General features: G+C 38.3%; 1 protein-coding gene across 1 annotated transcript; it reads left to right on the top strand.

Annotated features, from left to right (window-relative positions):
- Positions 1 to 782: 782 nt before the first annotated feature.
- SATB2 (SATB homeobox 2) lies at positions 783 to 182,148 on the top strand. The gene is made up of 11 exons (XM_057745861.1): positions 783 to 806; positions 2,042 to 2,269; positions 23,443 to 23,619; positions 74,335 to 74,461; positions 75,604 to 75,727; positions 87,588 to 87,690; positions 108,114 to 108,586; positions 127,889 to 128,101; positions 132,289 to 132,444; positions 148,170 to 148,367; positions 180,936 to 182,148. The coding sequence occupies exons 2-11, from the start codon at positions 2,101 to 2,103 to the stop codon at positions 181,395 to 181,397; spliced, it is 2,202 nt and encodes a 733-aa protein (XP_057601844.1). The 5' UTR covers positions 783 to 806; positions 2,042 to 2,100; the 3' UTR covers positions 181,398 to 182,148.
- The last annotated feature ends 106,210 nt before the right edge of the window (positions 182,149 to 288,358 follow it).

Genomic DNA, 288,358 nt, shown 5'->3' on the forward strand with positions numbered 1-288,358 from the left:
CCCATCCCGAAATAACCCAGAGACTTCCCCTACCCCCACCCCAAATTATTATTTTGAAGGCGCTAGATCTGGGGACGGAAAGGGGGAGGGGGAGAAATCGGAAACCGAGGACAACCCAAAAGGACTCACTTTGCCTGATGACTCAACGCAACTAATAATCATCTCCCTCTCACTGTGTCTCTCTCTGCGGCTTGTCAGTGAGTCCGGCTCCGGCTGCTGGCGGCGGCGGCCGAGAGGGGAGAGGCTGGAGGTGACAGCTTGGGCGGCCGCCGCTTTTCCTCCCGCGTGCGGTCCCAGGTCCCTGCGCCTTGTCGATTCCCGGTGGCACTGGTCCTACGGCTGCGGCCGCGCCTCTTCGCGAGCTAGCAGCCCTGCGAAGCGGCAGCCCCGACCCGCCTCCGCCGCCTCCCAGTTCTCAGCCCTTTCTCTCCTGAACGGGTCTCCTTCCCGAAGGTGTGAAAAGGCTTTTTCAGCCTCCTTCCCTCTTCTCCCCTCCTCCGTCGCCTCCTCCCGCGCTCGCTCGGGTGCCCCTTTGGAGGAGCCCTTCTTTCGCTCTCCTCCTCCTCTCTCTACTCCCCCCACCCCCATCATCATCATCATAACAACCATCGCCGCACTAAGAAAACACCCCGACCCAGGACCTTAAACGTTTGGACCTGGGAAAGAGGAAAGGGAAAGGAGTAAAGAGAAAGGAAGACTAGGAGAACGCTGCAAGGCAAATCACCAGAAACTTTCCACCCTGGATTCTCTACTTTTGCTCCATGGACAGAGCCCCAGCCAGCCAAGTTACAGACAGACTGTGAGCAGTAAGTACTCAGCGCGAAGGCGCCCGCGCCAAGCTCGGGAGTTTGGGGAAGCCCCGGGTCCGGCTAAGTTCCCTCCCCGCCGCTCTCGCTCTCAGTCGGTGCAGCCGAGGGAGTGCGGGCGGAACCTTCGCCCTCAGCCCTCGCGCTCCGACTCTGCATCTCTCGCATCACTTTTCTCCCCTCCCCTCTGCCACCCCCACCTTGTCTCCTTGAGCCGTGGCGACGCGGCTTCTTCCCCGGCCAGAACGTCCGCGAGGACTCCCAGCGCACTTCGTTGTGCTGGGTTCCTGCTTCTCGGGGATGTCAGTGACAATGTGAGTGCCGTTTCATCAGGTGTTTCCTCCTCCTCCGCCCCCCAAAAATCCGGGGGTGCCGAGATCTGCGGGTTCCGTGAGGAGCGCGCTGCCAGCCGAGAGACCCAGAAGAAAACTTTTTGGAGAGATTTTAAAATTGGGGTTGATGAAGGCTGCTCCCGCACCTAATAATTTAAATGCTTTTGCTTTTGTATTTTGTGCTGAAGAGCTTTTTAAGAAATCACTGAGGGTCGGATGAAGATAAGAAGGTTCCAAAATAATAACGATTGTAGCCCCTGCCTTTGTGGTGAAAGTTATTCTGGAGGTTATTCTGATGAATAACGCCAAGTGCTTTGGGATGCTTATTAATGTGAAATTAGTGTTGATTTTGTGCAAAGTGTGTGTGTGTCCCAAGACGTGCTCGGTAAAGGTAAAAAGGGGGATTCAAGGGTCTTTTTGCCAGGCCTTTGCCTGCTGACCCGCGACTCGGTGCATTCTTCATGTGGTTAATTTGTTTCCATATGAACTTGTGTACACCCCCACCCCTTCCTTGAGTGAATGAGATGTCTTTTTATGAAGTTCACTTCTTCCGCAACCCTGACCCCCGACAGCAAGGCCGTCGCACCCGAGAGCGGTCCATGTCAACCCTGTCCCAATGAATGGGTTGCTTCTGCGCGCCCCTGGGCGAGGGGCCGGACATCGTGACCCAGAGCTAACTTCTAGGGAGCAGCGACTAGGCGGAGTCGCGGCACCCCAAGTTCTGGGTTTCCTTTGGGCCGCCCAGTGTAAGGTTGGGACCGGCTGCCCGGTTCGGGCCCCTCGGGCAGCGTGGGAGGAAGTTTGTGTGGCTTTGGTGCAGCGCTCTGCCACTGGCCTAAACGTCTATCACGTGTGTGAGCGGTTTTCCCTCTTTTTTTCCCCTCCCCCCCGCCCCCTCCCTAGGTCCCTGCGCGTTTTATTGCGACCTGCCGGTGGGAACTTTGTCTCCGAGTCGGAGCAGCATGGAGCGGCGGAGCGAGAGCCCGTGTCTGCGGGACAGCCCCGACCGGCGGAGCGGCAGCCCCGACGTCAAGGGTCCTCCCCCGGTGAAGGTGGCCCGTCTGGAGCAGAACGGCAGCCCCATGGGAGCCCGCGGGAGGCCCAACGGCGCCGTGGCCAAGGCCGTGGGAGGTAACAGCCCGGAGCAGGGAGGTGCGCGCAGCCCGCGGCCGGGCGATAAAGGCCCGGGTGTCAGGGTTCAGGTTGATTAGGCGCTGTCGCGGTGTAGGATTACAGGAAGTGAATTCCAGGTTGCCAAATAATGCCCCCGTCGCCTCTCATCTGCAACTGGTAGCTTCATCTCGAGTTAAAACAAGAAAGTGGTTTACCCGGAGGGTGGCATTTTTTGGGCACTTTGCCACTGTGTGCTGAGGTGTTGGCAGGTTTATGTCACAGCCAGCTAACTGTTTCTAGATTTTCCTAGAGAGCTTTTTAGTGATTTAACTCTTCTGCCTTGCCTCAGAGTATCTGTGGTAGGGATGAAGTTTAGGTGCGTTCGCTTTTATGGACTAATCTTCAATGCTCAGGTTAGTACAAGAGCGAGAGTGTTGGTGTTACTTTGTAGTTAGGACAGTGCTTCGAGACAAATGATTAACAACTGGGAATTTTTCCAGCCACATTTCAAGTGAGAAATAAAGAATCTCTATGAATCTGTCAGGCCCTTAGAGACTTTAATGCTACCGGTTTTTGATAAAGTTTAAAGTCTTATGCATTTGTAACTTTGTTATGAATTATAGCACAACAGGTAAAAATAGCATAGTGGTCTTATTGACTACATGCTGTGTTTCTTTCCAAGAATTTAATATTACTTAAAATCTTTTGTAATTTTTGCTACTTAAACAACCACTTTCTTTTAAAGTGGTTAGGAAAAGTAATTTTATAAAATAAAGATATGCAAGAAATTTAAACATTATTAAAATATTTTGAGGTTTATATGACATTTTCTTAGTTGTTTTTTAAATATAAATGCACAGTTTTACATGGCATGCAGTTTTTTGTGTTTGACATAAATCACTAGTTTAAATTTTTTTTTGCTTCTGAAGTTTTTTTGCTGCCTAATATTTTCAGTAATAGCCTATTTAGTATAGTTCTTATATTAACTTGCTTGAAATGAAACAAAACCCTGGCAAAAGTTAGTGATAGTTTCCCATGTTCTAAATAGCCATAGTATGTATTTCCAAGTAAAGATAATTCTAAATATCCACTCCCTTTTAAAAACATTTAATAAACAGACAGCAGACAGTTTATAAAAGAACAGATTTTTATTTTTACTTATTTTGCTATTACTATTTATTCATGAATAGTTTGCCTTAATTCAGGATGGTTTGCCTTAATTCCTTATATTAATCATCTCCCTTGAGAAGCACTCATTCACTCAGTTTTTAAAGCTTTAACAAAATTATTTGGCCATAGATTGTGGCTTATGTGTCTTTCATTTTAGGGACTTGAAGCTATGCTTTAATGAAACAAAAGAAAACTTGGTAGTTTTGTGACTCAGTTTTTAGAAATAGTGTTTATTAATGTGTTGTCTTGAGACTGAAGCAATGACTTCGGACTTTTTGCGTCATTTTTACTGTATGCATGTAAGAAAGAAAAATATGTGGTGAATATGGTGGGACCAAATGTGAGATGATATGATAAGTGCTAGTAATGTTGGATTGAAAAACTTTCGGAAATCCTTGGAGAGGATGTGTTCTCAAAGTGGCCTTACGCATAAAAAAAATTGTGGACTGAAATTTTGATTTCTTTCTCAGCTCACTAAATTGAAAGAAGTCTCTAAACGTTTTAGAATGTAATGGTTAACAGTTGTGCTTCCCTAAAACAAGTTTTTTCCCCCCTATATCTTACTGAACTATGAAAGAAAATGCCTGATTTTGTTGACCAGGGATACCTTCAGTGTAAAAGAGTGGTTAGTTTTCATATTTTCTGAGACTATAATTCACATTTGACCACTGACTATAAATTTGATATAGACAAATATTGAGTCTTCGTGAGGAATAATAAATTTGTTTGAACAAGCTGGTTTAGTCACTTTTTCTGAGCTTTAACTTAATTTAGTAATATCAAAGGTCTTAGCTGTTTCCCAAACTGAAAATAAAGATGACATTATTTTGTCTCAATAAGTACCATTTATGATACTTGATAGTAAAGTGGTTACAATAGTTTACATATGGTGGATTTTTAAAGATTTTTTTTTAAAGGAAGATTTTACTCTATAGAACATAATAGGTTGTTTGGAAAGACTTTAGAAAGCTTTAAAATATAACAACTTAGAACATAAAATTTCAATAGTACATAGTTTTCTTATTGAATGTTAATGATTATTTTGTGGTTTTAAGTTTATATAGTTTCCAAATGTACATTGAGATGTTAATAATTTTCTTTATGGCTTTTAAGCATGTATATAGATTGGAGAAAAGCAAAAACTTTTAAAAAATGCACATTCTAAATTTTAAAAATGTTTAAAATATATTTCTATTTAGTGGTTCTTTTATAATTGAAAGAATTTTTGTTTTTTGGAACATAGAGTAAATATAAAATAGATTATATTTCTATTACCCTACCTCCTTTTGTTTAAATTTTATTTATAAAGCAATATAACAAGCATAGGCAACTACAAAAATATTTATAGCTTTGCATCATTTATTATCATTTTCAGATACATTGCAGTCTTGTCAGTATTGTAAAGATGGCTATAATAATATATATTTAAAAAATAGAGCTCAAAATTTGGGAGGATATATTTGTCAATCTTTGGTGATTCCCTTTTAAATGCTCTCCTCCTAAAAATAGGGGAAATCATTAAGTTAATTGGTTACTCAATAAAATGGCAGTTTATGTTACTGCTTCTGATAAATAGGTGAATAAATGTTTCTGAATGCATTGGTTGCCATAATAAATTCTGTTGCTGTTATTCTACTTTTTTTAGGGAGAGAGAGTGTTTGCTATGTTTTTCAATGAGAACTAAATGTTTATTAAAAAAGAGAGAGAGACATTATTCTAGTGTCTGGATTTGACTATATGAGGTGGTAGAAACACTATCACAGTCTTCAGGGTTCTGTTTTAATAGGGGACTTAAAAGTGTGTTGTTTACAATGTGGTTAGCTTTAGAAGACTGTTAGAAAGTAGATCAATTTTGCTTTGTATTTAACACTTTCTAGGACATATTTGCTCTTATCTAAGCAGTGTGTTTTAAAGCATGCATGTAATAAAATATAAGTGCTCAGTTGTGTATGACAGTCAGCTTTTATAGAAGGTCCTCAGAAAAAAAAAGGCTAATATCTCTTTAAAAAACATATGAAGGCTGGGAGAGTTTAGAGCAAGCAAGAGCACCATGGTGTTGACAGCTTTATATCCCTGCTGGGTAACATTCACTTACTAGAATTGGCGTCCCCTCTCAGCTAGTAATTCACTCCATAAGGATTTTGAAAAAGGATGATTAATGGTGGGGAAATTTATATTTGTGAAATTGTTGATTAAAACTTACAGATCTATTTGAAGATTTAGAAAAAGAAAAGATTATTAAGGCTGATGAATATAAGAATCAGATGATCCTTTTACCATCATTAGCATAAGTACCTAAAATGTTCTGCTGTATGTAATGCTTCAGCCACGCAACCTACAGCATAAAATGAAAGTGATGCCAATCAAGTTTCCAGAGGAAGCAAAGCATTCTGCTTTTCTCCTGGATTGCTGAAAGGCGCTGGCCAGTAGTGCTTTAATAGCAATAAATTACTGTGCTTCATTCATTGTTAACACAGGCATTTTCATTTTTTAACGTTTGGCTTAAAGAAGAACTTTCAGACAGCTTTATTTAAACTGAATGAACAGCGCTTGAGTATACCAGATGGTGTATTTGCTGATAGGAGGCATTAAACATCAGAAATCTTTCTGATGTTTTTCATTTTCCTATGAATTTTGATGATTTTTTGTGTGTGTGTTAAATGTTCTAGAGTTCAAGGAAAAATGTTTAAACACTGGGAATATCTTGCTTTTTTTGAAAAAATTAGCTTTTTTGGGAAAAAATTAGTTTTTAAAATAACAGTTTAATTTTGTTGAATAATTGTCTATTGAAGTTATCTTATAACTCTTTGATCCGAAGTAGACCTATTCTTCTTGCTAGCAGGCAGCCCTTTGAAGAACGTAACTGTCTTGTTGCAAGGCGAAAAATCATTATGCAATACACACTGATGTACTCAAATAGGGAAGCAAATGTGATCATGATTGTTGGGCAGGGCCTCATTTAGAGCTGAACACTATCTACAACAACAGTTAGTTTAATTGTCTGCATGTGGAACATTTCCTTTTAGATCAAGAGTAAAAGAAATGCAGTTCAGGTGAGGTGTAGTCACCACATGAGCAGTTGCAGAGAGATATTTTACTTTTTGAAAGGAGTGCAGATATGAAAGATATGAAAACAGATACTGACCTATTGAAATGTATAAAATATTTAGACATTTGAAACATATTGTCAACATAGGCAAAATGGAGAAAACTCATTGAATTCATTTTAACCAAGGATGTACACTATTATGCTTGTGGGGAAGACCAGTGTTAGGACTTTAAAAGTGAAAAGATTGTATTTCCCTCTTCCACTCCACTCCACACCACTTTTTTTTTTTTTTTAAAGAGTTTAAGATCTTTTAAATAGAATGAACTTAGGCTTTGGGGTCATCCAACAATCTAGCCTGTCCTCTGTAGTTTTGCTGAGGTAGAAAAATAGCCCTCTCTAAAGTGTTTTCAGTCCTTGGCCTGTTATTAAAATAAAGATATACTTGGTTAAAAAAATATATGCAGTGGAACATACATATTAAACAGAACATAGGGTATCCGCCCCTCAAAGTCCTGAGCATAATTTGATGTTTCAAGTAATTTTGGAAGCCTTATATTCCATCAGTAGAAACCCACTGACCATTATATATTCAAGATCATCTGCAATGAAATGTGTGTGTATGTGTGTGTTAGAACTGCATAGATGTCCCTTAAGGCATCTGTTTTTTAACCACTGCAGACAATAAGTAATATCCTCTTTTTCTAGGGGATTGTGACTAAGAGTATCCGTGTGTGCATATTAGATATCCTGTGTTAATTCTTTTCTCCTTGTGTGAATGTGTGTATATATTTTGCCTATCTGTCTCTGCAGGGAGGGAATCAGACTAATCATAATTTATTAGATATCTATGAATATTAATTTTGAGTTGTTTTAAGAATATGGAAATCAGTTTTATTCCAGGCAAGACACGGTAATTATTTGGTATATCTGACAAGGCATATCTGATAAGCAGTCAAGTTTGGTGGTGCTACTTTGATAATCTAAAACTTTTTTTTTTTAAGCTTCAATGTAGAGACAGTTTATATGATACATAAAAAAGACAAATTGACAGGGTTAGATGAATTTCAAATTGTATTTTCTGTGGTCTTTTTAGAGTTTTTAGGTTTCTGTTGAGATAAAAGTTACTTAATTTCTCATCATTAAAAAAGTTTTTTATAACTAGTAATCTCACATTAGATGCAAAAAATATGTACATAGTTTATTTCAGGAAGCCAAACTTTATCTTACATAGCATGTAAATAAATAAAACATTATTTATACTCTTTTATCTAATAAGTAGGCTTTTTTTTTTTAACCTATATAACTAATGTGTGGTAACATAGTAGTTTTACTATCTTCCTTACATGAATGCTGAGATACAATGGCATTTTGGAACATATTTAAGGATGGAGCATTTGACAAAAGTTGTATGTGTAACAGTTTGTCAGTGAAAAGTGACAAGTGGGAAATGACAAATGAAATGTTGGCATCATCACTCTTTATTTTGATAAAAATGTCTCAATTTGCAGTGATATAATACTGTTTCATATTATTTCATGAGTTGTGTGAGATGCATAAGGGAATTTAGATTTTGTGAACGGAGAATTAGCAGCCCAAACTCTCTTTCCTGAAGCTTTGGCAGCAAGTTCCCCCTCTTCCCCAACTCCCCAAGAGTAAGAACAGCAGTGAAATGTTGGATCTAACCCATGCGTTTAAACTCACTATTTTTTGGAAAAGAAGAAAGAAAAAAAAAAAAGGAAGAAAGGAAGGGGGAGAGAGAGAGAAAAGAGAGAAAGAGGGAAAGAACTGAAAATGGTTTCAAGTAGGAGACCTTTATGCTTAGCTCAGAAAATGAAGAGGAGAGTTTGCCTTTTATTTTCTTTATAGCGATTTTAAAATGAGTGATTTCCTTCTGCTGACTTCTATTGTATTGGACCTTTCTCACTTCCAGTCACCACTGCTCTCCAGCCTTAATTTAAGGTGTCTATGTGGAGAGCTGTGAATTCCTTTTATTTTAAAGTGCAATAGAGGTTTGGAAATGTCTATGTGTTAAAAATGGATTTTTATATACAAAGGATTCATCATCCTACTACTTATGGGTAATGTGATAGATATTTCAAAGTCAAAGTAGACCTCCCTGAGTGGAATTGAGGTATGAGTTAAAACAAAAGCCAGTTGAAGACTTACAGATTTCCAAAAAAGTACAGATGTGGCCTCTATAGTGTGTTACTTTCTTTATTTTCTGAAGTCAGTGATCAACCAAACATTTATTTTCTTCTTTTACATGAAACAAGCCCCACAAGGACTTTATGCTATATAGTGTTTATGTAAAAATGCTCTATGGCGGAGTTTTCAAAATCATGGAACTCCATCTATATATATAATTTGTTTTGTTTGTTTTCAATTAAGAGAATTGTTTTGCTGTTCAATAGCAAGTGATTTAAAAATTGTGGTAAAATCAGTATAATTACGAGGCAGTGAAAAGCTGCATCAGAAATTGTCTTCTACAGCTTGTCTTTTACTTCTCGTTTGCAAAGTTTTTCTTATTCCAGATTTTTTGTTAACTAGGTAAAAATGACCTAAAATGGAGTAATGTGCCTTAGATATATAATTATGGCGATTAGGTTTATGGTGTGTATTTTTTCCATTTTTAATTGATGTGTATATCTTTAAAATGAAAAAAAATGAATTAGTGAATATTATAGTTATTAGTTAGGCAAATGCTTAAAATGAAGAAAAAAGCCTTAATAGAAATTTCAAGAATTTGAATCTTGCAATAAAGTTATGAGTAAATTATGGCAGTCTTATATTGTACTAAGAATATTCTTTATTTGTGTTTATGACACATTAGGATAGTAAAACTCTCTGGGGGATGTATATTTCAATTTTAATTGCTCCCAGTATTATTACTATTTGCTAGCGTGTGAGACAGATTAGGTTCTGCCCTTAGCTAGTTGCCTTATCATTGAAATGGTGTTCTATCTTAGCACAGTGGGCTGGTAAACTATAGTATAACATAACAAAAAAGATTAAAAAGTTAAGGGGAAACACTGCAAGCTATCATATGTGAAAAGGGGTGTATTTCACACCAGAGTAACTGTTTGGTGCCTACTGATGGTTGCAGAGTTATTGAAATGTGCACAGCAGCTCAGTGACTTTCTTTGTTCTGTTGAAGACTTGCACAGATATGAACAAAATTAATAGAGACTCTGGTTAGAGAAAATGTTTTCCAGAGCACTAAGATCTGACAGAGGTGATTTGCATTTTTTGTAGAAACAATTTTAATTTCATATTGTTAAGCACAGGTATCTATTTCTTTTAAAAATATTTTTTACTTTAAAAAAAATGCAAGAAAGCAAGTGTATTTGTTCTTTTATTACTGAATAGGATTGATTTTCAAATTTCCTGATTATTCCCCATATTAAAATTGCATGTTTTTATTGTGTTTGTTCCAATTATTTATATATACATATAAGAAAAGGAAAAAATGATAGCTTATTAGGAAAACGCATTCATATCAAAACTCTTCAAAAAGCAATGTTTTCAAAACATTATTATTATTATTTTTTTTTGGTTAACAGAACAAGAGCTTTCTTTAGTCATAACCCAAAGATGCTAACAGAGCAGCATGATAAATGTCTCTTTAAGTGTCGTAGTAAAAGAAAATGACTTGCCTTCTGAGGCAGTGGAGAGTTTATGTTGTTTTGGACCCATTTCCCAAGCAGTGATCGAAAACAGATTACAATAACAATTATACAGTCAGAAGATGCAATATCCATTTCTGCCTTAATTGAGTGAAAGAATAATAAAAACATCATTAAGAAAAATGAGGTGGACCTGTCACACAATGTACAAATTTTAGTCTTGGAGAAGATGCAGAATAACTGAAGTGCTATTCACTTACTTTGCCGTGTTTATTAGATAAAATCTGTTTTGGGAAGAGACCATTTGGTTCTTGCTCCTCCCTGGGAAGTTCAGAGAGGAGCTCCTGGGAGGTAGTTGCTTAGGAAACATGAAAAGTGCTCATTGATTTGTCTTCATATACAGTTTAAGACAGGAAATCGTTTCTTATATTCTTTTTTTTTTTTTTGGGGGGGGGTACACCAAGTTCAATCATCTGTTCGTTTCTTATATTCTACCTGAGGTGTAACCACCTTCTCTCTTTCTCTTTTTCACCTATGTAAATGGAAGTAAAAAGTAATGAATGTTCCTCTTGTTACAAAGTCCTGCAAAGTAAGGGTTAGGTGTGGTCCCTGGGCCTGCTATTCTTCCTTCTCTGGCTGAAGGGGAGGAGAAAGTTGAAGCTGAATAATGATCATCCTTATTTTTTCCTGGCATATGTGGGGTCGTTGGGGACCCCAAGTTTCCACGTGGACACATCCCCTGACGTTCACATAGGTGACACAGACTGTCACCTGAGATGCATAGGCTGTGGCCTCCATCTGTAATCATTGGAACCGTTGAATCGATAATCCTTCACACTGCTGAGCCTCCAGCCTTCATTCCCCAGAGTAGAGCTTTCAGCAGCTTGGAGCGAGCTGGCTGGAAGCCGCTGAAATCAGTGGCTAGTGTTCTTTTACTCTAGGCTGTATTTCTTACTCTATTCATAGAATTGCGTGTGCCTGGAAACTTGGGTGATGACAATGGAGTTAGCCCAGACAGTGGAGTTAACCCCTGCTCGTTGTGGGGATACTAAAACCGCAAATGGTGTTGGCCATCAGAGCAGCTGGAGCCCAAGATTGTACTCAATTGACAGAGGAGACTGTTTCTTTGGTCTCTAGCTAAGAGTTTTCTTGAGTTCAATATTTAAAAACCTTTCTGAGAGTAACAAAATGAAAGGAATAAGATAGACAGTAAACCCTTCCTGGTGGAGGTCTCATGATCCAGAACTGTCCCAAGCATAATCCCTTTCAGACTGGAATTTATGTAATACAGCTCAAAAGACTTTTTTTTTTAATTCAGTTTAGAGAGTCTAGTTAATAGTGCCTTCATTAAAATACTTTTGTCAGCAAGAGCTTTTTCAGTTTTAACATTTACATAACCTAACATCATTGACGAATGCCACAAGCTTTAAGGGTCTATTAGTGGTTCCGTTTTTTGGGGGGGCTTTATAGTTTAAACCTAAACATTAATTCTGGGTGGAATTTGTCATACTGTCTCTTTGCCTTGGAGGGAATTTTTGTTGTACAGTTAAAAAAAAAAAACCTATTTTTTTTTTTTACGCAGTCACCTTCTCCATGTCTCCCCTCCCCTAAGTAAATAGCAGTTAAATAGTCAAGGTTTTAAAAGGACTTATTTAAATCAAAAAAAGAAGTGATTATTTTAGGTGAATTTAACAATTTTCCATTAGTTCACATTGCAAACTGGTGCTTTTGATATTAACAGAAAAAGATCTGTGAAGCTGATAATGCAATGAAAATATTTTTCCTCTCTCTCCTACTAAATTCATGTGGCAAATTTTTTTAATAAAATTATATTTGAGGACCGTTGAAACTTACAAATCAGTTACCTGTCTTCTTCATTAGAAGCTGAGAGATGTAAAAAAAAAATCCTTTATGTCACCTGAAATTATAACATTGCTTAGAAGGAAAGAAGTTGGGATCTCAGTATTAAGTGATAAAGGGACTAAATTTCCCAGTATTAGTTATTTTGGAAAATATACGTAAACTAGGATTCTTAAAATGATCTTTTTAATATATAGTATTAATACTATGTTACAGTCGAGTTATAGGAATCTGGTTACAAGGTAATTGTGAAATTAAGAAACAGTTGAGGAAAGCCTGTGATGTTCAGTTGTCATGCTCTGCAAACGAGAAAGTGTTCAGAACGCTAGCGAGGAGGCATGCGTGTCCAGAAATCTCTCATGGGGGAGAGTGAGGCTAAGCCAGGGTTCTCCTGAAGCTTTGCCGGCTTTCAGTTTACTGGGCTCCATTCAGACAAGATTTTGTCCTGTGGATTCAGCAGATGTGGTATTAGATGACCAAACACCCTTCATTATTGAGGGAGTATAAGAGGAGCAAGTTGTTAACTGAAAGGGAAGTTATTACACATTTAAGACCCAAGTAAAGGCACTTTACAAGGGTAAACAAGGTGATTCTAATTTTGTTTTTCCTTCTCCAATGAATCTCCAGGTGATATTCCGCACAACTCACTCAATTTACAGGTCCATTCATATAGTAAGTTTGAGCCTTCAGCACATTTTTACAGCTGTCTTATAATCCCCCCTCCCCCCAAAAAAACCACAAAAAAACCTAGAGCTTACTGTTGAAAGCCTGCCAATGCTGTCATAAATGGTCGTTAGTTCCCAGGAGACTTGGAGGAGAAAAAGAACTGGAGGAGAATGCTGTTTAGTAACAGCTATTTTGCTGCATGTGTATTTTTTTGCCACCATGGCAAAACTGTCTGGGGGCCGACCTTCATATTCAGGATTGATACCGCATTCTCTCCCATGGAAATGTATAGAATTCCAATTAGCTCAGAGTCAGAGTATAAATGTACCTCTTTTCACACTGTTCCAAGTGGTTAGTGGAAAACAAGCTGCAAAGTAATTCCCTCAGCCCCCCAATAAAAAGATTTATAGCAAAATAATTCTCAGCCCCATAATGGGACTGTTGTAGGTTTGCGTTTGATATTTATAAGACTGAAATACAGTCCATGTACCCAAACTAAGCATTTATTGTAAACAAGTTAACTGCCGAGAGCTTATATTCTGTCAAACATAATTATATTGAAGATTGATGTATAGCTTGAAAGCAAGTTTGAGGGAGACAGCTCTTTTTAACCAAGGAACGCTTCTGAGATGCAGCTCTTTTCTTCCTTTGATGTGAGTCAGTGAAGTTGTATTTCTCACAACCAGCCTCTCATGTATATAATAAACACAGGCTTGCTCTCTGAAAACATATCTGTTTGTCGATCCTACTTCTGTTAGCAAAATAAAGAAATGAACCTATATTCATGGAAACTGTTAGGTATAGTTTCTTTTATCATCTTTATCTGGGTCTGGGCAGTGATGGTACTGAGGTAGCATAGTCGCTCTCAGTATGGCAGGCAGGTGAGGAGTTCACCTACAAGCCTTAACCTACACCTCTGAGTTAACCTCCAAAAGAACCCCTTTCTCCTTTAATGCAGATTTTGAAAAAGAGCCTTTAACTCATCTTTCTGTTATCTTGTATTGAGCTTGTGAGATGAGAACTGTTTTGAAATTGTGGCCTCTCAGGGGACAGGGAGAAACTACATTAATATGCTTCATTTTGTGTCTCAGAAATTATTCTAGAGTTAAAGAACTTGTGAATCCAGGGAATCTAGGGAGAATGAAATGTTTTTCAGGTTGAGATATTCCACATCTGGGATTACCCCCAATTTAAAACAGTGCAGTGCTCTTCCAAGGTGTTTGTGCTTTAAGGAAGGTAGAAACTTATATTGTATTTAGGATAAAGATTTATGACTTTTTTTTTTTTTTTTGCCTTTCAGGAGACAAATCACTTTGGGCTTTTGTGACACTTTTCAAAGATAGTTAAAAATGGAATAACATTCCTCCTTTGGTTGGGTGGTATCCTTTGGATAAGGTTAAGAATGAGAATAACAGTTTTAAAGGATTTACATGCAGTGGCTGAAATGGTCTCTGGTTTTTTTAATAACACTTACTAGTGCCTTTTGGAAATGATATAAATTATAAAGGGGATATCAGAATCATAACGTGAAAAAAACAATATACTAGTTTTCTCTGTTTTGTTTTTCTTATTTAAGTAATTGCTATAAATTACAGAGGTACACATAAGCTTAAAATACCTTGTGTGGGAAGTATTCCGTCAGTGGGGACCCACATTTCCCCAGTCTGTATGCTGGGTTTTATTAACTTCATCTCTGTCACAATAATAATATCCTATGTATTGCAATCCAGAGAGCTCAGTGTCCCCTTAGGGAACTGCAGAATACGCAGTATGATTTTGACTTTCCTGATCTCTCCTCCTGTTCTTTTCTTTTTCTCCTCCCAGTGTTAGCCATTTCAAGGACCTGGTTGCTATTATATCTCAGTGGAGGCATTTGTTGGCTATAAGAATGAGAGTGGCTTTTAGTGGTTGGGAAAGGATGGTAATGGCTGTTTAAGCTCGGCTTTGTGTTTAAGCTCGGCTTTGTGAAATCTGCATTCATTTAACAGTGATGATCTTTATACATCTATTAAATATCCATATATGTTTTGCTGTTTGAACCCTAAACATAGACAGTAGGATTTACTCTTGTAAGGGAGAAAGCCTTTTATTTTTCGCTATAAAAACTTTACCTTTTCAGGTTTTTATTTGATAAAAATCTCTCCACTCTAGTATGATTTCCTTTGGGGCTTTGCACCAGTGTTTGATCTCAATTTTTAATAATTTTGGTGAGTTAAACTCCCCAAAGAAAACATGCTTGTGCTCTGAAATATTCCCATGAAATATTCCCATTAGAAATCTGGGTAGTCTTGTCTTACTGAGAGCTGAGTGCTTGATTCCTTTATTAATTCCTTGCTAGAGAACCTCAGTACAGTTAAGCTTTCCTTAACACTACACTGGAGAAATTAATCAAGGTTTTTAAAATTTTTAATTATTAAATTTGATAAAATAACATTTACACAGAGCTCAAAACCTGAGATGACGAAGCAAATGTTAGTATACAGATAATTTTTATTGACTCCTTTTTTGACTCCTGGGGGTCTGAGTTGCAAATAGCTTTTCCAGAGAGAATAACAAGAATGAAGGGAGCAGCAAATACATCTCTAGTTCAATACTATTTAAAAAATTATCCTCCCAGAAATCTCCGGAATAAAATTTTACATAACAGAGGACAGAAATTCTGATGTTAATGAATTATGGTACAGTCATTTTAATATGCCATTGAGTCTCAAGACTTGCTAATATATGCATTTCTAACCCAATGAGAAAAGAACCTCAGGAATTTAGTTTTGAACTGGGGGACACTTACACGGTGGGCCATATGTTTGAACTCTTCTGTGATATACAAACTTGCATATTCTGCTTTTTTCCTTTTCTTAAAATTTTTTTTTGATTCCGGAGATCAGTAAACATTTTGTCTCTCTATAGTTACTACATTTAGAAGAGATGCCACAGTCCTTCAGTGCAGGATATGAGTAGAACTGCAGATAAGATGCCCAAGGCTCCAGGGTGTGTACAGTCACAGAGCACAGTGCTGCCAGCCAACAGTCCTATGCCAGTCGCTGGTCGACTGTGATGCCTTTGTGGTGATAAACCAACAATTTCTGTGGATAGTGGTCGTGCAGGGCCCGGTAGTCTCATGCGCTTCCTCTGGAGAACATGGAGTGAGCTCCTGAATCCACTTGTGTGGATCCTTTCCTAGAAAGCTTTCCTCGTCTGCAGATGCTGAATGCCACGCAGAAGGGCCAAAGTGATGTTGACAAGTTAGGTGGCTGGGGAGTCATGGACTTCCAGAACTGCTTATTAATGGTGGTTATTAATGTCTAGGTGGAATTAGCATTTTGTTAAAATGAACAAACATTTCTTTTGGGCCTGCTGCAGGTCAGCCTGGGGGTGGAAAGGGGAGTGGGAGGGTGAAGACTTATCTAAGTCCAGTCCACATTGGAGGAGGAAAAGACTGACCTCCTGTTCACTCTAACTGGACATTCCTGACATCTGGGAATTGAGTTCCTTGGGTCAGGCTTGCTGTGGTGTGTTCCCAGGTGTAGCTCAGTCATTTTTGTTTAGGTAAGTAGCCACACTGCTCTGTGCCTGTGAAATCCTGTTTGCAGACTGCCAGGCTGACTTGATCCTGCCACTGCATTTCTGTAACTGAAGAGTATTGAGAAACCTGGAGTTTATTCTTCAGCCTTCAGATCTGACTTCAGGTTGAATTGTGGCCTCTCAGTTTGGGGACAGGCCTGGAATCAGAGGTCTGGAAGACCAGAACCTATCTCCCTTCCCTACCACTTTAAACCCAATTTGAGCCTTTAAGGTGATAAGTGAGAGGACCAGAGTTTACTAGACCATCCCTACCCCTGGCCTATTTTTTGTTCTTATCTTCCAAAGTTAAGATCTGCCCAGGGGCTGCAAAGTAGTGCCTGGTTTTACTAGAGAGAATTCTAAAAATAAAATATTTCTTGATAGACTTATCCTCTCCCTGCCTCCCCATAGAGGAAGTGGCATCAAGGAGCTATATTGTTAAAACTTTACTTGGAGGTCTGATTCTGAGTTCTAAGCAACTGGGTCATGGATGAACAGGTGATTGAATTTCTGCATTATGTGGCTTGGTTTGCACTTAGAGTAATTATTAAGCACATTTTCCTTCCTCATAATTGTAGTATTGACTGGTCCTCCACCTGGGAACCACCCAGGACTTTGAGCTGTCCCACCTCTGTCTCACCTCCTGCTTCCTCTTCGGGAAGAGTTAAAAACAAAAGCAACAACAAAAACAAATGAATTAATCCTTCTGAGAATCTGTAGTTCACAAGCAAAAGACAGAAAGGAACTTTGGAAAGGGGAGCAGTTTAGAGGAGCCTAGAGGACCTGTGGGCCACCTATGGGTACCTCCTTTGCCCCCAAATGTTTTTGCTCTTCCCCCCAAGACTGGTGAAAACATGTTTTTCTTTATGACAGTACCTGAAATTTTTTCCATTAGAAGTTAACGTGGGATAAAATGTACTTCTTTTACAATGAAAATATATCTGAGAAGATTAAGGCACTACCATGCCATTCAAACAGCAAAGTGTAGCATCTTTTTATCTATTAATCTCTTCGGAATTTCAGCCCCTGGGGGAATGGGAGCCTGGAGTGGAATGTGGAGCCTGGGGCCACCAGAGCTCAGGAGGTTGATCCCTGGGAGTGAAAAGCAGGGGCAGAAAAGAGGAGAGTAGGGAAGATATACTAGATCCATTTTGAAATTTTGCCTGGGACCCCAAGAGGGAGGTGAGGGATACTCTATCCTTTCTTTATTTCTGGTTGCAATTCTTGGTGCTCAAACTTGCCTGTGTTGTTTTAGGGTGGGAGGAAGCATCTAGAGGCTAATATTGGTGAATTCTTTCTATTCTCATCTGTGACTCAGGGTGTATGTGTGAATATGAGTGTGTGCTTGTGCGTGTGTGAGAGAGAAACAGAGAGAGGGAGAGGATATGAGGTTATGCAGCAAGTAGATGGTGGTTTTGTTTTTCTAGTAAATTTGAATAAGAAAAGGTAGTCGCCACCCCTCACTCCCTTCGCTCCCAGTCCTCTGAAAGACCCTGTATTATTCATTCGGTTTCTGTGGTAGAATTTGTTTCAGTGTTTCTGGGGTTCTATGATTTATCGATTGCGGTGGTTGCTGAGTGTGGTGCTTTACTCCAGGTTCAGTTTTATTCAAAGAACAAATATATATGAAAAGCTCTGCCCTAAAGCCTTTGTAATCTTCCGTTAGCCCAGGGACCTTCTCAGGTAATAGAACCAAATCTACTGCCAGCCCCAGGGAAGGGAGTCGGTCCGGTGGCTGCCTTTCTTCTGGAAACAGATGGTTTCAGGAGCCCTTTGAAAGAGGGGAGGAGAAAGGATGGCCTCCTGTCATTTAGGGGGCAGGTCCAGGAATGAAGGTGGACCCTGGAGGCAAAGGGGCTGGGGAGGAAGCTGGACCCCGTGCTCACCACACTAGAGAAGGACCCATTATTTGATCCTTTCTTTGTGAGTGACTGAGGGCAGGATCTGTGTTTGGTTCCTCCTCTGTGCCCAGCCCAGTGCCTGACATGTCACAGGCCACTGAAAGGTGAAATCACTTAAAAGTGATGCAGATCACCCATGGGACACAGCAAGTGTGGCGAACGGTCCTTTACTGAAAGCCTACATCTTTAGATTTCTGTGGGCGTGGGTTTTGGAGCATTGTCATTGACCCCCAAGAAAGCTGCGTGCTTGGGATTTAAAGTTGGTTGATCAGAACTGCTCTACTCTTGCCTCTCTTGGTTTCTTTGGACATCTTACTTATTTTCCTATAGTTTCAGCTTCCTCATTTATCCGATGAGAGTAATAATAACCCTCCTACAGGGTAAACGTGAGGAGGAAACAAAGGTAAGTACGTGTGTCAGAGTACACGATGACTTAGGAGGTGCTGTGCACACGGGAGTGTTTTGTATCCAGCTTTCGCAGAAGGCGGGTAAATCCTGTCCTCTAGACCCCCGGCCTCTGGGCCTTCTTTCATCTTTCTCTGTTAGTTAGATCCCCTGCGTTAAAGAGCACGTGTTCCTTGGGTCACATTCAAGGCCAGTGTCTTGTCATTTCCTGAACACTGTAATTGTTCTCTAAAAGGAGAGGAAGGGGGAAAAAAGCCTTTCTTTTATTAAAGAAGTTGGATTAATATAGTTAGGAATAAAACAATAGCCTACAATTTGCTCAGTGATGCAGAGAAGATATCATGTTAGATATTGGAGTTTAAGCAAGAGTATATCTGTCCTCAAGTCTCCTAAGGTCTGGAACACAGAGCAAAGATAAGCGAGGGGCATCAAGACAATCGGACAATTGTCCTGCTTATCAGTTTGTGGTGTATTTATCCTGGGTCAGAAAAACCATTGTGTATGTTGGTATTTGACAGATTGCTTAGAGCAGCTTTGTCTGATCAAAATGTAATGAGCTGCATGTATAATTTTAAATTTTCTTGTAGCTTCTAAAAGAGTGGTAAAGAAACAGGTGAAATTAGTTTTAATAATATATTTTATTTAACTCAATGTATCTGAAATATTATTTCTACATGCAGTTAATAAATTTTTTTGTGTGTTAAATATAATTATTTTTTATTTTTTGGTATTAAATTGTTGAAATTGAGTGTCTATGTCACATGGCACATCTCAGCTCAGGACTGGTCAGCGTTCAGGTGCTCTGTCACCACGTGTGACGGGCAGTTTGGACAGGCAGTTTTAGAATATAAAGCATGGTGCTTTTAACACTTTCACCCTTTTGCTGTGGAGCATGTTGAACATTTTAAGCCTTTATGGTTTGCATGTTAAGTAATTAGGCCATTCAGTGATTAGTATAAATTTTATTCTGAAGAAATGCTTTTTAGGAAGTATCTATAAGCCTTGATTAGGGACCCTGAAAAAAATTATTGGTCTCTTTTTTCCTCTGTAAAGTGGTATTAATACTGATTTTGAAAAAAAACCAAATAGGTTTCATTATTTGAGGGCTGTCTGTCAGACAGTTTAACTACATTACATTGTTTAATCCTCACAACCACTGGAGGATGTAGATATTATTATTTACATTTTAGCTAGGAGGAATTTGAGCCTCAGATAGGTCAAATACATTACCCAAGGTCACTCCCACAGGTTACTAATGACAGTGCCAGGACTTCATCTAAGAGTTGCCTGCCTCCTGGCACAGAGCAGCCATCTCCCCACACGTCTCTGTTCTCAGGGCTCTGGTGGTGAAGATCAGGTTAACTCTCTATAATGATGCACGCTTCCTCAGAAATCATGTCATAATGAAAATGACAATTTGAGCATCATAACTAATGACAGTTGGGAAAATGCATTTTTCTAGTAGAGAGAGTCCCGTTGCTTATTTTACCTCTGTGACAGCAGAATTAACCATTTATCCCAGTTGTTAGAACAGCACTTAATTTTTAGCAAATGGCTAGGGCTGTGTGCCTGTCTTCTAGATTAAACCACTTGCTTACCTCCTGCAATTGTAAAAGGCTTAGTGAGGCTTATAATCAAAAGGTTCAAAGTTCTCCACTTGATCATCTGGAGATGGGTCTGTGCTACAATAAAAGAAAAATAATGCCATAAGCTCTAGGTATAGGGCTAGAACAAGAGGGTCTTTTTTTTCTTGGTCGTTTCTAAATTTTGTTATAGATGCAGTTTAGTTTTACATTGCTATTATTCTTTTATTGGAACTTATCTTTTAATTCTTCCCATTCTTGATTTATTTTTTGAAGTGCTTGCCACACCCCCACCCATCCTTTCATCCATTGTCATTTTTTAATTTTTCTTTCTTTCTTTTTTTTTCCCTCTTATGCCTGGAGTGAACGGGGAGACCAAATGGATAAATATATTTTTTGATGTATATTCCTACTCATCCTTTTATAGTTTTGTTTCCCAGGGATTTGCTGTTTTTAAAGGCATTTAAAACCTATGGCTTAATTTTCTTCCTTACATTTGACCTCAATTGTGCTGTTTTACTAGTTTTCATTTATTTTGTCATTGTCACTAGTAACTGCATCTGTCCTTCCTGCTTTCCTCTTCTTTTGTAAAAATTGCATTTCATTGTAAAGATTTCATCATTGTTTGATCCAATTCTACTAAAGAGGTACATTTTCCTAGTCGTTAAATATAACGTGTTTATGATAGTTTTTGGCATCACATATATATGTGCTTTCAGAACAGATTCTATTATCATACACTTCTGATTAATACTGTTTTGTTTTATAAATGACTTCAAAGTCCTTTTTTTCCCTTTTTTTTGAAAGAAGACGATGCCTATGAAGCACGGGTGCTTACTTTTTGACTGTGAGGCGTTATTGCTGTCATGTCAGATAACAATTGCTTCCTTTAGTCACTGAACTAAAATATTTAGGAAATATTTTGGTCATTGATGTTTTCAAAACATAAATCTCTACATGGTATAGATCCTTGTGCTTTAGTATTATATTTCATCTCTAACTCATGAACTGTTAATATTATTTTAAAAAAATTAATAGGGTCTTAAGTTTTTTCAGTTGACCGTAGACTTGAGGAAGATTTATGGTTCCTAAGTAATGGATACATGATAGCTTATGGGGCAACTGGATTCATTTAAAGGTCATATCTGTGATTCCCAGATGTGTGACACTTGGATGTTGACATTAGGAACTGCACATGGATCTTCAACATTGAAACTTGTGTACACACAGGTATTAGTGGTGAAGTAGCTTATGGCACCACTAACTACATGGCCCTGTGTGTGCATACACTTAAATCATTAAAAACAGAAATCAACCTGCTTCCTTGAACAAAGATCATACAGCAGTATGTAAGAGTTAAAAGGTCTAAATGGGGGCTATTCCTTGCTGGTAAGGACTCTCATGAATGGGTCCTATAAAATGCCATTATGCTTGCTTAGGAAGATTTTACAACACTTTTCAACAGCATTGAGGGCAGGAGCCAGGTAGGGCTTGTTTTCATTTGTATCACTGGATCCATGGGGGATACCTGGCACACAGTAGGTCTTCAGGGTATAAAAGTTGTAGAAATGAATGACCAGAGAAATAATTTGGAGGAAATCTAATTTATATTCTTCACTATGTCTTACATGCAATTGGGAATAAACTGTGCATAAATAAATCATCATTTGATATGCCAATGCTGGTCACAGTTAGAAAAAATGTTTTGTAAGGCACCATGTGGCTAGGCTAAATTCTCTTCTTTGTGTGAGACAATCAGTCTGCTCCACCCTTATTTCCTATGTTCTGTAAGTCTGTACACATGGATAGTGTGTGGGCGGTGGACAGTAATGCTGCTTTGTTGTTCTTAGGAATGAACACCAAGTTAATAGGTGTCCCAGGTATGGTATTGTGTGGCTTGCTAGTCTGTTGTGCAGGCTTAATAACAATTACCGTGATCTTTAATGATAACAGTTCTTAATGAGTATTATTATTGTTAATAATGATTATATTTAATAATTACATCCAGTACTTATCTTTAATAATAATAATTAGCACATGGGAACCAGTTGCACCATTGTATTATCTTTAGAAGAGAAATCTAAATCTGTGACCTGGTAGTTTGCAGAGTGTCTGCTCCCACCCTCTGCTTTCCAGATCAGAGTGAGTCAGGAGGTTTCTAGGGTCTGGGAAACAGGGAGGGGCTTCTAGAGAAATTCCTGTGCATTCTGTGTGTCAGAGGCCATACTCACATGTCACTTTACACAGAGGTCTTATTTTTATTGTGAAGTGCCATCACCATGAGCAGCCAATCTTCCACCTCCCCCATCTCTCCGCCTGCCCACTCATCCTTCATAACTTTTGATTTTTCTTTCACAAAGAGAAGACCCAGAGCAGATCCTTATTCCATAACATACTAATTTGTGTGAATCACGTAGGGCAGAGTCCATGTTTATTACTTGTATGTTGGGAAAACTTTGATCTTCTTTTGCCGTGGCTATGTTTAGATTTAAATGCCTGCATGACTTTTTTTTTAAAAATAAAAAAACAGTTTATAAAAAATCAGCGAATTAAACATTTTTTAGCTTTTCACACATTGATACAAAGCAGAGAAATATTTCAGTGACAACAGATTTCAACAGATTTTCAACTACACTAATGTGCTTTATTCTTTAGGGTAGTTTACTTTTCTTTGAAAACACAAGCAGAGATATTCCTTTCCAGTGGTAACTGATGTTAATATATAAAATAATAATTTTTTAAAAAGACAAAGTTTCAGATTTGTATGTGTATTTTGACATAAATTAAATGTCAGTTAAGATTTACATGAGCAGGGTATTTTCAGGTTAGTTGATGGCTTATTTACCAGGATTTAGAAAAATAAAAGCTACAAGAAGGGCTTCTTTTAAATTTTTATTGATTTTCTTGTACATATTCACATAATAGCTTAGACCCATTGTTAGGTACCTTACAACATTTCTAGACAAAAGCAGATCTGATCGGAGAATACCAGTCCTGATTAATAGTTAATGATAAGACCACAGACACAAGGATGTTGGGGTCTAGAAGGTCACCTTGATCTCACCTGTGTGCGGGCTATGAACTTGAAGTCTCTCAGTAAGAACACCTCTGATTGATGCACTCCACTTTTTAATGACTAGAACCTGAGGGCTTTGCCTCTGCTCGGGGCAATTCTGCTGCAGTCTGATAGTGATAATGGAGGGGAAAAAAAATCCACAGCTTTCCCATTAAGCCTATCTGACTAAGAGGCTTGTTTAATCCAAATCACTGTCATCACAGATGAGTGACTTTTATAACTGTCTCTTCCCTTCTCATCATGACTGAGATTTGCTTTGTAATGTTTGTGTTTTGCTCTTGAATTTTGTCCTTCCAGGTTTGATGATTCCTGTCTTTTGTGTGGTGGAGCAGTTGGACGGCTCTCTTGAATATGACAACAGGGAAGAGCATGCTGAGTTCGTCCTGGTTCGCAAAGACGTGCTTTTCAGCCAGCTGGTGGAAACCGCGCTCCTGGCCCTGGGCTACTCCCACAGCTCTGCGGCGCAGGCACAAGGTATTCTCGAGTCTCCCCTCTCCTCCCCGTGCCGTGGGTGTGTCATAATTTGAGGAAGTGTGTTCCCCGAAATAATTCTTCAAACAGGGATTGGAGGAGAATGGTCACACTTAGCATCTTTCCCAAACAGTGAACGGCAGAATGTTTCATGGAGAGTCTTGTTTTCTGGTTGCTTTGAAAAACGTTTGACCAGTATCTCTAGAGCACCAAAATCATTTCAAGCTACCACTTGCCTGTCAGAATGATCATCATAGGTTTTTGTGCATTGATAACTCTCTTACTTTCTCCCCAAATCGGTATTCTCAGAGTGCTGGGACATTTGACTCCTAATTTATCCAAATTTTAATATGTGATTTATAGGCTTTCAGTTTTCTAAATTTATTTATTGTTTTGGACCTGCAGCTTTTGCACTTTATGATCAGCTTTTAGTGAAATAGAAAAAAAATGTATGTCTCTTATATACCGTACTTTTGTATCTTTGAAAACCTCTCTGTAGTTCTGATGTGGTCCGTTCATTAAAAAAAATGCTGTCTTTGTGATCAATTCATTTTACCTATTTAATTAAATATAATTTAATATTAAAATTGCATCATTATTTCAGTGTGAATTGAACAGCACTGGGGAACCCATTGTGAGCTTGTGTTGCTCATTTATGCCAAATAATTGACAAAAACAAATAGCAAAAATATCCCCAAACCTTGAAGAATGGAAAAATAAAATTTTGACCCAATGGAATGATTATCTTTGTTTTTTAGCTGAAATGATTGAATTGTATAGATGATGGTAATGGTTATAACTAAAGGACAGAAACTTAAAGGACAGAAGTGACTTCCAGGTCTTGTTCCATATGTTTATTTCCTTTATTGCTGTCCTTACTTAATATTTGTGTGTGTGCCATGAATTTTTGCTACTTTTTCAAATGAATTCTTCTTCATATACTTCCTAAGAACTATTAGTCCAAGCCTCTATTTATTTAGAGAAGGAAACTATGAGAGATTAAGCAGTTTATAAGAAGTTACAAATATGGTGACCAAGGACATGAGATTTAAATTCCCCACCTCTTGACTCTGATTTTGTAAGCAGATTATTACTTAAAAAAAAAATGTTTTAATTAAATATTCAAATTATATCTTAGTTCTACCAAGAAAACAACCCATCTGAAACCAGAAGGTCAAGAATGTTTTCCCAGGGCCATGGATTATTGTGAGTTGAAGTGCGGTCTGAATCCCAGCGCTTGGCCTGTCCAGGTGCAGTAATACATCCAGCTGAATTGTGGAGTCCACTGCTTTCAAGGCAGCGTGATAAAGGATGATTCATTTCCTTATCCCTACGACTTGCCTTCTTGTGTGAGGGATTCAAGATTTGATCCCGAGCAAATTACATACTGGGCACCATTGCTTTTATTTCATGCTATGTGCCTAAGTGCAATAAAAGAATCCCCCCCATAAACTTTTCATGCCATTTTAGGGTTATTTTTCTCTGAATGTAAAGGTCATTGTATCCCACTGCTTGCATCCTGGTGTGCCAGCTTCCTGTTTGACAGGGCTATCCATCTCAGTTAGCACGGCTGCTCAGCGCGCCGTGAGCTCACATGTGGAGCACAGAGCACTAAGTGGCCAAGATTTGATTCTTGGCACATGCTCAGGGAAGGGGCTCTCAGGAAATTTGCACGAGGGAGCCACACTGTTCCATTCAGTGGTGTGGACTTAGAGTTCTACTCACCAAGGTGAGATCCACTAGCAAGAAATATGGTCTACAGTGGAGGATTAAATAGCAAAAAGTCAAAAGTGAATATTTGCTTCCCCAAAGTTTTTAAAAACCATGGTTAAAAATGACTAAATATCACACTTTTTAAAAGTTGAATCAACATCTTGTAGGTGCTCTAGATCACGACATACTTTATTTTGTAGGTAAGCAAAGGTTTTATTGCTAGGTCCTGTACTATAATTTCACAGAGGGAGGGAAAATCACAGTTTATTTTGTTTTAAATTAGATTGCTGATCTCTGTTTTGGGTAAATGGAGAAACTTAGAATTGTTTACTTTGAAATGAATGTATTAGATCTTTGTTGTCATTCAGATCATCACACGTGTGCAGTTTGCTGCATATTTATTATAGGCCAAACAGAATGCGTGATAAGACAGGTTGTTCATGTGCTGGAGAGACAGCAGAACGGGAAGAAGCTAGAAAAGGAGGCAGAACAAAATGTGATTGCATATTCGAGGCCTGAGGTTTTATGTGTCTACTTTTCTGTTTTGGTTTGGTTTTATTTGTTTGTTAGTTTAGGTAATTCCCCCCAAGATGAGGAAGTCATTGGGTGACCTGAGAGCAAATGCATTTGCAGCAGAGAAGCTGAGCATTTCTGAACCTCTTCTTCCTGTGTTGAAAAAGTTGGGCCAAACTAAACTGGTTTCTTGAGCCTAGTTTAGAAATTGAGACTCTTGAAATGTGATTTTTTTATTTTGACATGACCAGAAAAGAGCTTCAATAATTGAATTGGAATAGCATCCAGATTGCCTTTAAAAGAGAAAATACATTAGCAGGGTCATTATTTTGGAGTGATACTCACGTTCCAATGACGAAGCAGCATACCCACGCTCTTGTGAGCATAGGATAGTCAGTTTCTTCTTCTGATGTGGCATTCCCTCCAGGTGAGCTGAAGAGATTTTATTAAGAAAGACTATTTACTTAAAAAAAATGATACAAATTCCACTAAAATGGAATTCACGGATTTTCAATCCCGCTCCCCTACCCTGCCCCCCGCCCCCCCCCCCCATTTTACAGTAACCTTCTTTATTTTAAGCCAGATATTTGGACCCTAGAGAGGATAAGGGCACAAGATAATGTCATAAATCGTGGGCATTATGCTTTTAACTGACCCAAACCCTACCTTTCCCAGAACACATACCATTTACCCTCAATAATTCTCAAGGATATGAGATGCAGGATTCACTTGAGCTGCTGTTTTGCATATGCAAAAAGCCTAAAGATGGCGAGCTCTTTGCTTTTCCCAGAATAGGTAGCCTAAAGTCTAACGAACAAGCACATTTTATGTTACTCGTTGAACCAGGAGTAGATATACATGGGTCAGAAGTGGTCTTCCAGTCTCTTGTAAGAGGAGTGTTAACACAGGGAACTGCTGGGCAAGAACCCTCCCCCCCAAACTCATCACTCCACTTATTTGTCTTTTTTGTTTCCTGTTCATCCTTTCAGTTTTGCTCCATAATGCTTTTGGTAATAGCCATGGGCCTCTCCGCATTGTTGCTACTGATTAAGTAGCTATTTGTACTTGCCAAGGTGGATGGTGGACTCTGGGAGGTGGCAGGGATGGCAGCGTGATTCCTCACTTTGTACATTTGACTTAATTTGTAAATGGATATCTTATCTTTTTCCTGCTTCCTATTTAAAATTTATTTTAAAATTTATTTTTGACTTGAAAATTTTATTTAAGAACAAACATGCTGGACAATAAATAAGCAAAAATCCTTTCTGGCTGGTTATTTTTGGGTTCATGAGTATGTAAACAATTATGAGTTTCAAGAGGTAGTATATAAATCACCATTTTTTCTTATTTGTGTTAGAATAATTAAATGTATAGCCATTTAAAATGATGTTTTTAAAAAGTGACACAAAAATGCTTTTAATACAAAGTTATGTGACTCAAGCAGAGTACCAAATAGAGTTTCAATTATATAAAATTTCACTTATATGCATAGAAAAAAGACAGAGGAAATATATTAAAATATCAACTGGGTGGGTGGTGGGATTACGTGGGATTTTCTTTTTCTAATCAGGAAAGAAAAAGTATGAAATTCTACTCCCTCTATGAATTCTTCTCTGAATAAGTGGGAAGTTATTTCCACCATATTATCCAATTTTGATAAACAGTTCACTTTGTCCCTAATTTATCCATAAGTGTGAAAACTTGTACATGTTACGAATGCATTCGTTGTTTTTTCAGGTTTAAGATTAAAAAAAGAATCAATAAGTCATTAATGAGCCCCTGTGATATATAAAACAAGGGATTTCTTAGGGGTTTTTTAAAAATTATAGTTGATGTATAAGGATTTCTTAGAGTTTTAATAGTTCTAGGTAACATAAATTCAGCAATTAGTATTTGTGAGACACTATTCTTAGAGATTTACATGTACTGACTCATTTAATTCTCATAACAGCTCTTTGAAGTAAGTTATATGTTTCCCATCTCATAGATGAGGACACTGAGGCACATAAAGAGAGAAGTAACTTTCCCTGGTGCACAGGGCTGGTGGGTGGAAGAGTTGAGATATGAAGCCTAGTTAACCACTTCCTGAGTCAGAGTCCTCGACCACAGGGCTGTCCAGTGACAGATCTGATCACTGGGAATGTAGAGTTGGGGTAGGAGTCCATTCTTATTTAAAGCTTGTTCTTTTGCTTTTTGACCTAAGGCCTAAAAGGCAGGACTTTTTGGATTGGGTGCCTTCTAAATACATAATGATTACATTTATTTGATAATGATTACATATATTCAATAATGATAAATTATACATATTTCATTTCTTTGATAAAATAGAGATATTTCTTCAAGGTAACTGAGACAAATTTCATTAAAAATAAAAGCCTCACAGAATTGTTTATTGAAGCCAACTCCTAAAACTAAAAGGAGGGACTACAGTAGGTTGAGTAATTCAAATATATGTTTCTTGCTTATAAAGCCAAAATGATTCTTGATATGCAAATAAAGAATATTCCTTAGCAATTCTCATCTTCAAATTAATAAATTCAGTAGTATGAAATGCCTACTGTGTGTCAGTCACTGTTCTGGGGATAAAGAACTGGAAAAAAAATCTTGCTTTCATGGAGCTTACACAAGAAAAGTTTATAGTATGTGGATAACTAGTTGATTTTCACCCTCTGAGCTCAGAAATATTGAATATCGAGGCTCAGAGAATAGAAATGCATGTAAAATTTGTTTATAGGTTTGGTGATAATTTTTAACTAAATGTTCATTTTATTCCTGAAAAAAATGCTTAAGAATTTCTCTTCCTCTTGCTAGCTTTTGGAAATAGATGACAAGATGGGAAATACGGGTTAAAATTTCTAGGAAATCTTACTTTGCTTCATTAAAGAAAGCTGTTTGTTTGCCTCTTCTGTTTATTTTTGTCTTCATTTTAAAAATAGGCCTAATGTTGGCTTTGATTTTTGTTGGTGAAACCCTTCTGCTCTCACAGGCCCATTTCTTCAGAACACAAGGGTGGCACTTTGTGGTAGGCATTTAGTCCATGTTAGAAGAAGGAACAAATGAACTTACCCTGGAGAAACATGCATTCCTAAAAAGTGCCAGTTTACTGTCTTTAATTATTACATTTGGACTCATGAACTGGAAACTATTTTGTTGACTTAGAGTGATGCATAGCACAATGTGAAGTCTGTAGGAATGCAGTAAATGTTTTTTGATTGAATGAAAACGGTTTTTAAGGTTCATTTTTTAAAAAATAAATTTATTTATTTATTTTATTGGCTGTGTTGGGTCTTTTTTGCTGTGCGTGGGCTTTCTTTTTAGTTGAGGTGAGTGGGGCTACTCTTCGTTGTGGTGCACAGGCTTCTCATTGCCGCATCTTCTCTTGTTTCAGAGCACGGGCTCTAGGTGCGTGGGCTTTACTAGCTGCAGCACATGGACTCAATAGTTGTGGCTCATGGGCTCTAAAGCGCAGGCTTGATAGTTGTGGCACACAGGCTTAGTTGCTCCGTGGCATGTGGGATCTTCCTGGAGCAGGGATCAAACCTGCGTCCCCTGCATTGGCAGGCGGGTTCTCAACCACTGTGCCACCTAGGAAGCCCTAAGGTTCATTTTTGCTAAACTTTATCCACGAAGAATTTTGTGTGTGTGTGTATCACTGTGAGGTTGGTGCCCATTCATTAATTAGCTACTTTTATCAGAAGTGAAGTATAATTTGACTCGTTATTGATCGGCTGTCACCGTTTCCAGACTATTCCATGTCATCTTTCCATATTCAGTGATGTTTTGACTATGCTTGGGGTGGCAGAGCACTCAAGTAATAACTGTTAGACTCAAAGAGGTAGTTGTTCATAAGGTACTTAGGGGATTGCTGGGATCCAGATTCTTCTGCTCAAAATTTAGAGATACGTTGTCAGTGTTTATCTGGACCTCATCTGTTTGAAGGCATTGTATGTAGGGTGAATAATTTCAGTCTACAAACTAGAAACAATGATAAGAATAAATAAAATAAGATTTGAAACCAAAGCAGTGAGAATATTTATATAAAAAGGAATGGCATGGCTTAATTTATGTATTACTTATTTTTTATTTTATATATTATTCGTTTATTAATTATCATATACTTTCCAGTGGACTAGCTCTATAACATACCACATATTAGGTAGAACTTTACATAGAAGCTACTGTTAAGGTAAATTTCCTCATTAGAAATGAATATACTTTCATTTTAAGTTATTCAGTGCTTGAAATGCTCTGTTCTTAAGTTAATTCTATACAATGTTTTATAATGGAACTATATAACATATACAAAGTTGAGAGACTAGTGTATTAAATACTCGCGGAATCATCAGCTAGGATCAAAAATTAGCAATTTATGGTCGATTTTGTTTCATCTATGCCTCTACCTATTTCTCACCTCTCTCCCACTGGATTATTTAAAATAATCCTAGACCTCGTATTTTGTCCATAAATATTTTACTGTGTCTCTTAAAGACTATTTTAAAAGCATAACCATAATACCAGCATGAGGCCTAAAAAAAAAAGATAATGATTCCTTAATATTATAAAATAACCAGTTAAGGTTCAAATTTTCTGAATTATATATATATCTGTGTGTATTTTTAGTGTTTGTTTATTCAAATCAGGAGCCATACAAATCTATATATTGTACTTGGTTGATGTGTCTCTTAAGTCTTTGAATCTATGGGTTTCCCATTCTCTTAAATTTTAAAAAATTCTAAAACTTACATTTGCTGCTTTAATTCAGAATTATTTTTATTTTGCTAAACTTAATGAAGACCCTAATCCTATAAATGCCTGCAAATACTATGATTTCAAATAAAAAATTAATAAGCTTAATCATAATCTTGGAAAGGAATTCAGAAAAATCACTTTTTTGTGTAAGAGGATGGTTAAAAGACTTATATTGTCTAGAGTTGAAAGGTTTTTCATGTTCTGAAAGTTTGACCTTCTCCCTACTGAAAATACTTTAAATGATCTCTTGCCTTGTCTCTCTTAGTTTCTTTCTTTGGTTCTCTCTCTCTTTTTTTCCATTTTTTCTTCTTTAATTAAACTCTCATGTTTGGGAGACTCTCAGAAGGTTTTTCTTTATAAGGGCAATGTTGAAAAAAGGTGCATATTTAGAAATTTTAGGCCTTGGAGCAAACTTTTAACAAACAAGCTGTTTTTTTTCAAAGTTCTGTGGCTCTCAAAAAAGAGCTAAAAACGTTACCCAAAATTGCTGTTAACCATGTTTCAACCCTCATTAGAGCTGGACAGGCCAAAATGTAGAACACTGGCTGGGCTGACACAGATCTCTAACAAGCCCCCATACTCTTCCCTCCTCTAGTATATATAATTAAATGTTCATGTATGTGTGTGTGCATATATATTTGTTCACCTGCACATAGCAAAACCTGAAACACTACTTTTTTTTTTTGAGGTACACCAAAGTGAATCAGCTGTATTTATACATATATCCCCATATCCCCTCCCTCCCGCGACTCCCTCCCACCCTCCCTGTCCTGGCCCTCTAAGGCTTCACCCATCATCGAGTTGATCTCCCTTTGTTATACAGCAACTTCCCTCTAGCTATCTGTTTTACAGTTGGTAGTGTATATATGTCTATGCTACTCTCTCACTTCGTCCCAGATTCCCCTTTGGCCCCCACTCCCCCAACCCCGTGTCCTCCAGTCCATTCTCTGCATCTGCATCCTTATTCTTGCCTGTCACTGGGTTCATCAGTACTGTTTTTTTTTTTTTTTTTTTTTAGCTTCCGTATATATGAGTTAGCATACAGTATTTGTTTTTCTCTTTCTGGCTTACTTCACTCTGTATGGCAGACTCTAGGTCTATCCACCTCATGACATATAGCTCCATTTCATTCCTTTTTATGGCTGAGTAATATTCCATTGTATGTATATGCCACATCTTCTTCATCCATTCATCTGTTGACGGGCATTTAGGTTGCTTCCATGTCCTGGCTATTGTAAATAGGGCTGCAGTGAACATTATGGTACATGTTTCTTTTTGAATTATGGTTTTCTCAGGGTATATGCCCAGTAGTGGGATTACTGGATCATATCGTAGTTCTATTTTTAGTTTTTTAAGGGACCTCCAAACTGTTTTTCCTAGTGGCTGTACCAACTTACATTCCCACCAACAGTGCAGGAGAGTTCCCTTTTCTCCACACCCTCTCCAACATTTATTGTTTCTAGATTTTTTGATGATGGCCATTCTGATTGGTGTGAGGTGATACCTCATTGTGGTTTTGACTTGCGTTTCTCTAATGATTAGTGATGTTGAGCATCTTTTCATGTGTTTGTTGGCCATCTGTACGTCTTCTTTGGAGAAATGTCTATTTAGGTCTTCTGCCCATTTGTGGATTGGGTTATTTGCTTTTTTGGTATTAAGCTGCATGAGCTGGTTATATATTTTGGAGATTAATCCTTTGTCCATTGCTTCATTGGCAAGTATTTTCTCCCATTCTGAGGGTTGTCATTTTGTCTTGTTTATGATTTCTTTCACTGTGCAAAAGCTTTTAAGTTTCATGAGGTCCGATTTGTTTATTCTTGATTTTATTTCCATGATTCTAGGAGGTGGGTCAAAAAGGATCTTGCTTTGATGGATGTCATAGAGTGTTCTGCCTATGTTTTCCTCTAGGAGTTTTATAGTGTCTGGCCTTCCATTTAGGTCTTTAATCCATTTTGAGTTTATTTTTGTGTGTGGTGTTAGGAAGTGTTCTAATTTCATTCTTTTCCATGTTGCTGTCCAATGTTCCCAGCACTGCTTATTGAAGAGGGTGTCTTTTTTTCCATTGTATATTCTTGCCTCCTTTGTCAAAGATAAGGTGCTCATATGTGCTTGGGTTTATCTCTGAGTTCTCTGTTCTGTTTCGTTGATCTTCCTTTCTATTTTTGTGCCAGTACCATACTGTCTTGATTACTGTGGCCTTGTAGTGTAGTTTGAAGTCAAGAAGCCTAATTCCACCAATTCCATCTTTCCTTCTCAAGATTGCTTTGGCTATTCGGGATCTTTTGCGTTTCCATACAAATTGTAAGATTTCTTGTTCTAGTTCTGTGAAAAATGGTGTGAAACACTACTTTTTAACTAAATGCCAGGGGAAAAATAATGCTCATCTTACTTCTTTGTCTAATATATTCTTAAAAATGAATATCTAATACATGTGTTTATAGTTCTGTATTTCTTACATTTGTTTATATTGTCATAAGTATGTTATCTAAAGTATATAAATATGTAATTATGGCTCATTTAGTCAGCTGATGGAATTATGGTCTATATATAAATTTGTAGAGGATGAAGACCCTATCCAATTTGATTTGCGGAATGCCTAGCTGTTGAGTAGGAAGTACTTGATAAAAAGTGTTAAGGGCAGTGAATTAAGAAAAAAAAATCTGATATCACTTCACATCTGACCTTGCAGTTTCTGCCAGAATATCCAGTTAAAAAAAAATAATTGTCAGTGGAAATAATTCATTTAAAAAAACTTGCTCATTATTTTCTCTGTTATGAAGGAAGGTTTTAGTAGTGTTTACAGTTATCTGTTTTGTTTGGGGCAATTAGCCATGGTGTCCATTAGCTTTGGTGTATTTTTTAAACTGCTTAAAATCCTTCTTTTTTGGAATTTGGGCATTAATGCCTGTGACCTGGAGGGGACTGATGATCTTAGTTCTGCATTTTGGCATTCATGTAAAATGATCCAGGTTAAACAGAGTGACCCACAGTGATATACAACTTTTATTTAATAATTAAAGTATGTCCCATTAAAAATATATAGCTTTTGAGGAGTTATGAGTAGGAAACCTACAATCTAAAATTGGTGATACTCTGATACAATTTATATTGTGATTAATTTTTTATTCTATTCCCTTCAAAAGTATAACTGTCTTTTACTAATGTATAGATTTAAAATGCAAGGTCGAGTCATTTGCTGAAGACCCACTCTTTTTGTGCTTTAAGAAGATGCAGTAGCGATTCCATTAAAGGAACTCATTTAGTGAAAAGTACATTCATAAATGATAAAATCTACCTTTTGGGTAGATTGTATATATAATATATATAATAATAATATAATTTAAAGCTCTCCATTGATACAGCTCTCAGTCTTGGTGCTATACCAATCATATTCCAACTCTTAATAAAGTCCGTTTTGACATTCATGATAGACAGTAAAAACTTCTTGGCCATAGGCCATTTTGTAATATTCAAACTCTTTTCAAAACTCCCTGCTTTCTTTTTTTCCCCCCTTTTTTATATGGCTATATGGATAAGAGTTCTGTTATCTAAATCTTATAATTTCAGTTAATTCTTTTGTGAAATTTCAGAATTGTAGGTCCTTTTACTTCTTATTTTAGTGTACATTTTACATTTATGCTTTTAATATCTAAATTTTCTCAGATACAGTATAATTGTATTTAAAAATTTTTATGGAATATCGACTCCACAATAATTCATTCATTGCATAGTGTGAGTTGGTGGGCGGTTTATTTGTAACTTATGTAGGTACCTTGGCACATGAAGCGGAACCCTGCGATGTCAGGGATCCCTTCTGTCTGCGATGTGACAGAGCTCAGTGGTGGCTTTGGGAGGCAGGGGTGAAGAGCGAGCATGAAGCTGGCCGTTTGGTCACTCATGGGCTCCTTGGTTTGGTTTCCGAGGTGCCAGATAGATTTCACATGGTTGTGATGAGCATTTAAAATCCAGTGCTTTGGAAAGCAATGTTTTTTGTTGTTGTTTTGGTTTTTTTGACAGTAGGTTTGAGAACTGTAAAGCATCTCATATCAAGATTCTACTTGCTCAAAAGCAGTAACTGGCAAAATTATTTGTGTGTCAATGAGGGAAAACACAAAGGTTTTTCCCTGTCTGCCCCTTTTTGGTTTGAAGAAATATCACCCAGGACAGAACAGCAAATCTGTGCTACTGTTTTACAAGCTCTTTACTCAGGTTGGAAAAGATCGCTGCAGGCTATATGCAAATAGACAGTGCCCGAGGTTTCTCTCAGCTTCCAGCTCCAGCTCACCAGAGAAACACATCCAACATATTCTTTCTGTCAGTTTTGTGAATCAGAGAATGAGATGCTGGAAAGCTCATTGCACAGTCAAGCCTCTGTCCTCAATAGTTTGGCTCTACAAGGCCCAGTAATGTCCCAGGTGAAAACTGGGCCCAACCTCCTGGGAGCCAAGTTAAGAGGGCGATCTGTTCTTAATCAAAGCTTTGACCAGTTTTACCAGCTTAACGTGGTGATTTTTGAGAATATATACTCCAGAGCCAGAGTAATAAATAAAAATTTAAGTGTTGTATTTTATTATGATGAATACAGTGATTCCTTAAGGGAAGGGGGAGACTTCTTTGAAAGGGGGTCTGCTTTAGATACTCTGCAAGGGAAGAGAGATATCAGAATTATCTGGAATGGAAAAACTTTATTAAGATTGTTAGTCTTTTAGAGCATCATTGGAAGAAGTGCAGTTAAAAGAGTTTTACTGTTCCCTTTTTATGAAGAAGGGCACAACGCAGAATTTTTTAAAGATTATACCTTAATTTTCTGGTTCTCTTACACACTGTGATACCATTCATTCACTTAACAAATATTTCTTGTGTGCCTATTATGTGCCAGGCATTGTTCTAGGTGTTGGGGGCAAGGCAAAGAACCAAACACAGAATGCCTCTGACCTCAAGATACATTCCAGTAGGGGAGATAGAAAATAAATTATAAACATATAATAAAATGTTAGATAGGAGCTGGCAATAAGTTATGCTTGTGTTGACTGTATTAGCTCCATCTTGTCTAAAAGGAGGTTTTGGCAAATATAGGCTTCTGGAAGGTAGCTTTTTAGCCAGAACAAAATTGAAGGTTTTGAATGGGGTTTGAGGATTAAAAATAAAATGATGTAGGTACTTAAAAGGGTAAGCCTCAGTTTTCTGAAAAATTTACCTATTTGGACTATCTCATGTTTGGAATAGGATAAATATAATACGTCAGAATTAGCTTAGATTAAGCCATAGTTTAGTTTTTGTGAGGGAAACTGAAGCTTCTACCTGATAGACATGCTATGAATATATTTAATAAAGGTAGTATTATTAACTAATTAGTAATATTAAGCACTACTATTTATTTAGTACTTCTTATATACCAGGTACTGTTCTAGGTGCTTCACATGTATTCACTCATTCAGTCCTCATAATAACCCCCATGAAGTACATGATATAATTGTCCTCATTTTACCAGTGAGGAAACTGAGACTCAGAGAGGTAAATAGCTTGGCTGACATCAAAAACTGGCTCCAGAGAATGTGTACTTCACCAATATCCCATTCTGTGGCATTATATTTCTAGTCTGCCAATCTAGTCCTAAATTCAAACTAATAGTAACTGTATTTTACAGGCATTAACCAAAGATTGACATTTTGGAATTGGTAACTGAACATATATATATGTTTAAATTGAGTGGGGAGCATGTTTTGAGTTTAAATAACAAAATTGAGCTTGCTATCTTGGGATGGCATTTTATGAGAATTTACTTTGTGTGACCCTCATTTTTGTATACTTAAGCTCCTTATAAATTTATAAATTAAAAAACAAGTTTGTTTTAATAACAAAGTAGTGCTTATTAATTATAGAAAACCAAAAACAGAAAAAGGAAAGAGAAGACAACCCCCCCACCCTGTGGACCAACCACCTAGAAACAAGTGTAGGTAACATTTTAAGGCACTCCTCTTTAGTTATAGTGCTAGGCATGTTTTTACATAGTTGAGGTCATATATACAATATTTTCATCTGTGGTTTTTCACTTAATATTGTGTATAATTTGCATATTCTTTATTATTATTTCTAATATTACGTACTAGTCAAGTTTTTGGTTTTCAAAGCAAATGTGAAAGACTCATTTTCCTTTGATGATCTAGAAGGATTTAGGAGTGGTCAGTATATCAGGAGGTGTTAAGTACAGACGCTGTGCCTAGGCCGTGCGGGACAATCAGAGTGACCATCTCCACTGTAGAAACATAGTTATCCTTTGAAAATAAGTTTTTTCTAAGTTAGTTTATTGTAAGGACTTCCCTGGCGGTCCAGTGGTTGAGACTCTGCATTTCCAGTGCAGGAGGCACGAGTTCAATCCCTGGTTGGGGAACTAAGATCCCACATGCTGCACGGCCAGAAGAAAAAAAAGCTAAGTTAGTTCATTGCAGGTGAAAGGCTGATTATTTAAACAATAATTTTATCATTGACGGGCTTTCTTTCTTACCTCTGCCTTGTGGTAAAGAGTTAAGTTTTTTAATGTGGGAGAAGAGTTAAAAGACATTGTGTCATTTAGGAAACCTTAGTTAATTGATTGCATATTTTGTTTTTATAATAGCCTTGTTCTTACCACATTTTGGTCTTTCTCCTCTTTAAAAAACACATACACAGCATTGTGTGGGTTAGTTACTGAGTGCTTACTAGTTTCACAATGACAGTCCTGTGTTAACGATGTCCCTTTGCCCAGGAATTAATAACTGATGACAGTTTGTCTGTTTTTTAGCCTCTGGTTTTTGCTCTGTGCAGTAGGATGGAGACTTTCTGAAAGAGTCATTGGGGGAAACTCCTAGGAAAGGTTTTTCCTGTGTTTGAATTGATTCAGCACAGCTCACTATTGGAGGTAGGGAATTTGTCAAACAAATCATGAAAGCTCCCAGGCTTGCAGGAGCAATGGGTTGTAATCCCTTTTTGGTAGTTTGTTTCTAGAGGACCTCAGATCCTGCTGGGCATGGGAAAGAGATGAACTTCTCTCCATCTTCCTTCTGTATTTTATAGTCCTAAGACTGACCCAACTTCTTTTTATAGTCTCCTCTATAGCTTAACAGGTGTGAGATTGTCCTAGTTAGAAGTCAGGTGTACTTGGCCGTCTACCCTGCCCCCTTTCCTAATGGTGTCATTGGTACCGTCCCGATCATCTCCCTTTTGTGTGGTTTTCTGGAATCATTCGGCTCACACTGAGGTCTGTCTTCAGAGGTAGGGATCACTCTCTTCCTATGTGATTATGTTGGTGGCTCTTGGATAGAGAGAAGTATTTGCTTTCAATAAAATATTTAGATTGGTTTTCATAATAGGCATAGCAAGGATTGGTCAGGATTTATGTAGCCAAAATTATCTATTAAAATGTACTCAGCAACTCATATGAACAAAGAGTGTTAATTATGAAACCAGGATTTTATCATGAGATAGCTTACATAATACATTGTTATAATTTACTACTGTTTTCCTTTTTTACTTCTAACCCCTAGTGGATATTAAAATGCACCTGTTTGCAGTTTAAGTGAACACAAGATCAATAACTGCTTTCTGTCTTACTTATTAAAGGGAAATTTCCTGTTGTGACTAACAAGATTATGAGTTTGTCTAAGTCTCTCAGCACATACTAATTCAGCCAGGTAAATGAAAAAGAATAGGCCCAACTCCGTTGTAAATCAGAGGGATTAAAACGCTCGTGGGTGTGGTGTGTTCTCCCAGGAGACTGAGGTGTCATGTAGTATGTGATAAGGGATTTTGGCTGCATTGTCTTGAAGTTTACAAAAATAACCAATTTATCACCCCAAAAAGGACACACCAATAGGTGTGTATATTTTTTCTCTTGCTAGTATTGGAATACTTCAGTGTTAGTCAGTAAGACATAGTTTTGTTCTATTTTCCTGTATGTTTAGTCCTTAAAAAAAAAAAGAGTGGTGTGCATATTGTTGCTGATTGTAGTGCTAGTGAACACAGAGCTTACTGTTTGCCAGGCGTGTGGCAGCTCCCTTCATGCTCACAAACCATGTGTGGCATCAGTACGATTATCTGCGTTTTACGGCTGAGAAAACTAAGGCACAGAGAGGTTAAGTGAATTACCCCAGGGCGTCTAGCAAGTAAGTAATGGACCCAGGATTCAAATGTTCAAACCCAGGCATTCTACTTCTCGCGACCGCAGCTTAGTCACTGTACTCTGTGTCTCTCTGGCATGATTAGACATTGTTGTGATAGTGGGTATGAATAAAAGCCTCTACAAGGCCTAATGTAACTAGACTAACTCATTAAAATGCTGCTTATTTCCTCCTCTTTTTCCTTTATTTATCTTTTCTTCTTGTAGTAGTTTGGGAGACAAGAACTTCAAAGACATTATGAGTGCATTCTACTTAATCTGAAATATTTTGATGCTTCTGGAAAAGTGAGATGATTTAATTTCATATATAATTGCATGAGGAATTATAAATTATGTTTTCTAAAATACCTATGACACTAAACCACAAAATGAACAGATAAAACTGATTTGTTCTCTGACAAATCAAGATATATGGCACTGTTTTCATTGCAAGTGCCATTCGTGGGGATGGAGCAGCTGAGTGTGCTACAATATGACACAAACATTCCCAGGCGGCCCTGCTTTCACACGGGCATCCCGAGGTGATTTACAACCTGTACTAAAAATTTTTTTTAAACAGTGTCAAGCAGAGCCCAGGTTGAACTTCTAAAGTCATGGAATACAGATATATCTTTCTAACTGACCTTCTTTAGCATTAACTTACTCTTCAGAAATAAATTGTTTTATCCTGTGGAGAGAATGGACCATTTTCAGGGCACTGGGGGAGTGGCATTTAGAAAATTCTGTCTTAAGTGCATTTAATAGTTTCCTGGAAGGTATGTGTTGACTTCTTCTGGAGGGTAATTTATTCATAGTAAGACTGAGTTAATGATTCTTTTTTCTTCCCACTGGACTGAAAACCGAGTGTGTTGTAGGTCTCTGTGTGGTGAAAGGCTAAAAACTCAAAATTTGGATGTTGTGAGTTTAAGCATTTCTCAAAGGACCTGTGTGCCCAAGCTGCCACAGTCATTTGTTTGTCCTGAATTTTTAAAAGGCTTTGAAATGTGTGGAACCAAAATAGTTCTGTTTGTAGTACTAAGGAATCTGGGGAAATAAGAGTGTTGTCTTCTGTGTGGGAGAGATTAATATGGGTTGATTGCTGGTAGCACCTAATCATTGCGTTGATTTTGTTGGGCGGTGATGGATTTTTCACTGAGTCTGCCCAAATCACTCACCTGGTCCCTTTTGTGATTCAGGACAGCTGATTTGTGATGGGTGGGTAGGAATAGGAGGGGAGATCAGATCTTTGGGTCAGAGAGAAAAACAGAACTCCAAAAGGCAGATCTTGATTGATTTTGTATCGGATTCCAGCCCAGAGGAGTGAATTCAGACACACAGGAGATGTTATTCTGCATCACTGATACTTGTATTAGATGCTTTATTTAATGTTCTCTTTTTAGGTACATTTTCTATTATGTGTGACAAAAAGTTGGTTGAAAATGGTTATCCAATTTAAATGTTAGAGTTTATTAAACAAACCAAATCAAACAACAGATAGTGTTGTACAACACTGTGAGAATGTAGAAGGAAACCAGGCTAGGTTTTGAAAGTGAAAGTCGCTGATAACATTTCACAGTTGTACATTAGTTTAAAAAAAAATTTTTTTTTAAATTTCCAACTTGAACTTAAGTGGTTAAAAACATATGGATTTCCCAGTTTCTTTTCCTTAAGGCATTGCTAGGAATCGCTCATGGTGAACAGTTGATCAGGTGTTTCCTGTCAGACAAGCTGAGAGCTATCTAATGTTATGGGACAGGGCCTCGGGTCCCCTGCTCTGTGTCTTCTACGGTCCTGTTTTTGTTCAGGACAAGATAGTAGAGTGTGGTGCTAGGTGTTGTGAATTTGGCAGTGTGACTGTTGGACTTTTAATATTGCTGTTACCACTTCCCAGCTCTGACTCTCTGCCCCTCATCCTCACCTATAAAGTAAGGGTAGCAGGGACTTCCTTGGCAGTCTAGTGGGTAAGACTCCACGCTTCCACTGCAGGGGGCGCCGGTTGGATCCCTGGTCCAGGAACTAAGATTCCACATGCCACATGGCCAAAAAAAAAAAAGGTAGGGCTAACAATAATCACCTCCTTCCTAGGGTTGTTAGGAAGATTAAATGAAACACTCCAGATAAGGAGCTTTACACACAGGGTAAGGGCTGGGTACGTGTTAGTGCTCGTATAATTACTATTATAACTTTGTAAAGCAGAAGCTAGACATAATATGTTAATTTCTTTTGTTTTCTGTAGTCTCCATTCATATAGCCCCTCATCCTGAGATACTGGATGTGAATTACTAATATTATTTCCTTAATCATTTAGATTTTCTTACTGTATGGGAAGAATAGATCCTCTGATATTCCTTGTGTTTTGATCAGCAAAATCCTATTCCATGGCTCTGCATCAACTTGGAAAAAAATTGATTTCTGTAGACAAAGTATTCTGTACTACACTGACTGCTTTTTTCAAAGAATTTAGTCTGTATTTTATATATGCTGACAGCATAATAAAATTTCCCCCCAAGTCATCTGGTTGAAATAGCCTTTATTAATTACAAATTTAAAAAATGAAATAGCCTTTATTAATAACAAATTTTAAAAAAATTTAAATTTCATTAATGGCTTTGTAATAAAATGAGCTGGTTTTTTGGTCAGTTGACAAACACTTTGCATCTGTTCCATCTTCTTCTTTAGCGTTCTAAATACCAAGTTACCTAAGTACAAATGCAGCTTGACTACAGTGAAACCATCTAGTTTAACACAGTGTTTCCACAGTTGGATTAAAAGCCAGGGTATTTCCCCTCTCATTCCTCTTCCAAAATAGTCGTTCATATCTTTTCTGTTCTTCTGATGTGGTTCCACTTGTGGAACTGCCTCAAAGTAAATCTGGGGCTGTGTGGAGCGGAAGGAATGTAAATGTTTTGCCTGGGGACACATTGTCAACAGGTATTTGTGTCCTAGAAAATTTGAATGTCATGTTACCTTTGAATCACGGCTCCTTCTTTTCATTCTCCTTCCTGGAGCATCTCACAGGAGATAGCTTCACTTTGGTGCACTTTTACCTGGACTAAATAATCACAGCTTAAAGAAAAAAAAGTAAATAGTGATATTTATGTGACCAAAGAGCCCAACTAGATGAAGATATTAGATCAAGTTATGCTATGTTCAGTTTCGTTGCAGTGTGATGCAGTTAGCTTTTAAATAGGGCAATGAGAAATGAACTGGCAATGAACTCCAAAGTAGCAGTTTTAATTTTTTGTGACTTATTAACTTCTTTCCCCTCATTTCTGTAGTCTTCTTCATTCTATTTCTTTCCCTTTCCTTGGTATTTAAAATAGTCCTGCCTCAATACTACTTTTCTGATAACAGAAGTCAATGTTTCTTTTTTTTTCCCTTAATATTGTTCTTTTGGGTATGCCAGATCCAGTGTCAATGTGAATAACATTCAAAGTTTAAATCAGAAAAAAATAAAAATTCCTGTCTCCCCTCCCTGCCCCTTTTTGACCAATATTCTATTATTAAAAAAAAATGAAGCATGAATTACCTGTGGGGAAACATAGCATTTGAAGACCTTTTTCCTGCCAGCTAGTAGATGTGTGGTCCCACGGTGTTTTGGTGTGTGTTTATTTTAATATTAGAATTACCAACTGAAAGCTAATAATACTCTAAGAAAAGTATAATTATGAAGGTAAATCTGTATCAAAAATTGCATGGTGTACCTCAAAGTCAAATATAATTATTAGGGGATAGTCTCCTATTTGATAATTATCCATTCATAGATTTGTACATAAAGTAGTGTTTATAAAATTGTGTATTTTTAAAATTCATTCAATTTCCCACAAAGTATAATCCACTAGATTTTAGGCAAAATAACCCACTTTGGTATAATAGAACCACACCTATATCGAAATAACTAAAACACTAAAATAGAAATATCATGTTCCTTCTGCCAAATATTATGATGTGACTCCTGCCAAGTCCTAGTGCCCACTCCCTTCTGAATCCAGTGGTCCTATTTTTAACTTTTTTTGAGAACTCACCCCTGCCGAGGCCTGTGCATATGACAGCTACCTCTTTAGCCTGTGGCCATTTGCAGTGTCAGTGGGAGCAGTGGTGATGCTACAAGTTGGCAGACAGGCTTGGTGGGGCTGGTGGCAGCCCTGCAGAGAAGGACAGCTCATGGAGAATGGTGTTGGGCCTGAAGGCTGCCCTCAGAGGCCTTGGATAGTAGGATGGAGCATCACTTCAGGAAGGAGATAGGCTAGATCAGGAGGGGCACAGTGCAGGTGCCACGGGACTAGCTTCTAATCATAAAGGTCTCCATGGCCACCACAGACCTGTGCGGGAGGCATTAGAGAGGTAGTGGGTCACTGGACACATAGCAAGCACAATCTTGTTTAGGGGGTAAGGGACGAATTCGTTTATTCGAATTTCTCATGAGTGAAGGAGTCACCTTCCCATCAAATCAACTTATGTACAGATTTTAATGCAATTTTGATATTGATGCATGTTATTAATGTTCATTCAGTTATTTTTTAGCCAGCATGCATCATTAGTATTAAATGCTTGTTAAAGCAATATCATTTTTAATTATAGAACACATAGTAGCTAATAAGTAAGAACAATACTGTATAGCACCATCAGTGGTTCATATGGCTAATGATTAGCAGAGATGTGCAGTAATATTGATGACTTTGTTTCTGTTCCAATTAATAGTATATGTAACAGTTACTTTGTTTTAGCTTACTCTGAACACTTATTTATTTGAGACCTTGGCCACTGGGCAGATGACAGACTTAACTATTATGTTTTTGTTTGTTTGTTTCTTTTTTGTTTTGGCCATGGCTTGGGGCTTGTGGGGTCTTAGTTCCCTGACCAGGGATTGAACCCAGGCCCAAGGCAATGAAAGTGCCGAGTCTTAACCACTGGACTGCCAGGGAATTCCCAACCTGAACTATTCTGTTACTGAAGATACCATTTTCTTTTGGGACTTGTAGTCACGGAGCTAGTACGAGTTACAGTAACCCTGTATTGTGAAGAAGGACAGCATATTTCTCACTTCAAGTCCTATATTTTAATATGTAAATTTTATGGCTCTCATTCTTATTTGAATTATTTTGTTTTTTAGATTGTATCCAAATTGCACAGCCTCTCATCCTGTAGATTTTTCCTCCTTTTATGATTCCTAGCTTTTGCCATCTGAACTGAATGCCTCCTCAGTATTGCCGTGGTGTAGCCTTCACTTAATCAGAACATGTTGCTCTTCTGCCCTTGGCCACTGTGTCCTACTCTTTACCCCTATTTAGCTGCCAGGGATCATTTCTGGAGGGACAGGTGTGTGCTGACGGATACCATTGAGACCCTACTCCTGCTGGAATCATTCCCTTTTATTTCTGATCCACTGGGAGAGGAGTGACCAGCTAGAGCCTTTTCTTAAGCAGAAGCCACATGGTGTTTCGAATGGAAAGGCTTTTGCAGGCTGGGGTTTGTGACAGGCAGGAGAGGCTGGCGCAGGAGTGTTGAGTGAGCGCTTTGACACACCGAGTAACAGCCCATTATCACTTGTGCTGGTGTCAAAACAATACCGCAGTTTGAACTGCAGCTCAGCTTTACTCCTGCTGTCACACATGCTCCCTCCTAAGTCATTAGAGGGTTGGCGTGGACTTTTTCTGGGAGTAGTCAGAGATGCATTAGGAGAGGGGGAAGTGTTTATTAATTCAATTTAAGAAGTGTTATTAATCATCTGCTCTGTGTCCGGCACTGAGCCGGGGTTGGGGGTGGGGCTTCCATGCCAGAATGACAAGGTCCTGCCCTCAAGGTGCCTCTTGCCTAGGAGAGCACATGAGTGCAGTGGCTGTCATAGAGTAACCTTGGAGGGGGCAAACACGATTACTTTGAGAGTTCGAAAGAGGGATCAATCTCACCGGGTTGGAGGGATCCATTTAGACTGATGAGGGAGGTGATGTGTGAGAGGGCCCTTGACAATCTGTAGGATTTGGATGGGCAGAGATGAGGAGAGAGAGGCAGTTGGCTGGGATTTCTGTTTAGCTGGTAGGAAGGATGTGTTTAGGGGAGCTATCAGGACTTGACTCTATTGTAAAGAGCTTTGGATGCCAGGTTGAAGAGTTAATGTTGATTTAGTGGTCTCCTGCTTGAGATCTCCACTGAAGGGTTTTTGAGTTTGGGCAGTGATATGTTAGGAATATGTCAGTGCATAGTAAGATGTTAGTTTAGGTATTAATCAGTTAAGGTTGCAAGTGACTACATGTAACAGAAACTCTACAGTGGTGGTTTAACCAAATAGGGGCTTTGTCTTATGTAGTAACCAATCCAGGATAATACAGTATTTCCCAATGTTGCCAGGGACACAGGCTCTGGCTCTCTTCCTGGCTTCTCTTCTTATCGTTGCAAAATGGCTGCTGTACCTCCAGACATCCAGTGCAGTTTCCAGGCAGGAAGAGGGTAGGGAAAGAAGGGCAAAAGGCCAAATGTCTCTCCTCATGAAGGTCTTCTTTATTATTCTGGAAAGGTTTTCATCCCCTAGGACTTTGTCATTTATCTCAGTTTTAGGTCTAGAGAGCCTGGGAAATCAAATATTTTTTTGACACATTGCTTCTCAGAAAAAAATTGAGATTCTTTTGGAAGAAGGAAAGGGAGAGTAGATATTGGGTAGATAAGTAGCAGTGTTGGCCGCAGCTTGTGACTCTATCGTGGGAAATCAGGGAAGACAGAGAGCAGAGGGGCAGAAAGCTAATCGTGCCAACAAGGATTTTTGATTAGATTCAGAGAGAAAAACTTCAGAGTTTGGTTTCAATTTTAGGTTTGCTTAATGAAAGACTATGGAACAATGAGTTAGGGAAACCAGGCTTTAAATCTGGCACTATTATTAAAAATGCATGTTTTTCAAGAAGTCACTTCTCTGGACCTAAGTTTTCTTATCAATAAAATTGAGGACTTCAAAACGTGTGAGCCAAAATCTGTGATGCTAAGAAATGATTGCATATGTGCTTTTGAATACTATTTTCAGATTAAACACTGAGTAAGTTATAAAAATAAACATATGGATTATGAAAAGATATAAATTTTATTTAGAAATGTTTTCTCCTAATTTGAGGAACCAAAAAGCTACCAAAAGTATTTGACATATTAATTTTAAATATATTATTTAAAACAACGCTGTAATATCCCTTGGCACTGGTGTTTTCTGTTATCAACTGTACTTGCATTTAGTTACTCTAAGGGAAGTAGGAGATAACAGATTCACCCCTGCTCTAACAGGATTATTTATAATGTGACAGTTTATTACACGGTCTTTTCCTGATAAATAGCTCAATTACATATTCTCTGTATTTTACAGTTCCACCTGGGGCAGCTCGTACCATACAAAGCAAAGATGCGGTTTCTCTTTTTCATCGGTGACTTGTTCCGGTTAGGGGAGGTGTTGCCTCTTTCGCTCCGCCCCTGACTTCCTCACCGACGCACCACGACAAGGCCTGGTTCAGATGTGTCTGCCTTGTTTTAAGTAAGGAGGGAGATACAAAGAAATAGAAAACCTGGCCCCTGCCCTTGAGGGACTTATGACTTAGTTGGGAAGAGAAGACAAAGACACATAGAGCAAGTGGAGAACAACACAGACACCGAACTGACGAAGTTCTGGAGCAGGCGTTGTCTCTCTGAGCGCTGGGGGGTGCATTTAGTGGGGCGTGCAGCTACATGAGGGGCCCTTTCCTGGCTCACTCGCTTGCTCTCTCACCTTCTTTGGGACTTTTCTTCATCACTTGTCCTGAGAGTTCCTATAGCTGCGATTTCTCCCTTCCTGTCAGCTCTTTCTGTTTGGTCTACAGAAATCCTCAGTCAAGACTGCTCCAAACTGAAACAGAGATTCTCAGGATTTATTCCCTGATTCAGGCCACCACCACATCCTGTTTTTTCCTTGTTAAATGTATTCAGAGTTTGCATCACTCCATTCTTAGAATCCAGCTCCCATCCGTCTCAAATCGCTTTTTAAAATGTTTGGCTGTGTCTGGTCTTAGTTGCGACACCTGGGATCTTCACTGTGGCGTGATGGCGTCTCTCCCTAGTTGTGGCACGGGGGCTCAGTAGTTGCGTCACGCAGGCCCAGTTGTCCTGCAGCATGTGGAATTTTAGTTCCCTGACCAGGGATCAAACGTGCGTCCCCTGCATTGGAAGGCAGATTCTTAACTACTGGAGCACCAGGGAAGTCCCTCAAGTCGCTTTTTCACAGTGCTTTTCTAGTCACCAAATTTAGGGGCGCCACAATCTGGCTTGTCTTCCTTTTCATTCCCTTCCAGTCATGGAAGGGCTTGTGTTATCTGCCCTCATTCAGAGCTGAATTTCTCATTGTTCCTCAGATGCGCCATATTCTTTCCTGAATCTTTGTCTTTATGGATTTCTGAAACGTTTGCCATCCCTCCAGGTTACCTGGAACACTTAAGACCCAATTACAATTGTAGTTACCGCCCTAGGAGGATCATCCACTGTCCATTCACCAGATGGCATTAATTAGCTGCTTTCTTCTCTGTGCTCCTATAGCACTTATCTTTGTAACAGCAGTTAGCACAATATATTATAGTTTATTTATTTACCTATCTTTTCTCCCCCCGTCTATGAGTTATTCTAGTTTAGTGACCATGTACTGTCCATACCCAGTGCTTGCCAAACAGTCTATACTATTGGGTTGTTAACGTCCTAATGGAAAAATCCAAACAAACTTTTTGGCCAACCCAATGCATTAGAACCACTCTTGTTGCTAAAATACTGGCTTTAGAGTCACACTGCTGGAGTTCATATGGTGACTATCACTTGGTCGCTTTGTGACATTTAAAAAGCCTGTAAACCTCCATGAACCTCAGTTTATTTGTCTGTAAATAAAAATAGTACTTACCCTCATACTGTTGTGAGGGTAAGATGACATCCAAGTAATGTTCTTAGCATAGTGCCTAGAACGTGGTAGGTATTCATGTTAGAAGAAAATTTGTTAAAATATATATATATATATAAATAAGTAGAACAATACTCATTTGGTGGTAATACTGTCTACCTCCTCTTTTGCTTTTTGTTTGAGTGTAAATATAAGCAAGGAAAGTTAAATATACTTTGTGAGCTTCTGGATGACAGACTCTACTCAATAGGGATGAGATCTTTATCATAAGAAGAAAGAAACTACACAAGATCAGTCAGTGCCATTTATTAACAATTACTATTTGGGCTTCTTTAATTAGAAAAAAGCCTCCAGGCATTTAAGATCACTAGTAGAGCTTTAGAAGTAAGAGGCACAAGGGACTTTTATGACTTTTTAAAAAACTTCTTATTTTTGTATTTACAAAGGTGAATGTAAATGTTTTACCAGGCCCTAAGTATATGTTTTGATCTACTTTCACACTTATTAACTGCTTAGTTATAGTAGGAAAATCCATCATAGGTTTTAACACTTGCTTTTATGATAGCCTTATGATGTCATTCTTGTATAGTACATTGCATTAAAAAATAAAGTGACCACCCTGAGCAGTCGGTTAAAATAATGGAGCATTCATTCTTCTTGAACTGCAGCCTAAAATATTCCATAGTTAAAGTTATAGCAACATGTGCTGGGAGGTCAGTTTTTCAGAGTTGTAATCTCACTTGAAGACTGGAAATTGGTAAACATGACAATCCCCTGCATTCTTTGACCAATTCTTTGGGAAGATGATACTGGAAAATACTGAGTTCTACTAAATGAGATATTAATAGGTCCTGTTCTGATTGTCAAGTTATTTGCATTGAGGAACGAGTGGGTGGTCAGTAATAGCAGCTTAACTCAAATACCAATTGAGATGAGAGTATTCCGCCCTAAGAACAATGGCTCGTTTTACAATGTGGCCACAAAATTCAACATGGTTGATCCTAGCTGACTCAAATATCATTAAACTAATCTCAGAGACTAGGATTAGGTTTGGCTGACCAAGTGTCCTTTCAGGTCAGAGTTCAAGGAATCCTGATTAAGTTTCAGGGAGCAGGGAAGACAACCTGCTCTTGATATATTTTCAACAAAGATTTTGTTCTATGGTGCTTTTACGATCCCTCAAATACCCTTAACTGCTAAACTAACACAGAGAAAGGCAGTTTATAGTCTGTAAAATAGTCTGTTTACACAGGTTATTAATGACGCTGGCCTATAGAGTGTGTACAAACCAAAAAGAAGAGTCAGTGACGGTGGCGGGGGGCGGGGGGGGGGTGGTGGCGGGGGCAGTGATGGAGAGAGAGGGAGCCCTGTTGACAAACTTCCTCTCCCTTGTTCTTTGCACTCCCGTGATTAAATCCAGACTTAGCAGCAGTATCATTACATTGGGAAGATGAGCTACAGACTCTTTTGAAGTTGAATTTCTTAACATTACCCCCTGCAATAGAAAGGTCATTCGCACTGTGACCAGTCTTTAAAAACAAACCAATGCTAGACATCATGCATATTCTAAGCAAAGATTCCTCCTTTATAAAAACTTGACATTTGTTGCAGGTGGTGTTATGACACCATGGTATAGAAGAATCTAGTCTTGATTTTTTTAAGTACGGTATTGAAAATGTAAAGTAGGCATAGTTGTAGGGTACAGATTAAGTTAGCGATGATAAATGTGTTAATTCACCACCTTGTCCATGGAAAAAGCTATTCCTCAGGGAAGTGGTATTAACTGTGCAATACCTTATAGCTGAATATTGCTCTGTGAAATGTTGGAGGTTTACACATGATCTGAATTCAGCTTTCTACCTATGATTTTATTCAGTGCCTTTTGTACATCAATAAATTTACTGTAAATTCCCTCTCCCTCCAGTGCAGTGTAGCTCATTATGAAAAAACACAGCTGAGTAGTGTATAGGGCTGCCTATGAAAAGAGAAAAACTGAAGTGGACTATTAGGATTGTAGGTGAGTCCTAAAACATAATTAGAGATCATCTTTTCCTGCCTCCCACCATATTCAGGCATCTCTTCCAGTACTTCTCTGGTGGAGTGTTACTAGCCTGTGCTTCTAGGGATGGGGAACTCACTTCTTTTTGAGGCTACAGATGTCTGTCACATTGCTCTAGTTTTATCATTTCCTGAGGATTGTCAAAGAAAAAAGGAAATAGTCTTCAGACAGAGTGTACCAATACTACTTCCTTTGTAGGACAGCTCAGATGTTTGGAAACTAACGATCATGCCCTCTCTAAGACTTCTTTTCTGTAGGCTAAACAACCACAGATGTCTGCGTATATATTTGGTCCCTTTTTTTATCCTTTCATACTGTGTATCACCCTTGTCTTTGGTTGCTCTCTAGTTGTCCATGGCCCTTTGAAACTAATTCATCTCATTACCTCACATGTGATCTTGACTTTCTAGAAATGCATTAATTATTTTTGGCAGATGTTCACAGTAGTGGCTCATGTTGCATCACCTTAATGTAATCAAGGTTTGTTTGTTGTTGTTGTTATTGTTTTTTCCTCAAGTATTTAGAGAAGATCAAAATTTATATATAAGCAATTATATTCCCATAAAAAATTTATATATATATATCTTATGTATATGTATTGTATATATATCAATGTATATGACACAAATATGTTAATTCTTGGTAAATTTCATTTTGCTTTATGTATTCAAGTGTTAATGGCCCATTGAGATAATTTTTAATCTAAATTATGTTATCAACTATATTGGCTTTGTGGACTCTACACATTTTATAAGCAACTTCATCCAGATCATTAGCAAAATGCTGAATGGGCAGGACCAGACACAGAATGATGCTGGGTCATAACTCTGAAGACTACCTTGGAGGCTTACTGTTTACCTGGAGACTAGTTATTATTGAGCAAGGCACAAACTACCTAACTATATGTCTGTCTGGTCCATTAAGGTATCGTGAAAGCTGTTCTCAAATATTTCTGCCATTCTTATACCCCTGATCAAAGGACATGATTTTAATTTGGCTTTATATTTTGTGGACTGAACTTTTTTTTACTTCTTAAATTTTGAACTTGGAGTTAACAATTTGACTTGTTCTGGAATTCTTCTATTTCTTCATGATTTTATGTATGTGTGTGTATATTTATTTTTACTATTGGATATCACATCTACAAATTCCTCCAGTACCCTGGGATGTGAGTTTTCTGGGCCAGGAGATTTACACTCATTTACAGCAGCCTGACGTTCGTTTATGGCTTTCTTTTCTGTATTAGCTTTCAGGGCCTTCTCAGCCATTGTTCTAGCATTTCCAGTTTGAAGCTCCTTTTGCTTTAGCAGATAAAGCAGGGATAGATGGGTAATTGGGTAGTTTTGTCTCCAGTCTTTTCATCTTTTTACATGGTATCGTCTCCCTTAGGCAGTTGTCCTGTCTTTTCCTAGATCATCATTTGGTCCCTGATTTTATGTAACACCTTTGTGAATGTTAGCAGGTTTCACTTGTCTCAGGTCTTTCTGGGCTGTGACCTCTTCATTAAGATTCTTTTAGAGATTCCTGCTTATTTCTCCACTCTACTTTCTACACTTTTTATGTAGTCTTCAAATTTTAAGCTCGTAAGAGAACTTCCTAAGCAGCTATACAGAAGGCTTTTTAGTGTAGTGTTCAGATCCTGACCTCATTTTTTACTAGGGCAGATGACCTTAGGAGAGTTCCTGAAATTCTTTACACTTTATCTCTAGAATGGGTTCGGAACCCTCCTTACTTTAGGACAGTTGTAAAGGTTGAGATTATGTTAATGACCAATGAGTGGCATCATATTCAATGAATATTATTCTTATTACTATTATTTTTCACGATGATGCCCACTCATATTCTTTCCCATTTTTGTGACTGTACAGGCATTTTTTACAGCCTCACATCTCTTTTAAACCATCACCCTCAAAACAGCGTTATCTGCAGAATCACACCCACATTTTCTTTCAGCTTTTTGACGTCTGCTTTCCTAAGCTATAGAATATATACCTCTTCTAACAATGCCATTGTTTAACTTATTGTAAGTTTCAGGAGAAGCGAGCTTTTATACCTCTGAGACTCCTATGGCTCCATATCTCTCAAGTTTATTCTTTTGATTTAAGCCCAGTATAGTTTAGCTTCTTCAAGGTGTTCCGTATGCTTTCCATAGTGAGTACCATAAGCCAGGTGACTTCTGGGGGCGGCCTATGGCTCGTAAGATACTAAGCTCTCAGGAGGCTCTATGGAAACCTCTGTTCTTCAAGGGGGTAGATTGTCAGCTGAAGATGTTGGTGTTTCCCTGGGTTTTCTCACAACGGACTGCACATGGTGAAAACTAAACATATTATTAGCATATAGGGCTGGGGATTTAATAGGCTTAGGGAAAAATAAGAATTGTGGAAACATAATTATGAAAATACAGGGTTTCACCATGTTTACATTTTAACTTCTTACCTTGTGAGGTGTGTCAGTTGTAAAGACTGCCTGCTTTTTCTCTGTAGTATGCAGAGAATAAATAATAGTACTTACCACGGACCATGCGATATTCATATAATTAAGCATTCCTAAAATGTTGGAATTCCTAAGTAAGAATGAATTTGAGTGTTTGGCCCTAAGAGCTTTTTTCTTCTTTTTTCCTTTTTAAGAATATATATTTATATATAGAAATAAGCATGTGGAGTTTGATTTCTTTACCATGAATAATTGTACTAAAATATTTCTAGGACATGTTCTAAGTTTGCAGTTATATGTGTGAAGGTTCAGAGAATACTTTTGAGGAAACTCCTTTCGTTTTCCCTGAAAAAAATGATAGTGGTGGAGTACTTAAAAAAAAATGTGGCTCCCCACTCTCACCCATCACTTGCATTTTCCCTCTGGCCTTTCTGCACTTCCTCTGGGGAGACACACTCTGTTCTAGTATCTCCCTGAGAGGCCTGCTTGACTGTGAGCTACTTCTATAAGTACAGATTCCTGGGCTCATCCTGACCTAGTGCATCCAGTCCTGTGGTAGCAGACCCAGAATCTTCATTTTTCGTAAATTCTTTTTTTTGATGGGGGGACTCATGTCCCCAGGTTTTGAGAACCACCTCTCCAGTCCAATTGTCGTTGGCTTTTATTATGTCAGATGAAACCAACATTATGCAGTGTTCCTTCCAAAGTGCTTTGTTGTTGAAGAACAGGCTGCTGGTGGGCCAGAACAGATTGTCACCATGTAAATGGGGTGTCAAGGGACATAATTTTATGGGCTCACACCTATCTCTCAGCCAAAGACATTTCAGGTTAGTCGTGTGCCTGCACTGGTAAAGGAATATAGTCTCATTTGAACTGGGACAACCCTAGTTCTGGGTACATTCTGTGGTATTATATTTGCCAACTCATATTCAGCCCATGCATTTATAATTACTCAACTGTTTCCATGCATTGAGTCATTGCAGAAAAGCCGCATCTTTGTAGAACCTCATTAAGATTTCAGCTGCTAACAGATTTTATTTTACAGTTCCAGCTTTCATGATATTAAGATATGGAGATTTAGGCTTCTGGGAGGGGTTATTTACAAGTTTAAAGCTCTTAGCTATGGGAGCATCACAGTTATTTTAAGAGCATAACCAAAAAGGGAAAAAAATGGGTAGTCCAGTGTTCTAATCGATGTAATATAATACTTTGAAGGCAAAAATAAAAAAAGCCAAATTACTTTTCTAAAAATTACATGTTTGGGATTTGCATGATTTTATTTAAAATGTCTTTTACTTTAGAACAATGTTTTTATAAATGTTATTTAAAATTTTGGGGGGCCTCACATAGCATTAAAGCACTTTCACAGTGTTTGTATTTTTTTAAATGAGTATACTTTCTTTATGCTAAGTGTACATGGTAAATGAATAATCTCTGGCTTAAATGACATATTTTTCTTTTGTGGTTTCACCCAGAATTATACTGAACCATTTTATATCCTGTATTGCTCTTTACCATAGTATTTAAAAACTTTCTTCTAAATAATGTGCACTATTTTGATTGAGGTAAATAACCATTAACAGAGTTATGGGTTATGTCAGTTAGAGCTGCCACTTATATTTTGTCTTCTGTCTGTTAACATAACAATCATTCTTTAGGCAGCCCACAAAGGGAAGTAAGCTAAATCAGAGCAAGCAGGTCCATGTCAGGAGTCGGGAGCACTAAGCTTTGAGATAGTTGTTTTTGTGTGAAAGTTCTTACCTCCTTCCTCGTCATGGCGTTACCATTGCTTTCACTGAGTCGGCATTGGCTGCTTGTGCTGTTTGGTAATCCTCTTTAGTATTTCCAAAGCGGAAGTCTTACTCATCCAGCACTCAGGGGCCCTTCTTTCCCTTGCTGGGCATCTGCATAGGGATCGTTTATTGGCTGATTTGTCCCTGGTGTCCTTGCCTTACCTGTTCTTTCTGCAGCCACGTGGTAAGAAGCCCCTTGTTGACAGAGACTGTTTTCTGACTTCTGTGTCCCCCTGTGGTCTGGTGTTCTGCCATCCCAGAAGGCACCGCGTAGATGTTGGTTGAATAGATGATGAAGAATAGGAGAAGAGTTAATTTCTGCTAACTGACCAGATTGGTTTAATTTGTTGGTGTTCCGATCCAGCCACTTTGAATATAAAGGCTTTCTTGCCTAACATCCTTTTAGGCAACATCGGAAGTGTTTGTGTTTCTATCTGAAGGTTTCTAAATTGGAGGATTTCTCATCTGAAAATAGTCAAGAATTTATAAAAGAACAGAGATTTCTGAATGCAAATAGCTTCCTTTCGTGTGTAGGTTGTTTTGCTTAATAATTTGCAAGGAAAGCACAGGGTTTTAACAATAGTAAATTCATCCATTGTAGGAAGTTGGAAAAAAACAAAACAGTGTGAAGGATAAAGTAAAATTGTCCTTTGATATCACCTGTGGTCCAAGATATTTCTTATCTTAAAAGTTTTGCTGATAAAGTTAAAGACTTCTACATCCCTGTTAGTTTCTTTTTCTTTCCCTCCTCATAGGCACAGGACTATATCTATATAACATTTTTTTCCCACTTAATATAGAAAACATTTTTCATGGCATTGATTTTTAATGATTTCCTAATGGTTGATGGTGTGGATTATACCATGATTTACTTAACCATCCCGTTTGTTTAGGCATTTAGGTTGTTAATATCTTTGTATTTGATGTCCTTCTATGTTTATGACTAATTGGGGGAATGGACAATACTTTTTAAAATTCTCAATTGTATTCCCAGGTGACAAATTCATGATTAATTTTCACTGATATTTAAGATGTTAAATTGTCAAACTTCAGACTTTAAATTTAACTTAAAACAATGAATTTTCTTGTTATTATAGTTAACCTGGAGTTAGAAAATACTTTAAGTAGAATTGGGCTAGTGAAGGGCTTTATTGTCCTAATTTAAGGGTCAAACTGAAGAATTTATAAAGCATGCCTGAAATTACAAGACAGCTATATATGAGTATTCTAAGATATAGCAGTCATTTAAAATGCACAGCATTCATAATCTTTAAATGTTTTATTATGAAATACACCATGCTTACACAAGAATATAAACTATGTATATGCTTAACATTAAAGAGTAAATAATCAGACAAGTACCCTTGTATTCACCACTCTGCTTAGGAAATAGAATATTCCCAATACCTTTTGAAACTTCTTCATGTTCACTATATAATTGGTGTTTGTTTTTGTCTGTGTTTGTGTTTTTTTCAATGCCAAGGAGCTCAGTGATACTGGATCGAGAAGATTTGTAAACATTTAATTTTTTCCATTTCCATTGCTTCCACCTCGTCTAATCTAGCGTCCCTTCTCACCTAACTTGTTGCAGCAGCCTCCAAACTGGCTTCTCTGCCTTTAATTCCTGATCCATTTTAGCTCAAGACCCCAACACTGCTGCCACCACCCCCCTTGCCCGTCAACCCGCCGGAGTGATGGCTTAAATACAAAAACTGAATAATGTCACTCATCTGCCTAAAATCCTTCCCTGGTTTTCTGTTTGATTTAGACTAAAATTCAAATACTTGCTGTGACCTGTAAAGCTCTTTCTAACCTGGCCTGGCCTCCATCCTTAACCACTTACTTCCCCCATTTCTGCTCTCAGCCACATGCGTCTTCTTTAAGTAAGCCTAGGCCACATCTTTCCTGCTTCATGATCATACGCATTCTTTCCTCCACTTTTGCTCACTACCCTGTTTTCACCACACTTTAGTGAAAACTTTCCTTTTCGTTCCTTGAGCCATTTTCCCTATTTGATTACTCTTTCTCATAGCATCTTATTATTTTGCGCTTAGCACTTGTTAAATTTTTCATTTTGCCTTTGCTTATTGGTTAGACCTAGTGTAGACTCTTAAGTTTCAAGAGTGTAGGCACCATGCCTATCTTGGTCATTACCCTGTACTTCTAATACCTGGGTAAGCACTCCAGAAATGTTAAAACAATTGAATGAAAAAATTTAATGCTGCATTTGGAAGAGAGTATTAATATTACAAAGCTTTTTATGTTCAAAAGCGATACATGTTATTTTAGGTCCAACAAAATACAACTGATTCAGTTCATTGAATCAGGCCTACATCCCTGTACCTCCTTTTGCTTGCATAAATACATTATTTTTAATTCTGACTGACCTGTTTATTAAATGTGACCAATTAGATTTAAACACTCCATTAGAGATTTATTTTCTCTCAAGTGCTTTTCATAAGTGTTTAAGATAGGAAGATTTAGGCAACAATATAGTAGAAAAGATCTTGATATAATGGAAAGAATGTGGGCTTTGGAGTCATAAAAACTTGAGGTTAAATAGTAGTTATGCTATTTGTTAGCTGTGTAATCTTGGGAAACTGCTTAACCTTTTTGTCCCCTGGTGTTCTCATCTGCAAAATGTGATAACATCTACCTTATTGGTTTGTTGAGAAGATCAAAGGACGTAATATATGTTAAATCCTAGCACTGTGCTTCCCACAAAATAGGCACTTAATTCGTGATATTATTAATCATGATTGTTATTAGAAGATATGTGTTTATAGCAAGTTGCTTAAACTTTTCCTGCTACTACTTCTTGATCTGTAAAATGGGGATAATTCTTACTTTATGGGGCTAGCTTGAGGATTACGTGATATAATGTATGAGTGTGTTGATGTAGGACATCTAGAGCAATTCTCCCTGGCTCATAGTTGACCCTCAATCAATGAGTAAGGGTGATTGATAAAAAAGGACTTGGGATCAAGTTACTTAGTGGGAATTTGGAGTCTTTAAATTCCATTGATTCATTCAGTACATATTTGTTGGATGCCTGTTTTATGCTAGGTGCTTGGCTCAGTCAGTGCTACAGTTACAAGGATGACTAAGACGAAACTCCATTGAGTAGCCTACAGTTTAATGGGGAAAGGGGACTTTACATGAACTGTTTAGTAATTTACCTCATGAATAAATATCAGCGTAGTGAGATTCATTATCCGGGTCGGGCCAGGCGGGGGTGGGGGAGGTGGGATAGGAGGTATTGTTGGAGTTGGATCTCAAAGGCGAAGCAGTAGTTTTCCAAAGGGTAAGGGTGCCACGATATGGGGAAAAAATATCAGCTATGGAGTCAGGCAAACCTGGCTTCCAGTCTCTGCTATTTAACATCTTTGTGATGTTAGGAGAGTTATTTAGCTTAATCTAAAATGGAGCCTCTCATATCTATGTCATAGGATTTTTATGAAAATTAATGCAGTGAGAAAGTGTCCAGCTCATAATAACTTATATACACAGCTTCTTTGCAATCACCTGGCATTTTATGCTTTATACACAGGAAATTACAAAATGACCTTCACTCCCGAGAGTCCACAGTTATATGCCTTTACCTGGTCAAACATGAATTTTTTTCACTTGGTTAAATCTTTTTTTATATCTTTGTTTTTAAAAGTTCAAAGATTGGCTATTCATCACCACTTCAAACTCAATCTGTTAGACCATTTACTTGGCTTTTTAGGGGTTTCTCTCTCACTCACTGTCAGAGAAAATATAGTCCTCCTTCCTCTAGGATTCTAAACAAGAAATCAGTCATTTTAAACTCTTTGTCATGAGTGTTTAGTCTTTATATAATGTCAACAACAGTGGTGGCTTACATTTGGTTCACAGTTTAGAATTTACGGAGAACCTGAATTCATATTACCTCATTTAATGCTCACAACAACCTTTGAGATGGAGGCTATTCTGATCCTGTTTACAGGGGAGGAGATGGAGAGGCACAGAGAGGTAAGTGACTTGGCCTTCTGATTCTAATCCAGTACTTTTCACTTGCTATCACCCCTGCCTTTCTGTTTTGCCTGTCTTTAGATCCCATCATTCCTTCCAAGGTTGCCAGCATTCATCCTCCTTTTTCCTTTAGACTGCAGCAGTCTTATTTGGTTCTGTATGCCCCAGGTTATGCAGCAATCTCCTATGACCTAGATTCTGTAGCTCTAGGAAAGCTCGTGCCCGCCTTTTTTTGATATTGATAGTTTGGTATTTCTCCATCATTTCTTGATGCTCTTCATTGGTTTCTCATTGCCCTGTGAAGCAACTTCAGGATCCTCTTACCTTCTCCCTCAAAACCACCAGCATCCTTCATTTCTTTACCTTAATTTCACCATCTTGTCAAGGTATAGAGTATACTTAAGGTGTGGCTTCTCTGAGGTGGAGCCAATTTTCTTGTAACTTCTTTGGGCGCCTCAGCACCCTGCTAAGCACCTTCTACACGTCTTTCCAAAATAACAGAAACCAAATTCTTTCATGATGGCTCTCTTGGGACTCCCATGTCTACATTAACTCCATTTAAAAAAATTATCTGATACACTTACCTTTGTAAGTTTATTCTTCTTTTCTAGATTTTGTGTGGCTTACATTACTCACTATTCATTATTGCTGAGTTATTTTCCAGAGTCCCCCAGGCTTGAACTGAATGACTTAGATTATAAATTCTTAGGATATAAAGAGCACTGTCACTTTAAATTATTCTATGAGCAGCAGAAGCCAGTGTTGGGATGATAATGGTGATACTTAATATAATATTTTTCTCTGTTAGACAGGTCACAGGTTTATAAATGATTATTAGTCTTGGAATCTCTTTTAACTGCAGCTTGTTTCCCACATTCAGGCTATATTTCCTTTTAACGTGTCTTTACAAAATATAAAAACACTAAATTCAAATTCAGACTGATTTAAAATTATATTATGGAGGATGTAAAGATCTATTACAAGATGTGACTTTTTAAAAAAATTTTTTTCTTTCTTTTTTTTTTTAGTATTTGTGATCCCTGCCCACTCCTTTTCCTAGCACCTTTTATTTTGTTATCTTTGTTTTCGTAAATAGCCATTCAGGAAGATGGTTTGTACAAAAAGAATGAAAATAAAGGCATGAAGGGAAATGTATGCACTACCACCTTCTTGTCTCTCCCTCTGAGATTTTATGTATGCTCAGCTTCAAAAACCAGTTTAAAAATAAAAAAGATGAGGGCGGTTGCAATCTGCTCCATTTTATGCAGATTAGGTATGGCCCTCAGGCACCTGCCAAATTGCTAATATGGCCTTCCAGTTGGGTCTGATTCGTGTGAACCCAGATCTTCTTTTCCATTGCAACAGAAATGTATTTGCTGGGAATAAGCTAACAGCAGAGGTGATATTTTCACTAATAACCATGAGTCAGGTTATACATGGACAGTTTCTCAGTGTAGATGAAGCAGTCTAGCCTGGGCATTTATGATTTCCTTCATTCTCACTTGGCCTCTTCTCCCTGAGGACTTCTGGATTTCCAGAGACCAGTGGGACCGTGACTTTCCTTTGTGCTCTGATGACTTTGAAAGGTCATTTTCCTCTGCATTACAAATGCAAAGTGTTACTGTCTTTTTTTTTTTTTTTTTTTGGTAAAGCACATCTGTAAGCCTTACATTTGTAAAAGCAAATACCTTAAATTGTCCAGAATGAATGTTTGTTTAAGGATACCCACTCTGGGCAATTGAGTTTTTGGATTATTGCAACAGTTATTTTCAGTGCCTCAGGGTGAAGCAAAAGATGTTATCTAAAAAGATAATAGAGACAACAAATATGGAAATCTCAAGCATCTCTTATGACTCTATTAGAGCAGGTTTTAAGAAAATATTTTGATACTAATGATTGCATTTTGTGGGAAAAAGAATAAAGGTTTGTATGACCAAGCAGGGACTAGACGTTCAGGAAGAAAAATATTGGAGCCCTATCTCCAGATTTGGGTGCATAAAGAGTTATAGAAAATAGAGTCAGCTTTGTCAGTTGTCTAAATCAAGCCCATATTGAAAATTGCTGGATATTTAACGTGAGCAACATCTCCTATGGAGTTATTTTGTAACTCAGATTATTTTTTGTCAATGGAGGACCAAGCAAGAAGCATATTAAACAGTTGACATAGTCTACATCATCACGAATAGACCAGAGAGAGATGTAGCTGTGCCCCAAACACTGTAATAAGCTCTTTACATGGGTTTGCATCACATGGAATGGTTTATGGATGAATAAAAAAATTGTTTTTAGAGCTCTTATTCTGATTTATTATAAGCATTAGTACATGTACCACCCCCAACCCAGTATTTTGCTTAATTTAGTAATTACTATCAAGTAATTCAGTAGCAGGGGCAAGAATTGCAAAGCTCTGGTTTCTAATTTTTTTATTTTACTTGGTAAAATGCAAATTGAATGCTAAAATTAATAGTCATATAGATGAGATTGGGGAAGAAATTTGCAATCATTTTTGAACTCAGTTCTTAGAACATGATCATGTTTCGGTATTACTGTGCCAGCTTTTTTTGAGCCTCTACTAAGTGCCAGTCATCAGGTGAGGGCACTCAGATGAAAGAGATAGTCTCTGATTTTGATTAAAACTAGTTCTGAGATATTTCCAAGTGTGTAAAAACCACAAATTGATAAATAAATGTCAATGGGCATTTTAACTTAAGTAAATTTAATGAACTGTGAGTGATATGGAAAGGTGTTTATCAGAACTTAAAATTTAACAACTTACTCTTTGTTTCTGGTGTGAATTAATTTTAATGTGATATGGGATAACTTGGTTAACCACTTTCTTCTAGTATAGCAGTATAGCAATACCATGATAAACATAAAATAAACACCCAGTTTATTGATGGGTCATTATAAAGTGATTATGATAATACACTGTTGAACAACTAAAATGAGCATTAAAGGAAAATTTGGGCCTATGAAGGTACATGCTGCTCATCAGTATATAAAAGGTTAGACATGAAGAAACTCAGTCTTCTTGTAGTGAGTATTTTCTGTGTTCCTCCCACATATTGTAGAATATATTTGTTAAAACAACAAAATAAAATAACAAAAAGTGAAATAAACTGATCCTTTTTTTTCCCCCTACATTTGACTTAGTGACCTATGTTTTTAAGATTTGTGATTTTCCTTCCTTTTAGAGGTGAGAAGCTGACGGTGGCTTGATATTAGAATCAAAACAAGATACCACTGAAGTTGTTTCGAGAAAAATTGAATTAAAAATCCACTCAATACCATATCCCCTCTAGGCTTCTTTCCAGCCTTTTTTCTAATGGAACACAACAGAAATTTACAGTATTAGCTCTCATATAATCCCTATCTTCTTGTCTTCCTTATCAGTTTTTATTTTTTAATGTCCAGAATAAAAATAAGTCTGTTTCCATTTTGAGGGTTTTGTGTATCAAAGAATCCTAGGGAATTTCTTAGTATTTATAATTAGATACTTTTGAAATTTCAGCACCTCTCTTAATTTTCAGAATCACACAACCTGAATGAATTAGATTTATTTACTTCTGAGGGTTATGCTAGGGGTTGTAGTTCATATACAAATACATCTTTAAGAAGAGGAAGTTACTTATTTGTGGAGGCAAATAAACAGTATATTTCTTCAGTTTTGTGCTATGGAAATGCAAAATTGATTTGAACGTATCTTACTTTTCTAATAATTGTGTTATTGTCTTTCATTCACATAAAGAAACCCTGGGAAAGCTACTCTTGGCTAATGATTTTAATGTAAAGAAGTTATAGAACACAACTATATTTATTCAGGTCATAGTCCATTAGTAGTCTGTAGGCAGCAGCTTTTGTTATTTTAGTAAGAGGTGTAGTTGGCAGAATGATATTCAGTTAAAAAAAACTCCTGATTGAGCCACGTTCCCTTTTTTGGTTGATATGAAAGCCATTGTTGTTTTGCTCACCAACTGGCAGACCTTCAATTATCCTGAATTTAGAAGTTGTTTACTATACTTTGAAAGTTTAAAAATGAGTCCTCCGTGAGAAACAAAAAGCTGGGGGTGCTTGCCTTTTTTTTTTTTAATAGAAAAGTAGAATTTTAATGAAAGAAAAATCAACCCACCAATTCAACATTGAGTTTATTTTCACAGTTTTGAAGGCTTAATGTGTTTTTTAAATGACAGTAATCAAAGCCACAATTATTGGGCCCACAAGTATTTGGGCAGTGTTTTGATTTAGAGTGTCAGAGCTGCAAGGGGAGATCATCATCAAGTCTTTGTGGGTGGGGTGGGTTCCTTGAGAAGATTTGGTTCAAGGGTTTCAACCCCTGAGGCCTTTCTCTGTGGCTTCAACAGCTGTCTAGAATATCTGGTATTCCTGGATGTGCAGGGTGCTAGGAGTGTGGGGGCTCAATTTTCTACTTGTTGGGGGTTAACAGGATGCTGGGAATGGAGTCTGGGTAGAAAACATCAGTTGAACCTGCCAGGTGAGCTAGTGCTGCCCATGGGCCATGACAGAATGGCAGGCCCCTTCCCTCCTCCTTCCTGCATTCCCCTCCCTCCTTCCTCCCTTCCACTCGCCCTCCCTTTCTCTCCCTCCTTTCTTCCCTTCCCGTCTCTCCTTCCTCCCTTCCCCTCTCTCCTTGTCCCTTCCCACCTCTTCTTCCTCCCTCCCTCCTTTCCTCCCTCCCTCCTTTCCTCCCTCCCATTCTTCTTCCCTCCTACCCCATCCATTTTCCTCCCTTCCTCCCTCCCTCTCATATCTTTGTGCCTCTACCATCTGCCAGGAATTATAACGTTGTGGCGCTTACAGTCTAGTGAGGAATAGAGACAATAAGTATTTACAAGTGCAGAGGATCTCTGGGATGCTTTGCAGCAGAGGGTGCGGGGGAGGGGAGATGCAGTTCCTGACATCTCTTCTCAGATTGCGGCCACCCCTAAAGATGGTAAGACAGAGGCTCAAAGAAATTAAGTGACTTGCCCCAGTCACTGAGAGAACGATGTGCAAGCCCAGGCTCTTTTCGCTACATGTGGCGACTTGCCATGTTGGCCAGTGACATTTTAGAAGACTCACATTTTTGCCTAAGTAAAAACAGTCTGAAAAATGTGCTTACCTCTTTTATGTTAACTTGCAATTCATGAATGCCAGCATATGTTTATACAGCACTTTATAATTTTCAGTGCCATTTAGCTCATGTTATTTTATTATAATTACCATTTTGTGAGTCAGGCAGGGGAATTTTTGTTTGTGCTGGTTTTATTCTGGTTTTGCTTTTAAGTCCCCGTTTTGTAGAAGAGAAAATAGGTGCCCAGAGAGGTTAAGTGAGTTGCCCATAGGTGCAGAGCTACAGCCAACAAGAGGCAGATTCAAGATCAGACCTGGATATCCCGATTCCCAGTCTGCTGCTCTTTTCAGACAAAGTGGCTCGTTTCGTGACTGTCACACACACACCGTATTTTAGGCATCCTCATGCGTATGGGGCTGTAGCCAGGGTTGTATGAAACAGTTAAACTGACATGGCCCTTGCCTTACTGGCCGCATATAATCTAAGTAAGGTAAAGAGTTTTTGGAGTTTATGCCTGTACAGGAAACCGTCCTCTTCTGCTATTATCTATTCCGCCCATGCCAAATCCTGCAAACTTAAGGAGAACTGTAACTTCATTACAATGCATTCCTAACCCTATTTTCCTTCTCACTTGCCAGAACTTTCTCCTTTCTCTTTGCTTATCCTCCTCGACAGTAGTGAGGATATTTGCTGGTGAGTTGGAAAAAGGAATCTGGGTATCTCTTGGTCTCCTGCCCTTCTTTTGAGGAGAATTAGTGGATTGATCTTCTCTGTGCTCCAGGTTCTTATTTTCACTAGACACCTGGGCAGTGCGTCCCAAACCTGGCTCATCCTCAGCGTCTCCAGAGATTACCCTGGAGATCCTGTTCCAGAAGCCCGGGTGAGGCCCACAACTGCTCTAGGGATGAACTTGATCTTGAATGCTCTAGTCGTTCACTTAAAATGACCACGCTCAACAGCACAATCTTTATTAAACTGCAGATTCTTGGGAATGGGGAGAAAAAGAAATCCATTTCTGACCTTTCCTTGCCCTCCAAATCATCTGTAACTGTTCAGCCCAGCTACCATAGGATAACTAGAGATCCTGTCAGGAGTAATTGCTAAGTCTCTACTATAGTTTAGTTGCCCATTGATTCATATGTCTTTCTGACATGGCTGAATATTTTAGGGAGCTCAAATAGACTATTGTCATTATTCATCACCATGTATGTTGTGACTATAGATCTACCTTTTATTCACTTCAAGAAGCATTTACCTAATAGAGCACATCTTGTATGTATTGGGTTTTTGGCTTCTTTATTACAGCCATTAAAATTGTACTGCCATAATTAAAAGCTTGGTTGGGTGCTTTTATTTTTTTTAATTTTATTTATTCTTTTAAGCTTTTTATTGGAATATAATTGCTTTACACTGTTGTGCCAGTTTTTGCTGTACAACAGAGAGAATCAGCTGTATTTATACATATATCCCCATATCCCCTCCCTGTCATGACTGCCTCCCACCCTCCCTATCCCAGCCCTGTAAGTCATCATCCATCGACTTGATCTCCCTGTTTATGCAGCAGCTTCCCATTAGCTATCTGTTTATTTGGTTTTTTTTGTTTTTGTTTTTTAAATTTATTTATTTATTTTATTGGCTGTGTTGGGTCTCCTTTTGCTGTGCACGGGCTTTCTTTTAGTTGCGGTGAGTGGGGGCTACTCTTCGTTGTGGTGCGCAGACTCCTCATTGCCGTGGCTTCTCTTGTGGAGCATGGGCTCTAGGCACGTGGGCTTCAGTAGTTGCAGCACATAGGCTCAATAGTTGTGACTCACGGGCTCTAAAGCGCAGGCTTAATAGTTGTGGCGCACGGGCTTAGTTTCTCCTCGGCATGTGGGATCTTCCTGGAGCAGGGCTCGAACCCGTGTCCCCTGCATTGGCAGGTGGATTCTTAACCACTGTGCCACCTAGGAAGCCCAGCTATCTGTTTTACATTTGGTGGTGTATATATGTCAATGCTACTCTCTCACTTCATCCCAGCTTCTCCTTCATCCCCCACTCCGTGTCCTTAAGTCCATTCTCTACATCTGCATCTTTATTCTTGCCCTGTCACTGGGTTCATCAGTACCGTTTTTTAAGATTCCATATATATGAGTTAGCATACGGTATTTGTTTTTCTCTTTCTGGCTTGCTTTGCTCTGTACGGCAGACTCTAGGTCCATCTACCTCACTACAAATACCTCAATTTCATTCCTTTTTATGGCCGAGTAATATTCCATTGTATATATGTGCCACATCTTCTTTATCCATTCATGTGTTGATGGGCATTTAGGTTGCTTCCATGTCCTGGCTATTGTAAATAGGGCTGCAGTGAACATTATGGTACATGTATCTTTTTGGATTATGGTTTTCTCAGGGTATATGCCCAGTAGTGGGATTGCTGGGTCACATGATAGTTCTATTTTTAGTTTTTTAAGGACCCTCCATACTGTTTTCCATAGTGGCTGTACCAATTTACATTCCCACCAACAGTGCAGGAGGGTTCTCTTTTCTCTGCACCCTCTCCAGCATTTATTTTATCTAGATTTTTTGATGATGGCCTTTCTGACCAGTGTGAGGTGATACCTCATTGTGGCTTTGACTTGCATTTCTCTAATGATTAGTGATGTGGCACTTTTAACTATGACATTTCCAAAAAATGGAAATCAAGGAACCATCAGAACTGCTTTGAATGTAAAATATCTGAAACCTGAAAACCATGTACATTTTTTAGATTTAATAGTATGGTATATGTGAAGATGTACTGAAAGTAAAAATTTTTTAAATGTTCTTAAAGGAAACCCTCAAGAATTTAAAACAAAACAAAAACTCTCCAAACTAATAGCAGTTGCCATTTTGTAATTGTTATAGCTATATTTGCTTCCATGTTTTGTAGTTTCTTAACAAATTACTGTGAAATCAGGTTAGTTGGAACATAAATAAATGTACAACATAAATGAGTAAGCTTTTGCCTTCATATTATATGGCAACATTTTCTTTGATAACCAACATGCCCTCATAATATTGCCCTTAAGATCAGATATTATGTAACCTTAAATTATAGGAAACAGAATATGCCTGAAGGACAATTCTGGAATATAATTGGGAGCATGCTGTTGATAGAATTTTCAAGGGTGTTGAGCCTAGTGACAAGGTGCCTGGAAAGCTAGGCCCTCAGGAAAACTAGTTGCAACATTTGAGCTTCCATCTGAGAAGAATACATGTAATTAGTTAAGATGGAAATATGTGCATAACTGTATTTTTAGATTTTCAGTGGATACTTCTTACCCCAGAGGATGCGGAAACACTGGCTAAACATAAGTTACAAATAGCATCTGCTAGAATACAGCAAAGCATGTTTAAAAGAGTATATGTTTTCCCCTGTGTCTTTGATTATTGAAGATACTTTAGGGGGACAAATGCTAGAGGAAAATCTCCTTATGCAAATATACTTCTGAGTAGAAAGGAGGAGAAGAGAAGTTTGTGTTACCTGCCAAAAGTGATCATTTAATTCTAAACTCTTTCAGATAATGATTAAACTGAGAACAATAATAAGAAAATATATACCAGATGAAATAGTTCTTAACCAGTGGCAGAAGCTTAGGACTGATCCCAGATAATTTCTCATAACGCTTTTCTTTCTCATTTGTCCTAGTCCCCCATGTAATAGTTTTAAATGGCACTCTTATGAAATAAATAACTAAACACCAACTATATTTTTTTCATATTCTGACCAATATTTTGGCTGTTTTTCAGAAGGATCGGAATTTTGAAAATTAAATAAAGATTTCTAAAATACCAACTTCAGAAAGTTTTATTTAATTTGTGGAATAATTTTGTTCTTTTTTTTTTTCAAAAGGGTCTTTATTAATTTAGTCTAGTTACTTAGTGCTTATATTAAATAATCTAATAAAAGTCAGGGTTGTAACATAACATTTCCCAAATGTGAAGCAGCATCTATTACATGAGACAAAATCTTTATGCTGCAAAATGTAAAAACCATGTATAGAATTACAAGGCACCAAATGGTACTGTATATATATTTTTAAGTAGAACATTTTTGTAGCGTAAGGGGGTAGTCAGCTCAAGAAAAGATTGGCAGACAGCTGTGTATCACCATAGTTTATTCAGAAAGTGCTCTAAAATTCATATTTCAGTTTTTCAGTGCTGATAACATTCCTTATGATCATTTCTCCTGATACAGATATGATTTAAGATTAAAGTTAATGTGCTGAAGAGTAAAAACCTGTCTTGTTTGTATTTGTCAGTAATACCTGAATTGTTGCAGTTAGAGCTTTCTCTGTTTGTTTATTTGTATTTCTAAATAAATTCATTTAACCAGTACAGCCTCAGTATTTGTTCTGAATTGTCGAATCATCTATTTTTGTCTGGTGTTTTCTTTTGTACTGTTACAAATACAGAATTAAGTATATTGTAGATCCCAGGCAAGTATGTTTTGAGGTGTCCTTAATTTGTATAAGTTATAATGGTACTTGAATAATGTAAAATGCTGGAAGATTGCTATTTCATTTACCATTTACTTTTGCCTCAATGCAAGACATTTGAAATATAGACAGTCTTTAAAATCAAAGCTGAAGGTGTAGGAGAGTTTCAATAAGTTGTGCTGGGGTACTGCTACGCTATGAATTAAAAAGGAAAATATGTACATTTCAAAAACCATTTTTGTTTTGCCTTTTTTCTCTTTCCTTATTGAAAAGTCATTCCCACCACAGGTTTCTCAATAATAACTACAATTTATGCCTTTATGCTGCTACAATTTGATGATATACCACAGTCAGTCCACAGGTTAGAAACACAGGCTGAGTTATTATATACTGCTGGGTAGTGATTTCCTGTGAACTGATTTATGGATAAATAATTCTATGTTCTTATTATATAGGACAGACAGTTTTTAATTTCTTTAACAAAGCATAGCTGAACAACAGAAAATTATATACTATAGCATAGGGACACGACCACTCTGAGGAGGATAAACAGATGCAATCGATGTCATGAGTTCTCCTATTTTTAAAAGGGGCCTCATCAGCAGTTGGTGTATCATGGAAATAATAGCGCTAACCAGAAGCCCCAAGGCTTAGTTACGCTGAGACTGGGGTTTTTTTTATTGATACTCTTTTGCTGAGATTTTTTTCAGGGAGTTATGAAATATATAAACCCTAGCCTTTAGATATTAAATCTAATGTCTCATTTTTTTCCCAGGCTCCGTTTTCATTTTGCTTTGAAAATTAATGTTAAAATGCACCTGAAATAAAAGAAAATTATTCATTGTGCTGTTCTATAGGAATGCTGCTGATATCTTGCTGGGTTCCTATACCTGTCTCACAGATTGCTTTGTGGGCTTTATTCTACAATATACCCAGGACACACCTATTTTATCAGCATGTCTCTATGCCACCACAAACTGTGAGAATTATTCTCTTGTACTTTATAGGTGATCTGTTGCAGGCCTTCATGAAATAAATATTTCTTATATTTGAAGTACAGGGGATAAAACTATCATTTTGGTTTATTTTAAGAATGGTTTCACTTAGCTATGTCTTTAGCAATAATAAGCTTCTCTACTCAATTGTGAGCTCCATAATTACAGGGATAGTGTGTATTGGGCTATCTTTGTATCTTAGTGACTTATGCTGGAGACACAAAAGAAGAATGTGTTAAATAAATGAATGATTAGTGCTTAATACAAACCCTTTTGATGTTCTATTGTTTATATTATCAGCACATTTTATTTATCACTCAGAAGTGATCGACTTTCTAAGAACTTGAATCAAATATTGATGAACTATAATGTATATTATCACCACTCTTGTTTTCACATAGTTAGAGGTAAATAATACTAATGATATGAATTATGCATCTACTGAGAAGAGTATTTGGTTTCTCTGAAATAGGTTATAAACTGATAAAAATAACAAATACATATGAACACGAGCAGCTATTGATATTTCTTTTTGTGCTGCGTCCACTCTTTGGCAGAATACTGCATTGAGAAAGTAAAAAACTGGTTTCCATTATTGCATCTTTTTAATTTTAGACAAAAATTGCCTCCATTCCCAACCTAATTTTGTGTCACTAATGGGAAATTTACCTACAATTACATTTTGTTATTTGGTCTAAAGGCATTACATGAAGAGTGGATGGGTCCTCTGTATCTTAGTGAACTGATTTGTCTAGATACAAACAATTTTATTTATATTATGCTCAATTCAATCATGTTAACATTTGTATGAATTTCAACCCCAAAATAAAGGCCCATAATTTGCGACTCAGAGACCTTGAAACTGCATCTGTAATAATCCTCAGCACCAGGCATTTTGTAAATGTTTGCAGATGATAAATTCTCTGGAAATAGGAAAGATGATGTGGGAAACAATGTTTATGTCTGAAATGGCACTGTTGAAAGAGACGATTTTCTCCAGAGAAGCTGGCTTTTCAGGCCCTCTCCCCTGTTTGCTCATTGGTCTTATATGTTCCTTTGTTTAGCATGAAACGTGTGACTGTGTGGTCGAGCACTGGCACATGGGCAGAGCTGAGTAGAAAGGGTATTGGTCCAGTAGTTGGAAGACTTGTCAGATGAAGCCCCGGGGCCTAGTCCTGGCTGTCACCCACAGATGTCCTTGAAGACACACTCTTCTCTGATCTTCGCCTCACTTTCAGTTGTAATACTGACCCCCTGCTCTCCTTGTGGGGATAAACTAATGGTTTGGAAAAAATATTTTGTAAACTGTAAAGTAACATAAAGGGATATTGTGATAAAGTAAGTTCCTTCTAAGATAAACAAACCAACTAAGCATTTATTGTGCAGCTGTATAGAGGAAGGAATCACTTCAAGCTGGGTTAATCAGAGTTGGAATTATTCTTGGTGCAGAATTTGAAAAATATGTACGATTTCTAGAAGTGAATGCCTGGCATCAGTACTCCAGACAGAGCGAGAGTGTGATACACATTCAGAGAAGAATTGGGAATTGCCATTTATTGAGCGTGTACTGTGTGCCTGGCTGGGTGTGCGTGTGTGTGTGTGTGTGTGTGTGTAGAATACTATCTAATCATCATTAGTTTTCCTCATTTTGTGGATTGGGGCTATAAAACCTACTCATGGAGTGTAAGCATTAGAAATAATTCTGTATACTTACAGTTAGGCTGTTTTTATTGAGATTTCTCCAACACTGTGAGTCAAATATCCCCAGTGGGCACATAACCTCTCTTCCTTCTTTGTCCTCCTTCACTGTACCGAAGCATTTCTTGGGGTCTGTATCCCTCCTTAGCGGGAGCCAGGAAGAAGCTGTTATGGTTATAAGTAGATAGACCTATCTGGATTATTTCAGCTCTTTTTTCTCCCCTCAGAATGTTTCCCTCTTTTAATCCACCTGAATCCCAGTGTATGTTCATCATCCTGAAGCTTTGCTCTGTTAGTGTTACATCTTTACCCAAGAACTTTCAAAGCTCTATTTCCCCCTGAAGTGTGGCGAGCAGTGACAGTGTGCCAGTCCCATTGCTGCACCCTGATCCTCAGTTTAAGCCTCGTGGCAACCCTAAAGAGCAGGCATTGTTTTTATCCCCATCTTACGGGTAATGAAAGTCGAGCCTTGGAGAGACTAACTAAACAGCTTGCCCAGAGTCTTGCAGCTGACAAGCAGAAGAGGCTGGGCATGGACTCACCTCTGACTCCAGGCCTTGCTCCTGACCCCTGACCCACATGGTGTGTTACTGAGTTGGAACCAAGCTTGCAGACTTGGAACCAAGCTCTCTTCCGATCTTCTCTCCTGATGTGCCTCACACTTGAACCAGTGTGACTTACAGGCTACTAAGAAGAGCCAGCGCATGGTATTGGAAGTGAATCTGGGCTCTGTGATTTCCTAGCCATGTTACTCAAGGTAACCCAACCCTGCTGAACCCCCCTTCCTCATGAAAGGAGTTGAAAATGTATGTAGGGATGAGGTTCTGATAGAGAAATTAGAGGTACACTTCCAGTACCTTTGATGGTACCAAAAAATGAGACGCTGAGGGGAAAAGAGTTGTTGTACTGTTTTTGTTAGCTTTAAAGTAGGAGAGGGCTGAACCTACTTGTAGGCAAAAGGAAAGGAGACACTACAGAGCCAGGATGTAAGAAATGAATGGAGCAGGGGAGTAGGGATAGAAGGAGGGCTGTGATTAGTGTCTTCCTTTGTGATTTAAAATAATAAGGGCCTTTTATAGGCACTTGACCGAATTAAAGATTGAAAGATGTTAAAGTCATCCTTGAGTAAATATTTTTGAAATAAATTGACTGTATCTTCCTTTTAGGGGGCATTAAAAATGTCTAAATTACTGTAAATGATTAATTATTGGGATTAATGATATTCAGTTTCTGTACTAAGGGCTCTACATGCAATCTGCACAATATTCCTGTGAGGGCGGTACTTTTATTTGTCCATTTTACAGATGAGAGGATTGAGGTATGGAAAAATTAAGTAACTTGCTACGGTTACATGGTTAGTAGGTGGAGGTGCCAGGATATGAACAGAGGCCATCTGACTTGGAAGCCGAAATTCTTTGTCACTATGTGTACTGCTTCCCATTTTGATTTCCTCAATTAACACTTGATACCAGCCCAAGTAATATTTTTGTCTATTTTATATCAGGGAAGGAGAATTGTATCTCAGGAAGGTATTTCCAAAGAGGGTTAATACTTTAGACAGAGATCTTGTTTGGAGGAAAGGCTTATTAAAAAGAGTTATCCCAAGTCCCTACCAGGCTGGGAGAGAGCAGCCTCTGGACATTGCTGTCCTCACAGATCTTGCAGCTGCAGATCCTGGTAGGTAGCTGAGCGAAGAGCATGACTTCTAGGTGCAGGTTAGTCAATATGGTGCGAAAAAGAGAAAGCACAGGCCACTTCCCAATGCCTGAAAATAGCATGTGCCAACAGCTCTCTTCCAAGATGCAGAAAGCAACCTGTAGCAGCTGCTCTCTGTGGAGGCGTTAAGTGTTGTGTCTAATTCCAGCCCAAACAAGGCTCCTTCCGGCTCATCAAGGTAGGGAGAGACTTTATCTAAACAGAAATTACTATTTTCAATAGAGTGATTTGTCTATCATTTCCTGGAGAGATTCTTCCCTCTCCACCTTTTTTTAAAATTGAGGTATGATTTACATACAGTAAAATATACACATGTTAAGTGTTCTGTTACATGGGTTTTGACAATTTTTATACCCGTGCAACCACCAGCCCAAACTAGAAAATCCTCTTTATGTCCCTTTCCAGTCATGCCCCTGCTGTCTAGAGGTAACCACATTCTGACCTCTCTTCCTATAGATGAGTCTTGCCTGTTCTTGTATTTTATATAAATGAAAGCATTCAGAGCTACTCTGTTGCGTCTGGCTGCAGTGTGGTAAAAACTTACAGTGAGACACTCCTCAACAGTAAAAAGGGATGAACAAGTGACATGCAATAGCATGGGTGAATTGCCTCTAGAGTTGTGCGTTACAGTTTATAGGATTCATTTGCTTCATGCTACCTTCATATTCTTAGTAACCAGAATGACCCACAGAACTGGCTTCTTCTACTTGCCTGTGATGGTGTGCAATTGCTGACTTCATTTTTTCTCCCTCTAATCTCTTATAATAAAATATTGTCTTTAGAAGACGGTCAGTCTATACTCAGTTTATGGGCTATCACGATAATGATTTTTAAAGGGAATTTAAAATTGTGGAGTGATTTTTTTAAAAAGGAAATATGTTAGACATGTTACATGGTATCTTTTCAGTATTTTCAAATGTCAGAAGGAGTAAAGGAAGCAAGGAAGCAGACCCAGCCTCTCCTGGATGGCTGTCCAGTGGGCCCTGGATGTTCATTTCATGACTGCTACATGCTGTGTGCTGTGCACTTTTCATTGTCATGAGAGAGAATGTTAGGAAAACTATCCCCACAAGAAAACAGCTTTTCTTGGCAAGTGAAATATGACTTAAGGAGCCAGAACTGGAGACATACGGTACTATGAATGAGAGCTGTGTTACTTTATTGGATCTGAGTCCAGGCACTATTTATACTGCAGCATATTCAGCACCAGATTGTTAAATCTTAATACTGAAACAGTGCATCATTTTAATATTTTTGTTCTGTTTATTCCCTGTTTTCAAGCATTATGTCAAGCATTGCGCATTCATTGATTTCATCTTGGACAGAACGTGCCCTGACCAGAAAGTTCATTTCCTATTATTGGAATTTCGCCCCATAGCTATAAAGCAGCATTTTGTGAAGCTTTTAAAAGTTCACTTGGGTATACAGGTGTTCTCTCTCTTTGATGATAAAATACATTTTTGAAAGAACAGTGTCGTTGGACTCACCTGTATTATCAAAAATAAAAATAGAAATGCTGTTTTTCTTCTGTCAGTAAAACATAGCTATTTTGGATGTGTGACAATTTTTGACATCCTGGGAACCGTTGGATTTTTCATAGCCTACAAATAAAATGTTTGTTACTCTGTGTTGTTTGTGAAATGGGCTTCTCTTTATTTTCCTTCCTCAATGTTACGTGTGCCCTGTGCACCAGATAGGATGGGTCCATCTTGTGAATAACTTAGCATTTTCACCACATGTTGCTGAAGCTGTCCCATGAATCTACTCAAATTTGACCAGGATTTTTATTCTCTGTCCATTGTCACGAGTGTTTACCATACGTAGCAGGAAATCCACAGGGAAAGGGTAACACTATTGCTGTAAAAAGAGCTGAGGAGTTAAAAAAGGAAAAAAAAGGAACTTGAAGGCATCTCTGCTATTTCTGATCTGTGGTCAATCATTGCGCTATGGAAAACAAGCCCTCTGCCTGGTGAAACGTGAATCTGGAAGTGAACTCTCACTGCTTCTTCAGCTCCAAATGCTATTCGCACTGGGATTCGCACCACAACCAGGATGTGACTGTGTGTGTGCTGAGCCCACACAGAGGAATTTTCTTGTACAATTCAAAACCGAATCTTATATTTACTTAAGGCTTGCTGTTTTTTTTTTTTTTGTCTATGAAATCAGCGATTCGGTATATTTAGCATCAGTCTTAAGTTAGACTGTGAAACAAGACTTTGGGGGAAGGAAGTATCCTTATGGTTTCCTAAGTAATTTAAGAAACAGGAAAACATAAAAAAACTGATTGTCCGTGATTAAACCTCATCCTTTCATCCTCATCTTCCTGATTAGTTAACTCAGTTGTCAGCCAGAAAGAAATAGGCTATGGCACTGAGTTGTAAAATATCTCTGAGTGGGCCTTGAATGTTGACTACTGGGTGACCTTCCTAACATTGAACAAACAATGGGAGGGTTTAATAAATAGCAGATATGTGTTTATTATGTTTTTCTTCCCTGTGCAGGAATAATCAAGCTGGGGAGGTGGAACCCTCTCCCCCTCAGTTATGTGACAGATGCACCCGATGCAACAGTGGCCGACATGCTGCAAGATGTCTATCACGTTGTGACGTTGAAAATCCAATTACAAAGGTGGGTGTCTCTGAACATCTGCCCTTCCTTACTCTCAGAGCTGCTCCGTCGATTATAGAATCACTGCAGAGATCAGCTCATCCTGTCTTTGTTAGTTTCTAGACATTGGGTGAAATGGGGAAAAAAAAATAGAAGAGGGGGGAGATGGGGCCCATCACCAGGCATCTTTATAGTCCACATTCCAACTGTTTTATGTTTTGTTTTCAGAAGCAGTGAAGTGGTAACCTAGGGGAAGCTTGATAAATCATTAAAAATCTGCAGCCCTTAAAGGGGAACTTTCCACAGCCCCTGATTTAATGAGTCCTTTGGTTAAATGCTTAGCACAAAATATTTGAAGAATAAACACCTCTGCTGTTTCAGGCTTGTGTTTGAGGGGTGAGTTTGGTGCCCATGTAGCCTGCTTACCAAGAAGGCACTGGCACTTGACGTCTTCTGCTTTCCTCTCTGGTAGCCTGCAGAAGTTCTGGGAATGATTTCTTTTTTTTTTTTTTCAGATATAGCATCCGGAACAAATTATGCCTCTAAAGATTCTAGAGGTTCTCTGCAGAGTCTCATATTGTAAAGTGCCTGCAAGTCATGTGATTTAAGGAATATGGCCCTTTACTGTAAAGGTTCTGAATTTATCCGTTTTGGAGAATTTACACTTTAATAGGGACCCAGCATTCCTGTCCTTGTCTCAGAATGCTTTAATGTCTTTTCTTTAGTTATTTTTTGGCTAGCAAAGTAACATCTCTGGATTGTTCTCTTGAGGGTGAAGGGTAGGCCTTCAGGTCTGATGAAGCATTTGTTTACATTTAACCTTAGGAATATCCAGTAATTAAATTTAAACTGTGGAGGTTTATAATCACACTGCCGTGCCATTTCTATCAGCACATTGGAGAAATCATATTTAAAAAAATTGGCATTGCTTCGCATTTGAAGTGACTGGTTTTCTCAGCTTAGTGTGATAACCAACTGAAAGAAACCATGATGTTCTCTGTCAAGGTCTTAGAGAAGCAGTTTTGCTCCCTTTCCCTCATTTCGGGCCTACACTCAACTGCGTTCTTTGGTGGTTCTCCTAATGCTTCACAGGACCCGGGGGTGACTGCTGTACTCTGCGCTATAAGGGTTTGCGTGCCGCTCATTCTCACTCTGTTTTCCAGTTGTTCGAAGTTGGAAGACTTGCCTGCGGAACAGTGGAACCACGCCACGGTCCGCAATGCCTTAAAGGAACTGCTCAAAGAGATGAACCAGAGCACATTAGCCAAAGAATGCCCTCTCTCCCAGGTCAGTGTCTCAGGAGAAACGAAGAAGCCACGGGTGGGCTGTTTAGCAGGAGGGGTACTCCTGCTCAGACAGCTGTCTTTTATTTATATTCACACTACATCCTAGGTGGAAAAAAATATGGAGGTTGTGGTGCTTTTTGTTGTAGAGGAGAACTTATCACTTATTGAGAGCTCTGATGTAGTGAGAGTCGCATTGAAACACTTTACACTCACAGTCTTTAACTTCTCGCACGTTGTCAGAGGAGGAAGGTATCAGTGTCTCCATTTTATGGATCAAGAAAACAAGGCTCAGAGAAGCACTTTGCCTACCTAAGCTTACTCAGCTGGTCACGTGATAGGTTGCCACCCCAATTGAGACCTCCCTTGCCAAAGCTCAGGCTCCAAGTCATTGTGTTACTTGGTCAATGAAATGGGTCAGCCATGCCAAACCCATCTTAATATGTTTTTATTTGTTCATTGACCCTTTTCTGGGTCTAGCAGAGAAAGACGATCTTTACCTCATACATATTTGTAGAGATTTGGTAGTGAGTTGTGCACGTGAAAATGCATCATGAGAAAAAGTGATACTCTATTTTTACTGAACTGATTATAAACTAAAACAAGCCACAAAAATAAGAGATTGAAAGATCAAAGGGAGGAACAGCAGAAGAAAGGGCTTCCATTTCAATATGTGTTCATGGGTGAGGGCCCCACTTTTTCTAATGAGAGAATATTTGGGGGGCTATGGGGAGTGGCTTAGAACTGCTGTGAAATGAACTCAGGTTGACATTATTTAAAGCCATGAATGGAAATCCATTTTCTGGTGTGAGTTGTTACACTTGATTTAAGACAATAGACTGACTACATGTCTGTCAAGTTCAAGGGAAGATGACAAGAGCCATAGAAACTTGATGTGTCCTGAGCTATGTTCTAGGATAATAGCCTTCGGGGGCAGCAGGAAGCCTAGTGGTTAAGAGCTTGCATTGTGGAATCAGTCAGATCTGGATTCATGTCCTGGCTTACAAGCCTTTGTGACCTCATCTTTATAAGCGTGTTTCTTTGTAAGTAATAGTTCTAAGTCGTATAATGAGGAGTAATGAGATAAATCAGATAAATTCTTGGCCTAGTACCTGGCATACAGTGATACTCCATAGACAGTACCAGCTATTATTACTGAGACACAATATTGTTGGTATAAACTGAATATTGTTTATATGTGTCTTGGAGAGTATTCTGGAATTTAGATCCTATGAGACAAAGCCTGTTATTAACATTTTTGCTTCCAAAAAATCAGGACAGCATGCACCTGAGTGGTAGGTAGCTAGACAGAAGGGGATACTAGTATTTCTTGACCACCAGTTATGTCCCTGCTTTTGTGCTTACAGCTTTCACAGAGGCCATTTCTATACCTACCTGTAGGTATGTACACAGGTGCTAAAGCTTGTTGCTAAAATTTTGATTTATTCCAATGTGATTGCTTATGAAGTTCTAAAAATGAATATTTTGAATTATTCAGATCAGGCACAGGGACTGGACAAAGAACAATTTAGGGAAAAAATTTTGACTGTCCTAAATTTTAAATTAGTTACAATTAATTTTCTCTTGGATTTACTTGAAAGTCAAATTGGGCTCTGCCTGGAAGTGCACAAGCTCCTAACTTAATATCAACAATTCAGAATTTTATCCAGGGCTTTTGAGGCCTATGGGAATTTGGTCATAATTGATCTATCGTGATTATTAGGTTTGGTTGTAATTATAAAATGTGGCTCTCGACAGCCTGAATGGAAAGAATGCACATTAGGAGCTGAGTACCCTGAGCTCTAATCTCAGCCCTTTTTTTTGTTTGTTTTTTTGGCTGTGTCGCATGGCTTGTGGGATTGAACCCAGGCTCTGGCACTGAAAGTTCTGGGTCCTAACCACTGGACAGCCAGGGAATTCCCGAGTCGCAGTTCTTTTATGCTGGATGTGTGATCCTGCACAAGTGCATCTACTCTCAGAACCTTGTTAACCTCGTCTGTAAACTGGGCATGATTGTATCCATGTATGTTATGTAATTTGCAGGATTGTCTTGAGGTTCACATGAGAACATCTTTACCCCTGCTGTGAAAATGCTCTTTGCCTGCCCCCCCACCCCCGTTTCTGTTCTTATTGCTTGCCCACCTAGTTGTCCAACCTAAAAAGTTTCTTCTCTATCAGTCTTATGTTAGATACTATGGATTCTACAGCTTCCTTATCTAAAATCTTCCTCCTTTGTGACATTGCCTCGTTTAGACTTTCATCACTTCTCATGTGAAATATTTTAAGTCATCCTGCGTCATAATCTTTCTCCTGCCACCTGCTTCTCCAACACTAACATTGTGCCATTTCCTCGTCTGCAAGCCTCCAGCGACTCCCCCTGCTCAGCCTGTAGGAAAAACAGACTGCATAGCATAGCCTATGTTTACCATCAAGATGACACTAGCCTGATTTCCCATCAGTCAACTTCCTTCCTCTACCTACATCCACTCTGTGCTCCAAAAGCATGCAGTTAATTGTTTTCAGACATTTAACAGTGCTCAAACTTCACCAAAATATTCGCAAGGGTGAGAGCAACCTAACTAGTACCCTTAGCATTTCAAGTCTAACGGAGCAACTTCTTGTGTTATTTTTAAAATGCATGCAAAGTAATACGTACTCTACCCCATATACCTGTGCTTTTGATATTTTTTAAAATGCTGTAAAAATCGCTTTACCTGTTAAATTATTAACCTCCCTTCTCCACATGAGACTGGTCCTTAAGGGAGATGTGCTGTGTTAATCTCTGGCTTTGGTGGCCCCTGCACACAGTGCTGGTGACCTTGGAGTCCTTCAGTGTGATACTACCTTGCTTTTGCTATGTGATTTCTCTTGGCTAGCATGCACTACTCCCTTCTGCTTGGTGAAATCTTTCAAATTCTGGCTGGAAAGTCACTGCTGGTAAAGAACCCTGACTTTCTGGTTAAAGAAGTTGCTTCTTCTGCTTTAAGTAGCCTTTTGGACACACCCCTGTCACAGTACTTATCACGGCGTGTTGTCAGTGTTATCTGCCAGTTCTCATCACTTAATGGACTGCCAACAACAGCAGAAGCCATCTCTTATCTCTTATCTCTGTGTTCTCAGCATTCAGCACAATGTATATCTTGCATGCAGTTATTAGTTTAATGCAGGAGTTCTAAACTTTGGACCAGTTGAGCTTTTGGCTGGATATTCTTTGTTGTGGGGGAATGTCCTGCGGTCCCATGTATTGCAGGATGTTTAGCAGCAACCCTGACCTCTACCCACTAGATGCCAGTAGCATCCCCCCACCGCCACACCCCCACACCCTGACAACCAAAATGTCTCCAGACAGTGCCAAGTGTCCTTTGATGGGAGGAAAATCACTCTTAGTTGAGAGCCACTGCTCTAATGGATTTAATGAATTCAATATTAAAATGTTTTAGAAAGTTTTATAAAATGTAAAGCTTTATTATTTACGGTGTTCTTGTCAGCTCTAAAATGTTTTGAACGAGAAACAGTGAATACACTACTTTGGTGGTTGATGCCCAGTGCATTTTCAGTCAAACAGGGGCTCAGTTCTATTGCTTAGGAATGGAGGAGATTTGATTTAGGCTTCTGGTGTGCTGTGTGATTATGGAAAATCTCACTGGAGTAGTACTTCTCAGCCAGCATGGGCATGTAGTGTGGGCGCCTGCATTAATCCTATGGCTGTTACCCTGAAACATTCCAGATTATTCACTTAAATTGCATAGCTGGATTGCATTTCAGTGTAGAGATAAGCTCACTCATTTTGTTGGTGGTTGTCATAGAATAGGTTCATACATTTTTGTTCAACCTGTGTAGTGTGAAAAAAAATGAATTTTTGTTCTGAAAAGGTGAAACAGTAATTTAAAAGTGTATTTTACCAGCTTTAGCGGAGTCCCAGTTAAGAGTCCAGTACTTTACGATGGGCAAGGGATGCAGTGGTGAAGATGAGAGACAGAGGTGACGCTTTCAGTTTAGGAAGAAGAGAGTGGAGCACCCATTACTACTTACCTTAAAGGAGAATGGTAGATTACTGGGCTATTTAAAATGTTCTTAGTTCATGAGTAAAAGATGCCTGTTTTTGAAATGATTCTCCCTTATTTTCCCCAAGCCAGACCATATTAGGTATTTCCTCACTTAAGTTTGGCAATTGCATAAAAGAATGATTCAGTGGCTAGTATATTTTCTTGAATATCCCATAGTAGAGATCCAAATTAGTATGCTAGATCTACTCTAAAGAGAAAATGTGAAAGTTTATATTTTACTACCTGCTCTGATCTGAATGTTTGTGAACTCCCAAAATTCATATGTTGAATTCCTAAGTGGTCTATATTTCAAAAGAGCAGCCTTGCAGGCAGAAGGTAAGACTGGAAAAGTCCATAAAAGGGCAACAATTGTAGGCTGAGGCGTATATATTTAAAGGACGTCGTGATTTAGCTGTTCTCTGTCTGGCCAGATGCTCGGAAAGTATAGGTTGTGTTTTTGTGTCTGTGTGTTTATTTTTGATTTCACCTTTCAAAATGTGTTTAAGTGCTGACAGCCTGTTCCTTTTCCTCTGATGTCCCCGAGTCACCACTTCCAGCCTCTTCCATCAGCCACATAGTCTGTCCCAAGCATCCTGATCTACCGTACCGTAGGCCCAGGTCTCCCTTATTAAATGGTCTCTAACTGTTCCAATTTGAACACATGATGAACGCATCTTTCTGTGGCTTACTATTTTTTTCACTCAAGGAAGAGTTAAAAGACAAAACTCCAGGTCCTCAGGATTTGAACCCATTAAACTAAGAGGAGCTAACAGTACCCCGCCTTGACCACCCCATAGGTTATTATGGTGATCAAATGGAATGACAGCTTGTAAATGCACGCACCTTCCAATGTCCCCCGCCTCCCTTCCTAACATTATCTCTGCGACTCTAGTCACGCTTAACATTTTTTTAAGGGGGGGGGGCTAAAAATACATGATATTATCATTTTAACAGTGTTTAAGTTTACAATTCAGTGGCATTAATTACTTTTACATGGTGTACAACCTCCATCTATTTCCAAAACTTTTCATCCCCTCAGACAAAAGGTCTGTAACCATTAAGCAATAATTACTCATTCTTCCCTCCCCCAGCAGCCCCTGGTAACCCCTATTCTATTTTCCCTTTCTATGAATTTGCTTGTTCTAGATGTCTTATAAAAGTAGAATCGTAGAGTATTTGTCCTTTTGTGCTGGCTTATTTCGCTTAGCATACAGATATGTTTTTGAAGCAGCTCTGTCCCGTACTCCTAGTTGAGGTTTTATTGCCAGATGTTTGAGGAACAAGATGACTGATGGAAGTTATTGAACTGTGAAAATGTTACTAGCTTTCCAGTATGGTAGTGATGTAGTGCTTATGTAGTCTTTTAAAGACATAGATTGTAGGATAATGATTTCTGTCACCCTAAGCAAGTCTTACCCACTTGGGGATCATTAAAGGACCAACTTAAATGTACAGTATGCCAAAATAATGAGGCAGTGAAATCAAGCAGCCAGTTGGGTCAATAGAAAAGAACAAATTGATCATGTGCTGATCAACTGCCTGGGCCAGTATTGTCTTAACCAGTTGTCAACTATTTGTTTCATTTAATCTTAAATTCACGTATGTAGTGGGGATGCATCCTGTCCCGTGTTGAGGTGCCAGCTGTCCGTTTCAGTTATTTTCATGCAAGATTGTTTCAAATCACGGCCCAACCTCAGGAACTCTTGTTGAAGGGGGCTCACAAGTGACAACTTCAAAATAATTCCTGATAGGTGATTGAGAGGACCGTCTGAAATGATTGCACGGAGAGGAGAGAGCTGGCATTTGCTGACTCAACATCTTGTGTGCTAGGCCTTCTATACAGATCATCTCTGAATCCTTACAGCCTCTGAGACAGGCATCAGTATTCCCCTTTTACAGATGAGGGTGCCCCTGTCAGACAAGCAAACCATTCGGCAGTCTCCTCAGGGAGGAGCTCTCGAATTGAGTCTTGTCAGACTCCACAGCCCAGAGGAGGTGTTTCTTTCAACTAGAATGGCAGAAGCTTTCCATTCTGATAGCATAACTCAGAAATGTGGATGGAAAGGCATAGTAGAAAGCTACCAAGTAACATTAAACACATTTTTCACGATAAAGTAATTCCTCTAAATTATTTTTTCCCTTTTCTATAACCTTAATTGGACTTTCATTATGATCTCATGTTTAATATGTTATTTAACATATTACCAAGCAGAATGACGAGGCTGAAAACAAGCAAAGAGTGCCTATATCATTCATTGCCTGCGTCATGCTCTGTCCTCCGTGTTAAGGTGTAAAGGGCGGCCACGAGGTGCCAGCTTCTCCCCCGACTTCTTGCTCGGACAGGGCATTCTCACCTACAGAACATGTAACCATCCACTTTGGTTTTAAAATGTTCTTTTTTACAGTGAGTGCATTCTATATCTGCAGTTTAGCTACTCTTCGTATAATTTTGCTATTCAAACAAATCTCACTAAGCCAAAGGGAAAACAGCGAAAGATACACAATTATTTATCTTTTCTTTTCTGGCAGGGAGGAAAAGGGGATGCTCGGATCTCTGTCTTTCCAAGTGTATGGTACAAATCATGTTAACCTGTGTTTATTGTTTTGCTTTTCCTGTTAAGTTTCCAATCGCCTTTAGGTTCCTTAACTTTCTCTGATTCCAAACTTTTTAATTAACCCATATAAGGGGCTCAAACTTTTTGTTTTATTTTTTGTCACCTTGTTTCTTGCTTTGTCTAAAGAATTGGTTGCAGTATCCACTTTGAGCTTGTGCTAGCTGATGGAGATGTTGGTGACTGTTTCCCAGGAGCCACATAGTGTGGCTGAGTGGTAGTGTCTCTTTGTGGTGCTTCCTGCTGCTATTTGACTTTGGACAAGGCGCTTCCTCATTTTGAGTTTCTGGGCCCTCGGTTTGAAAAATGGAACCATATTTATAGTAGCAGGTGACGTCTCTTCTGTGGGCTAGTCAAAAACAAACAAGTGAGTTTAAAATTTATCTCAGGAACTAAAAGAAAATTTATTTTACTTAGCTGTAATTTCCACTTAGCTGTAATAAGTATTAATAACAACACTGTAATATTTTCTTGCAGTTGGCTTAGAGAAAATCCAAATTAGCTAATAAACTTTGCAGTAACTAATTCTGATATATTTTGATTCCTCAAATGCCTTATTTTGTTAAAAAAATAACTTTCAAATATAGGCAGCAGGTGCGTCAGAGTGATTGCAAATGAGGAAACAGATTTTTACCCCCCATCTACATTCTTCATATTTAAAATTTCATGATTGATTACAAAGAAGCCTGAAACTTTCAAAACATTTTCTGTAGTTAGGAAGACATGTTAAACCTTCCTGTTTATTTTAATGCATAATATTTTTCATAAAATAGCATTGTCTACAGTCACTGTCTGTGTGCTATTTGTGACTGTGACTAAGTACCTGAGGGGGCTGCCTAGACTGTCCATCACACACGTCCGCCTCCTGTCTTTCTCACAACCCACCACCATGAGAAGTGGAACATGCTTACTATATGCAAAGTCACTTCAATATTATTAGTCATTTAATATTAGTCTATTTAATTATAAATATTAATATTTAGTAATACATAGTCCCTTTAAGTGTTAAAAATAACAGCACACATATCTTTTGGGTTATTTGTATCAATATTGCTTTATATTAACATTATATTACTCAGAAGTTGGTTGTATTGTAGATTGAAAAAGTGGACTCAGATCTTGTTCATTTATCAAAAAGGTGTGGGTATTCTAAAAGTCCAGTTGTATTGTTGCTCTTGAATGATTGAAAAACATAAAAGAATGTAGACTACAAAATTATATACATATTTTTAAAAGCAGCAAATGGAAATTAGATATTTTTTGGCAGGGTGGTAGGTGGGAGAGATTTTAATCATTGCTCATCCCATTTTGCAGCAACTGTATCTCATCAGGTCTAAGATGCTATTGATTGTAAGATGCATCCCAATTTCCGTGATATTAAAGTACAGTCATCCCTTTGTATCCCAGGAGATGGGTTCCAGGATCCCCACACAGATACCAGAATCCTCGAATTCTCAAGTCCCTTGTATAAAACGACGTAGTATTTGCATATAACTTATGCACATCCTCCCATATACTTTAAGTCATCTCTAAATTAAATGCTATATTAATAGTTGCTGGAGTATGCGCAGAAAATTCAAGTTATGCTTTTTGGAACTTCTGGAATTTTTTTTTCCTAAATATTTTTGAATCCACAGTTGTTTGAATCTCTGGGTGCGGAGGCCATGGATATACAGGAGTGACTCTTTTTAACATGTGGCTGTAGAGTGGGTGAAATGTGGTGGATACAGATTCCCTGTGCTCTAGGACCTCTGGAGAACGCTATTGCTTATAGAGTAGAAGTCCACATGTGCTGGGTCTGTGTTATCCCCTTTCAGTTTTGTTTATAATGAATTGAATGTTGATGTTTTAAATGTAAATTGACACTAACATTAAGATGACCTTGCAGTATGTGTCCAGAGTATTCCATTGAGGCCTAGTGATTCAGATTCAGGCTGTGAGAATACAGCAGTCTAACTTAGGGTTAGGGAATGTTCATAACTGAAACCAGAATAGTAACACATAACATGACCTTTCATCTGAAATATCCCCGAGATGTACCTGTTCTGTTTTTAAACCTCTCTTGGGTTGAATTATAAAAATTTTTATCAGAGCTACTTTAAGGGTCAACTAAGTGTAAAGACCTGTAGGGAATTAATATGAATAAAAGGTGCCACAAATTTGAAGAGACCGTTCTGGTGACTAAAGTTTCTCATTTTATAGGAAACTGTCTTTATTTGCTACCCAGTTCCTTTGCTCAGTTCATAACTTAAACCTACTTATTTTTTGTTCTGTGGTCAGTAGAGTTAGGAACTCACTTGTAATAATATGGGGAAGAGAACAAACTTGACTGAGTCTCTGAGTAGCCAACTTTTTTTTCCTATTACCTTTTAATTATTATTTTATTATATAAGTTTCAGATATACTGCATTTGCTGTTTGACATCTGTGTACACTACAAAGTGATCACCACCACAAGTTTAGTTACCATCCAGTTGAGCCCCTTCACCAATTTCATCTACCCTGAAACCCTCTTCCACTCTGGTAACCACTAATCTGATCTCTGTATCTATGAGTTTATTTTTATTTTATTTTGTTTTGTTCTTTAGATGCCAGTGAGTGAAATCATACACCATTTGTGTTTCTCTGATTTATTTCACTTAGCATAATACCTTCAAGGTCCATCCATGTTGTTGCAAATGGCAAGATTTCATTCTTTTTTATGGCTGAGTAGTATTCCACTGTGTATCTATACCACATCTGCCAACTCCTCCTTTTTAAATGAGTGTAAACCCGACTCTAGTATAAGACCACCTGGTGATGAAACCAATAGTCATTTTCTTGCTGCAGAGATTGACGCTGGCCACTAACACAAGAGTGTTAATGAAGATGCATCTGGAGCAAAGACAAAGTAGGGAGGCCAGGGAGTGGGGGAAAGATGGATTATCTGGGACCAGAGTGATATGGGTTTGTGTCCTGGTCTTATGGGCCAGGAAGAGTTGAGGGGTAGCTCCAGGCAACACTTAAAACACTTCCCATTTTGTTTTGTTTTCTTCTAATGTTTAATTTTTAAAAAATATTTATTTTATTTATTTATTTATTTTGGCTGTACTGGGTCTTTGTTGTGGCATAGGAGATCTTCGTTGTGGCATGTTTAGTTGCAGCATGTGGACTCTTAGTTGCAGCATGCATGTGGGATCTAGTTCCCTGACCAGTGATTGAACTGGGGTCCCCTGCCTTGGGAATGTGGAGTCTTACCCACTGGACCACCAGGGAGGTCCCAACACTATCCATTTTAATCTGCTTTCTAGATCACTTTGAGGTAGAAGATGTAGCTCTGACTTCTGCCATGGCTGTATATCCTGTGCCTTTCCAGAGGGTAACATTCAAACAAAGAACAGAGAAAGATGACAAGTACATTTGCAATTATTCACATACACGAGAGTGGCTGGTGCGTCTGTTATTAGGCTGCTTTCATGTTAAATTTTTCATTATCATGACATTTCAATTTAGCATTTTTAAATTTCATCTTTGTCCCTTTTCATCTGTTATATTTCAGTGACTCAGATATCCCACATCAGAATTGTGTTAGACACACAGGAGAGAGAAAAAGAAATAGACATAGTCACTGTCCTCAAGGGCCTCACAGACTGGGGCAGAGAAAAGCTCAGTCCAGAGAGGGAAGGAACTAGCCCAGCTAGCCGAGAGACTGTTTCACTCCTTTGTTAGTAACATACAAAGCAGAACCCTGCCTCGAGAAGACTAGGATTCCATTGATCCTTTGAGGCAGCAGGCAAGGCTCTGAAAGTTCTGTGATACGCTCAGGTGATACTGGCTCATTGTGTTTTCAGGGCTGTGTTCAGATCTTCAAATTAGAGTTCTCTTCACTGTCTCCCCTTAGTGAGCAGAATTGTCACTTAGAGATCAGCAACTGCGGGGAGGATAGCCATCTGCTGTATGGAAAGAACCAAAGAGGTTTCTGTGAATTGAATTAAGACCCCCCTTCTCCCATCAGTACTGCATGCTGATTAAAAAAGAGGGAGTCTGTGGGTTCACAGAGGAAACTGTCTTAAATGGGAGTCTATGCAGGACTGTCTGCTGGCACTTGAACCTCCTGGTAAATAACTTGCCAATACCTTGATTTATTGTTATCCTTTTTATGTTGACTACTTTGTTGAAATGCCATCAGAAGTTCCAAGATTTCCCTCAACTGCTCCATATCTGGGGAAACCTTTTTTAAGAAAGATGAGATTTCAAGGCAGGATATAAAGCCTTATATAGGTCATTGGGATCTCTTGACTTGTTTATGACCATTTGTTTTTAGACAGAACTTGCAGAAATAAAAATCTATGTAGAAACCATACACATGTACTATCACAGTCTTTCAGGTATAAGTTAGCATCTGCCACGCATATTGGTCCAAGCGTGCCATATTGACTGAAAACATATCTCTGTATGAAATTTAATTCAAGGTGTGCAGTTATAGTTTTTAATTTTTCAGTGGTAAGTCAAATTATGCTCCCTTTCTCTTTCCTTTTAACTGCAATTTCAAACAAATCAGCTAAGGGGTTGAGCTGAGGAGAGAGAGGAGTATGAAGAGCAAGAAGGAATCAGGTACTTAAGCACTCAGAAAGTTTTAGTTTTGATGCATTTTTTGTTGAAACACAGTACAAGTGTTATGTTTAGTTTCCCCTGCTCTAAAATAGCACTGTTAATTTTTTCATTGGTGATTTTCACACAAGTGCTAATCACACGTTTCTATAAATTATATTAATTTAACTTATTTCCCTAAATGTTGTTCTGCAGTGTGTAGCACGGATGTTCTCAGATTCTTGGCTGTGTAAGCTTGTTGCAGTTGGAAGCAGAACAGCAACATCTGAAAGGCATTATTTGGATTACAGATGCAGGAGCATCTGATCTCACCTTTTGCTTGGGTTCCTAAATCACAACTGTTCTTGCCCTTTGCATTCAATCTGTGTGTCCTGCCCCCTCCATCTTTGACACTGTCCTAGGGTTGGTTTTTTGGAGAATGCAACATCATCATACAATTTAAAGGGATAATAAATTTTGTTAGTCATGTTTAATAGTTTAGTTTGCAGGAGGGTAACTGTTTCAGATTTAAAAGACAGTGGAGATTGGTGTGGGCTATAATGTGCCCTTTCTTGTCCCTAAAAAGGAATACTCATATTTATGGAAAAAATAACTGTTTTTTTTTTCTTTCTTTACAGAGTATGATTTCATCCATTGTAAATAGCACATATTATGCCAACGTGTCAGCAACCAAGTGCCAGGAGTTTGGGAGATGGTATAAGAAGTACAAGAAGATTAAAGGTAAACTGACTTTTTATTTTTGAAGCCGATTTTCAGTTTCTTAGGTCAAAGAGTTGATTCTTGGGAATTTATGCTAATTTAGATATAATTTTTAATAAAAATTTAAATGCTTTTTTTATAAAGGTAGGGTTCTTTTTTTTTAAATTGAAGTATAACTGATTTATAATATTGTATTAGTTTCAAAGTATACAGCAAAGTGATTCAGTTATACATATATACATATATGTATTTTTTTTTTCAGATTCTTTTCTATTTTAGGTTATTATAAGATATCGACTATAGTTCCCTGTGCTATACAGGAAAACCTTGTTATTTATCTATGTTATATATAGTGGTGTCTCTCTGTTAATTCAATACTCCTAATTTATCTGCCCCTTCTCCTTTGGTAACCATAAGTTTGTTTTCTATGTCTGTGATTCTGTTTCTGTTTTGTAATAAGTTCATTTGTATTATTTTTTTTGGGATTCCACATGTAAGTTATATCATATAATATGTCTTTCTCTGTCTGACTTCACTCAGTATGATGATCTCTAGGTTCATCCATGTTGCTGCAAATGGCAAAATTTCATTCTTTTTTTGTGGCTGAGTAATGTTCTGTTGTATGTATATACCACATCTTTATCCATTCATCCGTTGATGGACACTTAGGTTGCTTCCATGTCTTGGCTGTTGTAAATAGTGCTGCTATGATTCTTAATATTTTCATCAAGAGATCCAGATTGGCTCCCTTAAAACTAAGATGGTATTAGAACTAAAGTAAAATTCTTAGCATAATGTATGAAGTCTACATTTTCACAAGAGATGCTTGTGAAGGCTGAGATCTTTAAAAATAATTTGAAGTGGTATATTTCAGATAGGCATGTCTGTTTAAAAGGCTCAATCAATAAATCATTTTCATTAATTTATTAATGAAAATTTAAAAGCAGTCATTCTAGGTTAAATCAGCACTTATAGTTTAAATACCAATTAGCAAATTGAAATGACTGTGTGGTATCAGGAAATCTTTGTTCAGAAATGGAGTTTTGAGGTTGTGTTTATTTGGGGACAATTCCAGAGCAGTGGTTAAAGCAAAGGGACCCTGCAGTCAGGAGGATTTGTATTCAGGTCTTTGTCGTCTGTTTACTGGCTATTTGAGTTTGAACAAATTATTTAACTTCACCAAGACTCAGTCTCCATTTGAAAACTGGAAATAATAAAAGTAAGTCACTGGCTAGCTGTGAGGACTAATTATGTTAATATCGGCATAAAGTGATCTCTTAATAAACAATAGCTATAATACTGTAACAATAATTAGTAGTAGTAGTAGTAGTTCTACTAGCAATAATATATTATATATGGAATTATATATGATCCTGAATATCCACTTCTCATATAATAAATGGCCTGCTATTTAGGCCATCCAGCCCTTTAAATATATCCAGCCCTAATATATTTTGCCTTTGCAAATTTGTCAGTGTTGGAAAAATTCTGTTGTTCTCACCCCCACTCAAATGCTATTCAATTCAAATGCTAGCAGTCCCTGAGGGGACTGGGGAAATTTTTGGTAACAAAACAGGTGGATTTTGAGGGTCCTTCTGGTCCATATTTTGCATGATTATGACATCATCCATCATACTTTATTATAGGCATTCAGAGCCTTGCTGATGGTTGCCCCTGTTGAGAGGGTTAAATGACAATTTATGGTGGGCAGGTAAAAGTAAAGGATTAATTAATTTGTTATTACTTCCCACAGGTTTCCTCTAGGGAGACAGTGTGAAAGTAATGCCTCTTGGCTGTGGCGTATTTGGGAGTTTGTTTACAAGGTTACCTTTTGAGGAAACAAGCTTTATTTGCATTGGTGGCACATTTCTGATTACAAAGGAATGAGAGCATTTTATGCTAAATATACAATTTGTAAGGAAAGTCAAGATGCTGAACTACCCAGGAGAAATTAAATTCACTAAAAATTGAATTAAGATCCATTCCTTTTCAATATATTCTGAAATTCTTAGGACCCTCTAGTTTCTGGTTTGGGTGCTTGCTTTAGAATGTTATTAATATTAACCCTTGTACAGGATAAGATGGATAACTCCTCATTATAAGACATGATTGTGTGGTTCGGAAGTGTTTCTCTTCTGTAAGTGTTGTCTCCAAGTTTTTCCTTTAAAAGCAGATTGTTAAAGTGCTTGAACAATATCCTCTTTGGCTAAAAATCAAAAGAATCTCGCAGCTTCAAGGTCATTTGTTAGGTCCCATTTGCTTGCTGTTGTAAGAGAAGGAAGAGAGCGGTTCTTTTTTAATAGTCTGGAGTACAATTCCAGATTCAGAGAGACTGGGAACTCTTCACTCTAGTGTTTTCAGAATCGCCACTACAGAATCTGTGTGTGTGGTGTGTGTGTGTTCACACACACATTAACACTTATGTCTTCTACTTTTCTCCTTTTTTTCTTAGAGATTCAATTCTTCAAGCTCTGTTTTTTTCTTCAAGATAGTAAATGCACAGTTAAATCTTTAAGTGCCATAAAAGCAGACTGAGACCTTGATTTCAATGAGGAGGTCAAGGATCCACACCTGAAGAGGCGGCCAGACACTGTGTACACATGATATTCAAAGAGATGGAACTAGTCATTGCTGTTGAAAAGTGTGTGTGTGCATGTGTGTGTGTCAGTAGGAGGAGAAAAGGGAAGGTTAAGGTATGTGTGAAGTAAACACAAGCTGCCGTAAAACAGTTCAAGTGGTGTTGATTCATCAACCAGGGGAGTGGGAGGAAAAACAAAGAATTCATGACAGGTATAATGGTGTACAGAAAATAAACACCCCAGAGAAGTGCATTTTATTAACTTGCGACCTTCAGAGGAAAGGAAGTGTTGGACCTATACAGGAACATTTCAAATGATAGAAGCCTTATGCTATGAATAGATGTTGCTGTGGGAGTTCCTATCTAGTAAAATCCATTTCTCGTGAGAAAGCAATGATTTTGTTTGTAAAATTTCTATTTGTGTCCACCCATTTTCAAAATGAAAAAAAAAAAAAAGAAGAAGAAGTAATGAATTTCAAAATTGGAAATAAAGTAGCAAAACCAGAATTCTACCTTAGGGCTCATCGTGGGAACCCAGAAGTCAGAGTTCTCTGTCTTTTCTTGTCTCCCCACCCCCACCTTGTATCCATTCCATAGTTACCAGTTTCCATGTATCATTGCTGATATCCAGTGTAGAAGAAAATCTCAAGCTAACTTCCTGATGTCTACATGCAGGCTACATTGTTAAATATGTTTCCTATTATCTGCTAATGTCTGTTTTAATAAAACAGTGGGAACTAAATGGTTGCTTCTTAATCAAAACCATGATTTCCTAAACATAAGCTATGTGATTCTGTTACAAATTGCCACATATAGATCTCCTAGGTCAAATTTTTTTTCTCTTCTCATAGAAATAAATAAACAGTAAAATAATTATATACTCTGAAAGATCAAAGTAAATATGACTAAAACCTGGCAAAAATAAAAGTCTACTGAAAGGATTTAGAAAAAAAAGATCAGATTGCAAATTCTATAGTTAATGCTTAAATAAATATGAGAAAAATGAATAATCAATAATTTGATATCATTAAAAACAGATGTAAAGACTATATACAAATGGAATTGTCTAAATTTTGAAGTAAACATTTTAATGTGCATTTTTTGAATTTGTTGTTATTATAGCTAAACTATTTACACTTTTTCTTTAAAATGTCCTAAGTTGGTTTGGCTTAGCATGTTAACATTATTTTCCCCAGTGATCACAGCAAAGTACATTCTGTTTACCTTTTTCTTTTAATTTCAAAGGCAATCATAGTTGACACAGACATGTTTGAGTTAACATTAGTGTTAATTCAGGATAGATGGGGAGACAGTTTGTGTACTTTGTTTTTCAAATTCAGAACCATGAACCTGCTTCCCAGGAGTTTTTAATATTTTAGACAATGAAGTGGGTGAATGCGGTAGTTGGTTGGTTTAGATGGCATTTTTTTTATTGCTGTTCATCTCGTACTATAATTACTTCTGGCCTAGATTTTACAGTGTAGAGCTCATAAGCTCCCAAGTTTAAGGAAAAAAAATGTACCTTTTGTGGAAAAACAAGACAAAAAACCAATATTAATGGTTGTTTGCTATATGGGAGTCTTAGTGTTGGACACAAGGGGGATAATCCACAGGGACCTAGAAACATTCATGCTCTTAGTTATTTTCAAGAGTTTTGGGGGTTTTGTGGGATTTACCTATTAATTTTTCTTTCATAAGTTCTACACAGTTTATTACAACAATTTTTTTAACCTAACTTTTGTATTAAGTCTGTTTTCTTGCCGGATCAGTTTTATGAAACTAAGTGGCAATTGTGTGCAGTACTAATAGAAATTATACTATTATGGCAGTCTAATTCTGCAAGGGATCTTATAAGAATAAGGAAGTTCTTTAACAAAGAAGCACTCATATTTTAAATGTTTCCTAATGAAAAATTAATAAATTAGGAGAAAGTAATTTTATATTAAAGTGTTTTTCAGCTGGCACCAAAAGCAAAATGAACTGTCATCTTTGGTCAGGTCAGTCTCAAGGATTTAATATGTCACAAGAATTAAGGGGTCATTGAAAGTTCACAGAAATCTAGTGGATATCACAAAATTATTTGTGTCATAAAATAATAACACTAGAATGAATGGACCTAACCAACCCTATACTTTGGCCAGGAAGCAAAATTATCCCCATCACTTTCCTTTTCTCAGTCATTGCTCAAGAACCCCCTGATTGCTAGTTGTCTTAATTTTATTTGTTTATTTGAGCTTATTTTGCAAAATATTAAAAAGCTGGGAGAAATGAGGATTTTAAAAACCAGTGTTACTTCCTCAAGCCTGGTTTATTCTAGTAATCAGTATTTTATCTGACCCCGTCTGATCTAGTCTTGCAAGATCAAACGTCCAGGCCAGCAAGCAGACAGTAAACAAAGCCCGTGAAGGGTTTCAGTAAACACAAAGATTAGATGTTGAATGAAAATTAAACTCCTTGAACTAGTCCTCTGTACTAAAGTGGTTAAGTGGGTTGTGATTAAAAGAAATAAGTAATTATGATCATTATAGCTGAAATGATATAATGTTACCACATTTAAAGCACCTCTTGTACCCAAAAATGATTGTGTCATTTACAAACTGGTGCCTCGAAGTTGAATAGAGAAATCAGTGTCCCTTGACCTGGTTCCGTAAGGCAGCCCTTGCTTAGCCATGGTGGTCAGGACAATGCCTTTAATCAACTGCCAGTACTTCTGCCTCTGCTGTTGTTTAGCTCTGATGAGGTAAAAGTAACTTAACTTTTCTCTACCTAATTCTTCTGAGTCATGAAAGAAATTTGCTTTCAGTTTTAGATCTAAATTAAGGTGTTTGGCAAGGAAGTTTGTCTGCCCTCTGCCTGTATTATACCTTGTGTAAAGTAATGACGTCACATCCTTGAATTTTATATAAATATTAGGTTCATTGATATAGAAACATTACTTCCACAGACATGCACTTTCCATCTTACTGGTTTTCCAACATTTGAAAGAACCTTGTGCATTTACACTGGTAATCACTCATCTGCATTTGTTGATCACCTTACCCTTTCTGACCTTCCTATCAGGAGCTTATTGGTAGTGTCACCAAGTGGAAGAATGGTACACGGGGAATGCCTTGGACCTTAAGCTCATGTGTGGACTTCTTTCTTACTTGGATCTTAAGAACCTTATTCTAGCTGTACTAGTAGCTGCTTCTTTAGCCTGAATGTGTTTATTCATAAATGTTTAAAGAAGTAAAAACAATCATTTGTCAACAGTGTGGTTTATAGATGGAAAGAAACAAACTTGCTATCTTCTCTTATACCACTTATAAGCCATTTAAAATACATGTTAAAAAAGAATGGAAAGGAGAAAGGATCTGCTTTTGTAACCCCTTCCTTTCTTTAGTCATCCATCTATCCACCCATCATATATACTTACTATTTGAAAGAATTATAAGATACAGTTCCTGGTTTCAAAAAGCCCAATATTCTCTATGAAATAATTAACAATATAACATCCTTTACTATCATTCAAAAAGAAATTTGAGCATCTACTGTATATACCTGGCAGGGTTTTAAGGGGGGATCATTACATAGTCCTTTCTTGCAAGAAAGTTACAGTCACAATTAGATGATTAATTTTAATAAAATGTGTAGTGAGTGTCTCTACTACAGCCCATATTCAGTGCTAGAAGCAGTGAGAGACATTTAGAAACACATAAAATGTGGTTCCTACCTCTAGCTGTGTTGCCCTCAACCTAGCAGGGAGGTAGCCCTATAAGCATATCTGGCAAATATATAGCAGTTGTGTAAACTAGTACAGTGGTAATCAGAGAGTGGTCCATAAATTATACCTGCTGGATGTCAGGTTTGGTTGGGGGTGAGGGATAATTCGAGAAGAAGTAGCACATGAGTTATACCTTAAGGACAAATAGAGTTTTGCCGAGAGGACAAGGAGAAGGAAGAATGTTTCAGGCAACTGCAAGTTCGTAAGTATAGATGCAGAGGTGCAGAAGAGCATGATGTATTTAGGAAATAGTGGGTGGTTGTCCAGTATGTCTAGAATAGCAGTGCATTTATCATGATACTGTAATATAACAGGCCCAGAATGGCTGTTTTTTGGTTGGTGAAAAGAAGATAGAGCATGGCTTTGTGTGGGACTGATGGTGGCACCAAACATTGGTGAAAGAGCAGAAATGTCTGGGACCTGGCTGTAGGGAGCGTTTGTGTTATAGTGATGAAAAAGAAAGTTGGGAAGGTAGTGAACACATCTTAGGGAACTCTGAAAGCCCAGTTGAGATATTCCGAGAATTGCTGAAGGCTTTTCAGCAGTGAAGTGAAATAATGAAAATGGTGGTTTAAAAGGAAAAAAAAAAATCCTCTAGAAGCCACCTAAAACTATGTGTGGATATGAGTGTGTGTATGGCGGTGGGGGGGGAGGCAAATGGGAGGGAGAAGGGGCGGTGTGTACACCCTGGAGGATGCAGGCAAAATAGAATTTATTGCAGTAATATGTGGAAGTGAAGATGGTGAGGGAGGTGGGACTTTGGCTTTGGTGGCAGGAATGAGAAAGAGAGACGGTTTTGAGCTTAAGGGACTCTTGATGGTTTTGACAGAAATGGGATGACATAAACTGAGAGGAAGTTGCTGATGCTTCAGTGAGAGTTGGTGAACTAGGTAGAAATGTCCCCTGGGCTGCTCAAGGTGTGCAGCCAGCTGACCAATAGACAGGACTAGAGAATAGGTTCTGGAGCCAGTTTTTTGGACATAATAGTTAAAATAATACCAAAAGAGGATTCTCTGAAGGAGAGAGTGAGGACAGGAAGGGTTGGAAGCTTTGAAAGGTAAAAGGGCCATGGGTTAAGAAGACATGATTAGGAAGAAAGTGAGGTTTCATGGAAGCCAAGGGAAGACGGGTTACCAGGGGAGAAACGTTATCAAGGGTGACAGCAGGAGGAGAAGGAGAAGAGGTGATTAGAGGCTCTTAGCTTTGGCAAAAAGGATCATAATGACATTGAAGGAAACTATTTCCCTGTCCTATGAGAACAAAGGGAAACTGTATGTATCTGAGATGGAAGGTGGCAAGGAAATGAGGACAGCTGATACTGACTGATTGAGGGGAGGATATAAGAGCAGCTAACTGCAGCTTTGGGGTAACACATTCTTCCACCCCCACCCCTATACTCAGGAGAAAGAGGATGGAGTCACAGGAGGCCAAGGGCTCCGAAGAGAAAGAGGGGTGATGAGCAAGAGCCCACAGCCTAGGAAGGGATGGGATCTGAGACACAGATGATGCTTTGCCTTTGAGAGAAAGAGAAATAACTTTTCTTCAGAACCTGGAGGAAAGGAAGGAAGGTGGATAAGGAGACAGGATTTTGGAGATGGAGTGAGTGTGGTAAAGAATGAGGCAGCTCATGTCATAAGGTAGGGGTAGGGGGTGGGGCTTCGTGATTCTCTAGCAGTTAAGGAGAGAATGGTTGGGTTGGGGGCTTGGTGGCGAGCCCTGAAACAAGTTCTGGACCAACTATGTTTGTGAAACAATGAGAGAGGCGCAGGGAGTTGAATTCAGATGACATAATTAAGGGTTGTGGTTCAGGTCTCTTTAGTTCTTAGTTTTTCCTTATAGTGAGCTTTAGATTTCTCGTAGTTTCAGATTTCCATTTGTCTTGCTGGGAAAGAAAATTTAAAAACTCAAAACCAAAGATAGGTCTGGTGGTGCCTGATGAAGACTCTACAGAGTTGTGAAATGAGAGCTTTTGTGTGTAGACCAGGAAGTATCCAGCTTATTTAAAATCTGGTATGATTGTGGTGACATCCTCTTATTTTGGGGAAACCAGTAGGTTAAAATCAAAGAATTCTCTTGGTCTCTTGATCGATTAAATAAAAATTATTATTTGTGTTTTGTCAGATGATTTACAGAGTTAAAAGCTGGAAAGCACTTATGTTTGCAAGGTGTTATTAGAACTCTTAAATACAAGTGCTATCTATGTAAGTTGCCAGGACTACCATGATAATTGTCTGTGGTAGACAGTTGTTTCCCTTGCTGTTTGTCTGACTGAAGATATGATTCTTACCCTGTGCAAGAATTTGAGATTATCTGACCTTGGACTTCTGAACTCTCAAGACATAAATCTAGAATCATCTGGAGTACAAGTCAGGCTATGGGCTCTAACACTTGGCCTTTTAAGCTGTCACCTTCTAAGCTGCATGTTCGTATTAATTTCGATTCTTGAATAATCTCCCTACTAGACCAGAACTTTCTTGAAAGAACATCTGGGGGGACTCATCCATTTTGTGGCATCCTCCAAGCCCTGTGAACACAGGACTTTGTATAGTGCAGATACTTAGTAAATATTACTAGAAATGAGTTTAATGTAGGTGAATTTATTTGAACGTACGCACTTAGAACAGTTTTATTTTTTGCACATATTATATTGTGACTATTCTTATTTACTATCGGATATCTCAGTTGAGAGGAAAAAGAAAACCTTTGCTTATTTAATTCATATTACAAATGTCCTTAGCAAATTAGTTATTGGTTAAAATCATTTCCTTTTTCTATTAATTAGTTATTGAACTAAAGATTTAGCAGTTGTTAGTTACTTCCACTGAAAGAGACAGTAACACCTTTATTAAGTAAAAATTAGGGACCATTCATGTAGCCTAAGAAAAACATCCCTTTGAGGTGTTTCCAGCTAGTTTATTGAATTTATTAAGTCCTATGAAATCAGAGAGAATGACCAGTGGAAAATAATGAATTATGGGTTGATTGTTTTTTTGATTCACTTTTCCTTAATAGGTTGGATTTAAGAATTAATCCACACAAAATGCTCCTGAATGATAATGTTAAGTTTCTGAACGTTTCATTTTTTTCTATCGTGTGAACTCACCTCTGAAATTATAGCTTTAGATTAAAACGAAGAGTAAAAATCAAGATATAATTAGACATAAGTAGCTTTAACCTGTGCAGAAAGCTATAGGAATATTTGACATGATCAGTGTTATCAGACGATGATAAAGCATTGTTTGAAACCAAAAGGGACAATAGCATTCAGATGCAGGTGGACAATGCTCACTTTTTCTGTGGAACATAATGGGTCCTATGAACTTTTATTGTCAAAAAACAACGGCGCTCATATTCAAGTTGCTTTATGGTAGATATATATGTTTTTGTGGATCTTAATATGATGGAAAAAGGAAGCTGAGAATAAGGGGAAAGTATGCCTAAGAAAACCAGTCATGTATGGTATTATCACAATGCTGGCTGGTACACTTCACTCTATGGGGCTGGAAGCATTTTCCTTCCAAGCCTTGTTTTATGAGGAGTTAACAAGTTGGCTCTGAATATCTTGCTCTAGGCAGAGACTTTGCAAGCAAGTTCTCAACCCAGAGACAGATTCTCTTTAACAAATTTAGAGAAAAAAAATCTTTAGGTTTCACAGTCCTAAAAGACGTAGCTTATTTTTTTTTTCTTTTGCCCTTCAGCCCTTTCAGACTCCTAATATTTTCTTTAATTATATTTAGTGAACTCTTCTGGTTATAGTTTTGTTTTTAATTTCCAGTGGTGTGGGATTTATATCTGGTATATATGGAATATTGGCTTTAGCTCTTGAAATCTTGTCTATGTTTGTGTTAACGGAAGAGCAATTTTTATATAATAAGTTGACTTTGGACCTACAGTTATTGACTAGGAGAGAATAAATCAGAAGTATTTTCAGTGACTGGGTATGTTCAGTGTTAGCAGACAGGATGCTGTTCTGCTTTGTCAGGAAAATTAGTGTTATGTGTACATTTAAAAAGAATTTAACTCAGTGAAAGACTTCGGGTAGATAGCAGGGCTTTTTAATGTTAATGTGTAGCCTAGTTCAGAGAGAGGAGTCTAAATAAATATTAAGTTGAATCATATGTAATTGCCGTTTTCATAGGTCAAAATTGTTGTGTCACCAATTTCATATAGTAGTTCAATCATATATGAATTTATTGTGATTGCCTGAGATTCTCAGGTTATTACTATGCTATATGAGTGTGCATATCCCGTTTTATTTTTTCTTGGTTACTTGTTTCAAACAGACACTTCATATTTACAGAGTTTATGAAGAGTACTTGCAAAAGCTCTCAGCTGCGTGATTCATGTCTTTCCTCAGTCAGGTGGGAATCCATGCTGATGACACTCATTTGGGGACAAAGCTTTTTGGCTGCAAGAAAAATAAAAGAATGGAAGGATTCATGAAAATAAATATAGTGAGTGCGAATTTGTATTACAGATGACTAGAATGAATTGCTAAGAAACAACAAAATAGGGATTAAAAGGAGCTATGTTTTATCATCAAGTAGAAATGCATTTTATATCATAGACCGTTATTACAGGCCTGTCTACGTGTACCAAGCAATTAAATTGTCTGAAGAAAATCTATAAATGGAGTTCTTTCAAGCTAGTATTATGCAGTACTGTATCTGTCATCATTCTGATACATAGTAGGTGATTAATAAATATCTAGCATATGAATTAAAACAATAAACAAGCAAATGTGAATAATCCTATTCCAGTGATTAGCTCGTACAGTTGGGAAGAATCAGTAATGTCCTCACTGTTTAGAACGGACTGGTTTTTGTTGTCTGTCACATCAGGAAGGTTTGCAGGGCGTAGAGTGGAGGCACAAGGTTGAGCTCTCACCATAACGCACCCACTCATCATGTCACCTGTGCATGCCGCGTGCGCACGTGCACACACACATGACATATAAACAGAAAGCAGGACTTGTCTGTCGGAAAGTTGATTAGTCCTGACTCAAACTCTAAAATTAATAACAGCCACGTGCCCCAAATTGGGCAGATTTAACATAAGCAGTGGAACAGAGGCTTTAAAGTTTCTAAAAACATAGGTTTGAATTCTGCTACTTGCTTTAATAGGTTTATGACATTGTTTTTTTTTTTTTTTCTGAGCGTCAACTTCTTCAATAAAGTGGGCATAATAGTATCTATGTCATACAATTATTATGTGAGAATTGAATGACAGTGATGTGTAAAGGGTTTAGCTCAGTGCCTTAGCTACTATATAAATGGTAGAAGGCTTGATGTTACCTGTAATGCACTTATAATAAAAACATTTTTCTCTAAAGGAAATACAGCAGAAGTACTTGTGAAACATTTAGGCCCCAAGAACTTCGAGTTATGCAGAAAAACAGGAAAAGATACCAGTTTTCACTGGTCCTGTGATTTGTTTATTATGCTTATGAGGCTAGAGCTGGTAGTCCTAATCATTTTAATTTTCCTAAGTATTTGTCTACATTTGGACTGGTATTTGACTTTGAACAAGTTATCTGACTTTTCTGGTATTAGAGAGGATCATTATCCTTAAAAATTGGAGTCCAAGGTTTGGGGGTTAGGGTTGGGGGAACAAGGAACTTGAAGTGGAGGTTTGGAAGTCCAAGGCAATGATATGCTTAAGAACGTCTTTCCCTTATGCTCAAGGTTTGAGTGCCCATTCAAAATTATCGATTTGATTGGCAACTTTTCTACCAAGAGTTCCAAATGGCCAGCCTGTGTCTTACCTTGTAAAACCACTTCCAGAGTATTTTATGAGGCTGAAGGAGTCACAGAGAAATGCACTTTCCTTTTTTATTTGGCTTATATTCTTCTATATAGGGTTTTCAGGATTTGTTCTGGGGAATACTAGAGTGTTATCTTATTAAGGAATCCATTAGCACTCATTCTTGCTAATCTGTTTACATTTGCATAAGCATCTTAGTGGTTTAAGGAAAAATCCATAGGCTAGAAATTCCAGAAATTTCTCAGTGCAAAACCTTTTACCCAATTCATTGCTTTCCACTCTTTATAATTATGGACAAAACCCCAGGGCTTATTTCTCAAAGGCAATTGTGTTAATGTTTGCATTGAAACACTAGGTTCATAGTTCTGGAAAAAATTATCAGTCTTTTAAGCAGTATTGATAGATAAACTTGCACGAACAATACTACAACTGCTGCTGTTGCTACTGTATAAACTACTATGATTCTTGTTGCATTGGGGAATTTCACAAAGAGAGATATCTTGGGAAAGTGTTAAACTTTTTCCAGAGAGTCAAAAAACAGAAGCAAGTATTCTGAGAAAGGGAATTGTTTTGAAAATCCTAGCAGCAATACCCTTTAAGATGCTATTAGGTAAGTAACCTGGAATGTTGCTTTAAAACTAGTTTATGGGTAATCTTTCTCATTTTACAGGTAATCCCAAGATCACCCAATTAGTTAGAACTCAGGCTTCAAAAATCCCAGTTTGCTCTTCTTTCCACCTGTCCTATGCTATCTTGCTTTGATTGGCAGAAATCTCTACATATCAGATACTTCACCTTTTGCTCATAAATCCTCTTCAGAAAGTATACTTTGGGACATAAAGTCACCGGAGTATATTTGGAGTATTGAAATTTTAGTGGGTTTACTTTACATAGCATCTATAGCAAATATAGATATAATAAAAATAATGAAATCTGACAGAAACACTAAGCTGAAGAAGAAAAACTACTCTGTGTGTGTGTGTATTTCTTTTAGTTAGGACCCTTTTTCTAAAAAATATATTTTACAGTGATGATCCAGCTGTTACTTTTTAAAAATTAATTAATTAATTAATTTATTGGCTGGATTGGGTCTTCACTGCTGCACACAGGCTTTTCTCTAGTTATGACGAGTGGGGCTACTCTTCGTTGTGGTGTGCAGGCGGCTCATTGCAGTGGCTTCTCGTTACAGAGCATGGGCTCTAGGTGCGTGGGCTTCAATAGTTGCGGCACATGGGCTCAGTAGTTGTGGCTTGCGGGCTTAGTTGCTCCATGGCGTATGGGATCTTCCTGGACCAGGGCTCGAACCCATGTCCCCTGCATTGGTAGGCGTGGATTCTTAACCAGTGCGCCACCAGGGAAGTCCCAGTTAGGACCTTTTTGATACTTACTCATTCCCTGGAAAATAAAAGCAAGCCATTAAACGTTTGCTTTTTAAAAATACTGCAAGAAAAACAACAAGGATTTACTGTATAGCACAGGGAACTCTATTCAATATCTTGTTATAAACTATAATGGAAAAGAATCAAAATAATATATATACATATATGTGTATAACTGAATCACTTTGCTGTACACCTGAAACCAATACAATATTGTAAATTAACTATTCTTCAATTAAAAAAAATCTGAAGGACACTTTCCTTCTTTCTTTTGATTATTGTAAATGTAACATGTATATGTTTAAAGCATGTTTTGTTCCTTGTTTTCTTTCCATTTTTTATTTATAATAATTTTTGAAACAGAGCCATATTTGTGTAGCATTCCTATAAATTTAATTTCAAGAGTTGTGAGATTGTCATTTTATTTCCTATCTATTCTGCTGTCTCCTAATTTGAAGGTCAGGATGTGAACTATTAAGCCTCATTTGGGGAAGCAGAATCCAACATATTCTTGCATATGCCATGAAGCATGTGATTCTAAATTGACAACGAATTCTTTAGGGATTTGTTTCAAAAAGTAATATGATGTAATATGGCATAGTTACTTAAACCAAAGGAAAGGCTGCAATTCTTTAGATGACCTTTGGAAAACAGCAGACATTGGTCAGAATGTCCTAATCAGGAAATTTTGAAATGTCAAGCCTAATCTGTTAATCATAATTATATAGATATTTTCTGAAATTTACAGTAGCACTTTGTTAACAAAGATACTTCGCATAGATACTGATCTTCTAAAATTTCTCTTACAATTCTTAGATAATAATATTTTCCCTATGGCGAAACTGAGATCCAGAGAATCTCCAACTTGCTCAAGGAGGCCCTGCAGCTAGTAAGAGTTAGAATGTAGATTTGAATGCAGTTTTCTAATGTCAGGTGCAGTCAATGCTTCTTTGATATAATATGATTATCAACAAAAACTAAAGGTATATCATAGAGAAGAAAATTTTAAATGTTTAGATACATTTATAATATAGTGAACTTTCAGTAGGATTGAATCCTTAATATCATTAGGATTTAGAGGAAAAAAATGGAAGATGACAGTTATAAATGTCTGGTATAATCTCAAGAGACAACAACATAAAAGCAAAGACAGTATAGAACAGTGGTTCTCAAACTTTAGCATGCATAAAAATCACCTGGCAGCTGTATTTTGTATAATTTCAAAAGACAATAAGTAAAAGCAAAAATGATATAGACATTGATTCTCAAACTTTAGTGTACATAAGAATTGATGGAAATTTGGTATACATAAGAACTCTAAGAGAGCTTCAATTTGTTTTTTTTTTAACTTATTTATTTTATTTTTTATTTATTGGCTGCATTGGGTCTTTGTTGCTGCACGCAGTCTTTCGGTAGTTGTGGTGGGTGGGGGCTACTCTTCATTGCAGTCATGGGCTTCTTATTGGGGTGGTTTCTCTCGTTGCGGAACATGGGCTCTAGGTGCTCGAGCTTCAGTAGTTGCCGCTTGTGGGCTCAGTAGTTGTGGCTCGCAGGCTCTAGAGCACGAGCTCGTAGTTGTGGTGCACGGGCTTAGTTGCTCCGCGGCATGTGGAATCCTCCTGGACCAGGGCTCGAGGCTGTGTCCCCTGCATTGGCAGGCTGACTCTTAACCACTGCGCCACCAGGGAAGCCCTTGAATTTGTGTTTCTAACAGTCTTCCAGGTGATATGGATGTTGATGGTTCCAGGGAGCATATTTCGAGTATTTCTGGCCTATCGCAGACCTGAGATGTACCGTGTACATCCATCTATCTATGTCAGTGTACACACACACATACCACACACACAGAGACAAGGTGAGTATGACAGTAATGGTAAACACTGCGTAGTGCCAGGTACTGTCCTAAGTGTTGACACATATTAACTCATTTAATCACACAGTAATCCTTCATGGTAGGCATGATTTTTAACCACATTAAAAACACAAGGAAAGTTAAGTAGCCTACCCAAGGTTACACATCTGCCAAATGGTAGAGCTGAGATTTAAGCCCTGGCAATCTGGCTTAGAAATCTCTGCTTTTAATTATTATAGCACACGTCTTCTCCAACAGCTGAAAAGATATTTACCCAAAATTGCAATAAAGAAATTATAATAAAAAATTAAGTGCCAGATAGGAATGTAAGACAAGATTTATATATAGACATATAATTTTTTGAGTGTTGAAAATGTTCTTGCAACTACCTAAACTATATACGTATATATCAGGGATTTGTGATTATTAAAATAAGTAGTTGACTTCCTGGATGTACTGTAAAATTGCATGAAATAAAAAGAGATTTTAGAACCAAATATCTTTTCTTTATAATGCAGATAAATCCCTGGGGAGGAATGTCACTTTCTTGTCTACAGCCAGCAGTGTTGGGCATTGAATAGTTAATGTGCATAGGGTGCTCTCAGTAAGAACATCAACTCTGTGAGCTTGGGAAGCCTTCAGGAGCCCATGGGATTCTAATACAGGGCTGCAAAGGCCTCTCCTACTTTGGAGTTATATAGAATCCTAGAAGCTCAGAGGGTAGTTACATACTGGTTTCCCAGCCTCAGCAGTTTTCAGTCAATCCCAGAAAGCTCAAAGTAATTGGCAAGATCCCCGTGGAACTATGAGTTTCTCAGAAACCTGAGCAGACTCCAGATCTGAATTATCCACCTGCAAGGCCCCAGGACTGGGACCCTTCTCAAGAGGTTAAAATAGCTACAGAGAGCTGCTCAGCTACCAAAGAAGCATTTCAGCCCCACTTGCCTCAGTAGCCTCAAGCCACACTCTGTTTGGGGACTTGTACTTGAAGCTGGGGTCATCATTCCTTCCCAGGCACTTCCCACTCCACAGATTACCTTTAGGACTTTGGCAGCAGTAGAATCAAACTCACTGTGAATTAAATTGCAGCTCTGATGTAAAGTCCTGGAAGCAGCTGTATTTTTAACATCTCTTTAATAAGTAAGCATTTTGGCTTTATTGAGAATATTTTCTGTTGTGAATGTGAACATTGCTTTTATCATGAGAGTCAGTGCTGCCTTTTATCCTTCATGTTTTTTAGCATTTCTGATCCATAGCTGAGTATTGCAGAGATAAGATGGGCCCTCAGAGCCAGGGAGTAACCTTTGGTCTTGGTTTAGTTTAAGATGGACTTAACATGATGTTTTCTATCAGAATGAAAAAGCAAAACACAAAATCAGGCACTGCTGTTACGTTCAGATAATTTAAAAAGAAAGAAAGAAAAAGGGAGGAAGAGGGAGAGGAGGGAGGAAGGAATGGAAGTAAGGGAGAGAGGGAGGAAGGAAGGAAGGCCAGAAATAAAAAAGAAATACTGAATGCCCAGGCTCAGATTGAGTCTGGTACATTGTAATGCTCCTCTGACTTTTTTTTAAGCATTTATATTTCACCTGCTATGACATGAGGTTAAAATATTATTCTGATATTATCTGTATAAGAGTGGCAGCAGAAAAAAATGAAAAAGTTTTTCAGATTTAGCAAACCATTCCTGAAACCATGAACTGCTTTGGTCAGAAGAGATGCAGCCTGTTGGTGGGCATTTGATTTTTAGGCGTTCTTAAAGTTGGGATGATGACTTTTTCTTCTTTATTCTTGGAAGTAAAGAACTTGGCTTTTATTGATAGAGCTGTCAGGGACTGGAGAACATTGACAAAGATTCGTTGCTTGACCAAACATTAGACAGACTTCCGAACCTTCTCCTAGGCCCCTCTGTGCACTTCCTTGTAAAATCCAGTTTTACAAGAACCCTGCTAAGTCAGTGTAACCAGCACCCCTCAGCCTTGATATCTGATCACCCTCGATATCTCATTCTCATCTGGTTCCTGATCTTTCACCATCCCCCAGGTGATGTCTGATCACCCTGGCCTGTCTTCAGCAAAGAATCCTGTTAGGTTGGTTTAGCCAGAATCCCACTTACTCCTGATGTTTCCTTTCAGTAATTTTCCATCCCCTGACCTCCACCCTGCTCTTGGTTATAAATTCCCACTTGCCCATGTTGTATTTGGAGTTGCGCCCCGTCTCTCCCCTCCACTGTAACATCCCACTGAGTAGTCCCTATACCTATTGCGATGATCCTGGATGAGGTTCGTCTTAACATCTTTACAAGTGTTGTTGGATATTCCTTTCTTTAACAACATAGGGGGTGTCTTTCGTCTTGTAGGCAAAATTTTGACATTAGTAGCCCATGGATGGGCATGATCTAGTTTTCAGAAATGTTTTGTTTGGCTTTTATTGTATTTTGAAAGTGGAATTATTTGCCAATACCTAAATTTAGAAGCTATCATGTAAAAAATCTAGATTTTTCATTTTTTTGGGAAAAAAAATCTAAAGAAATGACAATATGAGAAAGACAACTGGCTAAATCAAGTTAGCAGCTGCTTTCTTTGGACTGGGCAGGCTTTCTCTCTCCTCCTAGTATCTCTGTGGCTGGCTTCTCTGGCTGTTGTATTCTACCTGGATGTGTAGGCATTTACATTTGCAATGCCTTCATTATGGCTTATGAATGAGTTAGTACTTCATAGTGTTACCACATATCTCTAAGGATGCTTCCATAGTCACTGTTCTTAACTATATGAAATTATAAGGATCTTGGAACTCATAAGAAAAGGGAGAATTATTTTGTATAATCTTAAAGGAGTATTATGGACTGACATTATTCTGATTTTTATTATACCAATTTCACAGAGGTTTCACGGAGCTCTTTTTTTTTTAATTAATGATGTGACTTAGATATAGCTTAAGAAAGTAACTCAAATGTAACTAAGTCATTGAAAGATGAAAATACTGATATTTTAGAAAATTAGCTTTTTATCAAAGAATGTATGCATTAAGAGGGTGTTTCTACGCTTTTTAAGTAGAAAAAGAAATGGATAAAAGTGTCTGTTTCTTAAGTACCTGAAAATATAATTTGCTACTTGAATTTGACTTTATTTTGGCTGAATTAAAAAGCAAACAAACAAACAAAAGTGAATCAAATGTCTACCTGAGGGCAAATATTTCTGCCTGTAAAGTACAGCTTTACTCTGGAAGCAGTCCGTGGTTCTTTTCTTCTTTCAATAAGAAACTTAACAATAGTAACTTCTGTTTTATGAAAACTGTGTTAGATTACCTTGTTTGAAGGCTCTTAACCATTTGCTTGGTTTGGTTTTCAGATCGTATACCTTAAAGTTTAATTAATACAATGACTGAAAAATGTTTGCCTTTAGAGGATAAGATTAAAATAATTTGTTCACCTTGAACCTTGTGAAGGGAAGGTGAATACAAACTATATGAGTTACATTGAAAGGATTAAGTTAGAAATTGAACTCTTAAAGAAGTTTGAGGTAAACTTTTGACTTATTTAGGGGTTCACAGCAAAGTTAAGCAATCACTCAGTTTTTTGAAAAAGCAGGAAAAAACACTGTATATGTCTGAATATAAGGTGCTCCCGAGATATGGATATTTCTATTTTCCCAATGAAGAGTTTTAAATATATAATACACATAGATAAAAATGATCAGATATCTATTTACATATTGTTAATGTATTAATTTACTTCCACATATGTATTTGAAAATCACATATTACATAAAATCTTTAGAAATATTACTTTCCTCATCCTTACAGTTCATTGATTGATTTTATTCAATTTCTTTACCTGTGATTTGTCATCACTAAATCCCCTGTTTTGAGTCATCCCACCCAGCTTTCCAGCACACATAATTTCTGCCTAAATTTTTTGAGAACTCTGTACTTTTTTGATCAAATATGATTCTGCCAATTTACAAGCACTATTTATGTACTGGGGGGGCAGTTATTTTAAAAATTGGTCTTATAGGTGAATAATTCTCTGCTCTCCAGCATGGAATCACTCCAAGTAGTGTTCTTTAAAGTTATATTAATAGGCTTTTGCGTTATCATATCAAACACTTTCAAGTAGGAAAAAATTACTAAATCTGTGTGGAATTTTTGCTTTAAAAACCAGATTTTGTTAGTTTACATCTATGAGCATTTAAAGCTAGTAAGGATAGAGGTTGTTTCAGTCTCATGTGTTTTCCCCAAACCTTTGCTTTACATAATAATGTAATACAGAGATTTAGGTAAGGATTTGACTCCGATGTGACTCTTTCCTGAGAAATATTCTTGAGGGAAAAAAAGAGTCTGCCTCGTTTGAGAACATATATGATACTTTTTTTCTCCCTTTCAACGTTATTTGTTAAATCTTTACTAAAGTGCAATTAAACATATAAGACAGATAACCTGGAGAAAGGGAGAATTTTATTTAATGGCAAATTAAGGCGATGTTATTAATTTTGTGAGACTTTTTTCTTATCCTAGTGCATATCATGATTAAAATATCCATTTCTTAAAGAAATATTCCTATAAAAAACATAGCAAGTAAGGAGATGAAGGGATATCCTATGTGACAGACATTTTATATAAATTTTTCCATAGTTGTATAATAGTATTTATGTGAGATTTTTATTAGGAGGTAGCAGTTAATTTGGCAGGGGATGTTGTCCTTGTCATTTCCTGATAACCATGCACTACACCATTAACCACAAACTACAGAAGATGAAAACAGCTGGTGCTTTTATCACAGAGGGAGATGATAGAGTTTGGAATATGAGAGGATTTAGAATTTGTAATGGTTAGTGGTTTCTGTCTTGGCTGTTTAATAAAATGTCTACTTTTAGGAATTAAAGAAGACTGAAGTGGCAAATATTTTTACTTTCATATCATAACCTATGAAAAAATCTATTATCATAACATTTTCCAGGAAAGGATAACTCACTTTTACTCTGGGGCTTCCAGCTTTGTATGAAAAAAGTCTATGTCATTAATACACCAAAAATATAATTTAATATCACATGTATCAGCAACAAATTATACCAGTGATGGTAACGATGAATTATCATTTTTATCTCTTAACAGTGGAAAGAGTGGAACGAGAAAACCTTTCAGACTATTGTGTTCTGGGTCAGCGTCCAATGCATTTACCAAATATGAACCAGCTGGCATCCCTGGGGAAAACCAACGAACAGTCTCCTCATAGCCAAATTCACCACAGTACTCCAATCCGAAACCAAGTGCCCGCATTACAGCCCATCATGAGTCCTGGTCTTCTTTCTCCCCAGCTCAGTCCACAACTTGTCAGGCAGCAAATCGCCATGGCCCATCTGATAAACCAACAGATTGCTGTTAGCCGGCTCCTGGCTCACCAGCACCCTCAAGCCATCAACCAGCAGTTCCTGAATCATCCACCCATTCCCAGGGCAGTTAAGCCGGAGCCAGCCAACTCTTCTGTGGAAGTATCTCCAGATATCTACCAGCAAGTCAGAGATGAGCTGAAGAGGGCCAGTGTGTCCCAAGCTGTCTTTGCAAGAGTGGCATTCAATCGCACACAGGTACCATTAGCACTGAACATCATAATTGGTGATTAAAAATACTACTAAGGACAGATTGTGACAAATATTAGTTCTTTCTTATCTCTTAAAATTTTTTTTATGGCTTAGAGCATGTAGAATTCGCTAGTTCATGAAATACTATCACCATTGATCCATGCTTGGCCATAATTAATTAATCAATTTCAGTAATGTAATGACTGTCTGTGAACCCACCACCCAACTCCGGACCTGAAATGTTACCAATGACTTGGGTCTCTTTATGTGTTCCTCCTCTCCCCACTTTTTTCCATTTGCTTTTCCCCAGACGTAACCCTGATCTTGAATTTTGTGGTTGTCATTCCATGCTTTTTTTTGTTTGCTTGTTTTTTTAAAAACTAGTTCTAAAACTATTCATACCCAATCTATTATTTACTTTGTCTTTGAACTTTATAAAAAGAATACCATTATATGTCATTTCTATAATTTTTTAATAAATCCTTCAAAACGTACACGTTAGATTTAAGGTATTGAAAAAGTGGTAATGGATAGTTTACTTATTTTTTTTTTTATTATTTTTTTGGGGGTACACCAAGTTCAATCATCTGTTTTTATACACATATCCCCGTATTCCCTCCCTTCCTTGACTCCCCCCCCCGAGTCCCCCCCATCCTCCCTGCCCCAGTCCTCTAAGGCATCTTCCATCCTCAAGTTGGACTCCCTTTGTTATACAACACCTTCCCACTGACTATCAATTTTACAGTTGGTAGTATATATATGTCTGTGCTACTCTCTCACTTCGTCTCAGCTTCCCCTTCACCCCCTGCAGTTTACTTATATTTTAAATGTTTTGAGGGAGTTATATGCTAATGTAATATTAAATGATAAGATGGTAAACAGTTTATTTATCTGTGTCTTATTGAGGGCATCTTATAATTAAGAAGTTCTTTCCCACCAACGCTAAACGTGATTGTGCGTTAGAATCACCTGGAAAGCTGTTAAACCATAGCTTGCTGGGCCTCTTCACAGAGCTTCTGATTGATTTCCCAGGTCCAGGGTGGAACCCCAAAATTTGCATGTCTAACAAGGTCCCAGGTGATCCTGATGCTGCTGGTCTGGGGTTGCACTTTGAGAACCACTAATCTAGCTCTTATACTGTTGCCCCTCTGGTACCTGTAAGGGATTAGTTCTAGGAACCCCCTGCAAATACCAAAATCCACAGATGCTCAGGTCCCTCATATAAAACGGTGCAGTATATTTGGTCCTCTGTATCTGTGGGTTTCGCATCCGCAGATATAGAGGACCGACTATATGAGTAACAAAAAAGTAAAAGTGTATTATCTTAAGGAGCTAACAACCTGATAGTGAAAAAAAATGTACCCAGATAACTAAAGTAAAATTTGAAATAAGGTGAAATTTAATGTAGGATAATGTGAGCAGTGATTGCAGTGGGTGTTTAGGAGGAGTCATGAACTGTAAGGCATACTTATAATAGAGTGAGTATGGTAAGTCTTAGAGGAGAGTGGGTTTAAGTTAGCCACCCTACTAAATTCAAGGTAGGAAGCCAAGCTCTGTGCAGATGCAAAGATGCAAAAAGTCATGGGTGAGCACATATGTGAACAACTGACTTGAGTATGAAGTTGGTGGGCAGTTAGACCTTGAAGGATAAATAAAATTTAACAGGAAAACATGGAGAAGAGTATTTTAGGTTAAAAACTTCATGAGAAAGGTGTTGAGTCAGAAAAAGGCGGGATTAGTTGGTAGTTGATAGCAAAACTGGATAATAAAACTAAAGGTGGAGGGAAGAGATCCCAAAAGGTCTTAGGGCTGTGCTGAGAACTTTGAACTCTATTTAATAAGCACTGGAAACATTGAAGGTTTTATGTAGGAATATGATAAGATCCAATGATCAGAATTGGATTTTAGGAAGAATTTCTTCCCCTTAATGATAGCAAGAAGGTTAAGAGTATCATTTAGGAGGCTGCCTTAAGTGTCAACCTGAAATGTGTAGAAGTTTGAACAAGACTGATGGCAATGGAGTAAACAATACAGTCATAAAACATTGTGAGAGTAAAGCTGACAGAAAGTGCAAGTGCCTGGAGTAAAGATAACCCTGAGGGTTGAGCCCGGTGACTAAGAATAAAGCATAATTATTCAGAGAATCAAGGAGGGCATTGAAAGAGATGGTTGAAGTAAGGTTAAAGTGATTATTTTGGATTGGGCTTTTTTTGTTTTTTTTAAAGATTTATTTTATTATTTATATACGTGTTTAATTTTTGGCTGCGTTGGGTCTTCGTTGCAGCACATGGACTTTCCCTAGTTGTGGTGAGCAGGGGCCACTCTTCGTTGTGGTGTGCAGGTTTCTCACTGAGGTGGGTTCTCTTGTTTTGGAGTACCGGCTCTAGGTGCATGGGCTTCAGTAGCTGCGGCACGTGGGCTCAGTAGTTGTGGCTCTTGGGCCCTAGAGTGCAGGCTCAGTAGCTGTGGCACTCAGGCTCAGTAGTTGTGGCTCGTGGGCTCTAGAGCACAGGCTCAGTAGTTGTGGTGCATGGGCTTAGTTGCTCCTCAGCATGTGGGATCTTCCGGGTTCAGGGATCGAACCTGTGTCCCCTGCATTAGCAGCGGATTCTTAACCACTGCGCCACCAGGGAAGCCCTGGATTGGGCTATTTTCACTTTGAAGTGCTAGCAGACTTCTTAAGTGAAGATGTGCAGCAGTCATTGAAAATAAGAGTTTAGTGCTAAGAAGAATTGTCAGGGTTAGAGAAAGAGATTAGAAATTTATTCACAGAGCCTGGGATTTATAGAGACAGGGGAAGGAGGGGAGAAGCCGTCAGCACTGCTAACACCAGGACAAGAGAAAGAGAAATGCCAGGAGAGGTGGGGGCAGGTGGAGGTGGAAGAAAAGGGAGATGCTGGTGAAAGTACAGAGGACCTGGGTAGAGTTTTCAGAAGGAGACTTGTCTGTGTCTGGAAAGCTAAGAAGTCTGGGAAGGGGACGCTTGAAACCATGCCATGAGATTTGGCGATTGGTTGGGAGAGATCTTTGACAAACTTTAGAGTATAATTTCATTAGAGTGGTGAAGGCAGGAGCCAGAATTTAGAACTTAAGGAGTAATTAGCTTGAGGTTACGGAAGCAGTGGCTGCAAATTACTCTTTCCAAAATTTGGTGTTGAAAGGGAGATTAGAAATGGGTTGACAGTTTGAAAGTGATAGGGAGTCAGTTTGAGATAGAAGAATTTGTGAGGTAGTTTGGGACCTCAGCTGAAGTCAAGACAGCATGCAGTAGTGATGGAACCAACCACTGTGATTTGGTAACAGTCTTCAGCCATGCTGGAACTGCAGGAGTAGGAGCAGAGAAGAAATGCAGCGGGATTGTTTGAGGTTTAGTGCTGACAGATTAGGTATGACAGGAGACCAAGAGGGGTGAAGTTGCTTGCTCCTTTGACTCTTAGCTAACTTATACATTCTATTATTGACAGAGTCTGTTTACATCATTTGAAAATGAGTTCAGAGGTTCACAGAGGGCTGTACGTGTTCCAAACATCACTCTACCACTATTCTCTTGTGACTCAAAGTTCTTGGGCAGCATTTGTGTGTCCACAGTTATCTGAACTGGGGTTATGAAGAGCTCTGATCCTTTTGAGCAAGTCTGTTGCATACTTTTATAAAATATTAAGTGGAAGGATGCGTCTTTTAGTCTGTATTTTGCAGTTCTGTGTGTGTGTGTGTGTGTGTTCTTTCATCTGTCATTCACGTGCGTGAATAGATATTTCAAGGCTAGCCAACATTTTATTGCTGGTTATTTATACAGCTCCTTTGGATAAGGATAAAATTGAGAGCATGTTTGTATTGCTTTGGATTTTAGAATCTAATGCAGTATACATTTTATCCAAAAAGCATGAGGCAGGAGAGAAGACTCATAATGAGGCGAGACAAAAGGTGGGCTGTGCTGGTGTAAGGAAATGCTCTGCTGAGGCCCTAGACTCCTGGAGGTCTGTCTTCTCCTGCACAATCCTTTTTGTCTATTTTTTGGGGATTAATGATTTTTCTTTGGCATTGCCATCTTTCAAGTGCCAAGTTATAAAAGGTCTAATTGAAGCACGGAACACATTTTATTATTTTCCTCTTGCCATTAAATTTGTAAGATGGCTACACCCAGAAAGAAACATTCACTTTCAATCAACATGAGCTTGAGTTCATGGGCCAGCCTTGAGGATATCAAATGGAAACTGCATGGGAATGTATGAGTATTTCCTTTTAAATTTCTGCTTTTAATTTGGGAAAGCTTTTCATCCCTCTGGGATCATAACCTGTTGTGTATAAAGCCCAACCTAATCAAGGTAGAGGGTATTGACAGAATGACATAGTTTGAACTTAAGCTGGAGGTCAACAGGCAGATTGTTTCTGCTGTATATACTGTAGTCACTAACAGCAAGGTTGGACAGCTGGGTTTCACCAGCAGCATTGTTAAATGGAAAATATAGTGTACTATGCCCCATGAAACCAGCCATGGATTTTCCAAATGGTAGGCTTTTTTGAGTGAATTCAGTGATAAAATAATTTGTCAGCTATAATAAACAAATAAAAATTACCTTTATAGATAATAACAATAGTCTTTGGATAGAAAAGAATCTCAACATTTTTCTTTTCTCAAAGCAAACAGAATTAGAACCATTTATTGTAGATGGACACCTAAGGCCAATATTAGCCTTGTACTCAGTTGTTTAACTGATATGTAGCACATCCTCAGTTTATTGAATATTTTTCAGAAATAGTTCATGATATCTATTATTCATTTATTATCAAATTCAGTAAAAAGCAATTTGATTTGTCACCCTATCGTTTGTGCTCCTGGATTTGTTCTTGATGATTGGACCACAAACAGATCTAGCAATTAGTTCCTATGTGTGTGTGTGCATATGCATGTGTGTGTAGAACAGAAATCACATGTACAGCATCCCTAAGTGAATCTAGAATTGTAAAAAAAAAATTGTCTAGTTTTTCATGTTTAAGACTTCCAGATGAAAAACTCAAATTTATAATAAATAGCATTTGAAAATAACAGTTCTTCAAAGAAAAACTATTAATTACTTTGTGTGTCTGATCCATTGCCACTATATCATTTGGTGGTATAAAGTAACATAATTAAGGGAATGGAGCTATATTTCCAAGAACTTGCTTTTTAATATATTTTAATTTTAATCAGTATGTCTTTTAAAAACATAAAATGCATTTGTTTGATAAAATGACCCCTTGCCCATAGTTCATGACAAGGTCATGACTTCTGCTAGTGTCAGAGATGTTACAACCTTTTGCCAATCTGATTTTATTATTTATTATTATTTCTTACATTTCTCTATTGGTTTGTTAATACTGTCTAAACTAAGAACATAAACTAAGTCATATGTTCTGGGCAGGGAAACAGCACATTTGAGATCATGTAATGGCAGGATACTGAATCTTCAGCATGGGCATGAGACCAATGTATTTCTGGATGCAGGGAGTAGCAGAGCATCACATCCTATTGGTGCCATCAGCATGATAGAAGCCTATTTTTGTCATTATGACCTTATATAAAATATACTCTGAGCACCATCACTTTCTTCTTTGCTAGTCTTTTGAAAGAAAAGGTTAGCTCTGCTTTTCATATCTCTGAAGACTTTTTGTAACAAATGGGACCCTATGAGAATAGTAAGATAAAAGTGATGTTTTCTGACCCAGTCATTAATATTCAGGCAGTCCTATGACACATTTATAAGCCTATGGTCTGTTACCTATGGTCACAAAGTGATGTGATACACGAGAGGAGGCTGAGGCAGTTAGCAAGCCTGCTCTGTTTTCCATGCTTCACGCCTCCCCCAGCACCGCCTCCCACCCTCCTGCCCCATGATTTATTTCTAAAAGCTGGTGTCTGCTGGTTAGTTCTTCAACCAAAGGACTCTGCTTAGGCTACTGGATTTTGCTTTGCCACACTGACAGAAAGCTGGAAATGCTTAACCAATGTCTGACAGGTGCGGGAGGATGAAAGCCCAGCCTCTTGCCTCCACGTAGTAGGAACAGCAGTGAAGTGTGACTTCCACTCCAGAGCTCTCTGCAGGATCAGTCTGAGGCTGGGACTTTGCTTAATCTCTTCCCTTCTTTATCCTGCTTCTCCCAGTCCCTCACCAGTTTCCCTCAGAAGTGCTTCCTGAATAAATCACTTGCACAGGAATCTTTATCTCAGGATATGCTTTTTATCCCAGATTATAGATCAAGGTCATTGATAGTCTAATTGTATTTGGTTATGCCAGGGGATAGTAGTTTGAGTAAAACATATCTTCAATTTTATACCTACTGCATTCACAAATCTAAGGCAAGATGTTATTATGGGAAAGGTGTAGAGGTTTTTAGTGCACTACTTTGTTTTGAAAATATTATCAGTATTGTTCATAAATCATAAGCAAGGTGTTGTTAGGGAAATAGTATAGAATTGTAGAGAACTTTTTACTGTATTACTTTCTCTTGAAAATATTATCACTATCGTTATTTTAAACTGAGTCCCCTGAATTCAGTGGGCTGATATTGATACTAGCCAGATTTACTTTTGGATATTGAATGTGGACGCAGGGGTTAGTTAGAGGGCTGGGGGAGAGAGAGAGAGAGAAAGAATGAGACAGGAACAGGCACTGGATATGAAGCCCTGTGAGATCATTCAGACTCGACTTAAAGCCATCCTTACTGAGTCTCAAAGGTAAATTATGTGATTTATGTGAGTTTCAGAGTAGCTGTGCTTCTCGGCCCTGCTCTAACTCCAGTGCTCTGTCAATGATGCAAATGGGTCTGTTAGACTGATAATTTTGAGAAGTAATAGGACCAGTGCTCTGTCAGGTTTTATTTTTTTGCATATGTATTTTCCCTTGCTTCTATCCCAAATTTATTTTAGTGTTGGCACACTTTCACTTATCAGTCCTATGGACATGAAATAAGTTGCTTGGCTATTTACTGTGTTTATGTCTTTGCTTGTTGACAGTTTGATTATAAACCCTCACCTAAAGCATTCTTTTGTCCCTTGTCACTTTATAGACTTAAAAAAAATCCATATGAGGTTTATGATGATATGAAAATATTTGTGACTTTTTTTTTTTAATTTTTTTTGGGGGGATACACCAGGTTCAATCATCTGTTTTTATACACATATGACTATTTTACAAGACTTAATATTACCCAGAAATGGTTGTGGGCTGTCCAGTGACCTATAATAAGAATGGTTTCATGAAATATGTACAGTGAATCTTCCTTAATAAACTGTTCTCTAATTTATTTAAAAATCCAATGACCTACATATTCATATGTTCAGAAATCCCCCATTTACTAACACTGTTTCTCCTTTGAGACCGTCCATCTGAGCAAATCTGTTAAATGAAGTAGAGGAAGCTTTGCTCCAAACTAGGCTAAATGCGTTGGAATGAACGCCCTGCCACATGTGAGGGGAGCATTAGAATGCCAGCAAAGGGAAATGAGGGGATTCTCTGCCCCGCTCTGCACCACTGTCGCCTTACCTTGAGGGTGGGGGTTCAGGAAATATCCGTATGCAAGGAATTACCAAGAAGTTTGTATTGTTTGAAAACGAGACTTTTGCCACATTTATTATTTACATAGTAGTTATTTTTCTTTTTCCTTTAGCATATGCCATAATTCAGAAAGTTCAGGTTCATTCTGTGTCTCAGGTAGCTCCCCTGAGCCAATTCTTAGAAACATGTTTTCAGTAGAAGCCCATATGTGTTTTGCAAAATGTGTTATTCTTCTGTGACAGAGAGGCCTCTAGTTTGGTATCTTGCTTCTTCTTTAGTTTGATGAAAAAGTCAAAGTTACACAATTTGCAACCTTTTGTCAAAGGCCTTTTTTGAGAAAGCTGTTCATCTTGGTTTTACCTAGTAGAGAAGAGGATTTTTAAAATCCTTTGGAAACTCACTTGGTTAACCTGTCCTTATTTGCCTACTTTTTATTTTTTATGAGACTTTGCAGAAAATCTGTTTACATATTAAAGCTACATCATGTGAAGAAACTTAAGGCCAGGGTCATAAATACAATTTATGAAGTCACTCAGCAACCAGAGAATGTTTTCAACAGATTGGAAAATTAAACTGAATTATGTATCAGAAAAAATTGGCAGTAAGGTCAACAGCTAGAAATGTAAATGTCTTTGTGTGAAATGACATGGACTTTGCTTTGATGCTTTATTGGCATTGTGTTTATAGTATATGCCCACCCATATTATTAAGGCTGAAAATGTCTAAGGATTTACTAAACATATTTTGAAGTAGTAGTAGGAAGAGATGTGTAGCAACAAAATGAAAATTTTAACAACCAAAATATTTGGAAGGCTAAGCCTTAGTGTGTTACCAGTTAGCTTTTTCAGGGGGGTGGGACTTCCCTTTTAACCTTGTGTTTGATTTATTATACATATTGTTAGCCAAAGATAGGCATGATTTAATTGCACATACAGTTTATATTTGTAGAAAACGTGACCTTCAAGATATTTAGAGTTCTTTCTCAGCTGACCTCTGGTCTCAGTCATTATTTCTAAGTATCCAGTAGAGATATAGGCACTCAGCAATACAGGAATAGAATACAATGTAAATCCAGGGGTCTTGACTCCATGGTCCAGTGAGCTGGTTATAAAATGACAGGAAAACCTGTGAGAAAAAGGAAGTCCAGCCACTGAAAGATGGGCTGTAAATATGAAATGCTGCAGATCAGGCATGAACATGTTATTGGGTTTTGAAGCAAATAATATACCCTCTTTTGATTTCAACATTAAATTAATAAAGTAAGAAAAGATGGCCCTGCAAGCTTCATAAAATAGGTAACTCTTTCATTTCAGGATCACTGGCTCGAATTCATAGATTTAAAGATTATAATAATATTAATATCTCTCAGGATAGCAGTGTCTCAAAGTTATTTGATAACTTGAGGATGGCCCTCTAGATACTGGTCTCAATTTAGTCCCTCCTTACATATAAAGACTATATCGTTAGTTAACACTTTTTAGGCAATTTCAGCCAAAAAGCATAGGGGAGATGTGGCTCTGTTTGTGCTCTGAGTAAAGAGAAGGTTGATTCAGTAGCTGTCAAATGTATACCATCCTATTCCCATTCCTAAATCTAATTGAAATAGAACATTATATGTAAAAGAAAATATGAAAACTCTTTTTTCCCCCTCCACGAAACTTGTACCAAAGAATCAGAGGAAACAAATATGATAACACACTGTTCTGTTTCTCTTATCCCTGATCAGTGCACAAAGTCCTTAAAAATTACTGAACTATTATAGAAAATTCAGATTTTTCTATTTTTACTAAACAAGACTGCCTTTTGATGATGGTTTTATAAGTTTTTGTCACTGTTCTTTAACAAGGAGTGATTGACTCATTTCACACAGATGAGGGTCTTTGTCCTAAATAAGGTATTCCATTTCTTGTGAGTGTGTCTCAGTAGAAACCTACACTTTTAGTGGGAAAGCCTAGTTTTAGTATTTAACTAGTTTCTCCAAATCCTTGGTGATGTTTATAATTAAAGCAGAATTTTTATAGAAGAAATACAAGGAAACACTAGCTCCCATTATGTATATGCTTTTCACCTTTGCTTATTCAAAGTAATTTTTAAAAAATACATAGAGGGTTCCTTTTATGGCCATTGATTAAAATGATGACCATTTGGCCTGGGGTTAAGTGCATATTTATTCAAATAAATAACAATTATTTGAATTAAGTTTCAAGGTCAAAAATTCTGTGAGAAAAAGATAACTGAATCAATTTGAAGTCAGTTGGAAATTACAAGGTTGTTTAAAATCTATCTGCAAGTTTTGTGCCTAAAGTTGTTCCTGTAGACAACAGTATTTACTTTTAAGTATCTCTGATTGCAACACCCAGTAAGAAATAATTTCTACATCATGAGCTAGTACACACACACACACACACATTTGTGCACATATGTATACATGTCTGTTTTGAGTTCTATCTCATTTCCAATTATATCTGTCTGTATATTTCTTCATGAAAGAAAAAAACCATGAAACAACACATGTATGAAGCACTGTGGTAATTTCTGATCTATTTAATTGCATTTTGTTATGTAAAAAACTAGTTATGATATGCTAAATTGATTTTACCCACTAATAATTATGACCCATGTTTCAGCAATGATGCCGATTAAGGCTGATTTTAAAAGTTACTTAGGGAAGGAGAATGGTTTTACTTTCTTGAAGTATAAATGATAGTTTAGTGCTATCCTGAATGTCCATATGGTCATTTCACTTTATATAACTTATTAAATTTTTCTTTACATTCTCCTCTATCCCAAATAATTTTAATTATTTTCCTTCCTAAAAAATTTTTTTAATGTTTTCTCTGTTCTGTATGGGAAGACATCTAGCAAAATATAAGGGAGGGCCTTGAATATTTGAAGTTGCAAATTTAAAATAAGAATGTACTTTGATGTTATTTCTGTATCTATTCATCCATTCATTTAATAAATATTTTTTAAGTATTCAGAGACTGTGCTAGGGTTATAATGAGGGCTAACATTTATTGAACATTTAACACGCATGGAGTACAGTTAGACGCTCTCTAGGGAATCCTGTGAGGGAAGTGCAATTATCATCTCAATTTTACAGGCGAGGAAACTGTGCCACAGGGAGATTAATTAATCCTTGTCCACTTGAAGCCCAATTTTGAACCCAGTAATTCTGACTTCAGAACTCATCCACATTACCCTTTTATTCTGAATCATTTCTGTTATCATAGAGCAGATGATGAAAGACAAAATCCTTCCTTCAAGGAGGTACAAAGAGTAAACAGACTTTTAAACCGGTAATCCCATTGTGGTATCATAAGTACTATAATGTATGAGACTGCATGTGCTGTGTAAGAACAGAAGCTTTTGACCCTAGAGGTGATTGAAGCTAAGGCAGCAAATGTTCAGCAAGAAAAAATAATGTTTCATAATCGTTTCAGGACAGAGTCAACTCAGATGTTAATAGACTGCTTTTCTTCTTATATCTGAATGCATTTGATACACTTGAGATATACATATGCAATAAATGTATGTTTTTGTTTTGTTTTGTTTTCGAAAGTACTATTTTTGCCAATGTTTTGACAAAGTAGCCAAAGCTAGTAAATTTTTTGGGAAGTTTGCCAACAGTTGTTTCACAGAATACTCATGGAAACTAGGAATAACCAGGGCCCAGCACTTTGTGAATGTAATAGTCATGGTGCCAGGTACTTGAGGTGTTAGTAGAAACCATGTATGTGCCCAGAGCTGAGAACACCACTGGTAGATGTTTCCAAAAGGAACCTGTTCAGTTCTGTATTTGCTTTTGCTTTTTGGTGCTAATGTGTTCAGAAAATTTTGACTTAGATTGTGCACAGTCCCTCCATTCCAATATCTAACACTTCCTAGAGATGAGGAGGGAAGGGATAATGAGATGGGACTGTTTATTGCATCTGTCATTGCATGGATTAGGCAGGTAAAAAGTGATAAAGTTGCCGGGAATCTGGTTTTGGCTAAGTACATGCTCAAGTGCTCGCTTGAGCACTGTACATGCTCAAGTGTGGCTTGGACAAAGGGATTGCAGTTAAGAAAGTGCAGACTGCTTTGATTTCAAGAATGTTCTGTTGCACCTGCTAACTTTGTGTTGCATGCTTACTGCATTCTGATGTGTCAGGTGACACAAGCGAAGTTTTTTACACATGCTAGAAAGAAAGCTGTGGGAAGTGTTTCATTTGATAAATTGTAGATTTGGGATACATGGAATATTTGTTCTAAAATGGAGTTTGCATGGCCCCAAATTTCAATATTTATTATCTTATTGTTTTCAGTAGGTTGAGTGAGAAGATCTTGAGTTCATGTGAGTTAGGCTTTTAACATGTGGTCCTTTAGGGCCTACTGCTGACTTTAGCAAAGATGGCCCACTTCCAGAAAAATGAAAAATATGCATTTGGTGCTTTCTTAGAGTCCTATATTCCTGTATATCCCCAACTAACCACTAAGCACAAAATGTACCGATTCTGCTCCCAAGGAATTTGCTATATGATGGGAGAAAGAGGTTTTATAGTTACACAATGTAAAAGATGGTGTCATAAGTGCCAGAGAGAACTAGTGCCATCTCCCTTCAAAGGAGGGAGAAAGTATTGTCAACTGCAGTGTATATACAAATACAGACATATGCGTAGTCTTTTAGTGCATTACAGAATATATCTCTATAGCAGCAACATTTGTCTGCAAGTATTACTTTTGTATGTGCATTTATATTTGCAGAGTACATTAATTCCCTTTAGATGCTCAAGTCTATCCACCCCCTTCCTACAAAAGTGCTACATGCATAGGCTGTCTTTTCTAATAAAGAAATATTATAATAAAAGAGAGGTTTTTATTAAGCTAATGCAATAACGACATTTTCTTTGAGGATTTAACACATCATTTTTAATAATAAAAATCAAATTGTCATTGTTGTGCCCTGTATACCTTTTATTCAAATCAGACTAAGGACTCCGTCTTCATGGCTAAGCAGTGCTCTACGGGGTGATGGGGGAGGTGAGTATTTTTTAGCATAACACAAATGACTTTCAGCAGTCAGCTTCATAGTGGGGTTGTAGATTATGAATATGGGACTCAGGGAAACCTGTTTATTTTCATGAGCAGAGGGGAAAATGCCTCTCAGGAGCATCTAGAAGGAAATGAGATTGGCGATTAGTAGAGAACCGATTCTATTAGGTCAGCTTTCAGGTGATAGGATGTCAATACTCTGTTCAGCCAAGGAGCTGAGTTCACAGCTTCAACTAACTGTGGATTAACCACTGAAATTGAAGAGTTCACTTTGTATGATTAGGCTAAGAATTTGGTATCACCTGGTTTTCATAAGAGGATACCAGTTTTTGGCTCTTACATTAGCTGGACCCAGACATTTCAGAATTGTATAAAAGTCAAGGCTAACCAATAAGCATGTAAAAGGGGTGGTGAAATGTGAAGAGTACCTTTGGAGGAGACTCTGCAATAGACAGGTCATGCTCAATGGCAAGATGTGGGGTTTGCCCGTATGGGTGTCAAGGTGCCTCCCACCTCTAACCCTCTGTAATTTTAATCTGTAAAATGGGGTTATATGTGCCTTTTAACCTTGTTGATTGGTTATGACATCGTTTGTTTAAAGCAAATGATGAACTAAAATATATTTTCAGACTTACTTCTACAAAGTAAATGTTTCAGCTCATACACCCTTAAAGAGATGTGACTTGATTTCTGAAGAGGACCTTCTTTTTAAAAGCTTATATATTTTGTTCATACATCCAACGATTAATAACTAAAATACATTATAAGGGGATAGGGCTACTTGTCTCTAAAATAACTGGTCCAAATGATTCTGTAGAAATGGCAAGCATATGTTTTTCTCTTTGGCATAGTAATCAGTAGTACATATAAGCTTTCTTTGGGATTTATATGACATTCTAATATCTACCTTTGTTTAGGTTGGAACCTAGCACTTTCAAACTATGATATGCTATGTATATGATATGGTATCTATGTTATATGATATGTGAGTATTTTGGGGGTTGAGTAACTTCAAAGTTTATGTTATAATAAATATGTGAACATCAGTATAACTTACAGAAATGAAAACAGTCTCTGGCTAGTTTAGGCTTTTTGCAAAGAGAAGCACTGGGGTTTGGCTGGACCAGTTTTTTCAGTACACACCTGGTGTATATCACTTTAAAAAATAAATTATGCCTCATTAAATTACAATTAAGTGGAATCATGATCATTTGTTTTTCTGGAAGGAAGATGTTTTGCATATTGAAAGCCTAATTTGTTGCAGGTGACAAAAAGGCTGAACAGATTACCTAATATCACTTCATTTTGGGGGTAATGTTTGCTGGTTAGTTTGTATATACTTCAGTAGTTAAGAATTATATTAATGTGGACTGTATTATTTTCACTTCAAAAAGTCTTCTACCACTTTATCAGTAAACACTTTTTTTTAAGCTTTTAAGGAAACACGAGCTTCTCTTGGTATTCTCAATTAGTCATGCTCTTTTTCTTCAAGTGTTCTGATACTGTCCAGTCCCTCAGTCACCCTCCCCTTTGCCTGGTCCTACCACTCTCTATAGCTATGTACTATGTACATTTCAAATCCCAGCCAAGTTAAGTACCACCTCTTCCAAAACATTTTCCCTGAGTCCTTCAGTTGGCAATGCTTTCACCCTCATTAGAACTGAGATGGCAGTAGTTCTATCTGAAATTTATGACACTTATCTTTTACATTGTGCCTCTGCAAACCATTGTACAGTAAACTCCTTGGCAGCAGAATCTATGTCTTATTAATCTTCCCGTTCCTTTATGAGCTTTGTACCAAGTTGTAAATAAGAAATGAACTAATAGACGGATCTGTCGTTCTTTGGCAATAGGCATATTGAATTTGGGGGTTCTCTGGAAAATCAATAGGAGATATAACCTAATCGTAGAGAATTACAAATGTCTGAGAGGTATGAAGAGGACGTATCTGTTAAAATCTAGTCAGTAATGACCTTCAGTGTCCTCTCCTGGAGTAACCTGGGAGATCTGATGGGCTCAGGCTCAGATTTCCTAAAACCTGGCCCAGGCTTGGGTTCTCTTCCTGCTGTCTTAAAGGATTAAGGGCCCATCTCACCTGTCCTAGACAAGGCCTCAAGGGCTAGTGTAGAAACTTGGAAGTAAATTTTATAGAGCTAGTCATGGTAATGTTTCCAAAACATTTCTGAGTACCAGCGTGTATTTTGCACACTAATAATTTGGAGCAAGCTATATAAATTGTTGAAGGAATGTGAAAATCATAATAATGTAATCAAGAAAGCTCTTCAACAGAAATTACAGATTCAGAAACTCTGTCATTTAATTTGTCACAAATAAATATTATTAAAATACTAGAAATAAAAAAGCTATCAATTTTTTATGTAAAAAATTAGCCCCAGTTCTTTTTTTTGGGTGGGAGTGGGCAGCAGTGGGGGCCACATCATGAGGCTTGAGGAATCTTAGTTCCCTGGCCAGGGATTGAACCCGTGTTCTCAGCAGTGAAAGCACTGAGTCCTGACCACTGGACTGCTAGGGACTTCCCAGCCCCAGTTCTTTGGTTTGTCCGTGGGGATAGCCTGTATTAGCAATGAGGCTACATGGCATTATATTATCTCTTGTTTTGTGCTTTGAATTATTTTGCTTTTGTTGAATTTTCTGCCAACCTCATGTATTCGTTGCTGGTGCTGGAAATAATATAGAGTGTACAAAATCCTCCATTAAAAGACTAGAGAGAAGACCAGTTCGAGGCTCCTTTTACCCAACTCCCTTCTTTTTTCAGTGACCTGTAACCCAGGAGCTCTGGTAGAAGGTACCTTTCTACCCTATGCAGAGGTTTGTTCTACTCCTTTTCAGTCAGCATGGTTCTGGGTCTTACATAACCTCAGCTAACACCGCGGAGAGAATTGTTTATAATCTCTCCCTTGAGAAGGCTCTGTTGCCTACGGTGAGGAAAATACCTAATGACCACTTTACTCAGTACTTGCAATATGTTTTAATAAGATTACTGATATGAAATTTTAATAAGCAATATCCCGGTTAATTTATTAATTTCCCTTAATTTTCACATTCTCAATATTTATGACCTTTCTATTCATAAAAGTACATCTTTTTTTTTTCCCGTGCCCAGGTGCCATGCCGTGTTCTCTGTCTCTCAGGCTGCATAATGGGAATGTCCAAGTGATGCCTCCTGCCTGGCTGGTTGATAATTAAAATGCCAGACAACATAGTGGCAAGGGCTTTAGAAATATTTATGTAAGATAAATTATTAATTTATGTTCTGTTCAAGAGAGTTTCAATACGATAAACATTTACTTATCTTGATAATTAGGTGGGGTGATTTGTGGTATATTTAAGTTATGCCGTACATTTTCTTCTGATCTTTTTCCCTTATGATGATTTTAAACTAACTAAATAAAACGTGCTTTACATTTATGTGCCTGCAGAATTTTGACTATGTTTTTTAAAATCCCTGTTTATATAGTTAAAAGCACATACCCAAAATGAAGAAGACTCAACAAAACAACTAAAACTCTTCTTGTGCCCACCAGTTAGCCACTTGTTATTGAAAATGTCTGAGGTAAAAAGAATCTGCTTTGGGACCAGGGCTACACAGATGAGACTTTAAGTAAATAATTTAGAACAGTGTTCTCATTCTGTGGGGCAATACATGGAGGCTGCACTGGCCACCTTGTTGGTTTGAGACTTTATCTTCAATTAGGCGAATGAAACAGAGGCAACAGTATATTCCACCAACCCCTTAAAATACAAATATTGTGTCTCATTCACTTCAGGAATGATGCTGATGAGCAGTCATTTACAAGGATGCTTTGTCTTGATTTTTCTTAGAGATGGATTCATTTCCCTGTAAGGTTGTCTAACATGTAAAAAATGCAGGGGAAGGAACTCCACAATTTCAATGTGGAAAAAAAAAAGTAAACCAAGCCGGAACAAAAAAATAAATAAAAGAACTCTTTCCTTTGGAGTGATTTTCTTTTTTATTGATTAGGAATAAACAGCTTTGCAATTTTGAACCTGGTCCATTAGAGCAAAACTTTTTGTTGTTTCAGTATTTTGTATGCAAGGTCTTTGCCATAATGTCCTCTGAGAGAAGGAGTTTACAAACTTTGCCTCTGAGAGATCTTAATCATAATAACCAGGATAAAGAATATATCCATGTAGATCCTAAAACTTTTGCAAATTTTGTAGTCTGACATTTAGTAAAATGTTACAGTTAACTTATGAGAGAGAAAGAGAGAAGGGGAGCAGGTATCAACTTGTCCTTCATGTGCAGAGTTCATCATTAAAGAAAGCTCAGAAAATATCAATCTTAGTCTCTTATTAGTACTGGAAATTGCTATTAAATGTATTTTATACTTTGTTTTTATTTAATTTTAATTTTTTAATTTTATTGAATTATAGTTGATTTACAATGTTGAGTTAGTTTCTGGTATACAGCAAAATGATTCAGTTATTTATACATATATATATTCTTTTCCATTATGGCTTACTACAAAATATTGAATTTAGTTCCCTGTGCTATATAGTAGGACCTTGTTTATTTTATATATAGTGGTTTATATCTGCTAATCCCAAACTCCTAACTTATTCCTCTCTCGCCCTTTTCCCTCTGGTTTGTTTTCTATGTTTGTGAGTCTGTTTCTGTTTTGTAAATAAGTTCATTTGTATCATGTTTTAGATTCTACATATAAGTAATATCATGTGATATTTGTCTTTCTCTGTTGGATTTACTTCACTTAGTATGATAATCTCTGTGTCCATCTATGTTGCTGCAAATGGCATTATTTCATTCTTTTTTATGACAGAGCAGTATTCCATTGTATATATAGGAAATTGGTATTGATTCCAAGTTCACATCCCTCTTGCTTGTGCATATATTAATTTGGAGATTTTTGTCTTAGAAACAAATTCATTATTAATATTTAAGTTTGCTTAGTCCAAGTGGAAAGAAGGATAACTTAAGGCAGAACTGACTTTTAATTTCAGAAAGAGAATTAATACCTAGATTGTATAACATTTTCTGAAAGACGAGTGTTTCACTTGTTGCTTCCTTCTGCAAGCATGACAAGAAATCAGGATTTTCTTAGAATCATTTCACCAGTAGGGTAACTTTATATGCATGCCCTACCTTGGCCTTTCCTTGGGCACGAATGGACACAGACACACACTTGTTCACATTGTTTTCTAGCTTCATTGTATGGCATATTACAGTCTTGTTTGTAAAGACTTCTCTGACCAAAGTAATGACAACCAAATTGGCAGAGCTCTCAGATGGCCTACCTCTTGTAGGTTCCTTGTAGTAAAATTGTCTTACATGATGTTTTTAGTGGTGATTCCTCGTGGAGTGCTGATAACTGTGTGATGCACATTCCTGTAAGTGACATTTGCTTCACTATATTATAATGCATTACTTTAAAAAAAATTGCCTACCTTACCCTGAGGATTTTTGGCCAACTAAAGATAGCATATTTCTTTTGTATCCAATGCCTTTCTGGCCTGTTGGCCAAAAATGGCCTATTTAGCCACATATATTACAAATCTGATAGTGTTTCTTTGCATTAATATTTCCTCTAAGTGGAAATGTCTTTGGCTTCTACTTTTTATGATTTGGGGTTATCTCTATCTGTTGTAAGACGCAGAGGTTAACATCTTTGCTTTTTCTGGGGGATAACGTAGGCCCTGATCTCGTACTGCCCTGAGAAGGGATGTTAGCTGCGAATGTGAAGTGATGCTTCTGTGATACTCTAACAGGGTGCAGAGTGGAAATAGATCTATCTGCTTTTGCCCCAGGTACTGCAGTGTTCCAACTCAGGTCTCTAGCCTTTTTTTGTTTTTTGAGTCCGTACTACTTTTCTTTAGATTTGTCAACATTTTTCTTTTCTTTGTGAATTCTCTGTCAACAGAGTACATGAAAACACTATTTATGTAAAGCATTCTATTTGGATGGGTCACACAGTCAGAAAGTGTCTGAGCCTATCATGGCATCCTGAGGTGTGCTGTGGCCTCTCACCAGATGTGACGACACTTAATATTGCTTTAATGGGGGGACTGGAGCGTCCCCATGAGGGCATCTCATAAAAAGGTTTGGTGCCCTCCGGTACATATCAAGGAAACCTGTTATGTATGTGGACCGAGAAGCTGATAGATGGTTAGCACAAGTCATAGCCATTTGCTTTGTGTCTTTTTTTTCCCCCATAAGAAACATCTATATTGAAAACAGTGGCCGGTCACACAGAAATTCAGCCAAACTTTTTTTTTTAAGTCGATGTAAATCTCCCATGCTGTTTAAATGTCGGAACTAAATTTACCAAACTTGGCAGATTTGTAAAGCTGAGCAGGACTGCCAAGTGTTCCCAGTTTCAAGCAGAGAGAGTTCTAACAGTTCCTGAAATACTTGTAGGAGGCACCTGGTGGTAATTGCAGTTTCACAATTCTTCCCGAGTGCCTACCTTGCTAGCTGGCATCTCTGTACACCAAGGATTATTACAGTGATGATAAAGTGTCAGAATAGAATGATCCAAAATAAGGCATAGTTCCCAGAAGACAAGCACATTCCCACCAAATCTTCCTGCTGGAGAACCCTCAGGAATTAGACCAAGGTTCTTGACATCCCAGCCAGCTGGTTACACCAAAGCAAAGGGGGAGAAGGGCGCTAGACGGAAACCACACACACATACCTGCAGATGTAACTTGGCCTACTTTATTTTTTTTTCCATTTAATCAGGGATTGTTGTCTGAGATTCTGCGTAAGGAAGAAGACCCCCGGACAGCATCTCAGTCTCTTTTAGTAAACCTGAGGGCCATGCAGAATTTTCTCAATCTGCCGGAAGTGGAGCGGGACCGCATATACCAGGATGAGAGAGAGCGGAGCATGAACCCCAATGTGAGCATGGTCTCGTCGGCCTCCAGCAGTCCCAGCTCCTCCCGGACCCCTCAGGTGAGATATCCGCTCCACTGACTTTTCACTCTTTGCCTTGGAGATATCTTGCCTTCACTGATACTGTGTTTCCCCTCAAAAACTAAGACATATAATTCCAGGACCTCTTAATCCACTGAACATGTGGCTCAGAGGATATGAACCGCTGGCCATGTGCTAGTGGTTATCCTTTACTATATCATCCACACCATTTCTGTCTCTGTAAGAAAGTCCCATTCTCCCACGTGTGGCAGGAGGGCAGGAGTGGGTGGAAGGGTAAGTACTAGATGTCTGCATACAGCTGTTTGATTGTCAAAGAAGGGACTAGGGGATTAGCATTGAAGCTGAGTTTGCGTAGCACTGCTTTTCCTTCAATTGTGTGTTTATTTGAATGGGGGTTGCGTAGTTGGGGGCATGGGACAGCTAGAGTAGTCTAAGTTCTGCTTGATGCAATCTGAAAGAGACAGAATCGGGGAGGAATCTGTGTGTGATGGAAGCAAGCATGTGCGGCGGCTAGAGCTGAAGCACTGGGAGCTCACTCAGTGATCCCCTAGAAAATGGTAGTGGAAGTTTAGGCCTTAAGTATTTTCCTTCCTACAGTGATGTCCAACAGGACCCTGACTCAGCTTTCCATCCCTCCTTTCTTCGCACTTTAAAAGCATTCTGTTCTCAGGTCCTCCTGCAGATGCCTACATCTAGTAATGTTGTGTGCTTTAAAGATTTTAACCAAAGGATCACGGTCTCAAGTCAGCCAAGAGTCATTTCCAATTCAGACCTGAGCCCACTCATTTTTAGCCTGTTCCCTACTTCTCCTAAACCTTTACTAATCAATGGATTTATGGTAAAGCCACCTCATTTACTATTGCTAGCATGGTTGCAAGTTCCTTTTTGAGTGATAGTTTTCCAAACAAATATTTAACAGGTACACATTTGTACAAATCAGAAAAAAATGGGTACTTTGAAAATAAAGGGCCTTTTTTGCTTAGATACTATAGTTTTGGGTTTAGGAGTTTGTTTTCTGGTAAGTTCTAGGGAACTGATTAAGCAGAATTTTATTCTAATAGAAATATTTGAACTTTTTCAAGTGTATCTATGTTTTCACACATCTTAACTTTACATTTTGTACTCTGCAATAGATTTTTAAATTGAAGATAATTTTCTATTGTGCACTGCCAAATTGTGGTACTTAAACTTTAGTCTTTAGTAAATTATGAATTTTAGATACTGTTAAACCAAAAATAAGTCTCTTGACTGTGTACTTTGGACCAGTGTAACCAAGCTTTTTTATTTTCATTTCTATTTTTTTTAAATTTTGGGGCATACATATTGAGCTATTGAGTTGGACGAGTTATTAATTTGCACTAATGTTTACTTCCATTAAATTCACCAACATTTTTACCACTTTTGAAGCCCATTAAACCATTACAGGAGAATCTAGCCATGCTTCATGGCCATTTAATTGGGCAACTCTTCTCAAAAAGTCACTCCTCCTTGTTAGAAAATCACACAGGTCAGTGTGTTTTGTTTTCCGCTCCTTCGTAATATTTTTCTGACAAGATGATATCTTAGGCATCTTTTCAAAGACCTGGTAGCTTTCAGAGCCAGACCAACTTACAAGGCCACACAGTTAAGGTCAGTATTTTGCTTTTTTGAACAGCAAAAGAACCTGTCTAGAAAATTCCTAGATAAAGGTGCCCTTTAGGGATAACAGCGAAATCGATCGTTTAATTTCACAGTTTTGAGATTTCTGAAAATAAATATAAAATGTTTTTCTCAAAACGTTTTTGAGAATATAGTCGTGGCACTGACATTTTTACATTGTCTGGAATATTCTTCTTTTTCTGTTGGTTAAACATTGAAAAAGTTATTAAAGACTCAGAACATTTCATGATTACCTACTTATTCAAAATTCTTTACAGAACTATCTCAGTATCAAAAATCCATTGTACTGTAAGGGTTTCATTGTGCAGACAAATGTCAGAGGGGTACCCACTGATTCCACCTTTGAGTTGGAGCCAGCAAGGCAGGGGACACATACACAGAGCCTTGCATAGATGCATGGAGATTATTTTCCAGACCCTGTCAGCACTTTGTTACCAGTTTAAAACAAATTTAAGAAATTTCAAGTTCAGATTCAACCTCAAGAGCCTCTTCTCGTAATCCCTCAGTTGGCCAGTATTCCTCAATGTATTTAACAATAACAAAACAACAATACAAGGATAAGAATGATCATTTATTGAGCGCTTGTATCAGGTATTGTAACATTTTGCATGAATTGCATCCCTCACCATTTTGCATTGTTTTTCCCATTTTACAGATGAGGAAACTGAGGTTTAGATGGGTTAAACACCTGGTGTAAGGTCACATGGCTGAGTGGTAGAGCTAGGATTTGAACTCTGGTACTCTGGTTATTCTGATTCCAAGGCCTGGGCCCCTAACCGTATAATTTAATGCTTTGACTTTACTGCCTAGTGTTCTAGAGAAGATTTGACCAGTCAGGTAAGATGAGTCAGTCAGTAAAGCTAATAAGAAATCTGCATTGAGAAAGGCAGAAATGGTATGCTAAAATATGCACTTAACAGGAAAAGCACTTTGGGTTAACTAGAAGTTTTAAGAAGAAAAGAGAGTTTTCTTAAAAAAGACGAGAGAGGATTGGACTGCTTTGGGAAGGCCTCAAACTGGAGGGCAAGAAGAAACATGTAAAAACAGCACCAGTATGAACTGGAGATTTTGGAGGCACAGTAGCACAGTGATTCCTGAGCCTGTGCTTTGGAGCCTGAGAGACTTGAGTTCAGATCATGGTTATTTCACTTGCTGCTGCATGTCCTGACAGCTAGTTAAGTATCCTCTTTTATTTTCAGTTGTCTTCATCTGTAAAGTGAAAATAGTAATGTCTAACTCATCGTTTTCTCAAAAGGATAAAATGTGATGATAAATTAAAACACTTTCTGGAGGGCCTGGCACATAAGAAGTACTATATCAATTATTCTTATTATTACTTTGAGGTTATTGGAAAAAGTATGAGACGGAGGGAAAGGAGGATGACAAAAGTCACTGAGCACTTGTAGGATTCAAAGCCTTCTTGGAAACTTAGGACATAACTCTGGCTTGGAGACACTATAGAGAACGATCCCACGGTGTCCACACTGCATGCCATGTCTTTCTCCAAACCTGCATACTGTCAATCCAGCGGGGCGGGGGGACAGACAGCTCAGGACATCCACAGGTAGAACATAGTGGTTTGGGATTCTAGGGTGAGTGAGGAAAGAAAGAAAAAAAAATCCTCTTTAGACCAGATCAGCTGGCCATGCTCAGGAATCCAAGGGTTGCGGCAGACTTTTCCTTTTGTCCTGTGGCCCTGGGTTCTGAAAAGGCTGCCCAGCCTTCTCTCATTACACACCAGAGCAAATGCTCTGTAGTCTTTTGGATCAAGTAGATTCAAACGTTTTAGGGTTATCCTAACCCCAAGAAGTATACATACCTTTATATTGTCCTTCATTTGTCTCTGAAACTGATGGCAAATCATTTAATTAAAACGAGCACGGCAGAATACATAAAACCATAATATGAGTTTAAGAAAATGAAAACAGCACTTCAAAGGCATTCTGAAGCCTAGTTTTATGAAATGAAATTTTGTTTCATTTCCACTGATTTCCTAGGTGAAATTAGGTGACTGTCTGGGTAGCATAATGATGCTAATGGTGGGAAGCCATACATTCTCGAATGACATACATAAAGCTTTAATAAAGAATGAGAGCGACTCAGGGGAGTGCATTAAATTGAGTAATAATTTATTATTTAGAGACCTCTACCCATTTACTCATTTCTTCTGGAAGAATTGGCTCTTCCTCCAAGGTGTACTGTTTTCAGAAAGAAAAAGGTAACCGTGTGTGTGTGTGTTCTGCATGCTTGTGTTGCAGTTAGGTGATCGCCTGAGTTTGGCGCCCAGAGTAGCCATCCTACCTGTGAACTGTCTCGGCTACTGTGCGGGGAAAGTACAGGGTTGACAGGACTCTGCATGTCCTATAGGAATGCACTGCAATTATTTCCAATCACAATTAACCTGATTAGAATAATGGACAGGAAGTGTCCCTCTGTAGCTAATGCAGTTTGGCATCAGCTGACTAAAATCCTTTGATAATTTCTGCACAGATGGCTGGGCTGAATGCAGCACTTTTTAAATTATTATTTTCATGGTCTCTTGGTAGGCCAAAACCTCGACACCGACAACAGACCTCCCCATTAAGGTGGACGGCGCCAACGTCAACATCACAGCTGCCATTTATGACGAGATCCAACAGGAGATGAAAAGGGCCAAGGTGTCTCAAGCCCTGTTTGCCAAAGTGGCTGCAAATAAAAGTCAGGTGAGTGGTTTTTAAAAGAGCAAAAGCGAAGGCTGGAATTAGACCGTTCTCCTCCTCCCACCAATAAAAATACATCTGTTCCTATAATAATAATAACAATAATAATCCCTAGGGACTCTGTCACATTCTGCCTTTTGCTCTACGGTTTGCTTTTATTCCCATCAGAGTTCAAAATAGAGACTAAGTCAAAACCAGATTTTTTTTCTTTTAAAGAATTTCTTTTCAAAAAGAATCAGGCATGAATGATTTCTCTCCTCATTCTGAATACTGCTGTGTATCCTTTTTTCTTTCTTTTTGGTATTTGAGCAAAACTTAGTGTGTTCAAAATAGCATCTTCCTGAGACCAGGTTTTAGCCAGGTCTCATCACCTCTCTTATTCCCACAGGGGGAGTGAATGACTATGTTATAATAACTGCTTTTCCCCAGCCCCAGAGACACCTTGCGATGTCAGGTGTTTCTTTTATGTATAGAATACAGTTGTTTTTCCAGGAGAAAACACATATCAGGGATTGCACAGTGAGTGTTAAAATCTTTAACAGAAAAACATAGAAGCTTATCCAGTACAATTTTTTCAGAGTGCTGGGATGGTGGGGAATGGAATACTCCAGGGAAAACGGTAGACAGATGCTTAGGTTTTTTATTTCTGAAAGCAGCAACAGTTGATGGGATCTACTATCTGTTTCAATTCCTTTAAAGGGACAACTGCCGCCCTATCCCAGAATGGGTTAGGTTGAGGTGCCTACTTATTTATCCCTGGGTTTAGCAATTACCCAAATGCGGGGTGGAGGAAACATAAGTTAGTTAAAGCTTAATTTTGAGAGTCCTTTGATTCTGAGCTTGATTTCCTCTGTGGCCTTGCATGACAAATGTTTTCATCCCTACATATGTAAATGGTAAAATGGTCCATCATCTCCCTAACAAATCTTCTGTCCTGTGCTATAAAGAAAGGAAGTTACTGAATGTTGTATTAAGCAAGGTGGTTTTTAATGAAAATTAAGTTTTAAAATGATAGTTAAATACTATATTTATCCTAATTATATGGTTTTGGGAATAGCTTTTTTTAACCTGTAGTTTTATAGTAACCTAAGTTATTTTTCAAATGTTAATAAAGGGAGAGCAGTAGAATATCCAGCAATTTCAAAGAGGATTGAAATATTTTGTTTCCTTTTCAATTTTGATGTAATAATTTTTGCAGATTATTCTTTCTCTCATCAATGAAATCATTGAAATACAGGTTGCTAAGATATAATGTCCAACCATAGTATGAAATACATGAAAAGAAAATACCATAGAGCCTTCTTAAACTGTTAAATGCATAAAATCCCATGTACCACATGGCAAAATATAATGAGAGTTGGAGCTGTTAAACGAATAAAGCTGTTAAATGCATAATGCCACTTGGCAAAACTACTGTGCATTTAATGGTTTTCCACTGTGTAATAAAGGACATATGTGGTAAATGTGCAGTAAGTATAAAGCTACACAATTGATTTTGCAAACCTGCCCCTTAGTCACAATTTGATGTAAATATCAAAGTTTCACTCAATCCTTCTTTTATAAGCAGCTTTCAAGAAAAACTGAAGGCCACAGTCTGAGAACTTGATTCAAAATGCTTGTAATCTTCCTGTTGACTTGGCAGTATTGCTTCTGGAAATAGTGATGCCTCCAGCCTCCCCAAGTAATTCAGGTGGCTGCTTGAAAACTGTTTGCCTGTTGGCACAAACTTAGCTGTCCAAATTTTTATTGCCTCCTGAAGAACGCAGTAGCCCTGTTTTTGTAGAATTTGGAGGAAAACATAGCTCTAGGAATTAATATGCTAAAGAATAAGATTGAGCCTAAATGGGGATAAGATGTTTTGTTTTTCTTTTTTCCTTTGGGACAATGATTTCATTTTCATTTATGAATAGGGAACTTTATTTGTAAATACCTGACTAGGTTTGCAAATCAGGTGTTAAGTTTTTTTAAAATGGCACTGCCAAACAAAATGAACTTAACTGATAGCTTCAAAGGCAATTTAACATAAGATATTCACTCTGCTTTGTAAGTACTACTAAAAGCATACCTAGTGAAATCAATCTCATGATGTGGTACCTTGCACATGTATTTGGTGCGTACCCATAAGGGGGGTGTGTGTATGTATGTATGGAGTGACTGAGAAGGTAGATGAATAGCAAGGGCACTCCATTCTCTTGGGCATGAAGTTAGGAGAACCTTTAACACGAACTCTTGTGAACTGGAGTGGGTTTGCAGCCTGAAAGGCCCAGTTCAAACCCTCCCCTTCCATTTGAAATGTCCTTTAAAATAGAAAGGAATCCTCCATTAAATCTCATTCACTCCTTGGTGTGAATTGCTGTCACCATATTAAGAATAATACCTAACACTGCTGTGTGTTAGGTAAACTTTCAATAAAGGGTAGGAAAAAGGGAGGAAATTTTTACAGATTAAAGGTGGTGGGCCAGGATGGTCCTTGAGGACTGTAAGTGTTTAAGGAACAGACACAGTTGGAGGAGGGGTTCAGAAAAGGAGCTCAAAGAGTGGCAAATATTTGCAGTTTTGTCTGTTGACCTGTTGGTGAAAATAATATTCCTGGAAAGTGTGTGTTTCCTAGTGTGTGGGCTACATCAGGGCACAATTGTAGGGTCGACGACCACCAGTTCCTTTAATTGGGCTCCAGCTCCTTTGTCATAGCCAGGCCAGTCCATCATCTGATGCCATTGAGTGTCTTCTATCTGACCTTCGCCCCTTTCTTCCTGGGATAGGAGTCAAAGAAAGAAAAGCAGAGGAAAAAAATACGAGGGAAACGTGTGCTTATGCACATTCACCTTTTACTTGTGCTTCATTTTCAGTTTGGGATCAGTTTTAGGTGGGGGTGTGTGTGTGTGTGTTCTGAAGACTCTCTTCCTTTTCTTTCTGCAGAATATTCAGATTATCAGTCTTCATGGGGTAGGATGTACTGTGGTTCATGGTTGTTCTCTGTGAACTAGGAGTGTGGGTCCTCAGTAGGAGCCATAGTGTAGAGGCATATGACATTTTCCACACACCTTCAGTAAGGCTCTTACATACAAAGGGCCACCAGGGAATGAGCACCACAGCACGCAGCCTAAGCAGCTACAGGAACTCCTTGTCCCTTGTAGCTTCTTGTAATCCCCCTATCCCTCTTATTCAAATTCTGTAGGGTTACTTTCCCCCTTCCTCCCCAACTGCAGCTTATCACATGTGATCTGGGAAATGGAAGTCCAGCAGGGAGCAAACACAGTGACCGTGGGCACCCCCACTGCAGTCCTCCGGGGCTGGCCATGTGCTTTGTGATGGCATCTTCAGCCACTTTCTTTCCTTTGACATCAGTTGCCCCTTTCCCCAAACATTAACTCACTGTTTCTCTCCTATCCTACCCTCTTCTCTTTTTTATATTGCTTACAGTATTCAGCTCATGGAATGCTGAGGATGATCTGAGGTTGGTTTTCTTTTGAAAGGAGAGTGAAACTTTGTTATTTGTATACCCAAAGACCCAACTCTACATATGTGACTGTCTTTTCCTACTAGATTTGGGTGAAAATAGCGTAGGTACAGGAATGGGAAGGAGCTTATTTTAATCCCTGTTCCACCTTGCCCCCATTAAAAAAATAAAAACAAACAAAAATGTTAGATGGGCAATGGGTTTGCTTTCTTTTTTCTTTTCTTTCTTTCTTCCTTTCATTCTTTTTATTTTGGCAGGGTTGGGGGATGGGTCTTGCTTTCTATATTAGTAAGGTAGAGAGAAGCTGAGATAACGCAAAAAAAGGAGAAATAAACAAGCTGTTTGTAAAAGCTCAGTTGGTGGTAATGAAAGGGCCAATCCTGGAGTCTGCTGGGATAAAAGAAAGGGAGTGTTCTGGGAATAAATGGACCCAGAGGGGTCTCTGATGAGATGACATCGGTAGGATGCCCTCATCTCCACCAACATTTAAAGACCCCTGCCAGGACTTCCTAGGTGGCGCAGTGGTAAAGAATCCGCCTGCCAATGCAGGGGACACGGGTTCGAGCCCTGCCCTGGGAAGATTCCACATGCCACGGAGCAACTAGGCCCGTGCGCCACAACTCTTGAGCCTGTGCTCTAGAGCCCGTGAGCCACAACTACTGAGCCCATGTGCTGCAACTATTGAAGCTCACACGCCTAGGGCCCGTGCTCCACAAGAGAAGCCACTACAATGAGAAGCCTGCACACCACAATGAAGAGTGGCCCCTGCTTGCAGCAACTAGAGAAAGCCCGTGTGCAGCAACAAAGACCCAATGCAGCCAATAAATAAATTAAGTAAATAAATTAATTTAAAAAAACCAAAACAATAAAGACCCCTGCCAATCCTGGAGTTCTCATCCCTGCCACACACACCTTCCCAGGCCCCCAAGCTGCAGGAGCTACCACTAGGATCAGGAGTGGGGAAGTCTTCACTCCTACTGCAGAATAGGGAGGGAGGCACAATTGTGATCCCATTGCAGCTGGGGAAAAGGAGTTTCTGGCCTTCGATATACAATTCTGAAATCATTTCCTCCATAGAAGTTGTGTTGTTCATGGCGATTGGGTTTTAGTATGCTCTGTGCTGTATGTGCGTTAGGATTAAATAGATTTTGTGTACTGACTGGCCTTTATTCCTTGTCACTGTTTCACCAAAAAAAAAAAAAAAAAAACCATGTTCTCACCTGCTGACTTAACAAATTATAATCCTAAATAGAAGGCTACTTTAAGCTTTAGATGTAGATCACAAATTCAGATTTTATGGACATTCTTCTTTATTATAAAATATCTCCTTATAGATGATCTAATTTGCTTAACAGGCTAAATGATTTAAAATATACAGTTCTCCATGGCAGATCCTTTTAAAAGTGAAAATAAAGACAGACAACTTTACATAAAGAAAGATCGTTGGTATATTATTTGGTTTGTTTCCTCCCTTTCAGTGCTCTTTGCTATTGGAGTTTATGTCACAGTTAGTGTGTGTGCTGACATATTTTCTTCATTCAATCATGGGTTACCATATTAATCTTTGCTTTTGTGTCTCTTCTTAAAAATGTCCCAGGCATAAGTTAGTTGTACTTATTTCCTTTTTAAGGAAATAACTTCTATTTTATGATTACTTAAGTAATAACCTCCTCGTTTTATTTTTAATTCTCAAAGGCATTTCTTTTCTTCTTTAAGGTTATTTATTTTGAGTAGGTAGCATATGTTCATTGTACCAGCTTCAAAAGGAATGAAAGATTATACAGTGAATAGTTTTCCTCCATCTCTTACTGCCTTAGCTATCCTCATAGGCAGCCTCTGCTAACATTTCTCCTCTATCTTTGGAAATACGAATTCATATACTTTCTTTGTCCCTATGAACAAATGACTAACATACTTTACATATGTTCTGCACCTTGATTTTTTTCCTCATAAATCTTAAAAGATCTTCCCAAATCAGCACACATAGCCCCCTTATTCTTTTAAGCTGCTGTATAGCATTCGATGGAATGGATGTGCCACAATTTATTTGACCCTCTTCCTTTGGTGGATATGTAAATTGCTTCCAATCCTTTCATGTTAAAAGTAATGGTGTTTACATTCCAGCTGATGAGGTTGCTGCCCCTATACCCTCAGGTAAGGCATTTTAAATAACTCAGCTGACTACAGTTTTGGCCAATATAAGACACTTATAATAAACAAAAATAAAACAAAACGAAACCCTGAACAACCGGAACCTCCCGCGTCTCCCTCTCTGACAGGGTGGGCCCCGCAAGTGGCGCTGGTCACGCTGGTGCTGAGCCAGCGGTCCGGCTCCCCTGCGCGTGCAGCGGCGGCATCCGGGGAGGGAACCACACCGCCGCCGCCCTGCTGCGCTCCTCCCTGGGGCCCACCTCCGGTCTGCGGCCTGCGAGCCCCCGTGCTGCAAAGCCACGTGCCCTTGCGGGGCTTCAGGAAGTGACCTCCCAGCCCTGAACATCACCTGTATGCCCCCTCCTCATTTTAAAAAATGAAGAAGATGAAGAAAAGTGTGAAGGCAAACACATGAATCACCCATAATTCCACCATCCAGAGATTATGGATTAATCTATTAGCCTTTTAGAGTCTTCTGATGTGCAAGTGTGGGTTTGCACAGGTGTGTAAGACCAGTTAAAACTACAAGTTTTCCTCTTAACTTATACTGTAGTAAGATAAGTTAAAACTATAAAGCCATCTTTTCATGAGGGAGAGTAAATTTATGAATTATAAAGTATCTTAGTCTCATTATTTAGTTTCTTAGTCTTTAGAAAATATTGCACAAGGATCAGCTTTGCCACTTTGCACAGAAAGTGGTTTGACAGTTACCTTATTTATTAGGTTCCCTTTATGCAGATGGCTTTGTTGGGGCTACGATTGCTCGGGCCGTTGAAGTAAATGTTTGACTACCCCAAGCTCTGGTATAGAGAGTGGCAGGAAAAACTGGCCATGTGATGCCCCGTGTAGAATGAGTTGGTGGTCTCAGTCTCACTCCCAGTGCTTTAGCTTTTGTCATCTTGTCTTCAGTGTGTAAGGCAGACCAAAATGAGGCATGTGGCCTTGCCTGAGTAGCTGTCCCTTCCTGCTGGGCAGGTTTCTTTGGAGCACATTTTGACAATCTATCAAAAAGCAGTTTCTACTCTTGTCAACTGGGGCATATATACCACGGTGCCAGGGCTGTCCACCAAATTCAAATGAAAAAAATAAATATATATTTACATTGCAATTACCTTTTGAAAAAAAATTATTATACCTAGTAGTGAAGAAATTCGGCTTCTCAGTATTCTCAAATGCCAAACTAAGTGGGCAGTCAGTACAATGATGCCTAAGCATCAGGTTGAACCTTTCACTTTCTTCCTTTTTCTCTCAGCATAATTCAAAGGATTAGATTCTTTTGAGAAATGATCAACAGAAGTTCCCTCAAGATTTCAGTTTTTCCATCAACCCTATAGTGAGGAATTGGGTTCTTTTTACCACTCCCACAATTAATTATGTAAATGTTTCATGCCCTAAAACTAGCCTTTGTGGGAGCCCTTAGATATCAATGAAGGTTAATTACAGAGTGCATATGCAGTTCATAAAATGTCAGATACTTTTATCCATTGCTAAAGTTTCTGTACTGGTTTTAAGCACATCTTTATGTGCTGCAGAAACCTGCGAGTTACATTATCTTGCCTGTTCATGACATGCACCTTTAGAAACTTGCATGTGACTTTGAAGCAAATCAACTTGATGTATTAAAAGCCATGTTTCTGAACTCTGCCAGCCCTCTCTCAAAGATGACATTGAGTTAAACCATGGTTCTTACAGTTAGAGAACGTTGGTGCCTGTGAATGATTCCTACTGTCTTGTAGAAACCATTTCATCATCTTCCTTTCACAGGGCCAAGACTACGGTTAGGCACGCCAGGTCTTAGGGTGCAAAATTCAAGGAGGCACACACTTTGAGAGTCACATTCCTTCTATTTTGCACAGTAGTTGCTTGCTTGCCCCACTCTAGTCCCAGCCCTGATCTTTCAAACAAGTCTTATTCCTGGTTTTCTGCTGTGTCCGCTCCTCCACCCCCAACCCCCTGCACTTATAAGTTCTTGAGGCAGTGTGCATGATATATATAGTCTTACATCATAGATAGGCTGGAATTTGGACCCACAGTCAGGGACAGGAAATATTTTGGTTGTTTTCTCCTTGATGTTTTAGTCTAGTACATTTTGCTATTAATATCTTCCTAATATTTAAGTGGAAAAGACTCATTCATTCTTTTTGACAGGTATGGGTGCTTTTTCCAGGTGCATGTGCATGTTCCCATGTGTGTGTATGTGAATGTGTGCACATACTTAAAGTCATACCAAATCTCTGTACTATTATACAGCTATGTATATCCCATATTTCTATGGTAAGGAAGACAACAAGATTTTACAAAATCCCCTCTTGACTTGAGCCCTTTATAACAGAGGTTAAGGAGTTGTTCAGAAATAAGATTTTCATTACTTTCAATTACAGATTCAGTCTTTACAAACACATCCGTAGAAATGTGAGACACATGCCCAGAGACAGCTGAAAATTAGTCCCCGTGAAAATACAGTTTAGAACTTAGTGTACAATTTTGAGAAATAAAAAAAAAGCAGATCATTTTTACTTATTACATTCAAGGTGTAAAATAATTAACCTTGAACTGTAACCGAATGTTCAGCATAAATCTTTTTCCAGCTTTAGATGACCTCCTCGTCAGGGATTCATTGAAGCCCTTGACAGGTCTCCCTTGCAGTTTAGCCTTTTATCCATTTCAGTTTTCTTGATTAGGTTATCTTGAATCATTAGGGGGTTTATTTATTTTAATAGACACTTATTGGATTCATGAAAAGAGAATTCGGTGACTAAGAAACAAGAGCTGAATATTATCTGGCTCATTTCACACTTGAGAAGAGTCTCAACCAGCTGAAGAGAAATTCTTTCACAGTTACAAAAGTTTGTTTGGGGACTTTATGTGCTTCCATTTAGAAAGCGAACTGTCTGTGGTTAATAATATGAATTTTCTTTTGAGACGCTCAGAAAACATTTCCTTTTGGTTACATATGCTGACATTTTCTGTATTGAAGATGTGGGTGAGTAAATGGCCTTTTACATTTCTGTTGCAAGAAGCCTTGAGTCATTCTCCTGAAGAACTGTTCATTTGCCGACTTATTCATTCATTGGAGTTCCTAGATGGGCGAAGGGGGTGGGGGCTTCTTTCTCTTTGTAGATTGAGTTCACTCGTCAGCTCTGTGCTAGGTACATCAGGGGAGCAGTAACGACTGTGACAGGGCTTGCCTTCAAGGGGAGTACAACCTTACTTAATGGGAACAAGCTTATTTACTGTATCTCTTTTTGGAAATCACAGCAGGCTGTGAACTTGCATTTGTTTCTTAGCAAGTCCTGGTTTGTATTTGTTCTGAAATATTATAAAAACTAGGATATTTCTCACAAACACAGAAGTTAATTTTTTTAAAGGAAAAAAATATAGGAACAGGGAGACATTGGAGTTATTTCCTTTGTCCTGGGGTAGGAAAACGAGTAACTTAGTATACAGTGAAATTTCAGTACCACGGACAGGAACCCCACTCTTTCCATCTCCTTCCCCTCCCCCATCACTTAAACCTAAGGCTTGGAGCTAGGATTCAAACCCATATATGATGGGCTCCAAATTCAAACACTGGGCTGTAGTACTGTTCTGACCTTCCTGTTCATTTGAATATTCTCAGCATTTGGTATGTAGTTTGGAGAGTACGTCACTCATTTATTCTCTACTTGAAATTTTTAAACCTTTCAATATTTTTATGTGTAATAGATCTTGTCCTTCTTCATTCATTTTCAATGTGAGAGAGCTTTAAAAATTCTCATTTCAACAACAACAGCATACACACACATACATGAAAATGGTTGAAGTGATGAGAATAGATTTTATACAATGATTGATACAGTTTGATGCTTATGATATATGTCATTGTTTTAAGAATGAAAACTTCTGGAAGATGAAGCTTATGAAGTATGTAACTTACCACTAGCAGGTCATTGAGGGCCCTGATTAATATCCAGCAACATGATTTCACTATGAAAAAATAGGCTAGGGTAAGTGGTGTTCTTGACTTTATCATAGTCTTTTCTCCAAGGACTTCTTGTTAAAAAAAGAAGGAAGGAAGGAAGAGAGAGAGGGGGTTAGGGAGGGAGGGAAGAAAGAAGGAAGGGAAAGGAAAGAAGAAAGAAAAGAATTCTTTGTCATAGCAGTTAAAAAGCCTTCAGTGACTCCCATGGCCCATAGGATTAAGACGAAATTTCTTTACATAGCATTCTGTATAATCTGACCACCACCTCCATTTCTAGACTGTGCTTTAGCCACATGAAGTTGCTTCTGATTCCTCGAATGTGATAATTTTATAAGCCCCTTCATTTACTGATAATATTATCTCTGCTTGGAATGTGATTCCAGTCACTTTCTCTGCCCACCTGGTGAAATTCATCTTTATCTTTCAAGGCCCACCTTATGAGTCCTGTTCTCTGTGATCACATTTTCCCTGAACTTGGTGGTCAGAATTACTTACTTCCCTATTGGTGATCTCAATTAACCTTTTAAGTAAAAAGCATAGCACACAGTAGATGTGTACTCAAAACAAGCTTATAAGCTAAATAAATGTTCTGAGAGACCTGTTACTGTTTGCATTTATATAATGGGGTAGATTGGATCACCCTATTTTCTTTATCATATTCATGCATTAGAGATGGATTAAAAAAACGCTCAGAATGTTGACAGGGTTGCTTTTGAAAATTAGTGCTCCACTCCAACACTAACTCTTTTAATATGAGGCCATAAAACATTCATCTGGGCTAATTTCTGTACACTCTAATAATTTCAATTCAATCTATGGAGCATTTTTTGAGCATCTATTATGCGCAAGAAACTATACCCTGCTCTGAAAATGCTAAAATGAGTAAGAAATCAACCCTTTCCCTCCACCCTTGTTAAGAAGCTGTTCTGATAGGGGTGCAGGTGTGCCCAGCGGTAACAGTAATCATCATCAAATTGTGAAAAGGTGTAAGCAATATGCTTTTGAATCATGTAGGAGTGAGTAATCAGTTCTTACAAGAGATCAGGTAAGACCGTGTCAGATGAGCCTTGAAGTACAACTTCTCATAGAGGGGGTAGAGGGTTGAGTGAGTTTTTCCAGAAAAGGGAGTAACATCAGCGAAAGCATGAAGATGCAAGTATACCAGGCCTGTTCAGGGACTGTGAGTAATTCACAGTGGCCGCAGCACAGGGTCCAGGGGAAATTGATGGGAGATGAGACTGTGAAGGAAAAACAGGAGTAGATTGTGCTTCTTATTGTTACCTCTCCTAATGCTCTTGAATTGTGAACTAGAGGTGTCTCATTTAAGTAAATCCTTAATAAAACTATCAATTTACTAAAAGATAAACCAAGGGGGTAGTATTCATCTTTCAAAAAGAGAAAATGATACGTTTCTTTAAGTAGTAAGGATTCCTAATACATTTACAACATTATTTGCTTTGTAAATTTAGATTGACATACAACTTTTTAGAAGCATGTGGATTGTAAACAAACTATATCTTGACTGGTGTGAGTGTCACCTCACCTGCATAGTTGGGAAAAGGTGGTCAGAGTTGTTTTTTCTACTGAGGGAAATATATTTGTTTAAAAGGCTGATGAGGTGACTAAAATGAGATGTTAATAGGTATTATTTGCTTATGCCCTGAATGCTTGGGAACTCTTTAACCATTGATCACAAGGATGTAGCCTTTGAACTTATATTCTTTCCCTGGGTTCAGATTTTGAAGGTAAAAGTGTTTTAATCATAAATTCCTTGGCATCATTATACTTAAGTTCCATGTACATTTTCCTATGTAAGTTCCAGGTATTATCTGTATTTTTTTTTTTGACTTTTTGTTTTGAATACATTTTAGACAGAGATTTTGCAAAATAATGTTTTCCATATATTTCTCATTTAGCTTCCCCTAGTGTAACACCTATATCACCACAGTGCAATAATCGAAACCAGGAAATTAGCATTGTTTTAATACTGTTAACTAAACTAAGAACTTTATTTTAATTTCACTAATATTTTTATTAATATTATACTAAATATTAATAGTATTTCCACTAATGTCCATTTTTTTTGTGCCAGGATTCCAGCCAGGAACCACATTGCATTTAGTTATTTATCCTTAGTTTTCTGCAGTCTGTGACCATTCCCCACTCTTTCCTTTCTTTTTTTTTTTTCCTTTTTTAATGACCTTGCCACTTTTTAAAGAGTACTGGTTGGTTATTTCATTGAAATTCTCTCAACTAGGGTTTATCATGATTGGACTGAGGTTATGCATTTGGGGCAAGACTGCCTCAGATACTATGTTGTATCCTTTGCAGTGAATCATATCACAGAGTTCATGGTTGCAGATAAGTCATCACTGGTGATGTTGACCTTGATGACTTTGACCAAGGTGGTTTTATTCTTTGTACTTTGACCCTGATGGCTAATCATTATCTGTTGTTTCTGACAAATAACAAGGTAATAGATCATGGAGTGTGGAGCTGGAAGAGAACTTAGAGGCTGTCTTTTGTAAACCCCCCTTTTATAGTTAAGCTTCCAGAAGATCCAAGAGAGTGACCACTTATCCAAAGGTCACCCAATAATTTAATGTCTGAACAGAAACTTAGCAGTTTGGTCTCCAAATTGAATATTCTGTGCTTCCTAGCTGTGCTCAGGCACATGTAACTCAGCCTCAGTTTCCCCACGCTAAAAAAGATAAGCTGACTGTATGAATATTCAGCCAACCTTTGGTCAAAGCTTACAACCAGACTAAAAGAGAAATCACAGCTAGGTATATACTCCACAGTTCCTGGTGACCGCTCACAAGGCTGGCCAAGGCTGGAAATCAGATGAACTTCTGTATCAGCATCTCCAAAATGAAAATAATTCTCCTGGAATGCTCCACATAACACATAGGGAACAACAACAAAAAACCTACTTGAGATTTTTAACAGAAAAAGGAGATTTGTTTATTAATAATTCATGAGTTCCCATTGAACATGCACGACAGAAACAGTGCTATTCAATAGAGAATACTGTCATCTGTCACTGTTTTATTTGACATTTACACTTTTTTTTTTTTTTTGCCTGATACTGCAAAACTTTCTTGGATGGCATGCAAAAATTATATAAATGAAAAAATTCCCAATGTGGGGGCTCTTTATCTCTTCTGTGGTGGGTTCACTCACAGTTACATACGTGTGTGTTCAGGCAATAGCGTGGCACTTTCTGGCACATTCATTAGCTACCAAGCAAGCTAATAAGAGACCCTATTGAGAAAACAGAGATAAGCATCCCACATGGGCTGGTGGAAGGATCATGTGAATAAAAAGATGGAGGGCGAGATGGGAAGTGAGGTGGAAGAATAGATTTCCGGAAGATGAGCAAGTGAGTCAGAGCGAGGAGAAAGCGAATCATGGCTGCCGTGAAGAAAACTGACAAAAATACATTGCTGTTTCAGATGCAGGATAAATATTTATAGATGGCATCCGAGGAGCTCCACTCGTAGGGAATACTGGCATTTTGTAGAAGAGCACGTTAGAGTTAGGAGTACCTTGCAGTTTTGTGTGACTGTGAGGCTCCTGACAATGTTTCTGCTCTGTAGGTTAGTTATTATTTATAAAAATCACAGAACCAGCTGATACATTCATAAGCTAATTATTGAAGCAGCTGGGTACACATGGTGCAATATGTCCAAGGCTGTGAAGTATCACAGATTTCTTGGGGCCTGCTGTGGTGGGGGTGCGCTGTTGAAGGCTCCATCCCTTAATCTGATCAGCCAAGCAAACACTTTGCGGGGAAACTAGATGAATAACCCTCTAAATACCATGAATGTGCTTCATCTTCAAAACTGGGTTCCCTGAAACATGCTATTAGCTCAGCTCCATCAGGGATTTGAGGAAGTTCTCTGGTGCCCTAAGAGCAGGGTCTTGTTGGCTACCTCCCTGTGCCAGAAATTAATTTGGTTTGCTTATGTCTGCACACATGATCACACTTGTGTCTAATCTGCTCCCTAATAGCTTCAAGGTCAGGACCTTGCATGTCAGTGGGCAAATTGAGCACTACACTTCTTAAAGACTGATGGCAGACAGCACACAGTCCATAAACGAGGCCTGTAGTTTGTTCTAAGTGATTGTAATGAGTGCAGATTATAACAGCGCATATAAATCAAATGCAGCAATGAATGTTGTGCGAGACATTCCGAGTATCATAAGTGGAGATACCACTCAGCTGTCACCTGTCTCCTTTCAAGCTGTGGCTTCCCACAATGCAATTCACTCCTCATGCGGATCAGCAGGTGCTGTCCTCCTTAAGGTCTGGGTATCTTAGAACTTCATCTTTTAACAGATGTAGGTTTTTGTTTTTATTTTCTGTTAAACGATTGGTCTCCATGCTGTAGCCTCCCCTGGGAGATGTTAAACATACCTGTTTGAAACATTTGAAAGAGTTCAGTCCTACATTCAGATCTGTGAAAAGACAGAGAAATAGGAGCTTATTTTTTCCACAGATGGTTTATTTTCCATTTCATGAATTCTTTGCTTTGTACAGAGAAACCCTTGAGGAAACACTTTGGGACTAGGAGATTTTTTTAAATATAATTTATTTTCTGATAGGGATAAAAAATTTCATCATCTTCAATTTTCATATATGTTGCACCTTGAGAATCAACTATTACTTGTCTCTCAATTGAGTTGGAAAAAAATATCTATGAAAATACTTGGAAAAACATTTCCAAGCAAATGATTAGATATCTTGTTTTCATTCTTCCTAACCCTCTAACTCTCCCCAGCTCCCAGTTTATTGCAAGAAAAGATCAGGTCTGCGCAAATGTGGCCTCTCACTTGTAAAAACAAGGCAGTGTTGTGTTACAGATTAGTTTATAAATCCCCAGTGGCTTCACAGTTCAGTGCCTACAGCTGCTGCAGATGGGCCTGGGTTTTTGTCTCTTCGCGGTGCTGCAGCCGGCAGTTGAAGGAGAAAATGGAATGATCAGGTTATTAACATGGAGGCCGCGAGGAAGAGGCTGCACAATGAGAACAGCTGGTGTTGCTGTCTTGGCTGATGCAGCGGAGATAATCAAATCTTGCCTTTTTTTGGGTAAAGGCAGAAGACAGTGGAGAGTTAGACAAACAACAGCTTATGATATTATAAGGGGTTTTTATAATGCGTGTCAGGAACTTTCATTGGCTTACAAGTTGTGATATAGAATTTGTTGAGGTTTGGGGTTTATTTTTTACAAAGTCATTTGTGTTTACTTATGCACCTTTTTAGAAAAATTGTTACTCTTGCAGGAGGTGTGATGTGGGACAGTTCTTGTTTTTAAAATTAGCGACGTAGCTTGGAAATGATGGGTTAGAAAGCTATTGGGTAAAATATTTTGACATGAGTCAGTGAGCGATGTTGACAGCATCCTCTGTATTATTTTCATATAATCCATCATTATTTGCATTACATTTTCTTTCTCGTGCAGTTGCGAGCAAGAGAACATCCGGATGCCAGAGTTGGGAGGCAGACATTTGCAGGTGTGACCCATCCAACTGCCTACCTTCCTGCAGGTGTGGCTGAGGTGGGAAGGTGATGGTTAAGAGGGCCTCGAGCCCAGGGCATTCAGAGATTGAGCAGATACACACTTTTTTTCATTCTAGCTAAGGCTGTTATGGTGGCGTTATTGATAATTATGAGACTATTTCCTTCCTAGAGAACTCAATGCTACTTGTACTTAGGTATCTTTTCTTCTTTAGAATTTGCCATTTTGTAATAATATTTGTTCATCTTCACTTTTTTCTTGGAATGGAGTACTATCCAAATGGGTAATTTTTAAAAATTGTAGCTGACCAACATGAATTACTTTTTCTGAGAACTGGTTGAATCTTCCTTGAGTATCTTTTACAAAGGAACTGTAAATTAATTGAGAATATATTCAGCAGGAAGGGTGACAAGATAATTAACAAGGCTGAAGATTCTCAGGTATTGGTGTAACTATATGCATGGTCATTGGTTGGTCTGCAGAGTTGTCAGGCTGTATCAGTATTTCCCCAGTTTGGTGGGAGTAATTTTGACGTAAAAATATGATAAATGGGTATGGTACCTGACTGCATTCAAACCCCCCTCTGCTGCTCTGCACTCTGCAGGTTAATTCAAGTGACCGTCTCTGTTTCTAGGGCTGGCTGTGTGAACTGCTCCGCTGGAAGGAGAACCCCAGCCCAGAAAACCGCACCCTCTGGGAGAACCTCTGTACCATCCGCCGCTTTCTGAACCTTCCCCAGCACGAGAGGGATGTGATTTATGAGGAGGAGTCAAGGCATCATCACAGTGAGCGCATGCAGCACGTGGTCCAGCTTCCCCCCGAGCCAGTGCAGGTGGGTGTCCCCTTCTCCCCAGAACCTGAGCAGAGCTGTTGGTGCCAGTAGCTGTGGAGGGTCAAAGAGGGACACCGCATCAGCCTCCCCTCGGAAGGGGTCTCGTGCCATGTCCCCCAAATCAGAGGGCCCCATTTTCGGTGGGCGCAGTGTGTGTGTGCATCTGCACACATGCTCTCTCTCTCTCACACACACACAAATGACTGAGACGTCGAATCCAAGGGCAGCTGCTTTCCTGAGAGCATTTTACGTGTGGGATTGTGAAGCCAGAGCACTCGTGGAGAATTAAATCTCCCAATTAGAAACCATAGTTCATTGTTTCCATCAGTTCATTTTCTAAAGAAAAAACTCTGAAGTAGCCAATGAATTGATCCAGAATTCCTCAAGGAATGTTTCATTAGGCTGAGGAAAAGAAATATCCACATGAGCTAGGGAACTCAGTTAAACCGTTGAGAGAAATGGTGATAGATTCTTAGTATTTTTAGATGAATTCCTGCTGTCTTTGATTTTCTCTCTTTTAGAAATCTACCTTCATTTGGGTTGCATGTTTTGTTTGCTTAAATGTTTGCTCTCATTGAGAGAAATAACATTTCTTTCTGAAAGTCATTGATTTTAACTACTGACTCTTGCTGTAGTCTAAAGTCAGTTACTTTCAGGAAGAAATATCAACGAGGGTTTCTACGGTTACACCCCTTCACATTGTGCCACAGATTGTTTTGATGGACTGTGAGATTTGTCCTCCTGCCCAATACCACCAATCCCAACTGCCACCAAAGAGGGTCCTTTAAGGCCTGTCTGAATTTCCTTGTGTGTAGCAAGAAGAGGACCACTGAGGCAGGCCTGCATGCATGAGTGCACGTGTGTGAAGAATGGAAGATGTGGATGAAGGAAGAGTGGGACGTGGTATCTTGATTGGATAGCATAGGAGAGGTGATGAAGGACACAGTGAAATGCTCTACCTGAGGTTTCCTGTCTCCTTTCCCCTTGCTCCACCCTCATGTGCAGGGGGAGAAGCCGGAAGCCAGTGGGGCCATTATATCACTTTTCATCCAGATATTGACATCTCAGTCAGTGCTCTCATTGGTCACTTTCCAAAGGCACAGAGTGAATCGCCCAGATCATTAGACTCATGAGTGCATAGAGCTATGAGCACCCGCAGGAGTCTCTTATAGTATCCACAGTGAACTCAGAGAGGGGAAGTGACAGGGGCTGCTTGGTTAATGAGTGGCAGTGCCCGCTGTTCTGGCTCTGGACTAGTGCTTGGGTGACTCATTCCCCAGAGATGAGCCCCAAGACTACTCTTCAGGACCAGCCTCTCCCTTCCCTCTCTTGTCCTTTCTTGGCTGGGGCCTCATCCAAACACTGGGGTACCCCCCTGTAGATAAGGAGACCAACATGCTAAGTCACATATAGCAGGGGTTTTTAGATTTTGAGATTCAGTAGAAATTAAAATTAAAGAGGGTGCCATTGTAGGTTCACCAGCCTTTTATTATGGAAAATAAGTTTATTCAAAAAATTCAAGGGATGCTCATATTTATTATCCATATATTTCATACATTTAAATACCCTTTAATAACAAATTAATGAAAAGGATAGCCTCTGGCAAAATATCTTACAAATGTATATGTCCAGTCATATGAAAAACTCACCATCACCCTGTTTTTCTCATTTTGGTGTGAATTGATCCAAACTTCTGTATTGAACCAACACAGGGCCAACGACTAGCTTCAGGAGACCACCGACTTTGTGTGGACTTTTCATTCAGGGTCCACCTTAGTCAATGCAGGCAAGGTTTGGAACAGAACAGGAGTGAAAAATTGATTTATCAGAGACATTTATAGAGTTTCTTTTTTATCACAGGATGATGACAAAGTTGAAAATTTAGAGAAGTTTGAGATAAGAATACTAATACCTATTCTCCATTAAAATACGGACCTCCCTTCATTTGGTTGATGGCTCCTGTATATTCCCGTCTCCACCCTTTGTCCAGAAATTCTCGTCTCTTTGTGTTTAGGTAGCTAAAAGGATATTCAGCATCATATTTTGTCTTTTAACTGACTAGTCTGAGTAAAGTAAATCTTAGAAGCAGACAGTCAATTGATTTATGAGTTTTATTACCTTTTATGTTAGTATGTCAGAATTAGAGTGTGCTAACAGTAATCACTAAGAAAGAGTCAGTCTGTAATTTTCCTTTTCAGTTTTGAGCATTTTGTGGCTATTACCATTAACTTCTGATATCACTAAGAGAATTCATATTCCCATCACTCAGCTCTTAGCTAAAGAGTTGACAAGCAAGGTAATTTTCTCTACACTGACTTTGTCTTAGCCATTGACCATGATCCCATAACAACTGTAAAAATCGTTAGTACATCACTGTTTTTTTTTTTTTTACATTGTGCCCATCTCCCAGTGACACTGCTTTGAATGCTGCATTTCTTTTTCACGATATGAAAAATGAAGAGAACTTGAACTACCCAGCAGAACTTTTGAGACTGGAGAATAGAGTTAGCACAGCCTCTGTGACCTGGGAAGGACTGTATTCAAAAAGGTCCCAGACTACTAAAAAAATATATGTAATTGTCCAAAAGTTAAGCCATTGGACTCAGGGTTGGGATTCACTTGTGCCCCTGTATCAATTAAAATTTTAGGAAGATATAATTGCTTACATGTTTTAGGAATTAAAAAATTCATATGTTGGTAATATTAGTTTGGTGATGTTACATTTTGTCTAATTAGGCAGAAAATGCGCCATTATTAAATTGTTAAGTATGGGTGAAATCAGTGATTATTAAGAGTCTGATTATATAGCATATTAAAATGCACACAGAAGTCCAACCCACTTGTGGTCATGGAAGAGTGCCATTTACATTTTTTTAAGTAGTTAGGGTACACTATTCCCCAATTTTTCTTAAATTATAAAGACATGAAGCAGTGACCATTGTACATAATTACCCACCAGATTAGTCTGTTGAATTAGGACTTCACAGATGTACTGGATAAAAGAAGGAGCTTGGAATCACCCCCTCCCCAGTCAGTGCTTTCTGTGATGTGAAGTCCCTTAGAGTCAGAGCCTCTTTCCTCATAGAAGGGAGGAAATTTTCCTTGCCCTTTGTTTACAAATAGTTTGCTAGTTGGTAGTCTTATATTGTATGAGGATGTGTTTCTTTTTTTAAGCCCATGAAAGTTTTCAAAAATTCAAGTCCACATTTAGAAATTAGAAGGTTTCATTTAAAATCTGGATTTCATATAACAATCCAGAAATTCAGGAGATCTGACCCACTGGGCCACGTGGCTGGAGCTGACATTCTCTGTTTGGGGCACACACTTGCCGTCATGCTGCAAGATCCCCACTGCCCACATGCTGTTTCCATGCGTGCATGTCCCATCCACTTCGTTCACTTAGGCTGCTCCTGTCCCAGCACTCTGTCCCGGGGAGGTCAGCTCGCCCCATGAGTCCTACATCTGAAGCTGCCACACTAAAGCCACACATGCCTTTGCCCTGTAGTTCTGGTTTCTTCCATAGTAGCCATTGTGTGCCATTTATTTTTATATTTTTAATACCTAAAAGAATCCTCAAAATGCATATTTGTTGGAATTGCCCTTCAGGGATGAAGCTAGGTTATAGTTGGGCTTGGGGCCACTGAGGGGTATAGTCAGCCCGGAGACTTGGGGGTCCTGAAGAATGAGATGTTTTTTCCTTAGGAATTCAGATCTCTCCAGGTGATGTAGATTCGATGTCATATGGAATTACATGGTTTCTCCAGTTTTCTTTCAGGTATTCTAAGTCTCTTTCGAAACCCCCATTTAAGTTCCTGCTCTCTAGAAGGGGACTTTCTAGGCTCTGAACATACTTTGTAAACCAGATTCACCTACACTAAGGACCTTCAGTGGGGGCAGTGTTGCCCCAGGGAGTAAAAATTGATTCCTAGGGAGCATAAAAATCTTGTTTACAATTGTTTACTGCCCTCCAAAGGAACATAGTACATAAAGAGATATTCTGTATATCTGATATTAAAATTTAATGACGTGGGGGGAAATGATTAGGGGAAAATGCCTAAAAAGGTCCTTTGGGGAATAAAAATGTTGCACAATGCTAATATACGTAATATTTCTAGTTCATGTATGGATAGTGCAAAGAAGACCAACATAGGTGAGATGAAATGGTATGACAAACTAAAACATTCCATAAAAAAGATGAAATAAATTCCACTTTTCACACCAAAAGGTTGAAGACAAAATTATTTCTTGTGGTTGTAGTGATTTTCCCCCTAGTGGTTATTATGACCTGAGGCCCTATAGTGAATGGATATCCTCAACTTAGAATCAAAAACTAGTTAGGTCAGGGTATTCAATATTACCAACTCCATTCTACAATTGGAAAAACTGGAGCAGAGACGAAGAGCCTTGCCTGAAGCCAGAATCGCCAGCTGAATGAAAACACAGGCGTTTTTGGCATCCAGTCTTTCCTCTGACCACACTTCTCCCTTAATGCAGTAGAGAAGAGAGGACATTGCTCATGCTGTGACTAGGTCACTGAGTGGGGCTGATTGGGGAGCATTTGCCAAATCGTTCATGTCTGTGTAGTTTGTGCTTTATTGCTTTATTATATTTCCACCACAGTGTTTCCATGGGTTATTTTGTAAGTTCAGGAATTCTGAGCTTGCTGCTCTGTGGTTTCCTGACAAGTACTTGTTTTAAAATTCCATGCCGTATGCTGAGTAAGAATGTGAGACCTGGTGGATGACAGCTGACACCAACCTTATACCTCGGCTCGTCTGGATTGCTGCCACTCAGGGGACTCTCAGCATTTTCTAAGCTACCGAATCCCTGTGCTGATGTCAACCAGTGGTTCTCAACCGGGGTGGTTTTGCCCCCATGGGATATTTGGCAGTGTCTGGAGACATTTTTGGTTATTATAACTTGGGGATTCTACTGATATCTGCTGGGTGTAGGCCAGGGATGCTGTCAAATGTCCCGTAATGTACACGACAGCCCCTCTACCAAAGACTTATCTGATCTAAAAATGTCAATAGTGCTGGGGCTGAGAAACTGTGTAGAAACCCCACCAAGATGGACGGGGGAGTCTTCTTCACGTGTGAGACACTAAAGCTTAGAGAAGTTTAGTAACCTGTTCAAAGTGGGACCCTAAATCCACATTTGTCTACCTTCAGAGTCTGACTTTTTGCCTGTGCTAGAAAGAACTCCTAAACATGCAGTAGCCAGCCTTCGCTGAATACTTGCTGTTAGCTGTCTGATATTAGGCAAAGCCGTTTATGTACATCAGTTAATTTTTAATCATTCTACTGAATAGATCTAGTTTTGTTAGCTTCTTTTTTACAGGATATTCAATGCAGTGAAACCTGTAGCTCATCAGTGTGGTGTCAAAGAATCATTATGACTGAAATTTTCACTTTTCATTAAGCTTCTTTGGCACTTTTGAAATAGCTTTGGAATGTGACTCTCATTGCTAATGTTTAAGCATATTTGAAATCTATGATTAAGCCCTGAGAATTTGATCATGGCTTTCTGCTTCAGCTGTAGGTATATTATGATTTGTGAATTTGCTTTCAAAAGGACACTAAGAAAATAAATAGGTAATTAATTAATCAATTAAGGAGGTTTACAAATTCTTTAACCGGGATACTAGAATTTCTCCCATCTTGGATTCATTCTAAGCTCTTGTTCAAAGCCTACTGTCTGAATGTGGCTCTAGAGATTTGAAACTCTACCCTAGTCGTGAGGAAATGTGCAGATAGACACTTGCCGTTTTACATGAAGTATTATAGCAATTGGGTATATGTAGGTCCTCGCTTGGGAAAACTTTGGGAGTCCCCCTGACCATCAGTCAGGAGCCATACTAGCCGTTTTCATATTAACATTATGCTATCCTGCATGCATTTATTCAACTTGGCGAGCGCTCCTCATTTCTTTGTTACCAGTAAGCCTTTCAGCATATCCAAATTTTTAAATTTGTCCCAGGAATATAGAAAGATTTGGAGGTCATTAACAACTAACTCTTTTTATTCTAGAACATGGACATTTCCATCTCAGGTTCAGCTTCTTCCAAAGTGTAGTGAACAGGTTTCTCTTGGTGGTGATGTAAAAAAGTTGAATAACCTTAGAGTTGGTAGCCAATAGATTGGACATTAACTATGGCTTTGTTTTCTAGAGATTTAAGCAATTTGCATGTCTACTTTTTAAATTTAAAGTCTCTTAAAGTATTTTTTTTTCTTTTGTAAGACAGAAATTCCAGCTTAATTATTGAAAATACATTAAAAGAAATTGAGGATGAAAGAACTTCATGAAAATCCAGGTGTAGAACTGTGAATATTGGTAGGTTTCTCTGAACCTAGGACTTGGAATTCAGCAGCTGCGGTTCGTGGATTCACCCCCTCCTTTGCAATCCTGAGTGTAACATACCCCCCCCCCATATCAGTGTCTTCTTGCTATCAGTCTTTCTTTCCACTGTCATCTGATTTACCATTTACTCTATATTTTGTCTACCATATGACTTCCGCTTACTACACATAGTTTCTCTGGATTACAATTCTGCCTTCTCAAAACCTTAGCCTGCCCACAACCTCTGCTCTACCTCATGACTTTTTTGTATGCCTTTAGCAAATCCAGCTTCTCTTACCCACTCCCTATTTACTACTTTAAATTCTTATAAGTGAGAAATTGACTGGTCTCCCTTATCCCCAGGAAGGCAAACTTTCTTGACACTGAATTTCCAACCAGTAATGTGAATGCTTAGTTTGGAAGTCACTGCATTTTAGAGAAAGCTTTTTGGGCAAAGAGCTAGCTGGCTGCAGGCCACCTACAGGTAACCTGTGAATGGTCTGTCATTGGGCTGGAAAGTTAAGGTTGTCCCGGAGCCCTGCGTTTCTCAGGGTAGATGGCAGCAGGTATGATTAACAAGTCTAATATAAAATTCTCATATCAAGGGAGATTTATATGCTTCTTTAAATGTAAAGTGCTGTGGACATGTAAGCAGTAGGAAACTGATGCCTAAGAGTGATTTTAAGTTTGTGTGTATCCAAAATATTATGCCTTTATATTTCATTGCAGTTTTTCTAACATTTATCATGTACAGCCATGCTTTCAGGCACTGTGCTATAGATCCTGATAGGAATTAAAATTTTGTAGTAATCTGTCCTGGGTCTGCCTATTTACTGCTTTAAAGCAGGTTCAACATTTTATTAGGATTATCATTTTAATAATTGGAGTTAGCTTTCTACTTCCCATTCTTCATGGGGTTGTTCTGGTGTTTTTGCCAAGCAGAGCTCACCCTATGAGTGACTAAACCTTCACAACACATCACCTTCCAAGTTAAATACCCAGGGTTAGCTGTTAGTTAGAAGTGAAATGTCCAGCAGCTGGGCTCCACTTCTCCCAGTCTTCTCCTGTCCTGTGGCAACACAGAGAACCTTGGTTTCCTGAGTAGCTTTCTCTTCCATAATTGCTGTGTTCTTTAAATACTTGTCTAATTGCATCTTTGAGAGGCAGCACAATCTCTTTAGCTCATGCTGTGAGTTACTGATATACTCCTTGTTTTTCAGATCCTAAAACTGAGTAGAAGGCACTTTGCCCAGTGCCCCTCTATAGGTGAAGGGAAGAAGCAGGGATTAGCTGTGTTACTTACATTGGGACAAATACTCCTCACTCATACGAGTTTCTGCACTGCTAGTGCTCAGACACCACTAACATCATTAATACATTTCTTTATGTCTGTTCTTAAAGGTTTGGGGACAGCAAGGTACTGCTCATGTCATATTCTTTTCCTTCTGGTAAAATTAAGTAAAATCAGGAATATTATAAAACCTTTAGCACCTTGGCCTTTTCTTGATGTTCTGATAGGAAAATGAGAGTAAACTTTTGAACATAAAACTTAGTTGTCTTTTAAATGCTATTGTACATAATGCTTTTGAACATAAAACTTAGTTGTCTTTTAAAAAATATGCTTTTGAACATAAAACTTAGTTGTCTTTTAAAAAATATATATTGCCATGGAATAGTTAGGGGATGTTATTGCTATTTATTGCTCTATTGGCCAAGTCAGTGTGGCTATTTTCTCCCTCCCTCCCTACTTCCCTCCTTCTTCCTTCCACTCTCCTTTTTTTCTTTCAAAAATCTGAAACTTTTTTTTAAGCTGAACGGACAATGACTAACAAATTTTGTGACGGGGCAAACTGATTAAACATGAGTAACGTGGAGCAAATTGAGAAGGAGAGGCAAAATGGACCAAGTCAGTGCCTGCATGTGCATCCTGCCTTCTCCCTCACCCACAAAACAACAAACTTAAATTAAGGCACTGTGGCATTGATTTGTCATTGTCCTAATGAAGGGCCTTGCCATATTTCATCTGTGAGAAGGAAAATATCTTCCTTTACATTTTTATAGATATCTTAGCAAAGTCTGGCTTTTGGCAAGGATGATTAAAATTGACTGGTAAAACTGTTTTCAGACCCAAGCTACAGACACAGTTGAGAGGGTGCCATTTTTATTCTCACATTTTTACTTATTTATTCAACAAATATTGGTTGGGCTACTTCACTGTGCCAGGTATCATTCTAGGCACCACATGAATAACAGTACATGAGACAGAATTTCACACGTATTGAGGAGCTTTCCCCTTTACTCACAGAGATTGCATTTTTAAACAGACTTCATTTTTCCTCTGGTTGCCTTGCCTTAATCTAGAATTCAGACTATGATTTAGTGGAATTCATAGGTTGTATTCCTTTCTCTGATCCTGACCTTGGGTGCCATCTCTATGCCTCACTTTCTTTAGCTGTTTCTGGAATGTACTGGCTAATATTTTTAAAACGCATTGAGCCTCTCAGAGATGACATTACCTTAAAAAAATTACTTAAAAAAAAGTGTTTGAAGCTAACAGATCTTCTGAGTCTGTTCTCTAGAGTCCAAAGAACTTCATCTGTGTGGAGAAGCCCTTCTCTGCAGATGTGCATTTCTGTTGCTTCTGCAAAGTCAATGAATACTTTTCACATCAACAATTACCTATGAATGAGAAGCATTCCAGTAGACATTTTAAGGAGGTAGAAGCAGGCTCCCATAGTCCTAGAACAACACATTTTCTGCCACAACAAGCTCATTATTGAGGGACTAGTTCACACACCTGACCCTCCAAAGGCCGCAGCTTTATCAACACCAATGAGCCAGATGGTTGGTTCAAAAGAATGAATTAGCCCATGTTCCAGTGCCAAGTAATAAGGTTGCCACTTGGAGAAATTACCCTGGGTGGAGAGAAAGAACATGATCAGAACAAAAAAAAGAAGTGTCTGTCTGTGTGGTCAGGGTGAAATTAGGAGTGGACATGCTTATTATCCATCTGTTTTTCATCAAAACCGTCTTTAAAAGTGCCACGTGGATCACTAATCTACATATGCAGTTCTTTCTAGAACTATGTTAGTCACTTCTGTAACACATTAGAATCCACAAAGTTGTGAAGATGCAGTGATGATGTTTTAGTCTCTTTGGTCCAGTATTAAATAAGCATTTACCATCACCAGCTCTGTATAGGCTTCCTATGGACTTAAACAAGGGGAATGAAATTTTCTCTGGTCTTGAGTTTCTTGGAGGCTACCAGGGAAATAATACAGACTTTTGTAGAACAGGCTGTGTAGTCATAGGCTGAACAGAGATACAGAATTTGCCAAGGTCTTAAGACAGTCTTTAATGGGTCCCACGTACTGAAAATAATAATGGGTGGTTTTCATGTAAGTGACTCAATTCCTGGCATCACCACCTGGAATTCTACCTCTTTCCCTCCTAGATAAGCAAGTAAACAGGAGAGGAGGTGTGTATGAATAGTGTCACTGTAGAAGGAATAGAATCAGTTCTAATTTACCAAAAACAAAACAAAGATAAAAAAATAAAACATTTGCAAATTTTGCTATTGATGGTAACAAAGTATTTAAAGTGCAATTCACAGCAGATGTGTAAGCCATGGCTCCATGATTGCGTGGCACAGGGTTAAGAACCTGTTGATAGATATAACCATTTGATTTTAGTTTCAAAAAATTGTGATGTCTTGCTCACATAATGGGAGAAACAAACATAAATGCTTCTTTCGAAGTCAGGACCTTCTGATTATAATTTTTAAAAGCACATTTAAGGTTGATGACTGGAATTTGCTTAAATCTGGGTGTAGTTGAAAAGTTCTCAAATACGAAAAATTTTTCTGTGTATGTTTGTTAACCCCTAAGCCTTTCAATTCACTGTTTCAGGAACTGGAGCATCTTGTAAAGAAGGAAACTACTTTCTTTCCTTTTTTAAAAAATATTTATTTATTTATTGGTCTTCATTGTTGCACAGGGCTCTCTCTAGTTGCGGTGAGCGCTGCTCTTCATTGTGGTGCGGTGACTTCTCTTGTTGTGGAGCACGGGCTCTAGGTGCATGGGCTTCCATAGTTGTGGCAGGTGGGCTCAATGGTTGTGGCTCGAGAGCTCTAGAGCACAGGTTCAGTAGTTGTGGTGCACGAGCTTAGTTGCTCCGTGGCATGTTGGATCTTCCTGGCCCAGGGCTCAAACCTGCATCCCCCTGCACTGGCAGGCAGATTCTTAACCACTGCACCACCAGGGAAGCCCCAGAAAGAAACTACTTTCTCTTTCTATTTTCAGTGAACCTTTGACAAAATGGGAAAGAAGATGTTAGGGTAAAGAAAAGGGCCTGTAAGTGACATTGACTCTAGTCACAGGGCTGGGCGTGTGACCTTGGATGAGGAGTTTTATCCCTTAGAATTTCCTTTTACTGTTTTGTAAATTGTAATAATGTGGATTAGGTGATCTCAGAGACTCTTTTGATCTGAAACACTCATTCTGTGGGTTGGTTCATCTATTTCTGATTCCCATTTGAGTATTTTAATGCGAATGTAAAAAACAAAAAATAAAAGAAAAACACATTGTCCCTGGGAGGTTGAAATGCATTTTGGAAAAACAAATTAGCAACAAAATAACAAATTATGAACACCTTATATGGGCTCAGAGAGATCCAGTTGATTTTCTTATGATTGATAGTTATGACAATTATAAGAGAAAGGCAGCCACTGAGTTTTAAACTGTCATAGCCAAACCTACCTACTGTGGCTTCTCAGCTGTTTCTGTTTAGTGTGGAAATCTAATGTAGCTGAAAACTACTGCTGATTTTTATTAAGTTGAAGTCTGGAACTTCCCCTTGTAATGATAGACAAGCATACTTTCAATTAAAGGAAAACTGCCAAAGTCCTGAAATTCATTTATTTTATTATTACTTGGTTTAACCCTAGAAATGGGAGATCAAGCAAACTAGATAGATTTGACAGTTCTGAGGTCACAAGTTCAATTTCCTCACAAGTTGTTTCTAGATCTAATTCACTGCAAATCTTATAACCCTTCGCCTTTTGATGTGAAATCTTTTAGGAAATTGTATATCACATCAAGGTCATCCTAATCACTTTGGGGCTGGGAAAATGACAGGTAAGTTGGGCCAGGTGAAGAAATTCCAGTGACCAAGTCTGGAAAGCATAGGAGGGCCAGGTATCACTTCCTATAGCAGATCAGGGTGTGCTGGAGTAAGCTTACACCAGTTAGCAGTAACTGATGGTTAAGTTTTCGGGAATTTTGGAAGCTGGTTTTTACACTGTTAGTAGAATGGAACTGGGCATGGTTGAGTTATTCACACTACAAGAACTGGCAAGTGATTCAATTGGGGCTTTTTTCTCTAGAAAGCCAGTTATTAAACATTTACCAGCACAACACTGAATAGACTCCAATTAGCTTTTTTTTTTTTTTAAAGCTCTGTGGATATCCACATATTTATTTTTCATAAGTAAGACATGCCAAAAACCATTGAATGAAAGAAAGGTTAGGTGTTTCCAGAACTGAATGGCTGATTGGTATTACAGCTTACTTGATCACCCAGGTATCAAAAATAGTTATATATTTAAAGAGTAGTTGTTTCTACTCTTTCCCCTTCATGCTTTCCTTTAGTTTACATTTATTACTTCGTGTTTATGGCATTTGTCTTTGTATTTCTGTATGTGGTATACAAGGCTAACCTGAGTATCTGGTTAGATTCATTTTGCAGAATCAGAACATGTAGCATAATGAGTCCATAGTCTGGGATTCCCTAGTGCCAAACACCCAACAGATTTGGATAGAAAACAGGGGAAGTTATTTTAACAGAGTTACTTTCCTAGATATGATACAGTGAACCCTGACAGTGCACTTCAAAATGAGGAGTCAATTATTTTTTAAAAGTGCTCTAAACTTAGGGAGCTAAATTCTATGATGTGAATGCTTAAACATATGTGGATATGGAAAGGTCTTCCTATTTCTATTATGATCTAAATGAACAGAATGTGCCAAAGTGAGCATATACTGTTTAAGTGCAATATATACATGCAAATGATTTCTTAAATATAGTTTTTCTCATTTCAGTTTTTTGACAATTCATGTCAACAGTGTACTCAAAAGTGTGGTACTAGAAGAGCAAAAAGGGAATTGTGGTCGACAAATGTCAAATAGTTCCATGAAGGTATGATTTAGGAGTATACTTTTGAGAGAAATCCTTATTTGAGTTTGTGCTTCATGTGAAATGAAAGCCTCCCGAAGAGATAGAGCTAAAATTGTCCAACAGTGTGTGTAGTAAGTTAATACAGTCATTTCCTTAGTAATGAAAGGAGAGAAGCAAATTGACGGATTCGTTTGCTTGTAAAACATAATCTGGATCAAATGCATCAGTATGTTGTATCAGTTGACGATTCTTTGATATATCTTTATTTTAGAACTACTGATGTAGCAGGGGAGAAGTTTCCTTGTCACTTTATTTGCAAGAAATCAACCAGTTTATTTTGAGCTCGTAGAATACATATGCTAGAGATGGCATGCTGTACTTTGCTGATCTCTCCATAGTTGCAGATGTGAAGCAAAACTGTCCAGTACACTCTCTGAACGTGCGATGTCCTCTGTGTTCTGTGTTGCCATTACTCCCACATAGAACGTGTATGTGATCAGTTCCTATTTTATGTCACATTCATCTGCATTTGCAGCATTTCAAAGACTAGTCTGAAACATGTTGGCACAGATGGGGAAAACAGAGTTGCTTATAAGTTCCAGAACTACAAAGACACAGATCAAGCATATGATATTAATAAATAGCTTGGATGGGGGAGGGGAAGGATTGAAAATTAGGTTATTTAGAAAGTTGAAAGCCTCCATTTGTGATCATTACTCTGTTCTTGAAAGGAAATAGGTGGTGGATTTTGTGTTTTGTTTTTTGCTCCAATCTTCACGTTTCCCTCCTCCCCTTTCCTCATGTTTTGAATTAAAATCTAAAGACAGACCGAAAGAGTATATATAACTGCAAAAAGGATGTGGTAAATCATGGCAGAAGTTTATGATCTCACAGACGTGGTGGTGTCAAGGGCTGGAAGACCAAAGGCGAATCCTTAGCTTCCAGTGGATTTACTTGAAATCCCTCACTCTTGTAGCCTATCATGGGTAATAGCATATCATGGATAATTACATTTTTACAAACGGTAGAGAAAATCATTTTGACACACATATAGTATTTTCCAGCCAGACCAGCTTTTCAATCTTTTACAGCTTTCATGCATTAAGGCTCATATTTTCTTTGTTTATTTTTAAAATATTATCATTAATAATAGGTTTGTTCTGTGGTCAACCTCTGAGTAGAAGATACTGAGGTAGACCCTTTTTTCCCTATTTGCCCCAAGTCAAACATTTGATACCTTTTCCTTTATAGAAGTTTGTGCTACTCATGTTTTTCATTTAAAAAGTTATGGCAACCAAATTTTCATGGAGAATTTTAGGAGCTTTGGTCATTTTTCAGCTTATTGCTATGTGAGATAGAATGAATTATGTTTAGTGGCCAATCATGGGCGGGGGCGGGGGTGGGGGGACAGAAGAAGACGTCGTAGAAGAAATACTGTCGTTGATTTCTTTGCGCTATTATGCGATGATGTGAATTCCGAGTGGGTGAAGCTAGAGAAGGTTATCCCCATTAGCCACTCAGAGGTAAGGGTAATTCCAGGGCCCAGAAAAGACTGGGGGACAGTATTCACTTTTCTTAACCCTTTCTGATCAAATGTGGTGTTTCATTTTGAAAATGAAATTAATTCCCCTGAGGCCTTTGAAACTTTAATAATACACAATAAATAAAATCATATCTAATAACTCAACGGTTTCACTTGGCACCATCATCGTTTTCTAGATGTACTGCAACTGCAGAAACATAAATACTTGCAGGCTTCGAAAGCCCAGTTTCTATTTGCTAAATAAACTTGGCTGCTTTAAATTCCTCTGTGTACAGTCATTAATACAGTCCACTTTGACAGCATTTAATTAAAGTGCTTTTCTCTATTAAATTCATTAAAAGTTCTCCCCCCACCCCACAATGGGTATAACCGCTTTCCAGATGCTGAGTGGCTGGGACCTGTGAGGCTCACTTTAAATAACTTCTCATTTCTCTTTGTAAAGTGTTTATTACATTCAATTTAGAAACTGTTAAATATGACTTAGAAAGAAAGTCAGATTCCAGGACGTGCTTCCCATCCCTTCAGCATGTCTTAAAAAAAATTAGTTTAACTCATCTGAAAAAGCATTTATTATGTGCATATTTTTCTTATACTGTGTCAACATTCCTAGGCACTTAAGCTGGGAGGTAATAAAGATATGATTTCCATATCAGGGTTGGCAAATTTGCATTCGTTCTCATCAGGTCTTGGCTTGAATACCTTTTCCTGCAGGTTCAGAGAGAGTGAGCTGAACAGTCCAGTATTAATAGATTATTGACAGTTTAATATCTTGGCACCTACTTAGCCCATGAAGTATAATAACCAGGAAGCTGTCTGATATGAAAGCAGTCAATAATATTTTCAATCAAAACCTTTCAGTTAATTGCTGGTTGACCTTAGAGATTTTCTTTAGGCAATGTCGTCTTCAGTTTAGACCAAAAGGATCATACTGATTTGTAGAGTTTATTCAGATGATTATTTAATATCCATTGCTCCAGTATATGTGGTAAAATTTGCCTTTTGTGTGTCTACCAAATGAATTGTCTTTTTGGCAGTGCTTTTCACAAATATTCCCTTTACCAGCTCTACTTTGAAAATATCTCATTAAATCTGTTCTCTTCTCAGAAATAGAAAGTTGGGAATCTTGAGGGAACACATGATCAAGTGTTTTAATATGATAATAGAGTTTTGATAGAATTCTTTGCTCAGTCTGGAATTATAATTCCAACAGAGAATCTGACAAAGCTAAAAAGTATGCTCTCAGTAAGGGTAATTATGTAATACCTTAAAAGCACTGCACCTTAAAACAAAAATGTTCTTTAATGCCAAAATGCTTTTTTGGTCTCCGTAAGTATACATAAGATGGCTTATATTTAGTTTCTAGATTTTTTTTATGAATTTTTTTCTCAGGGATTTATTTAGTTTTAGTTGGATGTTTCTAAAAACAAATTTTAATAATATCTAAATAAGCTACAAAGGTGGTCAAGAAGCAACAAAGGCCATTTCTGGCCCTAACTTTAAACCATTGGCCTTACTCGCTTTGGATTGTGTGGTGTTGGAACTACAGTGGTTGACTCAAAGTGGGGGCAAAAATAAATACTTTAAATTAATTTTGTTACTTTTCTTTCTTTGTTGGCTCTTCACACACAACTTAACTTCATCCTTTCTACTCTAAGGATAATCATTTTGGCATTTAATATTTGTTTTGGAAAAGACCTGCAGTACTTTCCATAGCATTGTGCAGACAGGCAGCATGTCTTCGCATTTCACACGGTCGAGGGCCGTTACTATCTCAGGCTTTTATTCTGATACACGTGATCCATTTTAAAGCAAATACATCTAGTTTTTGTAATTTTTCAAAGGTTCCCTTTCTTTGGGTTGTATAGATTCCCTCATTGTTATTTGTTGTTTTGCCTCCAGCAGCTTTTCTTGTCCTAGAAACTGTCTGCTACAGGCCTTTTGAATTCTGTTGATAGTATAAATATTTCTGGAGATTGGGGAGGGGGAGAGTGAAGCAAGCTGATGAATATGTCAGTTTTTATCCCTGACAGCAGTGACACCTCAACGTATGTCTCTGAATGTCAGTAATTTTCAATCAGATAATTTGGAGGAGGGGAGCAAGTTAGAGAACTGCCTGAGTCACTGTGTATGGTATTGTTGGCCTATGCAAAGTGTGTGTGTTTGTGAATCTAATAAGTTATTATGAATTAGTGTAATTTAGCCTTTTCAGTACTAAGGGTATTTTTAAATGTGTCTATGTGAACTGGTGACTTTCCCCCCCTTACAGCTATTAGACTTGTTCTAATTTTTAAGAAGACTTTCGGTCTATATAATATGGCTATTACCAATACAGAAGTGTTCTGGAAGTTTTAGGATACATTTTAAGTTTCAACTATTTACTCAAAACACAGCTCCTGACCCTGTGCCAAGTGCTGAGTGTGTGGAGGTAAATGTAATACAGTATCTATCCCTAAGGAGCTCACAGATTTGTGGAGAGACAGGTGTGTGGACAGAAGACTATAATACAGCACGGAAGTGCAAAGAAAGAAAAGCACAAAAGATGGGCACATATGCCCAAAACCTAGTGGGCCGGAGGACCCAGAAGACTTGCAGGAAATAGTGCTGCTCAGGGTCCCTTACAGAATCCTTCACTAGAGAAGCTTTCCAGGTAGAGGGGACAGAGGAGGCAAAGGCACTGAGATGAGGGGGGCAAAACAGCATGAGGGTGGGGACTACAGCTTTTAGAATCTTTGGAGCACAGCCTGAAAAGCAGGGTTGAGGAGCAAGGACGGGGCAGGGTCACATGCTGCGGTCAGGTCATCGAGCTTTCTTGGATATGCGAGAGGCCTTGACCCATCTTAAGACCACTGAAGGCCTTTGGCAAGATGCTCTGTTGGCTGTGGCAGGGAGGCCTGTTGGGAAGTAAACTCATTCAAGCAAGAGATTATAAAGGTCCAAATAACAGCAGTGAGAGTAGAATGGGGAGACGAAAATTAACCCAGGAACTATTTATAAGCAGCACGTGGGATTGGCTAGATGTGGAGGCTCAGATGAGGGGAGGGAGTCAGCGAGAACTCTCAGGTCCTAGCTGGAGCAATTTGGGGGTCTTGGAACACCAATCCAAAGCGTTGATTAATCCCCTGATAATGTCAGTTGTATGTTTGTTTTGTACTGAGTTTTCAGCTATTAAATTAAATCCACCCCTAAGCAGATTCACATTTGGAAGTATAATGACTTGACAGCTCTAGTTTCTGAGGACGACCTACACAGGGTAAGCAAATATGCTTAGAAAAGCCAAGGCAACATGGCACAGAGACAAAATTGGACTTGCTTTGTGAATCTGAGTAGATAAGGATGCTGCATGACTGGCCTCATGGGAATTTAATGGTTCATCTGTAGCTTGGAGACTGGAATCTTTCTTGTGGGAAAAGGAATTGCCAATCCAGTTACTTTGCCCTGGGGAATTAGGAACTGGGATTTCTCTTTCCAGCAACCATCCTTGGTACCCTGGGAGAAAAAGATTTATTTTCTTGAGTAAACCACAGTCTGAATAAGAGTGCCTGGCCTTGTCTGCTTTTCATCTCGCACCTGGTTTACTTACCACCAATTTGAGAAGCAAAAGTTTCTCCATACCTGGTTAGCATTGGTAATATCATTAATGTGGACAATGTGAAACCAGTACCTTCATAATGAATTAAATGTGGTTTCAAATTTAGAAGAATACTCTAAAATTAACCTTTCGGAAGTTTTACCTCACATGATTGAATTTTTCCATGTTTTTTCTCAAAAGAAAATAATAGCAAGGAAGCCAGTCTCTGATGAAATTAAGTGAAAACTAAAGGCTGTGTTTGATACTCTCTCACTTGACACCTTTTCATTGCTAAAGCCACAAGGAATCTTTGCTGACACTCCCTAGAGACCAGTGGCCTTTATCTCAGTCTGAGGAGAAAACCCTTCTTAGATCATTTGACTTTGTTTACCCAGTTTGGATGTTAGGGTATGATAAACCGTAATATGTCTGTGGTGGGGTAATTCTAGATACGTTGTCTTTTACCAGAGTGGTTGATTATAATGCAGTGCTTAAGATTTGCTTTCTATAAAAGGAATATTTGTACTTTTATGTGTTTGATTCACACAGTGCAGTTTTCTCAAGTCCTGTTATTAAGTGGTTACATCCAGAAAGCAAAAAAATATGCTGAGGTAGTATTTTATTGGTGAACATCTAATATTTTCACTAACCATAACTGTCAGATTGTTCTGACTTCTGAGTGCCCCAACTGTAAAAATTATACAGAAAATGTGGCCTCTCGAGGGATTCTGAACAGCCCCATGTGAGACCTCAAACACGTGGATTACCTTCTTTCTTCTTCCCATTCCCCCGCCACCAAGTAAAGAATCTAATCCGAACACCCTTTCTCTTTAAATAATTTAAACACTCGTCTTTAAGAAGCTAAAATGCGGATAACTGCAAGTGCCATTATAATTATGGGAATTTTCATCTTACACGGAATCTTGGCTGAGTTTTTTTCAGGCAAAATCTCTCTTTTTTGTGCTGGCGAATTTTGACAAAATTGGGTATATATATATATATTTTTTAAATGGTATCCAAAAATAGAAAAAGTAAAAACTCCTTTATTACCCACTCAAAATTAACATTTGGGAGAGGAGCTTCTCCATCATGTATTATAATTTTTCTTCACTTGTTTGTCTTCACTTTTAACCATAAACTTGAAACATTGAATAGTTTCCTCTGTCATTTTTAGTGTTATTTTTATATTTTAATTGCAAGATGTTTATTCACACTAAAATGAATTTTTGTTCAAAACTTTGAAACAGAATAATTTTTGTATTTTTCTCAATTTTCCAGCTGAACAGCAGTAAGGGCATATTTGTTACATGTTAGACTCAGAGGTTTGTGATTTGCATGTGAGATCAAAGTTCAATTTTGTGTGTGTATTTTCTCGTCTGAAGAATAAATACAACAGAACCATCACCATTGTGAGATTAGTTAGTTATTGTTTTTAAGAAACAAGTCCAAAAGGTGATGAACCACTTCGAATACATACTAGTTATAGGATTTGAAAACTAAATTTAACATGTGACCCCCCCTCCCCCCGAACTGTACGTAGATCAGGAAGAATGATGCTTTAGTTCAGTGAAGCTTACATAATTTATTGAGAACCTGTGACTTAAAGTGTACATATTCTTTCCCCCGTATTATCTTTGTTTCTCAGTCATTCTTTACCAAATAGGTGTTTTCAAGTCATTTTTATCATTGGATTTCTAAATAGTAAGAGATTTCAAAGTGGTTTAAATTTTGACTCTAGCGCTTTACCTCAGGAATCATCATTTTAAGTCTTCATTCACGTAGTTCTTGGCAGGCTATATGTTGTATGTTCTTATAAAATATATCTATTCTTTACCTCCTTTAACTTAACATGTTTTCACTTAAAAGGAATTGAAACTCTGCTCTGCTTAAACATGTTGGATGAAATTTACTTATCTGAAGCAGTTTCTTTACAAGCACAACTCAGAGATATTGCCGGTTCAGTTCCAGACCACCACAATAAAATGAATATCACAATAAAGCAAATCATGCAAATTTTTTTGGTTTCCCAGTACATATGAAAACGATGTTTACACTAGACTGTAGTCTGTTAAGTGTGCAGTAGCATTTTTCTAAAAAAAAAAAACCACAATGTACATACCTTAATTTAAAAATACTTCACTGCTAAAAATGCTACCTATCATCTGACAGTGTGGGGTTGCCACAAACCTTTAATCTGTGAAAAACGCAATATCTGAGAAATGCAATAAAGTGAAGCTCAATAATGCATTCTATTCTTTTAGGCTTTCCTTGAATCTGTTTCAAAAAGTCAAATTTCAGAGCTTACTGGGTCATGTATTACTGGCATTTGATGAAGTTGTTTTCATTTGGTTTACATTTTACTTCACTTGAGAATTATTTAGCCAGCTGGATTAACTGTTTTAAGAATTCTAATGAATCATTCTTATCCTGAACCTTTGCACATCTTTCTCTCTTGCCCTTTTGCCATTGATGAAGTGTTGTGAATTTCCAGCTTGGTTCTTTTAATACCACTGTGAATTCTAGGTACGCATATCATCCTAACCTTTTACACCTTGATTATCTTTAACTTAATTTTAACTTGATTTAGGAGCTCTTCTTTCATCCTTCAGGTGCAAAAGCCACTCTTTCCTCAGCTATACCCAAGAAACAAGTCATGCAGTCATCCAGAAATCAGAATCCCAGAGGTAACTGTCAGCTCTGGTGATGTTTCTCTTTACTCATTTTAACTCAAATATAAGGTCTTTAAAGACACTTTAATATTACCTGTACCTTGAATCTGATCTTCAAAAGACAGGCCTTCTCTATTAAATTTTAGGCAAAGTTTTGTGTTTTGAGATGACATTGTGCAAGGTGGTAGGAGTGTATGGGAACAGGAGGAAGTGAGTGCTCATGGGTGTCAGGCAAATGGATTGGGGTGGGTGGGCTGGGCGATGGTTTCTCTCAGGAAGAAGGACACATGGTTGTGGCCTGGACTGTCGTGAAGTCTCTTCTTCCTGAATTCTCCCGTGGATTCTGTTATGTTTGTAAATGATTTTGGTCATGTTAAGTTCTAAATGATCAAATAAAACTATTTATCATGTGATGCTGATGAAGTGAAAGTTATAATTGCCATTAGGTTAATATGTCTGTTTTGTCTCTCTTACATTCTAAAAGGGGAAAGAATTGTTTTTTACGTGTCATGGAGTCTCTGATTAAAATATAGCTACTCATCTTGACCCTGCTTAATTTGCTGTCAGCTCATCTCCTTATATTGGAAAAGCAGCTCACCCAGCTACCTCTTAGGGTTTTGCAAATTCTGGCCACTCCCCATAGTCAGATTAATGACTATGACACATTCTTTTTAACCCAAACCATACCAAAGTTGTTGGTATAGTTGTTCTCAATTTGTTACCAAAGAGGAAATGATATAAGCCAAAGGCTGTTTTAAGAGGCTTCCTCTAAACCCCCAAGTTTATTTTAACAGATTATTGTGTCACCATGTTTTTATGCTTTTATCTTTGACCAAAGTGTTTATTTTGAGAAACAATTATTAAGCTGCATTAAAAACATACACGATGTTCCAATACCATCTTAGTTACAATATTAAAGGAAACTCAGACTAAGGCTGGATGAAATTGAACACATATTTCCATGTCAGACTTCCTACTATTTTGCTTGTTTGTATTGATTTCTCTTGACATGGTCTTCTTTTATTAAGCATTACTCTCTCTTTTTCTTTTTTTTTTTTTTGTTCTTATTCTCTCCTCCACCCCCGACCCCCCTGCCCCCCAATCCCCTTCCTATAGCTGTATGTGCTAAGAGCAATTGTAAAAGGAGACCAACTTATATTAAACCTGCCTGGAGTCAGAATGTAATCTAACACCTGTAGTCTGCAATTTGTCATCGCTTCATGGATACTTTTTTTTTTTTAATAACAGATTTCCTGAGTTTTGACCTTAGGATACTGTATAATACAAAAAAAGCAACAAAACTAAACCATGGTTTTTAATAAGTCTTATAATGTTAGGATGTGAAATTACAACCATAAGAGCCAACTCAAGTAACATTTGAAGTTAGAGGTAGTGCTGAGTTGTGTATCGAGGGGAATGTGTTTTACCTGTGAAGATGTTTTTAAGTGATGAAATCAAGAGGCAGGTCATAATACATGTGTACTTTGTCCTACACGCATTCTCTGAGACTTTCCTAAGTGACTGGGATCAAGTAAGGGTGTTTTTAACTGTAAGGTCCATTTTGAATTTTATAGTAAGGTGCTTGGTTTCCATTAGGGGAAAGACATGGCTAGATATTCACTGTGATTCATGTGGTACAGAGTTTTCAAACATTTTGGTGTCTGGATCCCCTTTCACTCTTTCTATTAAGGACTCCAATAACGTGCATATCAATATTTACCATATTAGAAATTAGTTCTGAGAAAACTTTTAAATGTCTCTTTGAAAATAATTATAAATAATATTTGTGTATTTATGTGTAAATGATATATTTTTATGAAGATAACTATGTCTCCAAAACAAAAAAAAAAGAGTGCCATTGTTTTACATATACTTTTGCAAATATATTTAATGTCTGGCTTAATGGAAGACAACTGTATTCTCATAATTGCTTCTGCATTCATTATGATGCAAAGTGTAGTTTTGGTTGAAGTAAATGAAGAAAATCAAGCCTTACACAGACATGCAATTAGAAAAGGAAGGAGTATTTTAATAGTCTTTCCAGGAAATTATGATATTCTTCTTTGATACAAATCTCTACAAGTAGTTTCTTAAAGATTAGTTGCAAAGTGCAATCTAAAATTATATCAGTGAATTTTCACACTTTTTTTACATTATAATTCGTTGTTCTGCCTTGCATCTTGAATGGATTTTCTACCTATTCATAATTTTATAATATCATGCATTGCTCATGTGGAAAATACTGATGCATTGAGTTATTTAGATCTTCTAAATGTTGACACATTTCATTGTATGACAGATTTTTAAAAATTTCTTAAATCACCACCAGTATCATCAGGGAAGTCTTTAAGTATTAGGGAACTGTTAAGCTTTTAGTGGAAGCTACAAGTTTTCCAAAATTCTAATTTTCACTTAAAAGGTAAAATTTAATCATTGGCAACAAATACTACCAGATTTTTTTTAATTGACAGGCTTACTTCATTTTTAAGAAAATGTCTGCCACATACCCAAGTCTGAATAACCATAGTTTGCCTGTTGGTTGTTCTTTCAAGTAAAAATGATATTTATTCCAAGACAGAGGTACTAGTTCAGCTTTCAACTCACATGGTCACACAAATGCTCTTTCTCATGAGAGCCATCTTACTTCAGTATGCCACAGAAGTGCATTGTGTGTACTTCCCAGTTCCTCACACAGACTATTAAAATGAAGTATACTCAAGAGTTGAGATTAATTAATACTACATTACTGCTTCATCAAGGACATTCTTAAATGAAAGTTGCATTTTTACTGGGTGTATGTGGCAGTGAAGAGCACAGCTGCTAGTGAAGTTTGGTGCCACTGAGTTGACTTATGCTAACAGGCCAGCAGTTTCCCCACCATTGCTTTTGTACCATCAGTACAAGGTTTAGCACAAAGAGGCAACTAATGTCTTAGTTTTGCTGTGAAAATAGTTTTGATTCATGGACCTGTTTGTGGGGATATCAGGATTCCCCCAGGGGACCATGGACCATATTTCTAGAACCACTGATAAAGGATGTCATCCTAAGAGGATGCTGGGCTGTGCATATAGAAGCTGTCACCTTGAACAGCATTATGACTGTGAGGTGTAATTCCATGTGACAGATGCTTTAGAGGCAACTTCCAGGTGCTAGGTGCCATGTGGAAAAACAAAGATATGTGCAGTATATGAACGCAAGATATGACAACTTATTGGTGGACTTTCCCCTTTGTAGATTTTTGGAGTGAAAAGGACAGACAAATCTCTGAATTTGTTGCTAATTTTCATAAGTACAGTTATAGAAAACTATAGGAGGCATTACCCTACTGATTCTTAAATCCTGCACTCATTTTTTAAAGAAACTACTTCTGGAAACCTTACTTATGACAAGGACTTTGCTAAGTACTTAGCATGCATTATCTCACTTAATCCTCATAAAACTACAGGGATAATTTTACAGATTAACATACACTGTGGCTCCAAGAAAATACCTTGCTCAGAGTTGTAAGGCTAGTAAGCAGATGTGCTTTTGGGGATAAAGACTGGATTCAAAACCAGAACTTTGTGACCTTATAACTCCTGCTAACAACGTTTACGTAAGAGTGATCTTAAGGATTATGCAATGCCCTGGCATTGTTTTCAACACAAAAACTGGTTAAAAATACACACACACACACGCGCACACACACACATATTTGGTCTCAGATGCCTACTAGATGTAAGTTCCTATCATGAGTGGCAGTCTCTTTACTTTTACAACATAGCTTTGCTAAAAATGAATAATAGCAAGAAAAAACAATAAGTTGCACAGAACAAAAATAGTAACTGGTCTGCAATTAAAGGAAGAGAGAATATGGGATTAATCCAGTGCAGCAGAACAAAGATGTACTGAGCACTTACATGTGCCAATATGCAGCTCACAGTCCAATAGATGAGATAGATGTATAATAGTTAACATTAATTATTAATTACTAATGCTAAATTCTCCCCGCTGAGGTTTTGAGCCAAAATTAATAGTCTTAAGTGCTGATTTTGAAAAAAAGGGAAAATTAGGGAATAGAGCTAGGTTGTTGAAACTTAAGACAAATATCTGTTATATGGTATTTTATATATAGTATATTTTAAAAATAGCATCACTTATTCATTTAACAAATTCTAATCGAGTTATGCATGAGGGCTTGCCAGTTGTTCTAAGCAGTTGTTCTTATTGCCTGTTAAATATATTTTCTCAGGATTTTTAATGGACGAATGCTTTCCTTCTTTGGATCAACTATATCACATTCTGTTATTTTAGATGAGGTAAAATTAAACAAGGAAAAATAATTCTGCTATGAACGCAAATGCAGTTAGAAGTCATCTCCTATTGATGTGCATCACCATGTAGGACCTGAAGCTCTGGTGAGGCTCACTCCTGTGGGTGAGGCTTGTCAGAGAGAGGGGGGTGCGGCCACCTGGGAGCTGATTTTAACCTATTACCTGTTATCACACTGGATCAGCCACCCTCTACAGTCACCTCCTTAATAATTTCTCATTTTCTCTATGTAAAAAAGACCACAAAGTCTTGGCATATTATAAGTAATCCAGTTCACCCCATAATGATACAGTGAATTATATACTTTCCTAAACTTAATCATTCAGGATCTCACTTCCTTCCCTGCAGGCAAAAGCCATTATATTTTACACATGGCTTCCAGCTGGTTTTCATTGAGGCCTTCAAAATCTATTTGAACATTGAGCAGCTTAAGAAGAGCTGGTTTATCTTTCTTAGCTTTTGTCATGGTACCCTTTTGTCCTTGTGTTTTTAAAATTTTCAGTTTTGAAGGCAGAAAAACAACACATATCCTTATTATGATTGTGCTTTGTCACTGGGCAAGGAGGCGTGTTGGGTGTTATTGTGAAGCTGATGTCTCTTTTGAATATATTTACAACCTTTCTTCCTGCATCACCAGCTTCCTGTTCACTTATACACATGTGTGTCACATTTCAGCCAATGAGACTTCAGTGAATAAATAAGAAGGCACTTATTAAACTTTAAATTTCTATTTGAGTCTGTCCTACCCTTAACTTTTTCATCAACACGTAAATGTTGGAAACAGGACTCCTGATTAGAAAGCTTTGTAAATTAATAGGTCCAGTTACTATAGACACTCCAGAAATATTTGATAAATGGAATTTTTTTTCGCTCTTAACCCAAGGTCGATGGTTTTAAACATAATTTCTTTTAGACATGATAAGCAGTTCTGATGAAGAAGGCAGCCATCAGTTAAATGTAAGTTAACCATTCCCTTGAGGATAGAATACCAATGCATCCTTCTGGTTGTTTTTATGATACTGCTGCTATTTGTGATACTGTGTTGAAAGTCCAGTAATATATTGATATTACAAGCTGAGTATTTCTTACTTAGCATGTGGATACATGAATATTTCTCTTCTCTATAGTGATAGTGATGGTTTCAAGTCCACCTGTGTTTTGGGCTAGGTCAGGTGATACAATTGCAGGTCACAGTAAGGGTAGACCTTACTGACAGTCGAATGCCAAGGCCCTGCTGCTCTGGCTCTGGCCCTGGCCGCCCCCTCCATTGTCATTTCTCTCTAGCGGAGGGCTGTCCAACGCTGTTCCTGTGATGACGATGCTGGTGGAAATGTGCCATGTCTGTGCTGTCCAGTGCAGTGTGGTTATCCAGCACTGGAAATGTGGCTCGTGTGACTGAGGGAACTGAGTTTTTTTCTTTCTCTTAGTTTCAGTGAGTTTAAACATCAGCAGTCATGTGTGGCTAATAGCTGCTGTATTGGATGGCATGGCTCCAACACGCTGCCTTCCTTGATGTTCTTCAAATATACCAAGTGTACTCCTGCCTCCCTGCCTCTCCACTTGCCATTTTCCTTTGTCTGGGAGGTTCTTCATGATTGGTCCTCACTTCCTTCAGGCCTCTGCTCAAATGCTACCTCCTTAGGGAGCCTTCCTTGAATAATCGAATCTAAAACAACTTCCTCTCCCCCCAGGTCTTCTCCTTATGCCTTGCTCTGTTTTTGCTTGTAGTATTTGTGACTACCTGATTCTTATTTACGGTCTGCCTCCTTTGTTCTAGAGCCCTTGTTCAGTTTTCCTATGTGATCTTGCTCATAGAAGACAGGAGAACATAATGTTTAAGGGCATGGGATTTAAAATCAGATATGTTGTAGATTCCCAGTCCTACTAACTAGAAGCTATGAGGCCTCACACAAATTACCTACACTCTCTGAACCCCAGTTTTCTCATCATAAATTGAGTAAAAATGCCTATTCCAGGATTACAGTGAAAGTAAAATAAAATAAAATGTATTTACAGCGTTTTGGCCAGTGTTAGGCTCATAGTAAACTGTACATGAATGCCACCACCTGTTATTAATGTTAGTATTGTTATCAGGATTATTGAAGCTGCCTGGATGTTTCACTGCTGTGAACCTAATTGTCATAGTGAAAAATCCACAGTACAAAAAAGAGGTTTTAAATACACCTTTTAAAACTCTCCGTGTAGAAATTATCAGAAATGAATTGCTGGCCAGATTAATTTAAGTTCAGTTGTGATGGAGAAAAATCCAAACCCAAATGAGCTAGGATGAATTGTCAGGCTTCCGTCTGCAAAGGTCAAAAGGAAAGGGATGGATAGCTATCTTTACAGAATGATGTATTTTGTTATTTGGAAAAATCATGTGAAGAGAGATGATGGACCTTAGGAATAGAAAGGTCAACTGCTGGGCCCATTTTGAAAAAGGGGAAAAAGGATGAGGCTGGAAAGTGTGCAGACTTGGGCAGATTTACATAAATATCTGGGTAGCTGCTCCATTACACTTACCTTTTTAAAAAATACCGGAAAACAGTAATCTGGGTACGGGAAGACTTGTCAGGAGAGAGCATTTCTCTGTTCATTTGGCAGGGCATTCTCTGTCTTGGTTGAAGTAATTGTAAATTTTGTGGTTTCAAAAAGTCAGTCAGCCAGAAATATATGCCTGAACTGTCAACTGAGCTGAGGAACAGGATGGTGTTTAGTCCATCCAGCAAGAATCAGTGACATGGCCTCAAGCTGGAGTTACTCAGGGCGCTGGCTGGGAACAGGGACCAAACTTGAGTCATTCTAGTTAACAGACAAGGAATTTCAAACATCTTTGAGAAGTTCAGACAGAAAAACTAAAATTCAGTTAAGTGGGAGTTCGAAACCTGTCCTATGAAGAAGAGGCTAAAAGAGTTGTCATTAGTTCAAGATGTGGGAAAGTACAGAAAAGGTGACTTGTTCCTGCTGTTTAGATGGAGGATTTGGAGAGAGGGTTTGGATTGATGTCCCTGCCTCAGGAATACCATCTTGCAAGCAGTAGGCTCTACTCTGATTTTGTTCAGAGTATTTAGGCCACTGGAAGAAGCACTACAGGACAGTAAGAATTTTCCGATTGTCATAATAATAAGCTACTTCAGGTGGCTAGTGAGGGAATGTATGCAGTTCTTTTTGCTAAAAATTATCTGGAGACAGTAAACTACTCTCTGCCTGGAGTAAGCAGAACATCTCTGGAGAAGGAAGGTGGTTGGGACAGAGTAACTTGGGGACTCTTTTCACCTAAGATATTATGCATATTGTGGTGGAAAGGGAGTTATAGCCAAAGAAAAGTGTTAGTGTAAGCAAAAAACCTTGGGCAGGTCTTTTAGGTAACTAGTCTTGCTTTAGAGCTGCCCCTCTTGTCATTCTCTGTTTTGACTGCTCTTTCCTGGCTGCTCAAAGATGCTGGAAATATCATTTAACCTTCTTCATGCAAATATTGTCATGCCTCCCAATTCACCACAGAACATTGACCTGACACAGGATACCTTACTTTGTAGATCATTTCTATTGCTGTTATTTCTCTGAGAAACATCTTCCTCTCCTGTGATGGCAGCAACATTGTCATTGTTCCTTGGAAACCAACTTTCTTAGATTGACAGCTCCCTGTGTTTAAAATTTCTAACTCTAGCTCCTGAGATGCTTCATGTTTCCAGGTTGTTCTTGATCCAAGTAGCACCTTCACGAGGAGCTGTGAGGACTAAATGAATTAATCCACGTAAAGTTCTTAGAACTGCCTGGCACAGGATAAGCGTTCAGTAAGCGGTAGCTACTATGATTGTTGTGTCTCCATTTCGTGTGTGGCTTCTCTGTATCCGTGTGTTACTACTGCTAGGTTCAAAGTTAGAAGGGAAGGTGAAATAGGCCAATTGGTGAGACCTCAGGAGAAGAACAAACCCAATCATGCAGAAAAATTATAGTAATTTCAACGTATAGTTTTGGAAAATCTCTTTAAATCTAACCAATGCACAGTGGAAAACCCCTAAAGAACCAATCTAATTATTTAATTAAATGGAACCGTTATGCTGACTTTTACTACAGAAGGCAAGCATAATTTAGAAAATGGGGCATTTTAATTCTCTTTTGTTTTCCAATTAACACAATTGCTCTAAAAGGGGGTCCTTGTGCTTGAGTGTACACGTTCTGTGAGTACATAGTCCCTATGCAATTTCAGTCTATCTCTTTCTCACCAACCCCCCCCCAAAAAAAACAAACCCCAAAACTCCTCACCTGTTGACATAGAGGTTCATTTATTACAGTGCTCAGGCTGCCCAGATTACAACCTCAGGGCAAATATCTTGCTGCCAGCAAAGCTGCCGTGAGCAGCGCGGGGCCACCATGCAGCCCTTTTCTCCCTGCCGGCTATAATTAGGAAGTTGAAGTAATGGAGCTCTCACTTTTTTGCTGATGCCAGCTTCCCACAGCAGACCACATGAGTTTACTCTTAGTTGAAAGTGGTAAAGAAAATGCCAAGAACATTCATTTTAATTGGTCAACATTATATGGACCTTTAGTGCCACTGCTTTATGGTCCTCTGTTTCAGATTTCTTTCTGCCACCAGCCATCAGCTTATTTTGATGGATATTCTTATTTGCATTTGATTATCCTTTTATTGTTATTTTGATTGTTACTTGTTATGAATTATTATTTTAAAAATTTCATCCTCTTTTGTTACCTTACCTATGAGCGATGTCATCTGCCCTAATATCTATTAAATTCTACAGAAAAGACTGACATTTTCACATTGGTGAGAAATTAGTTTTTCATCGGGTAGTCCCTGAAACTAGAATAGATGGCAGAGATTTTTTTCTTAATTGCTTGCTTTGATGCTGATGTTTTGTAGTTTTTTTTTAAAAAAATGGGTCATCTGTTGTGTGTGGTGGTAGTGGTAGCAGTGGTGGTAGCAATGATTCTCTAGTGTAACCAGACATGTTTTCTTCTGCATTGATTGGACTGAGTTCCCTCTGAACTTTGGAAAATGTTTGCTTTGTTACTCTAACATGGAAAACACCACATAAAATAGGAGAGGATGGTAAAAGAGAAACGTGTGTTTTTTAAAAGGTGAATTCACTATTCTTAAAGGTCTTGGGAGGATCCAGGAAGTTAGACACTGATCTGAGTGGAGTGAATGCGGCGTTTGCCTTTGGAGTTGACATAATACTTTTTAATGGGGACGTTCACAGTAGCTTTCTTACTGATATGCCGTTGATGTTGCAAGGTGTGAGCAGTGGCTGAGTTCCTCTTCAGGGTCTCATGCGCCCTCTCCCCGCTCCAGGAAGTCCTTCTCACATAGGCCTCTGAGGAGGTCAGGGGCGAGTTGTCCTGACAGTCTCCTTTGTACTGCTTTCTTTCTTTAGTCACATTGAAGAGGTTCATAAATAAATATTAAAATCGGAAACTATTTCATGCAGAGCTGACGTTGAAGAAGCAGTTATGAAGATCAAGAATAAGCTTGCCTAACTTTTAGTGTCAAATGACAAAACTAAAACAATGTAGTAATGAGTTTGATGTCCTTTATGCAAAGGAAACAATGCATGGATGGGGGGGTACAGTTCCTCACAAGCCGTGGAGCAGTCTTCCAGGGGGATTTGGGACAAATTTTATAGAGCATTAGAAGTAGCAACACAGAAAACAGGGCATGATTGGCTGGGGTTGCATATCTGACCTTATTTAGAAAGATGAAAGAGCGAGGAGTAAGTATGGAGCCCAGAGCTGGCATTGTGTTTGGGGACTGGCTGACTGGACACTGTGTTCCTGGTCAAGCAGAGCGATTACAGCAACATGAAAATTCAGTCCGCTGATGTGGCGCCCCAGGCAGGAGAGGCTCCAACTTGGACCTAGAAATGTATTTAAATACGAGATTTTTTTTTTTTTTATGAGTGGGGAATAGGTAGAAATGAAAGAGGAATTTAAATTAATTACAACTGGAAAACCTTGACATGAAGGATAACAACAACAACAAAAAAATAGGAAGTGGGTTGCAAAACAAGGGATGAACAGTTTGTTCTCTATCTTATGGTAGGCTAGTGGCTAGGATTCCTGGTTTTCACCCAAGCTACCCAGATTCAATTACTGGGTAGGGAGCCAAGATCTCACTACAAGCCACCACTCACTGCTGTCTCCTCAACATCAGTAATATTGAGGAGGTCTATTTATATGAGTATAAACTAGTCATTTAAAGTTCATAATGTAATAAAAAGTTACATCTTTTAATTAATTTGGAAGTTTTTGTATTTTCAAGAACTTTTATTGAGATATAATTGACCTACAAGCTGTATATATTTAAAGGGTACAATTTGATATTTTTTTTCTAATTAGTAATGTATATATGGCAATCTCAATCTCCCAATTTATCTCACCCCAACCCCCCTTACTTTCCCCGCTTGGTGTCCATATGTTTGTTTTCTAAATCTGTGTCTCTATTTCTGCCTTGCAAACCGGTTGATCTGTACCATTTTTCTAGATTCCACATATATGCATTAATGTACGATATTTGTTTTTCTCTTTCTGACTTACTTCACTCTGTATGACAGTCTCTAGGTCCATCCATGTCTCTACAAATGTCCCAGTTTCATTCCTTTTTATGGCTGAGTAATATTCCATTGTACATATGTACCACATCTTCTTGATCCAGTCATCTGTTGATGGACATTTAGGTTGCTTCCATGTCCTGGCTATTGTAAATAGTGCTGCAGTGAACATTGGGGTGCATGTGTCTTTTTGAATTACAGTTTTCTGTGGGTATATGCCCAGTAGTGGGATTGCTGGGTCATATGGTAATTCTGTTTTTAGTTTTTTAAGGAACCTCCATACTGTTCTCCATAGTGGCTGTATCAATTTATATTCCCAGCAACAGTGCAAAAGGGTTCCCTTTTCTCCATACTCTCTCCAGCATTTACTGTTTGTAGATTTCCTGATGATGCCCATTCTAACCGGTGTGAGGTGATACCTCATTGTAGTTTTGATTTGCATTTCTCTAGTAATTAGTGGGGAGTTTTTATATTTTTAAAAAACATTATTGTTTAAGGGTTAAGATCAGGGCTTAAATAAACATAAGTTGTTGCTAATTTTATGTAGAATTGATTTTCTGACTCAAATACTGACTATTCCTCTCTTATACTCTGAGTAGCTATGAAGCTGACATAATAATGGCTGTCATTAAGCAGATGTTGCCCTAAGCCAGAGGTGAACAAACTCTGGCCCATGGACCAAATCCAGTCTGCCACCTGTTTTTATGAATAAAGTTTATTGGCACATAGCCATGCTCATTTGTTTATGTTCACGCTATAGAGTTGAGGCATCACAACAGAGATAGTGTGGCCCTGCTAAGGCTGGAATATTTCCTATCTGGCCCTTTGCTGAAAAAGTTTGTCAACCTCTGATTTAAGGCCAGCACTGACATAATGATACGCATCATGTCATTGAATCCTTCCAATATCCCTAGGAAGTCAGTGTCTTATCCTTCTTTCATAGATGATGAAATTGAGGCTTAAAGATGTTTAGTGTCTTGCACAAGGACACCCAGCTAAGTGGAAGAGTGGACATGAACCCATGTGATCTAATCTGTAAAGCCTGCACTTTTCCTCTGGGTCCAGTTTCTTTGTCACTGGGCTTCAGAGAGGTGGTACGCTATGCTGGTTAACTGCAAGATCCTGGAGCCGGGTCCTTTGAGTTCAAATGACCTTGGGCAACAAATGACTTCTTTTCTTTGTGCCTCAGAATGGAAACATTACTATTATTAACCTCTTGCTTTATAGATGAGATTGTGAATCTCCAGAAATTCTTTTAAGTTTTCAGAAGACCTGAACTTACCACGACTATAGCATTGCTATAATGCTGGCTAGACAACACGGATTTCAGAGGGATGATGGCTTTTGAAAGGTGAAATTGTGCATCAAATGTTAATTTTTCCTAATTTTAATTATCAGGTCCTTCATAGACAGCAGTCTCAGCCAGCCAAGGAGAGTTCCCCTCCCAGAGAAGAAGCACCTCCCCCACCTCCTCCAACTGAAGACAGTTGTGCCAAAAAGCCTCGGTCTCGCACAAAGATCTCTCTGGAAGCCCTCGGGATCCTCCAAAGCTTCATTCATGATGTGGGCCTGTACCCTGATCAGGAGGCTATCCATACTCTTTCTGCTCAGCTGGATCTCCCCAAGCACACCATCATCAAGTTCTTCCAGAACCAGCGGTATCATGTGAAGCATCACGGGAAGCTCAAGGAACACCTGGGCTCGGCGGTGGATGTGGCCGAGTATAAGGACGAAGAGCTGCTGACGGAGTCAGAGGAGAATGACAGTGAGGAAGGCTCGGAAGAGATGTACAAAGTAGAGGCTGAGGAGGAAAATGCGGAGAAAAGCAAGGCTGCGCCTGCCGAAATCGACCAGAGATAATGTGAACTGCTACCAGGCAAAGCAATACATCGGTCCAAGGATTTTCTGTTTTAGTTTCTTTAATAACATTTTTTTTTGCTTTATTTTATTTTTGTCTTTTTTTTTTTTTTTTTGGTCTGTTTTATTTTCTTTACCTTTTTTTTGACATTTCTTTGTTGCACAGGATACACCTGTAGACTGAATAAGTTCAGTATTTCCAAATCAGACATCGCCTTGGCAAAGACACTCAAGTGTTACACTTTACAGTGGACTGGATCCTAGTCATTATAATCACAGGAGACTCTGCCTTCACTATCCTTGCACTTACGGAGGAGACGCCAGGCAAGTTCCAGGATGAAAAGACCTACGAAACAAATGAAGGAAGCTACAAGTGTGTGTGTATATGTATATGTATATATCTATATATTTACATATATATATTAAATTGCATGGGACAGAGAACTTTACAATCCGAAAGAATAGACTGTGAAATGAGTTCTTAAAGAAGAGACTTGTTTATGTATTAAAAAAAAAAAAAAAAAACCACTTCACAGTGAGTTGCTTTGGCTTTTTGATAAACTGTGGCCTGCTCTCAGGGTGGGGTGACTATTTTTGAATTCCTATTTATTTTCTGTGTTTGTCCCTGATTTTTTTTTATTTTAATTCTATGGCTTCCTATCTGGCAGCTTGATGGGTAATTTTTGAGGTATGTATTTAACAAAATAAATCAACACTGCCAAAAAAAAAAGAAAGAAAGAAAGAAGAAAGTAAAATGGAAAAAACAATCAGGGCACCTTACAATGATACCAGTCAAATTAATGTTAAAGACACAATGCACACTTAAAATGACTCGATGCGTTCCGTTACTCAACTTGTCGTTACTGTAGTGAACAGATGCATTTCTGTGGAATTCCAAATAAGTAAAGCTGAAATTCAGGACAGAGAAAACTTGTCCATTAGTGCAATCATGATAAAATGACATTTTGACATCACACAAATGGAATTCACAGTATGAGCCACATTTTATTGTGAAATTTATTTACCTGCTCCTGGCTTCAAATCTTAAAATTTATAAGCCTGCTCATTTAAAACTTGTTTATTGTTGCTGTTTTCTTTTTCTTTTTTCTTTTTAAATAGAATATAGTTCAGTGTAATGTTAAGTTAGAAAAGAAGTTGCTGCCCGGTTAAAGGGGCTCCCTCTCAAATAAATCTCCATCCCTCTGTCTCTGGAAAGACGTTTCTCATTTCTGTTTTACTTTGGGCTTCCCCTTCTTCGTACACATTCCACGCACCTAACCAGGCGTTTTTAGTCCTTGCTCTCATCCTTCATCCCTTCCCTGCTATGGGGGCAGCCCTAACAAGAACCTGTTTTTGAATCATTGTGCAGCTCCAGGCAATAGAATAAGCGAAGCAATTTCAGTGGAATCACCTACTCATCATAAACGGAAACATTTCCTTTTCCCAGTTACCTACATAGCAGTTACCTTACGTAAAGCAGAACTAATGGCAACTGGCTGTTTAGTGGAATGAGCATTAAAGCTGCAATCTACTATAGTCCTCCCACCGCCTGTAGCTTCCCATCAGAAACCATTACTTCCCACTTCTACTTCTAGTCATTGCAAGAGGAGACCTCACCTTCAGGACTGGCCGAATGAACCTAATCCGTGCTTCAAGGTGGCCGTCAAACAGTCCCACACGGTTGGATTGTTTTTAGAGTTGTGCTCTCATGCAACCTTGTCAGAGACCTCATGCAATATCACTTTGAAAGTTATTTTCTGTTTACTACACAAACATTGTAATATAACTGTTAATACTATTTATATATTTGAAAGGTATAAAAGGTCGGAGTTAAAAAAAAAACCTCTATGTGTAGATATTAACTCAGAACTTACAATATACAGGGAGAAGACATGTTGCAATACAAGCTAATTCTAGCTGCTCAGTAACCTCTGGAGTTTTTAAAGGGACATTTTCCTGTACTTTTTCAAATAATGATGTTAAAAATTATCTTGACATGAGCGTCATATACTTTTGCAAAAGGATGGTTGTTTGCAGTCAAGCCCTTGGGCCCATCCTTCCTATTTCTGTAGTATGCTGCAGCTTTAATCAGAAAGTCCATGGTTGCTGCTTCCTGATCTCCGAGTTACTCTTTTCCAAATTGTCTTCTTACACTGTTGCTGAAGGTCACTCTGTACATGTAATGGAAACTGATTTTGCCAAGCTCTTACAAGGTGGTTCATCTATTGATGGCATCCGCATTTGGTATCTTTTACACTTCAACCAAAAATTTATTAGGTATTTTTCAATGCTAAGTCTTGCCTTTTATTTTTTAATTTCACTGCCAAGTTTGCAGTGGTTCTAAGTGAATCTGTGGGCATTTTAGCCTGTGGTCTTGCCAGATCTTTGCGAATTACAATGCATATATGTCTATTTATTCAATATCTGTCATATAATATCTATTTGGAAGAAGAAACTTTCTCTTGTAGTGCCTCTTGACAAAGCACAATTTCCCGCCTTTTTTTTTTTTTTGTGAAATGAAAAAACAAATTGTGTTTTATTGCGGTATCAACAATGTGAATAAGGATTAACATATTGTAAATGTTCTTTTTTCCATGTAAATCAACTATCTTTGTTATCACTAAGTGATAATTAATTTTTAACTTATGTGCATTGTTAGGCTGTTAGAATTTTTTGGTTGTTAAAATAAAACGCATTCAAAAAATATGACTTTGTCAACTATTTTACTGGGCATTGCCTTCTTTCCCACTTAATTTTTCATGTGGAATGACCTGGTGAGTGACCTTTATTTACAAGATAGCCGTACCTGCAATTACAGATGTTTGAGTCCTGTCCAATGCAAGAATTTAATTGTACATGTGAATGTATGTACACCTCTGTATGCTTATAAACGTATGCATATTCACATCCTGGAGCTGGCAACTGGGGGAGTCATTTGCCGAAACATTTTGTTGTATACAAACAAAACTCAGTGTTTAAAGATATATTTATGGGCTTTATTTTTCTAGTGAATATTTTCTGTTTGTAATTAAAAACCCACAAATGACTGCGTGTCAGGAAACTTTTGGAGCACATGTGTCCATGGTTAATGGACATAATAAAAGTCTTTTATATTTAGAGTGGGTACCATAAAGTGAGCGTAGAGGAATGCCGGAAGGATTGATGTATCTGAGAAATGTGCGAAAATGATTTTTTAGAAAGTGCTCACAATGGAAAAAATTGCTCAAAAGACTAAAGTTAATAAGGAAGGAGCAAATGCTTAGCTTCAGAACTGAGAAAGTCAATTAAAAAGTGATTTTGTTTTCTTTTGATATTGCAAATTTTTTCCTTTTTTTTTTTACATTTGGTTGACATACAGATGTAATTTTTCTTTCCTTTATTCCTCAGTTTCACTTGCCTTTTTTTACATAATAGTTGACAGTCCGTGGACCGTGTAGATAAGTTTTAAGGAGAGTTTGTGGAAACTGGGTGTTTGCAGAAAGGCAGATAGCCCCACAGCACAGAGTGCTAAAGGTTTTTAAAGAAAAATTAGAGATCCAATAGAGGGTGAAACATTGCTTATGCAAACATACATGAATTCTGCATTTGAGATAAAGACATGGAAGTAAAGCATGTGTGAGATCATTGCCTTTTAGCACGAATGCTTTCCACCTGCTTGAGGTTGTATTTTGGGGGGTCATACTTCATCGGAGGTGACAAACTCAAAGCCAGGAGGCTCTGCCCATGGATGGATTGGCTTTTGCCTAGAAGGTGGTCTCTGTGCTAGCAATCTTTATTTTCAAGAAAACAAAGTCAGAGATTTCTTAACTGTATGTTAAGTCATGTCATCTCAGAGCCATCACTTTATGGGTTGAGTTTTTGTCTTTTTTTTTTTTTTTTCCTTAGAGAAGATACTTTACACTGTTATTTCCCTTTCTGCAAAGTTTTTGTTTGTTTGTTTTCAAGATTTATTATTTATTTATTTTTTGCTGCATTGGGTCTTCATTGCTGTGCATGGGCCTTCTCTAATTGTGGACAGCAGGGGCTACTCTTCGTTGCAGTGCAAGGGCTTCTCATTGCAGTGGCCTCTCTCGTTGTGGAGCATAGGCTCCAGGCACATGGGCTTCAGTAGTTGTGGCACATGGGTTCAGCAGTTGTGGTGCATGGGCCTAGTTGCTCCACAGCATGTGGGATATTCCTGGACTAGGGCTTGAACCTGAGTCCCCTGCATTGGCAAGCAGACTCCTGACCACTGCACCATCAGGGAAGCCCTCCCTTTCTGCGAAGTTTTAAACAAAGATTTAAAAGTCCCCACATTTTTTCTAAAAGGCAAGCATGGCATAATCAGACAGTAAACATTTATTAAACATGTACTCTATTGCAGATAATTTTCTAAGAACTGAGGTGACAAGGAAACTGTATGATTTAACATTCTCCCCTCAAGGAGCTTATAACTTGTTGGAAACGTATAACATAAATCCAGGAAAAATAAAATTGTCATCCAATGGTTGTCTCCAGATGGATGTTTATTTGTTCAGTGAGTGGTACAAATGTGCAATAATTTAGAGAGAGAAATTATCATTATTTGTGAGCTAGAATGGTCTTGAAAGATGCGTCACTTAGTATTGGCTGCATATAATTAAAAAAAATACAAAGTAGTAATAAGAGAAGAGTTTACCTCTTTTAATTAATTTTTTAAAGCTCTTTATTGGAATATAATTGCTTTACACTCTTGTGCCAGTTTTTGAGGTACACCAAAGTGAATCAGCTGTCCTATTTCTTACATAAAAGAAATTGTTGAGATAATCTGGCTTCACGAAATTGTCAGGGACTCAAACTCCTTCCAGCTCGCAGCTCCATTTTTCCCTATGTTCCTGTGTTCCCTCTTCCTCATAGTCCAAGATGATTGCTGGAGCCTTGCCATCACACCCACCTTTCAGACACCAGGGTGGAAGAAGGAGTAAAGAATGGCATACTCCCTTTCTTTTGTGGGATGTCTTCAGGTCATACACCTAAATGCAAGGGAGACTGGTAAGTGTTTCTAGCTGTTCCATTAATTCCAGAGAGAAGGGGAGAGTGGATATTTGGTAAGGAACTCACAGCTACTGCCAGAGGAGGTATCAAGAAGGATGCTGAAGATCATAAATAAGAAGATAAGTGAAAAAGCACATTTGTCCTGCTGCTACTTCTGGTACCTAGCACCTCTTCCTCCGTCCCACCCTGAGTTATTTTCCTTGCTAAGTTTAAGAATCAGTCTAAGCACCACTTCTTCCAGGAAGCCTTTCTAATCTACTCTGCCAGTGTGGTAACAAATCCTCCTATGCTCACATGGCATCCAGAATATTCCACCATCACAGGGCTGGCTGTCCCAGTTCTTGTGGCACATTGTGGTTGCTGTATTTGCTCAGTGGGAAGGTGTGAAGTTTTTCTTTGCGTCTACCCATGCGGAGAACAGGGGTGGGATGGTGGAAGTGGCATGAACCCTGGGGAAATGGGTGTGACAGTGTTTCCTCTGGATTCACAAGTCCAGGACTGGCACATTGAGTCAGAGACAGAAATGAAGAATGAAAAGTGCAGTGAGGGCCAGGTGATTTAGAACCCTGCCAGCTCAATATTGCAGGGAGACGGTAGAGCCAGGACCTAAAGCCAAGCCTGCATGTCTCCAAAGCTTACATTTTCCCCCAGTATCACACTACCTCTCTTTATGTCCTAGAAAGGCTGTATGAGCTGAACATCAATTTATTGGCCAACATATTTCGTATGAGATGACCTTTTGACTTCTCGTCACACACTTTTTCATCATCTTGTCTGGGTATGACATTTCTGATGGAGTTTTGTTCTGAAGGAAAAACCTATTTTAAAAAACACCATGGTCTGCTAGTAAAACTGTCCCAGAAGAATCTAGAAGTAGATTCTTTGGTGACATTTTAAGAGGTTTAAAGTGTTACCTTCACATATGGAGAAATAATTTCAAAAATATTCCATTAGCACTGTAATGAATAGTGCAGAGCAATGATTAATTAAAGAGAGAACTATAATTTATTCACTCTCCATTAACAACCACAACCCAGTTTAACGCAAACAGCGTGGACTAAGAGAGTCCTGGGAGGCTCCGTAGCAACTCTGGACTGTGCAGTCCTAGCAACCCTTGCCCACCTTGAGAAAAAGGTAAGGAGAAGATTCTTTCTAGATTTACTCCCAAGTTGGTTGTGAGCAGGCAGGGAGCTATTCTACTGTCTATTTCTTATCAGTTTTCTAGCTTAAGTTATTTGTCACATCCTCAGTTTCTTCACCCATAAAATAGAGCTAATAATTCATAGATCTCAGGACTGTTATGATTAAACAAAATAACTAGGTAGAAGTGTCTAGAACAAATCCTTCCTTTCTTCCTTCATTCCAAGAGAGAAGGAAAAGCAAGATATAAGATATTATCAATGACTTAAAAGACTTCAGATGAGTTTTAGAGTAGGATTAAGTCTGGTGTTTCTAGCAGTTGCTTTACATGATTTAAAGCGTTTGTGCCTGAAGAGCTACCGTGCTCTTGTTTATTTCCTGCTTTTGTCCTTCCTTTGTCCCTCTCTTCCACTCTCTTATTACAATCTTTCTGTCCCTCCCTCTCTTCCTCTTTTTCCTTCTCCCTGTCAAGAGCTATAATATGGTTTTCTTTCTAAATGAGAAAGAAAAGGAAAGAGACAGTTTAGTAGCCTTCTGAAGTCTTCAGAATTAGATGTTTAAACATGAACGGCATCCACTCTTGTTTTTCTCCTGCTTCACTCCTGCTCATTCCTGGTGTGTTTTGCAGATCCCTTCTTTTCTCTTCATGAATACTCAGGTGGCAGGTGACTTCTTTGATCCTCCTCGTCCCAGATCCAAATCCCTCCTCATCGGCTGTGAAGACACTAAGAAGTGTCCCCATGTGCTGACAACCTCCACTTTCTACTTGCAGCCTAGACCTTTCCTAGGTCTCCAAACTGTCCAGTTGTCCTGCCTACTCACACCTCCACTGACCATGTTCCCAAGTGACCTTATCTTCTTCCCCAAATTTGGTCCACTCAGCTGATGGCAACTCCAAACTTCCAGTTGCTTGGACCTAAAACCTTGGCTTTATCCTTTATTCTTCTTCTGTCAGCAAAGTTCTTTTGGCTCTACCTTTAACATACATTCACGAGCTGACAACCTCTCACCTTTGATACCGCTGCTGCCTTGCTCAGAAGCACCATCATCTCTTACCTGACATGACCTCCCTCCTTTCTGCTTTCCCCTGCTTCCTGGGCTCCAGCCATGCCGGCCTCCTGGCTGTCCCTGCAACACACGGTCTCACTCTTGCCTTAGGGCCTTTACGCTTCTCCCTCTTCACTCCACCAGGAAAGCTCTTCCCCCAGGCAGCCGCACACTCACTCCTCACATCCCCCCAGTCTGCTCAGACGTCACCTCCTCACTGACAACTACTCTGACCACCTTATTTAAAATTGCAAACAGACCCTATCCCCGCCTCCTAGATCCCTTTTATCCTACTCTACTCTAATTTTTTTCATAACTTCTAACATAATCTATAATTTACTTATTTTTCATGTTTTTTTTCTATTTGTCAGTTCCTTTACCCCAGTGAAAACACCAGGAGGGCACAAAGCCTATTTTTTTTAAACCAATATTTAAGTAGACTATATTTCATAACAACTTTCACCTAGTTGGATTTTTCAATTTTCCCAACTTCAGCCTGGAATAAGGATTTAAATTACTTTCTAGAGATGAACTTCATCTGAATAATTCTTCAGTGCATGATCAAGGTACCTGAGGCCTCAGGAACTTCCAAGGCTGACGTTTGCAAGCCTGCTTTATGTAATTTATGGTCTATGAGTCTACGCTGCCTTGGAAGATAGAATCACTGAACCACGGATTCTGGTGCCTGGCACATCCTCTCTTCAAAGCTGAAATCCCTTTCCAGATTGGAGGCGTCCTTGGCTGAAGGCCAGGCAGTCTTTGTCCCTCCGTAACTAGGAGCTTATGACTTTGGAACTCAGCCCAGTCCACCTTGGGTCAGCTCTGCTGTCCCTGAACTGTTATGGATGCCATCTAAGACTGCACGGTCTCTACCAATAACCACCTCACATGTTTGAATGCACATTGGATTTCTACCGCTAAATCCCTTAAGTTCTTAGGTTTCTTTTATTAAACATGTGATGTAGCCACAAAGAGAGCTTATGTCATTCAGACTGCATGAATAGAGATACACCACTTCGGTCAAGGGAAGTGATCACCCAATCCTCTTCAAACCTATCAGGCCACATTATGGCATTATTTTCAGTTCTGATGGCATGCTTGGAAATGTATCAGTAAACTGAGGTATATTCAGAGGCTGCAGGGTGATCAAGATGGTGAAGGACCTTGAGAGCTTATTTTCTATTAATTTATTCAATTCAATCATTTTCTTATTTATCGACCAACAAACCAAATTTATGAAATGCTTATTGGATTGAAATCACTATGAGGGAAATAAAGTGAGGATCTTTAGTTGACAAAAACAGAACTAACTCTAGCTAGTTAAGCAGAAAAAGGAATTTACTAAGGCAATGAGAGTGCTCAGAGAATTTCTGGGAGGGTCAGAAAGTCAAGTTTAGAGGTGAGGGTCAAAGTCTAAGACTACTCCAGTGGAGACTGCACTGCTATCTCACAAGGCACAGGCATCAGAACTTGGCCCCCTGCTATAACATGGATGACATGTACACCCTCTACACTTGTTGCCTGTGAAGGTTGGGGCTCTGCTACTGCCCTTAACAGAATAGAATCCATGTGGCACATTTTTCTTCATTCCGCTTCCTTCCAAGTCAACGTCTCATGCATATGTGACTGAATAAATAAGTCTAAGTCATATGCAAGGAAGGTTAGGAAAGTGAATTTCTGTCTTCTATCTTGGAGAAATATAGATTCATAGGTGGGAAATTCTCTAAACATAGGAGAAGTAAACAGAGGTACTCAGGACCCCAAAGCACACCAAATGCCAACAACAATGAGATTACTAGACTGCAAGCTCTATGAGGAAAGATACTGTGTCTTATTCAAACAACATGGTGTTTGGTCTGAAATTAGATAGATCTTGTATGAATCCCGACAAGTCCACTTCTTAGCTCGCTGTGACTTTGGGTTGTTGTTTAATCTGGATCTCAATTTCCACAATTGTAAAAAGAAGAAAATAATACCTACCTTGCATCATGGAGATCATGGTAAAAGCTTCTAAAGCACAGTTCCTGCCTATAAATGAAAGTTTTCCCCCAATATCTTTATATCCCCATTACCAAGGATGGAGCCTGGTACATGGTGTTCAATTTTTCTAAATGTGGGAATATTTGTGAAAGTCATGATATTTCAGTTCAACAAAAATATATCAGTGGGTAGGTAACATGTAAACCCCAAAATACTAAAACCCAAGATGGAACAACTTAGATCCACCGTGGATGGGAAGTCAGTATCCTCAAGGTCCTGATGCCTGCTTTATTAGCAGAAACTAGGAGTGGCCTCAACTCATACTTAGTCTTGCTGTCTTACTCCTGTAAGTGTGACTCAGTGTGCACTTGGTCAAAGGTAAAATTACCTTCATTAATCCTTCTTCTTCTTTCTGCTGTATTCAGTTGGATCTACTAAATATTTCCTGACAGCAGACCAACTCAGATTATCTGGGAACACGTTTTATAACCAATTCCATGGTGGACAAGCCGCAGGCTGGGGAGCTTAATAGCAGAAGGATGGTCAAAACACAGGAGAAACTTCTCTACATCAAACAGTTCGCAGATGACACAACTTTGAAAGCCTCCAGGCTCAAATCATGGAGGGAGTTATTCCCTGGCAGTCTAGTGGTTAGGACTTGGCACTTTCACTGCCGGGCCCAGGTTCAATCCCTGGTTGAGGAGCTAAGATCCCACAAGCTCCATGGTATGGCCAAAAAAAAAAAAAAAAAAATTGTGGAACAATGGGATTTCAACCAACTGTGTGTCAAGATGTCTGCATGTATCCAACATTGCTTCCTGCAGGTGGTCTTGAAGCCCAGGTCTGGTGGCAGTAAGGTGGCCCAGCCCTGGGAATAGTGGCAAGACTGTGCAATCTTCAAAGGTGCACTTGTGTCCAGCCCTCATCAGCAAGTATGACTCTCAAATATTTGCTATTTTGGGAAATCCTATGTTGGGAAAATAGTTCATATTAATCACTGCAGACACTGGGATTTCAGGGAGCCGTAATAGCCACCCCCTCACACTTGGTGGCCAATAGAGTTGTCAAGTTCATATTGGCAAATAAAGACATTCAACGAACAATGAAGATTATAAAACTACCATCTGCTCTACCATCATTACATCAGAGAAAGGACCTTTAATCACTCCCAAAGTTGGGAGGCATACTCTTACAATGAAGTATGGTCCTAACCAAGTGAGGAAAGTTAGCCAATTTGCAGTGAAATGAGTATGTCTTGCTCTTCTTTTTGTCCTTTCCCTGGGGAGCAGTGAAAACTTTGTCACCGTCCGGAAGTTAACTGCAGATGGAAATTTGAGAACCACTGTTCTGAGCATCAGGCTGGGTATTTACTTCCCCAGATACTCTATCTTTTGATTGAACCAGGCACCAAAGATCCACAATGAAGCCAAAACTAACTCGGCCTTCTCAGAATTGACTCAGCTGTGCTTTGCTGGTATCCAGGTTTGTTACAAGAAACCACTTACACAGACCTTGCTATTGCACTTGCTGCTACATTTTCAATGCAGCTGTTGCCTATAATATCTCTCAGTGGTTCCCAAGTGAAATTCCACTGGAGAAATTTCTTTTCCAGTTGAAAGTAAAAAAGATCGCTGTCTCTCCAGTAGCATGGATATGCTATTTACTTTTTCTGATAATGAGAACAATTGAACTTCTTGAGTTGCCCTTTTTTTTGCCCTGGGCACTAGGAAGCTCAGCATTTACTTGAATGTGTGCACATAGCTGCTGAATGACCCTGTACTTCTAAATGGGAAAGAGGTGACCCCTCAAGTTACCCAGAAAGCTGAGTTTGGAGAGTACAAGGTTTTTAGTAGCAATTCATTAAAAATTAAACCTAACAAAACTTCTTCACACAGACAAATCCATCCCACTAAAGAAAGCAAAGAACTCCCCCAAGTTTATACTTGGGGCCACCTCGTATGAATGTGCCAGTCATCACAGCACAGGTGTGCAGGTAAAGGGTCAAGTGGATGCTCAGCAGATCAGGTGCTCTGGGGTGGGGTCTGCTTCTGACCAGAGAAAGGGGCCCTTCTCGCTAATTAACACCGAGATGCAGAACCAGCCAGGAGTGCCTCTGCCGGCACTCATGCACGATCCATTCGTGTATGTGTATTTCATCCCAGCATTTGCTCCTCTGGTGTCAGACTGCCTCATGTAAGGATCTCATGATCTGTGAACAGGGAACTCTTGTAAGCTGTCTTTGGCTTTGCACTGTGTGAGGCCGAGCTACATCTCTGCTTCTGTGGACTTCGGACAAACAACAGAGCTTTGCCTGAGTGAAATCTCCAACTACTTTTTTTTCTCCCATCTAGGCTCTAGCAGAGAGGCCAAGGCAAGAAACAAGAGAGCTACCAAAAGCAATGAAAAATTGTTAGAACTTTTGACTGATTGGTGCCGCCAATTTCCCGCAACATGCCAGATGTACAGCTTCTTACTGTATGTAGTTACATATGTGTCCTTTGCATAAAGCCTCTCTGGCTAAACCTCAATCCCTGACTATTATATATTCTGAATAAAAGTGAAACATCTCAGCATTTGCAAAAATTCAAGATTTATCAACATATTGAGTTTTACTAAGTCATGAATCCTTGATTTGTATTCATGGTGCCTTTGCATATTCATAGCCCTCTTTAGCCAAAGATCTTCAATATTCATTTACTATGGAGTGGTAAGTATATATTATTCAACTCCATTTACCAGTGGGTAAACTGATGCCCAACGCAAGGCCTGATCAGAGACGCCCAATAGAGAGCAAGATGCTCTTCGCCCGCAGACAGCTCGCCCCAGCTGCCTCCCTCCAGAAATAAAGGCCCACGGCCTGCTTGTGATTCTCACTTCTAAAGCATCAGGGGAATCAGGATTTTTCCTTCTGGATTTGTTGGAATGTCTTGGATAGAGTTTTCTCTTAAAGTACATGGGACAAAAGGATGGCCCAGGGAAGTGAAAAACAGCCTTCTTCCAAATTGCTTTGAATCCGTGATGCCAAAGGTTAATTGACCAGATTAGCTCCTTCTAAACCTGGAGGAGAACAGGTAAAGTGAATAATTCATTTGCTTCAATAACCAATTAATGGCATTGATTGGGCTGTAAGGTTTCTGTCTCTCCCACTTTCATTAGAGAAACAGAGGTCAATTTTCTTAATACCGTCCTTTAATGCAATCTATTCCTATATAGTCTAAGTAATTTATTGGAGATTATAACTACAGATTTACCAGGTGCTGATTGAAGAGGAGTTTACAACATAAAAAAAATATTTGTGGCTTAATTTAGAAAACTGTAAGAGAAGAAATCAAAATGATCCCTTGAAAGTAACTGGCTTCCAATACACATGACAAAAGAATGTCGACTTATGATTATTTTTGAAACTGTGCAAATATGTATAAAACATTTGTCTATGGAGATTATATTTTGCAATAAAGGTTTTTTTCAAAGAATGCCTTGTGTGATATTGAAAGGAGGACCATCTAAAATGTTCTTTATTGGGAAAAATGACTACCCAGCTCCCTAAAGCGTTTACTTGAAAGCTGGTGTCAGAGAGCTCAGTCTCCACTCCCCCCCAAAAACAAAAAAAAAAGTGTAATTGCTGAGAATTTCAAAGACACCAATGCCTGTTTTTATCCAAATGTGTTGCCCTTTAGACGGCAAGAGTGTGATGAGTAGCTTTATTGGTGGTTTTTATTACTAATAAGCACATAATGTAAACTGAGCTCATAGCAATCTACAACAAAGCTCTCCAATAGAACTTTCTGCAGGGATGGAAATGTTCTACATCTGTGTTGCCTAATAGCCCCTCACACATGTGTAGAGTTGCCAGATTGAGCAAAAACAAAACAAAGCCCCAAAATGTAAAGAAGCAGGGCACCTAGTTAACTTGAATTTCAGATAAACAGCAGACAATTTTAAGTATACATATGTCCCATGCAACATTTGACTCAATGTTAGCTATTATTGTTGCTGAAAATTATTATCGATTTATTTGCTTGTGTTTGACTGGAAAGCAATCTATAGCCATCAAGCGCAAAAGGCAGCAAAGTCAAGTTCTTTGAGGTGATTAAAAAAAACAAACTGTGAAATCGAAGCCCTACAACTTGGAATAGGATGGATCTTATTTTCTCCTGGACTCTGTCGGCTTTCACTATTTAGTAGCCAAAACTGTGGCTAGAGACCAAGGTGCATCTTTAAACATTTCTTTTTTTCAGCATCAAACTACAATTTCCAGGATATCTCAATTTATGCAAACAGGTATGTCTCCTGAAAAGTTTCCTTAAATCAGTTTTACCTGCATCAAATAATTCAGGACTTACTCCCTGTTTAAAGGAATATTGTGTGTGTGAGAGAGATATGTAGGTAGATAAATACATAGATGATAGATATAGATAGATAGATAGATAGATAGATAGATATGACAAGTTATCATATATAACAAATAATCAACCCCATCATTTAAAACATTTTCGATATCCATATTTAATTTCTTTGACGTGTAGTGTTTCCATGAATGCCTGGGCAGGGAACAGATGGCAGATACAAAGAGTTTAACCAAGATGAGGTTAACGAAGGCCCTGTCTACAAAGGTGTGGCTATCCTTAAAGGAACCAGGAAGGGATGTTTGGCACCCCAGGGATTAGCAACAGAGGCAGCTGTTACTACAAGTCAGTCTGGAGGAGGCAGAAGGTGGAAAGGTAAGAGGGGCTGCACAGCAGGATCTGTGGTCTCAGAATATTGAAGTCCTTCAGAACCACAGCAAGGTAAGGGCATAAAACCACCTCTTCTCTCCAAGTTCCAGCCTCCTGTCCGTTCTTCCCATTGGCCCCAAACAACCTGAATCCAGAGCCAAAGGGTCCTGGTGATGAAACAACAGATGTCAGCCTCTGGGACATGGAACAGAGAATGGAGAGTGAGGGATAGATTCGAGAGCCATGTAGAGAATAACCAGCATACTGGGTACACATGATCTGTCTTTAAAACTCAAATCACATGTTCATGAACATTATGGACAAAGACTACCTTTTCTTCTTGTGTATGAGTTTTTACTACTGAGTCTGGAAATTTTATGCAAAATTAAGTCAGTCTTAGAATGTCTAGTCAGTTTTGTACATATGAGGAGGGTTGAATGTTGGAGTCAAATTATTTATATGGAACACAGACAAGAATTTTGCCCTAAAGTTGTATTGTGTGTGATACATGTATTAACCACACTAAAAGCAACTATTTTCACATGTTGCAATATATCAAGATAAAAGTTCTCTATCTTGATCTCAGGCTCATGTGCATACACTCTCTCTATTCAGAAGAACCAGATGGTTAAAATGAAGCCAATTCTCATAGTAATTGGTGGTTTCTTGTAAGATTTTATTGGGGGGTAAGGGAATATCTAATTTGTTTATGGAAGTTTATGTTACTGAATGCTGCTATCTTTCTCATTGTATAGTAAAGGAATATTTTTAAAAATTAATGAAGAACTATTTTCTTTGTCAGGAACTATTATAGATATTAGATTAAAAAAAGAAGGGGCCATGCATCATTGTAATAAACTTTTCAAAATTTGAGCCATTAAGAAAATTTACCCTGGAAAAATAGGACATTCCTTTTTGCATATTTGCTTCCAGAGACACACTTCTCATTTTATCAGGTTTTCCTTTAGAAATCATAATTCCAAATGGTCCTCAAAATGCCCCCTCTGTAATGGAAATGCTATGGTTCACGTATTTAGGGTGGAAGGATTAAATGCAAGGGGGCCAGGTATAAGACCTTTGGCAATTTATTTAACCTTTCAGTGTATTCACTTACCCATCTTTAAAATGGTTATAGTCATAGTTTCAATCTCATTGAGTTGTGAGGATTTAATAAGTTAATATATTCCCTGCATGCGGTACTTGCTCAAATGTTAGCTATTATTGAAAAATTATTCATTTATTTCACTTGTGTTTGGGTAGAAAGGAATCTATGAATTTCTATTGCAAAGGGCAACCGAATAGAGTTCTTTGAGGTGGCAACAGAAATAACAATAAATCAGAGCCCTGCAGCTTGAATAGGATATGTCTTAAGAGATTACCTACTCTAGCCACTAGAGCCAGAAAAGTTCAGCAGGTCACTTATAGTCTCTTAACCAAAATCCAGGGCCCTTCTTCTTACTGCAATGCTCGTTCCATTCCTCCACCATGCTGCCTTTCCAGAGCATGCTGGGGCCCGCTCAACCCAGCTTGCTGATCGTTACATATCTGGGAACGTTGTGAGCTAATTTTTAAAAATTAAATGATATAAACAGAATTAAATGAATTATATTAAAGTGAAGGTTATAAATATTCAAAAGTTGTCACTGCATAGTTATTCTCCAACCCGTTACTATTGTTTACGCTCTTGAGGTTATTTACATCCGTGTGTGCTGGAAACACTATAGAATGATGTGCTACTCTGCGTGTCTTCCCAACTCCACGTGCAGTGATGTCATGCTGGTAGCTCAAATCTGGCCGTGGTGGCAATGTTTGTAGCCTGCGAATTGGCAGATGATACAAATCAGCACCCCCCTCTTTTTGGGGGGAGTTAGTTGTTAAATACTTACCAGTACACCATTGGTTGGACACTGGTCATTTTTGTTAGTGCAAAAGTGGGATCGTAGGTATTAAGTTGAACTGAACTTGTTAAAAAGCTAGGCTGGATAGATGATTTCAGGGCAGTAAAATGCACAGAATGGGAAATTGATTTTAGCTGTTAATGAATTCTAATGAACAGCAATGGTAGAATACTGATCTCCTGATGTAAATTGATCCCTTATAGCAGGCTGTTTAGATCAATGGGTGAGGTACTAATGAGGAAATCAAGGGTTTTTTTTTGGTTTTTGTCTGGGGAAGGGATTGCCAGGGCTCTGTCTAAAGACAGCACACACCAGAGAGCAGTGACAAGGAAGGTTCGGAGTGACCAGAGTCCCTCGACACCATTCACTCCCTGTAGTTCCCATGGAAGCGTAATTCACAGAAATCCTGTGCCACCTACTAGGAGAGAAGCAAGAAAATGGCTGAGGCCATTAGATCTGTTGCCTTGAGCAGCTGGTCTCGGGGTAGGACTTGTAGTTTCTCACCCTCACCTGGAGCCTCTCCTGAAACAAGAGTGTCTTCCCTTTCATTGTGGAAAGGAGATCCAGCTTTAGCCAGGAACATCGAGACCCTTAATTTCATGCTATGTCAAATTAATTACCTTGTTTGTCTTTATTTACTTTCTATCATTGCTGGGTCCTGGAAAGTGTTTTCCAATCTCTCATCATCCCCCTTGGTAGGACAGGATCTCTGAGAACCATTCACAGATGTTGTTAAGCGAGTGTGTGTTGTTTTTAATCCACAAACAAACGTTTTTGTTGTTGTGAGTCCATGCCTCATCTTTTAAATGTTTTTCTTCAGATTTTCTGTCTGTAACTTGAGTGAGGTCAGGATGGAAACATCAGCCAGGGGTGTGAGACGGACGAGGGGACAGATGTGTCTGGTAGGCAGATCTAGAAAGGCTAGTGAATTAAAATAACTGAATGGCTCCAAAGCCACCAACTGGGAAGCAGCACAGAATCAAGGAGATTTGGCTGCAACAGCAGGACTTCAGCCTTGAGATGGGTGCACAGGCCCGAGTCCAGCCCTTGGGAAAAGAAGTCAGGACAAGGCAGGGTCTAAAGGTGGGACTGGATCAGTGGCGGGGAGGTTGATTATGCTAGCCTATGTCCTGAAACTTGAATTTTAATGTTTGAATCCTCCATGATGTTTAAAAGCTCTATGTACCTCAGTTTCCACAAGTATAAAATGGGAATAATTTGCCTACATTATAGGGTTAGAATTAATACATGTAAAAAGCGCTTTTGACAGTGACTGATTTTCAACAAGACTGCCAACAGTACACTATGGGGAAAAGATAGTCTCTTCAATAAGTAGTATTGGGAAAACTGGATAGCTACATGCAAAAGAAAGAAATTGGGCCCTTTTCTTACACTGTACACAATCAACTTAAAACAGATGAAAGACTTAAACATAAAACTGAAACCATAAAACTCAGAAAAAAAAGTAGGAAAATTCTTGACATTGGCCTAGGTAATGATTTCTTGGATACGGCACCAAAAGTACAGGCAGCAAAAGCAAAAATTGGACAAGTGGGATTACGTCAAACTAAATTGCGTTTGCAAAGCAAAGAGACATATCAACAAAATGAAAAGGCAACCTACAGGATGTGAACAAATATTTGAAAATCATATCTGATAAGGGTTAACGTTCAAAAAATATAAGAAACGCCTACAATTCAATAGCAAAAAGACAACTCAGTTTTAAAAATGGGCAAAGGAGGGACTTCCCTGCTGGACCAATGGTTAAGACTCTGCACTCCCAATGCAAAGGACCTGAGTTTGATCCCTGATCCAGGAACTAGATTCTGCCTGTGGCAATGAAGATCCTGCATGCCACAACTAAGACCTGGCACAGCCAAATAAATAATTTTTTAATGGGCAAAAGAATTGAATAGATATTTCTCCAAAGAAGACATACATGGCCAACAGGAAAATAAACAGGTGCTCAACATTATTGAACATAGGGGAAATGCAAATTAAAACCACAACAAGATATCACTTTGCACTTGTTGGGATGGCTATTACCAAAAAAAAAAAAAAGTTAACAGAGTGGCAGGGATGTGGAGAAAAGGGAGTCCTTGTACACTGTTGTTGGGAAAGTAAATTGGTGCAACCACCATGGATAACAGTATGATGTTTTCTTAAAAAATTAAAAATGGAATTACCATATGATCCAGCAATTCCACTTCTGGGAATATATATCCAAAAGAATTGAAATAATTATCTCAAAAAGATGTTTGTACTTCTATGTTGATTGCAGCATTATTTACAATTGCCAAGACATGGAAACAACCTAAATGTCCATAAATGAATGAATGGATAGAGAATATGGTATATATATACAATAGAATATTACTCAGCCTTAAATGAAGGAAATCCTGCCATTGCAGCAACATGAATGACTGGAGGACCTTATGCTAAGTGAAATAAACCAGACATAGAAGGACAAATGCCATAAAAATTCATTTGATTAAAGTAGTTAAATGCATACAAGCAGAGGGTGGAATGGTTGTTGCCAGGGGGTGGGGGTGGGGAGGAAACAAGGAGGTATTGGCCAAAGGGTACAAAATTTCAATTATACAAGATGAAAAAGTCCTAGACACCTACAGTACAGCATAGTGCCTACAGTTAACAATGCTGTATTGTGTATCTAAAATATGTTCAGATTTGATATTCAGGTTGATCTTATGTTAAGTGTTTATTGCAAATAATAAGATACAGAGAGAAAACTTTTGAAAGTGAGGGATAGATTTTTGGCATAGATTGTGATGATGGTTTCACGGGTATATACTTATCTCTAAACTCACTAAGCTGTACGCATTAAATGGATGTCAATCATGGATGTCAATCATGGATGTCAATTTCTGGATGTCAATCATGCCTAAATAAAGTGTTCTTTTAAAAGACAAAAAAGATCTCAATAAATGGAAAGGTATTCCATGTTCATGACTAGGAAGATTGAATATTGTCAAGATGTCAGTTCTTCCCAAATTGATCTATAGATTTAACACAATCACAGTCAAAATTCTAGAAAGCCACTTTGTAGATATTGACAAACTGATTCTAAAGTTTATAAGGAAAGGCAAAAGGCCCAGAATAGCCAACACAACACTGAAGGAGGAGAACAAAGTTGGAGGAGTGACACTACTTGAATTTAAGCTTTGCTATAAGCCTACAGTAAATCAGGACAGTGGGATAATGACAAAAGGATAGATGAATAGGTCACAGAACAGAATGCAGATCCCAGAAAGAAATTAACACAAGTACAGTCAAATGATCTTTGACAGAGGAGCAAAGTCAAGTTAATGGAGAAAGGACAGTTTTTTCAACAAATTGGACATCCACATGCCAAAAAAAAAAGACAAAGAAAAGAAAAATGAACTAAGACACAGACCTTACACCTTTCACAAAAATTAACTCAAAACAGATGATAAACCTAAGTGGTAACATAAAACTACAAAACTGCCAGAAGATGACACCAGAGAAAATCTAGGGGACCTTGGGTTTGGTGATCAGTTTTTAGATACGGCACACAAATCATGATCCATGAAAGAAAAAAAATTGATAAGTTGAATTTCGTTGAAATGAAAAGCTTCTGCTCTGTGCAAGACACTATTAGGGGAGGGTGGGGGGGAATCGAGGGAAGGAGGGAATACAGGGATATGTGTATAAAAACAGATGATTGAACTTGGTGTACCCCCCAAAAATAATAAATAAATTAAAAAAAATAAATGAAACATTATATAGCCATTGAAATAAATTCTCTTTTGCATTAAAAAAAAAGACACTATTAGGGGAATAAAAAGACAAACCGCAGAAAGGGGGAAAAGATTTGCAGAACAAATATTGGTAAAGACTTGTATCCAAAATAAAATAATTCTTAAGACTCAATAATAGGACAACAAACAACCCAAATAGAAAATAGTCAAAAGAGTTGAATAGACACTTCATCAAAGAAGATATACAGATGACAAATAAGCATGTGAGAATATGCTTCACACGTGTTATTAGGGAAATGCAAATTAATACAACAGTAAGATACCGCTACACACCTATTAGAATAGCCAAAATCCAAAACACTGATCAAATGTTGGTGAGGGTGTGTACAAGAGCTCTCATTCATTGCTGATGGGAGTACAAAATGGTACAACCACTTTGGAAGACAGTTTGACAGCTTCTCATAAAGGTAAACATAATCTTACAGTATGTCTGATCCTAGGTATTTACGCAAATAAGTTGAAAACACGTCCACACAAAAACCTGCACCAGAGAGTTTATACCAGCTTTATACATAATTACCAAAACTTGGAAGCAACCAAGATGTCCTTTAATAAGTGAATGGATAAACAAACTGTGGTACATCCATACAGTGAAATCTTATTCAGTGATAAAGAGAAATGAGCACAAATCATGAAAAGACATATAGGAAATCTAAATGCACGTTGCTAAGGGAAAGAAAGCAGTTTGAAAGGTCTGTCTCCTGTAAGGTTTCAACTATATGATATTCTCAAAAAGGCAAAACTATGAAGATAGCAAAAAGATCAGTGGTTGCCAAGAGTTCAAAAGAAGGAAGGTACGAAGGATTAAATGGACATTTTTAGTATAGTAAAACTATTCTGTATGACACTGTAATGGTGGATCAGGACATTAGGCATTTGTCAAACCCCACAAAACTGTACAATGCAAAGAGTGAACCTTAATGTAAACTATGAACTTTAGTTCCTGATAATGTATTGATATTTATTCCTTAATTGTAACAAATGAACCACACTAATGCAAAATGTTAATGATAGGGGAAACTGTGTACCGGAGGACAGTATATAAAAACATATCTGATCAATTTTTCTGTAAATGTAAAACTGCTTGAAAGAAGTCTATTATTTTCTCAAGAAATGTGTCTATTTCATAAATGAGAAATCTGAGGCCCAGGACATAGAGAAATTAAGTAGCTTGACAAAGCCACTCTGGGAGAAATTACAGTGGAAGTAGGTTATCCAGAGAAGAACTCAGGAGCAGAGCCTCAAAACTAGGAGCCAGTTGTCCTAATCTAAGTGCAAACTCAGGGCTTAAAGAAACTGAGCAGAGGCTTTTTATTAAATAGGTATATTCTGTTGTTACGTGAATGGGGGTCCCAGAAACTATTTTAACAAGCACTCCCAGTGATCCCGATATGCACTAATGCTTGAATGACTGTCCTGGGCTACTGATGGGGAGTCAGGAATTGAGGCAGAGGTGGAGCCAGGCTGGGCTTGACAGTATGAGCAAGAAGATGGAGCTCCTTGTGGACGCCTGTCTGCTCCAAGAGACCCCTCCTGCACATTACCTGGAGTGGCTGAGCTTGCCTGGCCTGGGGAGATGCCTGTAGAAGGTGTTAGGATAGAATGTGTCCCCTTCCAGGTGCAAAAACTCATCTATGGAGTTTAGGAGAAAAACACTCATTTTAATCCCATTTCTTTGCATTGAGACTAAGAAATACACTGTACCTGTCTTCATCTTCATGACTTGGTATTCAAAGGAGGAATCTGTCATTCATTTACCATGTATTTATTAGCTACTGTATGCCAGGCATTATTTAGGCTCAGGGATACAGCAGGAACAGACTGTACTGGTCTCATGGAGACTTCATTCTCAAGGGGTCAGACAGGCAAATAATTAACAGATTTTCTTTTCTTAAATATGGCATTTCTAGGTTCCTTGCCTCTCATAAAACTTGTATTTTTGCATCTCTCCTGAAGTGTATGTGAGGAACCTCACAGGAGACTTCCTCCCTCAGTCATGCCGTGTAAATGTACCACATTGTTCTGTAGATCTGGGGTGAGCAGATGTCCAGCATCTTCCATGCAGAGAAGAATTATGTGCTTGAGTTGCTGCTGAATCCATTCCCCATGTGATGAAGAATGTACATTTCATATCGTTTTCAATCTTAAAGGACAAAAAAAGGAAAAGAAAATAAACTACACAAAAATAACTGCATGACATCAGGTGAAGGATTTAAATTCACCCAAACAAGGAAATTACAAATGAAGTCCAAATATTCAGGACCACACTGCCTTTTGAGCCACACTGATGTGTTACCAGAATTCTTTCTTCACCTGGTGTTTTCTTGGCTTGTCATTTTGACACTCAGCAACTTAGTCACTACTCAGGGAGAAATGATCTCCCTTCCCACAGGTTGTCCTGTTTTCTTTGCTGGAATTGGTATTTGGAATTTTGACTAAGCAACTTCAAACAGAAGGGTTTGTTTGTTTCAGCTTTGTCTGAAAGTTGATCTTCTTTATTAAAGGTTGCGGCACTGCAAAAAAGATCATAATTGATTTCAATAATGTTTTAAAAATATCTCCACTTTAAAAGAAAATCAAAGAAAACTAAGGGGTAAACTCCAAAAGAAAGGAAGCTCCTAGGGAAATTATAGAGGGAGCTCAAACCCTTGAACTTTGTACCACTATGTACTGGAGTCTATCAGGAACTGCCAGTTGAAAGGCTGCTTTAGCAAAGAGAAACCAAGATATCTTTTTTCCCTATTATTATAATTTTCTCCCCCTGACTTGCTAAATCTACTCAAACTAGCCTTTCCAAAGCTCTAAATCAGCAGCTTTCAAACTTGACTGCATTTAGAACCCTATAGGGAGCTTTTTAAAATCCCAGTGTTCAGGCCATACTCCAGATGAATTATATCAGGATTTCTGAGGATGGGATCTGGGCATTAGCATTTTTAAAGCTCTCCAAATGATCCAATGGGCAGCCAAGTTTGAGATCTAGCGCTCTAAGCAATTGGTTAATAAGCCTCCTGTTAGGCAGCCGTTTGCCGATACCAAAATAATCATCCTGAGTCAGAGAAGGATGAGTGACAGAATGTAACCCATCTAGCTTTTCTTACCTTCCCATCTGAGAGAGAGACAAAAAAGGAAAAGAAGGCTCAAGAGAGATTTGACACTATCAAGAGAAAAGAAACAAATTTTAATGTACTTGATAAATGTTGAGCAGAAAGTGAGTCAATTGGGTTTTTTTCTCTGTAAGATTGTATGTCAGTCATACTAAAGGGAAGAAACTAGGAGACTGTGAAGATGAATTAACGTTCAGGCTGATAAGATTACTTAGCAAACCAAGAGTGACAGTGTTGGAACATATCCTTTATCCACTGTAGGCACAAGTCTTACCACGTAGACAAGGTGGAGTGGGGGCGGGGCGGAGGGGGTGGGGAGGAGTAGTACATTGCTGATGGGTGGCTCTGGGCCTGCTTCTGTCAAGTTCAAGGTAAAGACCCAGGAAAAAAAAATTCCAAAGTTTTTCTAATTGAGGTATTCATGGAAGTAAGTGAAAGAATATTTGTGTAAGTAGTAGTTTTCCTAGTACTTGGTGGTGGACTATGGGGGGCATGTTATTATTAAAGCTAATAAAAGGAAAAGGAAATGGTGGTAGTGTTAAAGCACTGAATATTTTGTAGTGCTTGATATTCCTGACAGGTAGATATTATTTTCACTACATCTCCAGTTGGTAAACTGGGTACAGAGATACTTGGGGCTTTTTTCAGGGTAGCAGCTGATGGGAGAATAACTGAGTCTGACTCTGAGTTCAGTGGCATCCACAGCATAATGTGAGCACTCATTATGTGGTTATAGCCCCAAGGGCCCTTTTGGAGAAAGTGTGTTTTTGACTCCTCAAAGTATTACTTCTGATGCCCCATCTAAGAGATGAGCACGACTGGCTCCCTCAGTGAATTTCTATTTTGTCCTTAGAGCAGATGATGAATGAGAAGTGATTTTCTGATCTTTTTGGATAATCTGGACTTAAAACTCACAGATTCGCCAGAGGCAGGATTATTTAATCAGGATAGGCATAATTGATGGTAACTCTTCATTTTGTCTCCAGAAAAAAATGTCTCAAGAAAGAAAAAGTGATTTAAATGGAGTCAGAGACAGGACTCCAGATTCTGCCCAAGTCACTGTCTACGCTTCTTATCTGTCTTCCGGGTCAACACCCTGATAATGTGCCTAGAGAGTCAGGGCAGTGAAACAGTTAAAATGTAGACTGTTCTCTGTTGGAATCCTAGTGCTTCCTTTTACCGGCTGTTAGGCCACAAGCAAGTTCTGACATCACCCGAGCATCAGTTTCTTCATCCATTAAATGAGAAACGTATGATAGTTTTGGACATGAGTGCCCAGTATTGGGCATGGCACTTTGGTTGAGTAGGCATTCAACCAATGCCAGGTGTTCCTGCTGTTTGGTTGGATTTTATTGTTCCTATTTAAAGAATCTTTCCTCAAGTTGTACTGCCAATAAATGTAGTATTTCCGTGTGATAGAGTTAAATAGACTCAGATTTACCCTGATGGATCACCAGAGACCTGGAACTGTAAGATACTTGGTGTGCAACTGTGCATTTGTTGTAAGTTTCATTTTGAGCCCTTTATCATAAGGAGAATGGTAGTTTGACTAACAACTATAGTTGATCTGAAATCAAAATCAACTCTCTGGGTGCTTTTAAGTACAAATTATCAAATGATGTTGAAAATAACCTCTGACTGGCTCACTAAGAGTTTAAAAAGGAAGTACTTCAAATCAATGGAAAGAGTAAAAACACCACCAAATGACAAGCAGGATTTTTGTTGGTACTTATTGTATATATGTGTATGCTGACCGGTCACCCCACAGAGGTCAAGGCTGCCTGGTTGAGAATGAGAGCTGCCAATCTAATCAGGAAGTATCCAAGCATCTTTGTTACAGCATTTAGCTTTATCCTATATCACACAAGAGGTGGAAACATCTAGCAGGGGGGGAATTGTGCAGTGCTGAAGAATATGGGGCTTTGGATTCTACAAACCAGGGCTCAAGCTCTGCCGCATTTACTCAACCTCTTTATCTTGAGCAACTGACTTATTTCTTCTGACTTTATCTATTCATCTCCAAAAATAATAGTACCTACTTCAACAGACCAATGTGAGGCTTAAATGAAATGAGGGACATAAACTGTTTGGTACGGTGGGTGGCATATGGTGCATGTTAGCTCTTATGGTTGTTATTATAATCATTATTATTATTAGATCCAGGGACTCTTTCCAGAGCAGAGGAGGTTCAGGGAAAAGGAAATGTAAAAATTACTCAAAAAGAGGAAAACTGAGCTGAATGTATATTAAAATATACTCCAACCAGCTTGGCATAGTAATTTGACATAGGTTGTGATGTGAATGTGTGTCTTTGTATATTTTCACCACACTTTCCGTTTGTCTTTTTTTTTAACCAAGAACTACTTTCACCTTAGAAAATTATATTAAGTTTGACCATCATAGAAAGATCAAAGACCTACCTAAGTGATCTCTTATAACTCTGTAATAGCTAATTACTAATAAAACTAAAATGAACATGTAATAGAAGATTGTTGCATCCTTTCCTTGCTTTCCTTTTGGAACTTTAGTTTGTAATGTATATAAAAATATTTTCATGAGATGTCTACTTCTCCTCACGTGCACAGCACATCTAAAGAAACCATGATAACACTGCAGACAAATTCCGGTCTAGTTGCTGAAGTCAGGTTGGCTATTGGCTGGAATTCTTATGTGCAGCCTCACATGTCTAAAGGGAGGGGTCCTGAGGTCAGGAACGAAGCAGGGGCAAGAGGCCATGACAGCTGCCAGGAACACCTCCCATTCCAAGTTGTGTTGGTTTCTAAGGGCTACCTAACAAATATCACAAACTGAGTGGCTTAAGACAACAGAACTCTGAAACCAAGGTGTCAGCAGGGCCACACTCCCTCTGACATGGAAAGGCGAATCCTCCCTTGCCTCTTCCTAGCTTCTGGTGATTTGCCAGCAATCTTTGGCATTCCTTGACTTGTAGATGTGTCATCCAATCCTCTGTCCTCACATTAATGTTCTCCCTGTGTCTTTTCATAGTCTTCCCTCTGCGTGTGTCTCTATATCCAAAATTTCCCCTTTTATAAAAAGGGAACTCTCCTGCACTGTTGGTGGGAATGTAAGTTGGTACAGCCACTATGGAAAACAATTTGGAGGTTCCTTAAAAAACTACAAATAGAACTACCGTATGATCCAGTAATCCCACTCCTGGGCATATACCCAAAGAAAACCATAATCTGAAAAGAAACACGTACCACAGTGTTTATTGCAGCACTATTTACAATAGCCAGGACATGGAAGCAATCTAAATGCCCATCAACAAATGAATGGATAAAGAAGATGTGGCATATATATACAATGGAATATTACTCAGCTATAAAAAGGGATGAGATGGAGCTATATGTAATGAGGTGGATAGACCTAGAGTCTGTCATACAGAGTGAAGTAAGCCAGAAAGAGAAAGACAAATATTGTATGCTAACTCACATATACAGAATCTAAAAATGGTACTGATGCACTCAGTGACAGGACAGGAACGGGGACGCAGATGCAGAGAATGGACTGGAGAACTCGAGGTTTGGGAGGGCGGGGGGTGAGGGAGAGGCTGGGACGAAGTGAGAGAGTAGCATGGAAATATATATACTACCAACTGTAGAATAGATAGCCGGTGGGAAGTTGCTGTATGACAAAGGGAGTTCAGCTCGAGGATGGGTGATGCCTTACAGGACTGGGACGGGGAAGGTGGGGGGGAGTCGAGGGAGGGAGGGAATATGGGGATTTGTGTATAAAAACAGATAATTAAACTTGGTGTACCCCCCAAAAAACAATAAAAAAAAAAAAAGGACACCTGTCATATTGGATTAGGTTCACCAAATTAGACTTCATTTTAACCTGATTAGTTCTGTAAAGATCCTATTTCTAAATAAGGTCACATTCTGAGGTATTGAGGGTTAGGGCTTCAACATATCTTTTTAAAAATGATTTCTTTGGAGGGATGTATTTTATCCCATAATACCAGGGAGCCTCATATTTAGACTAGATGGATTTCTGAGGCTCTACATCTAGTTATGGCAATTGAGGGAGGACAGCAGACATCAGACAAATATATTTATTTATGTATTTATATCTTTATTTATGGCTGCATTGGGTCTTCGTTGCTGCATGCGGGCTTTGTCTAGTTGCGGCAAGCAGGGGCTACTCTTTGTTGTGGTGCGCACGGGCTTCTCATTGCAGTGGCTTCTCTTGTTGTGGAGCATGGGCTGTACGCTTGCAGGCTTCAATAGTTGTGGCGCACAGGCTTAGTTGCTCCTTGGCATGTGGGATCTTCCTGGACCAGGGATTGAACCCATGTCCCCTGCATTGGCAGGCAGATTCTTAACCACTGCACCACCAAGGAAGTCGCATCAGACAAATTTAAATCTCTCCAACTACAGGGCCATGCATTTCAATATCTTAAAAGTAAATCTTGTCATTATGTTTTGAATACACTGCATTGTGTGTTTTTGTGTTAAAAATGTAAATTTTCCGGGGGTAAACATTTAGAATTCATTGTGTAAGCTTTGTAATCTTATTGTGGCATTTCTCTTTCATTGGGAGCCTAGATGAGTAAAAGTAGCCAAGACCTTTGAGTACGAGTCAAGTGTGTTTTTCATGACTTAACATGATTTGAATATCTTTTTTAAGGAGGCAACCATCTTCCTTTAATAGTTGCTTTCCAGCGAAAAAACATTCAGACTGGGAAAATCTGTGACATACTCCATTATTAAGATCAATTCCAGGAAAAGGGAATACTAGTTAATAATAATCACAGGTTCTTATAGGAGCCAGGTACTATGCTAGGGGCTCTCCTTGTATTACAAAGGTCCATTCTGATAGTTATTAAATTTAATGGAATTTAATAACATTTAGCAGTGAAAACGTTTAACTCATAACTTTATTGACTGTGTAACTTTGAGAATAAATATGGAAAGATCTCTCTTTTTAAATTCTTGTTTACTTATTCCGATCTCCCCCCCTTTTGCTGCTTTACTCTATTACTTTGTGTGATGTATGGTTCCAACGTTCCTCTGTTTGTTTTAAGAATCCAAAAACAGTATTGAAAAGGAAGTCAGTTTCTGCCCTCTTGACACCTGACGTACATTGAATAGTGGCCAGTTGGCTTTATTTAAGTAATGCATACACTATTTGTGCATTTTATTGAAACATATACATGGTTAAGCACTGTGTGAAAATATCCTCCTGTATCCTATTTGTACGTTTACTTGGAAACTTCCTAGTCCTTGAGGTATCTTTATGGGCAGGCACATATGCATGCAATGAGTGTATGACCATCCTTGGATTATGTGTTGCATCTAATGAAATTAGCTTTTTTGCTCACCCCTGGGCAACCTTTGGAAATAAGACAATAGTCTCAGTTGTTTGTTTCCTGGAGGAATGTTAATGATTAACTTGAAAAAGGAAGAATTTCTTTTACCCTACTGCCTAATTTTTCATAATTCCATACAATTGCTGTGTACCTTATGTTTGTTTAATATATCCCATGCAAGATGTTAACGTCTATAACTCTAGTGTACATTTATTTTTGTCTAAGGAGAAAGCACTACCGTACCTAAAGACTTTAGTTCTTTCCAGTTGGGGTGATTGTTTTTTTATATTAGGTCTTGTCCGCAGCCAGAAAATGTTGCATACGGGCTTTGCTTTAATGGTGGTTAGATAAAGCATCAATCTGATTTATTTGGATACTAACTACCTTTTGCCTGAATCCACGTAATATCTAGTTTTCCACATGTGCTAAGCAAATCTTTATGTGCCCAGCACAAAGTGAAATACTAAAGCAATGTGAATTACATGACTTGGCTAAGCATTTGCAGCATCTGAGGAGTGTCCTTCAGGGCACGCTTAGGTGGACAGCTCAGTGTAAAATGTGGGAGGTGACTTACTACCCTGGAGAGGATGAAGCCTATGCAGGGTATTTAGTGGAAAGCTGGGTCCTCTGTTGGGCTTAGGAAAGTGGTACCTGGGCTAATCCAGAAGTCCTGCCTGACAGGCTGGGCTGAAGAGAGAAGCCAGTTTGCTTGCCTGATGGCTTGATGACGGAGTGTCTGGATTGGGTATGTGGATAGAGGCATAGCCCTGAGCCTCGTATGGTACTCTTCATTTGCTGAACAGCACTCCTAGGTAGGTACTAATATTTGCTGCCATTTTATTCTGGGGAAATAAGGTTAAATAGCTTCGCCTTCTTGGTCACAAATAGCAAACGATGGAGCAGATATTTGAACCCTGGCAATTAGTCCCCAGGTACCCCTTTCTTTGGAGTTAGCTCTTTATAATTCCCCAAGGAGGCTATATGATAGACGGCAAAGTCTTGGGTCTTATGAATTGACAGCCCTGGGTTCAAATCCCAATTCTACACTTAATAGGTGGGTGTCTTTGAGTCCATTATTTAACCTTTCTGGCATTCAGTTTCATCATCTGTAAAATGAGATTGCTGTGATGATTGAATGAGATCATCTATGTTAATGCCCAGCCTGACAATGATTAAATGTTCAACAATGCCAGCTGATTTCCCTTCACGCTACTGGCTTATATTCCATGTAGCGCCTTAAATGGGTCTCCCAGTGTGGTCCTTCCTTGTTGTGCTAGGAATGGTACCATTGTCATGCTGCTACCCTGCCATTGCTGCAATAGATGCTCCTCAGATGCAGGGCCTTGGCCAAAGTTCCAGGAGTTTGGTTTCCTTTCAAGCAGAGGTAAATCCATCCAGACATCCTCCTTTTAAGTACTGAGGGCTGCATCTGTTTTAGACCAAAAATAATACCTTGTGATTGGAAACGTTTCAGTAACATTATTTGTGTGTTTTATTGAAGCAGAGGTTACAATTATTAGCGACACCAGGAATTTCAGACATTTAAACACAGTCTTGACTTCTCCAGAGCAAACCACATCCCTGTGCAATTATTAGTTTATCTAAATACCTTCCATCCAAACTTTAAACTGGAGCTGGCCTCTGTGGGAGGTGGTCCTTCTGAGGACACACTCTCCACCCTGCGTCAGTAGCAGGCAGACAAACCTGGAACTCAGCTGGGGGTTGCGAAGAAGGTGACTTGGTTCTATTAGCTAGTAATTTGCTGCCTGGCTTGGGTCACTTCCTAGTCACTGCCAATTTGGTTAGGTTATCCCGACTCCCTGTTTGAAGCTGACCTTAAGGATTTAAAAGAATTAAAAACAGGATTTCCTTCCCTTGGAGTCCACTCCTTCTGCCACATGATCTCCTGACAACGTCCGTTTCAGCCAGTCTCTCACAACCCAGCATCTGTACAAGAGAAGGAAACTCAAACAAATCAAAAACCAGCCTGCCCTTCAGAGCCTCAAAATCTTCTCTCCAGTTGCAGGCTAAACATTTTTGTTGTTGTTTTTGCTTATTTGTTTCATTTTAACAATAGTTTTTAATTGAAAGAAACTATAATTCCTTTTAAATATGAGGTAGTTAATTAACAATAGAATGGGTGGGCGTATTGTATTACGAAGAGAAGATGAGTTAGGTCTCTTCTGAAAAACGTATACCTACCACTTATCCTCACAATTACTGTGATACAGGAATTATGATCTCCACCTGTAGATGGGGAACCAATGCTCACAGAGAGTAAGGCATTTGCACCTGACCATACACAGGTGGGGCCAGGATTTGAACCATGGCCCAAGCCATCCAAAGACAATAGTTTTCCAGCCACTTCCTCATGCTTAAATTTGAGAGAGGCAAAGAGGCAAGGCTTGCAACCTCAACCACAGGACCCAAACTCATGTTACCAGAGAGGTGGCCTCTGACAGGCTGAGGTTAGCTGCTGTTGTTTTTAAAATCTGGGTATTCTCACTTAAACAGTAAACATGTAGCTGGACCAATCTGCAGTTTGCTAATGCATTTACATCCAACAGGAAGTTGTGGAGTGCGCCATGCATTACACTGGGAGAAAATGTGGGAGAATTCTCAGGAGCTAGGTAGAAGACTGGGAGCTACTAAAGACTGGAAGTAGGGGTGTGATGTAAACCTATTTGAGGTTTGGGAAGATGGTTGACAGCAGTATGGAGAATGGATTCGGAGAAGGGCTGAAGGTAAGACATTTTAGAAGGCATTTTCTGGTCCAAGCAAGAAATCATGAGGGTCTGACCGATCCTTTCTCACAGCAGAATTTTAGGGGAATAACTCAGACTTTCTATGCGATAGCGTACCAGGTGGGGTTGCTTAGTAAGCAGTCCCAATATTAGACACGTTTCTCTTTTTTAGTACCTCTCCCATTCCAACACTTTGGTGGGGGGAGATGATTTAGTTCTTGAGTGCCACCTTCCTTTTTCAAGACCTAACTCCTTTGGCGTTGGGGGAAGACGTGGCATGTTGGATTACAGTGAGATGCATCAGTAAGCCCCAAGGCCCTGTGTCTGAAACAACTTTTTCCACTGAGAAACTCTGTGTAGCTGAGATGCTGAAGGAGAGTAAGCTAAGGAAGAGTCGTGTTGAGAGGCAAGACAGTGTCTAGATCACGAAAGCTCTTATAGGTTGTGCTATGGAAGTTTAGTCACATCCCATGAGACAGTGGGGAGGTTTTAAGTCAAGCTGTGTGGAGAGGTGGGGTGATGTGCACATTTTCATTTTATAAAGATCACCCAGGCAAAACTGGAGGCAGGGAGACCAGTGAGAGATTTTTGCAATAATCCTAGTGAAACTAATGAAAGCCTGAGCTAAGTTACTGGTTGTAGCAAATGAGAGAAGAGGATGGAAGAGAGAGAGCTTAAGGGTTTAGAATCCACTGGGCCTGGTGAGTGATTAGATGTGGTATGGGAAGTGAAGTCTGAGAGGGATGCTGGAGATCCCCAGATTTCTGGATTGGCTGATGTTGGTGCCTTGTTCATTGGGCTGGAAGACAGGGGAAGAAGAGTTTGTGTGGGTGGGTGGTCAGGAGATCAGTCTGGGACTGTTGCATTTGAGGGTCTGTGGGACCCCCAGGTGGAGCTAGAGATCTAGGAAGCAACTAGATAGAAGAGCCCAGTCTCACAAGACAGCCCCAGGGTGGGGAGCCTCTGAGCACAGGTATCCTTTGAAGAAAGAATAGATGATGAGATTGGCAGGGAGTGAGTGAGGAAAAAGAACCTGGTGATTATCAGCTGGTTTTGGAAGAAAGGATATAAATTCTCGGCTACCGCCTTCTTTAAACCACTCTTTTGTGGGGCAGGGCATGTGTAATGAGCCTCATGTTCAAACAGCAGAGAATTTCATCTCGCCTTCAGGTGCCTAGTTCATTCATTCTTTATTATTGCAATTTTTTTTAGAAAAATTTAAATCTTCAAACAAAATGTACCAAAACTAATTAAAAATTTTTAAAAATCTTAATTACTCTCATCACTCAACTTCACTCAATCTCTTCTATCACAACCCCTGCAAAAAATTTGAGGAGCCATGTCATAAGACATCTTGTGCTTTCTCCAGATGTCATTCATTCATTCATTAATTTTTGCATTTATTTGTCCAATTTTCCACTAAATACTTACTGAGCATCTCCTATGTGTTAAGTGCTGTTCAGGCTCTGGAGTTCTAGTGGTGTATAAGACACAAAAGGCCCCCTAATCTCATGGAGTTTACATGATAGTGAAGGGTGATAGATAACACGGAAATAAGGAAGAAAACTTTAGCATGTCCGCTGATACATTGCCATACACTTACATTATCTCAGGAATCTAATTTAAGAGAAAAAAGTTATTGGTGGAATTTTCACATGCATGCAAGTCATAACGAGTTTCTGGGTGTCTTTCCATTGTTAAAATTTCTGAAATCTGTTGACCTCTAAGATGAACACTCAGGTACCTTTCATTTTTTGGGTTATGGTTTCTGAATAGACTCCCCCATCTCCTCTCCTGTTAACTGTCTGCCTCTGGATCCGGAGAGTGAGGAAACCAGGTATCACATTGTAAGAATGTGCAGACCCTCCCTCCATGAGCAGCGAAGGAGGCTGCCCGGCCGTCTGGTAATCTACGGGTGTGAAAGCGCTCTCGCTCCGCAGGAATGCCCTCCTCAGAGTACTGGGAGCCAGGGATGTGGAATAGACTTGACTTGCTCACCCAGGTGTATTTAAACAATCTCTTCCTTAGTAACATCCGTGAAAACAAAGTTCAAGTCACGAAATTTGGTGATGGCACAATGAGGCAGTTGGGCCAGTCAAAACTGTACTTGATGAATGAATAATTCGAGAGCTTCTTTATAAAAGTGACAGGTTTTTAAATGGCCACCATACGGGGGCAGGCAGGCGGCTGGCAAAGGTTTCTGTCCTGCTTTTGCTAGACAGGCTGCCCTCCAGCGTGCTGTCAACGAAGGGCACTGATACAAAGTGATTCCTGAAGCCTCTTGCCAGGCAGTGTCTTGACAGAGGCCACTCCTGCCTGAGCAGGCGGCAGGTGCCGGACCGGGCTGAGCCCCGAGCTCGCCCGCAGTTATGCTGTCAGCCTCTTTCAGCTCTAATGCTTCATGACAACTGCCTACCTGGACTATGATAATGGCAGAAAACCTCTGCAAAATTGATGGGGGATTTCACGCAGAAGAGTGGCTTCTTGTGTTACGTGAGGCAGAACGCTCTGGTTCTCATTGCCGGTAGGAGACAGAAGGTTAGGGTCGAGACCTGGGCAATGGCGTAGATTTGAAAATCCAAATCTGCGGCTGACTCGACCTCCTCCCGGGCTCTGCGTGTCACATACATTTGTTTTCTCTTGAATGCGTGAGCCTCGGCTGCTCTTAAAAAAAGTGTAACAAAAAGATTATCTTTGAACTGGATTCCATATGACATTAAGTAACGTAGCAGCAGGCTGACAGCAAATGTAGTGAGCCAGTGCTCCCGCTCCGGATCAAGCAGCATAAACCCCACGTCGTCCTTGGTTGTCTGGATCAAGCTGAATGTTTTGCGTGAATTACACAGCTGCTTGACGCTCGTTCAGGGGTTCATAGTCGATCACTTATGCCGAGCTGCATAACATCCCTTCTCTACACAGATCAAAACCATATTTTTATCCCAAATCCTTGCTGTCATTTAGCTCATCAAAATTATGAAGACTCAGTTAAATGGACTTTGCTGCTTTGTTTCCTGGCCTTTAGGAATGGAAAAGATGCAGCTACCCTGAGAGGCCGTAAGCAGCTAAGCAGTAATCAGAGAAGTGAAATAATAAACCCTCATTATTAGATAATCAAATGAAATAATGCATGTAACGTGCTTACCAAGATGCCTCAATAAATGTTAGCTTTTATTCTTTATTATTAGGCAATGATTTAATCACCAGGATGTTTGGCACTTCTGTCAGTGTTCAGATGCTGATGTTTTCCTCTCATCTTTGTGGTTGGAGAGGTAGAAACGGGACAGCGAGATGGTTCATTTGCATGTCCTTGTCTGTTAGGATCTAATGGAGCGACTGTATGAACGCGTGGGGGTGCTTCCAGATGGGCGCCCTGGGAGATGCACCTCTGCTTGTCTCCAGAGCACACCGATCTCTAAAACACGTGAAACTTAAGGCCATTTCTAATACTATCTAAGCAATAGAAACACTGGTATTCTACCATAAAGTGGAAAATGGACTACAATAAAAACATGTGCCTCGAGGAAACATTGTAAGATAAAAATTTTGACTTCCTTTCTCTTGCTGGATGCTATCGGTGGCCCAGGACTGTCTGTGCCATAGTCCTGGCTGCATCTAGCAGAGAATCATTCCTGAATAGGCAGTGCTGAACCAGTGTTGGTGGCAAAGATATTTTTAAAAGATAAAAAAAAAATGTAATGATGTCCCAGATATCAAACATTTGCTGTCGTGTTCACAGGTTTAAATACTAATCTTGGACTTATGATATTTTATCTTATTTTACTTTATTTAGCCAACACATATAGCATTTATTATATGCCAGTACTAGTGTAAGCACTTTTCAACTATAAACTTCACATGACTATATGAGGCAATGACTATTATTAACTCCCTCTTACAGGTGATGAAACTGAGGCAATGAGGATAAGTGCTGCCCTGAGTTTATGTTCTTAATCGCCACGCTGCCACTCTCTTCAGTGTTTCAGAGGCAGCCATGCTGTATTTCAAAGAGTACATCAAACTTTGAGGCTAATTTTTCCCATATGAACTTGGATGTCTTACAGGATATCTTACTAAACTTCAGAGAAGCTTTAATTTTGTAGTCTTCTCTCAAAAATTGGAAATTGCTACTAATTGGTTGTTTTAACTTTGAGCGTCAGTTTTCTTGAGTGCAAAATTTTTTCCTTAATATAAAAGGCTTTGTCATAGCCCTCCCCTCTCCTCATCCCCTCAGATAATTTTAAAATAAAAAATAGGAAATGGTGGCCTGGACACATGCTCATGACTGCCATCTACCTCTGGGAAACCTGCGGGATATACTCAGATTGAAAGAAACTCAATCTCCCAGATCTGGGATCCTTAAGGTCAGGACCTGGGGGGTGAGGGGTTGCAGGTGCAGAGCACCGATGTTTCCAGTGCCATTGATATGTGTGTGTGTGTGTGTGTATGTGTGTGTGTGGTGAAGGGAGCCTTGCTGTTGGAGCCTGGGGAGGAGAGAGCGGATCCTGCAGTTGCTGGACATGTCCCGCGCTCTCATTCAGGGGCCCGAGCTGGCTGCTGGCGGTTCGTGACCAGTCTCTGAGGGAAGGGACGCCTGCCTTCTCCCTCGCAGCCAGCCAGTCAGCACAGCCCCAGACCCCAGCAGCCTGAGCTGCATGGTACTCATGCACCCGCTCCGTGATGAGAGCTGCCAGGAGCAAGCAAAGGGGGCTCATGACTTGAAGAGGAGAGATGGAGTTGCCATGTGTGGAGAAGAGTTAAAGAAGGAAGGGGAAGAGAACTTGAAAAACGAAACAAAGAAAGAAAAACAAACAAAAGAATTGAGAATGCTTTAGCAATGCTTTAGGAAATGATGAGAACAGTAAAACCATAATTTTCAAGTGAAAACAATTCATTACTGGAAGGGATAGACAGAATTCATACCACTGAAAACAGAATTTAGTGATCTGTAAGTTCAAACAGAGGAACAATTTTCAACACATAACAAAGAAATGAAGTGAAAGAAATGAAAATCATGAGTGAAAAGATGGCATAAGAGACAAGGAAGACAAACCCAGGAGATCAAATAAGCAAATAATCACCATTACTAAAGGAGAAAAAGGAAGAAATAGAGATGCAGCAATAAAGCTAGTATATGCATGTGTGTATGGGTATGACGAAATCCCTGAGCTGCAGGAACACTGAGATTTTCAGATTGAAAGGGTCATCAAATCTCAGAATGGATTCAAATTAAAAAATGCTCTCAAGTAAGCATATAATTCTCCCTTACCACCACTGCATTACTGTGTATTTTAGGTAGGTACACTGAAGGAGGAAGACTTTTTTTTACTGCTTTGCAAAAAAAAAAAAAAAAAAAAAAAAATCCAGTTAATTCCAGTGCAAAGTACTTTTTTTACAAGGTGGGATTGCAACAATGAACAAGATAGAGTCAATCCTCACCTCAGAGGTTGAGGGTAGTTCAATGAGTATTAAAATAGCGTGTTGCACACTCTAATAGGAAACCCAGGGAGTTCACATAGGTAAGGAGCATGGAACTCAGACAGGAGGGAGTGCATGAATTAGCCAGAGGAGGAGAAAATGTTCCCAGAGAGGTAAGGGGACTCATTTTGGAAGACTTGGAAGAAATCTTGCTGGTAAGATTCAGGGAGAGGAGTTGGGTGTTGGGCGGAAGAGAGAGATGAAGCAGAGAGTTAAGGTAGGGCCAGATCAATTAGCAAGTGCTTTCCATGGTTTGGACACCATTCTGGATGTTTTCATCTTTATGATGGGCATATGACACACACATCCCCATTTTTCAGATGAGGAAATTGAGGCAAGGAGAGGTTAACTAATTTGCCCAATGTCGCCCAGCTAGTTAAACGGTGGAGCCAGGCAGTCTGGCTCCAGAGCCCACACCCTAAGAATGTTGACAAAGGAAGGATTTTATTTTTCGGCACTGGTTGACCTTAGGAACCGTATCTAGTGGTTTTAGACATAAGAGGATAGTCTTGGCTAAGCCACCCTCACGTAGCCCCACTGCAGTAGCTGACACACATGCCCGCCTGTCGCATCTGTGGACTTATCTGAGTGCTCTTAAACCATGGGTAAATGATCCCCAGGCTGTCTTTAAGATAATTAGAAACAAATGGAAAATAGTTCTCCTATATTATCAACAGCATATCAGCAAAACTTGTGTCTTAAAATGTGCATTCAATTTCTAATATTAAAAAATGTAGTTAAAGCCATATGTTGGATATTATCACGCATCTTTGTGAAATTAGTAGGGGACCCATTTGAATAACCATTTTGTTTAGATCAAACTTACTGGAGGTTTTCTTTCTTTCTTTTTTTTTTTTAAGTCTTTCCTCCCCTTTCCTTCTGACCCTTCTGCAAATCCAAATATGAAAGAAAAACTCTGTGTGTGTGTGAGAATTTGTGCACATGTGTGAGTGCCTAAAATGAGGATGAACTGTCAAAAACCAGAGCCTTATAGAAGATCATTATTTGGAGAGATGGGTGAAATGTGGGGAAGTCAGTAATTGTTCAAGAAGAACATAGGTTGTTGGAAATTCATACACGGTGGGCCCAAAAGGGCTCTTTCTTTTTAAAAAAAAATTTTTTTTTCTTTCTTTTTTTGGCCTAGAACTTTGGTGAGAGGTAGGGGGGCTGGTGGAGGAGTGCTGGTCTGCTTTGTCTAATCTTCTTGTTATTCCCCTAAATGCCTAATGACCATATCATGTAGCTCTAGGAGAAAGCCTTTTAAAACCTCTGCCCAATCAATGCTGGGGAAACTTTAATCATTGTTGTTTTGCTAATTTCCCTATTTAAGGTCATCATACGTAAGTAAACACTGGGTTGTCTGGATTTCCTGAAATGAGCAGTCCCTTGAAAGATGTGCCTTCAATATTACCTTCTATTTCTAGAGAATGAGAATCATGAAAGGAGTTGCCCTGGTGTATCTGGGAATACAAAATGTTAAACAACCAGTTTGTACCAACCAGTGGGCCACCTCCACCTGCATGTTGTGCAGACATGAAATCACAATGGGCCTAATGAATGCTGGCAGAAAATCCGTCAGCATCATCAACCAGAATATTAGAAGGCAAGCGTCCTGTGGATTCCGACAAATTAAAAAAAAAAAAAAATCACATTTTGTAACAAATTATTTGGCCTTCCATAGAAGACATAAGCAAAGAATTAAATGGCTTAAAAGAAATAAAAGGATAAAAGTATATTTCTGATCACTGAAACTGAAAGGGCCTTGTAAAACACAGAGTTTAGCCAAGGTAAGAAAAACAAAAATCAGGAATAAACATGAAATCAGTTGATTTAGTCTGCCTTGAGTAAAATTGAACAACAACAAAATCTCTTGATTGTAGGAGCTGAATCAGCAAATAGAAGAAAAATTTCCCAAAGAATCAACCCTATATTTACAACCCACTTGAGGTTTTTCACTCTGACAGACTAGTCACTAAGTATAGACGGTCCTCCCACTGTTGGTTTGTACAACTTTAAATTTGTCTCTTTCTTTGGTCTGGGCCCCAGGATATAGTCTAGGTTCAGACTGTGTCACTTTGTGCTTTTTAATTGATGCTTCATCTATAACAAAGAGGCTAAGATTTTCCATGAGAAGCTTTCCCATGCAAAAACCTTGTGGACAACTCACCTCAATGCCTAATAGGGGCAAAAAAAAAAAAAAGGACGGCCACTGGGATTCAGTGTCATTTGCTTTGGTAAATAATTATGGGGTATCTACTTTGTTCAAGATAATTGGTTAGATGTATCAAGATAGCAAACCTTAGTCCTTATCTTTAGGGCTGTGTATGTTCTAGTGAGAAGGTAAGACCGGTGAATATTGCAGTTTGAGACAAGCACGATTAGAAAAGAAACTGCTAAAAAGATAAAGAAAAGTGTTGTTTGTGTTCAAAGGAGGGAACGAAAGCACTTCCAGATGAGGGCCTTGGGACGATGGCACTTCCCTTAGACTCTGAGGAATGGCGAGGATTTTGAGGGGGTGGATGTAGGCAGTTTCAGAGGGAGAAGAGCGCGGGTAGACACATGTGGAGAAGGCAGCTGCTGGTGGTGTGCACTGGTGGGGCCTGGGAGGGGGAGCGCAGCCGAGGAATGGTGGGCTGGAGCCATTGGTTCAGAGCCTTGACTGTCAAGCAGAAGGAGGTTTAGTAGCCCTTCGAGAGCTAAGTTGTAGAGAAGGTAGTGCTAGAAAACATATCCATCTTGGTTCAGAGAAGACAGCCATGTCAATGAAGCACTGTTAACAGCCAAAATGTAATTTTACAAGAATGCCAAGCTTTGCTTTACTTCCAAAAGGAAATTAAAGGGACCTGATTCATAATCCCAGCCACCTTTCTCCTGCCTTGGGTTTTCTTCTCTTCAACTGCCTCATCTTCAAACTTTCGGCACCTCTCATCACCACTCCTCCTCCTCCTCATCCCCCACGCCCAGTTGATGTGGATTTTATACTCTCGCTCATTCTCTCTAGGCCTAGGTCTTTCCATGTAGGCTGTCATAATCTTGCCTCCTCTGGCCCCTCTGTCCTGTCCATCTTTCTCATTTGGGGCTGGAAACTTAACCTAGTGGTAGTTCTCAAGCCCAAGAGGCACGAATGAGAACTGCAATAGTGACAATGGAGAGGAAGGGATAGATTGAGTGACCTTCAGCGGCAGAAAGAACAATAGGATTTAGCAGCAGATAATGTGAAAAGGAGGGGGGGTCGAAGGCAGCGTCAGGATCTTAAGTGAATGGTGAGTGGTTGGCAGGCAGACAGAGAACTGTGGGAGAGGCAGTTTTGAGGCAAAACGATGACTTCAATCTCAGTAGTTGACATACCAAGCCTGTGATCAGTTTAAATGAATATCACAGATAGACTTTTAAGGAGGGAGGACATTTTTCTAAGTGACATGCTCAGATCAAAGTTTAACAGATTTTCACAGAGAGATGGGCCATTTAGGATGGGCAAGATTTTAACAAGTGGCATGATAAGTAAAGATATTGTGAAATGCCAGTTTATGATATTTTGTCTTTATCCTACAGGCAATGAGAAGTCATAGAAAGTTTTTGAGCTGAGTGACTTAGACATTTTTTTTTAAGATGAGATGAAAAATACTGGTTGAAAGGAGAGACAGGAGTTGGGGAGAAATGCAAGACTTTTGCAGTAATAAAAGGATGAGGGACTAGGAAATTTAGGTTGGTAACAGTGGGAATGGAAAGGGAGAGACAAAAATGAGAGATGTTTTAAAGGAGGGAGTGTGTCAGTGAAGAGTGTGGTTTGGGGTTCAGGAAGATCTGGTTCCAGTTCCTCCTCTGACACTTCATCACTATGTGACCTTGGACAAATATAGTCATTTGGTACCTCTCTGAGCCTCAATTTCCTGACCTATAAAATGAATATGAATAGCATGTCATCTCATCGCAGTGTTATAAATATTAAAAAGCAGAAACCACATGAAGTTCTTAGTACAATATTATAAAACTAGTTAAGAATGTTTTTTAGTACTTAAAGTACAAAAAATTACCTTCACCACAGCAATGATTGTAAAGAGTGAAAGATCAACAGGACCAGGTCCTAATCAAATATGAGTAAAGGGAAAAGAGTCATTGATGATATGTTTTGAACTTGGGTCACGGGAAGTGAGACCAGAGAAGCAGAAGTCAGGAGCAGGCAGCTGAGACTGGCAGTGAGGCTAGCCTTCCCATTGAATGAGGAGATGGCCCTGCCTCTGGAACTGAGGAGCAGACAGCTCCACCCCCGAGCCTGTCCTGTGGGCCCATGGTGGCCGTGACCACTAGCCTCTGAACAGCCTTCGAGGTCATTCTTCTCTTTCTTTTTTTAAATTTATCTATTTATTTATGTATATTTATTTATTGGCTGCATTGGGTCTTTGTTGCTATGCGCGGGATTTCTCTAGTTGTGGAGAGCAGGGGCTACTCTTCGTTGCGGTGTGCAGGCTTCTCTTGTTGCCAAGCACAGGCTCTACACATGCAGGCTTCAGTAGCTGTAGCATGTGGGCTCAATAGTTGTGGCTCATGGGCTCTAGAGTGCAGGCTCAGTAGTTGTGGCACTCAGGCTTGGTTGCTCTGTGATATGTGAGATCTTCCCAGACCAGGGCTCCAACACATGTCCCCTGCATTGGCAGGCAGATTCTTAACCACTGCGCCACCAGGGAAGTCCCATTGTTCTCTTTCTTGAACACGAACATATGTTTGCAGCGAAATAGCTCTATCAGCTCATTTCCTGCCTGTAGAATCCCAGAAGTCCGATAGCCTTCCTTCATTTTGTCTTGGCTCTGTCCCTTTCAGTCCAGATTGGCAGTGTTTCTGCTGAGACGGTTGCCTGGATCCACAAGTCACATGCATAATCTTTTCAGCAAATAGTTGTCCAGCCACAGCCTTGGAGTTTTCTCCAGAGTGTGCTTCCATTTTTTACAACATGGATAGGTTGAGTATTTTCCAAATCTAGAATTTGTGTTCCTTCAGCCTCTTCAGTTTCTCTCTCTCCTCTTGCATTTTACTACAAGCAGCAAGGAGAAACCAGTCTGGGCCTTCAGCACTTTACTTAGCAATCTCTTCAACTAAATATCCAAGTTCATCACTTATAAGTTCTACTTTCCATTGCACAGAATACAATTCAGCCAAGTATTCTATCGCTTTATAACAAGGACCATCTTGCCTCCAGTTTCCAAAAACATGTTCCTCATTTCCCCCTGAGACTTCACCAAAAGCACTTTTAACATTCACGTTTCTAGCAACATTCTCTTCACGGCATTTTAGGCTTTTTCTATCTTATACCTCAGAACTCTTTTCTTCCATGCATACTGTATTACAAAACACTTCCACATTTTAAGGTATTTGTTATAGCAGCACTCCACTTCCTAATACCAAAATCTATATTACTTTGTTAGGGCTGCCATAACAAAGTACCACAAACTGGGTGGCTTAAAAAATAGAAATGTATCGTCTCACAGTTCTGAAGGTTAGAAATCTGAAGTTAAGGTGTTGTCAGTGTTGATTCTTTCAGGGCTGTGAGGGAAAGAGCCCTTTCAAACCTCTCTCCTTGGTTGAAAGATAACCACGTTTTCTCTGTGTCTCTTCATATGGCATCCTCTCTATGTAATGCCTTTCTCTGTCTAAATTTCCCCTTTTTATAAGGATGCCAGTCATATTGGATTTAGGACCCACCCTAAGGACCTCATTTTAACTTGATTACGTGTATAAAAAGCCTATCTCCAAATAAGGTTGCATGCTGAGGTACTGGAGGTTGAGACTCCAATTTTTTTTTTTTAGGAACACAACTCAACCCATAAAAGTTGAATTATGAGTGTTGAATCAAGAGGGTTTTACAACCAAAATTTTCACATGTGGATTTCCTAAATCAGTCTTGTGCTTTCAGAAGATTACAGTTTTTGACATTTCTCATCTTCAAATCCAGGAGAAAGCAGGCAAAGAGATAACTTTTTGCCTTTTGCTGAATGATAGTAGCTTAATGGCAGTGGGGGGTGGAGTGGGGAGAGCCATGAAATGATAGAATTGATTCATTTTCCAGACTTGCCATATATGGGTCTCTTGGCTCCCAACAAAATGAGCTTCCTTTGATGAACTGCTTTTCCATTTTAGTCTTTTCTCTGCCAGGGTAGAAACCCCTTCTGCATAAAGCGCTTAATAAGGACATATAGAATTTATATATATCTCTTAATAGAATTTAATCCCGAGACTGTCTAGTGATTTGCTTCAGGTTCTTTCGTGTGCAAACATTATCATTTTTTATGACTATTTTGAGAGTTTATGTTGGAGACAGCCTTATAGAAATTGCAAAATAGGCCCTTTACGGTCGAACAGCAACTGAACACTGCGTGATTTGAAAGAAGACACTAACCTATAGAAAATCCTGGAATTCTAGTGTCACTGCATTCTAGGAATATTAGAAATATTAACTTCTGAAGCATTTCCCCCCTCACAACGTTATATTATACTCTGTGGACTCCAAAAATTCTCAGGGTTTCTCTACTCCTAACTTAGTCCTTTGCTTTCCCTTTATTTTTGACCCTCCTTCTTGTCTCCTTTCTTTTTCTTTTTCACTGTGATATACTTCCTGTTCTATGCAAAAACGAGGCACTTGACCAGAAATATTCAAATCTATGCGCATGCACAGGAAAAGAGCCTGCTTATTATCTATGAAATCTGGATCAGACGCTTCCTGATTGTCTGCAACATTTTGTCAGACTCTCCGTGAGTCCCGTCATCTGGCACGGATTCTCTCCCTCATGGAAGGCCTTCCCAAGCCTGTGTCTGGTTTGTCAGCTCCTATCTTCTGACTGACAGAGCCAGCTTACTCTGCGTTGATCGTCACCCCCTTCATCATGCCAAGGGAACAGATGGAATGAAAGAAATAGGAATCAATAAGATTAAAAAAGCTTAATTTCCTTGGTCTTCCCACAGAATGCCACCTTCAATTCCAAAGCTAGAGTTTTCAGAGAAATGAATATAGCTCCTTTGAAGAAAAGTAGAGGTTTAGAAGCCTCTTGATTGCTTTGGAGTTTGCTTTGCCACAGCCTGTTTTCTTCTTTTTCTTTTTTCCTTTCTTTATAGTTACAATATTTATTCTGAGTATAATTTTCCCTTCCGTTCATTTTTGTTTTGACTCCATGTTAGTTATTAAAAATGAGAAATATGAAGAAACCCCAAATCAATGTATGACTATATGTGCTTAGGTTGTAAAGTGTAGTAGAAAGAACACAGACTTTGAAGTCAGTCTGTGATTCAAACCACGGCTTCATTATGTACAGGCTCTGTGATCCTTGGTAATTTGTTGAACCTCTTTAGGTCTCAGTTTCCTTATCTTTAAGGATATCAATCTTATTGTGCTGTTGGTAGGTTTTGAGGGGTAGCCCATGGAGCATCTTGAACAGAGCCTGAGGCTCTGTCAGCACCCACTGATGGGAGCCATCATTAGCCTTCACTCCTGGACTGCTAAAACACAGAGGCAGATGTAGCAAACAATGCATGTTTAAAATATGGAAAACCTATACAAAGTGGTCGTGAGATTTGGTACTTTTTCAACTGGAATAGATAATAAACGTTTTGGCACAAACCAAGAGACTGATAATAAAAGTTTTAGGCACCTGCTAAAAGATTTTGTAGCTTTTAATGACCTATGGGATTTTGTGCTTGGAAATAGTTGTCTCACATATTATTCAAGATATAACCATATATAAGCCCAGTGCTTCTGGTGGGATGTAAGCACAAACAGTATCGAACCACAGAGCAAATGCCAGCCGATTGATACCATTGTCATAAAACTCCCTGTAGAAGCACGTTATAACTAATTTTGTTAGAATATTTGGTTCACTAATATTAACTAAAATGGTAGGGAGAACAAGGATGAGCATCTGCCAAAGATAAACGAAGCTAGACACCAGTTAAAGTGGTAAGAACAGATTTTAATCAGTAACATACTATCGCAGTAGGGAAGAGGGTCCAGTGTGAACTGAACTCAGCTTGATTTGTACAGGGGTGACTGGGTGTTTTAAAGAGAGAATGAGGGAGTAGGGAAAGGGGTGAGTGGGAACTCTGCAGGGTCGGGGAAGTAAAAAATTACGAAGGGTTGGTCAGTGGAGACTCTGATTGGCCAGCTGGGTATTAGCTGGCAATTATGGAAGTTAGGATTCTATCCTCCCGCAGAGGCTGAGATACACAGGCCCTATCCTTCTTGAGGATTATACTTTAAAGGAATGGCTTTCAGGTCCTTGCGAAAGACACTCCTGAGTTATAGGAGAAATGTATGCATCTCAAAGGGCTAGAGGAAGTAGTAACAATTGTAAGCCCCTTTTTAGTAAATGTTCTAAGAAAAACCAGCTAGTGGCCTACCATCAGGTGCTGGCTAAAAAAAACAGTAAATTCTATTGGCAGCCTTGAGCTTTGTCAGGCAGGTACTTTAAGGGGGTTGGGATCGTTCTAGTGGTGCAGCCTTGAACTGTTAGAAACTATTTTAGTGTTTGTTTAAGTCATTTAATGTTAGGAGAGGGGGATGGATGAAATCACTTGTGTTGAATGTCTGTCAGTTCTCAAGGTTGAGGCCTAGTCAGGAAGAGGGCTCAGAGGAGCCTGACTAGACTCTGAACAAAGAGAGAAACTTTGTCATTACAAGTCAGGCAAACATGCTGATATACAAAAGTAGATGTAAATAAAAATACAATCATTTATGCACCTAATGAACAGTTTTGACCACCATTTATGTACCAGGCCCTGTGGGAGGCTCAAACAGCTGTAGAGACTTGCCCTCATAGAACGGATAGACTATAGGGGCACACAGACCAAAAAAGACAAAACAAAACAAAAACCTCATCAAAAATTAATTATAAATATAATTTATTTTTTACATCTCTAAAAATTTTTAACAGATAGGCCAAAGAAAACCACAACTTATCTTTTTTTTTTTGGAGGCGGCGGAGATCCTTGTTTTGGCAGAAATTTTTAAAACTGCTGAGGCTGAGGAAGATATTAGGTTGAATAATCTCATAGCCTACTGATGAAAGCATACATTGGTATTATTATTTCTCGGCAACTACTTCAGCAATATATGAGGAGAGACTTAAACATATTCAAACCTTTTAGTCCCTCATTTCCACTTCTAGGAAGTACTCCTAAAGAAATAATTAGAGGTTGGTATAGTTATATATATATATATATATATATATATATATATATAGTATATATTTATCCCAATATTATTTAAATAGCACATAATTAGAAACAGTCTAAACGCTCACTATGATGGGTTATTAAGTAAAGTAATTATTGTATGTTTGATTTTATAATATGTATATTTTATATTAAATATTTATTACATAAGAAATACCTGAAAAGAAATTGATCAACATTTTATTGTCAGTTTGTGTGTGTGTGTGGTATTAAAGTGCTTTTCATATCTTATTTACATTTTTGCATGTTATTTTTCTTACAAGAAACATGTCTTTTTATCAATAGAGGTAATAATTACAAAATTTTGTGAAACTTCTTCAAATATTGTTGCTTAAATGAAAATCACCTTCTACTCAAAGTGCTTTCTAAACTGTAAAATGTGATAAAAACTAAAGGGATTCCTATTATTGTCACTGGAATTGTTAGTTATGTGTTTGGTGGACTGCATGTCAAGTCATAAAAATTTAGGGCTGTGCTTGACTTTACATTCAGGTTTTGTCCTGGCATGTACATTTTTTGAAGAAAGAGTGTAATTCTAATACTGTTATCATTAAACTACTTTGTATCCCTGAGAAATACAACATATGTGGCATTCAATATAGAAACAGACTTAGATGTGTTTCTACTACATACACTTCTAGTGCATCTGAGTGAATGCAAACAGCCAGAAAGTCAGTCTCTGACAAACTGTCAGGATATTTTCTTTCCTTCTTCCTCCCCGCCTCCCTCTCTCCCTCCCTCCCTTCCTTCCTTAAGTTGCTTGTCTAGTTGGATACTCCAAGGTTTTCAGGAGGCTTAAGAGGTATATTTAAATATTACCTGTCCTTTGTGATGTTCTCAGAATCACAGATTCTTCCTGCCAAGATAACTAATTAAAGGAAGCCATGCTCTGCATGGGTAAATGGGGTCACTTGACTCAATCCCTTGTAAAAGTGCTGTCTCAAAGTTTTCTTTTCTCTCAAGAGCCTCTCTGTCTCGCTCCAACATTCTGTTCTGTGAGTCTTCATTCTTTTTATGCCCTTTGGTCTTCACATTGCATCTTGGGCTATATCATGAATAGCTATTCTTTGAACCTCTTCCTTAGCCGCTGATGGCTCAGCTGTGCATAATTTAGGGTTGTGTGGGATATTAAGGGGTGGACAGCATCTTTAGAATGGTTCATGGACCTTGTCACAAGTAACAATAAGCATGTGAGGAGGGAGTTGGGAGTTGGGTTCCACAAGAATCTTCACTGGGTGGCAGGTGTTAAGAGGCCTGTAGAGGTGGATGAGGATTTTTGTTATTATCTTACTAGGCTTTATGTTGGGTGGTTGAGCTTCCATAGAAATGCTCACAATGCTCTTATTGCTTGAATCAAGGTTAAATAGACAAATGCATAGTAATGTCCCTGGCCCTTAGTTAAAGCTCTCGTAGGTTTTTTCTAACAACCTGCCACATAACAATATGATTTTCCTGGATTTATGATGGTCAATGGCCATTGAATTCATGTAAGAATTTTGATTGGAATATTGTCTGCCAAATATTTACAATATATGCTGAAAAGAAGGATTACATATTGCTTCTGATCTTTAAATAAACATGTATTCATAAATATATATACAGATATACATATACATGGTGAAAATTAAAACCATAGAGTCCCAACTAAAACAAAACAACAGAAAAATACCAATTAAAACCCCTCAAAGATTTGACTTGTATACAAAGAAAGAAGAAAAGGTTTTAAAAAATTGTCAGACTTTGCAAGATATGGATACTAACTTGTCAATATAGGATATAACAGAAGGAGGTCAAACTAATAATTATAATGTGGTCAAACTGAAGATTTTTTTTATTAAAAGACAAAACAGTTTAAAGAGGAAGAGAAAATGAGTAGTAGGTTTTACTGAGTTTGTGATACTAAAAGCAAACAGGGCAAATGTAAATCTATTTATTTAACATAAATTTGTTTGCCACAACTGTCTACTAGGCATCATGTGAGGTATATGGGGGAATGCAAAGTTGAATCACACACCTAACCTGTCTTCAAGATGCACAGAGGGAAGACCAAGTGAAGATATGAGGAAAAGATGACCATCTATAAGCAACTAGACTTTAGGGCCTTCTAGACAGCCAGTTGTGTAGAACCACTGAAGTCATTTATTTACCTGATAATAGTTACATTTTATGTGAGTGCCATATCATGGTGGGGTTTTGCTGTAGAGGTTGAATCAAAGAATGAATTAATGACTCAAGATGCAAAGCATCAAAATATTTGAAATTCACCTTCTCTAGCTGAGATGCGGTCACAAGGGAGAAGGTAATACTTAAGAATTCTCTGGCAGACATGTAAAAGAAGAAAAAAATAAATAAAAAATCCAAATAAAATAAGCAGAAGATGAAAAATTAAAAAGAGTAACAAGAGAAAGAAAAGTAGGCCTTATATGACTAGAGACGGGAAAGGGAATTTAAGCCTATGAGTACTACCTCAAATAGCACTGGGTTTTGTGGTTTGATTATTTCAAGACTAAAGAAGTTGTAGTTTCAATAATGTTTCCTGTTTTCTAGATTTCTCAGATGTTTCAAAACATCCCACCATAAGTAACCACAGCACATTAACCATAGAATGCATTGTTCCATGGTTGTTGCAGTATTTGGCTTTTAATCACCTTTAAGTGTAGAGGACATTTAAAATTCAATAAACCATGAAGTCATCTAGAAAATAAGAAAATATATGATTACCATGCATTTATTAGTGAGCCACAGATTCCTTGCTGTTTCAAGCTAGTATGACTACATGAAAAGAAGCCTTTCGTAATAATTCAGCTGTAATAACATGCCTCATTTAGAATGTATTAGGAATATACTTCTCTTACTGCTGATTTAAAAAGAAAGAATATATCAGGAAATTATCTCTTCATTTGAGTTTATTAGGAAATTATGTGTCAATTATGTTCAATTGCAATTAAATTCCTCCAATTTATTATGGTATACCTTCCATGAGTTGTCAAAGAGGACATGGTGTAAAATGTGTATACTAAAAGGATAGTTTGAGTAATATGGTGGAATGCCTGTATCACAAGATCTGGAAGACCTTGAAATCAGTCAAATTCTAATGATTTGTGCAGTTAGGAGACCTTGTGGTGTAACGCATGGTATAATCTCCTCTTGTCCTGCATTGTGTGTTAGAAATTGTTTGTGAAAGAATTCTTCAATTTTGTAGCTTCCTTTATCTAGGCTTTGCACAGAGCATCTATACAGTATGATCTTTCACTTTGTTTATCTTGTGCAGCTGTTTGCTATAGAAACATAAGGAGGGGTTTTGAAAACAATTGATTTTTAAAAGAGGTTGGGGGTTAGGAATGCTTTGGAGATGTTCGTTAGTCTTCCCATTTGAATTTAAAGCAGTCCCGAACAGCCAGTTCATTGTTAGGTGTAGTGATTATGAATGGGGCACCTCTGTGTGAAACTATCAAGTTCTTCTTACAAGACCTTCCAAGCAGAAAATAACCTTTCATTTCCTGGCCTTTACCTCCCAGAAGGAGGGGAGGAGGGTTGCAAATAAACCCAGCTTTATGCAAACCCAAGAATATATGGTGTAATTGGTTCTTTGGATTGGCCAGATCTAACTGCAGGCAGAGTGATCTCTTGGCCAGATCATCTAGAGTTCACCAGCAAACTGCTCTTTTAGAAATGTAAATGATCTAGTCACAGCATTTTGTTTTAATTTTTACAGTGTTAATGCAGAAAGCATGAAATATTATAAATAAATGATAACAGAATTGATAGGCCAATTAGAAATGCCATTGTTTGATATCCTCGTCTCAGTGTGTTTTTTTGTTTGTTTTTGTTTTTTTTCTGAATATACCTGCATCATTTAGTTCTACTGAAGTTATTTCTTGGAGATACTTTCTCAAGATAATCTTGTTTTTGAGTTTTGCTGCTTATATTTGGTTGCAGTTTATATTCTATCATCTATTAATTTTCTCTGTTGAAACTGTAGGGAAAGCCCTGTATAAGTTCAGTAAATTCTAGATATTTTTGGTAAATTTGATAGATTTAGCCATAGCTACCAGATCTTATTGTACACATGGCTAGAATAATCCAGTATGTAGTCACTTAAAGACATGTTAGTTTTTTACTATTTTTGTGAGGTATAACTTATGTACAGTGAAATGTACAGATACTAATTATAGTATCTGACAAACATATACCCATGAAACAACCAACCTATTATGATTTAGAACTTTTCCATTACCCCAGTAAGTTCCCTCATAACCTTTGGCCATCACTCTCCACCCTGCTTTCCAACCAACCCATGCAATCAGTGTGCTGAATTCTAGCACCTGATTTTTGTTTTACCTCTCCTAGAACTTTAGATAAATGGAATTATGCTTTGTGTTTGACATTTTTCTTTCAACATGATTTTGAGATTCATCTACAGTACATGTACCAGTGATTTTTTTCTTTTTCTCTCTCTTTTTTAAATTTTTTATTACCAAGTGGTATTCTATCACATGAGACTATCAATTTGTTTAACCAGTTATTTGCTGATGGACATTTGGGTTGTTTCAAGTTTGGGGCTATTGTGAATAAAGTTGCTATGAACATTCTCCTACAATCTTTTGTAGAAATAAGTTTTCATTTCTTTTGGGTAAATACCTAGAAGTGATATTGCTGGGTCATACGGTTGTATATGTTTACCTTTACAAGTAACTAGTTAAGAGTTTTGTAAAGTGGCTGTACCATTTCACACTCCACCTGCAACATATGAGAGTATCGGGTGTTCCACATCATCACTAGCACTTGGTAGATGAACTCTTTTTCACTTTTAGCCACTGTACATGTGGCTGGTAGCATCTTACAGTTTTAATTTGCATTTTCCTGAATGAGAACTTTGAGCACTTTTGATGCACATTGGTCATTTTCATATTTTTTACATGAAGTGTCTTTTTCCTACTATTTTAATTTGGTTGTACATTTTATCATTGAGTTATAGAAGTGCTTTAAATATTATTATTATTATTTTTAATATTATTTATATGATCCTTTACAGATATATATATTGTGAATGATTTTACCCAGTGTGTGGCTGGCCTCTTCATATTACTAGTGGTGTTTTCTTGATAAGCATGTTTGAGTTCTGATGATGTCTAATTTATCAGTTTTTTATTTTATGGTTTATAGTTTCTGAATCTTGTGTAAAAATTTATGTCTGCCTTAAGTTTGTGAAGATATATTGCAATTTCCTTTCTAAAAGTACTACAGTTTTACCTTTCATGTTGGGTCAATGATTTATCTCTAATTTGTATGTATAGTTTGAGGTAGGAATCAAGATTCATTTTTTCCTTTTTTCCATCAGATACTCAGTTATTTTAGCACCATTTGTAGAGAAGACTTTCCTGTGTTTGCCAAATGGATTGTTTTGATATATTTATAAAAATGAATTTACAACATAAGGGTGAACCTATTTCTGGACTTTGTTTTCTGTTCCATTATGTATTCTCACATATTTGCCCCTCAGGTATGTTTCATTATATACTCTTATCTTGATGCTACACTTATTAGATATTACAGCTTTATAGTAAGTATAAGTCCTCTAAGTTAGTTCTATTTTTCAAGACTGTTTTGGCTATCCTAGTCACTTTCATATAAATTGTAAAATCAGCTTGTCAATTTCTATAAAAACTTGTTAAGATTTTTTTTAAGAATTAAGACTTTTTAAGAGTAGTTTAAGATTCATAGCAAAATTGAGGGAAGGTACAGAGATTTCCCAAATAACTCCTATCTCCATAGATGCACAGACTTCCCCATTATCAACATCCCCTATCAAAGTGGTAGAGTTATTATAATTGATGAACCTACACTGGCACATTATATTCATGCAAAATCCATAATTTACATTAGAATTCACTCTTGGTGTTATACATTCTACAATTTTAACAAGTTATGACATGTGTCCATCACTATGGTATCATACAGAGTATTTTCACTGCCCTAAACATCCTCTGTGTTCTGCATATTTGTGTCTCCTTCCTCTGCAGTCCCTGGCAACCATGATTTGTTACTGTCTCTATGGTTTTACCTTTTCCATAATGTCATATAGGTGGACTCATAAAGTGTGTAGCCTTTTCAGACTGGCTTCTTTTACTTAGCAATATGCATTTAAGATTCCTCTGTGTCTTTTCATGATCTGATAGCCCTTTGTGTGTGTGTGTGTGTGTGTGTGTGTGTGTGTGTATGTGTGTGTGTGTGTGTGCTGAATAATATTCAGTAGTCTAGATGTATCACAGTTTATGTACCCATTCAGCTACCGAAGGACATCTTGGTTGCCCCTAAGTTTTGGCAGTTAAAATTAATGCTGCTTGAAACGTCTGTGTGCACATTTTTGTGTAGATATACGTTTTCAGGTCCTTAAATACTAAGGAGCACAATTGCTGAGTTATATTGCAAGAGTATGTTTAGTTTTTTCAGTAACCGCCAAACTGTCTTCCTAAGTAGCTGCACCATTTTGCCTTCCCATCAGCAATGAATGAGAGTTCAATATTCAGTTTTTCCTGATTTGTTTTATTCTCTGTGCTTTATTTTGTCTTCAAGTTCATTTATGCATTCTTTTATTCTGTTCAATCAGTTATTAATACCACTCAAAATTATTTTCTTTCTGATATTATATTATTCAATTATATTCTATTTTTTTACTTTCAAATCACTCCTGAAAATTTCCATAGCTTCACACATTACATAATACTCTGTATATTCTTTAACATATTAATCATAGTTATTTTAACTTCCTTGTGAATTTATTGATAAATTTCTGTTGACTAACTTTTCCCTTGACTATAGCTCACATCATCCTGTGTAGTAATTTTTATTTTGGATATTCAAGGTGATGGGTTATTTAGATGTTATATTCTGCTATCTTCTCTTAAGTTAAGGTGTAGTATGCAGTTAAAGTATTGGCAGGTAACCTTGGAGGCTTGGTTTTTCTTTTTTAGAGTGGATCTATTTTTAATATTTTCTTAGTCCTACAGTGAATCTCTTAGTTTTGGGAAGCAGTTTTTATTCTAAGACATGGTCCTTCTGGGGTTTCCACAGAAAGGCTGAGATGTTTACCAAGTCCCTCTCACTTAGAAAGATGTGAATCTAAACTTTGTCTCCTCTGCTCTGGGCAGCACCTGAAAATTCTGCTCATATCTTTCAGTCTTGCAGATACTGTTTTCCTCTTGAACTCTTTGACGTTTTACCAGTGCATGCACAGCTTAGGGGTCAGCCAAGATTTGAGGAAAATTTATAGGCAGATTTTTAAATTTCTACTTTCTGTGTATCCCTTATTTATAGGATTTCCTACCTCTTTTACAGCTGCTCTTTAAGTACCATTCATCTTTTTTTGACTTCATATCAAAAAAAAAACTGAAGTCTCTGCTTTATTTCTAGACCTCTTGTAGCATAAACTGCAGAGTATCCTCAGATGATAAATCTAATAAGTATGTATTTCCCTCAGTGTGGTTCCATTTTTTTCAAGGGTCAAACCCTCTCCAAATTGTGCTTTCTTTTAGCCACTCTCCATTACCTTCAAAAAAAATTTTAAGATCTTATTCAGAAATCATTGGGGGGTTAGTCCTTTACAACCTACCAGAACTGAAACTCCAAAGAAACATTTTGTTTGTGTCTTTATTTACCCTTGGAAATAAAAAAATATTATATATTTATATTTATCAATATAATTAAATGCATAAACCCTTTACCATTATACTATAACAGGATTTCTTTAATTTATTCATATAGAGTTGAGTTTCTTTCTTTCTAAGGTTGTAATAAATGTTTATCTTTGTTTTGTCTAAAGCTGAACTCATTATTTTTCTTCAAAATGTGTTTCTCCTCTAATGTTTTTTTTTTTCTCTTACCATTTGCTTTATTTATTTATTTATTTATTTATTTATTTATTGCTGTGCATGGGCTTTCTTTTTAGCTGCGGTGAGTGGGGGCTACTCTTCCTTGTGGTGCGTGGGCTCCTCATTGCCGTGGCTTCTCTTGTTGAGAAGCACGGGCTCTAGGTGCATGGGCTTCAGTCGTTGCAGCACATGGGCTCAACAGTTGTGGCTCATGGGCTTAGTTGCTCCGTGGCATGTGGGATCTTCCTGGAGCAGGGATCGAACCTGTGTCCCCTGCATTGGCAGGCGGATTCTCAACCACTGCGCCACCTAGGAAGCCCTCCTCTAATGTTTTTATTTCAGTAAATAGTACCCAGTTGTTTAACCCAGAAACCAAGAATGTATCCTTGTATCTTCTCTTTTCTTTAATCTTATCATCCAAGAGGCAGATACACCAAAGATTTAGAGAACAGGCTCTGTCTGGCTTAACCCTGCTCTTTCTCTTATTAACTGCATGATCTTGTACAAAGTCTCTTAAAATGCTTGGACTAGTTCCTGACACAAAGTAAGTGCCAAATAAATGTGTTATTTTATACCAGCAAAAAAATAAAAAATAGTCAATCAATTGATCAGTTCTAATTCATTACTTATCCTCATTTAAATCTTTCCATTTCTCTGCCATTTCCTAGTCTAAGCTCCCACTCCCACCTGAACTACGGTAATAACCACCTAACTGTTCTCTTGATTCTACACCCCTGCCCTGATTTATTCTCCATACCATAGCCAGATTGAGTTTTTCAGAACAATTTGGCCCTGTCAACTCTGCTACGAAATACCCTCCAGTGGCTTCCAGGTGTTTTTGGCATAAATTCCCATATAAATCCTTACCATAACTATATGGCTTTGTGTTATATAGCCTCTGTTTTTCTCTCAGGCACTCTCCAACCACACTGGCCTTTTTAAAAACTTGAAATTGCTAAAGCTGACCTATCTCCTATGTACTTTGGGACACTTGTATTCACTGTCTCTTTCAAGTGTCAGCCTCATTGTTACTTCTTCAGAGTAAACTTTCTTTTTCAACTATCCTTTCTAACATATCCTAGTTCAATTAATCTAAAAGCTGGTTTTTGAGAACATTAATAAAATTGATAAGACAGACCATGAAAAAAGAGAAAAGACCCAAATTACCAATATCAGAAATGAAAGACAGACATTACTACAGACCCTGAAGACATTAAAGGATAAAAATAAATTTATAAGGAACTTCATGGCCATAAATTGGACAAATTAGATGCAATGTACAAATTTCTTGACAGACACAAATTGCCAAAGCTCACTCAAGAAGAAATAGGTAACAAGAATAGTCCTATACATATATTTTAAATGGCATTCATAGTTAAAAACTTTTTAACAAAGGATACTCCTGGCCTAGATGGCTTCACTGGTGAATTCTGCCAAACACGTAAAGAAAAAGCAATACCACTCCTATACAAATCTTTCCACAAAATACAAGCGGTGAGAATGCTTTCCAACTCATTCTATGAGGCATGCAAATTTCTTTTGTTTTGTTTGTTTAAATTTATTTATTTATTTAATTAATTTATTTATTTGCTGTTGGGGCTTCGTTGCTGCACATGGGCTTTCTCTAATTGTGGTGAGTGGGGGTTACTCTTCATTGTGGTGCGCAGGCTCCTCATTGCGGTGGCTTCTCTTGTTGTGGAGCATGGGCACTAGGCACACAGACTTCAGCAGTTGCGGCACACGGGCTCAATAGTTGTGGCTCACGGGCTCTAGAGCACAGGCTCAAGAGTTGTGGTGCATGGGCTTAGTTGCTCCTTGGCATGTGGGATCTTCCTGGGGCAGGGATTGAACCCATGTCCCTTGCATTGGCAGGCAGATTCTTAATCACTGCGCCACCTAGGAAGTCCTGATACTTGCACAATTTCTGACAGGAAGTGTTTTGCAATTTTTATCTTTATTCTTCTGTGTGGAATACAATTTTTTTTTTCTGACTGCCTTCAAGATTTTCTCTGCATCTTTTTTTTTTTTCAGCTGTTTGAATATGATGTGTCCAGGTATGTGCTTGTGTTTGGGGAGTGCTTGTGGTCATATATATCACAGCTGGTGTTCTCTGAACTTGGATCTGTGTTTTGATGTTTTTCATTATTTTTGGAAAATTCTTGGCCATTATTTATTAAATATTTCTCATACTCTATTCTTTCTTGCTTACACTGGGATTCCAATTACATATTAGACCTCTTAATATTCTCCTGCAGGTCTTCTGAAGAGCTGATTGAAGGCCTTCTTTATCTCTTACCATGATTTTTATTTGTAGCACTTCCATTTGCATTTTGCTTTTAGTTTTTATCTCTCTGCTGAAATTCCCCATCTGTTCGTGCATGTTGTCCACATTTTCTACTAGAGCCTTTAACACAATAATAGTTACTTAAAATTCCTTGTCTGATTGTTCCAACAAGTGAGTCATATCTGAGTCTTGTTCTGTTGTCCTTTAACAGTGATTTTTTTTTTCACTTTTTTTTTTTTTTTTTTTTTTTTGTCACACGGGCTTAGTTGCTCCGCGGCATGTGGGATCTTCCTGGAGCTGGGATCAAACCCGTGACCTCCTCATTGGCAGGCGGATTCTTAACCACTGTGCCACCTAGGAAGCCCAACAGTGATTTTTAAAAACCTATCTTGTAATTTTTGGTTGATTGAAATAAGACATTATAGGTAGGATAGTAGAGACCCTGGTAAATAGTATTTACCCCTGATCAATGGGCATGTCTTCTCTTTTATTAGGTCTTGATTGTTGGAGTGGGTGTGTTGAGTCAGCCTGGTCAGGAATTGAGCTGAGTTTGGCTTTTCTTTTTGCTGTGGTATCTTCATTGCACTATAATCTTCAATGTCCTCCGGGGCTATCTTGTAGGAGCGTAAAGGTTTTTCTCAATAATCATGTTCTACCTTGACTTCTGGCTTTCCCTATGAGCCCACATCTTAAAGTGGGTTTCTCTCTATGCTCTTGCCCCCTCCTCCAGTGACAGACTGCTTTTACTTGATACTTGATGCTTCCTAGCCTGGTTGGGGGCTAAGCCAGAAGAGAATTTCCTGTTGTCCTTTTTTGATTCCAGTCTTAGGCAGGCCCTGTGTCCCTGGTTCTCAGGAGTGATCCTTTCCAAGTGATCCTACCCCTCTTTCATATGGTATTCTCACTCTGCCTTGTACCTTTGGTGGGTCTTGTGGGGAAAGTTTGCTGCCACTGCCTCGGTTGTAAGAAATTTCTACTATTCTGGGCCAGGATGCTTTCTTCTTCCTTCCCTGGGGCTTAGAATTTTGTTTTGTCTTTTTTCCCCTATTCCCTTCTCCTAGTTGTAGTAGGCCTTGACCTGTGTTCTGGTGGTCCCAGGGATTTCTGCCTTTCCCCCAGGATCTTGAACTTTTATTTCATAAGAGAGGTGGGGAAAAAGGATCTGGATGGGGCTTTTTGCTTTCCTGCAGTGGCAGCCACTCTTCTCCCCCAGGCAGGCACACAGGGAAGGGTTCTGGTCCTGCCCCCATTCCTTCTCATTAGCCATCCTGTGAATTGGTATAAACTCCCCTTGTGTGTGCGGCTCCCAGGGATTCTATACTTATATTTTCATGTTAGTTTATGCTGGACCTTTAGTAATTCATCAAAAACTTTAAGCTGGTATCTTCTTATCCCCTCCTATGGTACCCTGTTTTCCTCCCATACTCAACTTTTGGTGACCAGTGCTGTGCCTTTGACTCTACTCAGAGGCACCTATCTTTCCTGAATTTTCAGGCTGGTTTGTCACCTTGAGACCATAGCTCTTTTATAGGTTCAAGAAAAGTTGTGGTTACTTTAGATTATACAACTTTTTCTTATTGTTAAAATGAGAGTGACACTCCAGGTTTCTACATCCTAAGTGGCAGCTAGAAACCTTCCTCCTCAGTTTATTTTTTAGGTATTACGTAGTGAAAAGAACATGTTCTTAGGTTCATAGAACTTTCAAGTTTTTACATTTTTCAAGTTTTTACATTTTTCCCAAATTATTTCCATGTTCTCTTATTAGTCCCTTTCATTCTTTTTTCATTATTTTTCACATATTTCCTCCACCAAATGCCTTGTTTTGGCTTGTGTTTTTAGTTCCTGGTCCTTTCATCTTTGTAGTTTTCTTAATACCAATGGCTCTTTCGTTTGAATCTATGCCTTTGCCATTATTCTTTTCTAATTTTCTTTACGTACTCCTCCTGTTTTTTATTTTTCCTCATATTTTGTGGCTTTCATGTAAAGAAGAAGGCACTTATATTAGTGAGTTAGTAAGAGAATTTAATAGGATTACTTTAGTAAATACTTATGGGTGCATTTCTATCTTTAAAAATATTTCTAATAATTGAGTGTCTACTACTTCTCTAGATAATTTCACGAACCTTGATGTTTCCAAACACCAAACATCTATTTTTGGCTTGCTATGTTTCCTGAGTTCTGGGCCTGTATATCCAGAAGGGTGCTAGACCTCTCCACTTGGAATTTCAATTGGCGTCAAGTCTAACATGTCCAAAACAACACTGATCATCTTTTCCCTAAGTTTCTGCTTGTATCATCACTCCCGTCACCATATTAGGATTTTCAATGTCATTATCATCTCTACACTCATACCCCTGATTATGTCTGTTCTGTCTTTTAATTTTCCCTGGAATCTTCTTACACCACCACTGCCTCAGTTCCTAAACTAATCATCAACTCTTGTTAATAATTTTATTCCTACCATGCTGCTGAGGCTGCCATATCAGGGAGAAAGTCATCAGAGTTTCTTCAGTGCCAGGTCTGCTGGTCCTCAGTCTTCATCCTGCTTAAGCATTTTTCAGCCTCTGGTATTATTCTTTTTAATAGGCACTTTTAACAGTTGAATAATATTACACGGAAATGATTTACCATGAGTTCAATTTTCTTCTGATTTTAATAATTCTAGAGATTACAAAAAAGCACTATAACTATTTCCTTTTGTACCTTTTTGTTTATTTTTAAGAATAAATCCCCATGATATATATACTACCAACTGTAAAATAGATAGCTAGTGGGAAGTTGCTGTATAACAAAGGGAGATCAGCTCAATGATTGGTGTTGTCTTGGAGGGCTGGGATGGGGAGGGTGGGGGGGAGTCAGGGGAAGGAGGGGATATGGGGATATGTGTATAAATACAGCTGATTCACTTTGGTGTACCTCATAAGCTGGTGCAAGAGTGTAAAGCAATTATATTCCAATAAAGAGCTTAAAAAAACTTATTAATAGGATAAAAAGTATTGACTTTTGATACAAATTGCAAAGTGCTCTCAAAAAGGGTTGTTGCAATTTATGTAGCCATCAACAATGATTGAGTCTACTAGATCCCTGCTCCCTCATCAAGATTTTGCTATTATCATTAAAAGGAAACTCAAAACAGCATTTCTTCTTTATTTACAATGACTTCTTAACTAAGGTCTCTGGCTCCAACATGTACAATATATTCTTCATACTGCTGCTAGAGCTATTATTTAAAAATAAAACCCATGTTTTGTTGTGTTTAAAATCCTATTCCAAAAGGCTTCTGTTGGCTACAGAAGTAATCACGGCATTTAAAACCTTTTATTACGGGGGGCGGGGGCCGTCTGTCTTCCCAATCTCAACTCACACGATAATCCTATTCAAAAACCTTGCGTGGCTCCAGGCTATGTGGAGAAAGAGCAAATTCCTTATCATGGCCTTTAATACCTTTCATCACACACTGAGCATCAGTTTGTGTGCTCAACAAACAATCGTGTTCAGCTAGACATGGGATCACCATGTTCCTATTGTTAATACTATTGATTTGTCATTTGCTTCTTTTATGCTAGTATTTAGCATTTTATGTGTGGCTGTCTTTGCATTCCTTGAACACATAGCCTCCCTTCCTGTCACAGGATCTTACCACATACTGTCCCCTAGGCCTACAGTGTTTCTTCCACTCCCCTCCCTGCACAACCCCTGACTATCCTTCCTTCCTGAATCCTCGGAAATTAGCAGACCTCTTTGCATATGGTAGATGTTTCATACATGTTTATTGAATGAATAAATAAATAATTCTCCAGCCGAACTGGAGCAGTTTTAAAATTTTGTATTTAGAAGCAAAAATATCTTTATGGAGGAGCTCTTACTTGGAACCCCAGTGCCTAAACAAGAAAAAGCGAGTGTTCTAGCTGCATCTTGGAGGGAGGGTGCTGGCAGGGATGGGGTGGGTACATAGAAATCTTAGAGCTCAGTATGCCTGCTGTAGCTTTGGTCTAACTCTTAGGTCTCTCTCCTGGACCCTAAGGCAGCTTAGAAGAATCAGCAGGCTTCAGGAATGCAGCTGTAACACCTCTGCTCCAGGCAATTATTCGGGGGTGGGGGTAGGTGGGTAGGAGGGGGTTGTGTGATAGATACCTGATGACCCAATAGTGAATTCAGGACGCTTTCTCTGTATTAATCAAAGTGAGGGTAGTTACCATTTTCAGGCATATTTCTATCCTGGGTTGTTTTTTTTTTTAAATCCTGGCTTTTTAATCATAAAATATTTGTTTAAAAGTCAACAGAGAAGACCCTTTCCCTCTTGCCAACTCTTGTTTTATCTCTCCTTGGTCAGAAGCACTTAAGGGGCAAATTCATAAAATGATTATTGAGGGTAATTTCCTATTCTGCATTCAAAACAAGGCAACTACCTTGTGAAATGGTGTTGTTTTGGGGCAGTAATACACATATTGTAGCATTTCATTAAATCCTTTTCTTTTACGCTCTTCACTCTGTGAAGGTTACTGACAGTTGGTTTAAAATATGTATTACTTTAGTGGGTGAGAGTACATAAAATCACTAAATCAAATTTGCCATGAACATCAACTCAGAAAAATTAAGCATGTGGACAGTCACCAAGGACAAAAGGCCAGCACACTCCCATATATTTTCTCTTCTTGAGTTTGTGTTAAGTGGCTAATTCTTGCTTTAAGCATGACTGTGAAGTTTCTATTGGAAGCATCTCTCATTTTTAGTGGCCACTACTTTGTGTATCAGAGGGATCAGAGTGAATGTGCTAGGAAAAAGAAGTGTTTAAAACGTCTTTTTAAAAGGTACAGCAAACTCAAAAGTGTATTTTAAAACAAACAAATAAAAAAAATCAATGGGCTTCTTGTGTCTTTTTGTGTATCTTGCTTGAGCCAGCACATTTTACTTCTGACAAGTATCCTTGGCAGTACTTTGTTCTGTCAAAAAGGGGATGCCAATATTCACAAATTGACAAATTGGGAAATATCCTTTTCATCCCTACTTTCTTCCTATGCCACTTCCTCTCCTTTTACCTTCATAACGTCTGACATTTCATTGCACAGAATGCCAGGTGTAGGTGATAGAATGTGCTTGTAAAAAGCAACCCCTAAAATAAAAGCTTATTTCTCTTCCATGATTCTATACTTTTGTAGTGGCCCACAAATGAAAAGGGTTCAAAATATACCAGGGCCTGTAGACTTTTCCTTAACAAATGACCGAGTTAAGATAATGTTAATTTAATTTGAATGGTGATGGATCAATATCACTCTATTTAAAAGGTCCTAACACATTTTTCAGTACAGTGCAAGCTTTACTTTGAGAACCTCCCATGCTCTAGATACATGCTAGGGGTTAAAGAATCGCCTCTTCCTTCAGGACACTCAATAGCCTCTGTCAGTCAGGACATTTCAGGGCGAGAGGGGCAGGCAGGTGCACCACTCTGTGCACTGCGGTGTTTACTGTAATAGAGGTTATGCCCAGGGTACTACTGGTTAGGATTACTCCAGGATGTGCAGGGCCCCAGGCAAGTATTTCTTCAGGAATCCCAGTCTGTATAAACAATTTGACTAAAAAATGTATAACAATGGTGATCATTTTATGATGGATAAGAACATCGAAACACTATGTTGTGCTCCTGGAACTAATACAGTGTTGTGTGTCAATTATATTGCAATTAAAAAAATTACAAAATCTTGAGCTCATAGGAGGTATATTGACTTAGTAATGAAGATCTAGAATAGTAAGAAGAGAAGAAGTACCTAGGTATTTGTTTTGTGTCCAATTAGTGCACTTGAGGATTCTTGTAGTGTTCAGGCACTATTTTTTGATGTTTTTTATTGTCAAATGTACCATTTCTGACTAATTTGATAGTCCCACCATGAGGAAACAATGGATAGCTGCTTTGTCATTACTCTCAATGCCACGGCTGTTAGGGGCTGTGTGTATTAAAACAATATAGATCTCTTGGCTTCTGCAGTTTTATAGACTATGTAATGCTCATTACCACAGTAGTCACGATGCCCTATCGACTACTGGGCTACCTGTGAAGACTTACTTCCCAAAAGCTGTTACTCTGATTCCCTGATAACAACAAATGGAAGTCTTACTAAGAATTTTTAGGAAAATGTGAATAATAATTCATTTTTTGGTCTTCTTAAGTTTATTGTTCATGATTTCACAGTATAGAAATAGAACAACACATCTTCCAAACGTGTCTTCTCTTTAGGCCACAATCACTGCATTTCTAGAATATGATCTCTTTCAACGTTGATTGTACTCCTGACTTCTGTGTATCTCCACCCATGGAATAAAGGAGCAAGGGGCCCCCGGGTAAGTGAAAAGAGTGATTCATTTAGCACAAGGCATGTCTGTCTCTCACGTTCCTCACGCAGTATCCTTAAGAGGACCCCAAACAGCATGATGTGAACACATTGATCAGAGGCAAGAGAGAACATTGACGAGGAGGACCTGTTTACACTGTGAAGCACAGAACGCCCTCAGAGGAATTAAGTCCTGGAGCTCCATCTGACACATGGTATAAAGTTTGGGGGGTGAAGTGACCTCCTTAGGTGCCAGTAGTGGGGGGGTGGCACACAGAATAGAGGATGTCTGATGACACCTCTGCCACCCTCAGGTGCTATAGACCGGTGGCGGCACCATGGTTAGGACATAGATGAATGCGAGCGGAAACGAGAGCCCCACAGAGGGCTCAAGCACAGAGGTTGGTGGTGGATCGTCCAAATTCCAGACTGCTGAACTTGTCTCGGGCTCCGTGTGAGTGCGAATCACCCCAAATCAGCATGTCAGCACCATTCTGTTTGCTGAATTGCATGCGAGTCGGTGAAAGAAATACTGCAGTGGCCAAGAGGAGCATTTTCCTCACTGGGCCACCTTCTTGCAATCAGATCCCAGCCACGGGGCCCTCCAGAGTTCCCTGGGGCATGTGGTCAATCCCGTCTGTGGGACAGTGGGTGGGAGAGTGCCCTCAGGGGAAAAAAATGGGGACAAAATCCCATGCACATCCAGGTCTGGTCTCAGGGTATCAAATCTAGATGGTATTGCTAGCCCTAGCTCATTCCAGGTGCTGGGAGCTGACATGGAAAATTTCAGGGAAGGTACTACAAAGTTCAAGCTCCTAGAGACACAGGGCCTGCTTGTCTGAATCTAAAAGTGGTACTGATTGGTACATGGGCAAAGCTGTAGGCATCTAATTAGCCTGGGGGAAAGGAAGACCAGGCAGGCTTTCTGAAGGGGTTCTATTTTAGTTGTGTTTTGAAGGACAATGTGAAATTAGGGAGCTAGAAAAGGGAGGAAGAACATTGTAAGCAGAGAGGACCATAGGTTTAAAGCATAGAGATTGTGAAACCACAGGTTATATTGGGAAGCCATAAGTAAATCATTTAGCTGGAGTGAAGGTGGCATGTAGGGCCTTATTATTCCAAGTGTGGTCTGCAGTAGCCCACTAGAAGCATTAGTATCACCTGGACCTTGTTGGAATGCAGAATTTTGGGTCCCACTCTAGACCTACTAACAGAATCTCGATTTTAACAAGATCCCTTTACCCTTCACTCCTATGAAATTTGACGTTTGAAAAGCTTTATGTTCCTGGAGTGCAATGGTGTGTCGAAGTCAGATACCAGAGTTTGGATTTTACTCTACAAATGAGGAGGACTCATCATATTTCAAGCAAAGGATTAAAACGATGATATTCATGTTTTAGAAGAGTCTGTAGCTGTAGGGTAAAGGAACTGCAGGTGTATAGGCTGTGGGAAAGAGCTGCTTGAGAAGTCTACTGCCATAGCCTAGGCAAGACAAGAGCAGAAGTCAAATTATAGCAGTGGAATGGAGAGGCAGGAAACAATTGTAAAACATGCTGTCTTGAGGGTAAGGCAGATTGAAGAGACTAGGATGCAGTAATCTAATCTGAGTGATGGCAGAAAGCAGCAAGAAAGCGGATGTAAGATGAACAGATTTGTGGAAGAAGACGATGAGTTTGAGGTATGTGAGGGATATCCAAGAAGATATGTCCAGAAGAGACGGATTTGGGGTCAGAACTCAGAGGAGAGTGTGGTCTGAAGTTTTAGATTTGAGAATCATCAGCACAAAAGTGACAATTAACGTCAAGGAAGAGGATGAGATCACCAGGAAGAAGAGAATTATGGTTTAGAACAAGGCATTGGGAAATACCAACATTTTGAGGTAAAGAAAAATCTACAGGTAAGAGTTCAGAAAAGTAGGAGCAAAACTAGGAAAGACTGGACACAGGAACTAGGGGAAGAGTTTCAAAGAGGTTTCATATGGTCAAATGCTACAGAGAGGTCAATGGGTGAAAATCTGAAAAGAATTACTGAAACTGGTTCGTGAGGACATGGGAGAGCATTTTCAGTGGTGTACTGAGAATGGAAGATGGTATGTATGCAACAAGAGAAATGAGGAAGTGGCGAGAACTGGTGGAGATGAACTCGAAAACAGAGGCTCTCAAATGTGGTCCCTTACCTGCAGCAGTAGCATCACCGCCTTCCCGGAAGTGCAAACAGCAGAACAGCAAAGAAAAAGGCTTCTGAATTTCAAAATCTAGGGCTTTTTGTTTGCAGAAGACTTTTTACATATAATTTTATTTAATTTTATTCTTTTTACATATAATTTTATTTAATCATATATATATATGGAAATGTACAAATAAAAGTTTGCAGCTGAATAAATTTCCACGAAGGAAATGCTCCATTATAAGCCGCACCTAGATCAAGAAGCAGAATATCACTAGCTCCTCAAAAGCCACCTGCATTCCCCATCTTCCCAAGGGTAACCGTTATAATGACTTCTTATACCATAGGTTAGTTTTGCCTATTAGTTTATGTCAGTGGAAACATATATAATGTAGCTTTGGTAACTAGCTCAATATTACATTGGTTATAATTATCCATGTTGTGTTTGGTTTTAGTTTGTTCATTCTCATGGCTGTAGAGCACACCATCGTACAGTATGCTATAACATCCATTCCATTGTCTGTTTGGGTGGTTTCTAGTTTGGGGCTATTGTAAATAATGCTGCTGGTAACATTCCTGCACATGTCTTTTGGTAAACACATATCCATGTTCTAGGGGGACAGATACCTGAAATTCTGGGTCATAGGGTAACATGTTCTGCTTAGTAGGTATTGTCAATTTTCCAACTGGTTGTACCAATTTATACTGCTACCAACAGAATACAGGAGTTCTAGTTTCTATGTGTTCTCATTAACACTTAGTACTGTCTATTTTTCTTAAATAGCCATGCTGGTGAGTGTGCAATGGCATTGCATTTCCCTGATGAACTTGTGAAGTCGATCAGCTTTTTCTATATTTATTGACCACTTGGATAATATCCTCTTTGAAGTTTCTGTTCAAGTCTTTTGCCCACTGTTCTATTAGGTTGTCTGCCTTTTTTCTTACAGGGTCTGGGCTTTTGAATTTCAAAAATCTTAGCCTTCTATAACTTAGGGCATGTACTTTAGAGCTACACAAAATGTGTCCCAGAATAGTGGAAGAGACAAGCTACCTAACTGAGGTCTAGTCCTCTGAAACAAAGGCTAACTGATCATCTCAAATACAACGACAACAATAGTAATCCTAACAGATGATAGAAGCTACAATTTAGCAAGCATCTACTCTATGAAAGACACTTCTGCTTTCTGAGAAAAACAGCCTAACATGATGAAAACATTTAGGGGGGAAACGTTGGTGGTTAGAAGAGATGAAAACAATCACATTTATTCCTAGATGAACTAAGGGCTACATATGGCCGTGCACAGAAAGAGGATATGTGATTATTTAAATCTAAATGTTAATTTTAAAAATGCCACTGTTATAGGAGAACAGATAAACAGCATTATTTAAGTTTTAAAGTAATGAATGAACCCATGTTGTCCCCAATTTACTAATTATCTTCTTGCATCATGGCTTAATTGTTCCCTAATGAATGCCTTGTCATTTTCAAATACTGATTAATTACATTAAAAAATTCATAATTTTCTGCCTTCTTGTGTAGATTGATTTAGATACACAGACTCCAGTTACGCATTCTGGGTGGGGCACCCCAAAAATCTAATAAGGACATTGTTAATGAAACTATTACCCAATCCATGCTAATTTTGGGAAGAGATGCAGGAAAGAATTACAAACCCAGTGAACAAAAAACAAATTCCCCACATTTACATGTTTACCCTTGAATTTTTTATATTAAAGGGTAATGAAAAAAGAGACAAAAAGTCTTATTTGATAACTTCTTCCAGCTCCCATAATACTTGATATGTTTAGCTCATTGTGCTGGAGTATCACCAACTGCTGAAGGGGCATTGTTTTTGGTAGTATTTACAGGTATATATTCTCCTAGTGGTATATAAGTATTTTTTACATGAAAAAAAAAAATTATTTTAGGAACCTAGATTCCTTTCCTCTAACCTGTCTGAATTGTCTAGGTTTGCAGGGGATTCACTTACACTTGTTTGTCCTTAAGCCTTTAGTGGGTACCTAAAGTTAGAGGACCAGCACTCTGGAGGGTGGGGACCATGTAACCCACATTCACCATGATTTTGAAATGCATTAGGAGCACATGCTCTGATTCTGTGGGCTATGCACCCATTCTAACCCTGACTTTGACCTCATTAGCACCTGTTCCAAATAACTGAATTCTATTACTGATGGACTAGTTGATTGACTGATGACTGATTTGCCTAGTATTGCTCTTCTGTAGCCTCAGGTTGGAATTTGTTAGCCCCCTAGAAAGAAAAATAATTCTTAAAACTCAACAACTTTCTTTCTGACATCATCATCAGTCCTTCTAAGAGAACACTGCTCAGTGTTACCTTTGGAGTTCAGCAGACACTGAGTTGAATCCTTCCTCTGCCATCCACTTAGCAGCGTGTGACCTGGACAGGTCATTCAAAGAAACTGGGTCTCAGTGAAGCTCTGCATGTTGGAAAAGATTGTAAATTACTTAATAGGTGCAGAACACTTGTACAATGTATGTCATGTGGTAAATATTGAAAAAATGGCAGCTAGCATTATTATTATTATTACTATTATTACCACTATTATTATTACTACTACTATATCTTGGAATGAAATTATAACCCCTTAAAGGTGGAAGGAAGCAAAAAGATCATACAGAGAAAGAATCTGAGGCCCAGAGACATGAAGTGAATTGTTCAAGGTCACATAGTTTGTGAATAGCTGAACTGGGACTGGAACCAAAATTTCCTCATTCCTGTACCAAAGCCCTTCCCACCTTGGCAGGTGGCTTTCCTGTGTAACCTGTCTGAGGTCTTCTGTAGTGAGAAGCAAGCCCTAAAGCACATGTTATTAAATAAAGAAGATACATCAGAAAAGCTAGGTGCTAAAAACACAGCCTTCAGCAAAAAGATGGAAAGATGGGATGAGATTAGATGAAAGCTCAAAGAAAGAGGTGCCTGTCTTGTGGGGTCCCAAACACAGGGGAACCCAATAATAGAGATAGGATGATTTAAATAGCTCCTTATGGAGGTAATTAATTCATTTCATAGAAAAGTCGATCTCACTGCCAATGGCCACCTGATCACACCTAATTACCTTTCCGCTGTGGTCCACTCCCAGCTGCGCCCCGCTTCCTTCCTTCCTTCCTTCCTTCCTTCCTTCCTTCCTTCCTTCCTTCCTTCCTTCCTTCTTTTCTTCTTTCTTTCTTCCTTTCTTTTTCTTTCTTTCTTTCTTTCTTTCTTTCTTTCTTTCTTTCTTTCTTTCTTTCTTTCTTTCTTTTTCTTTCTTTCTTTTTCTTTCTCTTTCTCTTTCTCTCTCTCTTTCTTTTTTAAATATTGCTGGAGACATGCCACTGTATTCGTTTCCACATTGGTCTGTTCCCTGGGAGCAACTGAGTTGTAACCCCTCTCCCTAGCAAAATGAAGTTGACATTTTCTCTAAGTTTCTAATGCCCCAGCACAATACTACATACAGATTTATATATTTAGCCTGGGCTTAAATCCTGAGCTGCTCTAGCTAGCTCTCTAAGTTAGGAAATTGTTTATTATGGATGCTGAATGGCAAAAGGTCAGAGACAGTGTAAGACTGTGATGAATTCCTTATTGAAAAGTAATGTGAAGCATACAGTACTCGACTTGCATTTCTTAGATCACCAATATAAACATTTTAGATAATTGCTTTTGAAACTACATACATGCTGAGTGTACAACTAATTTCCATGAAGTAACCTCTCTTATAGGCACGCATATTCTTTAGCATCTGGAATATCAATTAAGTATAGATTAAAATACATTCTTTTTTTTTTTTTTGGCTGCACTGAGCAGCTTGCTGGTATCTTCCCCAACCAGGAATTGAACCTGGGGCAATGACAGTGAAAAAAGCTGAGTCCTAACCACTGAATCCCCAGAGAAGTCCTAAAATACATTCTTGCCCTTTGGATTCCAGATGAACGCAAGTGCTCCTTGACCTCCTCTGCCCTCACAAACTGGTATATTAATCATTTTCCAAATATGCAGATTGGGGTTAAAATAATATCAACAAATGCTATTTATTTTACTTATGTATCAATAACTTTAAATGGCATTTTCTATGTACTAGGTATTGTTATAAACATTTCATGAGTATAAACTTATGTAATCTGCATCACAAACTTATGAGAGAGTACTATCATCATGCCCATTGTACAGATAGGAAATCAGAGGTCCAGAGAGTATAAATTGTGTACCAAAATCACACAGCTCATAAGTGGAGAAGCAATATTCAAATTTAGCAGTCTGGCTCCAGCATCTCTGCTCTTAAAGATGAGGAACCTGAGAGAGGAAGAGGTGAAACAAATTGGCTAAGGTTACAAAAGGAAGGGGCAAAGCCAGGGATAAGAACCAGCACTTCATACTAGCACCTGTATGTACACTTGACCACCACTGCATGCTTTTGCCACCTAATCAGTGTGCTCTCATAAGCAATATACTTCTGCTAAACTTATAGAGAAGTTATGTTCCTCATTCAACAAACACTTATTTATTGCCCTGGGAATTGAAAGATTAATAAGATTTGGCCCTTCCTTCTGAGAGTTCCTAGCCTATAGAAGATAAAGGAACAAAAGAGTTTAACAGGAGGCATGATGGGTAAGTGCCACAAAAGGGACAAATTAAAGAAGCAGGAATAATTTTGATTGGAAGGATAAAAGGGAGGAGTCTTCAGAGATGGTGCCATCTCTGTTTGACTTTAACAGATAAGGAATAATATTTGTACAATATTAATTGATGTTCCTTCCTGATATCTTCTAGCCTAGCTTCTCACCCCCACCCTTAATCTAGGGCACTCTGTTCTTATGCTTCAAGGAAAGTATGTATTAACAGAAAGAAGAAAAAAGGCATCTCCCCCTCATTTGTGTTTTTCAGAATCTTGGCTCTTAAAAAACTCCAAGAACAAGGGGTCTCCAAGATTACTTCCTCTCCTAACCCTAAAACCTCTGTGTCACCCCAAACATACATGCCAGAAAAATTCCATGGGCCTTGGGTAGAGGGGGAATGGAATTAGTGGGGAGAGAGAGAGTTGTGGGGGAAAGTAAGGGGTGGTGAGGGGAGGAGAGAGACATGAGACATGTGTTCTGGTGCTCCCAGTCTGAGCGCTAGGAAGGCCAAACGATTCTGCAGAATCTAAGAGCAGAGGAATCATTTGTTTTTTGGTTCAAGGTCTTTGGCATTAAAAGGCTCAGGGGAAAATGTCTATCTGGTGTGTGTCAGTCAGGGCCTAACAGAGCTTCATCAAGAAAATGTCCTAACCTCAGTATATCACAGGAAGAGCACTGACATTTCCTCACTCCCATGAAAGGCCTGGGAGTGGTGGAGAATCCCACCAGAAGAGACGAGTATGGGATGGGAATGAGAACATCACTGGAGCAGACATAAATAAGGATTGAGCACAAGGACCACATGGAATGAAGAATATGTCAGTAAATGCTGTATAGAAAGATGACATGAGGAATGCTTCTCTCTTCCCTCTCCCATTGATGTATTGGTGCTATTTGAGACTCTTGGAACTTAGCATGACTCAGGAAAAGGGGAGAGCCCAAAACCAAAATGACTTTCAGTTTCCAAAAACCCAGTGGAAGGGGGGCACTTGAAACAGAGATTAAGATATATAGATAGATAAGGACAGTTACATTTCTTGTACACTTAAATCCATGGACTGACATTCACACTTGCTATAGACATATTTCTTTCCTCTTCATTCCTATTGGATCATCTATTCATTTATGCATTATTTGAACAATAGTTTATGAAGGACCTCTGGTTGCCAGGCTCTGGCCCAAGATGGATATGAGAAAATGATCTTGGATGTAAGATACTTCTGAGAGTAAGTTTAATACATATACTACAAAAAAATCTTTGGTATGAACAAAACACCATTGCCTTGGTGTTTACACTCTCATTCTTTAAAGGTAAACCTTTGGCATTTTTGAGGCTTCTGGAAGAAAACCAGAAGTTAATAGAACTTGTTAAAAGAAAGCAAAGTTTCCTTCCTTGTACCATTTCACTGTTATTTATTAATCTATTCTTATTAAGTGTTAACTTGCAAAATTAACAATCCAGTGTATTAATGGGGAGAAGAACAAAAAAGTTGAAAAAGTGCTTACACTGCTAGTGGAAATTTTTAATTGCCCTGGATTGCAATTGAAACTGATATTGTACTAGTCACTTTTACTTTTATACAATTTACTTCTGACAAATTTTTCGTTGTGTGGCCATTTTGGAAAACTGATTTGTGTCGAGCTTAGATTCTGTAACTCTAAGCAATGTTTATTCAGGTTCCCTCTTTGTACACCTCAGTTTCTGTACTCACAGAGAGAACCACCCTGACCTGCATCCCACTATGCTGACTCCCTGAAATTCTATCCATTTCTAAGCACAGAAGCTACTTCCGGGCTCCAGCTGCTCAGAAAGTTAATGGCTCAAGTTGGGACCCTGTGATGAGGGTCTGTGTAAAAGTTATTTCCTAGAAGTGTTTCCAGGAAAACCTGATACGGGAGTGGAGAAGTGGAACCAGGAAGGAAAGGAGAGTGAAGGAGGGTGTAACATGCTCTAAAGTCCTGTAGAAAATAACTTTGGCTCAATTACTCAGGGGAGGTCTGGAAACAGTGTAGGTCACACCTCGGGCAACTTTTTTCAAGTTTTGAGAAAGAAAGCTTCCATTGTATGTAATGCATTAATTTTGCTCCCATGTATCTGGAATGGTGTCAGTTGTGTAATATCCTTGGAAGATTTGAGAAAATAGTCATTCAAATTATGTTTTTGGTTCAGATGAGGAACCCCCATTGAGAAAGGCTACTGGTGTGTCCTGATCAGGGGGCAGAGGAGCTGATGTATTTTATACTCTATTTCCATCAGTCATTGGTTAAAGACTGCCATCCAGGGGAGATACAAATTCCTAGGCTCTTCAGGCTCTTTCTGTCAGCAGACTAAGTGGATTTTCACAGCCTGAGGGTAGCAGCCAGGCAGAGACAGGGATAACTAGCTATTGGGAAAGCATACTGGGAGTCATTATACATGAAAATGGTGAAAGGATGCAAAGGGATATGGCCAGAACACTGAGGGCATCTGCTTCAGTCTATTCCTCTGCCACACAGATTTATTCATGCTTCACATTAACTTTACTCCATAGATTCTTCAGGATAGGGTTGGTCATATTTCTTAGGGGAGAGAAAAAGAACTTCAAGAGGAAGGTTGGTGGGATGAGCTACAGTCTCTCCTGTTGTAGATGAAGATTAATGACCTACTTCCTATCCCACCCATTCTAGATTACCCTCACCGTTGGCCACACTGCTGCAGATCTGCTGACTTGTCTAGTAGGTGATCCAGATATGTGTCCCTGTGGAGACTGGGACATAATTAACATGGCTTTGCTATAATTGCCTGTCTGTGGTTGAAGCTGGGCAGAAGACCACCACGGGATGCCCAAGAAGGTTCTCTGAGTTCCAGATGGCCTTCCTGCCTTGCTATACTCAGGATCCTTACCCCTGGAACACCTCCTTACTTTGTCTACTGGCACTAGGGATCCAGAATGACCTAAAAGTTGTAGCTTTAGGTTTAGGGGAACCCTTGTTTCCTGGGGTGGAAATGTTCTCCTGACCTTCAACCAGTAACCATGACCTCTAGACACCCTAAACCTAACACTGCAAGGATGAAAGCAGAAATTCCCCAAAAGCCCACTAGATATGATGGAAAGAGGGGTCCGCTCCTACTTTGACACTTGGTTCCTGGGCCCTGGGCCCATGGAACTTCCACTTATTGGGGGTACAACACCACATAATGGCTAAGGTATATATATTAACCTGAAGAATGGAGCCCCACGCCCACAGAGTATCATTTCTAATCTAGGCCTTAATTGCATCTTTAAGAAGTCATTCTAAAGTTCTATAAGGTAAGCACCTTTGAGATAATATGGTATAGGACAGGACCAGAGGATCCTGTAATCAAGTGTCTACTCTTGCATCTTCTTCGCTGTAAAATGGGTCCTTTGGTCTAAAGCAATGTCATAAAGGATCTAGGGTATATAAATCAGACGTTCTGGGGTCCCTCAAATAGGAGTGCTGGCCAAGTTTCTTCTGGTGGGAAATGCAAATCCATATCCACAGTATGTGTCCCTCCTAGTCCAGACAAATTATTGTATTGTTTTTTTTTTCTATAGTAGAAGTGAACTGATGCAATAAATTTGCCAAAAAGGGGCTGGATGGTGTCCTCAAGGGATGATGTCATATCATAAGCTTAGCTTTTGTCTCTGCTGTTGACAGGGTGAACATTCAATAGCAAATGCAGCTAGATCAGCTAGGAATTCATGCTATTGGGTCTGTGCAGAGTCTCCATCTTTATAGCTATTCCATATATGGCTAGTCCATTCTTTTTTTTTTTTTTTTTTGATATGGACTATTTTAAAAATCTTTATTGAATTTATTATGACATTACTTCTGTTTTATATTTTGGTTTCTTGGTCCCGAGGCATGTGGGATCTTAGCTCCCCAACCAGGGGTTGAACCCACGCCCTCTGCATTAGAAGGCAAAGTCTTAAATACTGGACCACCAGGGAAGTCCCTGGCTAGTCCATTCTTGAGGTCACTGTTGAAGCCCTGGAATGATTCAGGGCAGAGGCTGGCTAATATCTTTCAGATGAACTTTGCTGTCTAATTCATTGTGTAGTGGCTATCCTTCAGTAGTTCTCTCTTGTGAGCATTTATATGTGAAACAAAGATCTACACACTTGGTGTCCACCCCCACAGGTATGCAGGTGTATCCACATGAATTTTCCCAGATTTTATTCTTTTTTAAAATCTGCTAATCTCAAACTCCTAATTTATCCCTCCCCCACCCCCTTTCCCCTTCAGTAACCATAAGTTGGTTTTCTATGTCTGTGAGTTTGTTTCTGTTTTATATGTTCATGTGTCATATTTTAGATTCCACATATAAGTGATATCGTATGGTATTTGTCTTTCTCTTTCTGACTTACTTCTCTTAGATGATAATCTCTAGATCCATCCATGTTGCTGCAAATGGCATTATTTCATTCTTTTATATATATACACACATATGTGAGTGTGTGTATATATATATATATATATATATATATATATATATACATACACACACCATGTCTTCTTTATCCATTCATCTGTCGTTGGACATTTAGGTTGCTTCCATGTCTTGGCTGTTGTAAATAGTGCTGCAATGAACATTGGTGTGCATGTATCTTTTTGAATTATAGTTTTCTGCAGATATGTGCCTAGAAGTGGAACTGCTAGATCATATGGCAACTCTATTTTTAGTTTTTTAAGGAACCTCCATTATGTTTTCCATAGTGGCTGCATCTATTTACATCCCCACCAGCAGTGTAAGAGGGTTCCCTTTTCTCCACATCCTCTCCAGCATTTGTTATTTCCATACTTTTTAATGATGGCCATTCTGATCTGTATGAGGTGGTAACTCATTGTAGTTTTGATTTGCATTTCTCTACCAATTAGCGATGTTGAGCATATTTTCATGTGCCTGCTGGCCATCTGTATGTCCTCTCTGGAGAAGTGTCTGTTTAGGTCTTCTGCCCATCTTTGGATTGGGTTGTTTGTTTGTTTTCTTTTTTATTATTGAGTTGTATGAGTTGTTTGTATATTTTGGAAATTTAGCCCTTGTCGGTTGCATCATTCGCAAATGTTTTCTCCCATTTATGGGTTGTCCTTTCATTTCATTTATGGTTTCCTTTGCTGTGAAAAAGCTTCTAAGTTTGATTAGGTCCCATTTGTTTATTTTTGCTTTTATTTCTATTACCTTGGGGGACTGACCTAAGAAAACTTTGGTATGATTTATATCAGAGAATGTTTTGCCTACATTCTCTTCTAGAAGGTTTATGATGTCATGTGTTATATTTAAGTCTTGAAGCCATTTTGAGTTTATTTTTGTGTATGGTGTGAGGGTGTGTTCTAACTTCATGGATTTACATGTGGCTGTCCAGCTTTCCCAACATCAGCTGCTGAAGAGACTGTCTTTTCTTCATTGTATATTCTTGCCTCCTTTGTGGAAGACTAGGTGACCATAGGTGTGTGGGTTTATTTCTGGGCTCTCTATTCTGTTCCATTGATCCATATATTTGTTTGTGTGCCAATACCATGCTGTTTTGAATACTGTAGCTTTGTAGTACTGTCTGAAGTCTGTAAGAATTATGCCTCCAGCTTTGTTCTTTCTCCTCAGGATTGCTTTGGCAATTTTGGGTCTTTTATGATTTCATATAAATTTTAGGATTATTTGTTCTAGTTCTGTGAAAAACATCATGGGTAATTTGATAGGGATCACATTAAAATCTGTAGATTGCTTTGGATATTATGGCCATTTTAACAATATTAATTTTTTCAGTCCAAGAGCATGGAATATATTTCCATTTCTTTGAATCTTCTGCAATTTCCTTTATCAATGTTTTATACTTCTCAGCATATAATTCTCTCACTTCCTTGGTCATATTTATTCCTAAGCATTTTATTTATTTTTGATGCAATTTTAAAAGGATTTAAAAATTTTTTTTACTTTCCCTTTCTGATATTTCATTGTTAGTATAAAGAAATGCAACAAACTTCTATATGTTAACACATCATTGACCAGGGGATTTTTTCAGAAACTAACACCTGTGACTGGCAATTTGTTATGTAAGTGAATATTGAAAAACCCACATATGAATAAATAACAACTTTTTTTGCACTTTATTTATTTGAAACTTTGTATATATCATACCAAAGCATTCTAATATCAATTAGAGTGTGATAGGCAGCAAAGCAATCACCTCTCTACAAGGGAGCAGAACATCTGTTACAAATATACCATGTTTCACTGCACTTTCCCCTGGAAGAGCAGACTCTACACTTTCTGGCAGCATTTTTTTTTTTAGTCTTCTGGGTTTTATTTCTTCTAGGATATGTTCTTTTATTTTACCTGATAGTTGACAAGGTGGATCTTTGCCAGGGGCTCTTTTAGAAATGCCACAAGAAGAACCAGGTGTGGGACTACCACTATATTCACCACAATCGTCAGTTATCCATTCTCTAGCTACTGCTAACAAAAACTGCTTGTAAGTCATTTTATTCTGTGCATTAAGGCTATAATAATTTTTAAATGCCTTGAACAAACCACAATCACTCAAATAGAAACTCACTTTCTTGTACCATTTTTGAGTTTTCTGGAGGATATTGAAGTTTGCCAGATATTGATCAAATTGATCAACTTCTTTCATATACACTCTAATATACAAATGGACTTAGTTATCTGATGACCAGTCCTCCTGTTTTCCTTTCCTGTAGATGCTATGGAGGTGTCATGAATAGTTGTCACCATGCAGACTAACCTCTTGTCTTTCCATATAAGAAGAATCTCTTTTCCCTTCCGTAAGAATGTCATTTTTCCCTTCTGTAGATTTTTAAATTTCTCCTTTAATTGGTTTGGTAGACCATGATTATCTTATCGTTCCACAAACTCTGGTTTTATTTTTCAACAATATTTCAGATGTGGACACACTGTTGTAATAATTGTCTTAGTAAATATGGTGCCATGAACCAAAATAAGGTTGTAGGACTGATAATACTGTTTCTTGCAGTTTTTTCCCTTCTCCATGTAAATCTTAAGTTTGCACATATATCCAGTTTCACTTTTGCTAATCATCCTGACCAAAATTCCATATTTTTAAGTTTTCTGGGATTATAGTTTTGAATCTGAGTTGTTCTCTCCACTTTATCATTGCCTCATCAAGTGACAGCTCTTATTTGGGTGTATAGATCAATTGAAATTTTGGTAGAAAATAATCCAAAAAAGGTTTAACTTTTGAAATTCTGTCTGCAGGAAGTGGAGTTCCAAGTTATCGTTAAAGTGAAGAAATGTCATTATTTGTTTGAATCTTCTTTTCGTCATAATCTTTGGAAAGATAGGTGTTTCAAGTAAGGGATCAGTCGATCAATATTCTTTCCAGTGTGACTTTCTTATTTGTCCCATAAAAATTATTAATCAAAGAAACTTCTTCATGTCACTATTGGTTACATCAGTTCATTTTAAAGCCTTATAATTTTTACATGATTTTTCATTCTGTTGGTACTACAAGTTTGTTTGAGAAGCGACCAACTTGAAAAAGTCATTATCAACAATTAATTCTGTTATTTCACTAACACTTTGCAGGTTATTACATTCAATAGTTGCAGCTGACACACCTGTAAAGTCTTCCTTTTTTTTTTTAAAGAACTTTTATTGAGATACAGTTAATATACAATACACTGCATATATTTAGAGTGCATGTAAAATCTTCTAATTATCATGAAATGTTGTTTTCAATCCATTCTTCTGTAGAATCAAAGGGGCATTCTCCAGCACATTGAATTTCATTTTCACTTTCTGTGTCAGAATTAATCACTAAAGTTTTTTGTCTTTTTCTTGGTCTAATATTCACATCATCTGAATCAGAACTATATTCTGAAGAACTATCATCTTCTAATACACTAGTATATATGCTGGACAATCAGAGAAATTATCTGCATAAAATTCACTGAAAAATTCTTCTCACTCAAAATTTCACAATGCATCATTTTTGAAAATTTTAAGGTAATAAACTTGCATTTATAAGATACACAAGTTTGGAACAAAAACCTAATGGGGCAAAATGTGAATGACAATGATAATCAATGATATAAGTTGTATAATGAATGCTTGATCAATTTTAAGCTCTAACAACTTTGCATGGTGATGTTACTTTTATCATTCTCTAAAAACATACTGATACATCTCTGTCAATAATGTTTGGGTGACAAAAGATGTATTAATCTGTCTCTGGTCAATAACATGTTCAGCTTGTATCCTGCTACCTTGCTGAATTCATTTATCAGTCCTAATAGTTTTTGTGTGGAGGCTCTAGGTTTTCTATATATAGTACCATGTCTTCTGTATATAATGACAATTTTACCTCTTCTTTTCCAATTTGAATACCTTTTCTTTTTCTTGTCTGATTGCTGTGGTTAGGATTTCCAATACTATGTTGAATAGAAGTGATGAGAGTGGGCATCCTTGTCCTGTTCCAGGTTTTAGTGGGAAGGCTTTCAGCTTTTCACCATTGAATATTATGTTGACTGTGAGTTTGTCATAAATAGCTTTTATTACTTTGAGATATATTCCCTATACACACACTTTTGTAAGAGTTTTTTTTTTTTTTAAATCATGAATCAGTGTTGAATTTTATCAAATGCTTTTTCTGCATCTATTGTGATAATCATGTGTTTTTTCTTTTCTTTCGTTGGTGTGGTGTTATCACATTGATTGATTTGTGTATGTTGAATCATCCTTGTGATCCTAGGATACATCCAACTCGATTGTGATGTATGATCTTTTTTTTATGTGTTCTTGTGTTCAGTTTGCTAATATTTTGTTGAAAATTTTTGCATCTATATTCATTAAATATATTGGCCTGTAATTTTCTTTTTTGGTATTGTCTTTGTCTGGTTTTGGTATCAGGGTAACATGGCTTCATAGAATGACTTTGGGAGTGTACACGCCTCTGCGATCTTTTGCAAGAGCTGGAGAAGGATCAGTGTAAGTTCATCTTTGTTTGTTTGGTAGAATTCCCCAGTGAAGCCATATGGTCCTGGACTTTTGTTTGTAGGGTTTTTAAAAAAAAAATTATTGAAGTATAATTGATTTACAATGTTGTGTTATTCTGCTGTACAGCAAGGTGATTCATATATATATGTGTATATATATATATATTTATATATATATATTCTTTTTTACATTCTTTTCCATTATGGCTTGTCACAGGAATTGAATACAGTTCCTTGTGTTATACAGTACGACCTTGTTATTTATCCATTCTATATATGCTAGTTTGCATCTGTTAACCTGAAACTTGTAGGGAGACTTTTTTTTTTTTTTTATTACTATAGATTCTATTTCACGTCTAGTGATCGGTCTGTTTAAACTATGTATTTCTTCTGGATTCAATTTTGGTAGGCTGTATGTTTATATAAACTTGTCCATTTCTTCTAGGTTGTCCAATTTGTTGACATAGTGTTCTCTCTCTTTTGTATTTCTGTGGTATTGGTTTTTATTTTGATTTTTTTCATTTCTTATTTTGTTTATTTGGGTCCTCTCTCTTTTCTTCTTTGTGAGCCTGGCCAGGAGTCTGTTGATTTTACTTACCTTTTCGAAGAACCAGCTCTTGGTTTCATTGATTTTTCTCTATTTTGTAATCTCTATTTTATTTATTTCCTCTCTGATCCTTATTATTTCCTTCCTTCTGAAGACTTTAAGTTTTGCTTACTCTTCTTTTTCTAATTCTTTTAAGTGTTAGTTTAGGTTGTTTATTTGAGATTTTTCTTATTTTTTGAGGGAGGTATGTATTGCTATGAACTTCTCTGTAAGAACTGCTTTTGTTGCAGCCCATAGATTTTGTATGGTTGTGTTCTCATTGTCTTTGTCTCAAGATTTTTTAAATGTCCTCTTTGAGTTCATCATTGACCCATTGGTTTTTTTTTTAGTAGCATGTTGTTTAGTCTCCATGTAATTATTTTTTTCTTGTTTCTCTTTATGTGGTTTCTAGTTTCATGCTGTTGTGGTCAGAAAAAATGCCTAATATAATTTCTACCTGCTTAAATTTGTTGAGGCTTGTTTTGTGTCCCAGTACGTGGCCAATCCTAGAGAATGTTCCACGTACACTTGAAAAGAATGTGTATTCTGTTTTTTTTGTATGTAATGTCCTGAAAAGTCTAACTGTTATATTGTATCATTTAGGGTGTCTATTGCCTTATTGATTTTCTGTCTGGTAGATCTGTCCATTGATGTGAGTAGGGTGTTAAAGTCTTATGGAGTGGGGCCCACCATAACAGCCTCATTCTCAGTGTTCTTATAGTGGGCATGGCTCCACCTCTGGGAGCATGCAAGTGCTGGTGGGTTGCCCCTATATGGAAGCAAAGCTGAAATCCGAGCCAATCCCCAGGGGTGATGTGACTTTGGAAGCAGGGCTGAAATCTGAGCCATGTCCCAGAGGCTGTGTGATCCATAGATTTATTCACCACCACCAACAGCTTTATAAACTCAGTGTCTGTGGGACATCCGAGTGGATTACAGATGCTTCTGTGGCTGGGACAGGTCCAGTGATAGTGGCTGTGGGTTCTGCAGGCACATGCGCATGATGGTGGAGGGATTCTGGGTTTATTCAGTAGCTCCCATGGCAGGTCCAGGTGTGTGACTACTGTGGTCTCAATGCCTGACCTCAGTGGTTCTGTGCCAATGGATCTGTGCTAGTGGCTTTGTGAACACAGCACCTAAGGGACACCCAGGCTGATTGTCCAAATTCCCACAGTTGAGGCAGGGTTGAGGGAAGCACCCAAAACAGTGTACTTTGTGAGCCAGCACAACAGGTGACAGGAGTCACCACAGAGCACACTCCGTGATGGACAGCTGCTGCAGAGGAATACTCAGTGGCTCCTCTCCCAGTGGGAGCACTCCAGGCCCACCTACATCACACTACAGTTCAGAAATGGTTCTAGGGGCATCTACTCCAATAACTGGGGAGGAGACCCTTCCCCTGACAGGGCTGTGACAACCACAGAGCAAAGAGGATGCCCCAGTCAACATCCAGTGCAGGCTCTGGTCACAATAACACCAATCATACCCCTTATCAAGGGGATAATGGCCAACACATACCAAGGAAAGATGTGGCAGGCATCCAAACTAAAGACAGCCCTTGCACCAAAAATATTAGATTCACAGAGGCTACACAGAGACATTCCCACATTAAAAATAGTCCTTCAAGACCACAGTAGATAATTTTCTCCTAAACACATAGAGTCAGAGAAATATAAGTAAAATGAAGAAGCAGGAGAACACTCCCAATTAAAAAATCAAGAGAATTCCCCTGAAAGAACAAACAATGAAACACATCTCTCCAGTCTGCCAGATCTTGAGGTAATAGAAACACTGAAGGAATTAAGAAAGGCTATTGATAGAAATGCAGATTACTGTAAAAAGGAGCTAGAAACTATAAAGAAGAGACAATTAAAACTAGAAAACTCATTTGAAGAGACAAAAGCTGAGCTAAAGGCAATAAATAGCAAACTGGATAATGCAGAAGAATGAATAAGTGATCTGGAAAAGCGAATAACAGAAATCTCCTGATCAGAACAGCAGACAGAAAGACAAATGAAAAAGAAAAATGAAAGCAATATATGAGGCCTATGGGACAATATAAAGCATCTCAGTCTATGCATAATACGGACCCCAGAAGGAGAAGAAAGAGAAGAGGGGATCAAAAATGTATTTGAAGAAATAATGGCTGAAAACTTCCCAAATCTAAAGAAGGAAAGAGATATCCAGGTACAGGAAGCAAGGATGGTCCCAAACAAGAAACCCCAAGAGCCCTACACCAAGACAGAGGATTATAAAGGCAGTAAGAGAAAAACAAAGAGCTAATTACAAGGGAACCCCCATAAGGCTATCAGCTGATTTCTCTACAGAAGTGTTGCAGGCAAGAAGTGAGTGGCAAGATATATTCAAAGTCCTGAAAGGAAAAAACCTGCAACTTAGGATACTCTACCCAGTAATGTTATCATTTAGAATAGAAAGAGAGATAAAAAGTTTCTCAGACAAGCAAAAACTAAAAGAATACAGCAATACTAAACCTATTCTAAAAGAAATATTGAAGTTCTTCTCTAAATAGAAAAGAAGCAAGAATCTATAGGAAAGAGAAAATCACAATTGGAATGTAAATCACTTAAACAGGCCAGTACACAGATTAAAACAAAATTTAAAAAAAAATGGGAAAGTGATGATAATTACAATGAACAGCAAAAGGATAAACATGAAGATGTAAAGGAAGACATTAAAATCATAAAATGTGGGGGAGAAGAGTGAGAAAATGTAGATTTTTTTTCAGAATGCATTTGAAGCTATATGACTACCAGTCTAAAGCAGGTAGATATAGTAGTGGGTTAACATACTTGAAAAACAGGGTAACCACAAATCAAAAACATACAATAGATTCACAAAAACCAAAAAGAGGAGAACACAAGCATAGTACAAAAGAAAACCATCAAATCACAAAAGGAAAAACAAAAAGAAAAAGAAAGGAACAAAGAAGAAATACAAAATCAACTGGAAAGCAAGGTTTAAAGTGGCAATAAATACATATCTATCAATAATTACCTTAAATATCAATGGACTGAGTGCTTTAATCAAAAGATGCAGAGTGGCAGATTGGATTAAAAAACAAGGGCCTTCGATATATTGCCTACAGAAGACTCACTTTAGGGTGAAGGACACACACAGATGGAAAGTGAGGGGATGGAAAAAGATATATAAATGGAAATAAGAAAGCGGGGGTAGCAATACTCATATCAGACAAAATAGACCTTAAAGCAAAAGCCATAAAGAAAGGTAAAGAAGGACACTGTATAATGATAAAAAGATCAATACAAGAGGATATTACACTCATTAACATATATGTACCCAATATAGGATTACCCAAATACATAAAACAAATACTAACAGAGATAAAGGGAGAAATTGATGGGCATACAATAATATTGCAGTATGAGACAGACTTCTTCTATCTTCCAATCTTGTTCCTTCTAGTTTTGGCCAGCCTATTTGCCATTTCCCAGAAGCTCATGCATATTTTTACCTTAGGCTACTTCTTTCTCCCCACAAAATGAATGACGATGTGTACTGCTTAAAGTTCTGCCTGATGTAAGGCTTTTCCTTTATCACAGTCTTTCAGGGCCACCCATTAGGAGGTGAGAAGGTCAAAACAGTCTTGGGATAAGACCAGGGATGTGACTGTGTGTACCACTGTCTATCCCAAGTGAAAGAGAAGTGGTTCTACCATTTCTTACAGATGTGTGTTATAAATAATTCATTAGCCAGATCCATAGCTGCACATCAACTATCAGAAGTAGTGTTTGGACTTCCCTGGTGGTCCAGGGGTAAGGCTCCATGCTTCCACTGCAGGGGGCGCTGGTTTGATCCCTGGTCAGGGAAGTTCCGCATGTGTTTGGTGTGGCCACAAAAATAAAAAAAGTAGTGTTAATCTGTTGTAGTAAACATTTCATAGTCATTTCAGCTTGATTTATTTACTGTGGTTCCCAGTCATTTCCCATGATTCATTTGATTTTTGTGGATACCAGACTGGTGAATTAAGAGAGAATGTGTTGGCAAACACATTGCTGGCATTCATTGAGTCTTTGAGCATAGTACTAATCTACCTTTCCATCTGAATATGATATTGTTTCTGATTTTCAATCTTGGCTGGATTTGGGGGTGGAGAATAGTTTTAGGGTATTTTACATGGTATTTTCTCCGATGATGGTCCTTACTCCACAGGTCAATGAACTGATTGAGGTAAGGATCTCTCAAACTGCTAAATATACTGTCTACTTCTGTCTAAATATACTAAATAAACTGCTAAATATACTGTCTAATTCTGACATCCATTTCATTTAATATGGAACATAATCCTTATAACCTTCCAGGAACCATTCTATCAATGTATGAGGATTGGCTCTAGGTGCCTTTTCAAAGTTGTTGAATCCTGAATCATAAAAGAGTGCTTCCACATCAACAAACTCTCCCTTGCAAAGCCTTATGTTCTGCCTACCACCACCTATTCAGTCTAGTGCCTTCTAGATCTTCCATTGGCCATGTTCTCCTGGTTCCTACCAATATATATTACTCGGGTTCTGTAGTTCTTTTGGTGAATAATTAATTCCCTCCCCAAGAAGGACTTTTACTTCAATAGATGGCATGTGCTAAGACTCAATCTTAGTCATGGGTTTAGCAGCCATCAGGGAGGCTGTGGTGGAGTTTTAAGGGACCAACTGTCCAATCCCATTTCACAGAGGAAGATCTTATTGATTCCTATAGCATGTTAGGGTTATCATTATGTGATTTACCTCCAACAGTGGGATTCCTGTTGCCACGTGGTCAGCAAACGACCCAACTCCAGAATCCTATGCTAAGAGTCTACTACCTAGGACCAAATCTAGTACCAAGTGACTTGGATTGGATTCTCAAGCAGCAGAACCTGAGGCAGAATCGTTTAGAAGTGATTTATTAGGAAATGTTTCTAGGAAAAACTGGTAAGGGAGTGGGGACATATGACCAGGGAAGGAGGCCAAAGGAGGGTATGTTATCAAGACAATTTCTAAAGAGAATAACTGGCTCAGGCCCCATGAGGACCTCAGAAAACAGTATAGGTCATGTCTCAAAGTGTCCCGATTAGGGACAAGGGAGTTGGAGAATTATCATGCTTCCATCAGTCAATATTTAGGAGCTGCACCTAAGGTGACATGAATCCTGTCACTTCCGGCTCTTTGTGCAAGCAGCCAGAGCAGTCCCCCTGCCCCCACAGAGAGATGCAGGTTCTGGCTATGGGCAGGCAAAGCACATTGAGAGCTGTTGTGCATAAGCATTCTAAAGAGATCAGAGAGGATATGGGTGGAGCACTGACAGCATCTGCCACTGTCATATTTATAAGCATTTGTTACAAGATTCATATACAACTAGGGTAGCATTCCTGTAGAAGAGAGAGAGTATATTTCTCAGTGTATTTCCCCCCATACCATTTGTACTGCTTTTTAATAGTTGACTACTTTTACAATAAACTTCAGTGTATATCACTTTTTTTTCTTAGTAGTCAAGTTTTGTTGCAATGAGTAGTCTACATAAAATTATAGTACTACATGAAATCATCATGGACTGATTAAGAACAGAACTGACCCTCATCTGTTCCCCAGTGAACTGCTGAGTGAAAGTCATTCTCCTAGAAGGCTAAGAGAGAAGGGTCAGGGACACATCTTCAAGTCCATCTCTTCTCTCCTCTGAATAGATTGGCCTTTGGTGGAGTTTGCCAGTTAAGGTATGGCATTTCATTGGGATAATGAAACTGTTATGCTGTAAATACTGCATTCAAATGCTTTCTTATATTATATGAAAGCTGTTTGTAATATGAAAACATTACCTCTTATATTTTGATGGTTTTAATTTAAATAGCATGTTTCCTTAAAAGACAGACATACCAATATTCTTCTGAAAAAATAAAAGGCAAAGATTTCAGCCTATTAGTTTGAATGAGACTTTGGGTGTGAGTCATTGTAGCTAACGAGAAGTATGCTTACACTATACATTACTGTTCTCTGGATTATATATATCTGACCATCTCATTGCTCCTGCCCTAGAGCAAGCACAAATGAAGTGGAGAATCATCTGGGATGGTGATGATTAGATGTCAGTTTGCACTGATCCACCTTTCTCATCCTTTTCTATTTTGATATCTAAGAACGCATTGGGATAGGAATCCCAAATATATCCTGGATAAAGGAGGTTTTCATTCTGAGCTGGTTCAGTGAGTGGTCTCTTGGGTTAAAACAAAACCATCTGCTACTTGTTTTGATTTTCAATCAAATATACACCTTGTTACATAAATATAATCTATGCATGTATTCTTAATAAAATAACACCCTATTTATTTAATGGACATTCAGAAGGTGATAGATAAATGGCCAGCCACATATTCAGAAGAATGCTTTTCATTTGGTTTAAAGCTCTTTTTCATGTCTAGAACTTAGCTTTTTAATTTATCTATAAAGAAATGTAATGAAAACTGTTTTTTTGCTAATCCAGAAGTAGAAAATGGAAGGTATCAATAATTAGTTCTTTAAAGAGTAGCTATCTAATGCTATCTCACTTTCTTTTATTTCCTTTTTAAGGAATTCCACAAAGATGTACTCATACCAATGAACTATAGGAGAAAAACCACATGGAAAATTTATTCTTTTGGAAGGCATACCTTTCCTTATCAGACTAAAAGTTTTGCCAGTGTTTTACAGGCAGTAAGCATATTATTGGCAAAAATATTTTTTAAAAATAATTATATAATTTTTTGTTTAAGATACTACTTTGAAATTGTGATTGTATCCATGTAGTAATTTGATAAGAGATTATATACTTTAATACATTCTCTTAAGTTATTTCTACATTAGATGACTAGATTTCAATTATGTATGTAAATGACTAGGATATTATTTTAAACTTCTGTTCTCTCCCTTCAAGTTTTCTAGTTCCAAAGGCATGATTGAGATCCTTAGCTTAACTCTACATGGGAAAACTAACCCTTTCAAAATAATTCTTCTCACTCTATTCTTGTTTTTTTCTAGCCTTTCCCAGTGGCTCTTTCTGATATTTCTCAGAAGTTCTCATGTATCAAGTAAACATGAGGTTATTCTTAGTATATTAGTGGTTATTATCATGGGAGAAGAATTATTTTAATATTATTAAAAAATGTCCACTTACTGCTGGAATAAATTAGTTTATTTTTAAAAATTGGTTCAATGATTGATATTTTTAGAATGTTAATTTAAAAAAAGAGCCAACTCTGTGTGCAGTCAGTCAGCTTTTGGCATCTTCGCCTGCCCTTCACAATAAGAACCCAGAAATCACTACGCACGTCAGATGGAAACCCAGTCTCATAAACTTAAATAATAACCCCTAGCACTGATGGTCTATTATTCTTTTCTGAGTCAAAGCACTTGAAAAGAATTAACAAATAAAATCTTCAAGACTCCCCTGAGGCAGGTAAATGTTTTCTTGCTTATTTCTTTACAGACCACATTTCAGGTTACTTGCCAAAGCTAAAAGGTCATTGTTGCTGATTCCAGGAGTGCCAAGAATCTTTTGGTTGCTAATTCAGTTCTTAGAAGATTATAATTAGAGATTGATATAAACTATGCCTAGTTTTGCATTTGGTTTGAATTAACATTGAAGTTTCTTGACCCATTTATTTTCTAGTTGGTAGAACTGTAAAGTTGGAAAGGTCCTTGGAGGTGATTTAGTCCAAATCTTTTATTTTATGAATGCTGAAAACTGAAGCTCAGGGTTGTAAAACCCTGCTCAGGTCTCAGTCTTCTCATCAATGGACTTCACTGGTGTGCAAAGATCTGATGGCCATGGCTTGATACTGAAATCTCCCAGTGGTTCAACAGATTTTCCAAGAGATAGCATTAGCTCTGTAGAGGAGTGGATAATGGGAAAAAATGGCAGGGGGGGTGGGGGGATGTTCTAGAGAGAGAAAAGATTTTGAGGGTTTGTTTTGTTCTGTTTTATTTCTGAACAAGCTTCTTTCTGTGCTGAATGACACCATGCCCAAGGAAGTCCATGATCTATTTCTTAGAAAAATGCCTCGGCTAAGAGCCATCACCACAGGCCTTCTCAGACACCCAAAATGGGCAAAGAATACTTGCTTGAAAAAATATTTGTAATATTTCCCTTGAAAAGCTAAGGGTGCTAAGAGGTGAGGGAAAAGGGAGAGGTTGTGAGGGGAAAAATATGAGTGCAGATGTAGCAAATAACGGGCAGATGCCACACAAAGATGAGTTCTGGCTTCCCAAATATGGCATGTCCTGTGCTGTTTGTGAGAGGCACACCGTCTGAACCCAAGCAGCACTCGGAAAATCTCCCTATATTTCTGTAATGACATATTAAGTAAGCAACTTTCAAACTTCTTTTGTACTCCAGTGCTCATTCCAGTTGCCTACTTGAAAGATCTGTTTTGATATCCCCAAAGTAACATGGTCAAAACTTGACTTCTGATCCTCTTTGAAACAGTTCTCTCAATGTCCTTCCTAACCTAGGAAATAACTCCATGCTTCTAGATACTTAGGCCAGAAATCTTGCAATAATCCTTAAATCTTTTCTTTTTACATCTCACATCCAATTAATCACTGAATCCTATTGATCCATATTCTTATCCCTGAGGAATCTTGAGCACTTAGTTACCTTGCTCTTCTTAGACTATGGCTGCTATTTTATTTTTTCATTTGCTATGAAAATTGGGAGGAGGAGTACCAAGAGTGGTCCTAGAGAATAATCTGTTTGCCAAGTACATCCTTCCCTGCCTATATTGTATAAAGGACAGTCTTGCCTCCTCTTAATAATCATGGCCAATTACCACCACCATGATGGCACTGACTTTCCTTAAGTGATGGTTGTTTCACACAAGGAGCCCAAAATAACAGGATAGGAGCCATAGCTTAAATTTGTAAAGATTTTTTACAATGTACCCTGGTAGAAAGAGTCTGTATCACTAAAGCTGTAGGGCTCAGGGTTGTAGGGATGGGAAGCAAAATTCCCCAAATGGGTCACCAGGAGTAATGTTTAGCAGAGCTACTCCTACTTCTATCCTTGGGCTCCTAAACCCATTTATTCTATTTATTGAGGATAAACCACTATATGATGACTACTAGTTTAAATGTATGCTGTATCCAGAAGGATGGTACTTCAAACTTATAGGATATTATCTTCAAGCTTGAGCTTCAGGCATGCCTTCAAAAAGTTGCTCTAGCTTCTGCTTCTGGCAAGAGGAAGTAAAAAGGCCACATTTACCTTCCCTCTGAAACAAACAAAAACTATCAGACAAAATAGATGAAACTACAGTTTTTAAGACACTGATGTCAAGCAATAAAGGACAGCAATTCCCTGAGAGACAGGAAACAAATATGGTAAGCAGTACGATTCTTCCAACTTACTGCCTAGAGAGAGTTTCCATATTATGGCACAGGAAGCGGGCACTGAGAAACAGGTCTGGAAACTCTGAGATTAAGCTATGGAGCTAAGAGTTCAGACAAACCAAGCAGTTAGAATTGATGGGACAGAAAACTAAGAAGAGAGCTCTTCAAAGAGAGAGAACTGGGGAGGGCTTCAGAAGGTCCCTTTTGAGTATTTAGCAGATCACTAAGCAGTGCATGCATTTGCTGGGAAAAGAACCATCCCAAAGTTTATTATATTGTATTATATTATATTATATTATATTATGTTATATTATATTATATTATATTATATGGTGCTCACATAGGGCTGAGAATAGTGCTTCCTCACCATAGCCAGGTGGAAAAACTCATGATTAACACGGCATTAAGTTGAGAACTCAAAAAGGTATTGCCTTAGTGGAGAATAATCATTCCCAGACTGAGCACTGCTCTGGACCTGCTAACAAGGCATAAAGGCAATATTAGAAAGGATCAAGCTGTTCCAAAGTAACTGCAGCCCAGAACAAAGCTCAAGACAGCTTACAGGAATTCAAAATTATCCAGTACCCAACTAGGTAAAAATCATAATATCTGACATTCCAGGCATATAAAAAAAGGCAAGAAAATACACCTTACAATGAGAAAAATCAATCAATCAAACCCAACCCAGAACGGATACAGATGCTAGAATTAGCAGAGGAGGATACTAAAAGTTATTATAACCATATTCCTACAGATATGGAATATATTTAAAAATTCATATCAAACTTCTAGAGATGAAAACTACAATGTTTGAGAAGAAAAATAACCAGGATAAGAATAAGAAATATTACACATTGCAGAAGAAAATTAATAAACTTGAAGGCAGAGCAATAGGAACTACCCAAAATAAAACAGAAAAAAATTTAAATAGAGATCTGTGAGCTATGGAACAACTTCAAGTGCCCTAATGTATAAGTAATTGGAGTTCCCAAATGAAGGATGTAGAGCAGAAAAATATTTGAAGAAAAAAAATGGCCAAAAACTATCCAAACTTAATGAGGACTGTAAACCCACAGATCCAAGAAATTCAGTGAATTCCAAGTAAAACAAATATGAAGAAAATGATACCAAAGCACATTGTAACCAAATTGCTCAAAACTAATGATAAGACAATCTTAAAAAGCAGCTAGAAGGAAAAGAAATGTTACATACAGAGATGTAAGGATGGCATCAACTTTCTCACTGGAGACAATGCAAGCAAGAAGACAGTGAAGCAGCGTCTTTAAATTTTTGAAAGAAAAGAAAAACTGTCAACTTAGAATACTATACCTGGCAAGAAGTGTGTTCAAAAACAAAGGCAAAATACGATGTTTACAGGTATACAACAGTTAAAAGAATTCATCAGCAGCAGATCTATACTACAAGAAATGTTGAACGAAGTCTTTTAGCCAAAAAGAAAGTTACAGCAGATAAAAACCGGATCTACACAAAAGAATGAAGAACAACAGAAATGGCAACTACCTGGTAAATACATGACTTTAAAATTTTTATTTATATCTCCCTAAAAAATCATGGACTATTTGTGGGTTTACAACATATGTAAAAAGAAAAATGCATAAAGGCCCGAAAGGGAGAAACAGATGTACACTATTATAAGGCTCTTGTGGTATATATGAAGTGACACACTATCACTTGAAAGACTATGATAAGTTAAAGGTGTATTTGATAAACCTGAAAGTGAACACTACAAAAACAAATTAAAGTGTTATACCTAATAAACCAATAAAATGAAACCATAAAAAATATCAATACAAAAGAAGGCAAAGAGGAAAAGGGAAATGAGAAAAAATTGGGACAAATGAAAAAAAAAGCAAGATTATAAACTCAATCCTAAACATATCAATACTCACATTAAATGTAAATGCTAGGTTTAAGCACAAGTAGGGTCCAGGTTTTCAAGAAAGTAGCACGACCAGGTAGAGCAGATTCACCATTGTTGCACCACTGACTCTTCTTTGGTTCAAACCAACAGCCAAATGTAAATATCCCTTCTGAGCAACTGCTAGGGGATGAAAAAATGTCCATTCAGTACTTTGCTACAAGCTTATTATGGAGTGCTTCAGCATGACATTCCCCACTCAGAAGTACTGAATTATATAATTAAGTAATTAAGGGGAAAATCTCCGCAGTTAGAACTTTAGATGGTGCATCTGATCATCTGCTTTGTGTGAAAGAAAAATAGCTAAAGAGAACTTATGAGTAGAGGCAAATAGCCTGGCTGGTTTGTCAGAGGCCAGAGGAGAGATATTTGAGAGATCAGGGCTCAGGAGGACTGAGTGAGAAGAGCATGTGGATTCACTTAAAGAATCAGGCATGAAGCATGAAAATGCTGTAAACAATGAAGCAGACAAAATAATTCAGTCCATTAACTTTGGCCAGCCTCTGTCATTAGCCATCCAAGTGCTGGTAGAACGGGCATATGAATGGAGTTTGGTGAAAGCTACATATGGGCTCAGCAGCATGGACTCCCACTCATCAAGGCTGACCTAGCTACTACATTTATCAAATGGCTAACCTGACAGCAACAGAGACCAATGCTGACTCTGATATACAACCAGTTCTCTGTGAGACCAGTCAGATACTTGGTTATTTGATTATATTGTTTGATTACATTTGATATTTGGATATTTGATTATAGTGGGTCCTTCCTCCCTAAAGGAGAGTGATTTATTTTTCACCAGATTGACACATATTTCAGGTATGGATTTGCCTTTCTGGCCCTGCCTGAGCTAGTGCCACTCTCTGATGGCTTTCAGAGTGTTTTTAAAACAAACACAAGACCCAATATAATATTCCATTAGACCAAGGAACCCACTCTACAACAAAGGAGGTGCAATGTTGGGCACACCACCATGGGATCCACTATTCCTATCACATACCACATTATCAGGAAGCTGCTGCCTATTAGAGCTATGGACAATCTCTTTCTTTCTTTCCTTTCTTTTCCTTTCCTTCCCTTCCTCCCCTTTTCCCTACCTCCCTTCTTCATTTGTTTGTTAACTCGCTCCTTCCTTCCTTCCTTCCTTCCTTCCTTCCTTCCTTCCCTCCTTCCTGTCTTACTGAGGTATAATGGACACACAATAAACTGAACATGTTTAAAGTATATGATTGGATGTTTAGGCATATGTATATAACCTATGTATATAACCATGAAACTATTTTCACAATCAAGATAATCATAAATCAAGATAATAAGCAAGATAATCATACCCAAAAGTTTCTTCAAGCCGCTTTATTATCCTTCCCTCCTATCCATCTCTGCCCCCAAAACACCACTGATCTGCTGTCACTATAGATTAGTTTGTATTCCCTAGCATAATTAGTCTGTGAAGAAACCAGACACTATGTATTCTTTTTTGTCTGGCTTCTTCACAGAGTAATTATTTTGAGATTTATCTGTATTGTTTCTTGTACCAAAAGTGCATTCTTTTTATTGCTGAGTAGTATTATATTCCATAGATATACCACAATTTGTCAATCAATCTGTTGATGGTCATTTCAGTTGTTTCCAGTTTTTTTACTTTGGCTTTTATTTGCTAGTTTCTTTTTTTTTTTAAATTTTTAAAATTTATTTATTATCTTTTTGGGGGTACACCAAGTTCAATCATCTGTTTTTATACACATATCCCCGTATTCCCTCCCTCCCTCGACTCCCCCCCACCCTCCGTCGACTCCCCCCACCCTCCCCGTCCCAGTTCTCTAAGGCATCTTCCATCCTCGAGTTGAACTCCCTTTGTTATACAGCAACTTCCCACTGGCTATCTATTTTACAGTTGGTAGTATATATATGTCTGTGCTACTCTCTCGTTTCATCTCAGCTTCCCCTTCACCCCGCACCCCCCCAAACCTCGAGTTCTCCAGTCCATTCTCTGCATGTGTGTCCTTGTTCTTGTCTTGTCACTGAGTTCATCAGTACCATTTTTAGATTCCGTATATGTGAGTTAGCATACAATATTTGTCTTTCTCTTTCTGACTTACTTCACTCTGTATGACAGACTCTAGGTCTATCCACCTCATTACATATAGCTCCAACTCATCCCTTTTTATAGCTGAGTAATATTCCATTGTATATATATGCCACATCTTCTTTATCCATTCATTTGTTGATGGGCATTTAGGTTGCTTCCATGTCCTGGCTACTGTAAATAGTGCTTATTTGCTAGTTTCTTAAGGTGGAAGCTGAGGTAATTGATTTGAGATTTTCTTTTCTAATATACAATAAATTTCACTCTAAATACTTCTCCAGTGGATCCCACTAATTTTTTTTTTCATTTTAGTTCAGTTCAAACACTTTCTAATTTCCCTTTTGATTTCTCCTTTGGCCCATGAATTATTTAGAATCATTTAGTTTCTAAATACTTGTTTACTGCCCATGTATTTTTGTCTCTGGTACTCTGTTATACCAACTCCTCAATTCCCTTTTTTTTCAGGGCCCTGTGGATGCTACTCCAACTCTGCCACTGATTATGATAAATGGGCCAGCTCTGCCTCTGATGTTATATGCCACCTCCTGGCCTCTATTTTAGGATCCTCTTTTTTCTACTGCTAACAGTAAGCCAAGTTCTGTAACATTATCTCCAATTTCCAGTGCCAGACTTGCAGAGAAGAGCCATCTCTGAGATTCTCAATGATACTGAGGCTGCTTTGACCAGCGCACTCCTTACTGTTTTGATAAACAGAATATGCTTTAGGCTTTCACATGGAACTTAGTGGACCTGGGTGTTCTGGCCTTCCCTAGTATTTCCTCTTTATGATTCTCACTTCTCTGCGCCTTTCAAGCCCTTTACTTACTGTGAGCCATCTATTTCTCCATGCTTTCATGATCCATCCTAAAACACTCTTTCCATTGTCTACCAGAGTGTTTTCCAAGGCGTTAAACGCTATATAATAGAGGATTGCCTCATATTGGTAAATCCTCTCTTATTCTATCTTCCACATCTGTTAATCTACATCCTCTATAATCTCATGTATTTTCCTATGTTGACCGCTCCTTTGGGGTACTGTCTCTTTGCCCTCTTAGCAGGTCCAACACATTTCCAACCTGTTTCTGCTGTGATTTAAGCCAGTTGTTGGACTGGGGCCAGAAGGATAAGAGGGGGCAAATCATCAAGGTCTTCATCAGAGGCCCTTGCATTGTCTTTAATCAAGAAGGGAACACTAGCCTTTAACATGGAAGAGTGAGCTACCATATAATCCGAGTGCTCAGGGGAATATGGTAATTCAAGATTTGAGAGCATTAACTTTGATGTCCTCATCAAATCTCAGAATCCCACTCCTTCCTAACTAGGCACTAGTCTCTGCATAGCTGATTTTCCAGGGTTGAGTATTCAACCTTCTTTGCAGCTCTGCAATCAAGTCTTGAGCCTGATCCTCAGCTTTTTCTGTCCTCTTGCTAGGAGATGGGAGCTTTTTTTTGTGTAGCTTCCAAGAAGGTCTTCTGTCTTTCATGCTTTGCCTTAATTGTAAATCCTGCTTTATCTTTTATGATCTTTTGTCAATGCCTCTATAGCTCTCAGCAACAGCCATCAGATTCCTTATAATTACTTGCTCCAAACTCTCAAATGCTTGACATATTCCACTACCAGTGTTTTCCTTTCTTCTGACCACCAGGGTGAAAGTTTCAGCAATTGCATAGCTATAGCATACTGAAGGCTTTCAGTATTTCACCCTACCATCAGTGATGGGTCTTTACAGCCAGCTGATCGGCAGGTGATTTGGCTGCAAAACCCCACTTTAGAATCTACTGGAGCCAACTTTTGTAGGTCATACCCCTCAGGAAACAATGAGGTATAGTTTTGCACATGGTGGGTTATTAGAGAGTGTTCTTGAGAACCACATTGGTAAGCAAGTGAGGAAAGTAGGAGAGAGCAGAGGAAAAGTTAAACTGAGATGCAGTTGCAACTGAAGACTTAGTTGATGACATAGGAGTCTGAAGCTGGGGCAGCTCTTCAGTGTTGTCACCAGTGATTTGATGTAGGCTGTTTCTAGGGAGGGAGCAGACTTGGAACATTACTTGGAGCAGTATCTCAGTGAGTCACATTCCTTCAGCCTAGGGCAATTCATGTGGAGGAGCTTAACTATGAGACCTGGGCAGGTACCACTCCAGGCAGCTGAAGGAATGGGAGTCTTGGTCCTGAAGTATGGTACCTGGATGGTGCACCACAGTATTCACTGTAAACATTTTAGGACCTTTAGCCCAAGTAGAGACTTTGCTTAATATTGACAATTTCTAGGATATCAATATTTTCTGTGAAGTGTTAACCAGCTATAAATTCAGATATCACTCATCCAATTTATCTTATACCTTGAGGATATAATGAAACACTTAAAATCATAAATCTGGAGGCCAAATGCCTTGGTGAAATAAAGATGGAGTATGTCTACCATTTCTCCACCATCCCTGTGTATAATTTATACTGAGCAATGAAATGACATTAGCATGCATTGAGTTACCATAACTCAAACACTCTGGATCCTCCTAACTGCTTCACGAACTATTTATTTAATAACTTATTCTAGAGATTTTTGTTTGTTTGTTTGTTTGTTTTTTCCAGGGATCAGTCTTATGGTTACTAATTCCTGGTTTCCAGAATCCTGTCTCATCCTGGGTCTAAGCAGAGTATTACTTTATATTGTTTCACCTTTCTTCTCTAAAATTCCTCAACAAATACTTTTGATGTCTTAATATTAGTGCCAAGACTTTTCTCCCTCTCTCTCCTTTTCATCATCTCAGTCACCATGAGAAGCCCAAGTACCGCAGCGAAGAGTAATCGCTGCTCTCCTCAACTAGAGAAAGCTTGAGTGCAGCAACAAAGACCCAACGCAGCCAAAAATAAATTAATTAATTAAAAAGAAAAAAACTTAAAAAATAAAAAGAAAGTCATAAACATACATCTAAGCAGTGCTCATGAGAGATTTTTATGAATGAACACACTAAGAGTTTATGTGTGTTATGTTTTCGTTTGGATATAGAAATTATTAGCTTTTATTGATCCTTGAATTACCGCATGAATGTGAGAGTGATTACATTTCTGAAAAGTTTGGGTAATACTTTATGAGAAATTAAGTGGCTAGTTAACCAGAACATTTGATATGAAAAAGCTCAGCAGGTCACACATTTTATAAATGGCACTACTGAAAATTATTATTTATCAAATTCTGAAAAGTGCACTGTTTAACCTACCATTTCTTCCAAAGTTCTCAGGGGACTTAATATTATTTTGTACAACGAATTGGTCTAATAGAGTAATCAGATTAGCATCAAAACATCTACTTCAACACAATACTTATCAGCTAAAAATCAGAGTTACAAATTGTGAGTGTTGTACTATAATTATTTTTTTCCATCTTTAATTTTTGGCTTTGGTAGGAGCTCTCACAGACATCTAAGTTACCTGGTCTTTCTAGCTATACCCAGCAAGACGATGGAGTTCCTGGGCTTTTTCTAACACAGCAGGGAAATCTGAGTTTCTTTCTTCCTTTATTCTGACTTCAGTCCTATAGGGACTAAAAAAACCTCTTCAGTTAGATGAATGTGTCTTGCATACAGCTGTGAAAATTTTCACACATCAGGAGAAATCAGCAACATGTGCTGCTGAAAGAAGAAAAAAGAGTTACTGTGAAGTGAAGCTTGAAGGAAACACACCCCAATGTTTGTGCAGGCAAATGAGTGAACACAGACCCTGGGGTCCCTAACACACCATTTTGGTGAATTATTATGCATGATTTGTCCACACTGACAAAATGATTAACTGTTTTGCATCGATAAATTCATGACCCCAAAGATGAAAGGTAAATATGGCTATGTTGACAAATGGCTTGATTGTAAAATTCTGGTATAAACAAAGGCATTATAAGAAAAAAAATCTGTGTGGAATAAATTCATGTCAATTTTCTTATCGGTCACCAGAACAACTGGTTATTCTTTCAAAAATTGATGCTATGATATTAATTATCTGTGATGCTAAGTGGGGAAGATACTTAGGGGTAGAATTCTAGGGTGAAAGAAATGGATATTAAGACGTAAAGAGGGGCTCAGCCTCAGGAAAGAAAAGCTTTAAATGGAGCTCGTCTAATCACCTACAAAGTGGGTGAGAAGGGAAATGATTCTTGACTCAATATCTAAGGCAATCTTCCAATATATTCTGGCTTTAAAGAAACTTGCAGGTTCTTCACATTTTATGTTTCCCACCTCAGAGGGGAAAAATATGGAATACAAAAAGCTGGACTGATATTTCTCAAACAGAAGCTGCTGAAAAGATGAATAATTTCCTTTTCTTATTTTTCACTGTAGGCAAGAAAATTATAATCCTAGGAAACTTATTTGATAGGTGATAGTTAGGATACTGTGATCCTGGAAATGTGGGTGAGTTTAAAACTGTAGAAAACTAGATAATAAAACTAAAAGCAAACAAACCAACCAACCCTAAAGGTAAAGGCACATAGAGAATGAAGTGGATCTTGCCTCAGCAATCTTAGGTTTGTTTTGCCTATGTCAACATAAAAATTTACTCAAAATAATAATGGAAACAATGGAAATTCTATGTTTTCCACTCTATTCAGAATTGTTGATGTATTAGTATAGCCCTTAGTTCTAGCTATTCAAACGATATCTAGACCAGTGTCTCCCACACTTTAGAATGTATATGAATCATCAAAGGTCTTGTGAAACAGCATTTTCTAATTCAGTTGGCCTCAGAGTTTATATCTCTAACAAGTTCCCAGATGACACTGATGTGGAAAGTCCAAGGACCATATTTAGAGAAGCAAAGACTTAGAAAATTACATTGTTTTTTGGAACAATTCAGAAGAACATCTAAGGGATATTAATTAGCAATTAATCAATTAGATCTGAGAGGAAAGGTGATGACTTCTGGGAAAAATAGTAAATATATGAAGAGAAAGAATAATGAATACTAGAGGACCAAAGAAAATAAATGGCTCTTAACCGAGTTTTCTTATTCCACAGACAGCAGAATTACAAGTGAGTTTCCAGATAGCTTAAAGGGGCTGTGCAATATCTGGAAGAATTTTATGATAGTAGGAGGTGCTAAATATAAAATAGTTTACTCAGAGAGGCAAATCTCCTACCAAGAGTTTGGGATGATTTAAGAGTGGTTGTCCCTCAGGAAAGATGGATTTTCTTCCTCACCTCTTAAAAACCTCTTCCTGGTGAGTGTTTGTAGATTTGCCATATAAGTTTGGTAATCTTAATAAGATGTATGTATTTAAAAATCATTTGGAAGCAAATTCTAAATATCAGAGCTGACAGCAGACCTCACCTACAGCACCATTTTTTGTTACTTGATTTATTTACTTATTTTGGTGGTATTGGAAGAGCTCTCTCAGAGGAAGACATTTATTACATCACTTCACATTGCATGTGATATTCCCTATATAGACTTTGTTCTCTTGTTTTTCCAATGGCTAACTAGAGGAAAAGTGAATAAGATATACTACTTGAATTTATATCATTTTTAAAAACAAAACTTCACAACTGATTAGTAAAAGGTGCAAAAATATAGCCTCAATTTTTAAAAATGCAATAAAAGAAGAGAGAGTGGCAGAGACAGAAAGAAAGAAGAAAGGGGAAAAAAAGATGAAAGAAAGGAGGAGAGGGAGAGAGAAAGGAAGAAAAATGTTGAGAGTGAATACTTGGTTAAATTCTTATGTTCATTTTCCCATCCTTCACAGAAAACCCTTTTTTGTTTTCAAAAGAGCTTTGTGTTCAAATAGTGCTTTGAGAGTTGTGTAAAAGGATAAATCATCATATCATGTTTTTTTTTTTAATACTTTATTACGACATCGCTTAGATCTTTACTTTGATAACACTAGGCTTCAGGAGCTCAGTACTACAGTAGAAGGCCAAATCAGAAAAAATAGGTAGTAAGAGCTAATGTGCAGCAACAAGAATGGACCTAAAGATTATCATACGAAGTGAAGTAAGCCAGACAAAGACAAATATCATATGATATCACTCATATGTGGAATTTAAAAAAATAAAACAAATGAACTTATTTAAAAAACAGAAATAGACTCACAGACATAGAAACAAACTTATGATTACCAAAGGGGAAGGGGGAGAGGGATAATTTAGGAGTTTGGAATTAAAATATACACACACTATATATAAAATAGATAACCAATAAGCACCTACTGTACAGCACAGGCAACTCTACTCAATATCGTGTAATAATCTGTAATGAAAGAGAATTAAAAAAGAACATGTATATTTATATATGTATAACTGAATCACTGCTGTACACTTGAAACTAATACAACATTGTAAATCAATTATATTTCAATGAAAAATTTTTAAAAAAGCTAATGAATACAGTGCTTTCTGTTTGCCAGACTCTATTCTATGTGCTTCTTTTATATTAACTTGTTTAATAGACATAATGATATAGGCAAGCTTCAGTAATAAAAGAAAAAATAATCAAATACAACATATATATGCTTCCAAAAAGAAAAAAAAAATAGAAGAATGAGAGGAGTACTTAGGACAGCTCTATACACATCTGATGAACTTCAGTGACATTGACAGCTAGAAGGTAAATGTACACAAGGATGCTTTAAAAGAACTGAAGGCAAAGTAGTGTGAAATGAATTCAAGTGTTTCCAAGCACATACCAGCAGTGTATTATTAGCATCTCTGACCACAGGTCACAAGGTAAATGCTGTCTGGCAAACTGGACCTGATTGTAAACTCACTCAAATTGTTCTGTATATATTTCTTCTTCAACAATTCAACAAAGGGATGGATGCATTTTTGGAAATATGAAAAAAAAAGTGTGTTGACCCTCAGAGCAAAGAGTAACTCCTCTCTCTCACCTTCTCTTCCTCCTGAATCCCAATACTACGTACCATGGCAATTTATTAAGGGTTAAATCCTAGTTATGATGCTTCTAATGCAAAGGCTTGTGAATAAATCCTACACTATGTATCTATATGTAGCTATAAAACAAAGTTAGAGGAGGGTAAAAATTAAACTGATCAGAGAAAGATTCCATTGCCCTGGAAAGTAGGAGTAAGAAGGACTAAGGAAGTACTTTGGACCTTCTTGTAAGTAGTCAAGAAAGGAAATCCATCACAACTTGGGGTTTTCACTTCTCTTTTAATGCAAGCAACAGTAGCACATATTCTCTCTTCCATGGAGTCAGAGAGGGATATTGGGGGAGAGGCATGGAGAGACAGCTGCTCTCAAAAGGCATTTAAAATGTACCCATGCTGGAATATGGTGGGGAACATGTGTGCACTGAGAAGCAGATGACAAAGCACATTGCAGGCAGGCTGATAGAAGGGAGGTGGAAAAGTACTAGAAACAGGTCTAAGGCCCGCAGCTTGGCTAGAGGTCCCCTGATCTCTGCTCTCTGGCTTTTTGTTTTTAATCAGCTGGCAATCTGATTCAGGATTTAAAGACATGCTGAAAGCCATTTTCCAGGTGTCAATACCCAGCCATCCCAGAATGCACTGGGTGCTTAGACAAACGTTTCAGTTATAAGGCTCTACCTCCAATTTAGAACTGATTAATTTTAATATATAAAATATGAATTTCTAAGCCAAATTAAAAAAGAGATCCTGCTTAAAAAAGCTTATCTGAAAATTAGCAAATTGCCTCAAAACTCCCACTTTGGGTAGAAAAAAAAAGTAATTTCTCAATTAACATTATTAATAATACCTTAGTTGTGAGACCTCAATGCCTGCTCAATTAAAAGGGTTCAGACTTCCAAATATATTGTCTGTGTGTTAAAAATAAGAGCTAGAGACTACTTTGCCACCAGTATGTGGGTGGTAGGAGGAAGTGGGAAAAAAATTCACAATGCCTAATGATTTATTAATGTTTCATCTTCTTTTTTGGAATTACTCACTGGTGGATGGAAAGTTTTCAGCTATCAGCTCAAGAGACAGACACACTTCATTATGTGCAAAAGGGAAATTTTGCAAGTAACATCCCTTTAGCCAGTCTCAAGCCTCCACATTTGCAGTGACGCTGGCATACAAAAGTCCTTCAGGTTTTCCATCTGGGCCCACTAACTTGGATGAGCAATTGAAAGCAGGGTTTATTTGTTTGTTTTGTTTTAGAATTTAAGAGCTATTCAGTCTTCTGCTAATGATGATGTATCATTAGTTTGCTGGGTAAACGGGTCCAGAATAGTCCATTGCTCTGTTATCATTATTCCAGAGGTAAAGGAAAACAAAACCAACCCCCCCCCAAAAAAATTTCTAATCAATTAAAGAATTTAATAAATGTGGATTAATGAAGGACTGGATAATTTCAGCATTTAAATTTTGTAAGGATCCCCAAGAAGTAATCTCTTCTTCAGACAGGCCCAGGCTTTACTGTGTGTCAATGGTTACAGACCTCCAAAAGAGGCAATTTAAAAACACTTGCTCGAGAAAATTACACCAGCTCTTTCTTGCTGATATTTTAAGTATTGTAATGAACTCCATATTAGGTGCTTCAACATCCTTCATTTCTCCTTCCTAATTATCTTCATTTTTCGCTACTCGCTAGGGGAATCATTGCTTCTATCATACATGTTTACTTGCTGGTTCACCAAACTTTCAATCCATTCCCTTGCATTGTAAAGAGCCGCCTGTAGCCCTGGCTTCCGCCGCGGGCCAGGCATTGCTCTAGGCACCGGGGATGAAGTATCGACTAAGACAAGGCTCTTGCCCTTGGGTGTTTAGAGTCTACTGTGTGGAGCTGATAGCTTCCTGCTCTTCACCAAAATGGTTTACTCTTCAAAATTCTGGTAGCCTTGTTTCTCCACTGAGGTCTTTCAGGATCAAGTCCAAACTGGACTACTGGATGGCAGAAGTCATTTATTTCTGTATCCAGTGTGGAAAAAAATGATTGGCACATGGTTAAGTGCTCTAAAAATGTTTGTAGGAAGAATGAATGGTTTTATCCAATCCAGCCATTCCCTGAGATTGTGTATGTAGCTGTACCTTATCTCATTTGACCCTCATTATTTTTCTAATGAAGTAAGTGAAGCAGTTATAACCACCAGATGAAGAAACTGGAGCTCAGCATGACTCAATAACTTGCCTAAGCTCACACAGCCATTGAGCAAGGAAGCCAGGATTTTAGAACACTCCCTTTTACACATCCTCTTGTTTGTGCAACTTTGTTAATATTTGTTTCCTCCCTTCCAATCAGTGAGTCTCACAATGTATTCACTAGAGTCACCTGGGGGCTTGTTATAACAGATTTTGGACCCCAATCCCAGAGCTTCTGATTCAGTAGGTCTGGAGTGGGACCTGATAACTTCGCATTTTTAACCAGTTGCCGGCTATCCTTGTGCTTTGAAAACCGCTATCTTAGGTGTAAACTCTTTAAGAGCAATCATTGTTTTCAGTCAGTTATCCTTGCTCAGTTACTGTTACACACTGCTTTGTTGTGTCACCTTTAACAACTAACTCACTGTCAGGGAGTTCTTTTTTCATTCTGGAACCAAGTCTCATGTAGTTTAAATGGATTTCACTTGTTTTATGGCAGAGATTCAGAACAGCTGTGTGGGCTCCTCTTATACTTATTTAGTAAGCGTTTCTCAACTTGTTTTTCAACAAGTGTGGTCCAGGAACCACATGCAATAGCATCATCAGGGTGCTTAACAGAAGTATCCATTCCTGGGTCCCCATTCAGAACCGCTAAGTCAGATTCTATGGGGTTGGGGCCTGTTAACAAGTGCCGGAGGTGAGTCGCTTCCATATCAGAGTTGCAAACCTCTGCATTAAAACGATTTTAAGATTCTCTTTTCAATTGTATCTCCTACTAAATGGAAAACTCAGGCTTCTTTAAGTTTCCCTCCTAAAGTTAATTTTCCAGATTTTCACTGAAGCTCCTCCAACTTGTTTGAGTAGCAGGGGATGAATTTTTGGGCACGTTTTCAAAGAGTTCTGCATGCCGTTCCCATGTGTGGGTTTCTGCCCAGTATTTACAGAGAAATTTTTTAATAGGCAGTGTTTGGAAAGTGACTACTGAAAATGTGAAATGGACTAGGCAAGGAAAATGAAAAAGTTGCTTTAACTTTCACATAAGACTTCTTTGAATTTTCTATTTAATCTTCAGCCTGAAACTTGGTTCTTCAGAATTATTATCTTGACTGAATCTGATTTTACAAACGCTACTTAAAAATATTTAGTTTATTTATTCGTTTTAGATCTCAATGTCATCCAACTTCCCTTCATTCATCCCTATGATTCATGAATTTTAATTGGAAAAATAACATTGTTTCAGGGAATTATTTTTTAAGACCATTAGACATTAGGCTAATCTATGAGTTTGTTTTATCATTTTTCAAGTCAGTGTTTTTGAATGAGTGGGAATTGTCTACTCAGTTGAGGAAGCTGTTTCTTTAAGATGTCTTGGGAATTCTGAAGTGACTGTAGTAACAAGTTTTTAACTGGCCTGGAATAGCTGATCTAAATAGTTGCTTCCTAGGGTTTAAGGCCTTGAAAGTGAAATTTTTTTGGCTTGTGTTAACAATAAATATCATTTTATTCAACTTACTAGTGGGTTGGTAGAGCCCTCATGTGACCTTCTGCCTCCCTCTTCCATGTTTAAGGACCCTTGCGGTTACTTTGGAACCCTCTGGATAATCCAGGCTTCTCCCCCTATCTCAGGGTCAGCTGATCACCAACTTTAATTTCTTTTGCAACCTTAATTGCCCTGTACCTTGTACTGTAACATAGTCACAGGTTTCAGGTATTAGGATGTGGCCATCTTTAAGGGATCATTATTCTGCCTGCCATAGGTCCCACGGGAGAAACAGCGAATAATTTTAAATTCTCAAAGAGTAGTCCCTGAGCTAGGAGTATTAACATCACCTGGGAACTTATTAGATCTGCCAGTCTCAGATTCTACTCCAGATCTACTGAATCAAAAACTCTAGGACTGGGGCCTGCCAATGCATAGTTTAACAAGCACTCCAGGTGATTCTGATGTTTGAGAATCACTGTTTTAAGTACTATCATAAAGAGCAAGACTAAAAATTCAAGTGAACACTTTATTTTGACTTAATACAGTCAACTGATTAAGAACTTTACATTTTTCTTAGTATTTTTACTTGGAATGTAAGGTTCCAGGAACCCAGACGATTCAGGAGCCTTTGAGGATGCATGCATAGCATCTCCATCTTCTCCATACCACATTGATCTGATCAGCTTGATTTTTATTATTATTTTCTTTTTTTTGGGGGGGGGGGAGCCCGGAAGGGCAAGGTTGTATATAATTTCATTTGGAAAAAGTTAACATTGCTAAATTTTTTTCTGAAAACAACTAAATGTATTATTTACAACTTTATGAATTAGGTCCAGCAGAGTTACTCCCACATTTTTGTTGTTAACTTTTGCTGTAGGTCTAGCTAAGTAAGATAAAATGCAGAACCTAGAACCTTTTGTTAACGTACTTAGATAAGGAAAAGATATTCAAGACTGTCCATTCACTTTTAAAGCAAAAAATTCTGCCTGCTTTATCTCATGCAAACTGAGACTCTGAAGCAGTGATTGATTTCTCCAAGTCTTACAACTAGAAAGTGGAATTAATATGACATCATACAGCCTATTGAGGAGCTATCAGCTTATCATTTATGGCATATTGTGGTCTCTGTATGAAAAGATGATCCGCTTAAAAAAACAAAACAAAAAAACAAAACAAAAAAAAAACAAAACCCCCAAATAAACAAAAGGCTTGTCCAACCACTGTTTGCCTAAAGCTGGTATTGGAGAAGCATTTTCCCAGTAACAGGCAGCACCTGAAATTACCAAGTGTAAATATGGGAAGGAATAAGCATGAAAGAAGCTTGAAAAATCCATGGTTTTAATGTTTTCTTCCTACAGCTTTTCACGAGGGCCTGGTTTCCTCTTTAACCTGCAGAACTCTTCAAAGTATTGATAAAAGCAAAAAGGGGACCTCTCTAGAACTCATGGCCTTCTCAGATTTCCTCCCTTGCACCACGCTGTCTCCTGTCCACTCCATATCTACAGGGGGACTATCTTAAATCTGTCAAGTTCTTTTTCTTCTATCATCATTTTAAGGCCTCTTTGATTTACGTAAAGTTTTCAAAGTCTTTCTCAATTAAGAATCCAAAATTTAAAATGTTAATTCAAACATTATATGACAGGCACTTAGCTAAATCCTGGGGTTACAGGGCTGAGCCAAACGGATATAATTCCTGGTCTCACGAAACTGAAATAAGGTCATGCATTTCCCTGTCATCCACCATAGGATTATGCCAACACCACATACATATATATTTGCTTTCCAGTAGTCCAGTTGCTCTAACCACTTTGTGTTGTAACCTGTTGTTTTCACATTTACTTCTGATGAACACACATTTTCAAAGCTAACATCATATTGGTCTGAAATTATATGCTATTTTAAGGAAGATTATTTAGATTGTATTTCCAACTGCCTTCAGGCTGTTTCCACTTTTCTGTGGGCTGTTTCCTCTCCTTTTATTTCTGAATCTAATGAGGCTGGAGAGGCATCATGAAATAGGTCAGACGGGTTTGGATTTGAATCTTAGTTCTCTCTCTCTCTCGTATGTATATCTATGTTTATACTTTTGTTTATATTTATATATATATAATTGGGAATTTTAATGTAATATTTCTAAGCCTTAGTTATCTCAGTTAAAAAGGAGATTATATGTTACCATCTAAGGTGGTTGTGAAGATTAAAATATGTGTGGGTAAAGCATGTATATATGTATAGATACATATATATATAAATCGAGATTAATTTAAAACCATGACTTACGTATAATGTCATAAATATTATCCCCCACATTCCCACCTCCTCCTAATCAATTATTCTTATGAAATATGAACTCTTTTGGTTCCCTTTCTTCTCAGTCCCATCCCCATAACTCGTTTGTAAAGATCCCTACATTGACTTCCTATTCTTTTTCTCTCCAATCCTTTACCTGTAATTTTTCTAAAATGTTGTTTTTTCTACGTTACTCTCCTGTGTTGGTGTATACTGTAAACACTTACTGTCCCTTGCAGTATTCTGTTTGGTATTCTTCATGCTTTACTTTCATTTTATCCTTGATAAAATTGCTTTGTCATCTCCATTGCAAAATCTGTTCACCCTGGTGATACTTGCTGCTTTTATTTCACTTGAGGTACCATGCTCAGGTTTACCTCTGAGTCTGCTTATATTGTGCTTGGATTTTAGATCCTATGTGAGTCCATCTTAATTTTGAAAGAAAATACTTAAAAGTTCACTTACAGGCTGTACATGTTTAATATGATTTATTAGGTATCTTTATAAGCTACCGAAATCCAACTAGCTTAAGCCAGAAAGGTATTATTACCATTTCATGGACTCCAAGTACAATTTGCACAACTAAATTGTGGGGGATGGGGATTCAGCAGTCATAGGAACAGCTGGAACCAGAGACCAGAAATGCCTCAGGACTCACGCCATTTCTCATCACTGCTTCTCTTGGCCTTCTGGTTTCCACACACTCCCTGCAGGCTTGATTCTTCTGCATTTTTGGCCCCTCACCAAAGGCTCTTCCAAAGAGGGAGACTGACTTTCTTTTAAGGACTCTGGTTAGTCTAGCTAAGGTCAAGTGTCCACTCCTGGACTATTTAACTCCGTTCTGGCAGCAGGGTCATTTAGAAGTATGGAAGTTCCCATACACTGTGTGAGCATCTATATGTGTGTGGTGGGGGGTGGCTGGGAGCAGTTCCCAGGTGTAGAGAGGAAAGAATGCTAGATGTCAATACTATAGGTGTGTTAGTATTAACAAAACCTCTGGATACTTAGGGATGGATTCATTGTGCTCTTTCGAGTTTGTTATCATGGAAAGTGATGTTATCTTCAGACAACATCTCCTTTAATGTTAATGAGAGATGTTGTACTGATCTTGATGGTCCATTGGCATGGCTAAAAAACATTTATTATGCTATTATACCTCTACTTGGAAATGCTTTATGTGAGTGAGCTTGGGAATATAATTCATTATTATTTATCTTTTAGATGTAACCACCAGATAGTTATATAATATTCATAGTAGTGTCACACAGTTTAAACTTAAGGTTTCACCTGTTCTGAACATATACTTCTGCAGCAAAATAACATGTGAAATCATCTTCTATAGTCACTGTCAATTATTCCTGGGCCACTGTTGAACACCAAAGAGCCTAACCAATGATATAGTATTTTAATAACCGACAGTATTTTAATAAGTAGATCAGCCTTTATTTTAGGAATTGTCTTTTGATACATTGAATATTACAAAGAACAGGAATGGTAATTTGGAACCATTCAAATATTTATTCTCCAAAATGGAATCATATTCATTAGATAAAGAAAGTTGATTCTCATCACATATTGAGTTTCCATTTAGCTTTGCAATATCTTTTTCATTTTGATGGGACCTTTGAAATTTAAGAAAATCTTTAAGTTTGCATCTGTCAAAATTAAAAAGGAAACAAAAGAAACGTAGGCTTCTAATACAGACTTCAGGTTTCTAATGATCCTGTGGTTTTCTCTATCTGTAAGTTTAATAACTGAAATGAAACGTTAGTACTTAACAGTTGGAATCCTCTGTGATTTTGGTTACCTTACTAAATAAGCTGCTGACACAGCATGAGAGCTTGTAAAAGATAAAAAAGGATCGTCTCTGGTCTGAACTGAGACACCCTCTCCTACTGCTTTGCCTTACATATGTCTGTATGGGGCTAAACATCTGGTAGACCACTTATTATTTGTGAATGAGGGCAATTATCCATGGCACAGGTGTGTTATCCTCTGAAAGATCTTATTTCATTCTAATATAGACATGTCTGCAAATAATTTATGAGGTGCTCTTATTTTATAGTCATTTTTCCCATGGAGAATAATTGCTAAGCTGCTTTTTTTCACTTTTTTTTTTTTTTTCAAACGAAAGGGTTGGATTATGCATCTTTTAGCTAGGATGGTTATTGTAGCATATTTGATGAACATATAAGTGCTAAATAAGATACTGGGTTTTCCACGTAAACCTTAGAGGAGATGCTGTAATTTCCAAAATAATCTATTTCAAGACCACATTACCCTTGCAATCAATAGGTTCTTGGTAGAAGCTCTTGGTAGCACTTCCCTTTAGTTTTGGCCATTCTCTCTTTTTAATATCAGTATTGGGTATAGAGATCTAGTGCTCAGAACTGTACTCTTTCACTTCTTTTTAAAATGTGCAGATTCTATTACCTTCTCTTTTGTTCTGC

This window comes from Hippopotamus amphibius, chromosome 8 (genome assembly GCF_030028045.1).
Source record: "Hippopotamus amphibius kiboko isolate mHipAmp2 chromosome 8, mHipAmp2.hap2, whole genome shotgun sequence".
Lineage (NCBI taxonomy): Eukaryota > Metazoa > Chordata > Mammalia > Artiodactyla > Hippopotamidae > Hippopotamus > Hippopotamus amphibius.

Excerpts from the sequence above, each read along its gene's own strand:
- SATB2 (XM_057745861.1), top strand. The coding sequence starts at position 2,101 with ATGGAGCGGCGGAGCGAGAGCCCGTGTCTGCGGGACAGCCCCGACCGG. Across the intron at positions 75,728-87,587 it reads AAGAATGCCCTCTCTCCCAG|AGTATGATTTCATCCATTGT; the intron begins GTCAGTGTCTCA and ends CTTTCTTTACAG. Across the intron at positions 148,368-180,935 it reads TTCCCCCCGAGCCAGTGCAG|GTCCTTCATAGACAGCAGTC; the intron begins GTGGGTGTCCCC and ends TTTAATTATCAG.